The sequence below is a fragment of the Artemia sp. Qi Xiang Cuo genome, chromosome 13 (genome assembly GCF_049724085.1).
Source record: "Artemia sp. Qi Xiang Cuo chromosome 13, ASM4972408v1, whole genome shotgun sequence".
In the NCBI taxonomy this organism is placed as follows: domain Eukaryota; kingdom Metazoa; phylum Arthropoda; class Branchiopoda; order Anostraca; family Artemiidae; genus Artemia; species Artemia sp. Qi Xiang Cuo.
This window is the reverse complement of record NC_142806.1, coordinates 48,765,003-49,053,360: the sequence shown is the minus strand read 5'-3', so window position 1 is coordinate 49,053,360 and position 288,358 is coordinate 48,765,003. Positions and strand designations below refer to the sequence as shown.

General features: G+C 36.2%; 4 protein-coding genes across 8 annotated transcripts in view; 3 read left to right on the top strand and 1 right to left on the bottom strand.

Annotated features, from left to right (window-relative positions):
* LOC148945365 (uncharacterized) overlaps positions 1 to 11,153 on the top strand; it is a 130,753-nt gene extending 119,600 nt beyond the window's left edge. The window contains exons 5-6 of the mRNA XM_089099022.1: positions 9,091 to 9,260; positions 10,274 to 11,153. Coding sequence (XP_088955148.1) covers positions 9,091 to 9,260; positions 10,274 to 10,663 — 560 coding nt within the window. The 3' untranslated portion in view covers positions 10,664 to 11,153. The remainder of the gene's footprint in view (positions 1 to 9,090; positions 9,261 to 10,273) is intronic.
* A 53,736-nt stretch (positions 11,154 to 64,889) lies between these two features.
* On the top strand, positions 64,890 to 139,804 carry Tfb1 (transcription factor B1). Of its 4 annotated transcripts, none has more exons than XM_089098623.1 (11): positions 64,890 to 64,908; positions 73,060 to 73,214; positions 83,206 to 83,407; positions 91,836 to 91,995; positions 105,684 to 105,918; positions 111,896 to 112,028; positions 122,649 to 122,781; positions 128,210 to 128,361; positions 128,719 to 128,891; positions 131,653 to 131,828; positions 139,614 to 139,804. In XM_089098623.1, the coding sequence occupies exons 2-11, from the start codon at positions 73,067 to 73,069 to the stop codon at positions 139,725 to 139,727; spliced, it is 1,626 nt and encodes a 541-aa protein (XP_088954749.1). In that variant the 5' UTR covers positions 64,890 to 64,908; positions 73,060 to 73,066; the 3' UTR covers positions 139,728 to 139,804. The 4 variants fall into 4 exon arrangements, with proteins under 4 accessions (XP_088954749.1, XP_088954751.1, XP_088954748.1 ...); XM_089098625.1 differs by lacking the exon at positions 64,890 to 64,908 and adding an exon at positions 64,922 to 64,969 and having other exon boundaries at positions 139,617 to 139,804; XM_089098622.1 differs by lacking the exon at positions 64,890 to 64,908 and adding an exon at positions 64,922 to 64,969.
* A 6,229-nt stretch (positions 139,805 to 146,033) lies between these two features.
* On the top strand, positions 146,034 to 200,037 carry LOC148945363 (putative protein phosphatase 2C T23F11.1). Of its 2 annotated transcripts, none has more exons than XM_089099563.1 (7): positions 146,034 to 146,187; positions 157,473 to 157,678; positions 166,665 to 166,762; positions 182,765 to 182,872; positions 186,559 to 186,784; positions 195,628 to 195,719; positions 198,160 to 200,037. In XM_089099563.1, the coding sequence occupies exons 2-7, from the start codon at positions 157,492 to 157,494 to the stop codon at positions 198,406 to 198,408; spliced, it is 960 nt and encodes a 319-aa protein (XP_088955689.1). In that variant the 5' UTR covers positions 146,034 to 146,187; positions 157,473 to 157,491; the 3' UTR covers positions 198,409 to 200,037. The 2 variants fall into 2 exon arrangements, with proteins under 2 accessions (XP_088955689.1, XP_088955690.1); XM_089099564.1 differs by having other exon boundaries at positions 146,172 to 146,264.
* Positions 200,038 to 228,561: 28,524 nt separating this feature from the next.
* The window catches only part of bma (SCY1-like protein bma), a 431,463-nt gene continuing 371,666 nt past the window's right edge, over positions 228,562 to 288,358 (bottom strand). Inside the window, exons 11-16 of the mRNA XM_089099020.1 lie at positions 284,034 to 284,214; positions 281,703 to 281,871; positions 273,693 to 273,880; positions 262,699 to 262,943; positions 251,214 to 251,345; positions 228,562 to 228,852 (exon numbers count right to left, since the gene is read on the bottom strand). Of these exons, the coding sequence (XP_088955146.1) occupies positions 228,829 to 228,852; positions 251,214 to 251,345; positions 262,699 to 262,943; positions 273,693 to 273,880; positions 281,703 to 281,871; positions 284,034 to 284,214 (939 nt within the window). The 3' untranslated portion in view covers positions 228,562 to 228,828. The remainder of the gene's footprint in view (positions 228,853 to 251,213; positions 251,346 to 262,698; positions 262,944 to 273,692; positions 273,881 to 281,702; positions 281,872 to 284,033; positions 284,215 to 288,358) is intronic.

Sequence of the window (288,358 nt, the reverse complement as noted above, 5' to 3'; positions counted from 1 at the left end):
CAGATCTGTCTCGAAGAGATGAAAAATTTAAAATACTGTTCCAAATTTTTCACAGAAGATAAAAAAGTTCAAATGCGTCTTCGGAATTTTACCAAAGAGCACAATTCCAAAATTCTAATTTCTCCAGAGAAAACAAAAATCTTCCACTTCAGCTCTTTATTTCACAGCGACATAAAGAAATTTAGAGTTCAATTCTAAATCGCTCGTCGGAAGATAGAAAAAAGTAATACCATACTTGTGAATACTTTCACGGAAGATAAAAAGTTCTAGTTCAATTTTAAATTTTCTCAACGAAGTGAAGAAAAGTTCAAGTTCTCTACCGAATTTTTCCAAAGAACACGAATTCAATTCTAATTTATCCAGAAAAATTTCTAAGTGAACTAGAACTTTTTATCTTCCGGGAAAATATTCACAAGTATAGTATTACTTTTTCTATCTTCCACCGAAAAATTTAGAATTGAACTCTAAATTTCTTTATGTCTTTGTAAAATAAAGAACTTAAGTCGAAGATTTTGGTTTTCTCTGGAGAACTTAGAATTGAATTGTGTTCTTTGGTAAAATTTAGTAGAGAACTTGAACTTTTCTTCACTTCGTTGAGAAAATTGTAAATTGAACTAGAACTTTTTATTTTCCGTGAAAGTATTCACACGTATGGTATTACTTTTTCTATCTTCCACCGAAAAATTTAGAATTGAACTTTAAATTTCTTTATGTCTTTGTGAAATAAAGAACTTAAGTGGAAGATTTTTATTATCTCTAGATAAATTAGAATTGAATTGTGTTCTTTGGAAAAATTCAGTAGAGAACTTGAACTTTTCTTCACTTCGTTGAGAAAATTTAAAATTGAACTAGAACTTTTTATCTTCCGTGAAAGTATTCACAATTATGGTATTACTTTTTCTATCTTCCACCGAAAAATTTAGAATTGAACTCTAAATTTCTTTATGTCTTTGTGAAATAAAGAACTGAAGTGGAAGATTTTTGTTTTCTCTGGAGAAATTAGAATTGAATTGTGCTCTTTGCTAAAATTCCGAAGAGAACTTGAACTTTTTTATCTTCTGTGAAAAATTTGGAACAGTATTTTAAATTTTTCATCTCTTCGAGACAGATCTGAACTAAAGTGGAAAATTTTTATATTATTTGGAAAAATTTAAATGATCAATTACTAATTTCTTTTTCATTGAGAAAATTCAGAAGAGAACTTGAAATTTTCTTGACTTCATTGAGAAAATTTTAAATTGAACTAGAACTTTTTATCTTCAGTGAAAATATTCACAAGTATGATATTACTTTTTCAATCTTCCACGGAAAAATTTAGAATTGAACCTTAAATTTCTTTATGTCTTTGTGAGATAATGAACTTAAGTGGAAAATTTTTATTTTCTCTGGAGAAATTTGAATTGAATGTGTTCTTTGGTAAAATTCAGTAGAGAACTTGAACTTTTCTTCACTTCGTTGAGAAAATTTTAAATTGAACTAGAACTTTTTATCTTCCGTGAAAATATTCACAAGTATCTTCCGTGAAAATATTCACAAGTATGGTATTACTTTTTCTATCTTCCACCGAAAAATTAGAATTGAACTTTAAATTTCTTTATGTCTTTGTGAAATAAAGAACTTAGGTGGAAGAATTTTATTTTCTCTGGAGAAATTAGAATTGAATTGTGTTCTTTTTTAAAATTCAGTAGAGAACTTGAAATTTTCTTCACTTCGTTGAGAAAATTTTAAATTGAACTAGAACTTTTTATCTTCCGGGAAAATATTCACAAGTATGATATTACTTTTTCTATCTTCCACCGAAAAATTTAGAATTGAACTTTAAATTTTTTATGTCTTGGTGAACTTAAAACTGACGTGGAAGCTTCACCTACGAAATACTAAGAAACCTTAGCTCAGAAAAGCCTGAAATAGCCAACTACTCATCCCAAACTAGAAGTTTCAGACAACAAACACCTATGAGGGACTAAGAATCCTAGCTCTGAAAAGTCCAAAAAGCAAACTACACCTCCCGAATCATAATTAACAGAAAGCACACACCTATGAAATGCTAAGAAATCTAGCTCATAAAAGTCAAAAATAGCACACCACTCATTCCCAAATCATACGTTTCAGTCAACACACACCTAAGAAAGGCCAAGAAATTCAGCTCAAAAACGTCAAAAAATAGCAACCCACACATCCCAAATCATAGGTTTCAGACAACACACACCAACGAAAGACTAAGAAATCTGGTTATGAAAAGTCGGAAATAGCAAATTGCATACCTCAAATCATAAGTTTCTGACAACACACACCTATGAAATACTAAGAAACCCTAGCTCAGAAAAGCCTGAAATAGCAAACTATTCATCCCAAACTATAGGTTTCAGCCAGCAAACACCTATGAGGGACTAAGAATCCTAGCTCTGAAAGGTCTAAAAAGCAAACTACAAATCTCAAATCATAATTTTCTGACAGCACACACCTATGAAAGGCTAAGAAACCTAGCTCAGAAAAGTCAAAAATAGCAAATTAACCACCCCAAATCATAGGTTTCAGACAACACATACCTAGGAAAGGCTAAGAAATCCAGCTCAGAAAAGTAAAAAACAGCAACCCACCCATCCCAAATCATTAGATTCAGACAACACACACCAACGAAAGACTAAGAACCTTATATCCCAAATCATAGGTTTCAGTCAACACACCCCAACGAAAGAATAAGAAATCTAACTTAGAACAGCCCGAAATAGTAATTTACATATCCCAAATCATAAGTTTCAGACAACATTCACCTACGAAATACTATGAAACCTTAGCTCAGGAAGGCCTGAAATAGCAAATAAGACACCTCAAGTCATAGGTTTCAGACAACACACACCTACGAAATACTAAGAAACCTTAGCTCAGAAAAGCCTAAAATAGCAAACTACTCATCCCAAACTATAGGTGTCAGACAACAAACACCTATGAGGGACTAAGAATCCTAGCCCTGAAAAGTCCAAAAAGCAAAACTACAAATCCCAAATCATAGGTTTCAGACAACACACACCAACGAAAGACTAAGAAATCTAGCTTATAAAAGCCCGAAATAGTAATTTACATATCCCAAATCATAAGTTTCAGTCAACACACACCTACGAAAGGCTAAGAAATCAAGCTCTGAAAAGTCCAAAAGCAAACTACTCATCCCAAACTATAGGTTTCAGACAACAAACACCTATGAATGGCTAAGAAATCTAGCTCAGAAAAGTCAAAAATAGTAATTTATATATCCCAAGTAATAAGTTTCTGACAACACACACCTATGACAGGCTAAGAAACCTAGCTCAGAAAAGTCAAAAATAGCAAACTACTCATCCCAAACTATAGGTTTCAGACAAAAAACACCTATGAGGGACTAAGATATCTAGCTCAGAAAAGCCCGAAATAGTAATTTACATATCCCAAATCATAATTTTCTAACAACATTCACCTAAGATATACTAGGAAAGCCTAGCTCATAAAAGTCTTAAATAGCAAACTACTCTTCCCAAACTAGAAGTTTCAGACAACAAACACCTATGAGAGACTAAGAATCCTAGCTCTGAAAAGTCCAAATAGCAAACTACACATCCCAAATCATAATTTTTTGACAACACAAACCTATGAAAGGCTAAGAAATCCAGCTCAGAAAAGTCAAAAATAGCAAACCACCCATCCCAAATCATAGGTTTCAGACAACACATACCTATTAAAGACTAAGAAATCCAACTCAGAATAGTCAAAAATAGCAACCCATACACCCCAAATCATAGGTTTCAGACAACATACATCAACGAAAGACGGGGCCCGGGGAGGGCCTTTGAGGGTTTGGGGGGGCCTTGAGGGCCGGATGGTCCTTTGGGAGCTTGGGGGACCTTTGAGGACCAGGGGCTTCCTTCGGGGTTGGGGTAGGGTGATCGGAACCCTTTGGGGTTGGGGATAGAGGACCTCACGACACTGTTCAAATGGAACTTGTGTATTATGACGACCACAGAGTTTCACCCTCAAATCCTCTTCTAAAATCTCTCCAAAAATCATCTTTTAAAATGTCTCGAACTGTTTCACCGAAATAATTCCCTAAAATAATAATTTGTTCTGAAAAGATATAACAAAGCCTTTAAAAAGTATTAAAATGGGGGCTCAGGAGCCTTTGGGGGCGCCGGGGGCCCTTTAGGGGGGGGGGTCGGGGGAGGGGGTCCTTCTGTGTCTCAACGCACAAAAAAATATTAAAAAATGGGGGAGGGAGGGGGAGGAGGGGAGGGGGAGGAGGGGAGGGGAGGGGGAGAGGGGAGGGGGAGGGGAAGATGAGGAGGGGGAGGTTAGGTAAGGGAGAGGGAGGGGGGCCCTTTGGGGGCCAAGGGGGGCCTTTGGGGCCTGTGGGGGTCCTTTGGGGGTCTGGGGGACCCTTGAGGGCCGGGTGGCCCTTTGGGAGCCCGGTGGACCTTTGAGGACCGGGGGCTTCCTTCGGGGTTGGGGTGGGGTATGAGGACCCTTCGGGGTTGGGGTGGGGTATAAGGACTCTTTGGGGTTTTGGCAAGGGACCTCACAACACTGTGCAAATGGAACTTGTGTATTATGACGACCACAGAGTTTCACCATCAAATCCTGTTCTAAAATCATCTTTTAAATCATCTTTTAAAATTTCTCTAACTGTTTCGCCAAAATAATTCCCTAAAACGGTTTCGCCCAAATAATCCCTAATCGTAACTTCAGCGTATTCCTTTTGTTTTTGGCATCTCTGTGCTTTCACATTTCAAATTTCTAGTAAACCCTTTCCTACGTTAATCTCTTTATCTCATAAATGTTCCTAGCTACACTATTTAGGTTTCGTTAGAATATCAATTTATCTCTCCGACTTAAAGCTCAGTGAAGCCGTATTTAAAAATAGAATTTCTATCTCTTTAGACTCCCGCATAATTCCAATATAACAAGTGATGTCATTTCTAATTCCTGACACTAAAGATCAATGAAGCCCTATTTAAAAATAGAATATTAATTTTTCTCTCTGACCTAAAGAACGTTTATCCCTCAGACCTAAGATTAAAGAAGCCATGTTTGTTTCTTAATTTCCCCTTCGTGAATCAATACATTCCCCTAGCGATTATGTAAATCAATTTCTCAGGTTAGGTTAGCCAAACAATCTCATAACATTCGCGTCGAGCATGTACATTCTCACTGACAAAAACCATAAAACAGACATAAATTGCTGTTGACATCCATAAATGTGAGAAAGTTCCTGTTTTTTTATTCTCACTGACAAAAACCATAAAACAGACATAAATTGCTGTTGACATCCATAAATGTGAGAAAGTTCCTGTTTTTTCATTCTCACTGACAAAAACCATAAAACAGACATAAATTGCTGTTGACATCCATAAATGTGAGAAAGTTTCTGTTTTTTCATTCTCACTGACAAAAACCATTAAACAGACATGAATTACTGTTGACATCCATGAAAAACATCAAATAAATTGACCAACACCCATAACCATCCAAGAAAACAACCATAAAAGTGAGAAAATTCTTGTTTTTTCAAGTGAGAAATTTCCTGTTTTTTCACTCTCACTGAGAAAGCCATAAACCACGTGGTGGGCGTGGGATCAATTGAGGCCTTTCTACTTATGTAATCTAACACTAAGTAAAATATACAGTTCATCAAGAGTGCTGTATATGATATCGCCACTTGCACTATAACTGCACATGTTATGCGCCAATCTTTTAAACAAGCTAGTATAACTTGTCAGAAATGTATATTAAACCAGAGCCTACTTATTGGCTCTGGTGCTCAGAAGAAATTCTATGTCATTAGCCATTTTTGTTTGGCCACATACAGTAAATAAAGCTTCCTTTTCATTTCAGTCTTGGAGTGAAGAATAAATTAGTCTCTCTCAGAGGCCACTCAACCAGTACTATGAGAAATAACCTTCTCATTCACCCCATGATCTTCATTTTTTCTTTTCTCTTTTCTTTTTACTTTTTTTATCAGGAAGACTCTCAGGTTACACACCAGGATTAACGCTTATGTTTATTAATTAATGTTAATACTGTTCGAACAACAGAAACTAATATATTTTATGTTCAAAGTGCATATGTTACTTTCATAATCTTGCTTCAATGTTTTCTCTTAGATCTATAGCGGAAAAACAGAGTACGCTATTAATTTTGCTTTCCCTTTTAGCGTTTTTTTTTACGTGTTTTATATTTCTGTAAATACTTTTACAGAATACTTTTGTTCGTAAATATTTTCTTGACATCATTTATTTTCCTCGAAAACACCATTTATAGTTCTAGACGCTCAGTGAAGAATTGACACTTATTCATTCCCAATTTAACGTTATTTTGCAAAAGCCTTTCAAACACTTTTTCAAGGTCTGCCCAATGTTCGTTATCATCACCCCTACTCGGAGCACACATATCGATATATATAAAGTCACAATATTTTCGAAAGTTTCGTTATCAAATAGATGCTAGCCCACTGATGAAGAGCTTGAGGGGAGATATTTGATCCTTGTGGATACTTCTTAAAATTGTACATTTTTCCATCCGGTGAGTTAATGCAAAATATTTTTGAGAATATTCATCTTTTCGACCACAGTAGACAGAATATACCAGTAACCTTATCGCAGATCATTTCTGGTCTTCGTGAACGAAAAGCTCCTCCCACTTATTTCTGCCTTATTTCTGCATTAGCTTGTTTCTGCATTAGCTTTATTTCCGTTTGTTTAAATGCACTTTGATGGAAACAGTCGGAAACAGACTAACCTGCAATCCCGCTAATCTGACTTCGCCTATGTTTATATCTGCCAAAACGGAAATAAAGCTAATGCAGAAACAAGCTAACCCGGTCCGGGTTTTTATAATGGGTGAGATAGAGAATGATCATACTGCTAATTATATAAACTGTGTTTTCGACATTCTAATACGCATGCTTCATGTCCAAAATGGAGTATTTATTTTTAGAGCTTGATTTCGGAAGAATATTTTTGATAAGAGGCATAGGCCACGGCAAATCTTTGATTATTTTATGAATACCTCTCATTTCCCAAATTACTCTCAAGTTATTCAAATTTTATTTCTGTTTTTCTTAGCAATCCTACCATTTTTCGCCTTTCCAATTAGGAAAACGGCTACAAAATTTACTTCGTCCAGGTCTGATGACACCAGCCTTCAAAAGCGCAGAGATATGCTTTTGTAGGACATATTGCATGACAAGTGGTAAATTGAATGGTTCTTGTTGTGGAGCTGGAACATTTGTATCAATCACAATTTTGTATTTAAACAAGTCATTCTTTCCTATATCATAACTATAGCGCGAAAAAAAATAGTTTATATTTAACTAGAAGGCTGCACAATTTAGCTTTCAATAAAGGCTTACCAGTGAGATGATCTAGCTGAAAACCCTTAGTAAAATTATCGTCACCCCATTCCTGACTTTATGAAAAGCTACTGTCGGTCTTTATTTTTATATCTGCCACAGCAGCCTCAATTAATTCGTTTCCTCAAACTCTCCCAAAATCGTGAGGCGAGACAGTTTCAGCATTACGCGTGATCACATGTACTGAGTATTTTAAAGTATCTACTAAATCATCTGAAGGGTAGAATAAAACTGTAGAACCATCTGCGCCGCCATTACCATCTCTGGATCTAAAGCTCAGTTGAATAATTTTCATAGTTCCGGGACCGATCGACACGGCTTTTGGCAATACAACACTACCTGTACAAAACGACTGAAAATTGCAAGGGTTGTTCTGACTAGCTGATAACCCAAACGTAATGGTATTCTTATGGAGTCAATTGTGGAATTCAGAGCATGTAAAATGTCCCATCCGAAAATTACCTCATAATCCATATTTGGAAAAATAGAGAACTCCCTTCCTAAACGCTTCTGTCAGTCTTGTCCGAAACGTGAAAGCAGCAGCATGACTTTACCGGTAACTGACAGTAACTTAGACCCTAGTGGCTTAATAAAGAGCTAACGCTGGTATACAATTCTGTCGAAATTTAGGACAGATTCGGTTAAACAGTATTTCACTAATTATTGACCTATGACAACCAAAATCTAAAAATGCCTAACACTCTATGTCACCAAGCTTGATCTTATGGAGCATTGAGAACTGGATGTTATTATTTAACTTGGCAGATAACCCGAGGTAGCATAAGACTTCTTCTTGGCGTCTCTCCAGACTGTGATTCGACTGTTTACTATTGCTAGTTAAGATATCACTGCAATCTAACATTATTTGCTCTATTGGTTTCAATTTGAACATTTAACTTAGGGGTTAATAGCTTTTGGGGTATTATTTTACTACCAACCATTTCCCTCAGTTTTGGTCGGTCTACTCGTTTCCCGGAGTAGAACTTTTACGAGCATTTGCTCTTTCGCATTGGGCTCGAACATGTCCATATTTTTTAGAAAAATAGCATTGCACATTTTCATAGCGCGTATTTCTTTTTCCATGATGCCTACCCTTGCTGAAACAATTAAACGCTGGGTGACCTGGTTTCCCACATGATACGCATTTTTGATAGCGTTCGATAGCACTGTGTCTCCCCTCACAATTAAGAAACTCTTTTCTTCTGTCATCAGAATATCTATCGCTACTAGGCCTACTATCGTAACTTACCCGACCACGAATAGTTCCACGACCACGACCTTGAAAACCTTCATCATTGAGTCCAAATTTCTCCCTCGTCAGAGCAGAAATATATTCGTTGAAAGAAGAAGACGTCTCTCCTTCCCCTATTGTCTGTTCAATTGGTTCATATTGTTTTGCAACCCTATATGCATCATCTAAACAAGAAATTTCTGCACTGTGCTCTAACAAACACCGTTTATGGGACGGCCTGATTCCTTCCTTGAATGCACTAGGAGCAAGTCTTCCAAGGACTAAACCGTCATCACTGGCTTCTAAGGACGCCCTACCTTTCTAATGTTTATATTCTTCTACAGAACAAATAAACCGTTTCATCCTTAAATTGAACCGCGCTTACAAACTCTGCAACAATTTTCTCTACTGTTTTGCTTGGGGCATATGCTACAAGCAATCCATGTTTTAAACTTGATAAATTTGTTATTGATGGATCCAGATCCTCAAAAAAGGCAAAAAACATTGGCCAAAAGTGACGCTGTCTGTGAAGCTCTTGAATCAGACAGATTAACAACAACTGAAATTGTTGCGCTTGCGAAACAAACTCAATTATTTTTCCACTTTCTGGCTATGTATATGCCTTTCATATTGGCTGATGTAACGGTTTACGTAAGTTTTCATAGATAGTCAATAGTTTTAACGTCGGTATATGGTCTTTATTAAATAATATAAGAGTACACATACAGTGAAGAGAAGGTAGCAGAAAAAATCACAACTGAGACGAAGGTGAGAGATGGACTGACTTTATAAGTATCCACAGGGCCCCAAACTCACTGGAACGGAAGTTCTAGCTATTGGCTGTTCACTGGTCTGGGAATAAAACATTTACACGATAATCTGTGGTCCTGCCGCAAGACCCCTTAGAGAAGCTATCGTTGACATATGCATGGCCAAATCTGTTAGAAATGAGACACTAGAAAAAGGCTTCTCCAATTTATATTCCCAATACTTTACACTAATTTCGAATACTTGAAAGTAAATTACTTTGGAAATGAAAAGAATTACTTATATTTGCTCACTTCAAACAAAAATAGTCAACCGTTTTGAGACACAGTAAGTAAATAAAACCCTTGAAGTTGACAAATAGCTTTATTTTATGCACTCTAAAATGCGTTCAGGAAACTACTACTACAAACATTAACTCACGGCAGTAGCAAACTGCGTGAGGCCAGTACAGATTCGCACACTACTACTCCTTCATCCCAATCTATTCAAAGCTTCCCTCTTTTCCCTCTCCCAAAAAACTTTAATTTCCTTTGAATTTTTCCTTACGATCTCGTGCCACCCCATTCGAGGACGACCTGCTTTTCGTTCGGCCCTAAATGGATGGCAGAAAAGGACGTTCTTCAGCAATCTGTCACCCTTCATCCTAAAAAATTATCCTACCAAACTCAACCTTATATCTGAACTCAACCTAAATAGCATCATTTCAATTCACCGTTGCTTTTGAAGCCGTAGTTCACTTTCATTTGCATTCTTTTTCTTTTTTATTTATATATATACGGAGTGTCTCCTTACCACTAAAAATTCTGTAGAAAAGAAAGGAACTCTTTTTTCCCTTGTTTTATATTGAAACTATTTATGCTTGGTCGTAACAGTTTTAAAATACAACTTTCTTTCAGGGAATGACATCCATCGCATATCGAATGGGCTGTAGGAAGTGCTTTCCAGTTGCAGAATCCTTTGATGGCATGGATGCTGAAATGTTGCAGCGTGGAAACACGTTCTCTTCTTACATAAGTCGGAATTCTAGTCTTCGATTTCAACGCGGGTCCACACTCCGGCCACTGCTTTCGTCCCAGCCCTCTCGAGGAAGCACCTACAATCGTAACAGCTTGCCAGCATTTAGAACATCACCTCGATTTTCTGAAAGTAGTGACATTGTTTCAGCGACAACCGAAACAGAAAAAGAGAGTAATGGAGTTTGCAAAATCGTATTTAGAAATCTGTCTCCAAGGAGAAGTGAAGGAAAAGTTGAGCTCCGAGTCTTCTGTGAAAAAGAAGCTGTTTGAGTTCTTTCCTCTCTGCAATCTGAGTGGTTAAATACTTTTGTCATTGAAAAATACATGAAAGTCGTAGCGTCTTTTTCTTCAGATCTTTTACTGAAAGATGTTGCAATAATATTCAGTATTAAGACCTAAAAAGCGCCCAAAAATCAGTGCTTTATACAGGCATTACGACACATTTAATGATTTTCAATTACGATTGACTAGAAATAAACTAGGACACTGCTACATAATTAAAAGTAATGTTAACGATTGTGAAGAACTTTTGTCTTCTATAAAATATTTACCTCATAAGAAGTAAATACGGAAGAGTTTTTTTTTATTCTTCGTCTTCGTTAAGGATTAACCATTTCCGTTTGTGTTGCAAGAAAAGACAACGAATCGACAAATTTATTTTGTTGTATTTAATTTTCATTTTTTACTTTTTTATTGGCTTTGTTCTATTCCTCTCGAGAATTTTGTTGCTAATTACCAAATTTATCTTTTGTTTATGCAAATAAATAAACTTATTTATTTTCAGGATGTTTCCTTTTCGCCTTTTTTCTATGGGTTTTTCTCTAAGTATTAAGATTCAAGGTTGAAAAAGGAGCTACCTGTGAGAACAGCTGCGGTCTTTTTTTTCTTTTTTTTTGTCCAACTATTAGGGTGTACAGGTACTGTAGCATTCCTGAAGCACTTTTTACGGCTAGCCCAACCTCTGTTTGATGGTTAAAGCTTCATGGTGTCAAGCCTCAAATAGACCTGAACTTTACAACCATATCTGTCTGCTTGTCAATGAAGAGGAAACTATAATACAGCTACGAAGACAGGAAAAGGCTGAGTTCAAAGTCATTTTGGATATTTACCAGGCTATCTCCCGCTCTAGAATATTTTCTGAGAATGCCATTGATAACTGAGTGTCATTGATGGTTCCAGCCTCTCTTACACTCAGGACAAAATCTTGATTAGTTCCTTCCCTGTCTCCCATAAATTTTCACTCCAAACTTTGACAAATTTGTCATTTATTAAGGAAATTATTTTCAGTTTATTAATTCGTCAATCACTTTAATTCTTTTATTTATTATTTAAACTAATTAAGTATCATTAATTATTTTAATCTAATTATTTAACTATTTCTTTGTTTATTTTTTATCGGTTAATTAATAATTTATAAACCATTTTCATTTATCAACTACGCCCACTGCTTTATTTTAATAAAAAGAAATTTCACAAATTGCAAAACGATTATAATCGCTATATTATTATTGGAAATGTTGCGTATTGTTATTGGATGTGTTCCCTTTTTGGCCCCCCTCCCTAAAACCGACTCTGCTGAGTATACAGGTGACATAAAGATAATGTTCTTTCGAATATTACTTCAGTATATACATCAGATGGAAGAAATGAGAACATAGTGGAAGATAGAAGCTTGTTTTCAGTTTCACTCTCTATTTGATAATTTTTTTAAAGGAAAATGAAAAGAGGAGTGTCCACAAAAAGCAAATTGAGACTATGAATATAAATACAAAGTCTGGTTGGTATTTTAATATTCAGAGAGTGTCTTAACTTGAGCTTGACAGAATCGTCGCCGAATCTGTTAGCAGTAGATTTTTCAGTACCTTAAGCTTTTAAAGTTAGTCGGCTGAGGCCAAGAGAAGACTTTTAAAGCTAAAGAAATTATCTCATTATAAAAAAAAATAATTTATACATATAGCTTTATGTAATACAATTTGTCTTAGATATAAATTTTTTTTTTGACAAGGCAATTCCTCCATTTGTAGTGGGTTTTGTTTTGTTACCAATGATAATTAGTTCCTCTAAAGAGAAAGTAGGTTAAGGTCTTTATTTAACCACGATAACTTTTAGTTATGGCCTTTCCTCTGGGAAAAAAACAAAAATAGAAATGCTGTCTGTAATTTTGACCGCAACAACAGCAACCCAAGACAATTTTGGAACATTAATTTATTTAAAAAAAAAAGAAGAATAATTGTAGCTACAGTAGCTTCTGTTACCCTTCACTATTACGTTTACACTCGAGTTGTTTGCAGTAGCCTACAGAGAAATGCAAAGAATTCACAATGTAAACCATACTAACGTAAACAGTCAAAGGTAAACAAGAGGGACTGCCAAGGATATATTCCAAAAGCAAAGCAAATATGCCAGAGGCAAAAAGACTTGAATATGACAGCGATCGCTTACTTTATTCTGTTAAAGTTAAGAACTGAATCTTACATCACAGCCTGAGTAGCGCCAAATCCCTGTTTTATGACTTGAGGAAATTGTAGTTTAAATGTTGGATCTAGGAAAATTTTACTGGAATATATATATATATATATATATATATATATATATATATATATATATATATATATATATATATATATATATATATATATATATATATATATATATATATATATATATATATATATATATATATATATATATATATATATATATATATATATATATCAAGGGAAGGGACCTATCATATGTACCATGAAGTCTGGATATCATCTGGACATGAAGAGAATTTCCATGCCCAGACAACGGGAGGTGTTGCAGCAGCCTTTGGTCAGTTTTACTAACAAAAAATCATTAAACACTCCGGTCGTCATCTAAAATCTTTCAAATATATTGGGTGTACTGAGAAATTTTGAGGTAGCCAGTTTGCTCAAAATCGTTGAAACGTTCAATAAATATGCCTATTGGGATAGTATGACCCCCACTGTCCTTGGGACAAGGGCCATAAATAATACATATTATCAAATAATACAAGGGGTTCTACAGTGGTAAAAAGGACGACTTTTTTTGTTTTCAGAATGCAATTGGTTCAAAATCTTCTTTGATTGATCTCTGGGGCAATAACACAAACCCTTTGTTGCGGAAAGGGGCTTGTGGTCCCAGAAACGGACCCACGAGCTTTGTTCCAGATCAGGTTAAAAATGCGGTCTTAAGTCCTTCGGCTATTAGGAACCTAGTATACCAAAAATTATTCCGGGATATCCCCCCCCCCTAAGAAAATGGGTCCCAAAAACGAGTCTAAAATTTTTACCAACCGGTTCGTAATTTATATTCTCCAGGCCTTAAGCTAAAGGGACCCCAAAGGGGAAGGAGAATTAGAAGAAAATTTTCCCTCTCCCGAAACGTCCCTACAGACGGCCAAAAACTTTTGCCCCCTGGCCACCTCGTACGGAGGGATCGATTTAAGATGCTTAGGAAGAGGCTCATCCAGTTGAAGACTGAGGATTCTAAGGTCCTTTTCAGAACCAATGATGGCGAAAGAACAACCAGCCTCCTTCCCGTACCCTTTGTGCCACCCACTCTATATCTCCCATTAAAATGGATAAAATTTTAGGTCATCATGTGTTCATAAACGTCAAAAGATCTGATAGGTATGCATCGGAGTCGACATCAGCTCCCACATCCCAAGGAACAATGGCTCTTAATTATAGAATTCTTAACAGATAGATTTTAGTAAAATAGCGGCTATGTTTGGGGTTGGTTGTCCGATCAGCAAGGAGCTCTTCGCTAGACCAAGATTCCAGAGTTCCCCGTGGTTCTGCTCTAAAAACATCGCACGTTATTCAGCTAATTAAAAATACTATGCGCACCTGAATTTTCAGATTGTCTGCAATATATCAGAAACAACTTAGGGATAAAGTTCAAACTTTCATGATGGGTTGAAGGAAGGTCAACGTGATCTGATGTTTTGACTTAGGAGAGGAATGCGGTACATAAAAAAGGTTTGTTTATCATGGCCATCAGAATGGCATATCCGCAATATCTTTGGAATTGATGTAGGAACTTTCAGGTGCTGCTGGGGAAAGAATAAGGTAAAGGGATGTCAAATTTTGTGCTAGGAGACATTCTTTCACTCTCATGTATTCATTAAAAATACAGTTATAGTAAAACATAACGTAAAAAGATCCTTTTAAAAATGGTATATTGAGACGGGTATATAGAGGTTGAATTGAGCCTTGTACAAGGCGAAAAACTGTGTAGATTTTCAACTCATATGAAAATAATATGAATAATAATCCCACTCCCCATCAACAAAAAATTATGTATTAACTATTAATAAAAATTAAACACAAAGAAAACTGCTGCTGATCGAATATTTTCGCTGAATATTCAAACTTCGGCAACCATTTGAATTATAATCCAATCTTTCAACGCTTAAGCAGATAAACTGAAAAACAAACCTTAAAAGCAATACTAACGTTAACAAACAGCAAAACCAAGTGAATTTAAAAAAAAATAATAATACGTGCCACAAAAGAATTTCTTAAAAGAAAAGCAAAGAACCCTATTTAGCCGAATACAAGCAAAAATGAAATCACATAATTATTCATACTTAAACGAACATAAATTACTACCAATGAATAAATGAAACCCAAAACAAACAGAAGTCCTTAAGAAATCCTAACCCAACCCTACAGCTTAGATAAATTGAAAATAGTAATCAAATCAGCAATATTGATCATTATGGAGATGCTTTTGATATCAATACCACATTGGTAAAAACACATATCTTTACTTACCTTACTTATACTTTCTGTGGGACCAGACGTGAACGCCTCAACCAGCATTTAGAAAACTCTGCATGGTTGACTCCCATTTTTTGCGGTCTTGTGCCAGCTCTTCAGCAGCCCCGAGCCAGAAGCACTTTCTACCAAACTTCCAAAATCCACCAGTAGTATCAAGGTTTTTTGACAGTTGCCCACCAATTTTTCGATTAACCGCCTGGAATCCTGCACCGATCTGACAGAGGAGCATCCAGAAATACTTACTTGATGATACTGGGTCTTCTCAGGACATTACCAAGCCAACACAGTTTTCTCTGTTTGACAATCGTGGCTGTAGGCTGGATGTTACAACAGCAGTGACGCACATAAACATTTGGGATTCTTTCGGGAGATTGAATCCTCAGGATTTTTTTGTAAACAGACGCATATTTTTGTCTTTAAACTGATCTCCCGTAGGTTCCACAAATGGCGGCGAGGTTGATAGAATATGTCTTGGGCCTTGTTGATTCTGTTCTGTTCGTCAAGGTCACAGCCTCCACGAGAATTTCTTGACGAGCCAAGATAAGTGAAGCTACCAACATTTTCCAGTTCCAAGTCATAAGGCACGAGCTGATAATCCTACTGCATATTTAGATCCATGATTTTAGTTTTGACCGTATTGATCTTCATACCCAGGAGCTGAGAAAAATATACTATTTCATTCAACATTTCTTCGGCAGTTGCTGAATCAACAGCCAGAGCAACAATGTCATTCATGAAGTCCATGTCAGACAAGTTAATTGCCAGTCCCATAATGACACAATTAAACTCGAGAGTGTTCTTTCTAGAACCCAATCTATACAGACTAGTTAGACTAGTTAAACGAAACGGGGGACAATATGCATCCTTGTTTTACACCGCTATCCACATTGAAGGGCTCAGTATCATCACCCAGCACTCTTACATTCTCTTTACAATGCTCATTGTTGGGCTTATGAGCTCTATAAATTCAACCGGCATACGATAGAAACCCATATCATTTTAATAGAACACACATAATACACGTGTCGTTAGTAGTTGAGAGCGACTCTTAAAAAGGCACTAGAGCTTCCGATTCCAAATCAAATCAGCCCCCTTCAGAAATTTAAACAAACACTCCTTCCATAATTAGTGCCCATGGAAAAAAAATACAATAAATCTATGATGAAACATTGAAGCCTTATGGCCTTTACAATAGTTGACGTTATTGATTTTAGCTCTTTTTATTCAAACTAATAGTTGTCTGTGCTCCAGAGATCCTAAATCATGTATACGTTCTTATTTCACTCTTTAATCATCAATTTTGATTTTTCTTTTTTTATAATCAAAACGACTTCTGAATAGCCCGAATAGCGATATTCGATAGCCCGAATAGCGATATTCAAAATGACTTCCGAATAGCGATAGAACGACTTCCGAATAGCCCCAACAGAGACGCACAAGCTCCATCATATACACCGTAGAATTCCTCAAATTTGTGAAACTTGCATCAACTCCAACACTCTCGAGATATAAAACTTCAAGAAGATCAAATTTAAGTTCAGTTTGAAATTCGCCTGTGAACATTTAACCCATGTATTTTTACAAATGGCTAAAATCGCTGGAAAGTTCAACAAAGTTTTTAGCACGGATAATTAAGATGCTCTTATTAGAAACTTTCAAAAAGAGCGCCCTGACAAATTTTCAGTCGAATGGATTTAGAAGAAATTAATACACCACATAAAGGTAAATTAGAAAAATCAAAGACATATTAGGAAGAGCCTTTACCTCACAAAATTAGAATCGAAGAGCCTCAGTATAAAGAGAAAGATTGAAGTGTTATAGCCAGTGCCATCAATCAAATTTGGCAAGGACAAACACATCCCAGTCCAAGCACTAGCGGCATATACGGACACGATTCAGTTCCAGTGCATGAAGAATATTTTGAATCATCACTTAATCAATGAAACCCTATTCAAATGATATGAAAAAAAAAAGAGGACTTTGCGAGGAAAATAAATTGATAAGGTCTAAACCATATGAATGCACTCTGTGCCAAGGCATTTTCCCATGCTTCCAAATTATCCCCACACATGAGACTACATACTGAAGATGGCCATATAAATGCAAAATACGAGGAATATATACATGTTAAGAATTGGATTCTTATGCTGATTTTAAATAAATAAGTTTCATTATTACTTTTCTTTAAAACTTATCTTTCCCATTAGCAAATACTATCTGCAAGTAATTAAATTAAAAAACAAATTTTTCAACTGAAAGTAAGGAGCAACATCAAACCTTAAAACGAACTAAAATTATTACATTCATGAAGGAGGTAACCTCCTCCTCAAGAACTCGGTCTTTACGTTAAAGTTTTTTAAACAAATTTTTTAAAAACAAGTTTAAAACATGTTGCTCTTTACTTTCAGTTGAAAAAATTGCTTTCTTAAATATATTTTCTGAGTGTTTTTAAATAATACCGGGAAATTCAGCTCTCTCTCCATGAAAAATTCCGGCATTTGTGTGTTATACGGCACTTGCTCAAGTTTACGATGTGTAAAACTCGATAACAAACCGCTTTCCTTGTTACTTTAGAAAAAACTATCTGGGCTATATATTTGCACATTAGGAGGCAAGGTGTAAATTATAGTGGGTCTGTATGCATAATGCGTAAAGTAGAATTATTTTGCATATTATGAAACAGAAATTGCTATTAGTAGTAATGCCATAATGATTTTCACAACAGCCCTTCCCGGATTAATACGACAGCCCTGTTACGTCACAACAGCCCTGTTACGTCACAACAGCCCTGTGACATCACAACATCCCTGGTAAGATTTCTGAAACATGCCCTGTGACATCACGATATGCCTGGGCAAGATTTTTACCCTGACAAGATTTCCAGGTGTTTCTGTATGATTAATTAGAATATGGTTGGGATAATAGACACGTAGCAATAATAGGGAAATTAGCATAAGGTTTCTGGAACATGCATAGCGAAATTAACTTGTTATTTTAAACCGACCCATATGAAAATTGAAATGTGATTTTAAACCCAGCCCTGTTTCCAGATGGCAGACCTCCCACTCCTGACAATATTGCCAGAATTACATTAATTTTTATACGATTAATCGGAGTTTGGTTGTATAATAAAACTAATAACAATAGCAAGTTAATATATGATTTTAAAGGGTCAGATAATTGGATCTACCAGCCCTTCAAGCCGTTGCACCGGTGCAATGCAGTCACCGGTCCTACTAAAGGAAACATAATTGACAAGACTCATACGATACACCCCTCTGGACTCCAATGATATCACATGACTTACCCCCTCTTAAACGGTCAGGTGTAATATGCCTGAAATAACTTTATGTAGCCTTGCGACAGGACATATGGGAAATTTCCGCTTTTAACTCATCGATAACACAAACCTTATGTGATGTCACGTAATGATTGCACAACCATCAATTTCACATAATACTTTTTGACATTTTATTTGTTTTTCGCGTAAAACGTTCAAAGCATTTTTGTCTTCCTTTTAACTTAATGACAGCGCACATTTAAGGTTAGCACACTTTTATATAATGACGACGCGCATCACTGTCGCCTTATACCTTTTTTGCCATTATTTTCGCTCAAAACGTTTCTTTTTTTTGCTCTTTAGTTCTTTGTTTTCGGTAGGACTCAAAACGTCAATTCCCTTCCAATAGAATAGCATTCCAAGCAAGGGGACTAACCATTCCCGATATTCTTTAGCCATTCCCGATATTCTTTCCTACTCAATACTTTCGAAAAATAACATATTCCCGTGATGTTGCAAGACACAACTCTGTCAATTCAATGACCCACCTGGCAGGATTTTGAACGTGATCCTTGTTTTTCTGTGCACCTGCGACAATTGGGACGAAGATGGAGAATATTTATTTTCAGAGATGATTGCAATAAATTTATTTCTAACAATGAAGACGGAAGAGATGCTTAAATTATTTAAACTCCTTCATTGTGGTAAACAATAAATCTTAAAAACACAGACTTTGTAAATAAAATTTTTACTATTTCAAACAAATTTAATAATAATATTAAAAACACAGAAAGAAACAGTTAAAAACACGACAAACAAAAAATAAAACGTGAAAAAAGGCTTACCGTAATATATGCAAAAAGAAACGTGTATTATAGAAAGGTTGTGGGGCTCTAACACGCAATACCAGGGGATATGGCTGATATTAGATACAAATTTAAGCTCTATTGGGAACTTTTTAATGAAAATGTATCGTTTTTTTAGTGGGATTTTAGATTTCATACCATCGTGACAATACATCCCACCCTCCCCCTAGCAATCATTTTCAGAGGGAAAGGTTGATATTAGATGCAAATTTAAGCCCTATTAAGAAATTTTAACGATAATACCCCGTTTTCTTTGAGCTAAACTTATGAATATTTAACAAATCATGACAATATGCCCCACCCTTTTCTCTAGCAACCATTTCCAGAGGCTGCGTTGATATTAGAGGTAAATTTATGCTATATTAAAAGCTTGTTAACGAAACTAAATCGTTTCTTTGGCTGGGATGATAGATTTCAGTCCCCCCTCCTGAAAAAAATTCTTTTAATACCTCCAACCTTATATTTCAGCTCTAGAGTGTGTTAGTCCAAGGCAATGCATGCCACCTTGGCAAACTATGGACGGCTTTTAGTACCCTCTGGCACCCTAATTATTCCAAAGGCATTTACAGAAATTTGCATAATAAAAACATGCCTTTAAATCCATTGGTTTATGTTTTAGCAATCCACCCTCAACATTATGCCCCCGTGGCAATTCACGCCACACTATCAAGCAACTACTGCTCTCCGGCACCCTCTTACACCCCCTTCATCATTCCTACTGCATTTTTCAGACATTTCCTGCTTACAATTATGCTTCAGCCCAAATGAGTGAAGTTTTTTTTATTGCAGACCAAGCCATTCATGATAATCCACAAAACACTCCACACCATTACAGCTTTACATGCCTGCCCCCTCCAGCATCCACGTTGAATCACCCACTCACCCACACCCCTCTAGAACATTTTCAACTTTTCTGACCGAAAATAAGCTCATGAATCTAAATTAAACAATGTTTTTTTTTATTTTTGATAAGCGGGAACTTGACATTTTAATGCTAGAACGTGTTACTCCAAGCAACTTACGCCAGAGTTGTACTCTATTACCTCTCTGTGGCACCCTCTGACATCCCATTCATCATTCCTAAGACATTTGTAAGACATTTCTGGTTAGAAATTATGCCTCAAATCGGTGATTCAAGTTTTCCCAACCCATCCCCACGTGATACACCATTACAATTCAAACCACCATGGCATTACACACCTCCCCATCCGGCATCCCAATCCCGCCGTAGAAAATTTTAACTTTTCCCAGCGAAAATAAACCCATCAATCTAGATTAAACAGTACATTTTTAACAGCGGGAACTCGACATTTCATTGCTAGAACGTGTTACTCCAAGCAATTCATGCCACAGTGTCAAACTATTACTGCTCTTTGATACCCTCCGACACCCCATTCGTCATTCCTAGGACATTTTTAAGACTTTTGTTCTTAAAATTCATACTTCAACCCATTGATTCTTGTTTTTCACAAGCAAGCCCTTTCATGATGCTCCACAAAACACATCAAACCATCATGGCATTACAAGCCCTTGCAATTCACCCCACAGTACCATTATTTGACAGCAACCAAACTCCCCTAACAATCATTCCTAAGACATTTTTCAGACATTTCTTGTTAAATATTATTCCCCAGTTCGGTGATTAAAGTTTTCCCAACCCATCTCTGTGTGATAAATCCTGTCAATTCACACCACCGTTGCATTACACACCTCCCCGTCCTTCATCCACGTGAACCCACCCCTCATCACCCCCCTAGGATATTTTCAACCGTTTTACTCAGAAAATAAACTAGTGAATCTAAATTAAATAATATATTTTTGAACAGAGGGAACTCGTCATTTCTTTGCTAGAGCATGATACTCAAGCCAATTTGCGCCACACTACCCCATTACTATTGCTCTGTGACATCCTCTCACATCACTTTATCATTCCTAAGACATTTCTCAGACATTTCTTGTTAAAAATTATTCTTCAACCCGTTGATTCTTGTTTTTTGGAAGCTTTGCCATTCATGATGCTCAATAAAACACATTACACCACCATGGCATTATGTGTCCGACCCACTGCGGGGAAATTTTGACTATGGATATACAAGCATTTAAGGATTTCAGCAATTACCTTCAATATTTTAACATTAATTCGTATTTTAATATTTTGTAGGGCTTATGGCCCGAGGTTTGACAATTTAAAGGTATTATTTACCATATTTTATCATTTTTATATATGAAAATATAAAAATACATATATTTACATTTTTATGTAAAAATATGTATTTTTAGAAGTATGAACATTAGAGGTATGAACATTCGTATTATTTTTACAGGGCATGAAACAACTCAGTCTCGAGGGAGGCGCATGACTTAGGTTCTTTTATAGTGTTGTGCTGATTCATGGTTTGGCGTATCACTCTTACCTCCGTTGATGCTTCAAAGTGCATTTGGAAGCGTTCTCGTATGAATTGTATGACTTTGAATGTATTTAAAGTGCTGTGTCTTGCTTTATATAATCATCTTACCTCTCTTGATCTTTCAAAGTGCTTATATTTTCATAGAAAACGTATGAATCAAGATATTTTTATAATTTTTTGTCATAGTTTATCATGTCAGTGCTACCTCTGTTGATGTTTCAATTTGTATTTTGGAAGTTTTTCTCATTTGAAATATATGATTCAATATATTTTTATATTTTTGTGTCGTGCTTTACCTTGACTGTGTTACATCTGTGATGTTTCAAAGTTCATATTGGAAGTTTCTCGTTTGATACGTATAACTCAAGATGTTTTTGTAGTGTAGTGCAAGGGTTTGTCTTAAAACTGTTACCTCAGTTGACATTTCAAAGTTCGTTTTGGAGTTTTTTAGTTTGAAACGTATCACTTAAGAGATTTTTCTAGTTTCGTGTCGGCGTTTGACTTGTCAGTGTTAACTCAGCTGATGTTTCAAAATTCATCTTAGAATTTTGTTTTTCATTTGAAACTTATGACTCAGAATGTTTTTTATACTGTATTGTCGTGCTTTATCTTGTCAGTGTTACTTCTATTGATGGTTAAAAGTGTATTTTGTAGGTTTTACGTATTAAACATTCGACTCGAGATATATTTATAGTGTCGTAGCTTATCTTGCCTGTTTCAGCTCAATTCATGTCTTCAAAGTGCCATTTGGAAGTATTTTTCCCTTTTAAACATCTGACTTGGCTCATTTTTGCACTGTTATGTCTTGGTTTATGTTCTCAGTGTCTACTCTGTTAAGGTTTGAAACAAGAATAGCAGCAATTTTTCCGTCAAAGATAACAAATTTCTCTTATAAATAACAATTCTCTGTTGATGCTACCCAGTTTTATGGTAGAAGTAGCAAGTTTTTCTTAACACTAACATATTTTTTCCGAAGTACCAACTTTTTCTTTAATACTAACTAACATTTACTTAATGCTATCAAATTTCTCATGGAGGTAACAGATTTTTTCTTAATAGTAAGAAATTTTTTCTAATAGCAGCATTTTTTAGGTCAAAGATAACAATTTTTTCTTAGAAGTAACAATTTTCTGACTATGCTAACAAGTTTTCTGTCAGAAGAAGTGATTCCTAGCACTAAAAAAATTTTTTTTCGAAGTAACAACTATTTCTTTAATACTAACAAACCCGTACTTAATATTATCAAAATTCTCATGGAGGTAATATGTTTTTTCTTAATAGCAACAAATTTTTTCTAACAGAAGTAAATTTTCCATCAAAGATAACAAATTTCTCTTAGGAATAACAATTTTCTGACTAGGACAACAAGATTTCTGTTAGAAGAAGTAAGTTTTTCTTAATACTAAAAAAATTTTTCTTCGAAGTAACAACTTTTTTTCTTAATAGTAACAAAGTCTTTCTAATATCAACAAGTTTTCTGTAAAAAAAAAATGTCTCTTAGAAGTAACGATTTTCTGCTAATACTACCAAGTTTTCTTTTGGAACTAGCAAATTTTTCTTAACACAATGATAAGTTTGATTGTGTTAAGTAAAACTTTGCTAGTAATAAGGAAAAACGTTGTCACTTCAAAGAAATAATTTGTTAGTGTTAAGAAAAAGTTACTAGTTCTAACAGAAAACTTGGTAGAATTAACAGAAAATTTTTACTTCAAGAAAAATGTGTCTTCTTTAACGGAAAACTTGTTGCTATATACTTGTTACTTGAAAAACTTTGTTACTATTAAGGAAAAAATGTTGATACTTCGAAGAGAACATTTGTTAGTGTTAAAAAAAAAATTTCTTCCTCTAAGAGAAAACTTGTTAGCGTAGAAAGAAAATTATTATTTCTAAGAGAAATTTGTTTATGAAAATACATTAAAGAAAATTTACTTCGAAGAGAAAACTTGTTAGTGTTAACAGAAATCTTGTTTATTGTTTATTGCTATTAAGAAAAAATCTGTTAAATCCATGAGAAATTTGATAATACCAAGGAAAAGTTTGTTAGTATTAAAGAAGAAGTTGTTACATCGAATAGAAAATATGTTAGTGTTAACAAAAATCTTGTCAAAAAAGTCAAAAAACTGTTACTTTTAAGAAATTTTTTTATCTTTGACGGAAAACTTGCTGCGATTTGAAAAAAATGCTACTTTTAAGAAACAACCTGTAATATCACTGATTGCGATTACAGAATTATGTCTAAAGTATTAGCAAACCGTCTAAAAAGGAGCTACCATCCATACTAAGTGTACACCAAAGAGGAGGATTAGAAAACCGTAAAACAGCAGATGTATTGTCTAATATAAAAGACGTAATAATCCGAGCAGGAACTCAAAAGAAAAAAAGTAAAGTACAGGCTAAATAGTTATGATATTAAAAAGGTCTTCGATAAAATAAGAAAAAATTCTAGTATGGATCGATAATTAATACGTTTTCCACGAGACATTCATACAATGGATAAGTAGGATAATTGAAAAATAGTGCAGGTAATTTGTGTTATTAGCGATATTACGGGAGATTTGAAGCAGAAACTGGAGTTTGCCAAGGATGCCCACTGGATTTTCTATTGTTTGAAATATAATTTGACCCGTCACTTAAATATCTAGAAAAGGAAATAAATGATCTTATGATAGAAAATTTGGCAATAAAGTTGAACAGTTTTGTAGATGATCTGACGACGTACACAGAAACTGAAGATTATTTCAAAGCGGCCGTTCAGCTTTTAGATGAATTTGTGACATTTTCAAGCTGCAGCTCAATAGAAATAAGTGTGAAATGCTATCATTGGGAGACAAAGTAGAAGAGGTGTGTGTGGAGATCCCGAGAAAGGGGAAAAAATATTTAGTATATTTTTTCTAAGAAGTTGGAGCCGAAAAGAAAGTGAAAATCGGACAAAAACAATATTGAAATTCAAAAATGCCCTTAGAAAAGTATCTGGAAGAGATCTGACTGTTCACCAGAAGGCCCCGTATGTGAATACATATGCTTGCCCAATTTAATGATATCTGTGCCTTGTTTCATGACCCAAAAAGACACATCTAAAGCAGATTGTGAGTGCAAAAATTAGGAATATCCCTTGAGATAAGTGAGAGAATTGACAAAGAAAAACTTAAGGAATATTATGAAAAAAGAAACAACTTCCTCTGCTAAAAATAATTGAAAAATTGTTAGCTATAGTGCAGAAGAGGTGGAAAAAAGTTTCACACTTCTAGAAAGCTACCTGTTGCCACCAAAAGTTAAAGAACTCATGTTTTTTTGCATAATTTGTTACCCACAGAAGAGCAAAATGTAAAGAGGAATGTGAGTGGTAGTAATGGACTTTGTAAGCTATGCGAGAAAAACCTAGAAACGCAATGTCACGTAATGTTAAAATGTGGAAAACAAGAAACAAATGTAGCATGACTGAGGAATTTATTGGCAAGTGATACAGGTAAAAAAAGATGTAGCTAATTTAGAGAAAGCTGTATACCTAAGAGTAGATGATGAGGCCTATATAAAGACAATAGTGCACAGCGAATCACTTTTTTGTTATTACAAATGGAAGCGAAAAAAAAGCAGAAGGAAGATTTTGATATGATAAATCGTGTGGATACAGAGTGTAAAAGGATAAGGATTATGAAGTGTAAGAAAATTGAAATGACAAGACACTATAAATACATCCTGTCATACGATTCAAACGAGAAAGCTTCCAAATGCACGTTGAAGCGTCAACGGAGGTAACATTGATACGACACAAAATAATAAAAATGACCAAGTCATACGTCTCAATCAATGCTGAATTTTTAATGTCCTGGATTTATTAAACCCCTTGTGAACAATATGTAAAAATAATAAAAAATTGAAAATATATTCTTAAAATTCTCAAACTTTGGGCCATAAGTCTTAGAATATATTAAAAATATGAAGTAAATTTTAAAATATTGAAGATAATTGGTTAAATGCTTAAATGCTTGTATATCCATAGTCAAAATTTTGACTGTGGATGTACAAGCATTTGAGGATTTAAGCAATTATCTTCAATATTTTGACATTTACTTCATATATTTTATACGTTCGCAATTTATTTTTGATACAATACGTTTACACTAGTGTTAAATATATGTGCCTTGTTTCATGACCCAAAAAGACGCATCTAAAGCAGATTGTGAGTGCAAAAATTAGGAATATCCCTTAAGATAAGTGAGAGAATTGACAAAGAAAAACTTAAGGAATATTATGAAAAAAGAAACAACTTCCTCTACTAAAAATAATTGAAAAATTGTTAGCTATAGTGCAGAAGAGGTGGACAAAAGTTTCACACTTCTAGAAAGCTACCTGTTGCAACCAAAAGTTAAAGAACTCATGTTTTTTTTGCACAATTTGTTACCCACAGAAGAGCGAAATGTAAAGAGGAATGTGAGTGGTAGTAATAGACTTTGTAAGCTATGCGAGAAAAACCTAGAAACGCAATGTCACGTAATGTTAGAATGTGGAAAACAAGAAACAAATGTAGCATGACCGAGGAATTTATTGGCAAGTGATACAGGTAAAAAAAGATGTAGTTAATTTAGAGAAAGCTGTATACCTAAGAGTAGATGATGAAGCCTATATAAGGACAATAGTGCACAGCGAATCACTTTTTGTTATTACAAATGGAAGCGAAAAAAAAGCAGAAGGAAGATTTTGATATGATAAATCGTGTAGATACAGAGTGTAAAAGGATAAGGATTATGAAGTGTAAGAAAATTGAAACGACAAAACACTATAAATACATCCTGTCATACGATTCAAACGAGAAAGCTTCAAAATGCAGTTAGAAGCGTCAACGGAGGTAAGAGTGATACGAAAAACCACGACACAAAATTATAAAAATGACCAAGTCATACGTCTCAATCAATGCTGAATTTTTAATGTCCTGGATTTATTAAACCCCTTGTGAACAATATGTAAAAATAATAAAAAATTGAAAATATATTCTTAAAATTCTCAAACTTTGGACCATAAGTCCTAGAAAATATTAAATACATGAAGTAAATTTCAAAATATTGAAGATGATTGCTTAAATACCTAAATGCTTGTATATCCATAGTCAAAATTTTGACTGTGGATGTACAAGCATTTGAGGATTTAAGCAATTATCTTCAATATTTTGACATTTACTTCATATATTTGATACGTTCTAGGGCTTATGGCCCGAAGTTTGAGAATTTTAAGATTTTATTTTCCATTTTTATTATTTTAGTAGCAAGTTTTCTATCAAAGGTAACACATTTCTCTTAGAAGTATTAATTTTCTGACTATGCTGACAAGATTTCTGTTAGAATTAGAAATAAGTTTTTCTTAACACTAACAAATTTTCACTTCGAAGTAACAATTTTTTTCTTTAATAGTAAAAAAAAATTTCTAATAGCAACTAGTTTTCTGTCAAAGATAACAAATTTCTTTTAGAAAAAACAATTTTATGTTATTCCTACCAAGTTTTATGTTAGAAGTAGTATCTTTTTCTTAGCATTGACGAATTTTCTCTTCGAAGTAACATTTTTTTCCTTAATACTAATACATTTGTGACAATTTTTTTCTAATAGCAGCAAGTTCTCCTCCAAAAATAACAAATTTTTCTTAGAAATAACGATTTTCGGACTATGTTATCAAGTTTTCTGTTAGAAGAAGTAAGATTTTCTTTAGACTAAGAATTTTTTGCTTGGAAGTCACAATATTTTTTTCTTAATAATACCAAATTTTTTCTAATAGCAACAAGTTTTCCGTCAAATATAACAAATTTCTCTTAGAAGAAACACTTTTCTGTTAATGCTACCAATTTTTCTGTTGGAAGTAGCAACTTTTTCTTAACTCTAACAAATTATCTCTTCGAGATAAAAATGTCTTTCCTTAATACTAAAAAATTTTTACTTTATAAAATCAAATTTCTCATGGAAGTAACAGATTTTTCTTAATAGTAATAATTTTTTTCTAATAGCAGTAATTTTTCCGTCAAAGATAACAAATTTTTCTTAGAAGTAATAATTTTCTGTTAATGCTACCAAGTTTTCTGTTAGAAGTAGCAAGTTTCTCTTAAGACTAACAATTTTTTTCTTCGAACTTACGAATTTTTCTTTAATACTAAGACTTTTACTTAATATTATCAAATTTCTCATGGAGTTAACAAGGTTTTTTCCTTTTTTATTCAAAAATAGACTTTAATACTAAAAATACACAAAAATCCTTTCTAATGCATATTTAAATTCTTCTTCTTATCTTTCTCTTATCCAGTGGTATTTGGTCCTCCTTACCTCGTTTCCTCTTCTTTTTCGTATTCTTAATGATGGGTTTCTGATACTTCATCTAATGGAAAGAATCAAACTGGTTATTGTTTCCTTTTCTTGCTCCTGAAAAAAATCAATCCTGATTCTTTCTTCTCTTTTTTGATCTAAAACTTCCTGCTTATTTGTAATCTAATTCATCACTTTTCTCTATTATTTCTTCACTTTACTACCTATCTATTTTATCTCTTACTCGACATTCCATAGCTTTCCATTTTCATAGTACCTCACAAACATAATTTCTTCTCTCCTAGTACATTTTATCTACCTTTATCCTAAAACTTTTTTTGCGTCCCAACGATTCTCCATCCATTTATTTACCATCCAACAATATCAAAATTCTCATTCTAGCTACCCACGCCGGCAAGGGGCTTCTCCTTTTCATTAGGCCTATAGCATATAACAGTAAATGCAAATGTACAATGCATATAAGTTTTTGTACTTTAAAATACATTCACTTTTCTTTGGACACTTTACAACACTTCTCACTATATTTACATACATAATGTTTTTTTTTAAACATGACTAGATTTTGTTGATAAATCCAATTTCAACACAATCTACTCTTGCTGGGCCTTGCGCTATTTGGTAGCTAAAGCAATCCTAAAAAAATCCCAAAAATGAAATATTTCACAATTCAGGCGAATCGTACCCCCCTCAATATATACAGGAAATTCCATTAATTTAAAATAACTTCCAATCAATCATTAAAAAAATTACATCAAAAATAAAATCTATAATCCAAAAATTCATAAAAATCCTACTCTATTTCTACATTCCCTAAAAATCTATTTAATCTTTTGTTTTTTTTTTCAATTTGTTGAGTTTAAGTGCTCTTTCTGTGATTTCATCATTCTATAGCAATTTTTTATCAATAAATTTATATTTACAAAATCCTTCTTTTACAACACATCCTTACCCACCCATACAAAAAATATTCCCTTCTACGTCATACCAAACATTTTTCATAATCCTTTCTTACACTTTATAATATTGAAAGTTTCTCGTTTGATACGTATGACTCAAGATGTTTTTGTAGTTTAGTGTTAGGGTTTGTCTTGCCACTGTTACCTTAGTTGACATTTCAAAGTTCATTTTGGAATTTTTAGTTAGAAACGCATCACTCAGGAGGATTTTCTAGTGTCGTGTCGGGAATTGACTTGTCAGTGGTACCTCAGTTGATGTTTCAAAATTCATCTTGGAATTTTTTCAATTGTAACGTATGACTCAGGATGTTTTTTACTGTTTTGTTGAGCTTTATCTTGTCAGTATTACCTCTATTGATGTTTCAAAGTGTATTTTTCACTTTGTGATGTTTCAAAGTGTAATAACACATTTCTCTTAGAAGTAACAATTTTCTGTTAATACTACCAAATTTTCTGTTTGAATGCAAGACAGTGATGCATGATGGAAGACAAGCTTCGTCAGCAGCCACATCTGCCAAGGCTCACTAAATTTTCAGTAGAGAGTATTTAGTTCCAAGAAAAACTGAGCCACTCAAGTCATGGAAATCTTTTAAAATGGGTCTCAAAAATACCTATACAGAGCTGTCATAAAATTATTGTTCATGCCCACCATCAATATCCCTTCTGAGAGTGGATTACAAGCCTGATTAGCTAATCAAATAGATCGAGGTAGCATACTGTAAGTAAGTAGTGACTCGGCCAAATAGCAACCGAAACTTTAAAACACGGAATTTTTATAAAAATAGATGCGTCAATTCGATTTTTATGCTGAATCCAGATATATAAAATTCATTAAGTCTTATGTACCCTTCAAAAGCTACGAGCCTGAGAAAATTTTTCTGATTTTTTAAAAAGTGTGGGAACGCCCTTGATAAAGTCAATTCATCTTAATAACAATCGTAGATTTGGCATATCAGAGAACCATACTGTAAGGGTTTCTAGCTTCCATCTGAAAATGTGTGAAATTTTGTAAGTTTTGCTAGAAGAAAGATCACAGATGCCTGTTTATTTCTTCTGTTTTATTAATTTTTCTGTAAAGATGATCGGATTTAACTATTAGTCTTATAAAATCAGGAGAGGATTCACTTGAACGGAAATTAGGGTTCTATCTCCCCATTTTGTAACCTAACCGATTGGACGGCAACTTGATTCACCCCCCCCCCTCTATGCTTCGTTTCTACCAAAGTCATCCGATCACAATTTTGAGGTAGCCATTTTGATCAGCATAGTTGAAAGGTCAAGCATCATTTTTCTGGAGATGACATGACCCTTCAAGTCCGTGGGTAAAAGGGCTGTAAGTTACGAAATTTGTCTAGTTTTAACATATATTTTTTGTTTATTGGGAAGAAAACAGGCATTATTAGGGGAGAGTGAATTTTATGAGGGGGATTTCCTCAGGGAGATTTTCCAAGGTAGAATTTTCCACGGGGCAAGATGTTTCCGATTAAGAACTTTCAAAGGGAAAATATACAAGGGGGAATTGACCAGAATTATTACACAAAATTCTTTTTGCTTGATTTACTTTCTCTTTAAAATTTAATTTTAGATTCCCCATGAGGGAATTTCACGGGGACAAGCTTTCTGTAGAGACACTGGGAGGGGAGAATTTTAAAACTAATGTAGGCTAAAAATAATTATCCTGGCGGAATTCTCCGCAAGAAGTTTTTTGGCTGAGTTTTCAGTAGGGGCGGAATTGTCGGGGGGATGTGGGATCATACGAGAGAAGAACTTTCCAAGAAGGAATTTTCTTGAGGGGGAGGGGGGTATTTCCATGGACAGAGAAGGCAAATTTTCCGGAGTTATTTGAAAAACGATCAGAAATTAAAGTTTTCAACGAAATTTAAGGAGCAGTATCATAACTTAAAAATAAAAAATTATACCCTATATCAGGGAAAATCCTCCTCTTTGATTCCTCGCTCTTAACGCTATTATTTATTCTTTGTCCTAATTATTTAAAAAGAACACATGAAAAACAAGAGCCGTCTAACTAGAGTAAGGGGATTGTTAAAATGCAAAAAGAAACTTTAGCGTGAAGAGCAAGGTGTTGAGGAGGGGTTATACCCCTCATATAAGCGATTTTTAATTTATATAATCACTGAAAGGCTGAACCAATTCTCAGTGGAAAATTTTGACATGTTGCTGATTTAAATAGCCAAAAATAGCCAGTGGCTTATTTTTCATCATCCTGAGCCTGAGGAACTCCAAATGTAATATTCATTCATTTAATAGAATGATTTCGGTATTTTTTTCAAAATTTTGAAAAAAATTGTATAAAATGTTTTTTGTTATTGAATTGCTATGTTATTGAATTTTACCAAACCCTAAAGTTAATCTGAACAAAAAAAGGATGATAAGAAATATCAAAATCGATATATCGATTATCCAATATCGAAAGTAAAAATATCAATATATCGATATATTGTTTAATCAAATTATCGCCCAACACCAGTCAGCATAAATATGCATGCGGTTTAATAATTATTTCCATCGCAAAGGCCTTTTTGTTCTGAACTTTTAATTTGGCATCATTTGAAAAAGGGTCTCTTTGGTAATTTATGATACAAAATCTTATTTTTGAGCTGGAATTTAATTTTGTCCAAAGATGCTGCTAGTGCTGGGTATGGGATGTGTTTATCCTACTCAAAGTCGATTAATAGCACCAGGTATAACACCCACATGTTACTCCTTATCTTTTGGCTCCTTGATTTTTATTTTTGTGGCTAGAGGTCCTTCTAAATATATCTTTGGTTCTTTTAATTTACAAGAATGAACTTCTAATTCCTTCTAGATCAGTTTGACTTAAAATTTTGTCATATGACTCATTTAGAAAGTCTCTAAAGAGAGTTTTTGTATTCCGCAAAAAAAACTACCAGCTTTGTCTGATGTTTAAAAAAATTTATCCATTTGTAAAATTATATGGGTTGAATGCTGACTGGTAAAATCGAAAATTGGATTTAATTTAAGTTTTTTTTTTTTTAGCTATATATGTCGTGAATTTGTGTTGAAGCCATTTTTAAGAATTTTCGAAATTCTAAGGGGATCATTGTTGAGAATGCGCGTCTCTGCAATGCGAAGAATCAAAATTTATACTTAAAGAATGAAAGTGGTGCATATACGAGATCTAGGGTCTTGGAAGCGAAACTATTATCAATTTAAAAGATAGAGTAAAAAGAAAGAAATATGAGTTTAGTTGAACAAATCTGAAAATTAGCAGTCTCAGAAGTGAAATTTGAAAGATAAAATAGGCTCGAAAAAAAGGTAAAATATATAAGCAGTGATAAGATTGTAGATCTATAATGCGGTTTGCTACTTTTAGCTTTCATTACCATTGTATAAAATCAAACTTCAAAAAAAGATAGAATTAGACTATATATAAAATATTCAATACATCAAGGTGATATAATAGGCAGCGCGCTAGCGCTGCCTAAGTAAAGAACGATATGGGCACAATGTGTGTTTTTGTTTTTTTTTTGCTCTCCATACCCGGGGACTTCGTATCGAAGGAGTTGTCGTAGAAACTTCGAAAAGGGCTCATTCGATTGAAAATTGGAGTGGCTAGTGCCTTTTTTAATAGTCGAAAGTGATTGGAGGGCAACTAGCCACCCCGAGGCCCATCATTCACCCAAACACATCCAATAAAAATTTTGAGATAGCAATTTTGTTCAGCGTAGTTGATTTCCAGATAGAAAATACGTTTTTGAGGAGGACACTCCCCCAATACCCTCAGGGCAAGGGTGTTAAGTTATGCCCCGGGACCCTATAAGGTTTTTTATAGAAGACGTTGTCGTAGAAACTTCAAAACAGGCTCATGCGATTAGAAATTCAAAAGTCTAGTATCCTTTTTAATAGCTGAAAGTGATTGGAGGGCAACTAGCCTCCCCCCACGCCCATCATTCCCCCAAATACATCCAATCAAAATTTTGAGATAGCCATTTTGTTCAGCGTAGTTGATTCCTAGATAGAAAATGGGTTTTTGAGGAGGACACTTCCCCAACACCCTCAGGGCAAGGGTTTTAAGTTATGCTCTGGGGACATATAAGGTTTTGATAGAAGGCGTTGTCGTAAAAACTTCAAAACAGGCTCATTTGATTGGAAATTCAAAGGGTTAGTACCCTTTTTAATAATCGAAAGTTATTGGATTGCAACTAGCCCCCACCCCCCCCACGCCAATCATTCCCCCAAATAGTGAAAGTGGTGCATATACGAGATCTAGAGTCTTGGAAGCAAAAATATTATCAATTTAAAAGATAGAGTAAAAAGAAAGAAATATGAGTTTAGTTGAACAAATCTGAAAATTAGCAGTCTCAGAAGTGAAATTTGAAAGATAAAAATAGGCTCGAAAAAAAAGGTAAAATAAATAAGCAGTGATAAGATTGTAGATCTATAATGCGGTTTGCTACTTTTAGCTTTTTATAAAATCAAATTTCAAAAAAACATAGAATTAGACTACATATAAAATATTCAATACATCAAAGTGATATAATAAGCAGCGCGCTAGTGCTTTCTAAGTAAAGAACGATGTGGGCACAATGTGTTTTTTTTTTTGTTCACCATACCCAGGCACTTCGTATCGAAGGAATTGTCGTAGAAACTTCGAAAAAGGCTCATTCGATTGGAAATTGGAGTGGCTAGTACCCTTTTTAATAGTCGAAAGTGATTGGAGGGCAACTAGCCCCCCCCCCCCCGCACGCCCATCATTCCCCCAAATACATCCAATCAAAATTTTGAGATAGCCATTTTGTTCAGCGTAGTTGATTTCAAGTTAGAAAATGTATTTTTGAGGAGGACACTCCTTCAAAACCCTCAGGGTAAGGGTTTTAAGTTATGCCCTGGGAGCATATAAGTTTTTTATAGAAGGCGTTGTCGTAGAAACTTCAAAACAGGCTCTTTCAATTGGAAATTCAAAGGGCTAGTACCCTTTTCAATAGTCGAAAGTTATTGGAGTGGTACTAGCCCCCCCCCGCCCCTCATTCCCCCAAATACATCCAATCAAAATTTTAAGATAGCCGTTTTGTGCCGCTTAGTTGATTTCCAGATAGAAAATTTGTTTTCGAGGAGGAGACTGCCCTACAACCCTCAGGGCAAGGGTTTTAAGTTGTGCCCTGGGGGGATATAAGGTTTTTATAGAGGGTAAAAACTTCAAAACAGACTCATTCGATTTGAAATTCAAAGGGCAAGTACCCTTTTTAATATTCGAAAGTGATTGAAGGGCGACTAGATCCCCCACGCCCATCATTCCCCCAAACACATTCAATCAAAATTTTGAGATAGCCATTTTGTTCAGCGAAGTTGATTTACAAATAGAAATTATGTTTTTGAGGAGGGCGCTCCCCCACAGCCTTCAAGGCAAGGGTTTTAAGTTATGCCCTGGGGCATATAGGGTTTTTAAAGAAGGTGTTGTCGTAGAAACTTAAAAAAATGCCCATTCGATTGGAAATTCAAAGGGCTAGTGCCCTTTTTAATAGTCAAAAGTGATTGAAAGGCAACTAGCCCCCATGCCCATCATTCCCCAAAACACATCCAATCAAAATTTTGAGATAGCAATTTTGTTCAGCGTAGTTGATATCCAAATAGAAAATATGTTTTTGAGGAGGAAATTCCCCCAGAACCCTCAGGGCAAGAGTTTTAAGTTATGCACTGGGGGCATATAAGGTTTTTCAAGAAGGCGTTGTCGTAGAAACTTCAAAAAGAGCTCATTTGATTGTAAATTCAAAGGGCTAGTGTTCTTTTTAATAGTCGAAAGTGATTGGAGGGCAACAAGCCCCCCCCCCCAAACTCATTATTCTCCCAAACACATCCAATAAAAATTTTGAGATAGCAATTTTGTTCAGCGTAGTTGATTTCGAGATAGAAAACATATTTTTGAGGAGGACACTCCCCCACAACCCTCAGGGTAAGGATTATAAGTTATGCCATTAGGGCATATAAGGTTTTTATTGAAATCTTTGTCGTAGAAACTTGAAAAAGGGCTCATTCGGTTTGAAATTCAAAGGGCTATTACCCTTTTTAATAGTCGAAAGTTATTTGAGGACAACTAACCCCCCTCTCACGCCTACCTTTTTCCCAAACACATCCAATCAAAATTTTTAGATAGCAATTTTATTCAACGTAGTTTAAAGTTTTGGAAATTAGATCTTTAAGGATGACAACGACTCCCCCGACAGCCCTCAGGGCAAGGGTTGTAAGTTAAGCCCTGGGGGCATATAAATTTTTTATTGAAAGTTTTGTCGTTGAAACTTCAGAAGGGCTCATTCAATGGGAAATTGAAAGGGCTAGTGGCTTTTTAAATAGTTGAAAGTGATTGGACAGCGGCTAACGCCCCTCTCACGCCCACCATTTTCCCAAACACATCGAATTAAAATTTCGAGATGTCCATTTTATTCAACGTAGTTGAACGTTGTGGAAATTAGGTCTTTTAGGATGATAACCCTCTCAGAGCCCTCGGTGCAAGGGTCGTAAGTTATGCCCTGGGGGCATATAAGGTTTATATAAAAAGTTGTTGCATAAATCATTGGCAGCGCGATCGCGCTGCCTAAGTAAAGAACAGGGACGCTCGAGAACGAGACAAGAAACAAAGACTAAGTAAAGAGGAGGACACTCCCCCACAGTCCTCAAGGCAAGGGTTTTAAGTTATACCCTTGGGGCATATAAGAACGATGTTGGCACAATGTATTATTTATTAATTTTTTCCTTTAGAGCAGGGCACTTCGTATCGAAGAAGTTGTCAATGAAACTTCAAAAAGGGCTCATTCAATTGGAAATTGGAGTGGCTTGTGCCCTTTTTAATAGTCGAAAGTGATTGGAAGTTGACTAATACCCCTTCCACACCCACCATTTTCCAAAACACATCTAATCAAAATTTTGAGATAGCCATTTTGTTCAGCGTAGTGGATTTCCAGATAGAAATTATTTTTTTGAGGACAGTCACCCTTAGGGGAAGGGTTGTAAGCATGCCCTGGGGGCATATAAGGTTTCTTATAAAAGGCTTTGTCGCAGAAACTTTAAAAAAGGCTCATTCGATTGGAAATTCAAAGGGCTAGTGCCCTTTTAAATAGTCAAAAGTGATTAGAGGCCAACTAACTCGCCTCTCACGCCCACCTTTTCCCCAAACACATCCAATCAAAATTTTTAGATAGCCATTTTATTCAACGTAGTTTTAAGTTCTTGAAATTAGTTCTTTGAGGATGACAATCCCCCACAGCCCTCAGGGCAAGGGTTGTAAGTTATGCCCAGGGGGCACAAAAGTATTTTATATAACGCGTTGACGTAGAAACTTCAAAAAGGGCTCATTTGGTTGGAAATTGAAATGGCTAGTGCCCTTTTTAATAGTCAAAAGTGATTGGAAAGCAACTAACATCCCTTCCAAGCCCAATATTTCCCTAAACACCATCCAATAAAGATTTTGAGATTGCCATTTTGTTCCACGCAGTTCAAAAGTTCAGGAAATTATACCTTTGAGCTGGACACTCCCCAAACAGTCTTCAAAGCAAGGGTTATAAGTTATACCCTGGGGTTAAATCAGGCTTTTGTTGGAATCTCTGTCGTAAAAACTTGAAAAAGGGGTCATTCGATTGGAAATTCAAAGGTCTAGCGCCCTTTTTAATAGTCGAAAGTGAATTGAAGGCAACTATCCCCCCTCTCACGCCCACCTTTTTTCCAAACACATCCAATCAATATTTTAGATAGCCATTTTGTTCAGTGTAGTTGATTTCCAGATAGAAAATATGTTTTTGAGGAGGAAACTCCCGCACTACCCTCAGGGCAAGGTTTTTAAGTTATGCCCTGGGGCATATAAGGTTTTATAGAAGACGTTGTCGTAGAAACTTCAAAAAAGGATCATTCGATTGGAAATTCAAAAGGCCAGTGCCCTTTTTAATTGTCAAAAATTATTAGAGAGCAACTAGCCCCCCCCCCCATCGCCCATCATTTCCCCAAACACATCCAATCAAAATTTTGAGATAGCCATTTTGATCAGCGGAGTTGATTTCCAGATAGAAAATATTTTTTTGAGGAGGACACGCCCCCAGAGCCCTCAGGACAAGGGTTTTAAGTTATGCCCTGGGGGCATATAAGGTTTTTAAAGAAGGCGTTGTCATAGAAACTACTAAAATAGCTCATTCGATTGGAAATTCAAAGGGATAGTGCCCCTTGTCGTGGTCAAAAGTGATTGGAGGGCAACTAGCCCCCCCACATCCATCATTCCCCCAAACACATCCAATCAAAATTTTTAGATAGCCATTTTGTTCAGCGTTGTTGATTTCAAGATAGAAAATATATTTTTGAAGAGGACACTCTCCCACAACCGTCAGGGCAAGCATTATAAGTTATGCCCAGGAGGTATATAAGGTCTTTATTGAAATCTTTGTCTTAGAAACTTGAAAAAGGGCTCGTTCGATATGAAATGCAAAGGAGTAGTACCCTTTTTAATAGTCGAAAGGGATTTGAGGGCAACTAACCCCCCTCTCACGCCCATCTTTTTCCCAAACACATCCAATCCAAATTTTTAGATAGCCATTTTATTCAACGTAGTTGAAAGTATTGCAAATTAGGTCTTTAAGGACGACAACCCCTCCCACACAGCTCTCAGGGCAGGGGTTGTAAGCTATGCCCTAGGTCATATAAAGTTTTCATTGAAAGTGTTGTCGTAGAAACTTCAAAAGGGCTCATTCAATTGGAAATTGAAAGGGCTAGTGCCTTTTTTAATAGTTGAAAGTGATTGGAATGCGACTAACGCTCCTTTCACACCCACCATTTTCCAAAAAACATCCAACCAAAATTTTGCAGGCCAAACTATAAAGTCTCAAAAAAAGAAAAGATTTAAAGTATTATTTGTTTTTCACTGAAAAGACTATATCAATATAAAACGAACAGAAATTAATTTTAAAAACTTTTTCCACAAAATAAGTTTTTGAAACAAAAGTAAAGAACTCCATTAAACAAAAATTTAGCAAAAATAAAATCATATAATCTACCAAGCGTGGAACTACCACAAATCAGCATCGATAAATAAATGAAACCCAAATCGAACAGAAATAACAATAATTAACCGATTCAAACTCAAAACGAGCAGAAATTAACATGAGTAGTAGTGATAGTGTATAAGGTTTCAGGACAGATCATATAAAGGTGAGCAATCCCTCCGTATTATGGAGCTATAAAGTGATCAAACACGTTATATTTGGAACTAGGGACGAGATTGTGTAATGCAATCAGACTGGTTTAGACGATATATGCTTTAGCAAGTTCTTTCATCCATCACCATAACAAATTTTTTTCCTGGTTCAATATTCAAAATTAAAGCCCCTTATATTACATGTTCAAGTATGGTCTCATTCTAGAAATACTGGTTTACAGCTGGAGGGCTTATATTCGTGTTTTTCCTGCAATAAATATAGAACAAATTGCTCTTTCTGTATCAGTTGATTAATATAACTTGTATTAAGCCTATTAAAATTAAATTTATTCGTTTTTCTAATGAAGAACAGCAAAAGAATCATGATGGTAAGTAAATATATATTATTTTTGAATTATCATAAAACATCTTCCTTTTTTTCCTATAGATATCAGGCAATATGTCTTTCGGATTTGGTATGATTTGGTGATTATAATTAGCATTTAACGATATTTAAATCTGACTTTTACTTTAAGCAGTGAGCAAAGGTTTTTCTTTATAGCTGCCTTTGAATTACCTATAATAGTTTTCAAATTGACAGGGGATCTCATATTTTTCGCTAGTTTCATAGCAGATGTTCGGATATAAAGACATCTGGCTAAAATAGCGTTAGCAACTTCATATTTCTATTTTAACTGAACAGATAGCATTCATATTCTGTGTCTTACATAATTGAAAAACATCTGTAATTGTCATCTTTCGAGATTGGGTACTGTGGAATTGAAGGGGTATCGCCAAATGGAGGGTTCTGGCATTTTCGTTGCTAATGATTTATCCACGACGGCTTAGATTTGTATGAAAAAGAGTCTGGTTATAGCCAATATAATACTGGGAGGTGTAATTAAGTATTGAGTGGATGAAAAATTGTACTTATTTAGTCCCCGGTAAACATGTGACTAGACTTGAAATGCTTCATGAAAAATAGGTTATTGCTTCTTACTGAACTAGTGGTGCCTCCACGACAGATATTTTTTATTTTATTTTATTGCTACTAGCCAAACTTCGCGTTATATGTGCTACAGCAACTAGTGAAAATCTATCGGGCTTTATTTCTATTTAATTATTTTCAGTTTAAATAAGATTATAAAAATGTTGAGATATATAATTGATTAAGCTCTATCTGGCTGCTTTATATTGATTGAGGGATGGGCAAGTATTTAGCTAATAGAATATTGGAAGGGAAATCAAGTATTGAGGGAAATGAAAAATGGTACTTATTTAGTAGCCGGTAAACAGGTGACTTGAAATGCTTCATGAAAAATAGGTTATTGCTTCTTACTGAACTAGTGGTGCCTCCTAAACAGATATTTTTTATTTTATTTTATTGCTATTAGCCAAACGTTGCGTTGTGTGTTCTATATCAACAATTGAATATTTATCGGGGCTTTTTTTCTGTTTAATTATTTTCAGTGTAATTAATAACATAAAAATGGTGAAATATAGAATTGATCAAGCTCTATTAGGCTGCTTTTTATGGGTGAGGGGTGAGGGCAAGTATTTAGCCAATATAATGTGAGGAGGGAAATTAAGTTTTTTAGGGAGATGAAAAAATGGTACTTATTTAGTACCCGGTAAACATGTGACTAGACTTGAAAGGCTTCATGAAAAATAGGTTATTGCTTCTTACTGAACTAATGGTGCCTCCTCGACAGATATTTTTTATTGTATTTTATTACTATTAGCCAAGCCATAGCAACTATTGAATATTTATCGGGGCTTTTTATCTGTTCAATTATTTTCAGTGTAATTAATAACATAAAAATGGTGAAATATAGAATTGATCATGCTCTATTTGGCTGCTTTTTATGGGTGAGGGGTGAGGGCAAGTATTTAGCCAATATAATTTGAGGAGGGAAATTACGTTTTGAGGGAGATGAAAAAATGGTACTTATTTAGTACCCGGTAAACATGTGACTGAACTTGAAATGCTTCCTGAAAAAAAGGTTATTGCTTCTTACAGTACTAATGTTGTCTCCTCAACAGATATTCTTTTTTATTTTACTTTATTGCTTTTACCCCAAACATCGCGTTGTGTGTGCTATACCAACTAATAAATATTTATCGGAGTTGTTTTCTGTTCAATTATTTGCAGTGTAATTAATAACATAAAAATGGCAAAATATAGAATTGATTAAGCTCTATTTTTCTGCTTTATATGGGTGAGGGGTGAGGGTAAGTATTTAGTCAATATAATGTGAGGAGGGAAATTCAGTTTTGAGGGGGTAAAAAACAGTACTTATTTAGTAGCTGGTAAACATTTGACTAGACTTGAAATGCTTCCGGTGAAATAGGTTATTGCTTCTTACTGTGCTAATGGTAGCTCCTTGACAGATATTTTTCATTTTACTTTATTGCTATTACCCCAAACATCGCGTTATGTGTCCCAGCAACTAGTGAATATTTATCGGGATTTTTTTCTATTCAATTATTTTCAGTGTAATTAATAACATAAAAATGGCGAAATATAGAATTGATTAAACTCTATTTGGCTGCTTTATATGGGTGAGGGGTGAGGGCAAGTATTTAGTCAATATAATACGGGGAGGGGAATTAAGTTTTGATGGGGGGGGGGTGAAAAATGGTACTTATTTAGTAGCTGGTAAACTTGTGACTAGATTTGAAATGCTTCACGTGAAATATGTTATTGCTTCTTACTGAGCTAATGGTAGCTTCTTGACAGATATTTTTTTTTATTTTACTTTATTGTTATTACCCCAAACGTCGCGTTGTGTATGCTATACCAACTAGTAAATATTTATCGGGCTTTTTTTTCTGTTCAATTATTTTCAGTGTAATTAATAACATAAAAATGGTGAAATATAGAATTGATTAAGCTCTTTTTGACTGCTTTATATGGGCGAGCGGTGAGGGCAAGTATTTATTCAATATAATGTGAGGAGGGAAATTAAGTTCTGAGGGGGGTGAAAAACTGACATAGTCTTGTAACTCTATAAAATAATGGATATTTCACATGAAAAATAGATCCTTTTTTCTATAGATTAATGAATTAGCACCACCATCACCATCAAGTCATGAAGCATCTATGTTTAGTGGACCTGAACCAATTATTACACCATCAGTGGAGTTTAGGAATGAGGATACTCTAGTTGTTGATAATATGGAGTGGCATAGGGGTTTTCAAATGATTGTTTTGGGGACATGGCCAGCCTATATGATCTAACTTGTGACATGGACATGGTGGAGGACCTGGAATGGACAGATAGATTTATTATAGAGCATTTAGGTGATGGTAGTAGTACTAGTGCATCTAAACCGGATTCTCATAAAGAAATTTCGTCACAAGACAATACAGGCTGGCTTGATCAGCTATCCCCAAAAACCTTGGAAGACATATTGAGTGACCTGGGCGATTTCTCACCACGTCCAACCAATGCAATTGAACAGACTGGGAATGGTGCTATTGACGATTCTATGCCACCCCCACCATTCTGGTTAATGATATTAGTAGTAGTAATGATAAAATATCCCCACTTCCAGATTTTTATCTTTCCAACTCTGCCTTGCACCATACAAAAGTCTACAGCGCCTAATTCGGTGACCCCTTTAACTCTTTGGTGTTAGGGGATATATTAACACATCCCCTAGACATTACCCATTTATATGTAAACAAGATTCGAGCCCTTCTTGAACAACAGATGGGGGTGTGGTGGGTGGTGGTAAGTTTAAAAGCATCAATAGCACTAAAAATATTTTTTTAATGAAAATACGACCGAGCCGTATTCGAAATATTAGCACACAGAGATGTTGGCAATTCGCCCGCATTTATCAAATTATGAGGAGGTTTTTTTTAGATTGGGTTAGTAGCATTCAAACTAAACTGGAAAATTAAAAAGAGGGGGGTAACGGCTTAGTGGTTTTATTTATTGAGTGTTTAAAGTTTAATATTTGTTAGATTTAAAAAGGACTTTATTTTAAGAGGTGGTGGGGAGGGGCCGGGTTCTATAGGTTTAAAATATCATTCTGATTTAGAGGGTTGTAAGGGGATACAACGAATCTGTTTTGATGCGAGGCTAAAGTGTTTCAAGTATGTATTTTTGATTGCCACATATAGACCCCAGCGTGAAAATGCGTCTAAGAAAAAGTTAGACAAATTAGCAGTTAATGGGATGGAGGGCTCAAAGATTCCAATAGTAGATTTTAATTGTTTAAATGATCAATTTCCCGTGACATTAAAAGGAATAGATGTTTTTGAGTGGGCTAATGAACATTTAAAGATTGGTGTCATGGTGTTGAAAAATGAAACAGAATTTTAGGAGGGTCAGCGTTCCGATAAGAAGGGTGTATTATTTCTAATGAAAGCTATATCAATTGAATCAGTGGAGCATTGGGTGTGGCTTCTATGCAAACCACCCACAGAGCCTGATTCAATTGGACATTTTAATCCAATTACAGATTGGACATGTCTCTCAAGATTTTGCTCTGATTTAAAGTTAAAGCATCACATGAAACACTGTAAACGTCAAGGATACCAGATTGTGGAAACAGTTAGCGGAGATAGAGCGATCTTACGTTTTAAGAATTTCCAGAACCCGCTCCTACAGAGCAATAAGATCGCTTTAGACTGCGAAGCGAAACTCACAGACGTGTACGATTCGTCAAATTCAAATCGTGTTAAAATACATGAAGCCATAGGGGTCTCTTACGCTCATGTGCAACGAGATTCCAATAATACCATACAAGTGCTGGATGTAGTTGAGTCACTAGGCGGGGAAGAATGTATGCACTCTGCATTGGTCAGGCTTACTAAAACAGCGAACAGTGCAATTTCCCGCCTTCGTTACACAAACTATCCTTTGCTTCTATCACCAGATGACATATTGGCCATTAAAAATCGTAAAATATGTTGGGTTTGCAAGGGAGAATTTGATGATGGTGTTGGGAATGGGGGGAGGAAGAAAGTGATCGACCATGCTTATTTGTGGCAGGAAATAACATCTGGAGGGAGTAACTTTAGGTTGGGGTTGCACTTCAGTCGTGCAATTTGAACGCTAGACAGCAATATTTCGTACCGGTTTTTATACACAATTCCAATTACGACTTAAAGTTTGTTTTACCGGTTTTGGCCCGCATTGCCAAGGGTGGGGTTGTAGATAACGCTTAGATAGATGGTTGTTTTTAATATAATATCGTACCCAAATCATTGGAGAAGCTACTACTGATAGAATTAATGTGGTAAACAGTTGACAAGGGTAACACGTGCCTGAATAAAATCCGTTTTTTAGACTCTTTCAGCTTCTGCCCCAAATCCTTAAGTCAATTGATTCAGGTAGAGAAAAGCGACAATTTTGATAGCCTCCCCCTCCTTAAACAGCGCTTTCCCGATGATGAAATGTATTATTTATTAACGTGTAATGGCATATATGCATATTATTATTACAGCTCTGCCTCAAGGCTAGATGAGGTGTTATTAACACCCTTTTTACAATTCTCTCGCTGAAAGTGAGTGCACCACTAGCAACTCTGAATTTGCTAAGAGGGTTTGGGCAAAGGGCAAGTGTGAAAATGGGTGGGATTATTGTAAAATATACTTGTCCAGTGACGTACTCACTCTTCTGGACATTGTGCGCAAGAATACAGATAAAATCTATGGGGAATTTGGGTAGGATTTAGGTTATTATTTTTCCACTCCTCATCTGGTGATGGACTTGATACTTAAAACCAGCAAAGAAGAAATAGGTCTGATCGCCGATGTGGATCAGAATCTCTTTGTAGAGAGATCAATGAGGGGTGTGTATGTTTTCCACGGGGACCGTATCTTGAAAACTGATCCGACCGGACAGCACACCGATGAAAAGTCATGCGCATATTTTTGGATATGATGAATAAGGAAGCTGCTAAGTCTTGTTTAGTCTGGGTAGGTATTAATAACAGAATAATAATTGCTCATTTTATGACTAAAAAGTTCAGGGTATCAGTTATAGTAGTAAACGCCCCTGTAGAACCGATTGACGGAAATAGTAGTGACTCACATGAATTTTACTTACAGTTACAGGAGCAAATAGACAGGGTCCCAGGTAGAAATATGATGTTACTACTGGGAAGTTTTAGCACCCAGGTTGGTAGAAATACGGATAGATGGTATTCCAACCTTGGTAAATTTGGTGTAGGAAAAGAAAACAGTAATTGATACAGACTTTTGCAATTTTGTAGGTATAACAATCTAGTTATAATCACTACGGTGTTTGGTCATAAGATGGCTCTTAAGTTAACATGGTATTCACGTGATGGTAAGACAGCAAACCTTATTGATTATGTCATAGTAAACCGATGATTGGCAGGATCAAAACAAGATACTAGGGCATATAGGAGTGCTGTTATTCATGTTAAAAGTAAAGATCACCATCTAGTAGTGTCGAGGGTTAATTTAAAGCTGAAATATCGGAAGGGTAACTACCTCCCGGGAAGTTATGATGTTGGTAGACTCCAGGATGAGAATTTGAGAGATACTTTCAAGGAACAGTTGAATACTAAACTTGAGAGTTTAAAATTTGATAATGTAGAAGATGGTTGTAATAATTTTAGAAAAATGATTTGTGAAGTCGCTGAAGGTGTCTTAGGGAAGAAAGCTAGAACTGCAGCTAAGAGTATTAGTGAAAAAGCTTTATGTTTAATAGAAAGGACAAAGGACTTGTACAAGAACTGTCTGACTGGTAGATCGTATGAAAACAAAAGAAATGTAAAGAAAGTGGAGAAATCATTAACATAGAAACTTAGGAGGTTTGAAGCGGAGGCCACGGATAAAATTGCCGAGTATCTGGAAGCTGCAGCTAGACGGCATAACAGTAAAATAGTGTACTGGCACGTTAACAAATTGAGAGGGAGTAGTTAATCCGGACTTGGCCAAGTTAAAGATAGGAACGGGGCCGCAATTAGCGATAAGAAAAAAACTAAAGAGAGATGGGCCGAACATTTTGAGGATTTGCTTAACCGAGATATAGTTGCAGGGAAATATATAGAGGAAAGAGAAAAAGTTTGTGATACCTTGGATGTGAAGGAAGATTTGTTTTGTGAGGAGGAATTTGCAACAGTACTAAAAGGATTAGAGAATAATAAGGCTCTAGGTACTGATAGGGTGGTAAACGAGTCTCTTAAATATGGTGGCTCTGGGGTTAGACTTATAAGTTACTGAAGACTATGAATATGATTTTTGAAAAAGGGGAAGTGCCTAACGATTTTAGGAAAACCTTAATTAAGCTACTTTATAAGAAAGGTGATAAAAGTGAGTGTGGGAATTATCGAGGCATTAGTCTAGTCTCTGTAGGTAGCAAATTACTTAGTAATATGATACTTTTTAGACAGAGAGATGCAGTAGACAAAGTTTTGAGAGAAGAGCAGTGCGGTTTTTGAAATAGTAGAGGATGTGTCGACCAAATTTTCACTCTTAGGCTAATAGTTGAGAAGTGCCTGAGTTTTCAAACACCTTTGGTCCTCAGCCTTATAGATTATGAGCAAGAGTTTGATTCTTGTGATAGAAGAGCTTTAGTAAAGGTTTTATCCTTGTATGGTATACCAGACAAATACATTAAAGTTATTAGTGCTATGTACGAGAATAACACTGTTGCGGTTAAGGTAGGAAATGAGGTTAGCAGCTGGTTTTGTATTGATGTTCAATGATGTTCAATGAGTTTATTAACAGATGAAAATAATAAATCACACATAATCAAAATACTCAGTCCATTCCTGGACGCCGAGAAACAAAATCATTACAATTTAACATAATACGCAGAATGGTCACCGCTCCTAATCTCAGACACAACCATACCCCTCATTTACCGAATAACTAAAACTATTACCTTCCCGTTCCTTACCCTCAGGGGAAACCACCCCGTCATATTTAAAAATTATACATTTGTAATTTAAATTTACTACTTACATTTAATTCTATTTTTTTTTTTTTACTATTCATTTGTAATGCTATTAAATAATTTTTTACACTTTTTTTAAATGATGCAAGCGAGCTCCTACATCTCAGCTCTTCTGGGATCAGGTTCCATATCTTTGCACAAGCTACGTTAAGAGCGAAATCTGATCGCACGGTCAGGGTGAGGGGTATTTGCAGGTGTGTGATGATGATCGGGTATGCAAATTATACTGGTCTGAAATAGGTCGAAATAATCTTTTAAACGCAGATGGCAGCTCTCCAGCTAAAAACTTGAACACAAAGGTCAAGCATGATAATTGATGCAGGGACTCTAATGACAAGTACTCTTCATTTTTCCAATTAATATCAGGCATCGTTGATGAATCGAATTCAGTTTTTGCAGGTGGGATTTAAAAGTTGATTGCCAGATCATTGCACAATACTGTAAATGGGGTTTTATAAGAGCGTTTTACAGGAGGACCTGCGTTTTCTGCGGCAAAGCGCTTTTCAGTTTTTTTATTATTCCAAAATTCCGGGATAGCTTCAACTCTACTGCTTGAATATGATGCACGAATAATAGGTTCTCATCAAGGAGGATTCCCAAGTATTTTGCAAAATTCTTTTCTGGCCGACTAATCACACCTCTGGATGTCCGGATACCACATATCTCCGGATAGGCACTTCCAACCCGGGAAAAAAATAGAACGCAAGATTTCTCAACATTAATAACAAGTCGGTTAGCATCCATCCAGAGATGCGTCCCCTCCAGAACCTCCCTCAGTTTAGACAAGAGCGTTGTATTATCCGTTTCACAGCAACCAAGCGTGGTGTCATCGGCAAAGGCCACGAGCTCATCATCTTCACCTTCGGACCGGAGGGAGTTTTCATTCTGGCACAAGTTACAGCAGCGTAGATTTGTTCGTGCCGGGTTTAGTAATCGACTCAGATCGTTGACATGAATCAGGAAAATTAATCGTCCTAATATTGAGCCCTGGGGGACACCACAGTTAACGAGTACATCGTTTCCAGGATCTTCTCCCAAATAAGTGCTGCAGTCCCTCAGATATGATCTGAGCCAATCCAGAGCTGCACCTCTTATTCCTATATGTTCCAGTTTCCTGAGGAGAATTGAATGGTACATGCTATCAAATGCTTTCCTGATATCAAGCAGAACCACTGCAGGTAGTAGACCAGAATCCAAAGCTTTGTTTATCCATAAACTTAACGCCGTTAGTGCATCCTTTGTGGAGTGCCCTGGTCTGAACCCAAACTGGCGATTATTAAGAAACCCTTTCTTCTCCAGAAACTGGAGTAGCTGCTGTTGCATAGGTTTTTCAAAAACTTTTGAAAAAGCTGAGAGAATATAAATAGGTCTGTAATTAGCCGGGTCAACTCGAAAACCCCCTTTGTGCAGTGGAATTATTCTAGCTTTCTTTAGCAGTTCTGGGAAAGTGCCCTTGTGCAGAGACAAATTTCTGAGGTAAGTAAGGGGCTCTATGATTGAAGGGACAACTGCTTTTAACACTTTGGTATGTACTCGGTCGAACCCAGAAGCCGAATTGCCTCTTAGACTTAGTACAATTGGCAGAATTTCATATGGAGAGACAAGTGATGTTGCCATTGACATAGTGCATGCCTGACCAAGGTAATCTTTAAAACTCTTCGCGGAATTCCCAACAGAATCTGCTGTTTTTCTGCCCACCTCTGCAAAAAATGTTCCCAATGCATTTGCAACGTTATCTGGTCCTGTTACTGTCTCCCAAAAGACAGATCATTTAGATGGAAGCTCAGGTGGGGGGCTGCAGGGACGTAGTATAGAGTTAAAAACCCTCCATATTATCCGAGAATTTTTGCCACTTTCAGCTATTTTCCCACTAAAATAATCTCGTTTAGCTTTACGTAAAACAGATCGAAGACATTTTTTATATTTTTCATATTTCTCCAGCGTTGCAATGCATGGGTCACTTGTGTAATCCATCCACAGTTTATTTTTCCTGTTAATACACTGGAGCAGTCCATGACTAATCCAAGGGCTTATGGGTTGATTTTTCCGTCCCGTCTTCCTTGAATGCTTTTCAGATAAGTAATCTGTATATATTCTCATGAAAATGTTATGAAATTCCTCAAACCCTGAATTAACATCATCTGTATTCATAACACTTTCCCAGCATGTGCTCTCCAGACTTTGATTAAGAGTTTTCAAGTTCTCGTCATTCAGTTTCCAGGTAGTGAACCCCTACTTAATCGAAGCATTAGGCTTTGGATATTTATGCTGTATGTTGAGATTTGTAAGCAGAGGGAAGTCATCTGAAGTGTCGGATAGCAGAACTGAGGCTGATGTTGGAGGCAGAGTCGAAAAAATGTTGTCAATCAGTAAGTGGGAAGTGGCAGTTACTCGGGTTGGAATCGTCGTCGAGGGGTACATATTCGAAGCAGAGATTATACTAAGCAGATCTGTCGCACCGGAAGATAGAGGAATAGTAAGATTGATGTTGAAGTCCCCCATTAAGATAGCTTCATTCCCTTGTTTCTCTAGATGATCCGATATTTGGCTTAAGTTTTCCAAGAATGAAGAAACATATCCTGCCGGTGGGCAGTATTCTTCTCCAACTGTTAATTTTTTCTGTGAAGGTAAACATATTTCCAGGAAAATTGATTCATAAGTTCGTTCTATCTTCCGGGCTAAATCTTTTTAACGCATAACAAATACTCTTGCCGTGTGTAAATAGCTAAACCTCATCTCTTCAATGCTGTTCTGTGCAATAAACGGTAAGTATATCCATGTATTTCCAGAAGGGTATCTGTTTGTCTTGTTAAAAAGGTTTCACAAAGTCCGACAACATCTGGCTGCAACTGTTGACAAAGACTCGTTAGATCCGCGAACGATGAGCATAACCCTTGACAGTTCAGTTGAAGAACAGTGAGCTGAGAGTCAGATCGTCCCGTACTGAAATTACACACTTCTTCATAACGGCTTCTAGGAAATTTACTTTTATCAAATAAAAGGGCATCTAATTCATTATTAATTTCTAAATCAAAAATATTCTCTAAATCCAAAAAATTTTCTTCCAGCTCTACTAATCTAGCATTACTTTGGCTTGTTGACGAGGAGGCACCCCCGGGAGGATTAGAACAGGAATTCATTACTTGCCAACATACTGAAGAGAGACAATGGCTGTACCTTTAAGAAGAACAGTAGACCACTCTGAAGTTTGTAAACCCGAACTTTTCTTGTAACTCTGGAAAAGAAAAACAAAGCAAGAACACACGAAGAGGAAAAACATCTCATTGTATAAACAGAAATCAAGAATATGCAAGCGGCAAATTACACATAAACACTCTCTCATGGCGCAGTTATAATACTTTTTAAATTTAAATTATTCATCAATTTTACTACTTTAATTTTACCAATATCCAATATTCACTCCTAATTACTTCAGTATTATAGCTGCCCCACAAACCTCAAAAAATATTAACCAAAAATAGAAAAATTCTAAGCGTCCTAATTAGAATCATTCGCACCGTCTGAGCCAGCGCAGGAGAGCTTGAGCGGATCGTAGCATTCGTTTGGAAACTTCATCCTCTGAGCCGTTTTTGATATTTTGGTTTCTAACCAAAGTTTGATCCCTTTTTAGATCAAACGCGTTTCCGCTATTTTCTCACTCGCTACTTTTGAATTTCGTAGTTTATAAGCAAGTGATAAAAGTTCTTTGCGTCGTTTCCCGAGATCAGCTGGCAAGTCAACAGATACGCTAAAACCGTTTTTTTTTCAGTTTACCACACTCTTTCATTATTTCTGACCGATCAAAATTTTCAAGGCTAGCGAAAATCGGATCAGCGGAATTTTTTCGTTGCGTGGACCGCCAGAGCCAGACGACTCGGCATTTGACGGTTTCTTCGAAATTCTGTATACTACATTCATCCGTATCTCATTCGCGGTAGCTATTCCGAGTTTTGATTCGAAGAAACCAACTACTTTCTGACGGAGATCTTCGCCATCTGAAGATTCTAGACCGTGGATAACAAGATTGTTTCTTCTCGAGTATAGTTCTGACCGAAGAGCGGTCGATTTAACTCTTAAAAGCTCGGATCTGAGCGACCTGTTTTCCGACCGTAGAAGTTTATTTTCCTGCTGGAGCTTTGCGATTTTCTGAAGGACTTTTTCCATTCGGTCATCAAAATATTGTTTCGTGAGTGCCATAATTCTCGACTATAATGCCACTATGCCTTCAAAAATTTTCAAAAAAACATGGAGTGATACTTACTCGCAAGGGCCCCTGTAAGGTAATAGAACCAACTATCACTCGGGGCCCGCTTTCAGAAAATGCAGTGTTTGAGAAATCCAAATTTGACGTTTCTCCGACTAGCGTTAGTGAACTATCCAATCAGTAATTATCCAATCTCAAGTTCCACTTCTCGCCAAAAGCCTATCACCAACGAATTAATTGATACACATAGGACAGGATTATACGTCACTATAATCGAAAGCCAATTGTTGTTACGAAATTCACTGATTTAATAAAGTTCATAAGTTATCCGCTTTAGATTTTAGATGTGTTTGCTCTGAACTCTGAAATAAGACTGTTAAATCAGGAGTTAAGCAGGGTTGTGTTCTATCCCCCTTTGTATGGATTATTTTGATGGTCTTTGTTTTAAGGAGCACAGGAAAGGCAATGGGAGAACACAGAATCAAATGGTGAAGGAAAACTCTCCTGTACTTAGATTATACTGATGATTTAAGCATCTTAGATGAAATTGTAAGCAAAATAAATGAAGTTTTGGTGGTTTTGCGAGTTCAGGGTGCTAGAATAGGTTTCAAAATTAATGTTAGGAAGACTAAGTCACTAAGGCTGGGAATAAGTGAAGATCAAAAGGTGACGTTGGGTAATGAAAAGATTGATCAGGTGGGCAGCTTCACTTACCTTAGTAGTATTTTTAGTAAAGATGGTGGGAGTAGTGAAGATATTAAATATAGAATAGCCAAGGCTCAGGGTGTTTTTTCACAGTTAAAAAAAGTCTGGAAGAATAGGAAGAAAAGTCTGCAAACCAAGATTAGAATATTAAAAGCTACAGTGATGACAGTGGTCAAATATGGCTCTGAAGCATGGATGCTCCAAAAAGCGTATGAAGATTTGCTAGATGTTTTGCAGATAAATTGCTTAAGGATTGTGCTGGGTACCCGGCTGACTGACCGTATTTCAAACAATAGGCCATAAGAAAAATGTGGTTCAATGCCGCTCTCTAGGGCTATAATGAAAGAAAGGTTGATGTGGCTAGGGCACGTTGTGCGGATGAAGGATGACAGATTGCCGACGATTGTTCTTTTCGGCCAACCATCTAGGGCTAAACGGAAAACAGGTCGTCCCCGTCTGGGGTGGGAGGACGTCATAAAGAAAGATTTAAAGGAAATGAGAAGTTCGTGGGCGGGTGTAAAAAGGGAGGTTTTGAATAGATTGGGGTGGAGGAGGAGCGTGCGTAGATGTGTTGGCCTTAGGCAGCTTGGTGCTGTGGTGAGTTGTTATTAGTAGTAGTAGTATTAGTTTACCCATCGGCAATGTGTCACAACTGTTTTCCGTTTGGCAGGTATAAATGGCTTAACAATCCATGTGCTTTGAATTTCCCCGACATTACTAGCGTTGAGAAGAATGGGGCACAGGGACGGTTTTTTTAAATTGACGGTGAAATACCCATGGAAATCCATGACTCGGTAAAAGAGTTTGTTTTTCAGTGCATAAATAGACCGGTGGGTAGGGACTCTCTGAGCATCTACAATTTATCTTTAGTAGAGGATGGGAGTAAGCACTTGGTACCTTCAAAACAAAAACTAATTGCCGACCTCAACCCGAAACAGAATATCTTTTTTCATCACGTGCTAGTGAAATGGATCGTGTCCAATGGTTTTAAAGTCACAAAGATTCATAGAGCCCTCCATTTTGATCAAAAGCCTTACATGTAAACGTTTATTGACACCTTTGTTAGTAAGCGTTCACAAGCGAAAACGAAAGTTGAGAAGAAAATCTATAAACTCATTTTGAACTCAGCCTTCGGTAAAATTTGCGAAAGCGTACAAAAAAGAAGTCGATGTGACATTGTAACCAATCCCAAAGATTGTGCTCGAATCACTATGGATCCAAACTTCAAATCATTCACAATCATAGACTCTAATAGGGTGCTCCTACATCTTAAGAAAAGAATCCTTGTTTTAAATAAAATATTGCAGGTGGGAGTGCAATAACGGAAATATCTAAAAACCTCATGTTGTCATTTTATTATAATGTATGCAAGGTGCAATGGCCGATTGAGGGACAAGTTAAAGTGTACTACGTGGACACTGATTCACTCCTGTTAAAAGTTAAAACTGAAAATCAAAATGGCCAATACACTATCTCACGAATAGACTACACCAACTGGAATGAATCCCTCTACCCAGAGCTAGTGAAACACCACGCTCAAATCAATAGTTAATGCTAAAATCTGAAACGGGTAGCGATCTGATATCCAGTGGTGTGTTTCCTGGTCCGAAGGTATACTGTGTGGAAACGCACAACAAGGATATCAAACAAGTGTGCAAGGGGGTACCTACACACTTTGTAAAAAATAATTTCCACATGAGTGTCTATAGAAACTGTGTGGAACGTAGTTTAGTCCCAAGAGCGAAAGTCATGGCTATTTGCTCTTTACAATTTATAAACTACACAGTTAGAGTTGAGAAAAACGCCATGTCAGCCATATCGGACAAAGTCTATGTACTTGAGGATGGTGTGAAGGTACTACCACACGGTCACTATCTAATCTCAGACCGAATTGAATGTGTAGAGTACAGAAAACAGCTCGGTCAGAAAAAGTTAACTTAAATGCTTTAATAGTACAAGGTGGGTTTTTGGGTGGTTGGGGATGGGTGTTTTAAATTCTTTTTTTATTTTGATCAAACAGTATGTGTGCAACGCAAGGCAATTTTTTCTTCATAAATTCCACTATTTAAAATGATTTAATGCCCCCCCGGCCCACCGCAGCGGGCCCCGCGGCACTTCCCGGCCCCCACGAGGCACTTCCTAGCCACCACAGCGGCCACACCCGGGGGGACCACATTTCAAATAAAAATGTATTATTATTTCAAGTGTGTGTATATTTCAATAAATGCTTTATCTTTATAAATAAATAAAAAAAAGTGTATTTATTAAAGTGTTGTTTCTAGTGCATATGTAAAATAAATGTTGTATTTTTATTATAAATAAATTAAAAAAAATGTATTTTTCTTGTTTAATGTGCTTGTTTTCTTGTTCAATGCATTATTTATAAAGTGCTATTACTTTTATATATGATAATAAAAGAAAATATGATTCTTTATTGATTTTATTCTTCTCATTATTCTTGAACGGACTAGTACTAATAGGGAAATTATTTAGTCATTAGACATCTATAGTCTACAGTTAGTTGTAGGTGAACTGTTGAAGGGAACATGTATCAATTTAAAACAATATTCAGATCGTTTCTGTGTGGGTCATCAATGTCAGGCAAAACGACATCTTAACTAAAATAATTAAAAACTGCGATAAAATTTTTGTGGAAAAGCCGAAAAAAATCTAGTATTGTTACAGTATTTGGCAGGAGTCATGCGATAAAATAAAAGCAATTGCCATATCGGGGTTGGTGCAGATACAATTCATACAGGGACTTGATGTTTTCAACATTATTGAACCAAACTCTTGGCTGATTATTGACGATTTAGCTGAATCTATTGAACAATGGTCGCAGGAAATGCTACAACTATTCACTGTTCACTCTCATCATGAACAGATTTCCATTCCTCTGGTTCTATACAACCTCTTTCATCATAGCAAATGTATGCAAACACTTGTATTGAACTGCACCTACTTTATCATCTACAGGATTGTTCGTGATTCTAGCTCGCTAATGACTCTCAATAAACAAATATACCCCGGTGCCCCCAAATTTCTGTTCTCAGCATACAATCAGGCAACTAATAAACCCTACGGCTATATCCTATTGGTTCTTAATCAAAATACACCCGAGGATCTGCGTGTAGTCACATATATTTTTGACAATGAAATTGCAGTATATCTCTCCGTGAACAGTAAAAAAGGCTAGTAGTTGCCATCATGACACTGAAGAAACTACATGAAAACAGACATTTATTTTCCGTTCTAAGCACTTCAAAACCCCCACTTAGGAAAGCTATACTCAAACACGGTATTGACAATGATTTCATTAATCTAATATGATAACTTTGTTTAAATTTAACCGAGGGAAATGTTTAACTGCCAGAAGTAGTTAAGCAACAGGCAAAGCAACATTGTTCCATTGTACGTACATTGGCCTGTAAAAAGAAAGAAAAGAATTTTAAAAGGAAACGTCGTGGCTAAACCCTATAAATTGACTCCAATAGAACTCGCTCTCTCACCCCTGGAACACTTTGAGAACAATCTGAGTAAATTCATTGACAACGAGAATATTGAGGATGATAAAAAACTGCTTTTACTTCAAGATACACTTCACCGAGTGGACAAACATAAGCCCTATCGTGCGAAGGCTAGTGGTATTGATCACAAAAAAAACCGTCTCCACAGGATTCTTCTTCTGCTATCACTGGTGGAATACATTTAAAGAAGGAGGAGGAATTGGATTCGATAGTGTCGAGCATTGGAAATCTAATGCCGCACTCATATCGTGAACAAAGTAAACGACTCATAACATATCTCATGGAAAGTGGTTGAGATCATATTCAAGTTAATAGCAATGGGAAAGGGATTATAATTCAGGGCAAGAGCTATAATCTACTGGATTTAATATACGATATGGTTACAAATCGTAAAGAACTATAATCATTTGACGCTCATCTATACAACTTTCTAAATGCATTAAACTTCCCCAAAAGTCTTATTAGCAATAGGCAAATTCTAAAAAAAATTAAATGAACATGCACTCTCGTCGTCAACATCATCAAAATATGAACACGAAGAAGAAGAAGATTTTAAATCAATCTTGGAAAACACTTGCATACCTAGTGGGAACATGGATTTGACAATGAGGAGGAGGATGAGCACACCTCTGAAGCGAAGATGCATCAGGTCAACGTGATCACCACCAACACCAACCACTAGTTTACAAAAGGGTAGCGGACGTTACACTGCATGTTTACGTTAAAAATGATTGAAGTTATGAAATGTGTTTATGAAAATATTAGTGAAGTGGTAAGTATAAATTCCCCCACCCCTCTTTCCAAAGTCACTGGTGTTCACACTAAAAATTTACAAGACTATCTACAAAATGAAACAAGTTACACTCTGCATAGAAACCATAGACTTCGTGCTAATCATTTTCAAAAAACTAAAGCCTTTTTTCCCTGCATATAATGCAAACAGATCTCTTAACTGTAGATGAGATTCAAAGACGTCCTAATACACCATACAAGTACATTCTACTTGCAATCAGTGTTTATAGCCGTTATGTATATGCAATTCCATTGCGGTCAAAGAGAGGTGTTGAAGTTGCCCAGGCTATTGAAAGTATTCTCGAACAGGATTCATATAAAAAAAATCAAACGGATCGCGTTAGTGAATTTGTTAATCTCCATGTTGAAAAAGTACTAATGAAATATAATACAATGCTCTATCATATTCATAGTCCTATAAAGGCTGCATTGGCCGAACGATTGATAAGAACTGTTCGACTTTTAATTTCAAGATATTGTACAATGAAAAAAACATCTGCTTTTATTCATGATTTAGATCTCATCGATCATTGTCAACTCAACCCCAACGGAAGCTCATCATTCCGATCATGATACAATTGATACTTTTCTTAAACAATATTGCAATGAAACGATTATCAAGAAGAAGGAAAATGCAATGTTCGTGATACTGTTTGAATTAATAGAACAACTAATATTTTTAAAAAAGGTAATTACTTTTGGTCCACTGAACTTTTTAAAGTGGCAAAATCCCAGACACTAAACCCATAACTTATCGTTTGCGAGATACCAAAGATGAAGAGATTCTCGGCGGCTTTTCTGACTATCAAATACAAAAAGTTAAAAATGATGATGAAATCTACCAAATTGAAAAGATATTAAAGACTCGTACTCTCAGGGGTAAGAAACAGTTACTTGTTTGGTGGCTAGGATACAACTCTGATTTTGATTCTTCGATCAGTGTTGAAGATATTGACAATGCCCAATGACTTCTATGTAACATTTATGTCCAACGTTTCCGATCCTCTCTACAATGACTTGAATAAAACAAGTGATTTTTGGATGAAACTCTCCCCCAACGTTAAATTCGATGACGGAAAGTATGAAGTGACTCTTGTCAGCCGTATTCACGAAAATGCCTATGATTTACAGAGAAAGGATCCTTTGTGTGATATATAAGTTATACCACTCGACTCGTCACTCTTTTTCGAGTATGAATGGGTTGAAGCCTTTAAATCTAGCTAATGTCCACATGTCAAATTGAATTATATAGAATATGATAGTATGACAGATTTGTGTCGTACAATCAATAGAAAAATTTCATATCGTAGGAATGTTACATTCCATTTTAATTATTCAATGGAACACGATAGGATTTACATTACCTCACCAATTGATACTGAAATAATTCATCTCAATGATAATCTGAGAGACGTTCTTGGCTTTAAACAGAATATGATCAATGGGAAAAACGCAGGCACTGTTAACAGGATGGACCAAGTTATTTTTGCTGATTATCCACCTGGTTTCAGCTCGGACTCTTGCATATTTCTGTATGTATCCTTTGTGCAAACATCAAGAGTTGGAAATTCAAATGTCCCCCTCCTACGTGTTCTTGAACGGAAAACATCTCATGAACTTGTTCATCACTATAATATAAAGCATGTTCAGTATGTTCCTGTAAACACTTTATATTTGGAACTCTGTCAGTTAACACTAAGAAGTGAATTGGGTGATCCTCTAGCAATAACAAAATGTTTAGCAGTGATTAAATCTCATTTTGGACCCATCGTCGGCGACACCACCACCACCTAAAATGAACAATAAAAGAATTCTATTTGTCTGTCCTGATATCAATTGCTATGTTGGTGCTCTGAGTCCACGTCAAATAGGTCATGGATTGGACTATTACAAGGGCCTACTACAATGTCTGGTTATGGTCTTGGTAGCTGGTTTGCTAGACTATTTCGTTCTGCAATACCCCTTGCTAGAAACTATCTTGTACCTGCTGCATCAAATTTTGCTGCTTCAAAACTACAGGACTGGGAGTCGGGTAAAAATTTCAAGGAGAGTGTTAAGGAAAATATTAGATCTTCAGCAAGAGCCGTTGGTGAGCAATTAAAATCTCAGCAAAATGGGGAGGGGTTGAAAAGGATGCGTGCGCCTCATTCACTCATCAGTCTCTACCCAGGCGGGAAGCGAAGGACATCAACAAGGACTTTGAGGAATAAAACGAAGAAGACCAAGAAAAAGAAAAAGAAAAATATTATTACATCAAAGAAGGATTTCTTCTCTTAAGATTACTTATCTCCCCCACAAGGAATCACATCCATCAATCAGTTTCTCGTTGAATCTGTTCAATCCTGAAAATGTTGATGTCAGTGTGAAGTATGGCTACTATGAACAATTTCATCCCCAGCAACCCCTCTCAGAAAATATACACTTTCAGATATTTTCCAGTGAAGACTATTTCATTAATTTGTCTTCAAAATTTATTGATTTAAATGCTGCGGTGAAGAAAAGGTCATATAATACAACTCCAACTGCTGCCGATGGTCTTTCCTATGAAAACTGTATTCTACACAACCTGTTCAAACAAATTAATGTATTTATTGATGGAATATTGGTGAGGACTAGAAATAATTTATCCAACTATGCAAGCTACATACAATTTATGATGATGACACCAAAAGCATATAAGGAGTTGAGAGGACAGTCATTGGGCTATGAATAGCGATCAGGTATTGATACTGACGGTGAGTTGAATTAAATAAAAAAAAAGCCTAAAATAAATAAAATAAAAATAATTTCACATTAATTGAAAAAAAATTAAAGGAAGAGTAGTTTTAAGGAGGAAATATAGCATATATATTTCTGCAATTGTTATTCTGCAGTTTATATCATCCTAAATACTTTTTTTTATAGTATAACTTAATCATAATGCTTTGAGTGGAATTCTTTGAACCACCATGCACTAAGATCTATTGACACCCTTCTTCCTAAATAAATCAACTAATTACAAGATACAAATTGGACTTCAATAAAGAATAATTTTTTTGCGATCTCAGTTAATAGATTTTTTCTGTCCTTCTCAGCACGATGTTGTTTATCCTTTGATCCCAACAGAGATGAGAGTTTCCAGTATCGGTTATCGTCCCTGGATTGGGTGGGAAGAAATGTTAAAGAAATAGTTTAAGGAAACCGAAGCTTAGTGTGATGGGGTAACCAGTGAAGCTTTGAATTGACTAAGCTAGAGGCTTGTGTATATATTTGTATGCTTGGATGTGTTAGAAAAAAAAACTCTAGCATCTATTGCTCCACTTGTCCAACATGTTGCGTTTTTTGTGTGACTTTCTTTGAAGCTTTTTTTTATAACAAAAAGTAAACAGTTAAAATAAACACAATAAATTCATCTGTTTAGCAAATCAATTGGTACTGACTAACCTTCTGGCAACAGAAGGTCCAAGATTATCTTCAGATATAGCTAATTTTCAAAATATTTTTGATTTCATTGAGGTCTACTTGGCTCTGCCAAAATGTTCAGTAAGTTTCGAATCTATCAGAGACGAGAAAAAATGGGAAAATTTTCGTGCATCGCAAACGGATATAGCCAAAATTAGTTTCAGATGTTTTTTTTTTTACAAATGTCATTTTGAAGCTTATTTGAGATACGAAACTTAGGACCCAGATTTTTTCCGTCCCAAATCTTTTTGCCTTTTGGTCTGGAATGATAAAACATTCAAAATCAAGTAACTGGGTTGGAAAAGTATTAAGTATCCCAACAAATAGAAATGGATAAGTTTTACACCCATTTTTGGGCATAGCAAATGTATCTCAAGGTTTTTTTATAAGCACTAGGGCTCCCTTAGGTCAACAGCTTATGGATATAAGTTTCAGCCTTTCAAGAAACTTCTTTCGGTCCTTTTTCAGACGAACGAATATTAAGAGACAGAAGTGTATTGTCACTTTTATCTCTTTCCCTAAACGCAACATTTCGATTGCCTTTATTCTCATAAAACACCCTATAAAAGTTGCAAATCAAACTCTCCAGTTGCTCCTTTCTGTTTTGTATTTAGTGCCTACCTTTTTGCCGTGCTTCCTTACCAGGGTGGTAAAACCTATGAAGTGGGGGCTTAGGGTGGTTTTACCTCTAGGCATAGTCTTTGCCCAGTTATACCTAAGTACGTCCGATTTTACTCTAACCCCACTACCCAGCCTTCTGCTGAGAGGTAGTTTTCTAAGTTATAAAAAAGCTTGTTACTAACTACTGGAAGTAATCTCTAATTGAAGATTTCCGGATAGTTTTGGGATGCAGGTGCTAGCTCATAATTATAGCCTGCAGATATTCTCATTTACATATTAGTGCATCCATTATCATAGGAACAGTTGGGAGGATCGAGTCGAAATTTTGGAGCTGTATGAATTTTTCGGAGTCTGTGGGGGAGGGGGAGGGATTCAAGAGAATCTCACGTACTGTGTTCTGAGGGAAGAGATATGGGGGCAAAAATGTGTGTCCCAGATCGTCCTAAAAGCTTTGACACTCTTAGCCCCAAGTGACACTTTGAATCCGTTTACACTAAGGAAGTGACGTAAATCGAAATACAGTATATTAACCTATGCTACAAAAGTAGCGTATCTTTAATATAGAAGAATGTCATCTTCAATTTGACTCGATGATCTATCATAGCCTTTTGCCATGTTCGTTAGGGCAAATACCATCAAAATATTTCATATAAACTGGAAAAGAAAACCACCGAGCTAAACTTTGAGTCTATACCAAACCAAAAACTAACTCCCCTTTCAAACTTAAACGCAGCGATATCATTGTTATGCACAGCCCTAATAATTTTAACGGACTTAACTGACGTATCCCTTTCTTCTCCGAAAACTGCACTGTTTATCTCTTAAACTTCATCTACGGCATCATTTACTCTAATAAAGTATCATCATGGTAAACAGCATACCTCCTGCAGAAATTAAGCTAATGTATCTGTAATTACCACTTGTATTCTTATTATCTGCCCTAGAAAGGGCTCCTAAAATCACTATGAGCTTGCCATTTTTTTAAATCAAATTCATATTCCTTAGTAATTTCTAACTAATTTCAGGACCACCATATTTCAAAGGTTCAGATACTACGCTATTAGTTCCTAAAGCTTTATTATTTTTTAATCCTTTTTGAACCATCTCATTTCCTACTCATAGAAGTTTCCTTTCCTTCTTAACTGTCTTCAATGTTTTCAAAATAAAATCTCAAAATGTTCTACCCATCTCTCTTCAATACTTTTCTTGTCAGTGATTTAAACCCCGTTCCTATCTTTAACTGGGTGAAGTTCAGACTGAGGGCATGTTTCTTCAGTGCGTAGGGAATTAATTGTCCTGGAAAGAAGCTAGAAAAGGGAAATGATAGTTGCATTTGACTATGGCAAATGCAGTCTCCTCTATGTTTCTGTCGCCAGTCACTGAAGACGAACTGCTGAAGATTGTTCAAGCCATGAAAAACGGTCACTCCGAAGGTCCAGATGGGTCGTCAAACTACCTCATAAAGAAGACCATCGATTGCTATGTTGGCGTTATCGCACACATCGTCAATTCTTCATTTAAAGATGGCATATTTCCTACTGTCTTCAAGTCGGCGAAGGTTATACCCCTCCACAAAGGTAGCGACCCCAAGCTGCCTTCAAACTACTACCCTATCTCTATTCCCTCTGCTTTTTCGAAGATTATGGAGCGTTGCATCTACAACAGACTGATGAATTATCTCACTATGTCTAACTTCTTCAACAAGTATCACTTTGGATTTAGGCCTGGGCACTCAACCGAACATTCTATATTGGTTTTGCTACAGTTTTTGAATGATGCGATGGACCGTGATGTGATACCAGCTACAATATTTTTGAATGTAAAAAAAGCGACACGATTTGTCATCTGATTCTTCTGGATAAGCTTGACAACTGCGGAATAGGAGGTAATGCTGTCTTACTCATTCAGTCTTACCTCAGTGGTCAGAATCAATTTGTGGATGGAGGGGCAGTAAGATCGGTAAAAACACCATGTTCTGAAAAGGTAGGAATACCAAAAGGTTCAATTCTTCGACCACTACCATTTTAATATATGCCAATGACCTTCTGAACACTATCACCGATGATGGACTTGCTTTACTATTCGCAGACGACACGGCTAATTCTGTCACAGGTTCAGATGAATCATCCGTCAGAGAAAACCTCTGTTTTGGTCTAAAGAAGCTATTGCAAAGGTTTTCTGACAACCTCATGGTGTTAAACTCTTCGAAGACCCATTTTATCATCTTCTTTCGAATTTCACTTGCCTTACCGTCGATTTCTCAAATATCTGTCCGTTTTAACGGAGAACTAGTTACCATTGCCAGAAAGGAGTCTTGTAAGTATCTAGGGCTAAAAGTTGATGAAAATTTATCTTGGAAACTTCATCTTGATAGGCTAAGGATACAGCTAGAAAGGAATGTGGGGTTACTGCGGTATCTAAAATTTCATCTCCCTTTCCCGGCTCTTAAGTCAGTTTATTCTTCTCTAATCCATTCTTATTTTAATTATTGTCCAATTACTTATTTAAATACTTTCAAATCTCTAATTAAGCCCCTTCAACGTCTTCAAAATAATTCCCTTCGTACATTAAAAGAACTCCTTCCTTCCCCATCTTCCCTCCCCAATAAATCCCCTACTAAGAGCCTTTATACATTTTTAAGAATATTGCCAGTTGATCTAGTCCTTCCTGTACATTGTGTCCTTTTCAGACTAAAACAAATAAAAGAATTATTACCATTGGCTTTAGATTCTAGTAACTTCCCTTTACTTTCTTTTGTCCAGAATAATTATTGTTTAAGAAGAAGTTTAGCCAAATTACCTTGCCCTAGAATCCAAACTGAAAGATCCAGATTTTCTCTTAAAAATGCAATAATAAAGTTCTGGAATATTTATGAAAGTAATATAGATTCACGTTTTTCTATTCCAGTTTCTAAAGCTAAATTCAAACTATATCTAATAAGTAATTATAGATAGGCTAACTATTTATTTATTTGAAGTCATGTTGGCTGGTGCTATTGTTGATAAATATTTAATTAGGTGGTAATATATTGATTTGAGGTGTGGGTTGTGGTCTCAGTGTGGTGTCTCATTTTCTTCCGAGTATATCTAGTGTATTATTATTTTTTTCCTCATTTGTTATTATTATTATTATTTCTTTAATAATTTTTTTTTAGGGTACCTGTTTTTGAGTATAACTCACAGTGTAGGCACCCTCTGTAAATATTTTCTTTTCCATTGATTCATATTGTAAAAGTTTTATTTTGTCTTGTAGTGATTTAATTAGAAATTAAATGAACTTGAACTTGAGAGATAACAGAAGTGTATAACATTTTATTTTTAATAATATGTTACTCATCCGAAAGTAATTTTCGGGGTTCTATAGAGCAAATGCACATGTAGAGGCTTTTGACCCACTCCCCCTAAATAACATTTAAAATTCCCCCTTCTTTTTAATTTTGTGCAAACTATATGTCATTTGCAATAATTGGCGCGCTGTTTCTGCGACGTGATCTTCCACATGTCTTTTTGAAAGCTTTCCACGCCTGGCGGAATAAATAATGCTTCAAAATGTTCAATGGCTTGTGAAAAATATATGACCCCTTGGTTTCCATACAATAAGAATATCTCCATAACGAGTGTTATTTTTTACTGATGCTCCCCTCCCCCCCCCCCCAAAAAAAAACCAACTTGGAAGCACCAAAAGTAAATTTCTGTAAATGGCATGCTTTGGGCTTTTTGACAAATATGCTACATTAGAGTATTTTTACATTTCAAATTTGTTTTATAACTAAGTATTTTTCAATTAAATTTTATTATATATTTATAATAATAAAAAAATATATCGTTTGCTCGCATTGAAAACGCCGTATATTAATCAACCGACGAATTAATGGTGGCCATATGGTGCAAAGATTAAAAATTAAAATGTAAGACAGAATTTAAAGCGGAGCCGACCATTGTTGATTTTTTTGGGGTATTACAGAGTTTTATTTTTTTTTTTTAATTAAATACGCCTATATTGATTTTTCCTTGTAAATTATGCTTTCTTGTTTTATGTACTTGGCATGGTCAATCGCAAATACAGAAAACCTGTTTTGCTGATGAAACAAGATATAATTTTCAAGCTATTCCTGCAAAAAGTTTTTATTCGAGTATACAAATTAAAATGATTTTCAGAAATAAAATTTTTAGCTCATTAGTGGACTTTATTACAGATTGTGACATTCAAGATATGCTTTAGAATTTTTTAGCTATACCTACTATGTTCATCAGTTTTCTTTACGTTCTACGGTAGAACATTTAAACTATTATATCTGCTTGGTTTGATTTCAAATTTATTTTGCAGTAAATTTTTCCACTGTAATTAATAAAGTATTATAATGTTTCCGAAATTTTATTAGAAGTGTTTCGAATTGTTAAGTATGATCAAAGTTGAATATCCTCTTAACGTTTTATTATCATAAACAATTCTTGTTAATATGAAACAAGACTAACTATGTATTCAAAAGGACAATAAGAAAAAGAATGGTTTAGAACAATTACATGTACATGGCATAATACTGAAAAATAATAATTTTGGCAAAAGGCATATAGTTGGTGTATATAGGTGCGGTCACATGTTCTTTTTGAATGACAATGAGACAATTGATTGCTGTAAGTAGCTTTAGTTAGTAGGGCAAATATATGTTGATTAGATTCGATATTTCATAAGTGTGTTTTTTTGAACTCTTGAAAAAGGGAGCATTTGAAAACTTAGACAAATTTTTCCATAGAAAAGATAAAATGTCAAAACTGACATATTTCGAAATCTAAAATGACACATTTGGAACCAGATCGCTCGAAAATCTCCTTATACAATGATGAATAAAAGTCATAGGAAAAAATATGGTATTACAGATAGTTGGGAAATGTGGAACACCAAGATTTCGACTCTTTTTGGGACTGACATCACGTGGTAGTATGACGAAGTACTCGAGAAAGCCTTCCCACAAAAGGTTGCCCCACTGGCTTAATTTGCTATATGACAAAGGGAAAACTGCCCCCTCAAGACCCAATTTTGCCGACACCCCCCCCCCCATCCCTAGCCCTCAGTTTGACCCCCAGCTTAAATTTAGTTTCTGCAAAAACTCAGTCTGGAAAAATCCTGCATAATTCATTCCCAATAAATAGAGTAGTTTTCTTTAGTATACCTTTGTTTTTTGGTAATATATGGCTCATTTTTCAGTTTTCACTGTGATCTTCAGTTGATTTGAGAAAATTGGCTCCAACTTTGCTCCTCCCCCCCCCCCTCCCCCGATATTTTAAAAAATTACACCCCTGTTGTCCCTACCTAAGGTTATTTTGTAGGCCTTAACATGGATTTCCCTCAATTAAATGGATTGTATCTAACCCTATTAAACGTTGAGGACATCAGCGATAAACTTTCTACCATAGTCTTTAGACGGTACCAAATTCTCGTTATACTGTTCTTGCTGAACAACTGGCACATTTATCTGAAACTGTTGGCAACTGTGCTCAGGTCAGAATATCACCTCAACAAGTAAACTTTTGAAATTCTTAGTAGCCCTCTTTTATTAGGCTTAAAGAGGGTTTGAAAAGTAGTATGTACTATCTGGGCCTTATTTTTTCACAAAAAGAGCTTTTTCGGACAGAACTTCTTTAAGGTTTACGCTTAACTTCCACTTTAGGTGCTTCTAATTTTTGGAAGCTTGTTTGTCTAAGCCTAGGTAATACAACACCCCAAACCAGGCTAGGGGCAAAGCAGAGGAAAATAGGTAGGCTACTCATTTTATTAATGGTCTGCTTCATCCCTTCTCCTCAAACAAATGCTAGCCTAGAAAATAGCCTTATAAGAAAATTCTAACTTAAATAGCCTAGGCTAATAGCCTAGCCTACAGTTTGAATATTTTCAAACCTATTATCCTAGGCCTATAAAATTTTCAGACCTGCTTCCAGGATAAACCATAAGAGTTAAAGGAGCATTAATGCACAACTAGGGCTTGTAAGAAGGAGATATGCTGAAAAATTGGATTTAACACATTCAAAGCCACTTCCTATAGGGTAAAAGACCAGTATCCAATATATCAAAATTATGTAAAACTCAAGACCTCATATCTTGTTATCAAATTAGAGAAGAAAAGGTTTTTATAATCCAATGACTAGTTAAAATTCAAAGCTATACAACAACATGGTTATTATTGAAATTATTTAAGATCATTCACTGAAAATGATTAGTTTATTGACTTAACAAGAAAGACCTCTTTTAGGAAATACCAATTATCCTATTTTGATGTAAATATCTTTTTAGTGTTTCAGTATTATGCACATAGGCTATTAATAGAAAGCTGATTAACTTCTGATTCTAAAAATATAACTTTTATTTCTTGATTTTTGTTCTGTAAATCACAAATATTAAATATATATTTATATCATTTCACTTGCTTGTCAAAAAAGAGACCACACATTGGATTTATGATGACAAATTACTCCCACTGGGCTGGCTTTAGTGAAAGATGATTGGGTCTTCACTTGCATAGTGTCATAGGCTACTGTAGTAAAAAAGGGGCAGTCCAAAAACCCATTGCTATTTTTCCAAAATGCCAAAGAAAAGTGGTCTTTCCCAAAAAGAGGTCTTTTACCCTAGGCTATAATTCACCCTCAATCCCCCCACCTAACATGCAAATATACAGCCAAAATTATATATTTCCAATGCATTTTATTATGTGTCCCTCTTGTTTCAACTTGTTAGCCTACCCATAAATTATAGCCTATGTATTCTCTCACCAAATCAAGAAATAGAAAAACACATGGGAAATATATGGTCTGGGGTATATATTTGCACATTCAAAGGGGAGAGGGGTAAGGTAAAGTTGAAGCAACTCCAAAATGTGCTACATAGGCCTATAATTTTTCTGCATACTAGAAAGCAGTGGCACCATTTCAGAAAACCTTGAGGGGGACAAAGATCAATTTTGGGCCCTGTACAGACTCAAAATGTAATTACTCTGTTTGGTAGACTACTTTTCAAATTAGTCTTTGGATACACATTAAAGCAACATAATTTATTTAGATTTTGTCTTTTGCAACCTGGTTAGGGACCAAAAAGTTGTTACAGGATGGAATATTTATGAAATAAATTAAAAACTGAAAGTAATGTGCAGTTACTTAAGCAATAGATATCTCCTTGGCTGGTCAATATCTACAAAATCATATTATTGAGTTATGACAAAAGTGAATACACCATTCAATGCCTTTTTTTATGCTGATTACGAATATAGGCTAATAAGCATTTCTATTGGAAATGAATTTCACCCCCCCCTATATCGGCCAATTCCGGGTTAGGTTAGGTATAGCCTATATAGGGGGGGGGCTGAAATTCATTTCCGATAGAAATGCTTATTATATTAATAATAAGCATAAAAAAGGGCATCAAATTGTGTATTCACTTTAGTCCTAACTCAATAATATGATTTGGTAGATATTGACCCCTTGGCTTCATTTTTGCAAAGTTATCCACAACCTTTTCAAAGTCAAGCTCTTTTGCTGCAGCCTTTTCAGAGAAAATAAGGAGCAAATGTGAAAGTTGCTTGTTGTCCATTGTTGTTTGAAGATAATCCTTCACAAAGGACAACACAGAGAAAAATCATTCATTTGAGAATGTTGTAAGGAGGAGTGTGAGGACTACCCTTGTGACCTCAAGAACCTCAGAATAAGCTTCTTTCAATCCTCTTAGGCTTTTGAAAAAGTCTAAAGCATTTTCTGGTTTCTGTGGAAGCTATGACACATATGCAGGAGCTACCAAAGCTTGACTCTTCAGCTCTATAACATTGATGCCAGCCGTATTGAAGTATGTTGCAGTCTTGAGAAGTAAATATGTGTTCAAAAAGTCTCTTCAAATGAAAAGCACTCTTCAAACTCATTTACCACTCTGTCCAGAACCTTGTAGAGCTCTTTTCACATTTTCTCTTCTGTTCTTATGCCCTCAGATTCAGTACTGTGCTTCCCAAGTGCTGATGTTGTCAAATAGTCCCTGAGTCTTCTGGATATCTTCTGAACTTGTTTTGATTTTTCTGGTATGGTTGAAGCAGAGTGCTTGTTTCCAACAGACCAGCTCCAACATTAATAGCCATCTCCTTAGACTTGCCATATATGACTTGAAAATACTCAATATCATTCATTGTCTTCAGTTGGTTTTTTGTTGTGGTGATTAAAGTGCAGGAGTCTGAAATGATCAGATCTGGGGCCTGCAGCTGTTCAGATAAAGGGTTGATCACTGCAAGAAATTTGTGAATGACATGCACCCTGAAAATGAAGGGAAACAATTCTAGTTGATTCTTAAGACCTTTAGCTTCTGCTGCTTCCTCCCTGTCAGAAGATTCTTGAGCAACTAACAGAACTGCAAATATGCAGTCATCTTACCAGAATTTTAGCCACTGATCTGTACCAGTAAGACCAAAGTCACAACTGTCCTTTCAGGCATTAGCATGGACACATTGGGAGTTTTCTGGGCCTCAACATACAAGTGCTATCAAGTGTTGCTGTTAGAAACAAAACCATAAACTGTTTGCAAAACTAAAAATACTGACACAATTCTTTGTGTTTTCTGCATACAATCACCAATAACAAGGTTAAGTCTATGGCAATGACAGTAAGTGTACACTGCTTGCAGTGTTTTTTCCTGGAGTTAGGCTTGTACTCCTGAAAAATGTCCACTTATTACACTTGCCCTGTCATAACAGTGTCCAATAGACTTGACCAGTCAATGCTGATACCCTTTATTTTGTAGTAAATAAAGCTGCCAAAATCCTGTGGTAGCAACCTATGCTGCATGTGGTAGCAACCTATGGCTCTTTTTTTTATTTTCATATCATGAACATAGCACACTAAGATTGTAAGTTGTTCCATTTTTGAGAGGTCTTTTGTATTGTCAGCAAGAACAGCAAAATATTTTGCTTCTCTGACTTCTTTTGTGATAGAACTTTCAATTTTATTTCCTATGATGTCAATGTATTTGTTTTGATACTCATGTGAGAAGTAATGGTCATAGGCCTTTCAAGACTTATCCATCAGGTCTGTGTTGACCTCTGTTAAGACCTACTGTCTCAACAAATTTCCCTTGATTGGCATTGGACTTCTTCTTCATGGCCACAAAATGCAAGAGCTTGCTGTCCAAGTAAGGCTGTAGTTTTTGGCAGAGTCTTAACATACTTTCTGTTCTCTAATATTTCATTTTCACATTCTTTGGAGAGGCATGAAGCAACAGATTCAGCTGTCTCCATCTGAATAGGTTTAAATTTGGTCCAGGAAATGGTGCATGCTTTATGCTGGTCACTGCTTTTGTGCTGCCTTACCAGCTCTGAAATGTCTTTGTGACATGACTGTTTCACAATCTTTACTAGCAACAAGATTCAGGGTGTGGCTCACACAATACAAATGAGAGAATAAGTAGTATTGACTTCCAGATTCTTCTGTTTTATCCCATTTTTCTTTCTACAAGTCAAGCAAATTTTCCCACTGAAGTGATTGCAAAGGTGTCATTTTTGCTTTCAGAATCTCCATTATCATCATTTTTGTCAAGCATAGTGTCATTAGGAATACTGGGATATGCAAATTCCCTGAAAGCTTTCATGAAATTACTTCCATTATCTATCACAGTTTTCTAATGTTTGTGTACAGGAGACCACAAGTTTTGTAAATCTTATTAACATGATTGGTACAAGAAGAATAATCATGTGCTCCTTTGAATATTTGACAAGTGTTTGCAGCTGACCCTCGGCTAAGGTTCTTGTTTCAGCAGTATGCAGTAGTGCCAATGTAGCTCTTATGATTGGTAATTCATAAATCTGTTGTAATGCAAACACAATCCAAGTTAGCAAATTTTCTCTTCATATTTGTTGACATTTCTAGGAGCCACTGGTCTATATGAGTTGACATGGTGCCTTGAAACATAATTCTTGTATAAGGAATCAAGCCTTGTACAAGGTTTTTGAAAGCTTTTTTCTCCACAGTCACAAGAAGCTGCATTTCATCAATTACGTTTTCCACTATTTGATCATCAATTTGCCTCTGAGAAAAATTACTTGGCTTTTTCTTAAAGAAATCTTTGCTTGGAGTACTTTTTCTTGGAGGCTGTTCTGTCATACCATCAGAATCCAAATTGCTGAAATCCTCAGGTTGTCTTATAGGTTTGACACCCTCTCATCTTTGACTCATTACCATCAAGGTTGTCTTTGAAAACATGCTGTTTCCTCTGTTTGTTTTTTTTTTTCAATCATGTTGTACTTAAAAAAAACATAGGTCAGCTATGGATGAACATGGTGGAAAATGAAACATTTTCAGAAACCTGCACCTATCTGACAAAGCAATAAACTGTTCACAAACATTTTCTTTAAACACGGTCCTTAGCAAAATGTGTTCTTTTGTGGGATACAAATCTTTGTTTCATCACTGACCAGCTAAGGAAATAAGTAAACAAAGATAAATAAAAAGAAGCAACCTCAACAAAGCAAGATACAAGTGGGACAAAGTTTAGCAACAATTTCTTTTATTTTGTTCAAGACATATAGATAGAAGTAAAGCACATGTGAACAGTTGTACTTTTTTTCACTCACCATTTGTCAAATATTTTACTATTCCTGTTACAAAACAAGGCAAAGTAGCCTAACAGCAGGACCACACACAGCTTCCTGGTGGTAAACATTGGTTTTATGATCCCTAGGGCTTGGTTTGCTTTAGTAAGTTTAGCTTGTGTGGCTATGGAATTTGTGTTTGTCATTGACAATAACCCCCAGGTCCTTCTCCTCATTTACAGCTTCAAGTAGGTCATCTCGAAAATGGTAAGGTTGTCCAGGATGCAGGACTTTGCATTTTGACACGTTGCACTGCAAACCCCACTCAGATGACCATCTAGATAGTTCATTTAAATTTTCTTTGATTGTTGAGTGATTGGGGCTAATTTGGGCCTGTCCTAAGAACTGACAACTGTCAGCATACAGTGTCAGTGAATTTTTCAGGTTAGTTGTACAGTCGTTAATATATATATGCTGAACGACGTGGGCTTACGATTTTGCCCTGTGGAACTCCATTAATGACAGAAATGTCATCAGAATAAACAGTTTTACTGGTGACATCATAAAATAATACCCTCTGAGTTCTTCCATTAAGAAAGGCTTCAATCCAGGCAACTATATCCTCATGCACCATGGTTCCAGTTTCAGGAGAAGATGTTGATGTTGTACTTTATCAAAGGCTTTTACTTGGTCAAGCAATATGACATCCACTGGAAAGCCTTTGTCAAAGAGTCTGGTCACAAAGTCATATGATTCAATGAGGTTTATGTTGATTGAGTGACCTTTACAGAAACCATGCTGACTTTTTGAAAGTGACTGATTTCTTTCAAGGCAAGGGACCAGTGCATCATTTATGATGCTCTCAAGGATCTTACATACAACAGAAGCAAGATTTATAGGGTGATAATTACTGGCTTGGTCCTTTCTTCCTTTCTTGAAGGCTTGGTCCTTTCTTTTCTTATGCATTTAATTTGCAAAGAAACACAAAAATTGGAGGCACAGTTCAAAAAGAATCACAACCAGATCTACCCTTACCTTACAGAAGATGAGTTTCAGTTTGATAATTACTGGCTTGGTCCTTTCTCTCTTTCTTATGCATTTAATTTTTAAAGAAACACAAAAATTGTAGGTACAATGCAAAAAAAAATCACAACCAGATCTACCCTTACCTTATCTTACAGAAGATGAGTTTCAATTTGCGTGTTGCTCTCAAACCTCTGGCTAGGCTTGTACTAGTCAACAGGATAATAAGAAAAAAAAACCATAAATTGCTGTATAATGTACCCATATAAATAAGAATATATAAAAATATAAAGAACTGTCAGAAAAAAAACTAAGAAAAACAGAACTGCCATTTTTAGGAACTGGATGCATAATTTCAAATTGGAACCACATTTAGAGAGAGAGAGAGAAATTTTAATTAAAGACAAATAATCAAAAACAGCCAACAAAACTGATGTGTTTTGAAACTAAAAGTTTGATAGCTGTGCAAGCCTTATCATTCTGAGTCAAAGCACTAGCGCTGACTTAGTTAAGGGTCATGTACCTCCAATGTATTAGGCCCTATGCATGATTTTCTTTCCACAATTTTGCATTAAATGCGTTGTTTTAGAAACTTGGGATGAGGTTCATTATACATTTCTATTCATTTAGTTTAAAGAACCCTGATTTGTACCTCTTTTAATATATATTTAATAGGTTTGGCATGTGTAATTATTATTCATGGAAGCTTATACCCCAGGATAGGCTTAGTTGTAGGTATATATTTTGTGGGAGAGGCATCAAAAAAATTTGGCAATTTTGTGAAACAATACAGAAACAACATAAAATCATAAAAAATTATGACATTTTGAGAGTCTTGGTCCTGAAATCTCCATTCCTCTTGCGTAAGCGCCTGTTTACCGAACTTTAGTTGTGTATTCATTTGATTTCTTTGGGAGAAGTGAAGCTCCACCAGAACAGGGTACCAAAGAACATGCACTTGCACTGAGCAGGCTTGGTCAACGTCCCAAGGTGCATGAGGCTTTCAGTGATATTAAAATCTATAAAATTAAAATGTAAATGAGGTAATTCAAAGGCATGGAAGTATTGGTCAATGCTTAGTGCACCAGAAACTAGTGTCTCTACCCTGCAATTTCTCTGCTACACAACACTTGCCTTAGGTTGAATATATCCAATAATGAGTTCGTCTATCTATGATTTAGATCTTTTCTTCTAACTTTAAAACCAGTGTCCAAGGTGGGACTGCATTTTCCAAGAATTTGCTCAAGCTTTAAATTTGTGTCCTAGATTAGGCTCCACAGTGCATTTAAAATATTCAACATTGTTCATAAATAAAATATTCAGGCTAATCAAATTCTCATTAAGAGAGGTTAGACAAATTCAATGGTGAAATAATTCAATTTTTAGGTGGCACAATAGCAATTTTACAGTTGTATAACTTTTGAAGTGGTGCTTAGCTGTTTTAGCACTATGAAATTTCGAAAACTACTTTAAAGCATTCAAAAATGCTTACTTGTATCAAATCTGAATGCGGTCAAACTTTGGCATTAAGAGCAGAAGACTAAAATGGGAGGATCAGCACTGAATAATTTCTATTCATTTTCCATTAAATTTTTAATATTGCTTTGTATACTAACAAATATATATTTTTTAATATATACATGTCTAAGGCATATAATTCCTTGAAATTGTTGTCAGGTGGCATATTTTTGAAAAAAAAATATTTTCATGAAAGTTGCATCCAAGCAAAAGGAAGACATGTTTCTAAAACCGACCTTCTGCTGTTGGCAACGTTCAGCCCAGTAGAAAGAATATACAGTATCGACAAATGTTATACCCTCTGTTAAAATAAAGTTGAAACACATTTAAAACCACACTAGATTCATACACTGCCTTTGCGCATGTGCAATTCTGATGTACACATCATAGTATGCCTATGAAAAAACCTGTTTTTGGTGTCTTGAATTCACGACTCTTCAATTCACAAATAGCAACTGAACTAAGGTTGTGACGTATTTGCTCAGTCATTATACGCGTGGTATGAAATGTGTATCATGTTTGGAAAAAGAAGACGCTACAGTATACAGTGACGCTCAGTAGCTATTTTTTTCCTTTTTTAGTTAAAATATGGCATCTGAAGATATTCTACTTATGGTACCCTTTGTGCGGCACAAAAAAATTGATGGATCCCTTTATGTTATGGAGACTCGTATTGGATGGATACCAGAAGGAAAAGAAACATTTGCTATAAGCCATAATTATACTGATATTAATAGTAAGTATGAAATTCTTTGATGCTATTACAGTGGTATTATGCTGTTGGGCTTTTTTGTGCTCCATCTACAATTCTGCTTTCTCAAAAGGTTGATAAATATGTATGTGGTTTTGTAGGTTTACCTAATATGCACCTGTAAATTTGGGATATGGGAGGAATCACCTCAAGATTTGTAAAATGAACTCCTCCTGAAAAATTGATTGAAGATATGGCCTCATTAAATTTGTCTGTACATGTGCTGTGTTAGATATTGTTTAGAGTCGGAAGGGGATGCTCAACTTGATTTGGGTAAGAACTATGTACTCATTCTTGACTAAAAATTTGGGTTGAAATGATATCCAAAAAATGATAGCCAAAGGGACCTAGAATGGTTTCCAAAGGGATATGATGATATCCCTTATTCCAAAGGGATAATGATATCCAAAGGGACTGTGTGTTTTTATGCGTTTTTATCCCTCTCATTCTCTGTGCCTCTGTGTCTGAGTGGGTGTTTGCTTGTCCCAGTGTCTGTCTTCGTTTGTTTGTATGTCTTAATCTGTGTGTTTGTATGTGTTTTTTGTTCTCTCTCTGTCTGTGCCTGTGTGTCTGGGTGTAATGAACCTAACTTAAATGAAGTTATTTTGAAAAAAAGTATGGATTTTAGGTTGGCTGCGGGTACCCGGGTGTAGGTAGAAAGTGGCTGGCTGGTCTTTTTCGGTTTGTATGTCTTAATATGTGTGTTTTTATGTGTTTCTGTCTCTCTCACTCTGTGTCTGAGCGGGTGTTTGTTTGTCCCTGTGTCTGTATTTGTCTGTTTGTATGTATGAATCTGTGTGTTTGTGTATTTTTTTTGTCTCTCACTCTCTGTGCCTGTGTGTCTGGGCGGATGTTTGCTTGTCCCAGTGTTTGTCTTTGTTTGTTTGTATGTCTGAATCTGTGTGTTTGTATTTTTCTCTCTCTCTCTCACTCTCTGTGCCTGTGTGTCTGGGTGGGAATTTGCTTGTCTTAATGTCTGTCTATGTCTATTTGTTTTTTATGTCTTTTTTGTCTTTCTCACTCTCTGTGCCTGTGAGTCTGGGTGGGTGTATGCATGTCCCAGTGTCTGTCTTTGTCTGTTTGCATGTCTGAATCTGTGTGCTTGTTTATGTTTTTGTCTCTCTCACTATCTGTGCTTGTGTGTCTAGGTGGGTGAATGTGTGTCCCAGTGTCAGTCTTTGTCTGTTTTTATGTCTGAATCCATGTGTTTGTATGTGTTTTTCTCACTCTCTGTGCCTGTATGTCTGGGCGGGTGATTGCTTGTCAGAGTGTCTGTCTCTTTCTGTTTGTATGTCTGAATTTGTGTGTTTCTATATATATTTTTTTCTCTCTCTCTTTGTACCTGTGTGTTTCGGTGGTTGTATGCTTGTCCTGTTGCCTATCTCTGTCTGTTTGTATGTCTGAATCTGTGTGTTTGAACCGTCTATTGTCTTTATCATTCTTTGTACCTGTGTGTCTGGGCGGTTGCATGCTTGTCTGAGTGTTTGTCTTTGTATGTCTGCATGTCTGAATCTATGTGATTGCATGTGTTTTTGTCTCTCTCACTCTTTGTACCTGTGTGTCTGGGTGGGTGTTTGCTTGTCCTGATTTGTGTCTGTCTGTTTGTATGTTTGAGTCTATGTGTGTGTATGTGTTTTTGTCTCTCTCAGTCTCTGTGCCAGTGGGTCTGGATGGATGTTTGCTTGTCCCAGTTTCTGTCTTTATCTATTTGTATGTCTGAATCTGTGGCAGGTATGTGTTTTTGTCTCTTACTCTCTATCCTGATGATTACCACTTATGCCAGAGTGGCTAGGAATGTACTGAAAATAAGTTTTTATGCCACTTGAAGCAAGATTATCAATAATACTGAGACAATGATAAGTGTCAATGTCCAACTTATGTTGAGGAGCTGAGGCCAGCAACTCAAGGTTTGATAGAGAGTCGGAATATATGATGATATTATTTGAATTTGCAATCAAAGGTTGGTTTTCCTTAAGGTGTTCTAATGCCATGATTATGGCATTTAACTCAGCAGACATTATAGATAAATTATTATATAATCTCTCACCCATTGCAATTTTCAGGTGAGGAAGGAAAACACCACTTGCTACCTTCTCATTCATGCTTGTTTCGCATACTTGTAATGACAGAACTGACGGTAATACCAAACCATGTAAAATATATGATCAGGGGAATTAACCACTACTGTCAAAACAGTTGTAATTGGACAACACACGAGTTATAACATAGATACTTACACTTTTCAGTGTTCAAAGTTAAACACATTTCAGAAATTGAATCATGTACAGTCCAAGGCCGTATCCAGGGGAAGGGTTAGGAGTTTTGAACCCTTCCCTCCTGAAATGTATGTCCGGCTCGTAAAAATGTAACAAAGATGCAAATAAAAACTTTTCACGTGTTGATTAGATTTTTTGTCCCCCCCCCCCCCAAAAAAAAATACTGGATACGACCGTGGTGCAGTCACAACCATTTTAAATAAAAAACAGACTTTTAATGGCTAAATAACATAATATCGTCAGCATAAGCCAACTAAGACATTTGACAAACCAAAAAGGTAGGCCTATGTCTATGACCGAATCAGTTCTTGAGTAGAAGCAATATACATCTTTAAAATATAAGGGGAGGATGCTCCGTCTTGGTGTACAAAGCAACAAACAGGGGTACATTCTTTGATGTAAACTTTCAGACGCAAACATGCATGTATATACCAATATTTAAAGCAAAATAACTGAAGGATAACGCTTGTGATAGGTCAAAAAGCAAAGATGAACCTTATTTTTAACTGAACCGGAATTCTTAACATTTTAACCATAGGTCGGTGAGTATACGCACAACTGATCCCCCTGTGGAAACTTAGTTGGTTCTCCTCATTTTTAGCAAGGCTAGTCAGTGATGGTAAAATAATATGTTCAGAAGCTTTACTGAAAGAATAAAGTATGGCAATAGGTGGGAATTGTATTCTTTCGGGCCCTTTCAGCGTTTCAAAGGTAAAGTAACTGATCCACCAAGAAAGCTATCTAGGATAATAGACGAAGTAACACAAGTTTGAATAAGAAGCTCCAGATGATACGAAAACGCCCTTTTTTACCAAATGCATCCGATAAAAGTTTGAGATAGCCATTTTGTTAAAAAATAGTCCAAAGATCATATAACAAAAACTCCAGCGTGAAAACAATCCCTCAGGGCTCGGGGGCAGGCGTTCTAAGTTATACCCTGGGGGTATATATGGATCTTATGGAAGGAATACTCGTATAAACTTCAGAGAGGGTAATTTGATAGGGAATTGAAAGTTCTAGTTCACTTTTTAAGAGTCAAAAGAGATCGGAGGTCTCTTTTTGTGTGGGCAAGAGAAGCTAGAAAAAAATCATAGATTTTGGATAATTAACACTGGCTCCCAGGGAAAAGACGGCATGAATACAAGATTTCTTTGAGATGGGAAATTTAAAATATCAATGAGGATATTGATACTGCTTTGGCCCTCCAAATTGTCGAAAAGCCAGATCATGTAGTTCTTATTGATGAGAAAACTGTAATATATGAAGCAAATGGTTTCCCACATTATTTTAGGAAGGCAATTGAAATTAAAAAAAATCCATAAATAGAGATACTGGAGATATTCCTATAAACCCAATTTACAGTAGCTTAAAATTAAAGGATTGAGATAACATTTTTCTTCAGTTTGAATTAAGATCACCTGACCAAACTTTTAATGAGAATTAGGTCAGTAGACAATCTAAGTCAATCCCTAAGCAGATGATTCTTACCCAATCTAATTGATGAATAGTCTTTCATTTATTCCGGCTTGGTTTTTTGGTTTGTTTAATTCAGTCTTTCTTCGGCTCGGTTAGAGTTAATTCAAAAGACTAGTTATCCTTCTTTTTCCTTTAATACTGTAAGACAGCTGGGTGGAAGTCCCTGACGATATATCTGCCTCTATTATGTTTGATTCTTGTTTAGCCGCTGGCCGGCATGTGGCTGTGGTTCGCTCCTTACTAGGTTGCAGCTACCGCTGCAACCATGATAAAGGCGTAATAAAAGATATCTATGTACGGCGAAAATAATTTACTGGACATAGTAAGTTTTAAAGAAGTTTAAGGAGTTTAAGGGAAAGCTTGGCATATTTTGCGCTTTGATTGACACGCTCGCCGAGAAAATGGTTGTAAAACTGTACTGTCTTTTCAGTCAAATTTCATTCTACACTCTAATTATAGATTTTTAGTTGAGTAGTATTTGAGGGACCTTCTATAATTCTTAGTATAGGTATTTCTCTCTGGGTATTCTCACCAGCACCATCTTCTTTTTTCATATAGACGGGCACGCCATCTATTGTGCTATTCTCAATATAGCACCATCTTTCTTGCCACCTGTGTGTCTGTTTATTCTGAATAAGTGAAGTCACATAGTTGCCAAATACAGCATAGCTGCCAAATTTAGACAGTATATTTTGGTATTTTCGGCGATATAATTCGGGCTACATTTTTCGGAGATAGCCTGTGCAGAAGTGAGCAACAACGAACATTCAAAAGGCCGTACAGTACTAGCGGGGTTTTTTATCCTTAAACCGCTGGGATAAGGTGATTCGTGTGTTGTACTTCCCACGAGTCTTATCTACCGCTAAATCTTTAAAGCTTGTAATGCCAGTGTTGCCAAATTGAACTGAAGGTTTGCTGACAAAATCTTTGCCAAAATAAATAACATAAATATGGTAGAACTCTGCCCACGTTGCAAGAAAAATGTAAGAAGAGCTCAAGGAGGAATTCAGTGCCGAGACGGCTTAAAATGGCTCCACTTTGGTTGCGCAGGTCTTGCGTATAATAAGGAAGCTGCTGACAAACTCCGAGGACAATGGCAATGCTATAGTTGCAAATCTTCTAGCAATGACCAACATAAAGCAACTCCTCCACCAAAAGCACAAAATACTAGAGGGACTCGGAGAGAAGAATCCACCAAAAGCCAAGGTCCCTCGGTAAGCCAGTCTACGAAGCCCAAAGAGATTCCTTTGAACACTAGTTTCCCAGATAACAACACAGAATGCAGCTACTGTCACAAAGATGTCGACATTGCCACCTCTTTCCTCTGCTTTTCCTGCAACAAGTTTGAGCACTAGTTTCCCAGATAACAACACAGAATGCAGCTACTGTCACAAAGATGTCGACATTCCCACCTCTTTCCTCTGCTTTTTCTGCAACAAGTGGGAACATGCCTCTTGCCGAGGTATAAATGCAGATCTCGTGCTGGTCATGAAGAGAGAAGACAGCGAGTGTCTCCTGTTTAAATACGAATGCACCTCCTGCTCCAAGCGAAAAGTAGCACTTCTACAGCTTCAAGTGCAACAGCTAACAGAAGCTCAACCTCACAGACCTCATGAGGCAACACCTTCGAATCATAGTGAAAAACCCTCATCTCACGACATCCAGCCGACGATAAATGCAATTATTCAGGTAGAAGTAGAAAAGGAATTAAGAGAACAGAAAAAGATGAATTTTGTAGTCATGGGGTACCTGAATCTACTGCTGTCAATGACTTTACACTTTTGAGTCAAATTGACTCAAGAAAACGAGCTCGGGGCAAATATCACTGAAGGGGAGATACTAGAAACTGCCCGGATTGGAAGACCAAAAGAAGATGGTAGTCCACGCACTTTGTTAGTTAAGCTAAAAAAATCACAAGAGCTTGAGATGAAAAGGCAAACAATCCTGAGGACAGCTCCAAATCTAAGAAAATCATCAAATGAAGAAACTCGTACCAAAGTATATATAAACCCAGATCTCACGCCCATGCAGGGACAAATACTCGCCGTAAAGAGACAACAGAAGAGAAATGCCCGCACCCAGTGCGATCGTCAAATGGAGATGCAGAGCCATTGTAGGCGAGGTGAAGACTCCAACGAAGAGCAACGGCAAATATGAAGTAGAATAACCAAAGCCAAACAAATGCCACCATCCTTCAAGCCTAACAAAAAAGCTACTAAAGTAAAAACACTAAAGATATTATATTTAAATGCTGATTCACTACCAAACAAATTATCAGAATTAAAAGTAGAAATTGCAGCAAAGAACCCAGACATAGCAGCAGTGGTCTAAGCTAAGCCTAAACACTGTCGATATCTCCCAACTTTACCAGAGTTGGCCATCAACGGCTACAAAAACCACACCTTGAACACAGATCAAGAAGAAGGTCGGGGAATTATTTGCTACGTCATAGACAATTTATCAGTCCAGAAAGTATCATCAACAACAAATGGACAGGAAATTTTCTGGCTTCAGATATCAAACACAAACCAAGCAACTCTAAATTTGGCTGTAGTATACAGAAGTCCAAATAGCAGAGCCGGGAATGACCAAGTACTCTTTAAAGATATTCACGCCATATGTCAAAGATTAACAGAACCAACTCTCATCATTGGAGATTTCAATTACCCTAACATAGATTGGGACCTTTCACACCTCCTAGAGCATAGCGGGTCACCCTCACAGAGAGAATTTCTGAAGATAGTGAACGATAATTACCTAGAACAGCTTATTAAAAAACCAACAAGAATCCGAGGAAGCGACAAACCAACACTACTGGACCTAGTCCTATGCAGTAATACGGAACTAATAAAAGAACTTACTGTAGGTCCTCCTGTTGGAAAATCGGACCAGGCTACAATTTACTTAGAGGTGATTATAAGTTGCGAAACTATGAGAAAAAAAGAGAGGTGGATGTATTCAAAAGGTGATTACAATACCATGCGAACGGAGCTAGAAGTTTTCTATCGGACTGATATACTAAATAACACAGATCTAGTAGATAACTTGTACAGAAATTTTGCATCCGTAATAACTAACCACACAAATGATTTTTTACAAATTTTCAAATTTTTTAAACGACCGCCTCTAAAACGAGAGATCCTTGACCTAATAAAAACCAAGCGGCAAGCCTGGTAGACGCTCAAGCAGACCGATACCGAAAGTAATCATAGAAATTATCGCAGAATCGCCAACAAAGTCGGGAAAGCCACTAGACAAGAAGCAGGCGAAAAGGAGAGGAAAGTAGCCGAAAACTCAAAGATCAACCCCAAGGCGTTTTGGAACTTCGTGAACTCAAAAAGAAAAGAACCGCTGGTTATTCCCGATCTTAGAAACTCAGCAACAAATTTAACAATCAGAGACCCAATAGCTAAAGCCAACCTGCTAAATCAGCAGTTTTCCACAGTTTTCACAACAGAGAGGGACAAAGATGAAAGTCAAGAGGAATGTCAGCCACTAGACGCAGGCAAATTTGAAGAAATAGAACTGACAATACAAATGGTCTACAAAAAATTAAAAAATTTAAACCCTTACAAATCAGAAGGTCCTGATGACCTACATCCTAGAGTACCATGCTCAAAGAGCTGACACAAGAAATTGCAGCGCCATTGCACTACTTTTTTGTCAAGTAGCTACAAACAGGGACCCTGCCTGATGAATGGAAGCAAGCAACAGTGATTACCCTCTTCAAAAAAGAAGCAAATCAGATCCAAGTAATTACAGACCTATCAGTTTAACCTGTATCACATGCAAAATGCTAGAATCTTTACTCCACTATAATATATTACAGTACCTACTCGAAAGAAGCCTCATTTCACCCGCACAGTTTGGATTTCTCGAGAAAAGATCAGCAGAAAGCCAGCTACTTGTTGCTACAAACGCCTGGAGAAAATATAATATCTTAGCAGCAATGAGACAAAAGTCACAAGTGGAGTGGTTCAAGGTAGTGTTCTGGGGCCTTTACTATTAAATATTTACATAAATGATCTCCCAAATAACATAGATTCAGAGATACTGCTTTATGCAGATGACACGAAAATCTTTCGCACAATAACAAGCCTTGAAGATACAGAAATACTACAGCAAGCCTTAAACAAAATAGCAGAATGGATGAAAAAATGGAGCATGGAAGTGAATACAGAAAAAAGTTGTCACATTCGGCTAGGCCCAAAACACATTTCTCGGCACTACTGCTTTGAAGGACAACAAATACCTATACAAGAAGAAGCGCGAGACTTGGGAATAACAATAGACAGTGACCTGACTTTCACCAAGCCCTACGAGTCAATCATCTCTAAGTCACCACAAGTCTTGGGAATTATTCGAAGAAATTTCTCTCTTACTGACTCAACACTGTTTTCTATACTCTTCAAGTGGTTAGTAAGACCAATGATCGAATACGGTCATACAAAAACCAGACCATTTTTTCAAAAAAACAGCAAAGCAATAGAAAAAATCCAAAGGAGGGCTACTAAATTTGTTCCATCACTTAGAGACTTATCATACCAAGACCGTTTGAAAAAAATGTCGCTCCCAAGCCTCTCATACCGATTTTTGAAAGGAGATCTTATTGAAGTATACAAAATATGCAACAGATACTACGACAACATCCCTCCAGAAGAGATAATAACATTAAAGAGTAATAACCTGAGAGGTCACGAGTTTAAGCTAACTGAAGAACGTTTCAGAAGAGATGTTGGTAGATGGGCATTCAGCAACCGCATTGTCTCCGAGCGGAACGCACTACCATCAGACACTGTTAACTCAGATTCAGTCAATGCATTTAAGAACAAGATTGGCAATCATTGTAGTGATAAAGCATTTGATTATTTTAGTTTTTGTAGATAGAGGCGCAAGCCTGTTTTCGCAATATATTATTATTATTAATTTTAAACAGCTTATTCTTGGCAGCTCTCGTAGACAGCTAGTCCCCTGGGGAAGTTCGCCGAAAGACCTTAAAAGTGAAAACCAAGGACTGTTTCATATTAACTTCCATGTTGGTAGAATAAACTTCAAAATATAAGACATGAACAATCTCAAATACGTAGCTTTTTAAATTTTATTACAGACTTAATTAATATTATTAATTATAACAGGAATAATAAAGGGTCATGTAAGGGTTTTTGATGCAAGCCAAATTAATTAAAATTTAGAGATTTTTTTCGTATCTGACAAATAGTAATCGGTTTGACAGAAAGACTGGCCTATTAATTCTTATAAAAAAACATATCAACGTGAAATTCATTTAAAAGTTTATCAATATTCAAGATGTACGAATATTTTTTTTTTTTTTTTTTTTTTGCAAGTAATTATTGTTTTGTCATGGAAATCAACAGATTGTTTATAAGTTCGGTGCTACGGGTATAATGTGTCCTATAAAAACTCAGAATCAGTGGTAGAAGAAGGGGATTATTTATAGTTAAGTCTCTTTATCCGGTTATTCGATTATTTTGATGCATTTGCTTTTGTAGTTTTGTCATTGGGAGTGTTTAGGCTAATTTTTTATGTTTTTCTTTTCTTTTTTTTTTGTGTGTGCGTTAATCAACTTCTGCGTTTTATGGTGGCTAATCCGTAAATTATTATTGTTATTACTATATTTAGAAAAAAAATAAGTAATAGGTTATTTTTTGTTGACGTTGCTGTGAAATCATATGAAAAAGTCCATTTTGATCTTTTCCTTTTTGTACTTGCGTGTACATGCATTTTTCGCCTCACCAAGCATCTGAAATTCAGATGTTTCGTTAGAATTTGTTAAGTCGTAAGTTCCCCAGATTCGTGTCTTTTCCTCTTTGGCTCGAAACTCGTTCCTTTAGGTTATCCCTAGGGACCAAGGCCGTATCCAGGGGGGCTACCGGGTTTGATCCCCCTCCCACCGAAATTTTGTTTGATTTGTGAAAAAGTAACACAAATGCATATAAATGAATTTTTGATGCGTTTTGTAAAGTTTTTTTCGTAAACTCCTTCCTCCTCTGAACAGACCTCTTGGATACGCCCTTGCTAGCAACATTGTATTAACTTTATATTAGTGTTCTAAGGTCATCAACAATTCCAGAATCCGACAACTTTTCCTGAATCATCATGCATTGTCTGATACTAAATTGACTCAAAGGGATCAATTGTCGATTGCTTTATTTAACTTCAGAAAATTCCGTTGCTGTGTGAAAAAAAAAACTTTCTGTTTTTAGTGCAGAAAGTTTCTCCAGCGGATAAGCCTCGAATTCAGCTTCAAGTTGTTCTTAATGATGACAATTCCACAACTTTCCTCTTCAGCAATCCCGAAGGTAAGGAGTCCCAAATGAAAGACAGAGAAAAAGTCAAAGAATGGTTGATACAACTTCTGCCCAAGTTCAAAATACAGATATCAAAAGAATTAGAGGAGAAGAATAGGTAAGCTATTGCACTAATGTAACTATACTTAGGGGGGGCTGGTGAATTACTCGGCTGCACTTAAAGCGGGGGGGGGGTGTCCTTTTGGGAAAAATGTAAATGGAATTAATAATATTTCAATATCTTACAAACAACAAAAAGTAAAAAAAAACGAGGAATTAAACTAAGACAATGGAAACTTTGTTATCCTGAAATAAGTTCTATATCAGTGATTCCCAAACTTATTTGACCTACCGTCCCTTTTCCAGAAAAAAATATTACCCAGCGCCCTTTGGAATTTTTTATTTTAATAACAATTAATAAGAAATATAAATATTATTGTGTCTGTGAGAAGAGGAATTAACAAGTAAAATACTAATTTTGATAACGATCATTATTTTACTAAATAAATCATCAAACGTTTCGGGAAAAAATCTTTCTATTATCAGCGGTGTGCTAATTTTCTGGGGCCGCAAGTCAGTATATTGAATTTTACAGACATACTGTATTTGTAATAAAATATAATATGTCTGTAAAATTCGATATGCTGACTTGCGGTCGCCGCAATTAGTATATCACTGATCATGGGAAGGCTTTTTCCCGAAACTTTTGATGATTTATTTATTAAAATAATGATCCTTATCAAAATTACTCCTACTCGGTAATTCCTCTTCAGTCTTCACATTCTATGCACGACTGTTAAATTATTTTATATCATTATTGTATGTTTTTTCGTAAAATATAGTAAAAAAAATTTGCAAATTAAGAACATCGAAGTTTGAAATGGTGAAACTATTTATTAAATTCAGAATAAAGATGATACAAAAATGTATCTTAATTTTAATGTGAAGGATAAACCTGGTGTGCTGGTACGAATTTAGCAATTTTCGGTTCTATCTTCGTCAGCAGTAATCTTAAATCACCACGACCAACTATTTGCAATCGGTTTCTCTTTTTTGTTAATCAATTAAAAACACTTTTTCCACAATCTAAGTTTTTCAAAGAAAAGTAAAGAACTCCATTAAACAAAAAATGAGCAAAAATAAAATCAAATAATCTACCAAGCGTGAAACTACCACAAATCAGCATCGATAAATAAAAGAAACCCAAAACGAAAAGAAATTACAATAAATAACCGAGTCAAACTCAAAACGAGAAGAAACTAACATAAGTTGGGCTCGAAACCCCTATGCCTTCCCAAGGCCAGAACAAAATTTGCACTTTACTGAAAAATATAAATGTTTTTACTTTTATAACTTTAATAAATCAAATAATATTAACATTTTTATAACTAAATATCATTATATGTATATTAAACTGACAATGCACATCCATTTGTATTTTACTTACAACCCTTGCCCTGAGTGCTGTGGGGGGGGGTTGTAATCCTCAAAAACCTAATTAATAGAAACTAAAACTACGTTAAATAAAATGGCTATGTCGAAATTTTGATTGGATGTCTTTGGGAGAAAGGTGAGCGTGAGAGGGGGGTTAGTTGCCCTCCAATCACTTTTTACTATCAAAACGGGCACTAGCCCTTTGAAATTTACATCGAATGAGCCTTTTTTGAAGTTTCTACGACAACACCTTCTATAAAAACCTTATATGCCCCCGCGGGGCATAACTTACAACCCTTGCCCTGAGGGCTGTGGGGGAGTGTCCTCCTCAAAAACATAATTTTTATCTGGAAATCAACTACGCTGAACAAAATGGCTATCTCAAAATTTTGATTAGATGTGTTTCGGGAAATGGTGGGCGTGGAAGGGGTGTTAGTCGCCTTCCAATCCATTTCGACTATTAAAAAGGGCACAAGCCACTCCAATATCGAATTGAATGAGCCCTTTTCGAAGTTTCTACGATAGCTTCTTCGATACGAAGTGCCCTGCTCTAAAGGAAAAAAGTAATAAATAATACTTTTTGCCAACATCGCTCTTAAATGCCCCCAGGGCATAACTTAAAACCCTTGCCCTGGGGGTTTTGGGAGAATGTCCTCCTCAAAAACATATTCTCTATCTAGAAATCAACTATGCTGAACAAAATGGCTATCTCAAAATTTTGATTGGATTTGTTTGGGGGAATGATTGGCGTGGAGAGCCTAGTTGCCCTCCAATCACTTTCGACTATTAAAAAGGGCACTAGCCACTCCAATTTCCAATCGAATGAGACCTTTTTGAAGTTTCTACGACAACTCATTCGATACGAAGTGCCCTGGTATGAAAAAAAAATAAATAATACATTGTGCCAACATCGTTCTTTACTTCGGAAGCGCGATTGCGCTGCCTATGATAAATTGGTTACCGCCCTGAATCCATGTTCCATTAAGTATGACGACGGAAATGCAATCAAATTTTTTTTGAATGACAGCCTAAATTTGTGGATAAGCCGTAGGGATCTCCTTTTGCAGCCAGAATTGTTGGTAGCCACTTCTGAATTTAAATTTATCATTTGTAGTAACTTCCATCAATTCTTCTTGTAACTGTAGAATCTTCTGTATTTGCACTTGAAAAAGGATCTAAAATCCAATCAGGTATATTCACTTTTAATATATCATTACATCGTTTATTAAAATTTAAATGGGCTGCATCCACGTACTCACAATAAGAAAGTATGTCGCCATCTTTTTTTCTGTTCCTGATAAATTTGAAATCTGGCTGAATCCCCTCGTCCGAAATTTCGCTTGTACACAAGAATTTTTCATCACTTGAATTTTCCTTCACCAAGAATTCATCACCTTGAAGTTGAAGATCGCTTTCATTAAATTTTTGAAACAAATCGGTCAAGTAAGCGATGTCATTTTTGGATTGAATTAGTTTGGATCGCAAATCCTCATTTTTATCTTTCATGAACTCTAGCACCGAGTTAATAGCTTGAAAAACCTATCCTAGCAGGCACCCTTTGACAACCATCGAATTTCTGTATGAAGCAACAAACAACTAAATTCTTCACCATTTTTAATACAAAGCTGCTTAAATAATCTATCATTCAATGATCTGCGTCAGATTGTGTTGATAGCTTTAATTACATACAGTAATAAATTATATAGGCGTACACTTAAATTTTGGGCAACAAGATGTTGGCGATGAATGACACAGTGTACTGTGAATGCATTCGGCATCTCCTTTTTCAAATATGCAAGAAAACCCCTGTAGCGCACTACCATCGCTGGAGCACCATCCGTGGCTATTGATAAGACATTATCGTTTTTCTTTAAAGAACTCAACTAGTATAAGAAATATCGATTCTCCATTCGTGTCAGTTTGCAAATATTTAGCAAATAATAATTCTTGGTAAACCGCACATATGCTAAAAGCAAAGCTTCGTTTTCTGGCAAAATTGATTCGTCCGAAGTGTTTTTAAATAGCCATACAATGAATCTTCAACATCTTGTGACATTTCATCAATTCTTCTTTGCACTCTATTGTAGCTCAAAGAAATTTTCTTGATAATACCAAATGCTGGCTTGTGTAACAAAGTACGTATTACTTCACTTATAGCCAGTATTATTAGTTCTTCACCAATACTACGAGGTTTTCCCAATTTGGCAATCATTAGTGGAATATTATAAGAAGCAAGCAAGCCATCGCCCTCTTGTGAGACTGCGGTTGAAAAGAGTATTGCCTCTGTCAAAGTTTTTCACTAAATTTTTCGGCTTGCTATCTTACTATGGTCGCCTTGCTTTCAGCTAAATTTTCGGTTGGCTATCATTTAGTGTACGAAAATAACTTAAATCCTTATTTTTTTTTATCACCATGAACTTTAGTAGAATGTTCTTGTAGTCTAGAAGGCTTCATAGATTTGATAATGTTTTCAGGCAAATCCGACATATTGGCAGTTTAATATTTACAAGCGACTCAATAAAGCCACATTTCAAATATTTGATATTATATTGTCTACATTTAGTCTTTGGTTCAGCCATTATTATCTGTAGAAAAAATAAAACTTTTATGGTGTTGTTTAATGAAATGTAAATAAACATGATATCATTAATTGTGAAGGATATATAATTACAACAAAATAACAACAATACTCACCAGTTCTAGTCGCTCTATTTATTACTTATCTTTAACAAATATCAATCATACTTACGCATGTTATGATGTTATGTTGCATTCTTCTTCTCCTTTCAATATATTGGAATTTGGGAGGTAACCTTATCCTGCAAGTTGATATATTTGAAACTATTTCTTCATCTTGTTTCCAAGTTGTGATATCTTCTTTCATATATAAATTTATGAAAATAATATTTATTTTACAATTTATAATTTAGTCATCTAGTCTTCAAATGCAACAGGTATTTTTACGTATTAAATTTTTCTGTTTTGTTTTGCATTATTATTGCTACGAGTATCATACTCGTATCATATATATAGTTTGGTTTATAAATTCGTTAAAGTTAGAATTAGTTAAAATAAATGAAGTGAAGAAAAAATAACACCAAAATTATGTTAACAAATGAACACATTTATAAATCTTAACTTACATTATTTTATTTATAAATTTGTTGTAAGTTTTACCATTTTTATAACTATTTTCTTTTTTCTTTTATGCCTTCACTGCTCCCTACAGCTAATCATCATCCCCCCTTCCAAATGCACCTATGCCCATCATCTCCCCCTGGTTTCCTGCAACGCCCACAGGGGACGGTTTCGCTCACTTTGGCAATCACTGCTCCATGGTCCGTCCTCAGCAAAGCACATGTAATGAGCATATAAAATGTAATGAGCATGTAAAGCACATGAGCATGTAAAGCACATATAAAATGAGCAAAGCACAATAATATACCAGATGATTAAAATTGAAAAATTAACACGGTCCAAGAATAGCATTAAAATATGTTCTTGATTTGTTTTTTTGACTTAATGAATTGATAAGTATGTATATATGTATGTATTGATATGATATGCATGTATGTATATATATATATATATATATATATATATATATATATATACATATATATACATATATATATATATATATATATATATATATATATATATATATATATATATATATATATATTACACTTGATTTGTCACAATATATTTTGCTTAAACAAGCTTGCTTTTTTTTTCTTTTTTTTTTAATAAGCAGTCTAAACACACAGCTGAAGTGACTTGCAATGAGCAAGTAAGTTATTACAGTAGTTTAGCTAGAGTTAGAGGGTTGATGAAGTAACCGAGCGTGCTTAGAGGGGCGAGGGCCATTCAGGAAAATTAAACAGTGTATATGGAATTGATAATTGTTCAATGTCTGGTAATAAATAGAACGTGTCGGGGTATGTTTAGAGGTTTAACTTATAATTTACGCGAAAAAAAAAATTGTAAATGTCCAGTTTTTTTACTATTTCTTTTGTCAAAAATCAAAAAGCTTATTAAAATTACGATGATAATAAATTTTTCTGTAGTATCTAGCACCTTTGGTAATATCAGAGTTTCGTGTGGACAGGAACAAACGCGCCCTTAGGCTCCGATGTTGTGCTCCTGATTACTATCACCAACAAAAAAGGTCGTGCTAATTTTTCTTGCGTCTTGAAAAAGTTGAAATTTGCTCAGATTGCTGGACTGAGCTGAGGCAATGAATAGATACTATTTGGAAAGTAATTTGAGACCGTGGGCATCCGCGAACAAATGCTAAATTGAGAGAGGAATTTGGGATAATATTTGGGGGCGCCCAACCGCCCAGAGTCTCTGGCAAGTGACCTAAAAATTTGAAAAATTTGATTTTTTGATAGGTCGAAAATTTCAAAGATACGAGTGCACGTGACGATAGCAACATTTTTTTTCCTTTTTGTCCTCCGTAAGGAAATTCTTTGAATGAGTAGTCTTTTAATTTTTAATTTGGAAAGAAACAGAATAGCTTAGGTACGTATTTAAATTGCCCATCTAACTGATGAATCAGACATTGAATTGCAAAAACTATCGGTCGCTAAACCTGACGATAAAGAAGCGGACGTTCAGTTTAAAGATTGTGTGCCGAATAAGATTTCGCCTGGTTGACTAATTCTAATAAATTTTGGAACTATGTTCCCGATTAAACATTGTTTGAACCCGTGAAAGCTTTTTTTTGTTTGGATTTCCCTTTTCGAGGAATTTCCAAATGTTTTCTTATTCCAAATATATAACTTTTATTTTAGGCAGAGCTGCAAATAAGACAATAACCTGCTGAAGAAAATCTTTGTCAAAACACAATGTTTCAAGAACACAAATTCCGGCATGCATTAAAATAAAAGTTCAAAATAGGGATAAAATCCTTTTTAATAGACCGTGTATAGAAATTCACAAAAATACCAGATATTTCGGTCACTGTATATGGGACCGAAATATCCGGTACTTTTGTGAATTTCTATACTCTATCTATTAAAAAGGATTTTATCCCTATTTTGAACTTCACTAAAATTCAATTTACATTTGGGCACTTTCAAGGAAGAAAAGTTTGAACGAAGCTTAGATTTCAAGACTGTGAATCACATTATTAAGGATAAAAGTCGAAAAATAGCTTTAATAGTGAGAGATAAACTTTCCCTGGAAAATCTTATATAAAAAAAGGTTAGTGCAAGTTTATTCAACAAACAGGAAAAAATCACTTCAATCATGACTTTCGCCTCTCCAGAGAAAGATTGTTAAAAAGGCTTTCGAAAATATCAACAAATAATACGGTAATACCTTAGTCAATTCTTGGACCAGATGTGGTTATTTTTTAGAGTTTTACTACTGATGACGGTCACTGTATATGTGACCGAAATATCTGATATTTTTGTGAATTTCTATACACCGTCTATTAAAAAGGATTTTATCCATGTTTTGAACTTTTATTTTATCGTCATGGAAAGGCAGTAGGGTCACCGAAATTATCTCCGGCATGCACTGTTTTTGAAACAAAACTCTTTTTAAAAAAAGACACTTTATAAATGGCAATATAAGGTAAAAATTATTTTATTTGGCTTATGAAAATAATAAATTGTTATGTGAACTTTTACAAAAAAGTTTATAAGAAATGAATTGAAAAGATTGTTTTGTTTTTCTGTTGTTTTTCTTCGTTTGCCATCACTTTTGCAACTTCATCGGCTGGTCGTGTCAAGACCCCAGTCGTTTTCTAGCTTAAATAAGAATATTTCCTGCCAAAAAAAGAATTTTCTACAGAGGTATGTCTATAGTATTTGTAATGAAAAAAATTCTATAATGTCCACACTTAAACTACCATATCTAAGGATTGTCAGGAAGGAAAGAATCTCTTCTTTATCTCAAATAGCGTTCTGTTATGACCTGTAAGGGCATAGAAGCATACATTCATTTGTATAAATCGATAACAACTTTACATTCCCCTCCCCCCTTCTCCCTTTGATAATGCATGTTCTAGATGGAAACTAGTCCAAGCAAGAACTTCCAAGCTTGGTTTAATAAATGACATATTTTGAAGAAGTTAATCACAAGCAAATGTGTTTTTTTTTTTACATCCGATGCTTGTGGTTACTACTACTACCACTACTAACAACTCACCGCAGCACCAAGCCGTCTGAGGCCAACACAACTGCGCACACTTCTCTTCCATCCTAATCTATTTAAACTCTCCCTATTTAAACACTCCAAGAAAGTTCCTATTTCCTTTGAATCTTTCTCTGACATCCTCCCACCCCAACCGTGGACAACCTTTCCATTTAACCCTAGACGGTTGGCCGAAAAGGAAAATCTTCGGCAATATATCATCCTTCATCCGCAGAATGTGCCCTAACCATCTCAACCTGTCTCTCATTACAGCCCTAAAAGTGTGGTATTGAACCACACTTTTCGTAGAGCCTAGTGTTTTAAATATGGTGAGTCAGTCGGGAATATACATCAGGGCTTGTGATTAAATATAGAAAAGAAAAGTATGGGAAGGAGGGAGGGTATAATATGATCAGCATTACTACGGTGAATCCGGTGTTTCTCAACCAACAAAAGTTTATTTCCTTTTGTGTCCAAAACCATCCAGGCTTAGCAAAAAAAAAAGAAAAAGAAAATTTGAAACTTATTTTTAAGAAATAATCATTATAAGAAGAGGGGGATGATAAATAGAAATAATGGCTGGATTTATAGAATCGATAGAAATTACATGAAAAAAACAGGTCTGGTTTTAAAAAATTCTGAGACATACTTCTGTACCTCTGAAGCCGATTTTGGCCCTACAGTTAGGAATAAAAAAAAAAAATGAATAAAGCCCCGTTCTTTTCTCATATTTTCATATTCTATTTCAATTCTGTACTATAAGTAAAAGAAAAAGCTCAGTGTCTGCAATATAAAAATTTCTTTATTTTGGACCTTATCTAAGCTTAGTATCCACAGTTTGGTAGTGCCTCTTCGAAATCAATTGAATTCACGGAGGTTCTCGAACTGGTCTCTGGAATCAGGACTCTCTTTGCTTATAGTTATTCGTATGACGAACAATGTATTTTTTGGGATCCTAATTTCAGGATTTGTAAGGAAAATCCTCTGGTGCTGCAATTGTATAAAGAGCTGGTTAGTTCCAAACTCGTCTCCTCTGAGGTGTTTTGGACAGAATTTGCCCCTCCTCTGATCAAAGTTTCTGAACCAGAAGAAAAGCAAGTTGTCGGCGTCTCCAGTGGATTTTTGGTTAGTATGATTTTTAAGCCTTTCCCAACCAATTTGATAAGGGAACTCAAGTTTGAGGGTACTCAAGTATGTATCTAAGACAAAAGCAACCAATGCCATCTACCGCTATCCAGTAAAATCATTGTCGGTACTAAAGTATTAACTAAAATTTTAGTTAATCTAGTTTTTTTTTTTTTTTTTTTTTTTTTTTTTTTTTTTTTTTTTTAGTTCTACTGTCTAACGCTACGCTATCAGCGGGGCTAGTAGTTTTAATTCCTTTTACACCCTTCTTAAAGTTCCGGATTTCCCTCTCCTATTAGCTTCCCAAGCTCTGTGGTCATAACGGAAATACATGCTCTAATGCATCCATAGCTAGCAAAAGTTGGTTTCTTGGGCTTTTTGTTGCCTCCCTCCGCTCGCTTCGCTTGTTACGGCTTGGAGCCTAAAATTACCGTTCTCACAAACTGACTTGGGCAGTAGACCCTTATAATAGCACTCACTTTTCGTTACCTCCTTCTACTCGCTGCGATCGGTAGCTCGTGCCTTCAGGTCGCTATGACATCATTCCAAGTCAAGTTTTTATTTGTAAATAGCCTATTCTTTTTTAAGTGCTCGAAGATGGTCCTGGTTTCCAGCTTGATTAGTTTAGCTCGGTTTTCACTTTACATACCCATAATCACATTCACGTTTGACTTTATACGCATGTCTATGTATGTTAATTATGAGCGTGTGACTCATGCCCAAACTAATGAACTAATCATTGTGAATTTTGGAATATATATTTTAGAGAAACAGTAAGGTAAATTTTACTGAATTTCTGGATGGAATTCAAGTACATATAAATTTTTGCTAAGGATTACGTCTACACATGTGAGGAAAGCCCGAGAAAAGTGATGAAGGTCCGAGACCCCAATCGTAGCAAGGTTAGCGAGCGGGGGGGATGAATAAATCCTATGGGGTCTTGTTCACGAAGAACTAAAGGCCAGAATACTGACAAATCGAAGTTAGGGCTATTTATGGAGGCTAAAGGTGCAAACCTTAATTAAGCGATTTGAGGGCCTATTTGCCAGGAAGGAAGGCCCGAGCCCCGGCCAGAAGAAGGGACAAGAGACTCGTGAAGTAGACACTTTATATTTTTTTGTGTTTCAGTCATCCTTGAATTGTTGGTGTCATTTCTTCGTTGGAACATGTCTATAAATATATGCAATCTTACAGAATTGATCTGGCCCGCTTTTATACAGAACTCTCCATTTAAAACTTGTTACTGATTTCTAAAACTTCTTCTAATTTGTCGTCTCTTCCTGAACATGCTTGAAGTAAAATTCATTTGTGCTGATAAGTTGAAAGGAAACGTCTCTCGGTTTCTATCGACTCTTTTGACTACTTATAAAGAACATTGAAGTTTCGCTTCAAAATAATGTTACAATGATAATTACTTTAAAAATGGATTCATAATAATTTAGGTTTCGTTTCAATCTATCTCTCTACACCCTCGTCTATTCTATTTAAAAACAAAGGAAAGTAACTTTCCTTTGTTTTCTTTCCTTTTTTTTTTCTTTACTTTCCTTTTTTTCAAAGGAAAGTAATCTATAGCACAAGAAGCTTACCTACCATGCCTGTACATTTTTTCTTGATATGAAAGGATTTTAAAGGGTTCTTTTATATTGACATTGATTCCAGATCAATATCAATTTCCTACTCCTTGGGTATATACACTTTTCCTTGATTTTACCTTAACTTAATTAATCTATCAGAAAAGGCTATTAGTTCCAGAGAATAATAATCCGTAGAGCCGCAAGACCTTAAAATTATCTGAGGATATTTACCTTAGCCTAAGTGAAACACTTTATTCCTCTCATTATTTATGCATAATGTCTTTGTGTTATCCTAAAAGTAAGATGAGGAAATCCAGTTGTAAAGTTTCCAAAAAAAAACTTTTATTCTTTTAAGGAAATATTCATTAACTCTTGTCACTCTTCTCTATCAAAGGGACAAGAAAGCACATAAAAATTACATTGTAGTATTTGATAAATACTCAATTATATCAAGGCCGTATCCAGGAGGGGGGGGGGTTGGACCCTCCTCCGAAATGTTTGTTCGACTCGTAAAAAACGTAACCAAAAAATAATTATAAACAAATTTTTATCCGTTTTTGAATTTTTTTACCCCCCCCCCCCGAAAAAATAATCCTAGATACGGCCCTGAATTCTATGCATCTTTACTGGAATAAAACTGGACTTTTGTATGAGAAAGGATTTTGTTGGGGGCGGGGAGGGGGTCCTAACTAAGCCAAAGGCTTTTTGTAGTCGCTATTGAATCAGAGATGGTATTCAAAACAAGACAACGTTAACTTTGGGTTGGGGGTGTCAAATTTGGTGCATTTATACATCTTCATATAATTGAAGAAAGTGAATACATCACTTGATGCCCTTTTTATGCTCTTTCTAAACTCAATAATCGCTTTTGGGTCAAATTCCATTTTCAGTCCTTAAGATACCCCACAAGGTACCTTATTTTTGTCACCGCAAAAAAAAGTGATTACCGCTAGAATTGGGTTCAAAAGTGGTTAAAAATATACTATTCGTTTATGCATCAATTATTCAAAAGTAACATAATCCAAAGGCACTGATTTGTAACAATCTCTTTTCACAAAAATTTAATAAATAGATATTGTTCTTAAATGTCAAATATTTTCCTTGCGTTTGTAGAAAAGCTTGCGTTTTCTCTCCCAGGACGAAAAAAGTAAGCGTTTGTAGAAAAATGACGGTTCATTACGCAGAAAACTCGCCCTTAAATACAAACGTCAGGAAAACGTTTCTAAGGTCTCAAAATGAAATGGACCCAATAAGCAAATATTGAATTTTGAAAGACCATAAAAATGAATCGAGTGATGTATTCATTTTCTTTCTAGCTACAGTATATGAAAATGTATAAATTTAACTTAAATTCCTCTCTCTGGTATTGGGCAGTATCACAACATTTAACATATTGCATAGCAAGGTAAAAAAGCAAAAAAATTGACTAGGGACAAATTATTAAAGGAATGCTTTCGTCACTATCCTGACCAGACAAAATTACTTAGCAGTACATCCTAAATTAGTACACATAGCTCAGTAGGAAGTATTTTTTTGATTTTTTTTAAGTTAAAAAAATTGTAAAAATGAGAAATTTTGCTTAATAAGAATTTATTAAGTCTTCTTATAGTCTTGACCAGTGGAGACATTTTTGACGGTCATTTCGTTGTTTAATGAGACGAAACAAAAACAAACTATTTTGAACTTCTTATTAATTGGAAAAAGTTAGGCCACATGTTATATTATTTTGCAGCGAAATATCAATGTTCTTAACAATTAATCAAAAGACTCGATAGAAACAGAAAAGCGTTTCCTTTCAACTTATTATCACTAATAAATTTTATTTCAAGTATGAAGAGACGACAATTTAAGAACGTTGGTGTTTTAGAAGATTCAGTAAAAAGCTTTAAATGGAGAGTTCAATATAAATACAAAAGTGGGCCAGATCTTTTCTGTTAGATCATCTAACAGAAAACAAAATTGAGCTTTTGCTGAATTATATATATATATATATATATATATATATATATATATATATATATATATATATATATATATATATATATATATATATATATATATATATATATATATATATATATATATATATTTATAGACATGTTCCAAAGAAGAAGTGTCGTCCATAATTTATAGAGAAGACTGAAACACACACACACAAAAAAAACGAAATTATCTTCCCTATATAAACGTGACACACAGCTTCGAAACGTCGCTAATGGCATAACTTCTTCCTTGGATGTGACTGGAGACGAAACTGTGGCAGCTGGAAAGGCGATTCTGGACAAGATGATGGAGAAAACCTTGAAGGAGCAAGCTTTCAATAAAAAAGAACAAGCAACCCTAATGAATGCCAAGGAAGTCCCCTGTGGTTGCATGTTCTCTGACCAAGGGTAAAGCATAACATATATCAAATACGTAATCTAACCTAACCTTGGTACCTTTTTTGCCCCTTCAACCCCAAAAACTTACTTAGCTTACTTAGGTCTTCCCACGCCGGCTAGCGTATAAGGTGACAACGGTGCCTCCCCATGACGACCTTTCTTGTAAACACCAAAAAACCAAAGCTAAATATTTTTCAGGGAGTGAGCAATACCTCACGAGGCAGCAAAAATCTGTTTTTCATTAGGATATTTGAGGTTCTAGATGCGGCTCTTTTCGCGTGTTTACCGGCTACCAAATAAGTAACAAAAATAATCCCCGTTGAAAATTCTACCAGCAGAAAATTCGCTTTTCTGGGCATGCTTTTTCAGGAATATTGTAATCATAATCAAGCGATGTAACCATCGAGAAGACTGCCTCAAGTTCGAACTTTGTACTATTCCATCTTCTCGTTTCGTAAGTGAAAAGCTCATGGTGAAAGTAAGCAAAACAGAACTTGAAAACTCAATTTTTAAGCTTGAGGGATAATAATCTGTCACCTTCAAGACCTTTGGGTGTGTCTGGTTTCTGGTGCTCTTTTATATCCAGTTCAGTGGAAGGCAGAATCAATTTTTAAGGCAATCTTTGCTTTATTCGTTCATTACATATTATCAAGATATCTTGATGCTACCATCGCGTTTGACGACTATGAGTTTGGTCCATTATTAAAGGATGCTACTTGTTGGGGTTCCACCCCTGTTTCTTTTCCTTTCAGATAAATGACCTATTTTTGTTTCTTTAATTACATTTGCTTATAGTATAATTTCAAAAGACAGGTTAAATTCCCGTTACTAAGCGATAGTGGTTTTGCAATAGGTAAGCTGTGAAGCAAGTTTATTTTTACTTCCTGGTTGGAGAGTCATTGAAAAATAAATATAAGAGGTAAAATTGGGTTTGAATGAGGAGGTAGCTGATTGGCTGGGCCAAGTGACGGTCCACCCATACAAACAGTGCTGTACAAATTATTATTATGTTTTAGTCTGCGTTCTGACCCCAGTCGGGGATATATATATTTTTGTGGTATTTGTGACCCTTTTGGAAGAATACAAGTAAGGTATTTTCTACAAACTGTGTACTATTTTCCGTAACCCAGGCAGGGTAGGAATAGAGCTACAAGGTACCGTCATTATTATATTGAAAGGGAGGGTTGTTACCTCCAAGGAGAGAGTAGAGATTTTCTAGCCGTAACCCAAGGCGGGTACATCTGGCTTTAGAAAGTGGCCATTTGACCACTCGATCGTGTTATCACACCCTAGGACAGGGTATACTGTAAATAGGGTAGTACCAAACTCGATATTTGCAGAACCGTTGGGGTAAGAGCGGGAATATCACTAACATTTGGGCCGACAAGGGGTTCTCCCCTTGGAATAAGTGGCATAGCAACCTTTTTTGCGCCATTTTTGCCTTTAAAAGTGGTGACCCCTTACATTCACCCCAATAAGTGGTGCCAGCGGTAGCTAGCACTACGAACATTGGTGGCTGCAAAAACAGACATTATTAACAATGTTGATATTTAAGGAATTATACGGTTTGGAAGAGACAAGTAGATTAACCCACAGAAGTAGCCTATTGTGGTTACAAAGGATATAAATAAAAAATCGCAAAGAAAAATTTTTATCTGAGTTGTGCCTTGATAGATAATAATAAGTTTTAAAATTTAATAATCCATAAATCACGCAAATAATTAACTTGTGAGACAAAGGAGGCTGGACTCCCCACGTAGGACCAAAAAAGAATCAACAAATTAAAAGGAAATAATTTTTCACAAAAGAATAAAAAGAAACATTGATAAAAGGATTTTCATTTGAACGAAAGACGTTAAATAAACCTTAAAATAATGGCGGACAAACGAAGAATTCAGACAAGATCTACTGTGGTAAAACAAAAATCAGATTCAGACACACAATTATATGCGACTCCCGCTGGAAATACCCTAAGAAAAACACCATCAGATAGAACCATATATCATTCATCAGGTGAAATGGACATTTCCAGGAAATGTGAAGAGGATATCTTCAAACCAAAATCAGTAATAGAGCAGTCCCCGGTACGAACTAGAAAAAAAAAGGTATACGGCAACTTCAGATAGAAGGATACCCAGATAAAAAAAACCAGACAAAAGAAACAGTGGCAATAATACATGAAGAAAACTCACTATATAAAAGGACGAATAAAACAAAACCAACTCACCCTTCAGGTGAAGTACAAAATGCAGGGGAGTTGAGAGTAAAAGAAAATATAGTCATAGAAGGAATAGAATCAGAAAACAAATTAAGAGGATATAAAAACAGAGAGAATCATAGTAGGCCAAGTATTACCAGTAGTAGAAGTTCAATTTCCAGCAGGGGCTCGCGAAGGAGTACTCAAATAGATACAACACAACAAATATTAAATTTCATGCAGAAAGAAAGATAGACAAGAAAGAAAACGAACGGAAGAGGCTGATAGGATAGCCAGAGAACAGTAAGAGGAGAGATATAGAAAAGAGAGAAAGATATAAGGAGAGACAGAGATGAGAAATAGAGAACAGAAAGAAGATTCTGATAGGAGAGCCAGAAGACGAGAAGAAAAGACTGATAGAATAGCTAGAGAAAAAAGGAGGAGGCAGACAGAGAGGATAGGAAATACATAATGGAAATGATGGCAGGGAGAAATTTTCAAACGTATAAGAGAACCGCATGGGTTAGAAACCCGGAAAAATATAATACTCCGTTAACTACGGTGGGAGGTGGACCGGCCCATAAAACAAATGGGGTAGCTGTGCCACCCTGTCGGAAAAATGAAATACTTGATACGCGTGTTCAAAATATTGATAATCCACAAAAATGGGATGCGGAAGTAAAAAGACCACAAAATATTGAAAATAAGACGCGCGAGAATGATTTTTCGGGAAAATTTCCAGAAAATGGAAAACTTGAGAACACTTTTAATGAATATGAGACACTAACGAGTACAAGCCAAAATGAAACGCTGATTGAACCAGAGAAAAAGGATACGAAATTTATTGTACGCGCTTTTCCTTGGAAAGTTCGAGAAATTTTAGTAGAATATGAAAAACCAAATGTCGGAGTTCAATTCCCATTTGATAACGAACTATTTGTTTCGACAGTAAGAATAAAGAAGACTAACAGAAAGACAAGAAATATTAAACGAAGCTACAATGAAGTTATGCGGTCAAAAATGGTGGACACTGGAGTCCAAATCAGATTTAACGATGATTTAGTATTTTGCAAGAATGACAAAATTGAGAAATGTAGAGATGAAAAGAGGAGTGTAAAAAAGAGAGATTTGGAGATTCAGCCTGCAGTGGCGAAAAATAAAAATTATCTGGGCTGTGCCTAGCTAAAATAAATAATAGGGAGAAAAATAAAATGTTGGAGGGGCTGTGCCTTGAAAACATGGATAATAAGGGGGAAAAAGAGGTCAAAGACCCATGGGGAATAAAAGAGGAGGGTTCCAAAATAGAGATGGATGACCTACAACGGGTTGGGGGAAAGTTGGGGGATATGGAATTCCGAGTCGGATTGGAAAGATTTGGGAAGGAATTTGATATTGGTCTGATCAACTCAAAAGAGGGTTTGTTCCTTTATGAAGGGGAAGAATCCCTTGGGGAAGGTCCCCTGCGGGGAGTCGCAAAAGATAGCCCTTTTCCTCAATGCGCAACTGGTCGACAAGTTGTGATCCCTTTACCGAGATTTTGCCTTTCTGATCTGGAGTCCTTGGGGGATACCATCTCCCAGTCACTTCATACTTAACCCAAACCTTTGTCCAGTAACCCTAATCATAGTTGTTATTCTTCGTGGGAACCGACAATTATTTCCGGCAAATTGTATTCAGCGGAAGATGTATCTAAGTTTCATCTTCAATTAGCATCAACGTATATTCTTCAGTTAATTATCCCAGGGGAGGGAACCCAGAAAAAAGGCGATTCATGGTTCGCGAAAAATTTTACTTCATTTCCAGTACCCTTATCGTTTTCACAGGCCTGTGTATTTTCAGCCTTGGATTATTTGAAATTATGCCAAGGGGCAATGTACTTTTTGATTGAGATGTGGGGTTGTTTCCACAGATGGAAATTAAGAGGCTAGTGCAGCCAATTTTTCACGATGGCTGGCATCATCACATGCGCCAGAAACTGATTCTCTGCTCCTCTCAAATGTAAATTCGTGAGAGCGAGAAAATTTTTTTGTCTTTATTGTGCTACGCACAATCACTATCTATGAATCTTGAAGACTTCAACTTGCAATATTTAAGGCGGATACTATACGATGTAGACCATGGTGGTCCTACAGTAGGGACGTGTCGAGGACAACCGATCCAGATTCCAGAGCCAAGCGGTGGAAGAGAGAAGGCAAATGGATTTTGTAAAGTTGAAGTTAAGTGTTTATGTTTGTAAGGGTGGACCACGGTAGCTCGTGGGCGGTCATACATCTCATGGGGGGAGGTGTTAGGGTTCCACCCCTCCTTCTTTTCCTTTCAGATAAATGACCTATTTTCGTTTCTTTAATTACATTTGCTTATAGTATAATTTCAAAAGACAGGTTAAATTCCCGTTACTAAGCGATAGTGGTTTTGCAATAGGTAAGCTGTGAAGCAAGTTTATTTTTACTTCCTGGTTGGAGAGTCATTGAAAAATAAATCTAAGAGGTAAAATTGGGTTTGAATGAGGAGGTAGCTGATTGGCTGGGCCAAGTGACGGTCCACCCATACAAACAGTGCTGTACAAATTATTATTATGTTTTAGTCTACGTTCTGACCCCAGTCGGGGATATATATATTTTTGTGGTATTTGTGCCCCTTTTGGAAGAATACAAGTAAGGTATTTTCTACAAACTGTGTACTATTTTCCGTAACCCAGGCAGGGCAGGAATAGAGCTACAAGGTACCGTCATTATTATATTGACAGGGAGGGTTGTTACCTCCCAGGAGAGAGTAGAGATTTTCTAGCCGTAACCCAAGGCGGGTACATCTGGCTTTAGAAAGTGGCCATTTGACCACTCGATCGCGTTATCATACCCTGGGACGGGGTATACTGTAAATAGGGTAGTACCAAACCCGATATTTGCAGAACCGTTGGGGTAAGAGCGGGAATCTCACTAACATTTGGGCCGAGAAGGGGTTCTCCCCTTCGAGTAAGTGGCTTAGCAACCTTTTTTGCGCCATTTTTGCCTTTAAAAGTGGTGACCCCGCACATACACCCCAATAAGTGGTGCCAGCGGTAGCTAGCACGACGAACACTACTCATTACAATGAGCCCATTTCAATGCAGCGCGTCAATATAATGCGCATTAATATATTAGGTAATACACCGTTCCAGGTTCGCAGTTAATTCACAATAAATGTGAAGTAAATACGAATTAAATTTCAATTTCCACCTGGAACACACTCCAAGTTGCTTGGACTAGGAATAAATGACGGTGAAGAAGTGACGAGAATATTGATCAAGTGGATGGCTTCACTTACCTGAGTTGTATTATTTGTAAAGATGGTGTATCCAATTTAGATTTAAAAAGTCGAATAGCCAAGGCCTATGGTGTTTTTTTTCACAGTTGAAAAAAAGTTTGGAAGGATAGGAAGATAAATCTGCGAACAAAGGTTAGATTATTGGAAGCTCAAGTGATGACAGAAGTCAAGTATGGTTCTGAAACGTGTGTGCTACGGAAGACGGAGAATGTTTTCAAGAGGATTTCTCTGCGGATTTTTTGGACACCCGTTTGACTGACTTTATTTAAAAACAGTTTTCTCGACTAAAAATTTGGTTCGATCCCGCTTTCTTGGGCTATAATGAGAGAAAGATTGAGATGGCTGGGACAAGTTTGGTAGATGCAGGCTAAAACATTGCCAAAGATCTTCCTTTTCAGCTTTCCATCTAGGGCCAAACGAAAAGCAGGTCATCCCTGAAATGAGTGAGAAAAGGTCATGAGGTCGTTTTGAAAGGATTTAAACGAAATTGGAACTTCTTGGGAGGGTGTAAAGAGGGAAGTTATGAATAGATTGGGATGGAGGAAGAGTGTGCGCAGCTGTGTTGGCATCAGGCGGCTTAGTGCTGCAGTGAGTTCTTACAGTTTAGGGCCTGGCGCTGAAATGTCTCTCTAAATGGTGTTTGATCAGGTTTATTTTTAAGAATCCTTTTAATTCGAAATCCAGTCTGCACGAAGTCAGCCTGGGTTAGATCGGGAAAATTGACTTTAAGCCAGAAAACCAATTGGAGATTTTTTTTTTTTTTTTTTTTTTTTTTTTTTTTATCCTTTCCATTTTTTGGTAAGTTAAAAGACACAATTTAACAGTTTAAGGTTGGCTTGGAAAAACGAGGAAAACTGCCAAACACTATATGGTGCTGGGAATTTTGGATATTTTTTTCTTACACTGGCGCCAATCTGAACTCCTTTCCCACACTCTCAATTTCGCCTCAATCATAGCCAGTCTTATGAAACAAATATGTCATCCTTGATATGGCGAATGGATAAAGATCCACTTCAAGAATCTTTTTCCCTTTCCAAATCATTTAGAAAAAGGTGTGGGCCCTTTCATTCTAGGCACGACGGTATTAAGTTTACTTAAGATTAGCTTTCTGTACAGAAGATAAAGTGCATAAAAGATAAAGAAAAAAATCAAGATGGAGTTGAAGGTGACTGTCAAGCTTTTCATTTCATGTTCCTGTCATTCGTTAAGTCTGTTCATTCCTCCTTTTTGTGTGTGTCTGACAACACAGTTTTTACTTTTTTTTTTCCTTCCGTCAACGATTGAATTAGAGTCCTACAGTGTAAACACCAACAGGGGTTTCTAAAATTCCATGCTAAGTAAAAAATTCTACTATAGAATGCCCTTATATTTATACTTGAAAATAGGATTGCGTTAGAACTGCAATATTGACGCCTGGTTAGATTTAGTTTTTGCGTTGTCAAGGTGTTATTAAGAAATCTCGGAGATTAGCCCCTTTATTAATAAGTACAGGTTGTTTAGAGTGCGAGCTTGCCCACCTTTGCGGTTTTGGACTGGGACTTCCGTATGCCCCCTCTACCCTCTTCGAGCAATATAGCTGACCATATTTGCATAAAAAAAAACAAAAAAAAAATTGGGGAAGAAGGGTTTAAATTACAGCCCGATATCAGTAATTGGACGTTGGGTGAGGCTTTTCCCGGCCAAATCCACTAAAATAAACTTTGAGCCTCTTTTAAGTCAAAAGAAAAATGAGTGGAGTTCGTTTGGTTAGGCCTACACTAGGTGTGTGATGACCAAGCTCGAATTCAAATGCATACAGAATTTCTAAAAGGCATGTCAAATAACAATGTATTTTCATTCATGTGTAATGCATGCCATTTTTGTAGCTTTGAACTGGAGTTTTATTTGAAGTTAAATATTTTTGTCTTTAATCCAGATTTATTAAAGAAGACACTTACAGTGATTTCCTTGAATTCGCTAGTTTATAGAGCGTAAAGTCGATAGCACAAACAAGTAGTTTATAATTTTAGTGTCCTCAAGTCATCCACTAATATCTTTCAGTCATCCGCTAAGAATATTCTATTTCAACCGTCATCCTCCTCAATTATGCCCATGTTTTAATGCTATCTTTACAAATAGGAAGATAACCTTTAACCGAGACTGTCTTTTCCTGATAAACTCTGACATAAAAAAACTATCTTGTGGAATCTACCAATAAAAAACAGTTATTAGCTATTTTAATTTGATTGCTATTTATATTAGTAATGTCATTCTTTAGATGGGAGTCGTTTCAAATGTTTTTTTTATAAGTAATTTTGTAGAAAATTCCTCTTCTGGCCTTGTAAAGGAATTCCAACAGCCCTTAAATTCGTTTTAAATACCAAAGGATGAAACTTGAGAATAAACATTCACTCAAATATAGAGAATGGAATTCATCCAAGGCACAAGTTCTTCCTGACTACCTATTATCTTTAGAAATTTAAGTTCTGAGAACTTCTCTTGACGTTTACTGTTTTTCTAAAACTCTCTAGGTTGGTAAACTGTGTTTCATTCCTAGTTAATATTATATAGGTATCCACAGTTGCAAAAAAGCTGCAGTTTTCGTAGAAGATAGAAGAATGTTCAACAGATATAATAATTTTTCCGAATCTATATTTAGGGACCAGACACACGTAGCCTTTTCGGTACCGATTTCAGCAGCTCATTGTGCAAACGATAGCGGTACAAAAACAATGCCCTTTGCGCCAGAATTTCAGAACTAAATATCATGGACACCAATATTCTACTGTAGTTTGTCATTAGTTACACGAATGATATCAACTTATTATCTAGTTCTTTTATCATTATTATTAAGTTATTTTATTATTAATTTTTATACTTTAGTTTTAGTTTTGATTTTTTTCTCATTTGATTTCCCCGCTGAAGTGAAGGTCGTTTCGATGGAGGATTCCTTTTCTTCTTTTTATTGATGATCACGATGAAATTCGGTGCCATTTTTGTAAATCAGCACCAAAAACTAGAAAATTTTTCAGCCTCAAATCGCTGCTAGTTTCTGCGCAAGTTGGTGTCGATTTGGTAAATCGCTGCCGTAAAAAGCTACGTGTCTCCGGCCGTTTAGGTTAACTGGAAACTGTCTTCTCACTTTGGTACTTTTATTAGTTTTATTACAGGCTTGTTTCCTCCATCTCAATAGGTACGAAGAAACGTTCCTAATAGTTGTTTTATCTTTGTTAGATCGCAGAGATATAGCTTTTATGAAGAGAAATTTATTACTAATATTGACGCAAACATATTATTTGGCAGAAAATTTGCACATTGAGTTGCCTTCCGTGTGGATGACATCCCTGTCCCTGTAAAAGTTGAGCGGTCATTTCTGTGGTTATAAAATGGATTAATCTTTGCCTGGAGATGTATGGCCCAAGATTTGATCCGAGTTACCGTTGTTTCGACGTAAGGACCTTTGTAGTGGAGATAGATGTGTTATGAAAAAGTATGCTCACAAAAGCTTCGAATCATAGTTAAGCATAGAATCCGAGTTGCCGTTGTCTCGACGTAGGGACCTTTGTAGTGGAGATAGATGTGTTATGAAAAAGTATGCTCACAAAAGCTTCGAATCATAGCTAAGTGTGGAATCCAAGTAGCCGTTGTCTCGACGTAAGGACCTTTGTAGTGGAGATAGATGTGTTATGAAAAAGTATGCTCACAAAAGCTTCGAATCATTGCTAAGTATGGAATCCGAGTAGCCGTTGTCTCGACGTAAGGCCCTTTGTAGTAGAGACAGATGTGTTATGAAAAAGTATGCTCACAAAGGCTTCGAATCATAGCTAAGTATACAATCCGAGTTGCCGTTGTCTCGACGTAAGGACCTTTGTAGTGGAGATAGATGTGTTATGAAAAAGTATGCTCACAAAAGTTTCGAGTCATAAGCTAAGTATGGAATTCGACTCGGAAAGGTCAGCTCTGAGATTCATCAAATCCTGGTAACTGTTCTAAATACGCCATATATGAGGCATATCTTAGTTCAGAACAATTATTAAGATTTAACTTTTAATAGGCCATAGAACTTGTCTTTCGAAATTGAACTTTGCATTTAATTCATACTTTTTTCATTTTTAAGTAAGCGCGGTTTTTCAAGCTAGACTAGGATACGATTCGCCCTTCAAAAAATAAATAAAATAAACCACATATATGAGATTTGAGCCATAAACAAGTTTCTGGAGTAAAAACTCAAAGTATTTAAGCTGATTATTTTAGGCAGAAATAAAGCCTCAAGCAGATGGTGTCAATGATCTCCGAGTTAACTTAACCAAGAATATGATTGATTCAATATTTAGAACTTATCCAGCAGTACAAAAAAAGTACGAAGCATTAGTTCCTAGAAAAATGACTGCCACTTCATTCTGGGAGAAATTCATTCATTCCTATTATTTTCGAAGAGAGCGAGAAAAGGATGATATATTTAATGAATGTGCCAAAACTGATGATATGGGTAAGTTGCTATGTCTTTTTTATTGCTATTGTTGTTTCATTCCTTTTTATGCATAACAGGCAGGTCTATTACTGAGAATTTGATTATATCTTAATGTCTTGTAAAAAATTCAAAGGCTCTAAAAATTTAGGAATTTTATCATAAAGCTTTTAATTTAATTAACTAATGATTTTTTTTACTTAGATTTAAGAAATTGAATAATATCCTAAGATTCGCTTGTGAACAAACCTAATGTTTAAAGGTCTTGATATATAAATAATATTAGATTAAAAATTACTATTATTAAGAAATATTATTATAGATTATAATATTATTAAAGATTAAAATTAAGATAAATATTAGATTAATACTAGATTATAAAGATTAAATATTAATAATATCTTTTACTTTATGTACCTTTTTAGGTTTATGTTTAAGATGCATATTCTTTTCTAGATCTCAAACTCAGTCCTGAAATCTTGATGTCTTGTGAGAAATATAAAGAGTGTTAGCCCTGATTAAAACACAGTTTAGCCGTTTGTTTCAAATGTTGAATCTGACCCAGGTCATTTCTATTGAATTGTTTTCAGGCACTGAGTCTGAAGCGTGTTTTGAGCGGGTTCGACAAAAATCGTTTTCAGGTTTTCCGTGTTCAACCGAACGAAACTTGAAAGCGTTTTCATCTTATGGGTTCCAAGCGTATTGGACAGGGGTTTCTCAAAATTGTAACACGCCAGAATAGCACAGTTGAACACGGGTTCTGAGAAGATATTCACCGTTGTTAAACACGATACTCAAAACGATAATCTGCACAACCCGTGTTGAACTCCGTGTTGGGTGTGGGTGGTCAGAAAAAAAGGCTTTGATTGCGTTTCTTCTTTCCTCAACTTTTGTGGCAGCCTTTCCAAAACCAGAACTGTTAAAATTTTTAAAATTGGCCTTCTCTAAATTCTTCAAATTTTTTTTTCAAGATTCTTGTTTTGTCTTTTTATTTAGGCAGAAGCCAAATATCTTATTCATTTACTGTTCTTTCAGACACTGCTCTAAAGAACAAAACTCAAAGCACTGATACTTTCAAACACCATTGTTACAAACTGTCCCCAAGACCAACAAATACTCTCTAAAATGGACGCTGGTGCGAGGGAGGGGTTCGGATTCTCACCCTAAGCAATCCTTCATATTTTTACCTATCCTTTTTTTTATGATTCCTTCTGCTTCCATATAGTTTGGCTTTTTTTTTTTTTTTTTTATCTGTGCCCTCTACCATGAAAAAGATTCATGTGGAACTTTAGCCTACAAAATTAATTTATTTTGTAATTACTGTTTGGAATCAATCACTAGGTTATGTGAAAAATTATGGTAAATATTGTCTATTGTATTAGGATTAAAAGGAAGGCTGATAACCATGCGTAGTAAATACACATTTGAAAACTTTGTATGTTTTCTTTTTTTTTGGGACGTGCTTAAATTTCAGATGACCGAGTTGTAGATAACTAAACTATGCTTAATTTTGTTTCGCGAGGGAGGGACGCTGGTGCGAGGGAGGGGTTCGGATTCTCACCCTAAGCAATCCTTCATATTTTTACCTATCCTTTTTTTATGATTCCTTCTGCTTCCATATAGTTTGGCTTTTTTTCTTTTTTTTTATCTGTGCCCTATACCATGAAAAAGATTAATTTGGACCTTTAGCCTACAAAAATAATGTATTTTGTAATTACTGTTTGGAATCAATAACTAGGTTATGTGAAAAATTATGGTAAATATTGTCTATTGTATTAGGATTAAAAGGAAGGCTGATAACCATGCGTAGTAAATACACATTTGAAAACTTTGTATGTTTTCTTTTTTTTTGGGACGTGCTTAAATTTCAGATGACCGAGTTGTAGATAACTAAAGTATGCTTAATTTTGTTTCCTTTTTTTTCAAAAAAATATTAGCACTTAAGAATAAGAAGCCATTAAAATACCTTCTTATTTTAACGTGGATTAATATGAAAATAAAAACATTCCCTTCAGTAGTAGGTAACTTATTTAGCTTGATATGCTTGCTGCTAAAACTGGCTTCTGAATAATGTAATTTTTTGTCAAATGGCCCATGTTTATGAACGGTAAGTAGTAATGAGCAGCCCCTATTCATATACTCTATTCAACCTCATTCATAGTAACCAATTTAATAAGGAAAAGCCACGTTGTATTTTAAATTAAACTAAAGAGGACATTAAAAAGGTGAACACACAACTCGACCACCAAACTCCTCAACCACCCTCAGCTCAACTACCTTTAATTCAACCACCGAACAACTTAACCACCATCAACCCGACTACCAAACAACTCAACCACTGCATAGCTCAACCACTACATAATTCAGATCTTTTTCAATTCAGATCTGTTGATTAATCACCAAAGCCTGGTGAGCATTCACACCCTGGTGATCTGATCAGTGTGAAGACTTCTCAAATAAATTCCAACATTAAACAAGCAGCAGCCACTTCCTCTTTGTCAACTAGAAACATTTTAGGGAAACAGCTTAAAATTGAAAATGAAGACGTACTTGTTAGAATGCTTGTAAAGAGTACCTTAGAAGAGGCCATTCGTCAAGAAAGATGAAAAAACGATTGTAGTCTTCGAGAACCCCAGTCGATGGCTTTTGAAGTCTCAGATTTGTATCAAGATCTTGTCCTTAAGGATTTCGGACCAAAAATCCCTAAAAGAATTTTGGCTTTGGGCCATAGAGATATGTTGCAGTATCTTGAGAGATCAGAACTATTTTTAGGTGATGGAACATTCGACGTTTTGTCCCGACTTTTTTCCAGCTATATTCAATATATGCAAAGATTAGTGATAAATATTCATGCATTTATTTTCTTTTGCCTGATAAGCAAGAAGTACATATCGCGGCAAGCTACAAGCACTTGGAGACTTGCTGCCAAGAGCCAGTCCCTCTAGGATTCTGACGGGATTTTGAAAATGCTGCTATAAATGCTTTTCGAGTTGGGTTTCCAAATTCTATGTTGTCGGGATGTTTCTTTCACAGTCTATCATTTTAACACTATCATAAGAAAAGCTCAATCGCTGGACATCAAGCAAGAGTTTAAAAATGACCCCAATTTTAGTGTCCTCGTCAAAAGTATCTCAGTCTTAGCTGTTGTTCCATTGCAAGATATTGAAAGAGTGTTTGATGAACTCAGGCCATTTCCCCCAAGGTGATAATTACGATTATCTCTAGAACGACTTCAATGATACCTACGTAAGTGGCATACAATTGCCAAACCGGGTGGGTTGTATTGTCATGATTTTTACCAGTCTTTTGGAACCCACACTGCAAGTGCATCGACTTGCGTGGCTAAAACTACGAATACCACGGAAGGTTTCCACAATGCTCTTCATGATATGTTCATGTACACTCATCCAAGTCTTTGGAAGATCTTTGATGGACTAGAGCGTGACCTTGCTGTCCAATGTTTTGTGGCATCAGGGGCTGCTGCCACATCAGGGGCATCAGGGGCTGCTCAACAACAGGGTCAGCGATTCTTAAAATATAAAATAATTGCTCAACGACTTTCAAGACACGTTCAAACATACCCTCAGGAAGAAAAAAAAATGAGATACCTGAATGCAATTGCACATATGGAAGGGTAAAAAGATGCTCTGAATATAAAAATACCTACAAAGACGGGTTTTTCCATTAACTGTTTGCAGATTTCTCCCCCCACCCCCCCCCCCCCGCCCTTCCACCAAAAAATATTGTTGACTTTAAGAATATATCACCCTAATCACCATGTCTAAGCTGTTTATTTCAGCTAAGCTGTAATCCCCTCTTTACCTGCAAGCTTAGCCGAAATATAATCCACCGAATCAACGGGGATAAGGATTTAAAATCCTCCCCTTTCCCCTATATTTGTTATGAAAAACATGAAAATTTTCTTTTTCCAAAATCTATTTAAATCTTCGTATGCTAATAAATTCTTGATGGGCAGCTTAAACCTTAATGAAAGTTACATCTTTGAAAACATGAAAAGCAGTTTTTTTACGTATATTGTTTTAAAATTCCTATTGTTAGAGTTTATGGTATTTATCTGCACGAGTTGCTCTCTAATCACAGGTTGTTAGTGCGAACAGTTTGCAACTCTAAAATAAAAGCTCCAAAATTATATGTAAACATCAAAAGAATCTACTTCTTATGCTGATTCCGACCACTTAAAACTAATTAATTTTGAAGTTAATTTTCAAATGTAAAGGGTACAAGAAAATCTTATAATGTGGGGAAAGGGAAGAAAACGCCCCCTAAACAGGTTGTGATCTTCGTGCTGTCGCATCCTTTTTAGGGGGTGCTATCTTTAAGCACCTTCAAATTTCTCTCGTTTGTAACCCCTTGAAGTGAGATTTTGGTTATTTGTTTAAAAAAAAAAGGAAAAGAGTACAGAATTCGGTGATTATCTTCATGGAGATTGTTAAAGACGCTTTTTTTCTTCTTTTTTTTCAGGGGTGATCGTATCGAACAGGTGATTTTAGGAAATCGGGAGAAGTCTCAATTTAAACCGATTTTTATTTCTCATTTGCCATTTTTAAGCAACGAAAAAGGCTGCATCGCAACAATATAATTGTTTAGGCCACTTTGACAGAAAAATCAAAATTTAGCCAAAAAGGCATCGCGTGAAAATTGTGAGATAGTAAACAATTTAAGCTATTGAAAAGTTGTGTGCATAGTTTTCTTTTGTTGTTGTCTACTATTTTGCTGCCAAGCAGTGGCATATTTCGTCCTTCACATATCAGACAGTTCACAATAAATGTATGTTTTTATAGGCGATCGACTACAGGCTGTTACTAAGTTACAGATCGCAGACCACAAAAAAAGTAGGGTCACTTCAAAAAAAAAAAAATAATAATAAAACTCAAAAAAAGGACAATCTTATCTTAAAGATCTTGAAAGATATTTAAAGATAAAACAAAATCTTAAAGATCAAAGTTGTGAGAGAACCGTATTAATCCTTACACTCAACAGAAACTACCCCTAATTTGAGAGATGCTGTCCCCTCCTGCTCTATACGCTAAGGTTTGGCTTTGTATTTACTTGAAATTAAGAGAGAAAAGCGGGTTCAATTTAAAAAAAACAACAGCAAAATATTAAATGATAAAAATCCGAATATTCCGGCTCCTTGTCTGGGAACCTTTTTCAACGTATAAAAAAAAAATTTAATTAATAAAAAAATTTTTTTGAAAATAAAACCATCTAAAAAAAACGACAACTAAGCACATGGTACAGAAAAAAAACAAATAAAAAAAAAACATATATAGACAACTCACATTATAAACAACTATATTTATTTAGATTAAACCCGTTTTTCTGTCTTAATTTTTTTGTAAATGGAAAAGCAGTGTAGTCTAAGAAATTATTTGTCTTTTTTAGAATTAATAAACTCATTAGTAACAACTAGCTACTTAAACCTTACTAGGGAAAACTTGGTTGCCTGTATTTGGAGTAATAAATCAAGTTTTGAACTGCTAATACTTTCAGTAGGTTAATTTCCATTCGAGATGTAGTTTAATTTGAATGCAGTACATAAATCAAAACGTTTAAAATTTTCAATGAACTGACTTTTTGTTGTCGCACTTAAATAGATTTTTTTTTTTAACTTCTCGTTAAACTCAGTAATAAAGTATGTGTGTTAGAGGGGGGGGGGGGGGCTGGAGTAGTCGCACTTGCCTTTTATTTTGAGTTTTATGTTAATTTCCATTTTTAATGTCGCTGAGAAAACTTTTTTTTATGTAGTCTATTCAGAGACTACTCGAAATTCATTGTTAATATATAGTATCTTTTTATTCTTTTTATTTGACTTGTGATGATCTCAGTTTTGCCAAGATCAACATCCTTACTATATATTTAGTACCGTAGCTTATAAAGAACTGGACCTGAAAATGACAGCTTTAAGTGAGTAAAGCTGAATCGCTTTGAAATTACTAATGACAAAATTTGAACGACTAAACACTTTGTTTTTTAGATTTCGTACGCGATGCAAGGTCTGGTGTTAAAGATCCTTTGTCAGACTTAACGCGTTTAGTTGAAACAGAATTCGCAACAGATAATGAGAGTACAGAATCACAGCCTTCACTTTTCCAACCTTTACTCAGAAGGTAAGATATTTCTTAAGAAGGGTAAGGGATATATGTTGTTTAGGGCATGTACCACTTTTCAACTGCCTCTGGCGCTGGACATAGCTCATGTCTTTAACCGCCAGAGCCTTTCCATCCCTCGAACCTTTTTTTTAGAGAGAGGGGGCCAGGTTTTTTAGCGCTGTGGGATAAAGAACAATGCAACTGTCTGTGTCGTGGGCTTTTTTTTTCAAAGTACCAAGGACATCAAAATTAGAAGTGTTTGCCCCCCTGGACTCCTCTTAGGTATAGTCATACCTCAAAACCGCAATTTTCTAAGGGTTTTCTTTTGGTTGTTTAGAATTTACGAAATATTTAGGGTAGTACGATGTTTTCGTCAGTGTTGCAATGTTGAAGCATAAAAATAAGCTTAGCTAATTAGCTAAATTTGACAGTGCTTTTTGTTTGTAGAAAGTCAAACTTTAACAGTCTCTTGGTTCCTAAATAAAACTACACCTTCAATGGAAAGTGACACCCTCTTTACCTGCTGCTGATTCTTTGCTGATTTTCGTCCATGTTTCTTTTCTTTTCTTTTTTTTGTGCCCGGGACTACCAAAAACTGCATATGGGGATCATTTTTATCAAAGTGTAATTCTGATCTTTTTTTTAATTTAAGATATATGTTGTTACTTAAGTTTTGACTTCTCCAATTCAAACAGTCAGGTCTAATTTTCACTGCTCTTGGTATTCTAACAACTTTTCTACTTGACAGAGACACGTTACTATTAACAGAACAGCTGAAATGTTGCTCCAGTTGCAGGGGCGGATCTAGAGCAAAATCTTGGTGGAGGCCCAATGTGAAAAAGGCACCAATGAGCAATTTTTTTTTGGGGGGGGGGTGACAAAGGTGCCAATAATTGACTAAATTGACAAATTTATTCTAAAAAAGAGTAAAAACAAGAAATAAAAAACAAAGAATGAGGGTACCAGAAAAATCTTGTAGGTCCAGTCCCCCCCCCCGGCTCCCCAGGATCCGCCACTGTCCCGTTGTACTATACATTGCTTCTCTGAAACTTGGTAATACCGATTTCTATGGTAACAGAAGAATTTTGAAAACGGTAATGTTTAAAAGACAAGATTATGGACTGTTGACTCATGTGTTTCATATATTCATGTAGAGAAATATTTTGGTAAGATACGACTTTTTTTTTACCAGGAAAGAATATGTCCATTCAAGTCTCTCTTTTAGACCAGGTGTAGGCTAAATGAAATAACGTTTTGAAGGAAAAGAGATACATTAAAGAGACACAAGTTATGCCACTTCGTGCTAGCAAAGAAAACTTGAACGTAGCGATCGTACATTGGGTTCAAGGACGAAAAAATGCTTGTTTTGCAGTATTCTCTTTTAATTATGAATAGTAGGTCTAAAAATACAGATCTGTTTTTGTACTTGCGTCAATATATTTCAAAGAAGACGATTCATATCTAATTCGAAATAAAATATGCAGACTTGCTGAAAGAAATCTGAGCAGATTCAATTAAAATAAGAAGCAATTAATTCAGTAGCTCTGATCAGCTCACAGAGTGAAGCAAAGGAAAAGGGCTGAATAGTTTCGATTGATTAGCCCCGACTGCTGGAATAGAAGAAGAAGCAGATATTTTTCTGACTCCCAAGATGAAATTTGGGTTTGCCTTCAGCTTTACTCCTCAAAGCAATATTGAAGGGTCGTTTAGGTTGCACAAGTCAGAATGGCTTGGCAAAATGTATGTGTGAAGTCCATTAACTAACTTTTAGCAAATTATCTTGTATAAGAAGTTCCAAATGTCAACCGCAAGATCAACGCTTAAGAAATGCTAATTTAGCCTCCTTATTAATTTTTTTTTTTTTTTTTTTTTTTTATATATATCAAACTTACATTTAGACCAGAATAATGACTTTTTAATTCTGGGTTTTATTATGATGATTATGTTTTATCACAATCAAAAGGAAAGTTTTATCTTTGGATTTTTTTTTTTTATTAGGAGGGCTCAGTATTAATGTGGATCAATTTCAGAATTTTTTTTTCCTGGGTCCGTGTAGATAATTAAATTTGAATTGCTTAATTTCGGTCAGGAATATCTATGACAAGTAAATAAATCATAGTCAAAGTACTACCATTGGATTAGTAATGAGAAAAAGCTTTTATGCTTTGTACATGTTCCAAATAGTATAAACGTTCTTTAATTACAAATTTACACAAAAGGGCTATTAAAACAAAACCTGCATAATTTCAGATAAAAAAAGGAGGATAGCCGATTTTTAATTTAAAATAAAATAAAGGCGAATCAAATTCATTATGTCTGAGAACTTTATAGTACAGGTTTTAAATCCATGTATGTAAATTAAGTTTTTTTTTTCAATAAGTATTGTCAGTGTTTTTTTTTTGTGTTTTTTTTTTGTCCTAAGGGTAGCATCGTGTAAAAACAGCATTAGAAGTGTTTGAATACCCGAAAGTTTCCAGGTACGACTGCGAAAATGTTCTCAGAATTTTGATTTCATGTGTTTGGGGAAATGGTGGGCGTATGAGGGGGCTAGTTGCCATCCAATCACTTTTGACTATTAATGGGCGTTTTTCGAAGTTTTCGCGACAACAAATGGCCATCTCAAAATTTTCTATTAGGTGCATTTCAGGAAAATACGAGGTGTATGGAGGAAGGGTATCCACCCTCCGATTACTCTGAATCTTAAAAAGGACACTAGAACTTCTTATTACCAATTCGAAGAGCCCCCTCCGAAGTTTATACGATCACCCTTACTACATAAACCTTATATGCCCACAGGGCATAACTTATAAACATTGCCCTGAGGTCTCAGGAGGGTTGGGGTGTCATCCTCAAAGACATAATTTTCGGACCTTTCAACTACGTTGAACAAAATGGCTAACTAAAAATTTTGATTGGAAGAGTTTGGCGAAATGGTGAGCATGGGAGGGGTTTTAGTTGCCCTCCAATCATTTTTGACTATTAAAAAGGGCACTCGCCCTTTCAATTTTCAATCGCATTGGCCCTTTTTGAAGTTTCTTTGACAACTCCTTCGATACGAAGTGTCCTGGTCCAAAACAGAAAAAAAAAGCGATATATAATACATTGTACGATACATTGTAAATAAAGCAACAAAGCATTAGCTTGGATGGACGGGGCAGTTCTAAAAGTAACAATATTGATTGAATCAAAGACAGCGCAATAGCGCTACCTAAATAATATACGATGTTGGTACATTTTTTTTTTTTTTTTTTTTTTTTTTTTTTTTTTTTTTTTTTTTTTGGTTGGTTGGTTGGTTGGTTGGTTGGATTTAGACCAAGGCACTTCGTATAGAGGGAATTGTCATAGAAACTTCAAAAAGGGCTCATTCGATTTGAAATTAGAATGGCTAGTGCCCTTTTTAATTGTCGAAAGTGATTGGAGGGCAACTAACACCCCTTCCACGCCCACCATTTCACCACACATCCAATCAAAATTTGAGATAGCCATTTTGTTCATCTTAGTTAAAAGATCTAGAAATTATGTCTTTGGGGAGGACACTCCCCCACAGACCTCAGGGCAAGGGTTGTAATTTATGCCCTGGGGGCATATAAGGTTTTTATTGGAAGCGTTGTCGTAGCAACTTCAAAAAGGGCTCGTTCAATTGGAAATTCAAAGGGCTACTGCCCTTTTTAATAGTTGAAAGTGATTGGAGGGCAATTAAACCCCCTCTCACGCACAACATTTCCTAAAACACATCCAATCAAAATTTTGAGATAGTCATTTTGTTCAACGTAGTTGAAAGTTCTGGAAATTAGGTCATTAAAGATGACAGCCCTCAGGGCGAGGGTTGTAAGTTCTGCACTGGGGCCATATAAGGTCTTTATAGAAAGTGTTGTCGTAAAAACTTCAAAAAGGGCTCATTCAATTGGAAATTGAAATGGCTAGTGCCCTTTTTAATAGTTGACAGTGATTGGAGGGCAACTAACCCCCTCTCATGCCCACCATTTCCCCAAACACATCCAATCAAAATTTTGAGATAGTCATTTTTTCCAACGTAGTTGAGAGACAAGGAAATTAGGTCTTTAAGGATGACTACCCCCCCCCCCCCCACAACCATCGGGGAAAGGATTGTTAGTGTTACTATGAACACTGGAGACTAAGTAAAAATGGAAAGAAATGAGATCAAAGTTGCCCAGGCAACCTGAAGTGTTGCACCAGTTTTGGTCGGTTGCATCAACAAAAGTATTGTGGGAGTAGCACTTTAGTTTATACGCTGTCATTACTTAAAATCAACTATTTCTTCTATTTCTTGAGAAAATAGTCTAAATATCATATAACAAGGCTTTTGGGGTTGAAACAAACCCCAGAGATTATGGACAAGGGTTGTAAGTTATGCCCAGGGGGTCTTTAAGGTTTTTTATGGAAGGGATGGTTGTTTAACTTTAGAAGAGGTTTAGTCTTTCTCCCTGAAAAAGACTATGTCAATATAAAACGAACAGAAATTAATTAAAAAAACTTTTTCCACAAAATAAGTTTTCCAAAAAATTTAAGAACTCCATTAAACCAAAAATGAACAAAAATAGAATCAATTGATCTACCAAGCATACAACTACCACAAATCAGTACATAAATGAAACCCAAAATGAACAGAAATTAAAATAGATAACAGAGTCAAACTCAAAAACGAGCAGAAATTAATATGAGTAGGGTTCAAAACCCCATGCTTTCTAAAAGCCAGAATATAATTTGTACTTTACTTAAAAAAATTCTTGTAAATGTTTTTACTTTTATAATTTTATGAAATCAAAAATTAATTAAGATTTTAAGGAATAAATATGAGCATATTTATATTAAACTGACAGTGCATATTTTTTTCAGTAAATTCGTTTGAGTTTTTTTCAGTGAAGTATAAATCATATTCTTGCTTTTAGAAAGATGGGGTTTAGAACTCTACTCGTATTAATTTCTGCTCGTTTTGAGTTTGACACTGTTATTTATTTTAATTTCTATTGTTTTTGGGTTTCATTTATGTATTGATTTGTGGTATTTGTATGCTTGGTAGGTTGTTTGATTCTATTTTTGTTCATTTCTGGTTTAATGGAGTTCTTTACTTTTGTTTTGAAAAACTTATTTTGTGGAAAAAGTTTTTTTAATTAATTTCTGTTCCTTTTATATTGACATAGTCTTTTTCAGGGAGAAAGACTAAACCTCTTCTAAAGTTAAACAACCATCCCTTCCATAAAAACCTTAACTACCCCCTGGGCATAACTTACAACCCTTGTCCATAATCTCTGGGGTTTGTTTCAACCCCAAAAGCCTTGTTATATGATATTTAGACTATTTTCTCAAGAAATTGAAGAAATGGTTGATTTTTAAGTAATGACAGCATATTTTGTGATCGTTCATTAATATTGAAGAACAAATTCTTCTTGGGACATAATATTTTAAAAGTTTCGAATGTTAACAACTACACAGTTGAAAAAAAACGTAATAAAGAGACTAAACTAGAGTGCTACTCCCACAATACTTTAGTTGATGCAACCGACCAAAAACTGGTGCAACACTTCAGGTTGCTTGGGCAACTTTGATATCATTTCTTTCAATTTTTACTTAGTCTCTAGTGTTCATAGTAATTTATGTTCGTTTTAAATTGTGTATATTATATAAGATAATTTAGCTTGGCTATAGATTTGAGTAGGCTTTTTTTTTCAATTTAAAAAGAGTATGAGACCAATTTTCAGTGACAAGTATAGCCACTTTTCTGTAGAATGTGAAAAGAATAAACTATTAATACCAAATTAATGAACAGAGGTGTGGCATCTGGTGTACCCAAGGCTTTGACCAGAAAAGGAGTCATGGGTATGGCCCTTCCCACTCTAAAGAGAGGACACTTGGAAGCAAGCATCTTGACCTTTTAGCTTATGTTTATACATCTTCTGCATCCTTAAATTTATGTAAATATAGTATACTTTAACATAATTTTAAACTGGTTGGGGAAGGTGTCCTAAAGCAAACCATCGTTTATATGAGTATTCTATTCTTCTTCTTTGTTTTCAACGTTCTGTCTTTTTGAAGTATACCTACAAAAAAGCGAGCTAGACGATCTTCTGTAACATTTAGAAAGAAATACTAAAGTAACCATTGCATAGTTGCCAGTTATCATTTAGCATTTGACCTATGAACATCTATTGATATTTAAGCCGGATTCAATTTGGAATAAATTACAATGGATTGCAGTGACTGTCAGTTTCGCAACAAGTGAAATAATAAATTGATATTTACGGACTATTTTACCATTGGATATATTTACTCACTCATGTAAGGTCCTCTATTATTTTACTATCTTTTTGATTTGATAATCTGATTGTAATTCAATTTTGCTAATAAGGAGCAGAAGAGGGGAGTTTCATGCCGCAAGGGCCGTTGTACCTGCCGGGAGTGTTACTCCCTTAAACTGCGGGGATCTGGTAGCAAGAAACTACGCTTCCTTCGCTTATTGGTATCTGGCTCTTATTGGTATCTGGTTCTTATGATATGTACAATGAATAATGAACAATGGACTTGTTTTTTCGCGGGTTTAAATTTTTTGCAATTTAACCGTGATAATAGAGTGAATAAAAACGAAATTCTGAAGTTTGGAAAGGAGTTTTTTCTGGACTTGCCGAGTGTAATCGAAGATAAAAAAAAAAAAAAAACTCCTCTACGATGCGGCCGTACCTGGGACTGAGCTTCCAAGAAGACAGGGGCCGAAGGCTTTGGAAAGCCATCTGAAGGATATGTTAAGCATATTCGTGAAATTTGACGATGAAGACATAGACCTACCGATGTTTGTAATTCGTTCTCCAAATGATGTACCTATCATCCCTGCTTTGGTTTATTCGAGTTTGAACGCAATATTGAATAGAATGGAACACTTCATAAAGATTGTTTCAAGTAAGTTCGATTCGTATGATAATCACTTTCCACCACTGCCTGCCCGTGCGACGCCGTCAACTGACTCTCTCACCGCAGTTGTTGTCTCTAAAGTGCAACAAACACTTAATCATCCAATAAAACACAGAGAAGTGCTCGATAAAGTAAGCTGTCATGACGCAGTTACCAAGCTGAGTTTACGTGGTGACAAATGGGTAGTTAATTTTGAAAAATCTGCTGCTGAAGAATTCAAATACTCAATTTCAGTGTTTTTAGCAGAATCTCCATCCAAGGTGATCACTAAGCGGTTTTACGGCATAGTCAGAGGACTTAGACCTCATTGAAGGACTTAGACCTCTCATTCTTTCAAGGATATCCAGGTGTGGTGGAAGCTATGCGGCTTGGTGACACTGGTACTGTTAAGCTTGAGTTTTTTGACTCCATGTCAAAAGCCAAGGCTATTAAAAATGGTGTTAAACTTGGATTTGATACTTATCTGTGAAAGAATATCTGTCGGCACCTCGGTGCTGTCTCAAATGCCGTTTGCCAGACCATAGAGTAGCTGATTGCACAAGTTTGGTTGCGAAGTGTGCACACTGTGCGGGCCCTCATATTTCCACCAAGGATTCTCCCTGCCAGCTTGATGCAAGCTGTGCTAATTTTGGGGAAAATCATGCCTCCTTTAGTCTTGGATGCAAAGTGATGAGAGATATCATTGAAGAAATGATTGTGCCTGTTTCGATTGTTTCGCTTAATATAAATGGTACTCGTTTAAAGGAGCATATGATTGATGAATTGTGTGAACATTTTGACATAGTATGCCTTCAAGAACACCTCCTGACTTCTACTAGTATTAACCTGTTAAAAAAAAGTCGTAATCATTCTGGTTTCACAACTAATGCTGAGGTCGCTTTTGGTAGACCTTCTTGAGGCCTCGCGTGCATTGTTAATAATAACCTGAGTTTGCTCTCTCCAGTGTGTTTTCACAGTGATAAATTCATCCTTGCGGTCGGTTTGGTAATACTGTGCTGATAAATGTGTATCTCCCGTGTAACAAAAAAACTATGTCCGCTTTAAACGCGTATATGAAAGCCTCGGCAAATCTTAAGGCTATTCTTGCGTCTGTTGTATCGACTGGTTATGATTTCATAGTGGCTGGTGACTTCAACACAGATATTACAAATCAGTCAGTCCGATCCGATTTAGTCCTTGATGTTTTTTCTGCTTAAAAAATAGTCGAGAAAAGTGTTGATTATTCATATATTCTCCAATCTGGGAGTTTGTCCAATATTGACCATGTAGTTTCCTCGCAAAATATTAATGTATCGACTGTTCTTGTTCATGAAGACGATCGTGATATTGACCACCTCCCGATTTCGTTCTCTGCTTCACTGGTTGCTTTCCGTTCTTCTAGACCATTTGCACAAAGTTCTAAGTGGTTTTACAGGAATAACTGGAGTAGAGCTAATTTTGCATTTTATATTACTACGTTGTCCGCGTTATTGGGTTCTATAAAAGTTCCTTACCATTTGCTTCAAGTTACTGACCGTTTTCCAAATGATAAGCAGTCTCTAAATGATTATTATGATAAAAATAATTTGGTGCTTAAAACAAGCAGAGGTGACTGCTGTTCCTCTAGAAAAGATTAAAGTTAAAACTGGAAAACCAGAATGGGTTTTGGACCCAGAATTAAAAGTTGTAAAGAATAAAGCTAAGTTTTGGCTACGAATATGGGTGTCTTGCGGTCGGCTAAATCGAGGAGTTGTCTTCGATCTGAAGCAAAGTACCAAGCGTGCTCATAAAAAACGTTTACGGCAGTCAAGGGTATCTGGTTTTGATTTTCCCGCGTCGAGAAAGGAGTGGTCTCATGTTCTGAATTCGGATAAGCTTAGTAGTGAGTTTTCTGAAAGTTCTATAGCAGTTCATACTTGGTTGTTGTATTATAATGATGTTTTCGGCAAGGTGAACCAGGAAATTCAAAAGCTTTTTAGTATCCTTCTTGAGTCGTGTTTGCCTAATCGTATTTCTCAGTGTAATGTATTACCAGTTTATAATGTTGATATTGGTCAAGCTATTAAGAACATTCAATCTAGCTCTGTTGACGAATACAGAATTTCTTCTTGTCATCTAAAAGTAGTTTGCCCAACTTTGATAGATCACCTTCATCTACTGTTTCAGATGTGTTTATCTACTTCTATGGTTCCCGACAGTTTCCTCTGTAGTACAGTCTTAGCAAAATTTTTGAATATATTTTTCTCCCTTTCATTTCAGAAAGTGTTAATTTTGGTGAAAACCAATTTGGCTTTCAAAAAAGGCTGGGATGTCAGCACGCCTATCGTGTTCTAGCTTCCCTCCTGTTGCAATCTCTTAATGATAAATCTCCTCTTCATATCTCTGATCTTGATCTTTCGAAAGCCTTCCATAGTATATTCCACGCAAATGCAGTTTATTCACTTTTTTCCAATAATATTAACCTTTTTATTGTTGTTTTGTTACGGTACAATTTGGCTTTCAAATAAAGCTGGGATGTCAGCACGCCTATCGTGTTCTAGCTTCCCTCCTGTTGCAATCTGTTAATAATAAATCTCCTCTTCATATCTCTACTCTTGATCTTTCGAAAGCTTTCGATAGTATAGTCCACTCACATGCAGTCTATTCCCTTTTTTCCAACAATAACAACCTTTCTATTGTTGTTTTGCTACGGTATTGGTATTTTAATTCTTATGTTCATGTAAAATTCAATGGAATAGTTTATGACTACAATGTGCCTCTTCAGCGTGGGGTACGTCAAGGTGGTGTGCTTTCTTCAGCTATTTTCAAGTTATCTACTGCTCCTATTCATTCATATCTCACTTCGACATTCATTTCTGATGGAATTGATGTCTCGTATCTTGCTTATGCGGACGATGTTCTCCTTGTTAGTCGTTTTAGGGCTGGGCTCTTACATTCTGTCAGCTGGATCTCAGACAAGTTCAGACGGATTGGGCTTATGTTGAACGTTGCTAAGTGCGAATGCACTTCATTTAATTCGAGTGCGAGTCTCCCTCTTAACTGTGGTTCTTTCTCTATTCCCTGTGTCTCTTCTTTTCGGTGGCTTGGTCTTCACATTACTAATAATCTCAAAACACTTCGGGCTCTGACAGTTTCTAATGCAAAAAAAAATTCAGATAGGATATTCAAAAATTGTTGCAAATAGAGGGATGTACAATAGAAAAGCACTTGGGAAATTATATTCTTCATTTTGCGATCATTCTATTCTTTTTTTATCTGGTTTTCTTCCAATTCTGAAGCCTAAAGATCTGAAATCTATCCGGACTTGTTATTTTTAAATTTTCTCTGTACCTTTTGTGCCTCCCTCCGTGGTTCCGGAATATCGCGATTCGGCCTCCCTGATTTACGGGAAAAATTGACTGTGCTTGCGGGAAACCTGTCGTTATCTGCAGGTCTTACTGCGCACCATAATTTATGTCGTTTTATGTAAATAAAACGTTTGCTTGAGTTTGCTTCTTTTCTTTTTTTTTCTTCTTTTCTTCTTTTTTTCTTTTTTTCTTTTTTTTTTTGTTCTTGATGTACTCCGCTTCTTTTTTATAGTGGGTAATAAGTAAATTATTATTATTATTTATAGTTTATCTTATATTTAATTACATTATATTATCTTATATTTATTATAATATAATAAATTATATTATCTTATATTATAACCATTGCATAGTTTATCTTACTCTTTACGGCCACTGTATTTTTCAGATTTACGCAGCATTCGGTGAATGTTCTCAGGACAACTAGTCATACAAAGGAGGCAACTGTTGTTGAAAACGGAGGAGCAAGTACTATTAATGGTCAACCTGGCCCTAAAATAGATGTGGTACCTTCAAAAAAGGTTAGTCCTTGATTAATACTAGTCAAACGGCCTTGATTGAGTTCAGAGCCTAATTTAACTGTGCTCCATCCCCCCTCTCCCTTGTTTCCGTATCCTACCGCTTCACTAGACATTTTTCCGTGCTAGCTATTTGTTTTGTACTCCCGCGAACAATACCTATATTACTGTTTAGAAAGGAACATCATGGGTATCCGTTGATTCGTTTATTATTTACTTAAATGCGTCTGCTGATGGCATCATTAGGGTCTATAATACCGTATCTTCTAGTGCCCCAAGAATGTTCAGTTATTTCGAAAGCTGATTCTGGCGCTTGACATCAGAGTCAACATCACAGTGCTGCCTAGTTTTGCATTATAATCCCTTATGGGACCTGTAATCCATTTACATCCAAGTAGCGATGTAAGTCAGATACTATATGTTGCCAGGTGATCAAAATGGCGTATTTGTACTATCCTGAGAATAACTTCGGGAATTGAGTTGAAACTTTCAGGGAGTGCTGGTGGGGAGGGACCTGAGGGGAACCGTCTAAAGGTTTTGGCTTCCAATCTGTTTAAAGTTTTTAGCCCAATGAGTCCCTATTGGAATAGTTTGTATCCGAGTGAAGTAGTGATTTAGACAAATGAAATCATATGTATCCAGGTTATCAAAATAGCGCAACTGCATTTTTCTCAGGAACACCTTGGGGACCAAGTTAAAACTTCCAGGGGGTGTTGGGGGTTAAGTAGACCTTGAATTTTGACTTGGGGGAGGCGCAGAGGTAAACCGAAACAAACCATGCACCTAGGTTTTCAAAATAATATATATGCAAAATCTTTGGGATGACTTGTCAGGATCGATCTGAAACTTCAAGTGTAGGGGGGGGGGGGGGTAAGAGGACTTAAAATTTTTTGCTTAGAGCGATGTGGTACCAACAAATTTGGGTCTCCGTTCCGCTTAAAAATGTTGATGCTATTAGCCCTAGTGGAACCTCACAGTATGAATACTGAGGTAAAATTAAAGACGGTATACTCACCAAGACAATCAAAACAGCGTCTGTGTAATATCTCAGGAACATATGGGGGATCAAGTTAAAACTTTAAGGTTGGGTTTGGGGAGGTAAGGGAAATTAAAATATTTAGTTGAAGGAAAGGGATAAGAGTTCAAAACAGTTTTATATCCTGTTGATTCGCCCGAAAAATGGCCGACCATTTTCCTTAAAACTTGAAATATTGATCCGTAAGCAATTGGGTCAAGAGAACCCTTATACATAAAACAAAATTTTATGGTTTTTTTTTTTTACCCAAAAATAGAGTCAAAGCCATTTTTCCTGTTCATCTAAAATCCATAATAGCTTTGCTCAGCTTTACTTGACTTTGAATGTTTTATTTATTCTAAGCCAAAAGAATAAAAGGTTCGTGGAGCACAAAATTGGTGTAATCAAATTGTATCTCTCTAATCGGCTACAAATACCTGGAACGGGATTACAAATTTTTTTCTCAGTTTGGCTTAGACTTACAGGACTTACAGACAGAGACAAAGGGGCCTCAATGAAGACAAGAGCTATGGGAAAAAATTATATTCATTCCCCCCCCCCCCAAAAAAAAAAAATCTCTGATCAGTTAGCAACTTACCATGGGTGTATACTGAACCAAAACTCCCTCTCTCGATCGCTTGAAATTCAATAGTAAAACTGTTGTTATATGAAGCTAAGAGAGGAAAAGAAATAATAAATGAAAAATAAAATAAAAAAGGGGTGAGAATTTGTAACTGTTGTTAAAAATTTATTGCACTAAACTTAAACTCCTGTTGGTCGAAAATTTTGACTGAATATCCAAGTGTTGCGAAAAATTTTAATTACAATCCAACATTCAAATTTTTAAACAGAAAAACTGAAAAAATTTAACTAATGAATATTCCGTATATTCATCAACAATAAGATATAAAATGTAGCCCTTCGGAGATAGGTTGGATCTTGTGGCAGGTCCTATTCCTGGCTAAGGTGGCGAGTGTGGGCCATGTGGCTGGGCACAAGCGTTCTGCCCACGTCTCTATCTTCCAACAGGGATGTCCCTAAGTGCACCTTAAAGGGATGGAAGGGTGAACTTCCCCGCGCCTACCTCCAGTTCAAAAGATGTTAATGCACTAGGGTGACCGAAGGCCTGGGGAACCATCAGTTAACCAAATTCCCACGAAACATAATGAAAAAGCTGGACCAAAAGACATTAAACCATGCTACGGCGTTCCCGGTAGGCGACGCGCCAAGGAAACCGGCGACCTTGGTAAAAATTTCAGCACGCTGGTCTTGCGTCAGTGAAATTGCTCAAAGAAAGCCTGAAGATAGCGACTTGGAACGTGTGTTCCGTGAAGTGTGACTTAACGCAGGCTCTCACCGCTGCAGAATTTCATCGTTATAGCTTGGAGGTCTTATGTCTAACAGAAACGAGGATTAATAACCAGAGCAAAAAGATCATTCACGACCCGACCACTAGCAATAACTGTTATTTCTACAACTCTGTATCCAGTGGTGGATCCGGTCTTCATGCGGTAAGATTACTCATACATGAAAAGACTGAGTCAGCTTTGCTCGAATGGGAGCCGATATCAAACCGCATTGCGCGGATCAGGATGCTTGGGCATCCCTTCAACATACCAATCATAGTTGCTTACGCACCTGTTCGTGACTCACCTGACCTGCAGAAAGATATTTTTGACGACCAGCTCCAAAATACAATTGATAGATGCCCAAAACGAGATCAGCTGCTGCTTGGAGGAGACTTTAACGCCAGGATTAGCCCCCGACTGGACCCTTCCGAACATACTACTATTAGACCGCACGGACGTGGCGCTCGATGTCCTAATGGCACGCGGCTGCTACAGCTCCTAATGCATAATAACCTATCCATCATGAACACCTTCAGCCAGCACAAGAATGTCCACACTTTTACATTGAAATCCAGAGACGGTCATGTCTTTGCTCAGATCGATTACGTATTGATCTGCCAGAGATGGAGATTATCGGTAGTCAACTGTCAAGTGTTCAGGAGCCGACTGCGGGTCCAAGAAGGGCTTGTACCATTTTCTTCTTGCTGCTACAAAGCCAGACTGCCCCTATGACACGGAGAAACACGAATTCGAAAAGTCAGGGCTAGGTTTGACATGGAGTTGCAGAACTGTTTTTTAGCCCTGGAACAAACACAACAAGAAAATGTGAGTCCTGAAGAAGAAGTAAAAGAGAGGAAATGGTCGAAGATCAAACATATTACGCAAGATGTCACTGCTCAAGTCCTTGGAAAGAGAAAAAAAAGGCACTAAAAAGTGGTGTAACTCCGAAACACTCACTGTCCTGCATGAGAAGAAAAACACATCGAACAAGACGGTATTCAGAGAGATCTGGAAGAAAGCTCATAAGCTGGCAAGGAGACATGAAAATGTTTACTGGTCAAAGCTGGCACAGACCTAGAAGAGGCTGCGACTAGAAATGAGACCTGTAAACAATGTAGGATCCTCAGAGGGTTGAACTTAAAAAAGAAAAGGATTATCACCACTGAAAATGTGAGAAGTTCAAGTGGGAGTATCATCACAGGGTGACTAGAAAGAATGAACCCATGGAAAGAACATTTCAAGGATCTGTCAAATAGAAGAGGCCAGGCTACACCACAAATTCCTCCGTCCACTCCAGCCAAAACAGGTAACCAGCAGCTCCACCACTCGTGGAGCAGCATTCTTGCGAAACATCTCCACCTTCGATGGAAGAAGTCAGGAACTCCGTGAAGTCTTTAAAAAAATATGAAGCTCCGGGTGAGGAGTTTCTACCGGCAGAATTATACAAAGCAAGTTCGGCGCTCGTTGAAGCCCTAACGAACCCACTTAATAAAGTCCGGGACGCTGAATAGGTTCCCCAGGGCTGGTGTAACGCAACTATAATTCCTATATTCAAGAAATGAGATGAAGAAGACTGTAAAAATTTCCAGAGAGTCTCACTAATAGACATAGATGGGAATATTTTTTGCAATAATGTTAGTGAACCGCTTTAGAACAGAGCGAGAGCAACGGACAAGGAAGAACAAGGCAGGTTTCCGCCTTGGAATGGGTTGTGTAGGCCGTATATTTACCCTGCGACTTCTTCTTCACCAAGAAAAAGACCTGGCCCCTCACGGCGGAGGAAGAGTGGCAGCTTGACACGTATGACCGAAAATGTCTACGGGCCATTAGCAACATACGGCTGTTGCAAAGAATCAGCTATGAAAGTATGCGGACAAAAGCCTGATGTTTCCACCGTGGACACGAAAAGACGTCGCAAGTGGCCAGGTCACGTAATGAGGCGCCCAGAAGAGACCCTGACACGTCAGGTACTACTAGCAGCCATCGCTTCCTCGTGGAAGAAAAAAACAGGTGGTCAGATGAAATCTTAGCATAATGTCGTCAGAAAGGATGTTGAACCGCTCGGGGGATTCCGAAACCCTCTTAGGGCAATTGGTCACAAGTGGGACAAGGCATGGCTGGAGTTTATTCGACCACTCACAAGAGACAAAACCCGGCGGAAGCATTTTAAGTTCCAAAATATAGATTTTGCTAAGAAAAGTTAAGAGCCATGTTAGAACATAAGACAAGCAGAAACAACATCATATAATGATTCGCACTTAAACGAACAGAAATTCCGATAAATGAATAAATGAAACCGAAAATGAACTAAAATTGACATGAACATCAAACATAAACATTATAATACTGGTATAGACAAATGAATGAATCTTAAAACGAACATAATCTAAAATGTAAGATAAACAGGAGTAGGGCCACCGCCCCTCAAACTTCCTAATGCTCAAAACAGTTTTTTGGCGCTTAACTGAAAACGTGACATTTAAAAATATTCTCTTTTATAATTATAACTGCGAAATTCAAAACTTGCCGAGGCTTCCAGGAATGAACATTGTTGTATACTCGTATTAAACAATCAGTCTACTGTAATTATTCTTTCCAATAATCATGATTATAATGATGATTTTTTTTCGTTTTTATCCATGTTTTCAAAATAGAAACCACATTGTTCAAAATACATACCTTATCATATAAAACGCAGATGACACCTTGTAGCCTTGAAATATTATTTTTGTATTGTGAATAACGATTTGAATTGTAGCCTTATTTGTAGCATTGGGATACTTTTTTTGTGTGTCGGTATTGATTCCGTGTGGAATAAAAAAGATACTGCTCCTAATACAAATCGATTTCAGTAAATTTTTCTGCTGTTTTAGCACTTATTTGACTCTGAACAAAGCACCCAACACTAATAATTGTTGGAGTGAGAAGGAAATAACTATGGTCTTCAGATATAATTTGGTTGTAGTTTGGCTTGTTATTAGTATATTTTTCAATGTGTGCCAGTTAATATTCCCTTTACATGTAAGCAAAAATTCACAAATATATACTTGTTTATTCAAAATTTCAGGCTCGATTGCACGAAGCAATAGAAATTGATGATTTAGAGGGTGGTCCCGTTCCTGAAGAGGCACTTATTGCGAAATCAAAGCTTAAAATCGATCGTGTAGATCGATACCTCAACGGTCCCACTGTTTCTTCTGACACCGACAAGAAAATCGAGTAAGTATTGTCTTTGTGATGATATTAGCAAAAGCTTGTGCGTTTGACAAGATTTAAACTGACTTTCAAGTTATAGGTAATTAAAATACCGATGAAAGGAATATTTCTTTGTTCGAACGAAATGTCGCTGCGAATAGTTTCGAAAAAAAAACTTGTTTATATGAACAAATGCAAGTTTGTTGGTGTGAATTTTAGTCAGAACAGTAGTCTGGATCTTTGTAACTATTCTTATCAGTTGCTAATTCTTGTATATTTGCATGTGGGCTGTTGGCAATTTTGCATAATCTGCTTATCTTCATTGTCTGTTTTTTTTTTCTTGCTTATACTTGTTTTTGTTTATCTATGTCTTATTTTCAGCAACCCCCTTGAAGCTTTGAACTTCCTTGAGCAAAGTCTTCTTAGCTGGTGTATGGGAGACAGTGGTAGTAGAGGAGCAGTTCCGGTCACGTCAACCGCTTCGACAATGGCACTTCGGGAATTATCTATTGGAGGGAAGCTTATGAGTTATTCTGCCTTAGATAATATTGCAGGTAAATCCCTCCCGTTCATATCTCTCTTTCTCTCTTTCTCTCTCTCTCTCTCTCTCTCTCTCTCTCTCTCTCTCTCTCTCACTAACTCTCACTCTCTCTCTATCTCTCTCTCTCACTATCTCTCTCTCTCTCTCTCTCTCTCTCTCTCTCTCTCTCTCTCTCTCTCTCTCTCTCTCTCTCTCTCTCTCTCTCTCTCTCTCTCTCTCTCTCTCTCTCTCTCTCTCTCTCTCTCTCTCTCTCTCTCTCTCTCTCTCTCTCTCTCTCTCTCTCTCTCTCTCTCTCTCTCTCTCTCTCTCTCTCTCTCTCTCTCTCTCTCTCTCTCTCTCTCTCTCTCTCTCTCTCTCTCTCTCTCTCTCTCTCTCTCTCTCTCTCTCTCTCTCTCTCTCTCTCTCTCTCTCTCTCTCTCTCTCTCTCTCTCTCTCTCTCTCTCTCTCTCTCTCTCTCTCTCTCTCTCTCTCTCTCTCTCTCTCTCTCTCTCTCTCTCTCTCTCTCTCTCTCTCTCTCTCTCTCCCTCCCTCTCTCCCTCTCTTTTTCTCTCTTTCTCTCTCTTTATTTATCTATCTATCTCTCTCTCTCTCTCCCCCTCCCTCTCTCTCTGTTGTTTCTCTCTCTCTCCCTCCCCCTCTCTCTCCCTCCCTCCCTCTCTTTCTCTCTCTATCTATCTATCTCCCTCTATCTCTCTCTCTCTCTCCCTCTCTCTCTCTCTCTCTCTCTCTCTCTCTCTCTCTCTCTCTCTCTCTCTCTCTCTCTCTCTCTCTCTCTCTCCCTCCCTCCCTCTCTCTTTCTCTCTCTCTCTTTCTCTCTCTCTTTATCTATGCATCTCTCTCTCCCCCTCCCTCTCTCTCTCTGTTGTTTCTCCCTCCCTCCCTCTCTTTCTCTCTCTCTCTTTATCTATCTATCTATCTCCCTCTCTATATCTCTCTATCTATATCTATCTCTCTCTCTCTCTCTGTCTCTCTCTCTCTCTTTGTCTCTCTCTCTCTCTCTCTCTCTCTCTCTCTCTCACTCTCTCTCTGTCTATCTCTTTCTCTCTCTCTCTCTCTCTCTCTCTCTTTCTCTCTCTCTCTCTCACTCTCTTTCTATCTCTTTACTCTCTCTTTCTCTCTCTCTTTCTCTATCTCTTTCTATCTCTTTCTCTCTCTCTCTCTCTCTCTCTCTCTCTCTCTCTCTCTCTCTCTCTCTCTCTCTCTCTTACACACTTAACTCTTAACATTTTTTGTTTACATTATCATCTTTTATTTTTGTTTCCTGCCATAAACATGGTGCATTGCGTCAGGGAATAGTTAATGCAGAACTTGACTTTTTATCGCCATATTCCTTTTTTAAATATATTTGTGTGGCCCTTACTCTTTAGTATATAATTAAATAATTAGTAAGAAAATACATCGAGATAGTTCCCTCTCTCTCTCTTTATCTCTCTATCTCGCTCTCTCTCTCGCTCCCTCTCGCGCTCTCTCTCTCTCTCTCTCGCTCTCTCTCTCTATCTCTCTCTCTCTCTCTCTCTATCTCTCTCTCTCTCTCTCTCTCTCTCTCTCTCTCTCTCTCTCTCTCTCTCTCTCTCTCTCTCTCTCTCTCTCTCTCTCTCTCTCTCTCTCTCTCTCTCTCTCTCTCTCTCTCTCTCTCTCTCTCTCTCTCTCTCTCTCTCTCTCTCTCTCTCTCTCTCTCTCTCTCTCTCTCTCTCTCTCTCTCTCTCTCTCTCTCTCTCTCTCTCTCTCTCTCTCTCTCTCTCTCTCTCTCTCTCTCTCTCTCTCTCTCTCTCTCTCTCTCTCTCTCTCTCTCTCTCTCTCTCTCTCTCTCTCTCTCTCTCTCTCTCTCTCTCTCTCTCTCTCTCTCTCTCTCTCTCTCTCTCTCTCTCTCTCTCTCTCTCTCTCTCTCTCTCTCTCTCTCTGAGATTAAAAGGTTGAGATTAAAGGTCTCTCTCTCTCTCTGAGATTGAAGGTTGATTAATGGCTTGAAACAATACAATCTCACATTTTGAGGGATTCATAAACTTTTTACCAAAAACTTAATAAGCCCTAACTAATTAAGCTCAACTGAATTTTCATTTGAATTTTCCTAATCCAACTGGGTATTGACAATAGCGCAATTAATTTTAACTTAAAATTACATTGAATTTTTCCAGAATATTTAAATATTAGTAAATTGAATTTATTTAAATATAGATTGTAATTGATTTTTCTAGTTCAAAGGATAAAGTTCAATGTCTATGGCGTGATTAAACTAACTTAACTCTTTGTTGAATATTCCTCCAAGACTCTTAAATAAACCGTTAAAAAGTCAAAATTAACTTTAAGTAACTTTCCATGGAATATTTTTGTGTTCCATGAGATAACATTATACTTCAAGTGAAGTTTATTTCAATATCCTATTCCACAAAATTCTGTTTTATCAAGAATTTGGCCAATAAAGTTGGAACGCAAAATCAAACCTCTTTGTAGAGGTTGCGTTAATAGTCACCGTCAATTTTGATTCCAAATTGAAATTGCGGAAAGATTTATTTCTTCAAATTTTTTGCAAAATCACCAAAGATCTGATTCTCTTCAATTTTGTATTTCTTTAAATATAGCCTAAATCACAGTTGAACTGCTAAAGTAATGTATTGTATTGAAAAGAACTTGTCGAAACACAGGGTCATGCACTTGGTTTTTCTTTTAAAATGGATTTAATGAATTTTGATTTGGCATTTAGCATTAAAACTTTTGCAAAAATTGATCCATATTCTTGCCAAATAATATATTCTTATGTGTGTTTTTTTCTGTAGCAAATATAAGTGAAGAAATCCAAAACGAGTTAAGAGAACTATACGGAGCAGTATGTGAGCTCCTTCGTCATTTTTGGTCCGCACTCACCACTCAGCAACCTGGTGGAGATAAAAAAATACTTATTATTTACGAGTCATTAATTAATTTTCAACAGAAGAAGCTGATACCTTTTGAGGTAAGATGAGATTTCTTTAAGTAAATTTGCCCACTTTCATGATGCTGTTCGGCTGAGCCAGCAGCCCATGAGAAATTGCCTACGGATTATTTTGGGTACCCGGCTGCATGACCGTATTTCAAACAGTAGGCTCTACGAAAAGTGTGGCTCAATCCCGCTTTCTAGGGTTATAACGAGAGAAAGGTTGAGATGGCTAGGGCACGTTCTGCGGATGAAGGCTGACAGATTGCGGAAGATAGTCCTCTTCGGCCAACCATCTAGGGTTAAACGGAAAGCAGGTCGTCTGCGGTTGGGGTGGAAGGTTATCTTACAGAAAGATTTGAGGGAAATTGGAACTTGTGTTAGCCTCAGGCGGCGTGGTGCTGCTGTGAGTTTTAGTAGTAGTAGTAGTACTATAGGATGTCTACATCAAAAGGAAATTTTTGTATCTGGATCAAGGACTGCCACCAAGGCAGAATCCAGGAGGGGGTTAGGAGGCTTAAAAAATCCCCCACACACACGAAATGTTTACCCGACTCGTTAAAACGTAACAAAAACGCATATAAACAAATTTTAGATGCGTTTTTAAGTTTTTTATGTATCTCCCCCCCCCCCCCCGAACGAAAATCCTGGATACGGCCCTGGTTGACAGTCAAATTCTCATAGATCAAATGAATGTATCTTCTTCTATTCTTCTCAAACTTAACGATCTTTTCACCTTTTCAAAGTCAAGTCAAGATCATTGGTTTATTTCGATTTTGAAAAGATAGAAAAAAACGCGAATTAAAGACAGTAACTCCACTTGCCTTAAGTGTGTCTCTGATGGAAGAGTAGCTGTATATTGTATAATAGTAGTTTTTTTGTAAGTATTTCAACCTTCTTGATGTTTTGTACTTTCAGTATCACTTCTCGCAGTCTTTCCATCATAATTTGTCAATTTTGTGTTATTGTAAAGGCATTGAAGTTATAGCTTATGTAAAACAAAAGTGTTGACTCTGATTCTTTTTAAATATGTCTTGTCGACTCGCATTCTGACTCTCCCCCCCCCACCCCTTTGAGAACACGCCCCTCCGTGACAAACCATCTCCTTCTATGTTGATAGTCCTTGTATGACGATTACAAAAGTTAGCTAATTATCCATTCAAATGTTAGATGATAATGTGGTTTTCTCTTGTCAAAAGGTATCTATAGTCGCTAATTCTTTTTGTCCGAATCGTCCGTTGATTGAAGGAAATGGCTGAATTAAAGCAGGCCACCTAATCCATTTTATAAACAGTTAAGCGTTTAAAATAATTTTTAGCCAAACCTGTAGATTGTGATTTGTTTTATTTGTAGTGAAGTGCGAACTGTAGAGATACTGTTAGTTTTTCTACCACTCATTTCTGTTCATTACGACAGAAATTAGTTAGGAGGGTCTCAATGTGCTATAAAAAAAATTTTCATGTACTTGTTTTTTTCATATTGATTGTGAGATGGCTATTTCTGTATATTAGTATTTATTCAGTGTGACAAAAGCGGTAATATAGGATTTTTAAAAAGTGGAAATGAAAAAGAAATGCTTGTCTAGGTTTTTACTGAAGGAGAAAAGTTAAAGATGATTTCTTTGAAGCTTTTAGTTTCTAATCAGTCCATTGCTACCTGCTATCATTGCTACCTGCGGATCAGACAGTTGGTGGTAACGAACTGAAAGTAAGGAGTAAGTCGGCTCAATAGTAACCAAATCTCCGAATCAATAGAAACCGCCTGAGATTATTGTTGAAAGGCTATCGCTATACAATTTTTTTTTCATGTACTTGTTTTTTCATATTGATTGTGAGATGGCTATTTCTGTATATTAGTATTTATTCAGTGTGACAAAAGCGGTAATTTAGGATTTTAAAAGTACAAATGAAAAAATAAGTGCTTGTCTTAAGTTTTTACTTAAGGAGAAAAGTTTAGGATAATTTCTTTGAAGCTTTTAGTTTCTAATCAGTCCATTATTATTGCTACCTGTGGATCAAACAGTTGGTGGTAACGAACTGTAAGTAAGGAGCGACTCGGCTCAATAGTAACCGAATCTCTAAAAAACAGAATATAAATTGTTTTCTGTTTAATGTTACACATCAAAAGTTAAGAGCGTGAGAAAATAAGCCGGATTTTCGGAAAAGAGGGAAAATATTCCCAAAAAGTCAAGCGATCTTAATGAAAATCCATCTGATTTAGCTTTTCTTCTTCCCCAGGGGTGTACAAATAGCCCTAGAAGAACGGGAGAGGGCTCATTTGAATAGAAATTAAAAGTTCTAGGGCTCTAAAGGCAACGCTCGTCCCTCAAAAGAGAGGGGAGAGTCATCCCCACCTCACCAGCCATAAATGGCAATTGGCCTAAGAACCGGTACCAGCTAGAGAACTCTTTTCCCTCAACTTGGATTGTCCTTCAAGGGACCCTTTTCTTGTACAATTATCGGCGCTTCTCATGTCCAGAAAAGTTACCCCCCCCCCTCTCTGGTAAGGTTTTGTTAGTCATTACTGGCTTGAATCCTCTGACCTTGGCTGAATATTCCAAAAAATATCCTGCCTCATGGTCAGATGCCGGGCAAAATGGCCGCTGGCTGGACGGTGACTGAAAATAGTATTAGTAGGCCCTAATTTGTACCTATTGTTCTCAGGGGCACAACGAGAAGATTTTCACTACTATCCCAATCAGCCCGTTGTGAATATTTTAAATTAGAAAACAAATGAGCTTTGAAACTCTCTAATTAAGATATTTCTACACAGCTGTCCGTGTTTTTCCTTACTTGAGACGTTTAAATTTTTTATGCAAACTGCCCTTGCGTCCAACTGTGATACCTATGCATTAGCACCAATTTTTCGAAAGTCTTATAATTTTGTTAATTTTGTTGAGTGTAACCTCAGTGTAAAAAGCCCCTGATAGGAGGTAGAATTGAAAGGTAATAGAATATAGCTTACATATTCTATAAGGACTGTTTGAGAAACAGCCTTCATTTGGCAAAAACTAAAGAATAAAAAATGTGAAATATTCATTTTAAAACTTGGGGTTTTCATCTTCAATCAAAGTGTTTTTTAATTTTTATGGTTTTACACCATTAGAAAGCTGTCTTGTAGGGTTTTGGTGTTTTTTTCATTGATGATAGCAAGTTTTCTTGTGCTTTACGAGATAAAAAAAAGACGGATAGCCAAATCCAGGTCACGTGGTGATAAAAAAAAATCACTGGTTTGGCACTTCTTTCCTTATCGTGGATATAAGTGCTGCCATCTTTAGATATTGGACCTCCTTGTCCTTGAAACACATACGCTTAGGAGACCACTGTGTATTTAAAAAAAATGCGTTGTTACCTTACCGACAGGACAGTTAAATGCACCATGGTAAAGCAACATGGAGGCAATTTACCGTTAGCTCCACAGCTATTTCAGACACAAACGACAAAACAAAACGAAAGAAAGATAGGGGGCTGATTAGTCTAAGGTAGTGGAACAAAAAAAATATAAAAAAAAAACTTTCGAGCATTTCGATCGGCTTCTCAACAATTGTCATCAGCGGATATAATAATTTGCATCAACATCCCTTTTTTTGCTTATTCTGCTCCCAAAGAAATTAATCTCGTTTTAGCTTTCGTATATAATGTTTTTGGCCGTAGAACCCGTTTCTTCGTTTGCAGGATAGAAAGGCAGGGTGGTCTTCATAGTTGTCCAAATCAAGTACCAGGGGATTGAGCTTAGCCTGGTGAAAAGAAAGGCGGTTTTTTAATCTCTATCGCAAAACAACTTAAATTTCATTGTATTTTTAGTCGCTGCAAAATTAAAACCATTATAAACATAAAATCGTGAAGAAAGGAAGAAAACGAAGATAATTAACAGCCAGTGAAAAAATTGAAACATTATGCAAATATTTTAGTCAAGACCTCCGCTTGACCGTCCTCAGTGCCGAATAAACTGATAAAATATAAAAACCAAACCTTAAAATAAAAACAAAAAACTAAAACCGTCCGGTGAGTTACCCTTTCACCGTTACTAGGAAAGGGTCGTCCAATTTTAGTTTGGTGTTTTTATTTTAAGGTTTGGTTTTTATATTTTTATCAGTTTTATTCTGCACTGAGGACGGTCAAGCGGAGGTCTTGACCGAAATATTTGCATAATTTTTCACTGGCTGTTAATTGTCCTCGTTTTCTTCCTTTCTTCGCGATTTTTGGTTTATCATGATTAGCCAGTGTGGTCTCAGAAATTATTTAAAACCATTATAGCGACTCGTCTCAATAAAAACGGAATTTTAATATCAATAGAAAAATCAAAAGAATCGGCTTTTTGTGCTGATTTTAAATATTTAAGTTTCATCAAGTTTAGTCTTACTCATCAAAAGTTACGAGCCTGGGAAAATTTGCCCTATTTTCGAAAAAAGAACAAAATACCCCCTAAAAGTCATATAATCTTAATGACAATAACACCATCAGTTTCAGCGTATCAGCGAACCTTACTGTAGAGGTTTCATGCTCCCATCTCAAAAATGTGGAATTTGGTATTTCTTGCCAGAAGAAAGTTCACGGATGCGTGTTTCTTTGTTTTTTGTTTTTTGTTTTCCCCAGGGGTGATCGTAACGATCCAGTGGTCCTAGAATGTCGTGAGTGGGCTCATTCAAACTGAAATTTAAAGCTCTAGTGCCTTTTTTAATAAAACAAAACAGAAAAATTTAAAAAAGATTTTACAAAAAGCTGCATTTTTGATGTCTTTTCATACTGCAGTCTTTTCAAAGATATTTGATTTTTGAAACAATCAAAATGTTCGTGGTAACGAGCTGTATAATAAGAGCGACTCGTCTCAATAGTAACAGAAACTATAAAAACGGAATCTTGATACCAATAGATACATCAAAAGAATCGGATTGTTATGCTGATTTCCTTTAAAATGAGCCAATGAACAACTCTCTACGATGTTCCAGTGCCAAGCTATCTGTGGAACAAAAAAAAAGATGCCGCTTAGGCAGGTTGCTGTTGTGGCTGCCGCTTTTTTTATTTTCAAGCCAAAATATATCCCTTGTTGTTCAAGCCAAGGGACAGAAAGTTTCCTATATAGCGGTTTCAGACAAGGCGGTTGTAATGGTTAGTTTTTGTTTCGTTCTGACTCTATTTTTAGGAGTTATGGGTTATTATGTTCTTAACATTGGACGTGATTGTCTCTTACTAGGTTGCTAGCTACCGCTGCATCTCGGAAACCTGAAATAATCAGGCAGCTAACTAAGTTCAATGTATGCAATGGTTTGTTCTTCTAATGCTCGTCTTTTAACATAACCAATAATTAAAGTTATAAAATGAACCATATCATCTGTTTAAATAGAAAATAAAAATTTATAGTAAAGAATGAACCCTAGTCCATAGTAACTGAAATTTTAAAATAAGTATGATTGCAGTTACCGCTACAAGATGCTTCTGATGCATATTCAAGCCAAGGGACAGAAAGTTTCTTATATAGGGGTTTCGTACAAGGTTTTTTCTAATGGTATACTTTTTGTTTTGATCCGACTCTTTTTGGGAGTTATGGATTTTTATATTTCCTAACATTGGACGTGATCGTCTCTTACTAGGTTTCTAGCTACCGCAGCAAACCGGATTACAAACAGGAAAAAGCCTATGGCTTTTTCTTAATTGGAATAATAAGAGACGACCTGGCTACAACCTACGATTATGACATAATCAATTTTTAGCAAGAGCAAACTGTTCGTGGTAATCAAACAGTTCGTGGCAATGAACTGTATAGTAAGAGTGACTCGTCTCAATAGTCACCGAAACTCTAAAAAACGGAATTTTAATATCAATAGATACATCACAAGAATCGGATTTGTATTCTGATTTTACATATTTAAGTTAAGTGTTTATTTAAGTTAAATATTCAATCCAAGTGTTTTTTATGGTTTTACACGACTAGAAATCTGTCTTTGTATAGTTTTTGCGTTTTTTTCATTGACGGTAGCAAGTTCTTGTGCTTTACGAGATGAAAAAAAAAGACGGATAGCCAAATCCAGGTCAGGTGGTGATAAAAAAATATCGCTGATTCGGCGCTTCTTTTCTTCATTTTTCTATGGCTGCCCACTTCTTTCCTTATCGTGGATATAAGTGCTGCCATCTTTAGACATTGGACCTCTTTGTCCTAGAAACGCAACGCCTTGACTACCAATATTTTCTCTGTGAATCGAACCAATGGTATGGTGAACAATTCCTATCGGAGATTATATGCACAAAATCTCGTAAGGCTACGCACTTCACATTAAGTGAGAGTTTTCGCATAACACGAATTTAGGAGACTACCGTGTATTAAAATAAAATGCGTTGTCACCTTACCGACAGGACAGTTAAATGCACCATGGTAAAGGAACATCGAGGCCATTTACCGTTAGTTCCATAGCTATTTCACACATAAATGAAAAAACAAAACGAAAGAAAGGAAAGGGGTTGATTAGTCTAAGGTAGTGGAACAGAAAAAGTAAAAATAAACTTTTGAGCATTTCGATCGGCCTCTCAACAATTGTCATCAGCGGATATAATAATTTGCATCAACATCCTTTTTTATGCTTATTCTGCTCCCAAAAAAATTAACCTCGTTTTAGCTTTTGTATAGAATGTTTTTGTCTGTAGAACCTGTTTCTTCCTTTGCAGGATAGAAAGGCAATGTGATCTTCCTAATTGTTCAAATCAAGTACCGCAAAACAACTTATATTTCATTATATTTTATTCGCTGCAAAATTAAAATCATTATGTTATTGGATGTCTGGGTATTTTAACGTCATTCGTATGAAAAATATTTTTTCAAAATTAATTTTCTCTAAAAAACGAATTTGCCCAAGTCAGAATTTGCACTTGTCAGATCGTTTTTTCACACCTGATAACGAACAATTATCTTATTGCAAACAGTCTTATTAAACAAATAATTATCATTGAGTGAAGCTTGATCCCCTATCATACAAACTATTATTGTAGTTTTTCTGCTATAATTCATAGCATTTAATACGAAGCAACTAAGAATCCGAGACTCACTTCATAGCTATCAAACGGGAATTTCTTTCTCTAAAACTGAAATTAATAGCCTATTTGATTAATCATTTACCAATTCACTTAATTAATGATCCAGAGTTAAATTCTTACATTAGTAGAATGCACACTGCTAAAATTAACAAATATGCTAAATTATGCAGTACTATGCATCATGGCACCAACTGATTCGTGAACAAACAAAATGAGTTTTGAAACTTCTCCTACTTATGTTCAGGGAGTTCAACCTCCAGGGATCTCTAATTTCAGTCAGAAGACGATTTATGAAAAATATTAAGGGGGCTGGGAGGGGGAAACGAAATCTACCAAAGTCTTTAGATCTCTAGATCGTTATTTCACACCGGAAAATGGTAGTATAGCAGTTTTCAGAAACCAAATATAGTGCTGTTTTCGATAAAAAAAAATTTACAGATAAATAAACGTGTACAGTAATTGCTTACTTAACAATATAATATGCACAATAGTGAGATTTTGAGTTTTGCAGAGGTTCTATTTCTTCACTAAAAAGGACTTTTCGTATTTTAATGCTTCAATCACTTGTATGTTTTTTGGCCTCTTGTGGGATTTTTGTTATAAACAGAAATTTATTAACTCATTAGCAACAAAGCTGTAGACTAAATGAATTCATGTCCAGCCGGAAAGTTTCCTTGGTATTGAGTCTGGATTCAGCTATTCAAGTGTCTCCGATATAGGTTTAATTCCTTATTAATTTGATTATTTGAATTAATTTGTATCTATAAAATATTAATTTATTGTTTTCCTCTTATTTTAGCAGAAAACTCAACGAGAAATCGCCGATGCAGCAAATATTACTCGTCATCTACAATGTCTCTTGCATATAGCAAACAGGAAATATAAGCGATGGCAGGAAACGCGTCAAAAATAGGACTTAACTGTTTTAGGCCAAATTGAGTTTTTCCATTGTGATATTTATATATTTCCAATAAAAGTGACAAAATTCGTTTGAAATTCAAAGTAGCTTCCAAGTTGTGTTGCAAAGAAGGGCTTTAACCAATTGAAAAGTTCTTGACCTTTTTCCTGGTTTGTTTCGTAACACTGGACAAACAGACTGGTTTGTTTCGTAACAACCAGAGAAAAGCTATCAGAGTCAGCGCTCTAGTATTGGCTGTAGTAAAGAGCAGTGGTCTCTTTTTTTACTTTTTTTGCTGAACCACTTCATACAGAATTGGTGGCCTTAGAAGCTTTAGAGGGGCTCATACGATTGGAAATTGAAAGTTCTAATGCCCTTTTAAGAGTCAAAAATGATTGAAGACCAACCAGCCCCCCCCCCCTCTTGTGCTCTTTTTTGCTGATCCCCTCCCCCTCCCCCACGGAACCTCCAAAGATGTCTGATCAAAATTTTAAGATAGCCATTTTGTTAAAAATGGTCAAAAGGTCCAATAATTGTGCCTCCAGGGCATATTGGACAGGATTGTGTTTTTTCGGATCGGCTCAAAACTTATGTAATTAAATCCTTAAACGAATGGTACCTCAACGCAGAAGGAAAAATCGAAAAGAGAATATAGGTCCCCCAAAAACAGGTCTAACGAAGACAAAAAGATTTTCTCGGGTACATCTCATTGAATGGTGGTCATAGAATCTTGGAAGGGGGCTCACTTAAGATAGCCATTTTTCAAAATAGTGAAAAGGTCCAATAAACATGCCACCTGGGATGGCATGACTCCCACAGCCCCTGGGAAAAGGGCCATAAATAATACAAATTATCAATTGTTTTATAACGGAAAAGGGGGATTTGTTTGATATTGGGTGTATGATTGGCTCTTATCCGGGTTTCAGCGGTAGCTAGCAACCTAGTAAGAGACGATCACGTCCAATGTTAAGAAATATAAATACCTATAGCCCCTAAAAAAGGAGTCAGAACAAAACAAAAAGTACACCATTAGAACCGCCTTGTCCGAAACCCCTATATAAGGAAACTTACGGTCCCTTGGCTTGAACATCTAATAAGGATAGATCCCAAGTAAAAGGATCAAACATTTTTTATGTGGTAAGGGATAGAAGCCCCTGAAATAGGCCAAAAGACTGGATGTCCCTGATTGGTTTGAAATTTACAGCCATCAGCCTATGGGCCAAGAGGAACTTATTTTAAAAAACATATCGATATATTGTCCCCCCAAATTTTGTATTCCCTCTTGCCCAAATACGAAAAGGGGCACGATTTTTTTTTTTTTGTTTTTTTAGATTGGCTCGAAACTTAAATATTTAGGTCCCTCGGCTAAGGGTACCCCAGTGCAGAAGGAAAAATCCAAAGTAAACTAGTTTTTCATAAAATGGGCCCAACGAAGGGCCAAAAAATGTTCCTTTGCCATTTCGTATCGAAGGGGTTTTCGTAAAAGCTTGGGACAGGGATCATTTGAATTGACATTGAAAGTTCTAGTGCCCTATTTAAGGTCTAAGAAGGATTTGAGGGAAACCAGCATCCCTCCCGCAGACTTTTCTGCTATTCATCCTCTTCCCCCCACCGTAACCCGTCTGATAATAGATCAAAATTTTATATAGTTTAGTTGTTTTTTTTGTTCCAAAACTTCAAAAGATATCGACATCACCCCCAAAGCCCAGAGCATTGGCATTAAATTGCTTAGATTACCCATTGCTCACAGATAGTTATGGCAGAAAAGGTGGTCTTGGTTTTTTATCGGCTGCGAGCTCTTACGGGTTGTTTGCTAGACTAAGAAGCCCAGGGTTTTCCAAGCGTATATTCTGGAAATAGCACGCGTATCCGAGTACATCAAAAGACAGTATGTACACCAGATTTTTCAAATAGTCTGCAGTACCTCGGAAATGGCTTTTGGGGTCAATTTAAACTTCCAGGGAGTCTTAGGGATGGGGATAAGAGGACATCACATTTTGACTGAGGGGAAAAGGCAAAGGTAAATCAAAAGACACTGTGTTTTCCGAGACCATAGAATTGGTATATCTGCAAAATTTTGAAAACGGCTTTGGAATTGAAGTTAAAACTTAAAGGTTGTGGAAAGGATCGGGCAAGGGGACTTCCATTTTTGCGTTTGAGAGAGGAGAAGATAGTAAACAATTTCTTATTGATTCACCAAAACATTTTTCTACTTTAAGCTTCTATATGAGTTATAATCTCTATTGTATGGAAAAAAAGATACATTATTTCATGCACCCCTCCAATTGGTGTTCATACACACAAGAATTATAAAAATATACAGCATGAGTTATCTTTCTACTCAAAAATTGTCCCTATAAGAACTGTTTGAAGTCAAATTAACCTGCGAACGAATTGTGTTTTTTGCGGTGTCTTAATTGACATCAAGTTGTACTATTTCCACTTTAAAAATGTGTCAAAGTTAAAAGGCGGTAAAATTTTTGTTCAGAAGATTAACGGGAAATTTACAGGAGATGGGATGTGGATTTTGAGTATTTTTTACTAGGGACTCTTAGGAACTTTAGAACTTTCTGTTTGTTTCAGAAAGTAATAAAAACAGAGAAAGATCACATTTTACTCTGTTCTCTTTCGTTGTTTGTCAAATTATGTTTGTATGTCTTTAGTACAGGGAAAATCATCAGAATAGGACAGCAGAACAGATTGAAATCAAATTTTATCCGTTATTTTAGACAAAATATGGAACAAGAAGAAGCCTGGAAAATGCTAAATACGCAAAAATTTGTCAACGCATATCTAGCTCTTAGGGCGAAGAGGATCACAGGGTTAAAACACACCCAAAAAGGACATGTTAGTTTTTGTGTTTTCTAGAAGGATTTTTCTCCTAATTATCATATGTGGGGGGGGGGGTCAATTTAACCGACCGGTCAGTAAAAAATGTTAAATCCACAGAAGGGCAGAGTAGCATGATTTATCTTGAGAGAAAAGTACTGGCATGACATCCGCCGAAATATCAATCTCTATGAAAAGGTTCTGGAATGATCTGCTTCTAATAGCATAATAGAAAATTGATTTCCTTAAAAGCAAAAAAAAAAAAAAAAACACGATCATTTATGGTAACGTATGATCGTTTTAATTTTGGCTTCATTGTTGAGATTTTTTGTTATTTTCCGATTTAAATTAAGAGCGAGTGTTGGTTTGACTGTATCAATCATTTGATGAAATGTGTTGAGGATTGTTTGTGCTTTAGCATGCATATTGTGCTTAATGTAGTTTGGTATGGTTTGGTATGGAGTTGGCACTCAATATCTAAGATTGTGTGGATGTGTGTGTGTGTGTTGCGCGTTTGCTTTTGCGTGTTTGTGTGCGTTTGCGTCATACTCAAAGACCTAATTTCCAGAACTTTCAGCTAAATTGAACAAAATAGATATCTCAAAATTTTTGATTGGATGTGTTTGGGAAATGGTATGACCCAAGGGCATAACTTACAGACCTTGCCCTGAGGGCTGTGGGGGGGGTGTCACCCTTAAATACCTAAATTTCCAAATCTTTCAACTACGTTGAACAAAATGGCTATTTAAAAGTTTTGAGTGTATGTGTTTGGGGACAAAGTGAACCTAAGAGGGGGGTTAGTTGCCCTCAAATCACTTTCGACTATTAAAAAGGGCAGTAGCCTTTTGAATTTCCAATCGAATGAGCCCTTTTTGAAGCTTCTACGACAAAGCATTTTGTAAAACCTTATATGCCCCCAGGGCATAACTTGCAACCCTTGCCCTGAGGGCTTTGGGGAGAGTGTCCTCCTCAAAAATATAATTTCTATCTGGAAATCAACTACATTGAACGAAATGGCCCTCTTAAAATTTTCATTGGATGTGTTTGGGGAAATGGTGGGCGTGGAAGGGGTGTTAGTTGCCTTCCAATTACTTTTGACTATTAAATGCGGCACTAGCCATTCCAATTTTCCAATCGAATAAGTTCTTTTCGAAGTTTCTACAACAACGCCTTCGCTACGAAGTGTCCTGGCCTAAGGAAAAAATAAATAAATAATACATTGTGCCAACATCGTTCTTTACTTAGGCGGCGCAATTGCGCTGCCTAGAAAAACAATTAAGTCTGTCATCGTTAATGCCGTCAATGTGTCACCTTGTAAATATTTAAACAAGGACATCAAAATGAAAATAATTTTGCCTCTTAGACCCTATTTAGGTCCATTTATACCTTAAAACGACGATTGTCTATTGTTTTTCTTTTGATTGTTTCAAATCTATGAAGTTTTTAGGGAAGTATCGGATTTTCGTCATTGTGGCCTCATATAAGCAGTGACTATTAAAAGGATTTTATCTCTATTTGAACTTTTATTTATCGTCATGGAAAGGCAGTCTGGTCTCCGAAATTATCTACGGAGAAGTTTTGGGAAGCACCAGATTTTCGTCATTGTGTGCTCATTGAACGATGAAAATGAATAAACAAAAGGGAAAGTACCGGGAAGCGTGGGAAGAGTTTTGGAACTTTTTCTATGAAATACAGAAAAAAAGGTATTTAAAAAAGGTAATACAACAAAAAGTATTTTTCAATGAAAATGCCAAGAATGCCCCCCCCCCTCCTAGTACCACTGCATAAACCTGAAGGCTTGAAAACTTCCAATTAAACTTATCAAAGAATTATGACCCTTACAGGGGTTTCTAGGGAAACAATTCAGTGTGTCAGCAGATGTCATTAACAGCATCTAACGTGTTGTCTTGTAATTATTTAACGAAGGACATCAAAATGAAAACTTTTCGTTCTTAGACGCATCTTAAGTCCATTCCTATCTGAAAACGGCAATTCTCTAATATTTTTCTTTTGGTTGTTTCAGAGTTATACTACGAATATAAATTTCTGTGTTTTTTAAACCATGAATATAAGTTTTTGTGTTTGTTCCACTATTGAATGTAAGACTAGCGAAGACACCTTTCGTATCTTAAGAGAAAGAGTGGCCTCTCTCTCAACATAAAGTTAAGTTTTTGTTATTTGAGTGCAAAAAGTAAAAATTTTTTCTAAATAATTTGCAATTACTGATGATGGTGAAAAAATAGAAGGATTTACATAAACTAATCCACAAAAGGTGCTGATCTCGTCTAGTGCCATTTACTATTCTAAAAATTGGTGAATATAATTCTAGAAGGCTATAATGCTTTTTAGTTTGAATCTAAATCGAGAGAAAAATGTGCACGTCTTCAAATCTGCAGAGATATATTGAGAAAATCTGCTTCTTCTTGTCTTGTTTATTTAGACACTAATTCAGGAAGAGCATTATTAAAAGTAAACTGTCCTTTTATTGTCGAATAGAATCTGAGGCTTAAAGAAAAGAAAAAAAAGTCGTCGATTTCGCTTGTTTACTTAAAATATCAACAGCATAGCGCAGAGTCTTAAAAAACTTCTACATTACATCGCTGATTGCACAAAAACTCATGATGTCATCTCAAAAAACGAAGACCCCGACAAACTTCCTTATCCCTTCAAATGTATTTCATTGAGGTTGAAAATAATCTAAATCTGGGGAAATTGTTTTTAATGCAGTAAGAAAAAAGGAGCTTCTTATTCCTATATCGTAAATTATACACCTTCATCTCATCTTTAAAAATAAAGGCATCAAGACAGTTGATGAAGTCTGTCTCACAGGAATCAATTTCTCAGCACATCTTTGTTGGACCACCCAGTTCGATCACAACCGGTTGATTTCTGGGAGTAATTTTTGCTTCAACTATCTTCTACATCTAGTTCATTCATCTCTCTATGTAAGTCTTGCTACTGAATATTGCAAATATATTCTGAAACCCTTGAAAGTTTCTTCACAGACGCTCCAGACGATTCAAAGTGAAATGGCTGGCTGTAGCACCTTCAGTGACAAGCTGTTTTTTTAATAGCAAAGTTTAATGCAGGGTTAAGGCCAGTGTTCTACATTTTATAAGTAAATTAAATCACCTCTATCTGGGAATCTTTTCCGCAACGTACTAAGGCTTGAAAAGGCAAAATACAAATGGCCAATATGCTAACTGATTAAAGCTAAAATTGTTTTCATGTAACAAAATTGGAACAAGACTTAAAAGAAAGAAGATGATATTTTGTTTCAAGTACTGTGGGATGGGGAAATTTCAACAGGAGAAATTAAAAATATCTCTTAAATGTGCAGAGCACCTCATGTTCATAGGGTCTTCATAATTTGTAATTTCGCTCATATGTACAAGTATATTAACGAGCCAAATTCGCTATATCAGAGCGCGAAAACTGATCTACTTTTTTTGCCTTAGGCATATTGCATAGTATTTTGTGATTATTAATTTAGCAGCTGATTAAGGAAATTTCTGCAAGTGAAAATAATCAGTGTTGAAGTATATTTAGGACATGGTTACAACTATATCAACTTGTCTCTACTGTTGTAGCCAATATTTATGTATATGAAATTATCGAATAATGGGCACAGAAAAATGATGATTTAGTGGGTTGATTTTAATTCTTGAACGTTTTTTAATAACCTTATTTGTTTTCTGGCTGAAGTTAGCTTATTTCTTCTAAGTAGGTATTCTCATGCATTTCTCTGCTATGTATCTAGAGGAAAGTATTAAGCTCTAGCATAGTCTAGAAGCTAGGCTAAGTGTTACCTTGTCTTAGAAACTAGTGTAGGCTTAGCACTGTTTTGATTAGGCTATTTCGAACTATATACAGTACTGTAATGAAAATTTAGGCAAATCAAATGGCTGGGAATGGGGTAAAGTTCTATGAAATCATATTAGGCTATTGAGTCACGACTAAAGTGAACACACCATTGGATACCTTTTTTATGCTGATTTACTAATCTAATAAGCATTTCTATCGGAAATGAATTTCAGCCCCCCCCCCTATATATGCCAATTCAGGGTTAGGTTAGGTATAGCCTATATCCTATAGGGGGGGAGGGGGCTGAAATTCATTTCTGATAGAAATGATTATTATATTTTTAATCAGCATAAAAAAGGCATCGAATGATGTATTCACTTTATTCCTAACTCAATAATATGATTTTGTAGAACTTTACTGGGAATGGATCTACAGCCAAACAAGGACTAGCCTAGATCTGGGGAAAGGGGCTCCCTGAAAAGGGCTCAAGTCCTTGTTCCTTAGCACAACTTGAAACATACACCACTTAAATTTATGGTCAAGGAAATTTTCAAAATAATAAAAAAGTGAAAAGCAATAGGCCTAGGCTATTAGGCTAGTTCACCTGAAAATACAGCTCTGAAAAGGACTAGACCCAAGTGGGATACCACCAGATGGCTAATTTGACAGTGTATATATATACAAAATCTTTGAATTAGCCAACCAACCAACCAGTATTTTAAGCCTAGGAGTCCAGCTGGACATAAGGAAACATTAAGAAAACAATTCTTACTCCATAGGCCAATATGCAGAATAATCCTAGCTAACACATTTTGCAGGGGGAGAGCCTTTATCTTCACTTCTTTCCTTATTTTCCAGTTTTTCTAAGAAATTCATGAATTTCTTAGAACCTATATATTCACCAAATATATACCCCCCCCCACCCCCCCAATGTGCAAATATATACCTAGAATTACATCCTCAATGTATATATAACATCCATTTGCATCACAAATGAACTTTACTCTCATATTAGCCATGTGGTGGATGTCCAACCCAAGTAGGTTAATGTTTTTCCTCAACAGCTTGAATCTTAAAACCATAAGGCTCTGGCCAAGTAGACCCTAGTGTTCACAAAAGCTTTAGTTTGCAAGCACTGCCCATTTTAAATTGCAGCCAAAATAAAAGACCTAATTTTTTGAATTGGTTTGAAACTTTCAGTAGTCATTGCTGTGGTTAAAAGGAAAACATATTTTTATTTGGAGGGGAAGTAGTGTGTTCAAAGGGTAAGTATGCTATGGTTCATTACATCTAAAGAAAGAATGCTAATAAAATAGAAGTTGTAGCCTAACATCAAATTCTTTATTGTATTCTCTTTCCCAGTATTTTGACAATCACTTTTCTGACAGTACACCCCTCCCCCTCCTGACAGAGTGGTTTTCATTGGTCAATAATGCAGCAAACCCATTTTAACAAAGAAGACATGATGTATCATGGGATGATCTACAACAAAGAAATATATTATTTTGTACTAGGCTATATGTGGGACCATTGGCAGGGGGTGAGGGTAGGTTGTATTGTCAGAAAGTTGTATTATGATTTTTGGAAAGAGCATAAAATAAGGAATATAATAATGCTAATTTTCTTTTGGTAGCATTTTTCCTTTAGATATGGTCAAGCACAGCAAATTTACTATTAAGGGGCATAGAAATAGGCTAAACACCTTGTTTTTATTGATCAGTCTGAGAACAGGTCTCTAGGCTAAGTGGAATCTTATATAAAACAATGTTAGTTTGAGAGCAAAATCCCCCTAAAAGGGCCAAAAAAATTTTCTAAGAAATTCATGAATTTTGCATGTAAGTAATTTGGATGTACTAACAATTCAAAACTGAACTTATACCTCACTCCCAATTCTAAGCCTTACATGCAAAAAAGCCATGCAAGTAAGCATTTGAGACATAATTTTAATCTAGGTAAGCAAACATAGATTATAAAGATAATAATTTTAAGCTGATTTTGGGCAGTATTGTCTTGTGATGCCCAAAAATCCACCTTATTTTCCTTTAATCTCTGGTAAGCTCAAAACTTACATGACATATAGAAAGGGCTGGGTATACTTTAATGAAGACAAAACAGGTTGAAGTTAAGTTGTATTGATACATGACTTCTGGATTGGACCAATTTTGTTCCTCTGATTGGCTTAAACTTGCAGGGTATTTAAACAGGTACAAGAAGACCTTGACAAACACAAAACTATTGAAAACAATTTGCTGGATTGTATTTGTGATGCCCCAAAAGACTCAAATTTATTTTATATCTGATTGGCTTATATCTTACTGGGCAGCATCAACTTAAGAGAATAACATAATATATATATATATATATATATATATATATATATATATATATATATATATATATATATATATATATATATATATATATATATATATTTATAAATAAACAAAAACAAGCTGTACTGATTATTGATATTCCTGAAAAGGCCAATTTCTATTTTCTGTGACCAAGATAAACTTTCAGGGTAAGTAGACTAGACCAATGCAACCTTAATTTGGACATCAAATTCTGGGGAAAAAAATTGGTTGTTTTAATTCTTGATATGAAAGATCCCATTTTCTTTTTCCTAACCTGCTTAAAAATTTCAAGACATTTAGACAGGGCCAAGGGAACCCCCATTTACAGAAAAAATTAAGGAAACAATCCTGGTTGTATTGATTTCTGTTGTCTAATTTTTCGTTTTGGTTACAAGACAACAAAATAGAACTTCTTTTGTCAGTGATGTTGGCATGTATTTGTTTAAACAAACAAGCTGTTGCAAAAAAATTGAATAAGAAAGACTTTTAAGAAAATAATTGATTAATATATATCTGTATTTTTCTACAGTTTCCTTTTGCACCAGCTTTGTAGCTGCCAGCTCTATTTCAAACATTTCAACCTGAAAAACTGTAGCAAATTCTCCAGGATGATAGCTGATTATCTCCTTGTCAAAATCAGGAGTGCTTTGGTCTAGTCTAGTACTAGTCTAGTACTAGTATACTAGTCTAGTACCTAGTTTTCTATAAAGTTTTCAATACAACAGACTGTAATTTTACTTTGAAGCAGCTCCATCTGCGGTTAGTTTAATTCCTATCCTTAATGACATTATGGAAACTACCTTTCAGGTTTTAGTGAATAGATAATATTATCCAAAGATGTCCTTTTGTGCCAACTGTCTAGGGCTAAACAGATAGCAGGATGTCTGCAAGTGGGGTGGAAGAATGCCATAAAGAAACATTTAAGGGAAATGGGAACATCCCGGGAGGGTGTAAAGAGGGAGGCTTTGAATAGATTAAGATGGAGGAGTGTGCGTAGCTGTGTTGGCCTCGGGTGGCTTGGTGCTGTGCTAAATTGTTAGTAGTAGTAGTATCCTTGGGCATCTGGAGTTCCTTGCACTTAAAGCATCAATAAATTGTAGGTGTTGACACAGCTTCTGTTTTTCCTATTTTGCATCTGCTATCTTTGGGCCAGTGTATTTGCTGTCTTTGCTTCTGCATCAGAAAATTTTAAATGGGTTGAAATCCCTGGATGAGCTTGATTCCATGTTGTGCTGATGTTATCATTAGGCATGCAAACCTTAGTATCCTGATTGTGGTTCATACTGTGAATCAAGTCAGCCTAAACCACTACTGCATATGACAGCATCAGTCTTACAAATCTAACCAAAACTAACAACATGTGTGTGTGGACAGGGGATACCTGCCCTCTGATCACTTTGACTCTTAAAAAGAGCACTAGAACATCTAATTACCAATCCAATGAACCCCCTCTGAAGTTTATATGATCATGCTTTCTATAAAAACCATATATGTCCCTAGGGCATAACTTACAATCCTTGCCCTGAGGGCTCAGGGATTTGTTATCCTCAAAGACATAATTTCTAGATCTTTCAAATACGCTGAACAAAATGGCTATCTCAAAATTTTGATTGGAAGTGTTTAGGGAAATGATGGATGTGGGGGGGGGGTGCTTTTGCCCTCTAATCACTTTTGACTAATAAAAAAGGCACTATTCCTCTCAATTTTTAATTGAATCAGCCCTTTTTGAAGCTTCTATGAAAAAACTTACTGTAAGAACCTTATATGCCCCAAGGGCATAACTGAGGACCCTTTTCCTGAGAGCTATGGAGGGGGGAGGGTTATCATCCTCAAAGACATAATTTACAGACCTTTCAACTATGTTGTACAAAATGGTTATATCAAAATGTTTGAGGAAATGATGGGTGTGGGGTGGAATTCTCCATCTGAGTAATTTCAACTATTGAAAAGGGCAATAGCCCTCTCAATTTCCAATTGAAATAGACCGTTTTGAAGTTTTTACGACAACGCTTCCTACAAAAGCCTTATATGCCACGTGGGCGTAAGCTACAAACTTAGCCCTGACGGTTGTGGGGGGGGGGGTTGTCATACTGAAAGACATAATTTTAAAGCCCTTCAACTACGTTCAACAAAATGGCTATATCAAAATTTTGACCGGAAGTGTTTGGGGAAATAATGGGATGTGGGGGGGGGGGCATTTGCCCTCCAATTGCTTTTGACAAAATTTTAATTGCATGTTTTTGGGGAAATTATGGGCATGAGAGGGGGGTTCATTGCCTTCTAATCACTTTCGAATATTAAAAAGGGCACTAGTCCTTTCAATTTACAATTGAATGAGTCCTTTTTGAAGTTTCTACAACAACACTCTATAAAAAAAACCTTATATGCCCCCAGGGCATAACTTACAACCCCTGCCCTTGGGTTTGTGGGGGGTTGTCATCCCCAAGGACCTAATTTTATAAACTTGAAAATACATTGAGCAAAATATCTATCTCAAAATTTTGATTGGATGTGTTTGGGAAAATGTTGGACATGAGAGGGGGGTTAGTTACCCTCCAAGCGATTTTAACTATTAAAAAGGGAACTAGCACTTTCAATTTCCAATAAAATGAGCCCATCCTCAAAGACATAATATCCAGAACTTTCAACTATGTTGAAAAAAATGGCTATCTTCAAATTTTGATTGGAAATGGTGTTTGAGGAAATGGTGGGTATAAGACAGGTTTTATTGCCCTCCAATCACTTTCTACTATTAAAAAGGGCACTAGCCTTTTCAATCTAATCGAATGAGCCTTTTTTGAAGTTACTACAACAACTCTTTCTATAAAAACATTATATGCCCCAAGGGCATAACTTACAATCCTTACCCTGAGGGGTGTTGGGGGTTTATCATCCTCAAAGACCTAATTTCCAGAACTTTCAACTACATTGAACAAAATTGCTATCTCAAGATTTTGATTGGATGTGTTTGGGGAGACGGTGGGCGTGAGAGGGGGATTAGTTGCCCTTCAATTACTTTTGACTTAAAAAGGGCACTAGCCCTTTCGATTTCCAATCAAATCCCTTTTTGAAGTTTCTACAACAATGCTTTCTATAAAAACTTCATATGCCCCCAAGGTATAACTTACAACCCTTGCCCCGAGGGCTCTGAGGGGGTTATCATCCTCAAAGACCTAATTTCCAGAACTTAAAACTACATTGATAAAAATGGCTATCGCAAAGTACAGATTGGATGTGTTTGGGAAAATGGTGGGCATCTGAAGGGGGTTAGTTTCCCTCCAATCACTTTCAACTATAAAAGTGCACTAGCCCTTTCAATTTCCAATTGTCTGAGCCCTTTTTTAAGTTTCTATGACAACGCTTTCTGTAAAAACCTTATATGCCCCAAGAACATAACTTACAACCCTTGCCCTGAGAGCTGTGGGGGGGGGGGGGTTCATCCTCAATAACATAATTTCCGGACCTTTCAACTACGTTGAACAAAATGGCAATCCCAAAATTTTGATTGGATGTGATTGGGGGAATGGTGGGCGTGAGAGGGCAGTTAGTTGCCCTCCAATCACTTTCAACTATTAAAAAGGGCACTAGCCCTTTGAATTTCCAATCGGATGAGCCACTTTTGAAGTTTCTACAGCACTGATCTGTCTCCCTTTTTTTCTGTTTTTTTTTTCTCCATGCCTAGCGGGTCACCAGAACATCATAGAGAAATGCTTAGTAACTCATTCAAAAGCTATTTCTTATATCTACGTGCTGTTTACAAACTCTGCCATCTGAAAGCGCCATATGCCACTAAGAGGGCACTTTATGCCATTTCTCAAGTGGTGGCACTAGTGGGCTACCATAACATCGTAGATATATTTTTTATAGCTCAGATAAAAGACATTGCTCATATCTACATTGCTTTTATAGACCTAAATTCCACCATATAAAATTTCCAGATGGCACTAAAAACGGCACTTTGTATCATGTCACAAGTAGAAAAGCCGAGGCTATTGGGCTAGCTGAACTAATAAGAGTTATGATTAATGGCTTATTTCAAAGCTATTGCTAATGTCAACGTGCTTTTTTTTTTTTTTTTTTCAGAGTCTAACAGTAGTAATTGCGATATAGCACTGAAAACAACACTTTTGGTGCCACTTCATAAGTGGAAAAGCTCCGAAGTACAAAACAGGTACTATTGTAATAGTTATGTTCCAGAACCTTTAACTGGAGGTTTACAAGAACCCTTCCCGTACCCTCCCCTTCCAGACCCCTTGGTAAGCTTCAAAAATCATCTGTTCACCAGAAAGCTGCTGAAACATTAGCAGTCAACCAAACCATCATAAATAAATATTCAATGGCTCAATTATATGCTAGTGCTTATATTTACCAGCTTTTTACAAATTCTACCATCTATTAGATTTCACAGATTTCAATATGAACTAGTTTCCCGGAGAACTCGCAATGAACTCCTTGTCATAGTTAAAGCATTAGCTACAACCTAGTAAAGAGCGAACCACAGTCCATAGTGATTATAAGCTAAAAAACATTAAAATAGTCTTTTTTTCTTCTTTTTTTCCAGGCATAACAGGATACTAGAACACTACAGAGAGATGTTTAAGAGCTCATTCAAAAGCTATTTCTCATATGTACGTGGTTTATATAAACTCCACGATCCGCAAGTGGCATATGGCACAAAAAAGGGCACTTTATGCCATTTCTCAAGGGGTGGAGCTAGCGGGCAACCAGAACATCGTAGATAGATTTTTGACGGCTCATATACAAAATATTGCTCATATTTATGTTCTTCCTATAAATTCCGCCATTTGCAAGTTTCAAATGGTATTAAAAACGGCACTTTTTGTGCCATGTCAGAAGTGGAAAAGCTGGGGCTAGTGGCTACCAGAACTTCTTAGAGTGATGTTTAGTGGCTCATTTGAAAACGTTTGCTCATATCTACGGGCTTTTATCAATTCTATAATTCATAAGTTAGATATAGCACTGAAAACAACATTTTTGGTGCCACTTCTTAAGTGGAAAATCTTGAAAGTATAAAACGGTATGTTTGTAATAATTATGATCCAAAACCCTTAACTCGAGGTGCAAGAACGCCTCCCGCAGGTTCCTCCTCCAGGCCCCCTTAATAAGCTACGCAATTAGTCCTAAAAACACCAATATATTAAATTATATTATTAGAGGCGTGGTTCTCTTAGTATAGCGCTGGACTTCAAATTCGATTATGATGCGTTTGATTCCTTCTTGGATTTTTTTTTTCAAATCATGGTTTGTCCCTTCTTATCATTACTTTTTATATAATCCACTATTTTTGCAAATGTGATGCACTCATTTTCCCAAGCATATCCCGGGAAGACTCATTTGAGAGCTATTACTCATATTTACGTGATTTTTATCAATTTTACCATCTATAGGTGCCATATAGCAATAAGAACTGCACTTTTGGTGCAACATCTTAAGTGGAAGAGTTTGGAAGCATAAGACAGTACCATTGCAACTATTATGGTCCAAAGCCCTTAACTGGAGGTTTATAAGAACCTTTCACATATACTCCCCCTTCCAAACCCCCTGTGTACGTTTCATAAATCTTCTACTCATCTTAAAAGTAAAAGATTATTGCGAAAACAAATTAACTAAAATTAAAAATCTACCGAAAATTAAGCTTGAATGATCAACATTTTTGAATTAAACCTTCAAACTTCACTCTGCGATGAAGCCTGTGTGCTAGTTCTAATGACGGTAATTTAGGAGGAGGGACGTCATTGCCTCCTTATTTTTTGCCCCTGCCTAGGTTTTGAAAAACACCTTTTTTTGGTTATTTCATTGAAAAAGGCACTTTTTTCATTTGAAAAAAATGGGTGGAAAAACAGAAAGTGCACTTTATGGGAATCTGCTATCAAGTCAAATTTATAAAAGTGACTAGGCATAAATATAAGCTTCTAAATGCGCCTTTAAACAGCTTCATAAGTTTTCAAGTGAAACTAGGGAATGACATTAAAACTTAAAACGAACAGAAATTATTCCGTATAAATAAAAAAGATCATGGCAGGGTTGTTTTTACATTAAATTTGAATAAAAAACGAGCAAAGATTAATCTAAAAAATAGTTTTTCCAAGGGAATCAAGGAGTAACATTGAAACATGAAACAAACAAAAGTATTGTTTTGTAATCATGCTAATATATATCAGTAAAATTATTAAAAACAAAAACCAAATGAATTATGTTTTCCTATGCTTCAAGGATTTTCGAGATCCAGTACGTCATTGGAAAGACGCAATAATATAGGAGTTTTGGTATAGTAAAAACAAACCAATTAAGGACACTTTTTACAGAATAAAACTATTATCAATCCCCTTTAGGATCAATCCCTTTTAAGATAAACAACAATTCATTTTGTGATTGTTGCTTCGTTTTTTTTTGTCGTTTAATTTGGTATAACTTCTGCACGGTTGCTCATTTCAATGCCTATCGGTCCTTTTGGTTTTAAAAAGGATGTGTTATCATTAATTTGTATGCACGTACGAAGTAAATCGATCTTGCTATCATTAGGATTAAGACTACATACTATTTTTTGAATTGGTGTCACATCTTAAAATTCACTGTTATTTAGATAAAAATAACTATATTTTCAGAGTTCATATTATGTCTTATTCGATCTTCATTTAAAGTAATACAAAAGCATATTTCTTACATTTGAAGATTGTTTATTAATAACGATTGATATTATAGCTTATTGAATATTATTCAAAAATGCTACCTGATAAATCAATCCAAAAATCTGTATGCTGTTCAATTACTTTGCGGTTATTAAAAAAATATTTAATTCTACGCTTATGTTTTTAAGATAATTTTAATTGTACATGGAAAGATACTGATGTCGCATCTAGTGTAAGACTATGAAAAGCTTTATAGATTAGTTTGTTGTTGTCAGGCTTCTCTCTTTTCACTCCTAAATCAATAATGCAGTTTTTAATACTTTATTTTTGTGTTTTCAGTAAAGCGGTGTTTTTCTGTAATCCTTAAAGCATAGGGAAGCATATTTTTTGGTTTATTTGTACTAGTTGGAGTGATATATATATTAGACAAACTATGAAGTAATAACTTTTGTCCGTTTTAAGTTTCAACTTCGCTCTTTACTTCCCTTGGAAAAACTTTGTTTTTTTTTAGATTAATCAATTAATTAGACGATCATGTGATTGTGGTATTCTCGCCTTGTTATTTCAAATTTCTCAAGTCGGAGAAAAAAGACTGTGGAAGTTTAAAATTGCAAACGAACAAAGGTTGGCCCCTACCTATCTTTTAATTAAAAACGTGTTATAAAACACGTTTATTTTAACTAAAAGCGTGTAATAAAAACATATTTTTCTTTTGACCTGGAAACAGACCATTAAAGCTGTCTCGGTCACTTTAGTCCATGATGCAATCAGTGTGCTTAATATAGAAGACGCTTAGTCATGATCTCCTCTGAGATTACGATAACACTGCAACTTGTTATTTTACCTAATTCTGAATGTTAGCTGTTGTAATACAGATTTAGTTTTAGTATTGTACGATTATTGCCTAAATATATCAAGGGGGAGTTATGGGACGCAAGAGCCAGGATAATCTTGTGTGGAAGGGAACAAACTGCAGAAAAAAAAACGTCGTGAATAAGAGAGAGCACACCGGCCGAAAAACCTCTTTTGTACAGCATTTCGAAGAAAATTTTCAGTTTATTGACAGATTTCAAAAAAAGGAAAAAAATAGAGCGAGGCCACGCTCACGCTTATATATATACTCATCACGGTAATTTTAAGCTTCAAATGGATATCTTAATGAGTTGAAGTGATTACTGAACAAATTTTATTCAGTAAAACCTTACAAAAAGAAAAGTAGCTTTGAAACAATGTAAAGAAATTACAGTTAAAATGATGATGTAAGTTTAATATTTGCACATAAAAAAAAGTATACAGGAGGACATGTCTAGTGGCACAATCAATTCCGAATCGACTAGTCGCTTCTTGTTATATCATAAGTTGCTCTCAATTCACTTGCTAACCCTCCTCCCCCCTCAACATGCCCTGGAAGTCTCTACTTAATGCTCCCAGGTGATCTTTCCTCCATTCCTTTTGACAACCCTCTTTCCTAAAAAAACAAACCCTGCACAACTTACAGCCCTTGACCCAGGGGTCGTAGAGGTCATGTCCTCTTGAGAGGCGTTATTTGACCTTAGCCCATTTTGAACAATATGACTATCTCAAGATTTTTATCAGATGTATTTGAGGCAAAGCGATGGCACGGGAGGGGGCTTATTGCCCTCCAATAACTTTTGAATCCTAGTCATGGCCATAAAACTCCGGATGGGGTTATTGGATTGGATGACCATAACCAGAGTTTTTTATATATATATATATATATATATATATATATATATATATATATATATATATATATATATATATATATATATATATATATATATATATATATATATATAAATTTCCTTTGGTCTAGACAACACTAGAGTGGTGTCTCTAATCATTGCACAGTTTTCGAGTTGCTAACATTGACAAAATAGGGCTCCCATTGAAGAGTTCGAGTATCTCCTCTAGTTAATCTACTCACAGGGGGAGGGGGAGATTTCTTCTGTCTGTTTGAGCCTCATCCCCTCAAATAGAGGATTTTTCTAACTCATCTCCCCCCCCCCCACTCCCCCAAACAACCAGGATGTATGTATCTCTATTTATAATTGTTTAGGGAAGACAATGCAAGTACTAATGAAACAAAATATCTCTTTTAGGCAAATTCTGTATTACAAAATGGGTCAAATACTTTCGGAGCCAGTAACTTTAAAGGAAACTTCAGCTTGTCAATCAGCACAATTAAAAGTTGGTATTAGTTCCATGCAAGGATGGAGGAATACAATGGAAGATGCTCACACTCATCTAGTTTCTCTTCCCGATGACGAATCAGCTGCTTTCTTTGGTGTATACGACGGACACGGGGGTAAATTTAGATTTTTAAATATGTTTTTATTTTGTGCATAGAGTGTCCTATTCAAATGTCTTAAGTTTCTACTCACCCCCTTTTGACTCACAAAGTACCTAGAATAAATTCGTTTGCTGTGAGAACATACGTATCGGTATAGATATTTCTGTGATCACTTGAAGGCGGAAATGGGGGGGGGGGTATCAATACAATCTCCGATTACTGGTAAAGGCATGCGCCATATCAAGAACTCTTGACGTGCTTGAAGCCGCTAAATATTTCATAAATGAAGAAAAAAAATCTAGGGATGGAAGGGGAATCCCAAAATATATTTTTTTTAATATTTTTTTTTCTCAAAATCTGATATTTATGGTACTGTATTTGCCTTCAGTTTTGAGGGGAGAAATTCTACTTCTCTATTTTTTTTCTCACAAAATGATTTAATTGATCTCGCTTACTTTGAAAACCATGCTAGTGGTGGATGACAGTTTCTAAGACATTGCTATGAAGCATTCTAGGGCATATAGTGGGTAAATCTTCATCAGGTTCTACGAAGTTCTTGCTTAATTTCTTGCCTTTCAACCATTTTATGTTATACTACTGAGATATTTATAAAGATGTTTACTAACTGTGAGATCTCAGGGTCCTGAATCGTTCAGAAGCATTGTCTGAGTGATGTTCTAGCCTTACTGTTAGCGGGAAAGGTCATTTGGAAAATGAAGTTGAGCTAGGAATTCTTCATTCCTGAGCTGCCTGTAGCGGAGGACTGCCTAATAAATAGGCAAGCAAAAACAGCTGACTCAGTATGCTTTAAATATGCTCTAAATGAGAATGGTAGCATCAGAATTTGTATTTGATTCGCATAGGAGCGCTCTTTTCCAAAAAGATTGTGCTACTGTCAACTTGGGTGTCATTGTTTTCTAGATTTATCCATGTCTATTACGAAATCTCCACAGGGGTCTCTAAAAATAGTTTTATTTGTCAGTTCTCTAGATTTACTCATCCTATCACAGGACGGGGAAATATAAAAGAAAAAAGGAATAATAGCGACAAGACTAAGACTGTAATCGGATAGGCTTAATCAAAAGGCGGCATCTGGCTGGAATGAATTTTACAAAGGGTGAAATAAGTTATCAAACAGTTCGTGGTAACGAACCGTAAGTAAGGAGCGACCCGGCTCAATGGTAACCGAAACTAGAAAACGGAATTTTAATACCAATAGATACATCAAAAGAATCAAATTTTAATGCTGATTTCAAATATATAAGTTTCATCAAGATTAGTTCTACCTAACAAAAGTTACGCGCCTGAGAAAATTTTGCTGATTTTCGAAAAAAAGGGGAAAGACCCCCTAAAACTTATAGCACCTTAATGAAAATCACACCATCATATTCAGCGTATCAGAGAACCCTACTACAGAGGTTTCAAGCTCCTGTCTACAAAAATGTGGAATTTTGCATTTTTTGCCAGAAGAAAGATCACGGATGCGTGTTTATTTGTTTTTTTCCCCTTGGGTGATCGTATCGCCCCAGGGGCTCTAGAATATCGCGGGAGGGCTCATTCAAACGGAAATTAAAAGTTCTAGTGCCCTTTTTAAGTGACCAAAAAATGGAGGGCAACTAGCTCCCTCCCACTCTCATTTTTTTCCAAAAGTCACCCGATCAAAATTTTGAGATAGCCATTTTGTTCAGCATGGTCGAAAATATGATAACTATGTCGTTTAGGATGAATTAATCCCCCGAAGTCCCCGGGGGGAGGGCTGGAAGTTATGAACTTTACCCATTGTTTACATTTAGTATTTGTTATTGGGAAGTATACAGCCGTTTTCAAGGGGGATTTTTCTGGTAGTGGGGGGGAGTGGGTCGGGGGCTATGTGGGAGGATTGTTCCACGAAGGAAGTTTTCAGGGGGAAGGGACAGTTCTATGAAGGGGGCTCTGGATTTTCAAGCATTATTTAAAAAAAGATCAGAAAATTATATATATAAAAAAACAAGTTTTTTTTACTGAAAGTTAGGAGCAACATCAAAACTTAAAACGACAGAAAACATTACGTATATGATTGGGTTCACCCCCTTGTCAATACCTCGCTCTTTAAGCCAAAGATAATTTAGTACTTTCATAAGAGCTATTTATTCTAATTAACGGAATTTATGATTAAGGGGTCATTTTTAAATAATTGGAACAAAATTCGAACGTTATCTTAGAGCGCAAGGTAGTGACTAGGGGGTGAACCCTCTAATATATGTATTAAAAATGTATGAATATAGAAGTTTGTTATGTAAGTTAATTCGTAAGTTACGTATTCTTGTTACTAATAAAAACGTTCGTAAATAAAATTAAACATGTTTTGAGAAAGCCATTTAACCAAATAAAAGTAAAATTAATATTAAAATTTTGTTTCAATTATTCATGTACGGTGAGCCAAAATCAAAACCTGCATTAATTCAAAAACGTTCAAAAATTAAATAAAAAGAACAAGTTTTTTTTTTACTGAAAGTAAGGAACGACGTTGAAACTTAAAACGAACAGAAATTGTTCCGTTCATGAAAGGGACTGTCCCCTCCACAACGCCTCGCTCTTTACGCTATAGTTTGACTCTCTCACAACTCTATTTTTTGTTAAACAATAAAAATCATTAGCGTAAAGAGCGAGGCGTTGAGGAGGGGACAGCCCCTTTCATGCACGGAATAATTTCTGTTCGTTTTAAGTTTTAACATCGTTCCTTACTTTCAGTTAAAAAAACTTTTTTTTTTTTTTTTAATCCAATACAAAAACGAATGTTCAAAAATTTGGCACAGACCTCGCCTTTCCAATAAAGATATTTTCAATCTGTTTGGTTGAGAATCAGTGGGCCGGCAGCTTTTCCAGAACACCCCCCTCCAGCCAGACTTCTATTGGTAACGTTTCATCAGAAAGGTAGGTATTTTCCACTTTGAACCAGTCTTTGAACGATTTCTAGTCTCTATGATTAGAGAACTAATGTGGCTCCTTAGCCACTCCAGCACCATCAGCAATCCTCCTGAACCCTTAAATTTAGAAGGTTTTTTTCCCAAGTGAATCTTAGCCGTTTTGATTCTTCTGTCACTTCCCTGGCAGAAAGCAGCAGGAATTATCGATTTCAGGCTCGCGCCTCGGCAAAAACTTGTCGCGCGGTAGTCTGTGTTTATCTTTGTTACTAAAATAATTTCTTAAACCACATTGGCTTGACGTAACAAATAAATAAAAACAAGCAAAAATGTAGGCCAAATGAAAATACTGACAAAACACAACAAAGTGAGTATTTCGAGGGGGGGGGCAAACGCCTCTCTTCTTCAGCGCGAAACGAAAAAATATATTCAATGAGAGTGCCGAAGAAAAAACGGTTTTTTCTTCGGCACTGTCATTGAATATATTTTTGAATATGTCATTGAACCTTACTCTTTACGCCTAAGTTTGATTGTTTGTCCCAATTTTTATCGAATATCTCCTAAAACTAAAAAGCGGTTTAATTAGAATAGGAAGCTTTTTTAAAATTGCCAAGAACTTTTGCGCGAAGAGCAAGATATTGAGGAGGGGATAACTCCTTCGTATATGAAATAATCTCTTTTCATCTTGATTTTTAATATTGTTCGTTACTTTCACTTGAAAAATAACTTGTTTTTTTTGTTAAACGTATACAGATCCGTTCACTTTTTTTCTATGATAGAAAGCTAATGCATAAAACTAAAAGATATGGGGATCTTTTTTGGTAAAGGCTAGAAAGTAGACAACAGGTCTTTACCCTACCCTATCAAGTGTTAAAAGATACTTTTTGTTAGTTTAACTTTCAGAAGATCGGGATAATCGTCCAAACAATCCTAAAATTCCCAATAACTGTTGTCAAATATGAGCACCCCTTTCCCCCGGATCTTGTAAAAATCCCTGGATACTTGAGAAGTTTTTTTAGCTTATTCTGGGCCAATTCAAGCTGCTGGTTTTGCTGCATCCACAAGTCTTTACTTGCATCTTTTCTTGTGCTTTCTCTTCCATGTAAATTCTTTTGCTATCCTCTTTAGCAAAATTTATATCCCTTCAATCGTCCATGGTTTACAATAACAGGCTATTTATTCCAAAGCTATTTTGAAGGAGTATTTTTCAAGCTTTACAAAAAAGAATTGTAATTTAAACCTTGGGAACTGGCTCAGCGTCCAGCCAGCAGTGTGACAAAGACTAGTACATCTGTTATGTGTTTGTCTTCAGAAGTGGTTCCCAACCAATTTTGGGCCATGCCTACCTAGGCGTTTCTCAAAATATTGATGTCCCATCGTGGTATTTAAATTTTGTTATTCAAAATTTTACGTCTATTCACCCGAAGGAAGCTTAAAAGTCCATTAACTTGGTATCTTTTTTTTCTTTTTTTTTGTTGGGGGGGGGGGTTGTCTTCTATGCATATTTTATACTAATGAGAAATATTGTTCAAACAAAAACCTTTTATACAATGTATGGCGTGATTGCAATGCTATCATGTATCGTTCTTGCTCTTTTAATGCATATGAATGTGGCGTCATACATATGCAAGATGTTTCAAACAGTTCGTGGTAACCACTGTATATATAATTAGGCAGTAAGTTTACCGCCGATGATTTCTGGCTCTTCATTCTCGGTGCGAACAAAAAACTCCTCCCACTTATTCATGCTTTAGCGGGTTAGTGTGTATGCGTCAATCAATGAGAAATCGTTCGAAATTGTATTGTTCGTAATTGCGAAAGCAGAAAAAAACTTAGTGAGCCGGCCAAGTGGTTTGCAACTGTCCCATCTCACAGGTAAGACTTAATTTATATACAAATTATGACTTAATCTATTATTTATATACCGTGGACTTAACTGATTGGCCTATATATATACATATTTATTATATATATATATATATATATATATATATATATATATATATATATATATATATATAAATATATATATATATATATATATATATATATATATATATATACATATATATATATATATATATATATATATATATATATATATATATATATATATATATATATATATATATATATATATATATATATATATATATATATATATATATATATATATATATATATATATATATCGGTTTTTATAATGGGTGAGATAGGGAAAGATCATACTGCTAATTATATATACAGTAGTGGTAACGAACTGTAAGTAAGGAGCGACCCGGCTCAATGGTAACCGAAACTCTAGAAAACGTATTTTGATACCAATAGATACATCATAAGAATCAGATTTTAATACCGATTTCATATATAAGTTTCATCAAGTTTAGTCCTACCCATCAAAAGTTACGCGCCTGAAAAAATTTGGCTGATTTTCGAAAAAAGGGGGAATTACCCACTAAAAGCTATAGAACCTTAATGAAAATCACACCATCATATTCAGCATATCAGAAAATCCCACTGTAGAGGTTTCAAGCTCCTATCTACAAAAATGTGGAATTTTGCATTTTTTGCCAGAAGAAAGATCACGGATGCGTGTTTATTTTTTTTTCCCCAGGGGTGATCGTATCGACCCAGTGGTCCTAGAATATCGCGGGAGGGCTCGTTGGAATCGAAATTAAAAGTTCTAGTGCCCTTTTTAAGTGACCAAAAAAATGGAGGGCAACTAGACCCCCTCCCACGCTCCTTTTTCCCAAAGTCACCCGACCAAAATGTTGAGACAGCCATTTTGTTCAGCATGTTCGAAAATATTATAAGTATGTCTTTTAGGATGACTTAATCCCTCGAAGTTCCCTGGGGGGAGGGCTTAAAGTTATGAACTTTACCCAATGTTAACATATAGTATTGGTTATTGGGAAGTATACAGACGCTTTCAGGGGGGACTTTCTGGTAGTGGGGGGAGGGGTCGGGGGCTATTTGGAAGAATCTACACGAAGGAAGTTTTCATGGAGGAAGCGACATTGCTATGAAGGGGACGCCGGATTTCCCAGCATTATTTAAAAAAAGATCAAAAATTAAATAAATAAAAAAAGTTTTTCAACTGCAACAGCAGCAACATCAAAACTTAAAACGAACAGAAAATATTACATATATGATTGGGTTCACCCCCTAGTCCATACCTCGCTCTTTAAGCCAAAGATTTTTTAGTACTTTCATAAGAGCTATTTATTTTAATTCACAGCCTTTGTGATTAAGCGGTCCTTTTTAAAGAATTGGAACAAAATTCGAACTTTAGCTTAAAGAGCAAGGTATTGACTAAGGGCGAACCCTCTAATATACGTATTAAAAATATATGAATATAGAAGTTCGTTACGTAAGTTAATTCGTAAGTTACGTATATTTATTACTAATAAAAACGTTCGTAAATATAATAAAACAAATTTCGAGAAAGCCATTTAACCAAATAAAAGTAAATTAATATGCAAATTTTGTTTTAATTATTCATGTACGGTGAGCCAAGATCAAAACCTGCATTAATTCAAAAACGCTCAAAAATTAACAAAAATATTACTTGGACTACCTGTCTTGGCTGGTCTCTTTCTACAATTAAATAAAGGAACGACGTTAAAACTTAAAACGAACAGAAATTATTCCGTATATTCAAGGGGCTGTCCCCTCCTCAACGCCTCGCTCTTTACGCTAAAGTTTGACTCTCACAACTCTATTTTTTTAAACAATAAAAAACTTTAGCGTAAAGAGCGAGGCGTTAAAGGAGGGGACAACCCCTTTCATATACGGAATAATTTCTGTTCGTTTTAAGTTTTAACGTCGTTCCTTACTTTCAGTTAAAAAAAACTTGTTTTTTATTTAATTTCTTTCAGAATCAAGGCTCTAAAGTATAGTCAGCCGAAGGGTGAACGCCCTGCGGGACCTGTGTCCCGTTTTGGGAATTATGGGTTTACAGGGAAGCGTTTTCAAGGACCCAAATGACTTTTATTTCCTTCTTTCTCAAATGTTAATACTTCACAAATAAGTAAAACGTTTGTTTGAATGCCTCTGTTTTTCGCTTTTTTACAGCTGTTTTTTTTTTTTTGGAAAATAAACAGAAACGGAGCAATTCGTTGTGTCACCGCTGTTTTCTTTTAGTTTCTGCTTTCCAATCAACTGAACAGAAACATACTATCTTTTTTTACCCTGATGTTTTAGTCTGTTTCAGTTTTTCTTAAAAAGAGAATCAGTGCCGAATGCTTAATTCATCATCTGTTGACTGTTTTACTCCTTATATTTATGTAAATATTTAGAAGGCGAACGTCATTCTCTCCTATAGAGAAGGTAATCAGATTACGCATAGGAAAAATAGGTTCCAACTTTATAATTTTGTTTAATATGCAAACGTCCATGAAATTAGTTGTTATTTTCAGTGACAGTATTCGATTTGTGTGTCTTGCTTGTGAGGTAAGAATGGATTGTGTTCTAACCGAGCAGTGCAGTGTGAATATTGACCAAATTTTGTTTATAAAGCACAAAATGATTTTGCTTGAAGAAGGAGAAGAAACTCACTTCTATAAATACAGAGACGGTTATGTTCCCTGTAAAACACGTGATTTTGCGACAAACCCACTGCTGTAACTTGCAACAGAAGAACAAGATGCTTATATAATGCGATTCATCAGTCTCGGATCTATCTATTCATCGAGCCAGAATTATGATCTTACTTAGACCTTAATTCGAGAAAGATATAAACTTGGTTAGAAAATTGAAATTTCATCCTTTTTTCAACGACTTTCAACTAATATTCAACGTACAATGCATAAAATAATATCAAAAAAGTAATTTGGTAGATAGATTGAATTGCAATTCAGCTATAGAATGATTGCAAAATTGTCGTTTGACATAAAAATTTAAACCGGAGGACAGCAGGAAAATTTCATATTAAAAACTTGCACAGAGAACATGCAATTTTACTAGTACCGAGGCTGAGCTAGCACGTACTTTTGCAATGTTTTGAGCCCAAACCGAGTCACAATAAAGACCTCACTAGCACTCGGAATTAGTTTCACCAAAACTATTTTAATTGGTTAGAACCTGGGTAAGGCTGGCCATTTATAAAATTCTGATCGGCTAGCATCTTTGTTATTTGCTTCGTTGGCTGGTTCCAATATTTAAAGAAACACCTCGAGCATTAGGTTATATAGGACGTTGAATCAAGCGATGAATATAGGACGTTGAATCTTGATATTAATCGTATTCGGAACCGGCCTTTATCCTACAAAATGAGAGCGTGAATTGTGGTTATAAAGTGTTCAAAGATGCGTTTTTAGTTTAACTTAGAGATATAACCGTCGTTTAGTTTAACGTGATAACCGTCCAAGCAGTGCTAAAAGTTCACAAAATTGTTTTCAAATATGGGCCCTCCCCCGCCTCTTGTAAAATCTCCAGATCCTTTAGAAATTTTTGAGTCAGTGCACCTTTTTGGTCTGTATGGCAGCAGAATATCAAATGGATCTGTTGGGGAAATGAGCCAATTTAAGTAATTTTTAATGCCTTGACTGATTTAAAATGCCTCCAAAAAGCCAATTCGGTTTACAGGATGGGTCTACATATATTTTCAAAATAAAATGCTTTTCTGGGCATAAAAGGAATATATCTGTTAAGGTACTGGTGCGTTATACCTAACACGGCGCTATAAACTGTCCAAGGAATGCAGACATGGAGACGCGTAAAACGGGTATTTGCTTTCTAAATTGATCGCAAAGCGTGGTTTCTCATTGAATTTATAATATTTAAGCTATTTTGTTTTGCGGTGTAGGGAGGGGGGAGGTACCTAGGTCAGTTTACATTTTAAATATAAGGAATACTTTACCCCCCACCCCCTAATGTGCAAATATATTGCCAAAATTTGTTTACAAACTATTTCATATTTATCTATTTCATTTTATTTCATTAGCATTAATCATATTTCACTTCTTTTTTGTGTACCATATAATGCACCTGTACCTCTTTTAATGTTAGGATGTGGCCGAATAGTTTGGACGTCCATTTTTTTGTGGACCAAAGATTACATATTTTGTTGATTTTTTATATTTTACTGCCATTTTTAGGTTCTAAATTTGCTGAATATGCATCTACTCACTTGCACAAGATATTGGTGAACTTAGAAGAGTACAAATCCGGCAACTATGAAGCTGCTTTAAAAAAGGTATTTAAATTTTTCTTTTCCTATTTTTTGGAAATTTTTCTTGCATAAGAAAAACAGGATTAATACGTAAAAACAAGTGAAGCTTTAAATTAAATTTCAATAATCGTTTTGCGTATCGCCTTGCTCGAAGTGAAACAGATATTTGCATGTTTTCATGATCTTAAAGGTGAGGTTAAATACTGTAAAAAAAAAAAAAAAAAAAAAAAAAAAAAAAAAAAATACAACTTGTAACTGAATAATACGACTTATTTGTGGTATATAGCACTTAATGCTACTAGGTAGCATTTGAGGTTGAAGTTCTGAATTTTTTTTTGTCCCAGTAATGACCGGTATTTACAGTGTCTTTGCGACGGAGATAAGCAATTTTTAAATGCGATCGGTAGATAATCATAGAACAATAAAATTGATAAAGGAAAAAAGGACCAAAATAAAAATAAGTATCAGTCTTGTCTCCCCCTAGCAAAACAGAAAACCCAAAATTCAGTTTGATGTTTTGATGGGAAAGAAGATTTTCATTTTTAAATCTTACCCCCTCGTACCCCCCCCCCCTAAAAATGCCAGATTTTGGCGTGTAACACAGATACTGTTGTGGTACAGAGTATGCACGACTATGTTAGTTAGTACTTGAGCTGGAGGTACAGATGACCGAGAATCAAGCCAATTGAAAAACAATTGGCTGGGCCGAGGCCAGTTTTCCCAGCTTCCAGTTTAGCTTGCCAATCATGGTCTCAGCAAATTAAGCTCATCTCCGTAAATTTCGAATTTTATCCATATTTATTCACTAGGAAGGAGTAGATAAAAAGAGCTTGGTACATAGAAAGAATGCCTTTCAAAGAAATAGAATATTTTCTTTGAATTTTATTTCTTGTCTTGACTATATTTAATGTATTTCTCCACAAAAAAAAAAAAAAAAAAAAATGTTAACTAAGTTGGACTTACTTCATTAAATTAAAATTTTGTAGTCAGAAAAAAGTTAGCAACAAAATCGTATGGGTTGAGACAATAAATTTCACATAAATAAAATTCTTCCTTATTTTTTATCATTTATTATATATTATTTTTATTTTTTATTATTTTATTATTCCCTTGAATTTTGTCTTGATTCTTTTTGAAAATCGCATGTTTAAGGTAAATCACCTTTTTTTTCAGTTGATGAACACTCACTAGAGATTTTTTATCACTTTCGAAATTATTGGAAACCCATTTTGTTTTGTATAGCCTACCTTTTATTTGCACTAAAGCCCTTATTATGGTTTTCTGGTTTGGCGTTAAAAAAGAAAACTAGAAGATAAACATTTTATTGCTATGATAAGATTAGTTAAAACGGATTTCCCAGGGAGGTACGCGTAAATTGGCCTAAAATTTCATAGCCAGTAAAAAAAGGTAGAAATAGAATTGCGGTAAATTTCAAAGCATGTTAAAACATAAGTGATCAAAAGAAGATACAATAAAATCAATCTTTCTAACTTTATCAAATAAACATAATTTAACAGCTGTAAACCATTTAACTGTTGAACAAGAGTGACCCCGGATACAGGAGACACCGACACCTTAAGTAACCAAAAAATATAAAAATACATAAAAGAAAAGAAATGATTAAATATGAGTAAAATAAGAAAATAGAAGAGAAATGGAGTATCTTTTTTTGGCAGTCGTGGCTCCAGAGCGCCCCTAAAATAAAACAAAAAAGTATCTTTTTCAAGTCCAAGTATCTTCTTTTGCATCACATTTCTGAACTGTGAACATGAGAGACCTAAGGGACAGAATTTGAAGGATTAAAATGCAGAACAAGGTGAGCAAAAAACAAACAAACTTGCTGTATCATTCTGTAATCATCTAGGACAAGTTTTAAATAGGTTTTTCGGCTATTGGAGTAGATGTCGTCTATTGTTTAAAGTTTAAGTACAATAGTTGTAACACTGTGTCTGGTATTGTAACTGTTGTGTAATTTGATGGCTGTGTAATGGCTCCAGAGCGCCCCTAAAATAAAACAAAAAAAGTATCTTTTTTTCAAGTCCAAGTATCTTCTTTTGCATCACAGGTTTTTCGGCTATTGGAGTAGATTTGGGCTATTGCTTAAAGTTTAAGTACAATAGTTGTAACACTGTGTCTGGTATTGTAATTGTTGTGTAATTTGTATGTGGTGAAAGAGGGTGTTTACAGCTGGCTTCACAACTTAAGATTCTGGCCTAAAAGACAGGGTCTTGCAGTACTAAAAGGCATGGTCGAGTAGTGATGGATAATTTTGAAGTTTTCCTGGTTTGGCTGGTATTGTCAAAACTTTAGTTGTGTTATTTGGACGTTTGTGTATTATTTTCAATTAAAAGTATTATAGCTATTTATTGAAAGCTTAGAGCAATAATCAGAGGCAACGCTGTAGCGTTGCCTATAGTAAAGGCCATACGGCTCCAATGTTTTATTATTATTATTTTTTTTTTTCAAGAAGCACTTCATATGCAAGGGGTCGTCGTCGAAACTTCTAAGGGAGCTCATTCGATTGGAAATCAAGAGTTCTAGTGCCATTTTCAATAGTCGAAAGTGATTGGAGGGCAACTAGCCCCCCCACGCCCATCCTTCCCCCAAACACAGCCAATCAAAATCTTGAGATAGCCATTTTGTTAAGCGTAGTTGATTTGCAGATAGAAAATATATTTTTGAGGTGGATACTCCCCCACAACCCTCAGGGCAAGGGTTTTAAGTTATGCCCTGGGGGCATATAAGGTTTTTATAGAAGGTGATGTCGTAGAAACTTCAAAACAGGCTCAATCAATTGGAAATTAAAGGGCTAGTTCACTTTTTAATAGTCGAAAATAATTGGAGTGTAACTAGCCCCCCTCCCCCCCTCATGCCCATCATTTCCCCAAACACACCCAATAAAAATTTTCAGATAGCTATTTTGTTCAGCATAGTTGATTTCCAGATAGAAAATATATTGTTGAGGAGGACACTCCCCCACAACCCTCAGGGCAAGGGTTTTAAGTTATGCCCTGGGGGCATATAAGGTTTTTTATAGAAGGCGTTGTCGTAGAAACTTCAAAACAGGCTCATTCGATTGGAAATTAAAGGGCTAGTGCTCTTTTTAATAGTCGAAAATGATTGGAGGGCCACTAGCCCTCCTCCCCCCCCCCACGCCCATCATTACCCCAAACACATCCCATCAAAATTTTCAGACAGCCATTTTGTTCAGCGTAGTTGATTTCCAGATAGAAAATATATTTTTGAGGAGGATACTCCCCCACAACCCTCAGGGCACGGGTTTTAAGTTATGCCCGGGGGGCATATATAGGTTTTTTATAGAAGCCGTTGTCGTAGAAACTTCAAAACAGGCTCCTTCGATTGGAAATTAAAGAGCTAGTGCCCTTTTTAATAGTCGAAAGTGATTGGAGTATAACTAGCCCCCCCCCCCCCACACCCATCATTTCCCCAAACACATCCAATCAAAATTTTCAGATAACCATTTTGTTCAGCGTAGTTGATTTCCAAATAGTAAATATATTTTTGAGGAGGATACTCCCCCACAACCCTCAGGGCAAGGGTTTTAAGTTATGCCCTGGGGTCATAAAAGGTTTTCATAGAAGGAGTTGTCATAGAAACTTCAAAACAGGCTCATTCCATTGGAAATTAAAGGGCTAGTGCCCTTTTTAATAGTCGAAAATGATTGGAGGGCAACTAGCCCCCCCCCCCGCACGCCCATCATTCCCCCAAACACATCCAGTCAAAATCTTCAGATAGCCATTTTGTTCAGTGTAGTTGATTTCCAGATAGAAAATATGTTTTCGAGGAGGACAATCCCCCACACACCTCAGGGCAAGGGTTTTAAGTTATGCCCTGGTGGCATATAAGGTTTTTATAGAAGGCGTTGTCGTAGAAACTTCAAAACAGGCTCATTCGATTGGAAAAAAGGGCTACTGCCCTTTTTAATAGTCGAAAGTGATTGGAGTGCAACTAGCCCCCCCCCCCCACGCCCATCATTTCCCCAAACACATCCAATCAAAATTTTGAGATAGCCATTTTGTTCATCGTAGTTGATTTCCTGATAGAAAATATGTTTTTGAGGAGGACACTCCCCCAGAACCTTCAGGGCAAGGGTTTTAAGATAAGGTTTTTATAGAAGGTGTTATCGTAGAAACTTCAAAAAAGGCTCATTCGATTGGAAATTGAAAGTAATAGTACCTTTTTTAATATTCAACAGGGACTGGAGGGCCAATGAGGGCCACCCCCCACGCCCATTAGTCCCCCAAGACATCCAATCAAAATTTTGAGATACCCATTTTGTTCAGCGTAGTTGATTTTCAGAGATAAAACCTATCTTTGAGGAAGACAATCCCCCACAACCCTCAGGGCAAGGGTTTTAATTTATGCCCTGGGGGCATATACAGTTTTTATAGAAGGCGTTGTCATAGAAACTTCAAAAAGGTTCATTCGATTGGAAATTCAAAGGGATAGTGCCCTTTTTAATAGTCAAAAGTGATTAAAGTGCAAATGGGAGGATAGGTCTGTCAAACCCCGTAATATCCTCGCATTTGCAGCGCAAATGGCCCGATAGCTCTATATACTGCTTGTGAATGGTTATCTCTTGTGTAAAGTTATTTTAGTTTTTTAGATTAATTTTCTTATGTTACTTTTAGACAATAGAAAACTAAAGGTCATAAGGGCAATAAGGTTTTGATGTTTTATTGTTTTTTAGTTTTGCACTAAGATTAATGAAAACAGGGCCACCAACGGGAAGGTTGTGCACAGCCAGCCCCGTCCGCCCACCATTTAGGATGGATTAAACCCGACCCCCTAATATCCTCCCATTTATAGCGCAAATGTGAGGACAGCCTTATATAGTGCTTGTTAATTATTATCTCTTTTGTAAAGTTATTTTAGTTTTCTTAATTAATTTTTTTTCTGTTACTAAGTTTTACACAATAGAAAACAAAAGGTCAAAAAGACCATAAGGCTTTAATGTTTTATTGGGTCTTTTTCTAAAAACTCCTGATTTTGTTGTGTACCCGATGCAACGATTATATAATTCTTTCTAGATACTAAAAGATTTTTTTCTGTTTGTAGATTTTGCCTCCATATAAAAGGATTTCCTTATTGCCATAAAGGCAATAAGGTTTCGATGTTGAATTGTTTTTAGTTTTGCAATAAGATCAGTAAAAACAGGGTCACCAACTGGAAGGTTTTGCACAGCCAAAACTATTTGGCCTTCTTCTAAGAACTCCTCATTTCAAAAAACATCCTCCCATTTATAGCGCAAATGTGAGGACAGCCTTATATAGTGCTTGTTAATTATTATCTCTTTTGTAAAGTTATTTTAGTTTTTTTAATTAATATTTTTTTCTGTTTCTAAGTTTTAGACGATAGAAAACAAAAGGTCAAAAAGACCATAAGGCTTTAATGTTTTATTGGATCTTTTTCTAAAAACTCCTCATTTTGTTTTGTACAGCCAGACCTGACCACCCACCCCTTAGCATTAAACCCTACGCCCTGATTTCCTTTCATTTCCAGTGCAGATGGGAGGATAGGTCTGTCCAACCCCATATTATCCTCGCATTTTCAGCGCAAATGGCAGGATATCTCTATGTACTGCTTGTGAATGGTTATCTCTTGTGTAAAGTTATTTTAGTTTTTTAGATTAATTTTCTTATGTTACTAAGTTTTAGACAATAAAAAACTAAAGGTCATAAGGGCAATAAGGTTTTGATGTTTTATTGTTTTTTAGTTGTGCACTAAGATTAGTGAAAACAGGGCCACCAACGAGAATTTTGTGTACAGCCAGCCCCGTCCGCCCACCCCTTAGCATTAAATCCGACCCCCTCCTCCCATTTGCAGCGTAAATCGGAGGATAGGTTTATGTACTGCAACGATTATATAATTCTTTATAGATACTTAAATAATTTTTTTCTGTTTTTAGATTTTGCTTCCATATAAAAGGATTTCCTCACTGCCATAAAGGCAATAAGGTTTCGATGTTTTATTGTTTTTTTAGTTGTGCAATAAGATAAGTGAAAACAGGACCACCAGGTAGAAGGCTTTGCACAGCCAGTCCCGACCGCCCACCCCTTAGCATTAAACCCGCCCCCTCCTCCCATTTGTTGCGCAAATGGGAGGATAGCTCTACATAATGCTTGTTAATGGTTACCTCTCTTATAAAGCTATTTTAGTTTTTTTTTAAATTAATGTTTTCTGTTACTAAGTCTTAGACAATAGAAAACCAAAGGTCATAAAAACCATAAGACTTTAATGTTTTATTGGGTCTTTTTCTAAAAACTCCTCATTTTGTTGTGCACAGCCAGCCCCGCCCGTCCACCCCTTAGCATTAAACCTGACCCCCTATTATCCTCCCATTTGCAGCGCAAATAGGAGGATAGGTTTATATACTGCAATGATTACATAATTCTTTCTAGATACTAAAAGAATTTTTTCTGTTTGTAGATTTTGCCTCCATATAAAAGGAGATCGAAGGGCAAAAAATCCCCCACACGCCCTTTTTCCCCACCCCCTCCTTTGAACTAATTCTGTTTATACCTGAAGGTCAGATGAGAGTTAAAATGTTTTAGTTTTAATACACACCTATTAGGCATCTGCTCTCCTCCCTAACAAGGAAATAAACAGAGAGTGTAAGGCAGTGGCGGATCCAGGGGAGGGGACACTCCCCCACAACCCTGAAGGCAAGGGTTTTAATATAAGGTTTTTATAGAAGGCGGTGTCGTAGAAACTTCAAAAGGGCTCATTTGATTGGAAATTCAAAGGGCCAGTGCCCTTTTTAATAGTCGAAAGTGACTTGAGGGCAACTCTCACGACTACCTTTTCCCCAAACATATTCAATCAAAATTTTGGGACAGCCATTTTATTAAACGTAGTTTTAAGTTCTGGAAATTAGGTCTTTAATGATGACAACTCCCCCACAGCCCTCAGGGCAAGGCTTGTAATTTAAGGATTCTCCGAATCCTTCCCATTATTTCTTATGGAAGGGATGCTCGTATAAACTTTAGAGAGGGCTCATTTGACTCAAAATTGAAAGTTCTTGTTCACTTTTTAAGATTCAAAAGAGATTGGAGGGCAACTAGCCCCCCCCCCTCCTCCAAGCAATAAATGCATCATATAAAAATTTTGAGATAAACATTTTGTTAAAATAGTTCAAAGGTCTGATAACAAAAAACTCTGGGGTCGACACAGACCATCAGAGCCCAGGGGGAGGCGTTGTAAGGTATGCCCTGGGGCCTAACTTATTAAGGGGGATTTATAACTTATGGAAAGGGGTTTTGTTTGGGAAGAACTCATAGGAAATCCATTATAATTATCCAATTATAAGGTTAAAATACATACTCTGTGATAGATGCAAAATTGCTTTGGCACACAAATTCCTATTAAGGTCAATTCCAAACAGTCGTGATGCCTTTGTGTTAGCAAGTGAAATTGTCTAAACCCCCTTATTGGAGCTATTTTTTCAATCCATTCATTATTGTCAATAGCTGTCCACAAGTTATGCAAGCTGTCTATTGTTCATATATAAGGTTTTTATCAAAGAGGTAATCGTATAGACTTGGAAAAAAGCCTCATTCGATTTAAATTGAAAGTTCTAGATCTGTTTTTTAAAGTCAAGAATAATCGGGCTGTAATTACCCCCCCCCTCCCCATGCCTTAAAAACTGGAACATTATTGCTATCAAAAATGAAAAAAATTAATTTAAAAAAAGCTTTCTGAAAAATGGGTTTTTCACATAAAACTAAGGGCAATTTTAAAATTAAGCTCAGGAGATAAAACTACCTGTTGAAATTAAAACTTAAAACGACCAGAAATTACTATTAAAGGATAGATGAACCCCGAAATGAACAGAAATTAAATAGACAATCATAGAAAAAAACATACAACAAGTAATAATATAAATGAATAAATAGATCTTAAAGCGAGTAATGCTTAAATTGAATATGAAAATCAAGCTTAAAACGAAAACAAATATTTTGCTATTAAAGTATAAATGAAACTTAAAACGAAGAGAAATTAAATAAACAATCAATGCGAACAAACATACAATAGATATTAATGTAAATGAATAAATAAATCTTAAAACGAGTGAAACTTAAATTGAATATGCAAATCAAGTTTGAATCGAATAAAAATAACTACAAACAAGAGTTTGGTTATCGCTTTACTGCAGAAGCCTAAACCTACTGCGTCATTGGCGCTTTACTGAAAACGAATTATATTACAAATGTTTTCTTTTGTACTTATTATTGGAGATAAATATTAACATTTCAGTAAAATTTTGAACTGATGAGCTTTCAGCAATTAATATCATTATGCATCAAATATTCAGTTTAATATATTAGTTCTTTTCAAGATTGGTCAAGACAAATATAGTTTCACTACAAACAAAATTTGGATACTGCCCCTTTCTTTAACTGTAAAAACCTAAAGCCTTCTGCGTCATTGGTGCTTCACTGAAAACGAATTACTCGTATATTACAAATTTATTATTTTCCAGTTCTTACAGCATTGAAAATGAAAATTACAGTGAAAAAAAAACCTTGGAACTGATGGATCTTTCAACAATTAATATCATTATATATCTAATATTCAATTTGATTTAGTTTATACTTTCCAAGACTGTTCAAGACTCATATAGTTTTGCCATTTTTTTTTTTTTTAACTCTGCCATTTTTTTTACTAATCGTGTTAGTTTGTTATGAAAACATTCTATGGCTTGTAGGCATTTCTATTTGAGCAAAAAGCGGTACCTTAAACTTTGCGGAAGATGCATTTTATTGCATTAAACACCAAAATATAATAAAATGTCAAGTTTCAGAGTGTTCCACCACTCGCGAGCAAGTGCCATTGGTATTTTTGAATCCGCATGGTCAATTTAGGGGGTGGAGGGTAGGCTAATTCTCATAGCAGCCCCATTCCGTCGTGGTATGATTCACATTTTCAACACCTGACGTCCGGACTATCATATAATCTACCAAGCATACAACTACCCAAAATCAGTATCAATAAATAAATGAAACCCAAAACGAACAAAAATTAAAATAAATTTTAGAGTCAAACTCAAAACGAGCATAAATTAATATGAGTATGGTTCAAAACCCCTATGCTTTCTAAAAGACAGAATATAATTTGTACTTTACTGAAAAAAAAATTCAAATGAGTTTGCTGAAAAAAAATGTGCATTGTCAATTTAATATAAATATGCCGATATTTATTCCCTAAAATCTTAATTAATTTTTGATTTCTTAAAGTTACAAAAGTGAAAATATTTCAAAGGATTGTTTTCAGTAAAGCGCCAATGACGCAGTAGGTTTTAGGCTTCTGCAGTGAGGCGATACCCAAACTCATGTTTGTAGTTATTTTTATTCGATTCAAACTTGATTTACATATTCAATTAAAGTTTCACTCGTTTTAAGATTTATTTATTCATTTACATTAATATATATTGTATGTTTGTTCGCATTGATTGTTCATTTAATTTGTGTTCGTTTTAAGTTTCATTTATACTTTAATAGCAAAATATTCGTTTTCGTTTTAAGCTTGATTTTCATATTCAATCTAAGCATTACTCGCTTTAAGATCTGTTTATTCATTTATATTATTACTTATTGTATGTTTTTTGCTATGATTGCTTATTTAATTTCTTTTCGTTTTGGGTTTGATTTACCCTTTAATAGTAATTTCTGGTTGTTCTAAATTTTAATTATAAAAGTTATTTGTATCTCTTGAGGTTTAGTATAAAATTACCTTTACTTTTCTTTGAAAAACTTATTTTTTGGAAAGTTTTTTTTAATTAATACCTAGAAAATGTCAAGCAAATTTGGTTCAATGTTGCCGTGTAAGGAAAACAAAAATTGAGAGCAGATCAGTAACTGAGAAAATATATAAGCTAGGGTATTAATTAGACGTTAGTGCGCGAACACATGAACAATTTTGGGTTTCAGCTATATTGAGGTATCGGCCACGATTTTAGACAGAGTACATGTGCCCCTGGGTTTGACTTTTGGAGACCCCCTTCCGATAGTTCTTAATGGCAGCTAGCAAATTTTAATCTTTCTGAGATTCGAAAATTATTTTTCCATGCCAAATAAATCTTGAAAAATAAACCATATAATAATAAACCACGTGAAAAAATAAAATCAAAATAATGCTAAGTTTGATAGAAGTAACCTTTTGTGTATTTAATCATAGGCAGCGCAATCGCGCTGCCTAAGTAAAGAACTATGTTGGCACAATGTATTATTATTATTATTTTTTTTTCCATACCAGGGCACTTCGTATCGAAGGAGTTGTCGTAGAAACTTCGAGAGGGGCTCATTAACATGGATATTTGAACGGCCTATGCCCATTTTAATAGTCGAAAGTGATTGGAAGGCAACTAATACCCCTTTCACGCCCATTATTTCCCCAGACACATCCAATCAAAATTTTGAGATAGCCATTTTGTTAAGCGTAGTTGATTTCCAGATATAAATTATGTTTTTGAGGAGGACACTCTCCCACAACCTTCAGGGAAAGGGTTTTAAGTTATGCCCTGGGGGAATATGAGAACGGTGTTGGCACAATGTGCTATTTTTTTCCTTTAGGCCAGGGCACTTTGTATCGAAGAAGTTATCGTAGAAACTTCGAAAAGGGCTCACTCGATTGGAAATTGGAGCGGCTTGTACCCTTTTTAATAGTCGAAAGTGATCGGAAGGCTACTAACACCCCTTCCACGCCCACCATTTCCCGAAATATATCCAATCAAAATTTTGAGATAGCCATTTTGTTCAGCGTAGTTGATTTCCAGATAGAAATTATGTTTTTGAGGAGGACACTCCCTCAATGCACCTCAGGGCAAGGATTGTAAGTTATGCCCTGGGGGCGTATAAGGTTTTTATAGAAAGTGTTATCGTAGAAACTTCAAAAAACGCTACATAAAAATTCAATTCTTTTGATGTATCTGTTGGTATCAAAATTCCGTTTTTTAGAGTTTCGGTTACTATTGAGCCGGGTCGCTCCTCACTTACAGTTCGTTACCACGAACTGTTTGAAAATTCACATTGGTTAGAATAAGGACCTGAAAGGTTGGTTAAAATAATGGTTTCCTAGATGCTAGTTGGTATAATAGTCCAGTAAATCTACGAAACTCTGGGAAAAAATTGCAATATAAAAGATTTTTACACCATCTTGTAGAGAAAAAAATTCTGTTCAACATATCAAAAGTCCCCAAAAATCCCCTTGGCGGAACAGGGTTAAAAATAGGGGGAAAATTGGAAAAATTCAGGGTCAGATTTATTGTGCACTCGAATTTAACGTCTGCTCTTTTTCTGCACGGAGAACTCGAAAAAAGAAAGTTATGTTGTTTTATCACTGGACTTGTTCAATTCCGCCGTTTAGTGGGGGAGGGGGAAAACAGTATCCTTGAGATTTGTGCGGTACGGCTGGTCAAAATGTTGCCCCCAAAGTTTTTTGACTGGATGATTTAAAAAAACTTGCCATTAGATTCGTATCTTACTTTTCTGCAGTGTTTTCACCGTAGGGAAGACAATGCATCGGGCCTTCGGAGTACGTGGGCAGATTTACTTCGACTATATAATAGAAACATAAGATAAAACTAAATGTAAAAAAATGAAACAAATCGGGTAACTGCGGTAATCAAAGCAAAAGATAAATACGGTTATGATTGAACTAAAAAGGATAAGATCAAGGATTTGTGTTAAACATCGTCTTCTTCATCGATATCAACAAAAACATCTCTATTGGAACATGCAATCCCTTGGCAGTCTTTGCAAGCAAGTGTGCAAGGCAACCCATTTTATTAGCAACTACAGCGTGAGCTGTCACAGTTTGAACGCGTGCAGCTGCAATGAATCACATTTAACAGGTGAGGCGGAGTAGGTCCGACGTCTGTCATGATCGGAATGAGGCGTCCGTCACGTAAGCGCCAACCTCAGTCTTTCGGGTCGAGTTCTGACGCAGTATTACGCCATTCTATTACCTGAAAGAAGACTAAGAATGAAATTTCACAGCCGATGGAGTTGGTGGAAGTCTTTCTGGGTTCACAAAAGTTCAAGTCTTTGAGCTGTTCAGTTTTTTAAGAAAAACCCTGTATCTAGCTTTGCTGAGGCCCTCTGCTTTCTTAGCCTTGTAGAAACAAAGCAAAATATTTTCACCGACTTGCTGGACTTCTTCCTTCTTAGAGCGCGGATTAAGGAATACTTCACAGTTATTCCTAAATTATTCATAGCTTTTCAGGAATAGCAGGATAGCCTGCTTTCCTATCCCAAACATACGGGACGTCGTGTCGCAACCAAAAAAAGCGTGGTCAACAAGAATAGAGTGACAAACCTGTTCCAGCGATCTTTTGATAAAGTTGATGTGTCAGTATTTAGTTGACAGCGCTCTGGACTTGGTACTGAAGTAGAAATCCCTAGCTTCCGGAGGCAGGTGATAAAGGAGAAGGATCAATAAATCAGTGTCGTTTCCGACTACTACAGTTACCCTTTCCTTGGCCGCATTAACACCTGTTAATACAATCAGAACGTCCGCATCTCTGCATGAAGGAAAGCGAGGCCGGCTTGGACAAGCATCTTACCAATAGCTCGAATAATGTTCTGCGTATTGTTGGGATTCCGCAAGGAGTTCCCCTTCTTCCTTTGCAGCTTCATACTCGGTGTGAAATCGACACTGGAAATCTTTCGTTCGTCTAACCTAGGTGACATCTTTGGTAGACGGACCTGAAGTGTAACCATCAAAGACGACAGAAGCATTTGAACACTTCTGAGTTACGAATGAAGCGTAACTGTTGCAAATCTGTTCGAAAGTGTTTCCTATTTTCCCGGCTCTTTTGATAGGACGTTCACAGGTTCTGCCTTTGCTAATTTCCAAATAGCTTTCGCTAGCTCCGCTTTATTTGGCTGTCACGGCAGGCTTGGCGATTCGGAAAGGGCAGTAGGATAGCTGGAGAGTTTCTTCCATATCCCCTCCGGCTGTATTTGCCCCTGCTGCAAGACGTAGGAACAGAAGACTTGTGTCAATTTGTATATCTTCACCGTCAGCTTCGGAAATGTTGCCTTGATAGGCCATCGTAATCACTTTGCTTTTCCGCTTGAAGATGTAGTGATCGGCATCGGCGTCGTTCACTGACTTCAGAAATTGTTTTTCTATCGCCTTTGCTGCATCCGCGTTGAAATCCCTAGCTGATGTCATATCATTCGATATATTGCGCAATTGAGTGCAGTTGTCGTACGGACAGGACTGCGCAAAAAAGCTACTAAATCCTTTAGGTCCTTTCTATCTCTTTCTTACCGAGCTGGTCTTGTTGGTCAGATGACACGTACTCAACGCCGGTGAGTGACTGCATAAGCTTATTAATTTCAGCTCGCACTGGCATTGACATTATCCAGATCAACCTTTGCGTCTCACTCATTCCATTTTCTCTCGTGAGCCCCATGCTTGTTTTCAGTGACCTCATCAGTACTTGCTCAATTATTAAGTTGGGAGAGATTTTTTTTTCCCAGTCCAAAATCTATCGCTTCTTCGAATGACAAACATCCCATCCTCGACGTCTTTATACAGCTTCTGGTTACTTTCTTTCAGCTCTGCCACTTGCTTTAGAAATATTCTCACCGATTTCGTGTACAGGTCGTAGCCTGCAGCTGCAAAGTGAGTGTCTCAGAGAGTGCTTGAAGATACTGCACCCAGTTTCCGGTCTGTTCTGCCTTAATGGCCTTCTTCAGCACGCTGAACATTTCTTAATACTGAAGCCATATTTTTGCAGTCCTGTTGTTCTGCAGCGTGTCTTGAAACTCCGTCATTCGCGTTTGGAACCGACGCTCTACGTCTGCGTTGGATGCGTCTTCAAGAATTACTTCCCCATTCAGTAGAGCTATACATATTGCCGAAGCTTCTGCAAAGTCTTGATGACTCGCATGTATGTCATCTGTGCAGTCGAAACCATACAATTTACAAATGAGAGTGATCTGCAATGCTGAATCTATAAGCTCGTGCAATCTCATGGCTCTTGAAACAGCCTTACCGCTACGCATATGCTTAATGATGTTACCGGCATATAAGCATTCGAGCTCCTCTTTTATTCGTTTTTCCGTCATCAAGTGCCCGATTGCTCCAAGAAAGCTCATACGGCAACGGAGACCACCGATCATTGGAACTGCTGCCTTGAGATGACTATGAGCAGGCTCAGCATTAATGATGTTCACCGCTTTCATGTACAAAGGCTGGTTGAAAGTAAAAACTGTTACCGTTACATGTTGACGTGCGTTATTAGAGACAAAACGTAAGGCTGTGTATGCACAAGAAAAGTATGAAGGGTTACACTTGATATGAGATAGAAAAACACTCAACGATGTGTCTGTGTGTGACCCAAGGTTAATTTCTTGGGTAAATACATTCTATCTGGCCTGTTTTGTGTCTTGTATTAAGCTTGCGAGCTTTACTAGGTCAATTCTATCGATCTTGTCGTCGAAGGTGATGGTCGGGATGGGTTTGTACACAAGACTGTTCTCCTGTTGGCTTCTGTTGTAGAAGAAGAAAGGCACTTGTCCAACTTGCTGAAGTACTTCAAGGTTTACAACGGCTCGTGAGATTATGATTTGAAATTTGGGTAGCCTTGGTGTTGTAGCAGCTAGCATGCCCATCCCATGGAAAGTACATTTTCCGTCGATAGTGTAAATTTTGTGGTCGACATTGTCACCAATGAACTGGATGAAAGTTTCAGAAGTCATCCCTGGAAATTCTGTACCATGAGTTACTGCGGCAGAACGCTTGAATCGAAGCACTTCAGAGTAAGAAGAGAAAAACTTAGCCTATTCAGCTGTTCGATGAAAAAACGTGAACCAGATTGCTGGTGTAGCTTGACTCCAAGGTATACTTGCAAAGGAGCAAGCAAAGATTGGGGACAGGCAAGCCTGCATTATTGCTTGACCGATTGAACCTACCAATAGGTAGTGAATCTCCAGCAAAGAGGAAAAGAGAAGCACCAGGGAATAGAATATTAAACTTTCGCCAAAACGTTGTCAAAGGATTTTAAAACCGAGTTGATAGACTTTTGTATCATCTCCAAATTCTATAGAGCCGTCTGACTATCTTTTCCCTTTAGAGGATATCTTGATTTCCCCTCTTTTTCCCTAGTAACTGGAAAACGGGGGGAAAGGCTAATGATAGAGCAATCAAAGTAATGTATCCATTCTTCTCGCACTGAGAAACCCCCGAAAACAAGTCTTGCAGACTGCTGTATAGGATTTTTACTTACCCCCTCTTTTCCTCCTGTAAGTGGGAAAACGGGGGAACGACTAATTACACAGCAGTAAAAAAACGCATATACGATCTTTTTGGACCCAAGGGCATAAGGAATGCCATTCTCAGCATCAAAAACTACCGGTCGTAGATTTTCGAGTTTTCCCCTGGATTTTCCCCTTTCCTCCCGTTTTTACCCTATTCCGCCAAAGAGATTTTTGGGGACTTTTGGTATGTTGCACATAATTTTTTTCTCTACAAAATGGTGTAAAAATCATTTATATTGCAATTTTGTCCCAGATGGTCGATTTTTTCCGTAGATTTACTGGACTATAAAGAGTAACTAGGGCTAGAGGGGCACTGCCAACCGAACGATGGCTCAAAATTCAACTTCTTCTTTAGCTTTTATGCATTCTAATGCTAATCCACTTATATTAATGAAGACAGAAAAAGGGGCAAAAAGTGTCATTGAATATTTTATTCCCGACTGTTATAAAATTTAAGTCACTATTAAGTATATAGAATGAAGACGCCTAATCCCCCTCCCTACCTCCAAGAGCTATGGCTCTTGGGTAGTGGAACCTGCTCCCCTCCCTTTTAGTGGTCCTGGTATTGGTAGTTGAAAATGGCCTGAAAGGGGTCCACTTTCGTATCTATCTTTGGACACATTTCTTCATTTTTGGGCCCATTTTTTGCAATTTTGTGTTTACAGAACACTATCCTTTTCTCACTGAGCCATTCAGTTTATTTGTGCTATCAATTAATTGTGGATTTTTTTTTTAGTCATTTCTGGAGTGTGACAATGACATGAGAGCTGTTTTTGAACCAACCTTTGAATCTGGAGGAACCACTGCTGTCACTGTCTTGATTAAGGACAATAAATTATATTGTGTGAGTAATTTAATATTTATTTCCTATCAACCCTCTGATTTCTTTGGTTCCCTCTTCCCCCCTTCACAATACGGGTCCCCCCTGTCGTTCGTACACTAAAAAAAAGTAAAATTGACATATAAAATTCTAAAAATTTTTTTTTCAAAGTTAGTACTAATTTAATGCTTTACTAATACCATGTGATTTTTAGAGAAACTTGCGAACGTTTTTCACTTGCTAAAACTTGAAACTTCGATTGAAATCTGGTTCGTGTTACCGAAAATCACTCAGGCAATTATAAATGTAAATTAACTTATTGCTTGTTTAAGATACGTCACATAGAATATGTGCGCTTTTTTCATGGTTTCAAATAGTTTTAGAATTCTTGGATTAGGTCTAAAGCCAGTCTTGGTGCCGGTAGATTAACTTTTAAATAATTATTTTCCAAGACAGAAATACTAAATTAGTACGTGGGCAAACTAGGTATAATAAATTGGCAAATTATTTGGCAAAATCTTTGCCAATTAGAAATTAGTTTTTTGCAAACATTCTCATTAAAGTTTTGCAGTGAAGCACGTGTTTGATGTGCTTGTTGCGAAACATTAAACACAAAAATGGGTCCCAATTTTGAGTATGCTCAAACACAAAATAAAAACAATTTTAGGTGAAAAAAATCAGTTTGATTGTCCATCTTCTGATTATAGCCATTATAACAATAGTGATACTTTAATTGATAACTTTCTTATTGTAATCAGCAAAATATCTTTATATGTGAACACGGACAAAATAGTTCTTAAATTTTCAATAGGATCGCTTGTGCCTTTTCATTTTATTTATTTATTTTCTTTTATTAAGACATATGCAATTAGACATCTTTTTAAGGGATGTAAAATTGAGTGTCTGTCTGTGCACCGGAAAAAAAAAAAAACAGCTAAACAATTCTTGGTAAATTTGAGTACAATATAAAAACGACGACACCTTCTTAATGCCCTATAAAACCAAAAACACTTAGACCGATGAAAGAAAAGAAAACGAAGGCACATTTTAATTTTTGTCCGACAACACAAAAAAACGTTAATGCTTTTCCAATGAAAAAAAAAAGAAAAAAAAAGTATACTTCGTCTGTTAGGAAGGAAAGCCCCCCCCCCCCCCCGAGATTAACTTGAAGGGAGGCCAATTGACTATATTAGTCTCTAGTACGTCATGTAGCAATATTAATTTCCAACATTTAATTATTTGTCTATCGATTTGAAAAAGGTTTGAATTTTCGTACGGCGTACTATTTTTAAATTATGATTTTTTCTAATATGTCCCGTATAATGTGCAATAAGTTTGTATGTACCAATGTTCTTATTGTATGTACCAATGTTTTTCGAATTTGGTTTCGGAAAAGTCTGTTTTTAAAGTACGTCGTATGGTACAACGCGGATCTAAAGTTCGCAATTTACCAAATGGGACAAAAATTTCTGTTGAAAATGAAAGTATTTGGATGTAATGTTGCACATTCCTTTGAACTTATTTTCTTCTATGGGAGGTTTTATTTTGATATTGACATTTAAATTGGCATATTGATATTTAAATGGTGTTGTTTTCTGCTTTGTGACCATATTTAGCTACATGGTTGTTTTGACCACAACGACCCTGATTCACAGTCCTTGATTTAAAAACAAACTGATTGACCTTGTCTCATTTTAATTTGTTAAGCAACTTTTAAAATGAAAAGCCGATTTAACAATGGCTTTTCAAAAGCATGGCTCGTGATGCTTTTGATTTATCAAAGTCATGGCACCGAGTTTAAATAAATACAGCGTGTACGGCTGATTTGATGTATAGAGGAAATCTAGGTGGAAGCAAAGGATCAGCAGGACGTGGAATAGGATGAAGAGAGCTTGTTTTGCAAAATATATAGAAAGCAGGAACTTCATGGAGGGAGTGAAGAGTGAATTTCTAAACAGATATGGGCGGAGGAGGAGCGTGCGCGGTTGTTTGGCCTCAACCATTATTTTTTGTGTAACTTTTCGTCAGTAATAGCAGTAGATTTTTAGATTAGATTACATTTATTTATTACAAAAACGACCTAGTTAAAAATGATCCATAGGTAACCGCCCGTGGGAAGACATAAATGCACTGGCACTGGGTGGTTACCACAAACTAATTCAACATACTTAAAAAATAACTTTTAAATTTCTAAGTAAATTTTAATTTCATTGTCACACATGCTGATGAACATTCACAAAAACACAGAAGAAAAAAAAGAGAAGATATTAACAAAAGAAAATAAATAATAACATAAATCTTCAATCTCTGAATCCCGGTTCCTCACCCCCCTAACAAAAATTCTTTACTTTCTTTTTAAACAAATGCTGGTGTTCAGCCGCCTTAACACTATCTGGGAGGGAATTCCATACCCCCTAGCCCAGATGTTTCATTTGAAATCCAGTATGACTTCCACTCCTATACTCTGTTACCAGATTATTCGCATTACTTGTATAATAATCATGCAAATCACTATTTTGTTGAAAAAAAAAAAAAAAATCTAAAAACACCAATGGGCACACTTCATGAAAACACTGGTAAGTAAAAACCGTAGCCTGTTAGTAACTTGCCCCCATACATCACCTTTAATTTCATAAAACATGCTACTTTATTGTCAGTTTGTTTAACTTACCCCCCCCCTATCAAACAAACTGCCTTATTTTGTAATACCTGTACACGCCTAAAATTACCAAAAAAAATTGCTAGCCCATATAGTGGCTAATAATCACATGATACAGAAGCAATATCACCCGACCCGGTACGAAGTGCTTCAATCGACGTATAATTACAAGGCCTCTTGCAACTTTTGATGCCACAAGATCCCTGTGACGTTTCCAAGACATATTGCAGTCTAGGTAAAAACCTAGATACCTCATTCCTTTAACCTGTTCTAGAGAATTACCAGAAAATAATATTCGCCCACCGAGATCAATGGGCTTACCAATTCGACTAAAAACCATAAAATTTGTCTTTTTTTTACATTAACCGCCAACATACTTAAAGACGTAAACACACTTAAATAATTTAGTACCATATTTACATTATTAATTAACTCGTCCACAAGAAACCCCACGAAAAGAAATAGCAGTGTCATCTGCGAACGAAGTAAGACACGAATCACGAAGGTAAAATCTCATAGTATCTACATAAACCAAATATAAAAGCGAACCCAGCAAAGAACCCTGTGGAACGCCACAATTCACAAGATATGGACTAGAGGTTACACTATCAATTACAACCTTTATTGACCTCCCCTTTAAAAAGAATCAAACCAATTCAAACAAGCCCTTTTAACCCTTAAAAGCTTTAATCTATTTAGTAAAATACTAAAATCAACCGTATCAAATGCCTTTTTAAAATCTATAAAAACAGTGAGAGGTATTTTTCCACTGTCAAGGAACTGATATTAGTATGGTGGATTCCCCTAATGATACACAAGAATTTTGCTTGACAATATTAGCCTACTTGATGTAAGGAACGGCCAATAATCATCCTATTATCCTTAGAGAATGTTAATTTAATCCTTGAAAAGACGTGAAGCTTGTACTTTGCTGCACCTACCAAGCTTAATGTCTGCATGGTAGAGATGCCAAGCTCTTCTCTAGCGGACCGAACCAATACCGAAATGTTCTATTTTGGCTCAATTTGTGGCTAATTTATTCTGTTTTTAGGGCAATGCTGGTGACTCACGTGCAGTAGCTAGTGTGAATGGTAAAGCCCTTCCATTATCAGAAGATCACAAGCCTTACATAGATCGGGAAAGACGACGTATTGAAAACGCAGGAGGCTGGGTAGATTTTGACAGAGTTAATGGAAATCTGGCTCTTTCCAGAGCTCTGGGGGATTTTTCTATGAAGGCCAAAAAGGATCTACCACCACAAGAACAGATAGTAACAGGTATCGTGTACATCTCTCTTATTTTCTTGCTATAGATATAAAATATTCTGGAATAAGAAGTCTATACAGTACTTTGTAAGTTCTTTTCTCTTGGGCTTATCATAGGAACAAGTTTATTGTAGTCTATAGGGTCTCGTTGGAAAGTAATTTCAGTTCCACTTCCCATTTTAGGTCAACCAGTAGACCGTAGTCTTGAGACTACTTTTCGTGTGCTAGTATCCGTCCCCTCTCATAATGTCATGTGTTTGTCTCTCGTATGATGATGTGTTTTTCATTTCCAACAAACTTAAACCTTTTTTTGGCTTACCAATTTTTCAGGGACTTCGAGTTTTTATATCTTTTCTTTTTTTTGTTGCAAGTTTACAAATGATGGGAATGTTTGGAGTGGGCTATGTTTGTCTTTTACCCTCATCGAATTTATAAGGTTTTATTGTCACCCAGCTTTAAAAAAAAAAGCGAAACAAAAACAAGAATCCTTATGAATGAATGAACGAATATATTGACTCAGTAAAGTATGTCACAATAGCAACATGATAATACACCCCAGATTAGAGCAGATCCCGTATATCAAACTATTTTTTACCCCTTGCCCTAGGATATCCCTTAACAAAAGAGATTTTTTAAGTTGAAAAAAAATTCTGATTGTGATTTATTTTTCTAATGGGGTAGCTTTCTCATCTTCAATACTGTTTTGTCTTTGTATTGTCAAGTATGATCTTTTTCACTTTACAGAAAATGCTGGCTGATGTAATAGTCTGCTTAGACACGATATTCATCTGCTTTGTCATCCTAGAAACACTACAGAAGTTTTCAAAATAAAGTTTGATCTTATTTTTCCGATCAAAAAAAAAACTTAACTTAATCTTAGGTGAAGATTCTGATGAAAATTGAGATAAAATATCTCTTTGAAATTTATCAAATTTTATTATGATACCAAGTTTTCGGTTCGGTATCTTTGCCGTTTTTATTTTATTATTATCATTATCATTTTTTTTGAATGTAGTTTTCTTGACCTAGAAGGTTTTCTTTTGCATTTTTCTTCTTAGAATTCTTTCAGTGACTGTTTTATTTAATTTTTAGACAGTTCTATGAATCTGATTTTTAAGTACGCTATTTTAAAAGAGTATCTACTACAAGAAGTTCTATGCTAACAGTAAGCCGTTATTCCTCAAGCTTAGAAAAATATAATTTATTGTAGTATTATAGTGTATCCCAAGCTCGCTTTATCCTTTTGAACTCTTTTCATAACTTGTAGCCTTTACGGCCTCGATTATGGCCCCACATGGCTCTGAATATGGCCCGGTAGTATATTTGGAACTAACAGGGAAAATGAATTTGACACTGTTTTTAAATAGTATTTCGATTACGTTTGAATAGGTTTTCTATGTTTTTTTTTTTAAGGTAAGAACCAAGAATTTTCTTTTCTTGGAAATTTTCTGTATCTTTGCGCAATATCTTCTTAATAGTTTTCAGTCGAACAGTTCGTGGGAACGTAACTGTAAGTAAAGAGCAAGTCGGCTAATAATGTCTGAAAAACTAAAAAATGATATAGGCAGTTCATCTAAAATTATCAAAAGCCATATATTCTTCTTCCCAGTTTCTGAAGCCATAACGCCACGCGGTGGCTTATATGTTCTTAAGGATACACGAAGTCCATATAAAATAGCGTTTGATGACTCGTAGACAACCATTTTCAAGCTGCCTATAACTGAGTTTATTAATTTGAGGCTTCATAAAATTATGTAAAGTGCTGCTGAATTGCATATCAGCTATTGGGCAAGAATCTCTGTGGATGTTTCTCTGATTGGGAGGGGTTTGTGCTGCCAGAGTCCTCAAAAAATGCTTTTTTAGGCACTAATATTCTGATTTTCAGCGTGCTTTCAGATAAATATAGGGGAGATGGGGATGGTTGGAAGAATATCTTCCTTTGCTTCATTCTTTTTGCAGGCTATGCCTAAGCCTACAATATGGGTGCTGGGGAGTGACAGTTCCCCTCTTAATGCAGAACTGTTATAAGATTAACATAAAAGGTTGCGTTCATATGCTTATTTACACACAGGGGGCCGGGGGGGGGAGCATCCCCTTTAAACATAATTTTTAAGAAGAACTTACTTTGAAGATCGTAAAAATGATAGCCCAATTTTTTTTTTGGATATCTCAAATATTTAATTCGCTTCTAATATATTTGATATTTCTGTTTTGAATTTCTCCTCTAATTTCCCTTTACGATTAGAATGATTTTTGAGCTAAGCCTGTTATACGGGTGCTATGGGGTGACAGCTTACATTTTACTGTGGAACTATTCTAAGTGTTGCAACAGAATGGTTATATTTATTTTCTTATCTGTAAATAAGGGCAGGGGTATAGGATATTTTCTAAAAACAATCCCTTGAAAATTGTGAAAGCTATGACCCTAAGATCCTTTTTGATATTTCAGCCCTCCTCCCCTCTCCGAGAAATATTTTAAGGGGTGCACTTTTTCAGGGATAATAACTATTCAGCAGTAATCGAACTATTATTACATGAGTATTAAACTTTAATTAAAAAAAAGGGGTCTAAGGTGGGGAGTCACAGCTTTTCTTGAATTAAGGAGATCCCTCAATCAAATAGTACATAGAAATAAACTGCAACTAAACAGCGATTATTGTCAATAGAAACCAAAACTTCAAGAAAAAAGTTCCAACTACAATGTTTTTGCGTCCACAGAAACTACTATTTATGCTGACCCTGAATGCACAAAATTCTTTAATTGTAAATTTACTCACCAAAAGCTATTAGCATGTGAATTATAGTTTTATTTGCAAATCTATAATCCCTTATAATGTATAATTGTAGAATAAGAGATTAGATAAAAATGGATGGGATGTTGATGAAAATGGAGCAATGAAATTGAGCATGTATGAGCACTAAAGCAATAGTGTATTACAGCTAATTACTTGGTCAAAACAAAAAAAAATATCCTAATTTAGTAACTGAGATAAATGAGCACTTGAACAAGGTTACTCACCTTACTCATCCATCCAATCACCTAGGACAAAACAGTAAATCCATACAAATAGTCCAAAAATCATGTCTAAAATAGAGCAAGTTTAACATTAATAAGTGTAAATCATTGTCCCAAAACCAAGACAAAGCAATGTGAGATGAGCCTAAAAAATATTATTTTTTTCCAGAAAAAGAGAGCCACGTATGCGTTTCGGGCACATCTTTGGTATTTTGTCCCGCAAGACAGTAAAATTAGCGGAAACAGTGCCGAAATACTATCTATAAAAATCGAGAAATTTTGATAATGGTATTCATCTGGCCTCCCAGTCGAAGAGGTCATACTGGCGTAGTATACCTCTCTTCCTTAAACATGCTGTTAGTTCATGAAATATGTACTGTTATTATATACCGTTTATCCGATAAAACTGGTGTGCAGAAGCTAGTTGGATGGAGGACGGCGGTATCTTTTATGAGGAGGAGGCACCTCAGGCCTCAAAAGTGTTTCTAAGCCCACATTCTTGAACTTTTCGCATGGCACATGCTTTAGATGAATCAGATGAAAATTCACATTAATATAGATGTAACCTGTAACCTCCTTCATCTCGAAAAATATTTGTTGGAATCAAACATGTTTTCAGTAAAGCACTAGTAAAACTTCAGCGTTAAGAAAGGGGAGGGTTGTATACTGCCTCATATTTCGGATAACTCCTTTTCGTTTTAAGTTTTAATGTCGCCGTTTATTTTCATTTGAGATAGAAACTTTTGATTTAATACTATCAAAGATCCACCATCCTTTTAATGAAGGATTATTTTCTCATTTTATACTCGAATGAATTTTTTTTTAGGAATAATATATGTAATTAAATGGACCAATATCCCTCCTGGAATTTTATATATATAAAAAAAAATCCAATATTTGAAAGTTTGTAATTCAAAACAAGAACTATCACAGGTTTTTTGGTTGATTTACCCCCATATGACAAAATATATTATGGCCGGAAGATTTTCCCTCTTAAATTTACTAAATTTGAAGATAGGTGAGTCAGTAGATTAGAGCCCAATAACCTCTGATAATGGTCTTTACAGTTCCAACGATGATGAATTCAGTTCTATTCTGATGAAAATGGTAATGATTTTGATCGTATCAAATACGTTGTTAAAAATATCCCCTCATAAGCTTTTAATCTATTAATTTTCTTCAACTAATCGTTTCCCCCCCTCCGAACTATGGCAATTGTTTATTGATTGCTTCTTATTTAAATTATTGCCGAAGGATTTATGTAAATAGTTTTGGTCACACATTAAACCTCAAATATATAAAAGGCAAGTCTGAAACAGAACATAAATTTAATAAACCCAAATCAAAATTAAGATTTGGATGGCGTTTTCGAACTAAAAATCCGGATGTTAAGTTTTCTGAATGAGTGTCTCGAGCAGTGGCGGATCTAGGGGAGAGGCGAGGGGGGCACGTGCCCCCCCTAACGTAGTCTAAAGTAGTCTAGTTTACTTAATTAACCGAAGCTTGCGTTAATTAAACTTGCTCATAACTCAAGTTTATCGGATCAACTTATTTTGCGCCCCCCCCCCCAAAAAAAAATATTCCTGGTTCCGCCTCTGGTCTCGATCCAAGCTGATTTTCCAACCTTGAAACGCCCAAATTGGCATTTACGGACTCGTCTTGTTAATTTGGAAAGAAATAGATCTTTTATTAGTCATCAGCTGACTCTTTTTGATGGGCCTTTTCTTGCTCAACAACACAGTTCATATATTATCCAGTATGATCATTCTCTATCTCACCCATTATAAAAACCCGGACCGGGGTGCGAGTGCTCCGGAGAACGTTTTGGCAGATATAAACATGTTAGACATGCTAGACAGGTTAGTCTGTTTCTGACTGTTTCCATCAAAGTGCATTGAAACAAACGGAAATAAAGCTAATGCAGAAACAAGCTAGACAAGCGAGACAAGCTAAGGCAGAAATAAGTGGGAGGAGCTTTTTGTTCACGAAGACCAGAAATGATCTGCGATAAGCTTTCTGGTATATTCTGTCTACTGTGCTCAACAAATTTGTAGGCTAGATTTTTTCCTCTTGGTTTTTGTAGCAAGGGATTGTAGGGGCAGATCTATAGCAAAATCTTGGGGGAGGTTCAATATGACATGGGCACCAATGATCGAAATCTGGGGGGGGGGGGGGCAATTTGAAATAGGCCATTCAAATAGTTACCATGTTCCTTGTTATTTATGCTATTTTCTTCGTTCATACCCCCCCCCCTTGTGTTTTATTAACCAATTTAAATAATTTATAAATTCTGCTAGTTTTAACTATTTTTTTTTGACAAATAATTATTTCCTCTTGGTAGGATCCCATAAATGTAATTAAAACCATAGGTTTCTGCACATAACTAGAAATTGCACTAAACCCAGGGGGAAGTCTCTGCCCTGCCCCTCCCAAATAAATCTTTCACTGAGCAGAGCCGTTTTGCATTCTGCTGCCAAAAGAAAGTATCATCCTAGAAAAGAATATATAGCTTGAAAGAAAAAAAATAAATTTTGTTTTGCTTTTGTTTATTGTCTTGAATCTAATTTTTGGAAATCTTTGTTTTATCTGTGGGCTGAAAATGCTGGGTTGCCTATATCAGCATCTGTAAATCTCTCAATAAGGAACAACTTTCAGTTGATCCCAGGTTTTGGAATCGATTGACGTAAATTCTCTTTTTCCTAGAAGTTCATTATTTGGCATCTACATACTAAAAATTAAGAATTAAATTAATAATTGAAAATTAAGAAAACAACTTTTTTAATAACATTTCTATGCAACAATAAAAAATTTCCCATTATTCCTTATGGATGTCTTAGGTTTAAAATTTGTGCATCTCTTTATTTTGCAGTGGAATTTCCCCGGAAGTCAAATAAAGTTGAATCATAAATTAACCTTTGCATTTGCTCGGAAAAGCCAAAATATAATGGAAATATTTTTTTCTTGGATAAATGAATTATCCTTTTTCTACTCAGCACTTATTGCTAACGTCTGTATTTCAAATGCAGGTCTTGTGAAGGTTTCTTCTTTTTGCTTTTTCCCATTGTGTTTTCTACAGTCGTGGAAACTTATTTCTTCATGGCAATGTTCGTTATGAACAAATATGAGGTAAAACAAGTGACTTAGCTGTTGCAAGCCATCCAGTTTTTCTTTCTTAATAACGACAATTTCTTTTTTAGAAATCTTTTTACCGAACAATATAGAGTCGAGTCTAGCTTGAACAAGGCTTTAAAATGAGAAAGGTAATGAAACTACAATGCAAATAGAAACCTAACAGTACAAGTTTCTGTGCGTAATTTTTTTTAATGAAAAACAAAATAATAAAAAAAAACGACAAAGAATAAGCTGCATTTTAATTAAAAGAAAAACAGCAGAAAGATAAAAAATGCATCTAAACAAACAAATGTCTATCGTTAAATGTACTGAAAGCAGGATGAAATGCTCCTCTGGTAAAAAAAAAAAGAAAAAAATCGTATCATCGTGAATTATGTATAGTTTATTCGTCAGTTATGATCGACACTTTATTCTTTATATTAACACTGTCCAACTTTGCAAAGTAAACGGATTGTCTTCTATCATGAGTGTATCTGAATGAACTGACTTGAATAGTTGGAAGTGCCAAGCAACAGGACCAAAGGCTCTTTTTGGCGAAAAAGCTGCACAGTGTGAATTGACGGTATCAAATATAGAACAATGAGCACTATCTTCCATTTCTCTGTATTTCTCTTTGTTTTGAAATGCTCATCTAGGTTCAAGTGCTCCTAAAGTATAAATTACTCCAAGTGCTCCTCTAGGATAAAGTACAAACTGGAGAATATCAACCGACAGTCATCCAGTTAGGGACAACAAACAAATTATCTTCTGTTTTTGTGTATTTTTCTTTGTCTTGCAATGCTCCTCTCGGATGAAATGCTCCTCAACGTAAAAAACTGCACAATACCTATCGAAATTGTCTAATTTGGTACAGTAAATGATTTATCTTTTGTTTCTGTGTATTGCTCTTAGTTTTGAAACGCTCCTTTAGGATGAATTGCTTCTCAGAGTCAAGTGCTCCTCTCGGATGAAATACTCCTCAACGTAAAAAAAAACTGTACAATACCAATCGAAATGATCTAATTTGGTACAATAAATGATCTGCTTTTGTTTCTGTATATCGCTCTTAGTTTTGAAACGCTCCTCTAGGATGAATTGCTTCTCAGAGTCAAGTGCTCCTCTCGGATTAAATACTCCTCAACGTAAAAAAAAACTGTACAATACCAATCGAAATGATCTAATTTGGTACAATAAATGATCTGCTTTTGTTTCTGTGTATTGCTCTTAGTTTTGAAACGCTCCTTTAGGATGAATTGCTTCTCAGAGTCAAGTGCTCCTCTCGGATGAAATACTCCTCAACGTAAAAAAAAACTGTACAATACCAATCGAAATGATCTAATTTGGTACAATAAATGATCTGCTTTTGTTTCTGTATATCGCTCTTAGTTTTGAAACGCTCCTCTAGGATGAATTGCTTCTCAGAGTCAAGTGCTCCTCTCGGATTAAATACTCCTCAACGTAAAAAAAACTGCACAGTACCAATCGAAATTATCTAATTTGGTACAATAAATGATTTGTCTTTTGTTTCTGTGTATTGCTCTTAGTTTTGAAACACTCCTCTAGGAAGAATTGCTTCTCAGAGTCAAGTGCTCCTCTTGGATGGAAAATACTCCTCAACGTTAAAAAACAAACTGCACAATACCAATTGAAATTATCTAATTTGGTACAATAAATGATTTTTCTTTTGTTTCTGTGTATTGCTCTTAGTTTTGAAATGCTCATCTAGGATGAATGGCTTCTCAGAGTCAAGTGCTCCTCTCGGATGAAATACTCCTCAACGTAAAAAAAACTGCACAATACCAATCGAAATTATCTAATTTGGTACAATAAATGATTTGTCTTTTGTTTCTGTGTATTGCTCTTAGTTTAGAAACACTACTCTAGGAAGAATTGCTTCTCAGAAAAAGTGCTCCTCTTGGATGAAAATACTCCTCAACGTTAAAAAACAAACTGCACAATACCAATCGAAATGATCTAATTTGGTACAATAAATGATCTGCTTTTGTTTCTGTGTGTCGCTCTTAGTTTTGAAACGCTCCTCTAGGATGAATTGCTTCTCAGAGTCAAGTGCTCCTCTCGGATGAAATGCTCCTCAACGTAAAAAACTGCACAGTACCAATCGAAATTATTTAATTTGGTACAATAAATGATTTGTCTTTTGTTTCTGTGTATTGCTCTTAGTTTTGAAACACTCCTCTAGGAAGAACTGCTTCTCAGAGTCAAGTGCTCCTCTTGGATTAAAATGCTCCTCAACGTTAAAAAACAAACTGCAAAATACCAATTGAAATTATCCAATTTGGTACAATAAATGATTTGTCTTTTGTTTCTGTGTATTGCTCTTAGTTTTGAAACGCTCATCTAGGATGAATTGCTTCTCAGAGTCAAGTGCTCCTTTCGGATGAAATACTCCTCAACGTAAAAAAAAACTGCACAATACCAATCGAAATTATCTAATTTGGTACAATAAATTATTTGTCTTTTGTTTCTGTTTATTGCTCTTAATTTTGAAACGCTCCTCTAGGATGAATTGCTTCTCAGAGTCAAGTGCTCCTCTTGGATGAAATGCTCCTCTAGATTAAAACTAAAACCGCAGAATTTCAATTGACAGAGTATTCCGCTCGGTACAATGCACGAATTGTCTTCTGTTTCTATATATTACTTTTGCTTTGAAATTCGGTACAATAGACGATTTGTCATCTCTTATTATGTATTTCTCTTTGTTTTTAAGGTGATCCTGACGTGACCATTCATGAAAAGACAGAGGACTGGGAATTTGTTATACTTGCCTGTGATGGCATTTGGGATGTAGTCAGTAGTCAGGTATGAAATATTATTGTATAAGTAATTGAATGGAGGGGTATAGGTAGAAACAATTTTGCAAGAAATAGAATGTTTAGTTTTTATATTGGTTTATAAAACAGATGGGAAGAATCTTCAATAAATATTAAATTTGTATTTTGTAATAATGGCCTGGAGTGCAGAAGAACCGTCAATTAAGCTATCTTTTCAGTTCTCCTATTTCCATATGTGAGATTAGGCTGTATGGAAACGTTAAAATGGTCGTATTGTTCTAACACGGGCGTATTCTATGCTAGCTTTCACACTAATATTTCTTTCTATGTTATTGAGTGTTTTTAAGGTTGTCTTTTAAGTTTGAGACGTTTCCTCACTATGTTGGATGTATTTTCAGTATATGATATTTATTATTACTTCCTAGTTCACTTAATATTACTTTATGGTTTAGCCCAGCAAATAGTTTTTTTTTCTTCATGTTTTTGTGTTTTAGAAATTTAAAGTAATTTTCCAAGAATACGTCACCTTTTCTGTGAAAGGGCCATCTTATCATTGGCGCGTGAAGGCTCTTTAAACGCTGGAATAAAACGCTACGTCCGTCTATTTCCTCAAAAATCCACGGGCGTATAAATCCTGTCAATGTTGTACAGGATTTAGAGTTTGGTAGGTTAATGATATTAGGTAAAAATCGTTAGTTAAAGTGCAAAACATTAAAAAGCCTTTAATAGATGTAAAAAGAGTAACTACTTATTTGCGAAAAATATAATATATACTTTTTTCTGAGCTATCATTTCCTATACTTTTGATATTTTGTTAGGGCATAAATACTTCAAGGGCGTTTCGATTGGCCAAAGCTACATTCTTGGTTCTTTTCTCTTTTCTTGTTCCTTCTTTCACCTATTCTATAATCCTGAATTGAGGATTAGTTCTGTCCCAGAAGCGACAGCTCTGATTTTATGGCAGGCTAAGAATTTTTTGCTTTCCATAGTCAAGGATTGTAATGATGGGGACTTTTGTAGTTTTCATATTATATCAATATACTATATATATTATAACAATATATCAATATACTCTTTTAGTCTTGGTCTTAGTAGTTTTTTATTTGATATTCTTTTAGTTTGACATTTGCCACCAAAATTTATTTTGTTTGTTCCCTGCATTGGTTTGACCGTAAAAAAAAAAAAAAAACTCCCCACAAGAATTTTAATATTGAGAATAATTATTCTAATCTATAGTTTAATTCAATCCAATACAAATCTAAATACAAGGAAAGTTATTTTGAAATGTGTATTTTGTTCTTGAATATGAATGAAAGACATCTATATGTACTCTCGTAAAATATTTAAGGTTGGGGATTTCGCTTTTAAAAATTTAGTTTCGCTTTTCAAAATAAAAACTTTTTTTTCCATCTTAGGTTTATTCATGCCTGATAACTATTTTTCTTACGATCTCTCTTTTAGTTGTTTCAGAATTATGATAATTACGAAATTTTTGACATTTTGTGCAAAGTTTCACCATTGTTGCCACACTGAACCTTGGGAAAATAAGCGCAAACTAGTTCGGTAAATTTGAATATACTTTTCGCTTGTAAAAATTTAAACATAGACTGTCTTTTTGTTCCCAGGGTTAAACACATGGTATTTGAAACCAGTTTACTACCCCAAGGTTCGTGCTTCTTTCTACAAGTGCTATTAGGCTATGAAACAAAAAATTGCATCGTCTCTCAAATTTTCATCTTGGTGTCTGGAGTGAAAAATCGAATTTAATATTCGTTCTTTACATAGTAAAGATTAAGTGATAAAAATGATGTTTTCGGAATCAGAAGAAACTAAGGACCTGAATTAAGTTAAAACTCAAAGGGATAAATATAACAAAATACTATAATTGGTCTTTCTAAAAATATGTTCTTGTAGGTAAATCAATAAACTGTGAAGTGTTCTATCTAGAATAATTTTAACAATAACAATATTAATACATAGCTTATATTTTTAACTATTCAATGACATCTAGGTTTCTTTTCAATTCCTATTTCATAACAAGATGTTAAGGTTATATTCTTACATGATTTTCCTCATTGAATCACTGTCCACTACTGTCCACTAATGACAGTGTTTGTCTTTTACCACAACATTCAGGAATTTTACAGTATCATGAGCTCCATGGTGATATGTTTTTTTGTTCATGTTCTGCTGATTTTTCACACACGTTCCTCATTTTCAAACTTGGCACTCGCTAAGCATTAAAATAACATAACTGCATATGAATGTCTTTTTCATTAAATATTGAGTTAGTGTTTTCCTAATTTTTGAAGATGTATATAAATGTCTAAATTTCTACTTTAACAATTTAAAGAATCGGATTTCCTTTTACTGTTCTGGGTACTTTAAATCTATATACTCAATAGTGAGGCGCTTCTGATTAGCAAACTACTCGCCGAAGTGGTATCTAATTCACTTTTTGTCTCTAGGAAGCCGTAGATTTCGTCCGAAATCATTTATCCAGCGGAACCCAGGAGCCAGAAGAAATTTGTGAGGCGTTGATGGATCATTGTTTAGCCCCTGATAGTCAGCTTGGTGGAATTGGTTATGATAACATGAGCGTTATAATTGTGTGTTTTTTACCCCCTGCTGATACGGTGGAGGCTTCCTACAAATTGCTTGTGGAAAAATGCGGTAAAGCCAAGTCAGGTGATGAGGAAGATGAAAGTGCGGAGTGACAAAAGGACCTCAAACTTTAAATATTGTTTTATTACCTCGGAACAGGAAATAATGGTGTGTACTGCGCCTAACCGTTTGACCTTTTTGTTTTTACTATGTTTTATTTTTTTGTCTGCATTGAGATCTCGGGTAATTTCTAAATAAGCAGGTTAGTGTGTCAATTTAGTGCTCATAAAACTAATTTTATACTCACACTTCGTATCAGTGAAGGTTCGACTCGTCAAAGAACGGTGGTTAAAAAGCCTACTAAATATAAGGATTAATGACAAAATATGCCCCACAAGAGTTTGTTGATATTTGACTTATAATGATTGATAATTTGGATTTTTAAAATCTAATTTGACAAATCATGTACTTATACAAGGGGGCTGGACACCCCTTCCGTGCAAGGAATTTCATAATCTGTATCATAAATTTTAACTTTCTTTTATTTTGTTCTAAATAGGGAGATTAACAGGTATATTTAGTGCTTATAAAACGGATTTTTCTTTTTACTCAAAAAGGAGGGTTTAGAAAATGGAATGGATATTTTAATTTAATTTATTTTGCAAATATTTTGCAAATTTATTTTGATTTGGTTTGTTTTGTCCCTTCTCGTTTTTAATAAATAAACGAAGCTGTGCAAAAAGTTTTCAACAAATTTTCAAAAAATTACTCTTAAATTCTTAAGTTCATCCGTTTAAATTTGGATAGCTCAAACCAATTCAACATTCAAAGACCACCAGCGTCGAATCTCCAGCATTCTTATTGGGGGGGGGGAGGGGGCAAGAAGGGTCCATATCCAGATAGTCAAGGGGCATGGGATATATAAGTTTTTTTTTCCGCATTATTGGCTCCCTTGCCCCCTCAAACGAAGCCCCTGAAGACCACTACAAACAATTCATCGCAGTACAAAGCCACCTGATCCCGCCAAAACTCCAATTTTCTTCCCCCCTTCTATTTGAAGTTTCATGTATTGCTCATGAGAATGAAACTCCCACTTCCTCTAAACCTGTTTCTATGTTTGTCTATCTGGTTTGAGGACGTCCTCTTTCGTTTTGTTTCAGTTGGATTGATAATTTTATGGTAGGCTGATCATCCTTCATTCATAAAATGTGTATGAACCACCTTTGCCTTTCTTTTATGATAGATCTAGACACTGCAGTCGAACCATAGTTCCCACTGACTTTAGAGCTTCTGTTGCCATTATTGACCTTTTACGAAAAAATATATTCAAATCACCATTTCAGATTCCGGAAGGTAACCTTTCCACCTCCAAATGTGCTCCGATTTAAAATTGTTCCTTCTCCACACGGACTATCTCTAATCGGAACTATCCCACGTCCAAAACTGCTGATTTATACTGAAACTTTTTGAAGTTTTCAAATAGCCATTGTGCAAAATAATAAGAGAATAACAAAAGCGATATTTGGGAAATATGTCATCGAAGTCCCTTTAAAATCGGTTTCAGCATAAAATTTCGTGCTCCTTAGACTCCAAATCCATTTTTGATCATAGATTCGCTTTAGTTGTAGCCCATCTGGAGGTAAGATTACTTTAATTGGAGTGTATTTGAGACAGGATAGTTTCATTCTAGTGTCGTGAAATGTGCAAATTCAGATTTCCATATTAAATATTTTAAAAATTTATTTCTAGCAGTAATATTTTTTATTCCTAGATGGCCTCTCCGTAACTCAATGTTTCAAGCCTAAAGCGCTCTATTTGAAATTATTATATTCTCTGCGTTATATACAAAAGCTCTGAAGATATGAAAAGATCTTTTGCTGTCTGTTTTCTTCTCATTGATTTGCTCATAAAAAACTCAATCAACTTAATAACATGGGCGATACTAATAGCGTCAAAGACTTCTTCGATTCTTTGTCTATTTATTTTATCTATCTGTTTATTTATCCTGGAAAAAAAAAATTGTTAGAACAAACCGTAGCGATAATTTAGCTTTTAAAAAATTGATAACTTTTTAGGCGGTGAAAATAAGATTTTACGAAAGTCTTGAATTCACGTAAACTCAAAGTCTATTTCTTTTTAATCTTGTTTGAAGGTTTGGAGAATATAATGCCTAATCTATATGTAATTTTATTTGGTTTCAAACCGTTACATTTTCTACCTTTTCAAATGTGATACAAGCGTAACAGAATCAAACATTTATTTCTGAGTCATACAATGGTCCATTGAGAGTCATACAAAGAGTCTTTTTCTTCTTCTTCTTGTTTGATTGTTTAGAAACAATAGTGCATGATTTCCTTTTAATTTCTTTTTTTTTCAAACCGTTACATTTTATGCCTTTTTCAAAAATAACACAAGCGAAACAGAATCACACATGTTTTTCTGAGTCATACAATGCAAGATAATTACGGGAAGATATAAAACTGAATTGTCATAAAAATGACGTAATTCAGTAAAATTTTTTAGCTGGCCTATAGTGATTTTATATTGGGAAACACCTTTTGAACCCAAATTTGATCCAAATCTGTAAGGTGATCCCGAAACTTTGCATTAATTAGCTATTTACAAATTGTTCGAAGATTGTTTTTTTTTTCTATTTGAAATTGCTGCTGTATTTTTGAATAAAAAGAAATGTGACTGCATGAATGAATCCACTGGATAATCTGAAATTGTCAAGAACTCAATTTTGCCATAACAATAAGTGATTTAACTGGTCTTGCCTAGTGCTTCTGAATTTTAATCTCATTAGGTGATTCACCGGGGCTACCCTCTGCCAAAACCTAGTATCCAAACAACAGTTTGATTTCTGGTTAGGGATGGACGTCGCCTAATCTTGACAGGGCTAGTCCAAAGGCGAAGTACGAATTTTTTTTTATCTGTTACAAATTTCGAGACACAAATACAACCCAGTAGCAGCAAAGGTAAAAAAAACAAACAAAAAAACAAATCAGATTTCACCAGTTCTCCGTAGCCAAAACGTAGTACAGACATGTTGGAATTACAAAACCTGTTATCCACGTACAGCTGGAGCCGTATTGACAAAGATGGGAAAAACAGGGTCATTCAAAACGTAGTGAGGAAATTTCGTGTCTTCATCTATTTCTTCCATCCAAAATGATAAAAATCACTGTTTTGCGATCTTTTCGGAAGCTCGAAAAATGCAGATGCTAAGGTTTTGGCGAGGTAAATCCGATTTTAGTCAGTCAAGTTTTGTAGAATAGCTTCAATTTATAAGTTTCAGTGAGGGAGAACAATTTTAAAGCAAATAAACCGAGTTTTGAAGCTGATGATAAAATCCAACGAGGTACGACATATGGGAGGGGCTTTTGGCCCGTGAATTAAATGAAATATAATGTTACATAAGAAAAGTGTTTATTTTACGATAACCGAAATCATTGTTGATAAGTGTGATTCAAGAAGTATCTCATCAATAATTTCTTTGAGAAGAAATAATCATAAAATTGTTTAGATTTTTCTTTTCATAAACGACGGAAATCTTTAGCGAAAGAAAAAACTTCCATTCATTAGAAATTCAAGAAAAAGCTTAACATTGAAAAAAACCTAGTTGCTTATTTTTGGTGTTTTAAGGATCTGCTTAAGCTGGTGCAAAGCCTTATTGCCTTCTTCACTAAAACATCGGCAAAACTAAAAAAATTGTGGTATTGGCCATTCAATTTACCAAAAAAAACATGTGGTTATTATAAAACATTTGAAAAAAACCTGCTGCCATTATGGAACCTCTCAAAAACCTTGTGTGATATTTCTGCTGTTAAAGACTATCTTTATGATTCGTAGTAAACCTTTCTAACAAATTTGAAGAATCTACTTGGCTATTAGTTTATAATTTATTCATTTTAAAGATTTTTTTATTCCCGTCACAAAATCTGTTCTCTGTTTATTGCTATAAAACAGGCGCCGAGGCCTTTCTAATTTTTCAGTCACTTTTTTATTTACTAGAAGCCACTGGATTCAAAATCGTAGAATCTTTTTTTTTTACTGCTAGTAAATTGTAGTGTAAGATTGTGACAATTGGGTATCGACAGATCTATATTGAAGTCAACTGTCTGCTGAAAATTTTACGTCAATTATACGCGGCTTTTTGCTGCTTTATATAGGGAGTACTAGCTGTCAATTTAATTGTTCTTATCCGGCTTTCACGTGTTTACCTTTCTATTGAAATACTGGAATAAACTAGCTAATTTAATATTCATTTATCAACGTTTTTAAGGTCTAGTTCTAAATATCAAAGATGCAGCTTACCCCAGGATGAAATCTGCACAGATGCAAGCCTGAAAGGGGAAGAGGGAGGACAAATCCATAACGCCAAATTATTATCTCTTCACCCCTCCCTCTTTCCCTAAATTAATCTAAAGAACCTGCCTGACTTTCTGGAAATTCAGACCCTAAACTTGCTTCTTAGGCATCAGAACCCTCAGAGGGATTAAAAAAAAACAGGCCTGATATTTAATTTTCATATACCACCCACCACCCCACAAGGGGTGTATATACGTTGTCATATACCCATCCCCACCCTTGTCCTAATCGATAAAGATTGGACCTATGGGCTAATTTAGGGTTGCAGCCTGTGTTGCCAGTTATGTCGCATTTTGCGGCATTACGCAGCGATTCTGAGAGAAATTCTTCATAAAATTTTGATCATGCCGCACGCAGCGACTTTGCCGCGAAATGGCTTTTTATGACACATTTGTTCACGTATGTGAAATTTGTCCAACTTTAAGTTTCTTATCTATGCAAATGATTTTGTTGCATAAATTGGGAATTTCAAAGATGCGTCCGACTCGTTTCGCGGAACTCAACTACGGACTTTAATTAATTACCCGTCGGCGGTCGGAAGCTTGATCCCTGGGAGGCCAGTGTGTTCGACGGGGGTTGAGTTATTATTGCGGGTTTGACGAAAATTTGGCGTTTGAGTTTCTCAGTTCATCTCATGACTTCATGACCTCTGTCAGCTCAGCCCAAGTGTTTTCAAGTTAGCAATAAGGACAAACAGACTTGTCTTATTTCACAGGATTGTCTGATGGTATTGATGGTAAGTAGTAACTATATTTAAGTAGCCTAGGTGTCGTAAGATCCGTTGTTAGCTAAAATGTGGGGGGGGGGGGGTATTTATAGACTGCCTGGTCATTTTTAACGACTGTTTTATGCAGACAAAAATTAATATTGTTTACAAAACACGACGGTGTTGACAAAAATTCGGCTGATTTTAAGAAAAATATACTGTTTCCAAGTAAACAATTAACTGTTTTCACGAAAAATAGAGCTGCTACGCGTTGAATTGGCTAATTTTTAAAGACGGGCCGACCATATTTGGGGGGGGGGCGCCTCCCACCTAGTCGTGATGGCCCAGAATTGAATCAGGGCAGAAAGAGTTTATTGAGCCAAAAAGTACTGGCCTATCCTCGGGGGTGGTCGGGTTCTATGATCTGTTTTCTGTTTACCAAAATGCGTATTTTAACTAGTTGCCAGTTCGTTACTTTATCATTTCAAAATTAGAATTCATCATATGGCATCAACGAGAGATGTAGTTCTTACCGAAAGTTTTGAAAACCCATTTCTCACTAGAAGACATCATCAAAATTACGATGATGAGACAGCTAAGAAATATTATTTTTTTCAAAACTAAAAATTTCCTTGTTAGCACTTGTCGACTGCGTCCAGCCTTTCTACTCTCCGACATGGCTGGCTGGACGCATTATATATGATGACGGAATGTGCCTCTGTGAAAGTGAAAAACAAGACCAAAGGTTCTATGGGATCCCCAAGATTCAATATTTAATCCAGACATTAGGTTTTGTCTTTGCTAGATCCAGTCTTCGCCAGACTCCTTTAAAATTTTTACTCTTAAATATATAGAAACAGATTAAGGCCGAATGGATAATCCTCTGAGAAAACCATGTTCAGATTTGGATTCAGCATGTGTGTTTACCTTTATAAGTCATGTATATTTTGACGATGCCGATCGAAACGATCGTGCCTTCTGCCAATTTTCCGGTTTCGCCGAAATTCCGGAGCTACTTGTCTGGCGAAAAATTGAAGCTCAGAAACGAATTGAGCGTATCTCCCTACCCCTATTTCTAGCATCTACTCAACTTCAAATAAAAAATATACGTATAACAAATTATCAGGTTTCAGCCGGATTCCGGATTCCGGATATATTTCGTCCGGCTAAAAAACGATTGTCATATACGGTTTCAGCATGCTCTCTTACCCCGAAATTGGACATCTTATCAACTTCAAATAAAACATTTACTTTTAACAAACTTTCCGGTTTGACCGGATTCCGGGCGAACAACTTGTCCGGCAAGAAGATGGTTTGCATTGCCATGTTCAGCATGTTTTCTTACCCCATGCTCGACTCTCTCAGTAGCTATTTAAAAATATTTTGTCCGTCCCTTAATTTAAATCCCCACCCCTAAATGTAGGGCTACAGAGTCCATCTACGAACTCGACCTTTCCCTTGACCCAAAGGATCCTCCCACCGAGTTTCATCAAAATATCTCATTCCCTTCAACAGCTATCGTGCTTAAGCTACAGACGGCCAGACGGACAACTTTTGCAGTGTCATAGGTATCCCTCCACTTACGTTTTGGGATCCCGACAAGCAAAACAAAAGAAGTCCAAAACGGATGATAGTTGAACAGGCATCCAAAATGAACAAGACCAAAGGTTTCTATGGAATCCCAAAATTTAATCTGTGATCCAAACAATTGTTTCTTGTAGGTATCTGTTCTTCACCGGACTCCTTAAAGTTGAACTGAAAAGCAAATTTTTGTATGGGTATTTTAAGTGAATACAATGCAATATTGGATTGTGTTAAGAGGAGTTTTTGGCATTTTTACTGTTTTCTCTAGCATGATGTTCAGAATATTTAAGGCCATGCTCACAGCGCTGTTCTACTATGACGCGGAAACTTTGAACCTCAATACAAACTCGGCTTTTCAGTGGCCCAATCAAATGAGCTTGGTTAACACTGCTCAGTACGTGAACGCCTATTTGTCGTAAATCGTTTTCGGCAAGCATGCAACAGCTAATAGCTGTAGAGGTACCCCAAATCTGACAGGGAATATCACTGTATGGAATTTTATTAATCGCGAATATATTCAAGTAATGCATACAACGGATATTTCGGCCCTTCTTGGCAAGGGTCCTCGTCAGGCTGTCAAACTTCATGATCAACCTTAGGGAAGGATACTTTCTCTGAATAGGATCGTAATTGACGTATCCGTTTAATTCGTTGCTTGAATATTTGTGTCCAAGTAAGCATGGGCCCAAGTTCTAGCAACGAAGTAACGTATTTTCATTTGGTCTTTCAGCCCTTTTCGGTAAACAAATTTTACTATCCAGATTTAGAAACAGAATTTATCATTGAGTGGTTTTTGTTGTTGTGTGTGTTATTTTGTACTCTCTCTATTTCTTTCCTTTGATTTCTCCACTATCTTAAACCTATAGAGTGGGTCATAAATATTATTATTATACGACAATAGTTGGGGTTTTGCAGATACCATGGTATTCGATATACGGTCTAAAGTCGTTTCTGCAGCTACCGTAGTATCCGATACCACGGTCAAAAGGCGTTTTTGTAGTTGTCGTGGTATCTGGCCTGCTACCGCGGTAACTGATATTCAGATATCGCGGTCCGACCGTGGTATCTGCTCGTGGTATCTGAAAAGTCATCTCATTTTCATCAAATTTTGTCAAATGGGCGAAAAACAAGTCCAGCACTTAGGTATGTAATGGGTTATCAGTTTTTCTTTTGGAAGGACTTTTGAAAAGTGAAATTTCAGAAATATAATAGTCTTTTTTGCAGTGAACCGTATATCAGATATCACGGTAACTGCAAAACGACTAACTGCAGATCCGCAGTTTCCGTGGTAACAGGGGTATCAGCAAAAACGCAACATATGTGTGTTTACGTCATATCTACTGTGATTTGACGTCATATCTGCTTTGACGAAACTGATCAAAACTTCCTGCCTTACTTCTGCCAAATTTCTGACTTCAGCCGGATTCCCGGCGAAGGATTTATCCGGAAAGAACAAAGGGTTCTCAGCAGGCTGGTGCTGGAAGAACTTAAATTGATTCAGGTTCGTTTCTTTCACCAGCAAGTAAATCCATGAAAGAAAGGACATAATAGCTAATTATTTCTCTTGTTTATAGACCCAACGTCTTACAACATATTGGCAAAAGTGATAGATATTGAACAGGAATATGAGGACGGTGATAAAGACTCGGACGATAGTGAACCCTCCAACAAAAACCGGGGATCACAAAGAAAAGGGCAGACCAAAGATACAAGACTGAGTGGGAAAGAGAATCTGGCTTTAATGAATGGTTACAAAAAGGAAAGGTGCAGACCGGTCAAAACAGTGGATATTTACCTCACTGTATTTACTGCAAAAAAGGATTTCGTTTTTAAAAAAGGGAAACACGACACAAAAAGGCAAAAACAGACCAAAGCTCACGAAGAAAATAAAAAAGCGTTGATAACTTCGTCTTTTAAGACCATGGCATTGAGTCTTCATTTTTCTCGTGATTCAAAAATCGAAAGAGTAGCCACTTTTGAAGCGAAGCTAGTGACATTTCTCGTTGAGCACGATCTACACTATTCGCTTTCGGAAACTTGTGAAAAGTATGCCAGTCCCAGATCTTCTAAGCCAGGCCACTCTTGGTGGAAATAAAGCAGCTAATATTTGTTGACAAGCGTTGGACCCTCATTTTCATTAAAGGCTTCTTGAAAACCTGAAAACGAATCTTTTCTCCGTAGTAATTGACGAGACCACATATTCCTCTGTAGCCAAACAACTTGCTGTTTGTGTCAGCTTTTGTGACGAAGCAATGAATTTGCAGGTAGATTTGCTCGCTCTTGTCGAATGCAGCGACGGATCAGCATCTGGTCTATTCAACCAGCTAGTGAAGGTGATGGATGATGTCAATAAGGTGGGTGTTCCTTTATAAAACTGGGTCGCATTTTCCTCTGACACAACGAATGCTATGATGGGGATAAATCACTCAGTCAAAACACTTGTTGAAGGGAAATGTCCCTGGATTACAGATGTGAAATGCAGCTGCCATCTTTATGCCCTAGTTGCAAGTGTTGCTTACAAAAAAAACTGTCCAAGAGCCTCGAAGATCTATGTCGGACTGTGTGTAATCACTTCAGGCATAGTGCAAAACGCCAAGATGCATATAGGAAGGAATTTCAAGTCTTTACTCAAGCGGAACAGCAGAGATTCCTTGCTTTGGCTCCAACACGCTGGTTGTCGTTTCAAAACTGTGCACGTCGTATTCTCGAACAGTGGGATACTCTTACGTTGTACTGGGACTCGTTGGTACTTGATGATCCCTCGCATGCTAATGATCATGTAAGAATGACACTAAACAACCCATACTCGAGGGTTATGATGTTTTTTGTCGAGTACCTGCTAGGAGAGCTGAATGAGTTCAACACCATCTTCCAGTCTGAAAAACCCCTATTCACCTTATGAAAACCCAGGTGGAAAAACTTCTTCGGACATTAGCCATGAACTTTATGAAGCCTTCAAATATTAGAACAGTCAACCCTTTTGACATAAATCCGTATGACGAAGTGAACTATCGTCCCGACGAAAATGTCTATATTGGCTACAAAGAATACGATTTCCTTGTGGGGCTCGAAACGAGGGTAGTTACCAAGACGTTTTGTAGCAGAAAGTCACCGAATTTGTCGCTCCGCGAGGGATTTCTTTGTCGAAGCTGTTCGACAAATTCTTGACCATTTTCCATTCTCTGAAAATATCTACGAGCTGGTACACTTGTTTACCCCAAGCTCTAGTTATGAACTGAAAATTCCCAGTCTTCGTCAGTTCTTTGACTACTACGATTCTGTGCTTTAGAATAAAGCAAAGCTAGAGCAGGAATGTCGGTCTATACCAAGTGTAGCTCTACTTAGTACTGTCGATCTGCCTGACGTAGATGACATGGACATTGTCGTTTACTGGCACCACATCTTGCAAACGAAGTCACCAAATGGTAGTCGGATGTTCCCAAATGTCGGGAAAATGGTTCAGTACTTTTTCTCACTCCCTTTCTCAAACTTTATTGCCGAGCTCAAGTTTGCTCAAGGAAGTGAATACTGATAACCGAAACCAACTGAGTGCAGTGATTCTTTCGGCAACACTGAAAACCAAGTGTGGCCTTAAGCACAATTCTAAAGGAGGGCTAGACTTGGGCAAGTCAGTGCTAGAGCTAGAACCCGGACTAGTCAAGCGTGTACTCAAAGTGAAGGATAGTGCCTCTTCTCGTGACTGTAACGTTTTGAACCAAAGCATTGTGTATGGTCTGGCCAAAGATATTGTTTGTGACACACGTGAACAGTCCGATTCCGATTAATCTTGTCTGTTTGTCTTGTATTATTTATCTGAATGTTCCTTCTTAAAGCTTTTGATATTGATTTTCATTAAACATTAATCGAAAAAGGTTAAGATACGAGAATCTAGTTACCCATCAATTATTCTATTGGATAGGCTTGAAGGCCCAAAAGAAAATCACTTTTAATTTCTTCACTATTAACTTTACATTTATACGGTTTTCTCACCATGGACTTTCCCCGATGTGGTCCTCTGCTCTTTTGCCTCTTTTGCATGCTTGACAACGACGATGACCGACAAATGTTTGTTCGCGGACTGAGCTGACCATCCTTACCTTTGACCGCTGAAAAGAGGGATAGACTGCACGTGTTTTCTCAAATTTATGACAGATCTTCACCACACTTCACTTGACACTGAATCAACATTCATATTAAAGCGATATTTTTCACCCATTCTCTCTCAAAAATACAAAACACAGCTTTTCCGAGAATTTCGGGCATGCCGCGGTTTTTACCGCATTTTGGTTCAAGGATGCCGCGGAAATGCCGCTTTTTGACGAGGCCGGCGCCGCGGAGCGGTGCCGGTCGAGTGGCAACACTGGTTGCAGCATTTTTAATATTAGTATGGCATTTTGGAATATAGAATTCTAAAATTTTACCAGTTTTCAAGTTATATTTTAATTGGATTATATCTTGGCTATGTATTTAGATTTTTATGAAGCCTTTTTTAGTTGTTTCTTTTCTGATGATTTAAAAGCAAAGAAAAAAATAAATCATTGTCGCTTTTACGAGCATTAATTAAAAAAACTTTCCACAAAATAAGTTTTTCAAAGAAAAGTAAAGAACTCCATTAAACAAAAAATGAGAAAAATAAAATCAAATAATCTACCAAGCGTGAAACTACCACAAATCAGCATCGATAAATAAATGAAAGCCAAAACGAACAGAAATTACAATAAATTATCGAGTCAAACTCAAAAAGAGCAGAAATTAACATGAGTTGTGCTCAAAACCCCTACACGTTCCTAAGGCCAAAAAATAATTTTCACCTTACTCAAAAAAATGTTAGGGTTTTTACTTGTGTAGCTTAAATCCGTCAAATATTATTAAGATTTTAATTAATATATGTGAGCTTATGTATTTTAAACTGATAATACACATTCATTTGTATTTTTTCGTTAAAGTGCAAATTACATTCTAGTTTCGGGAAAGAAAAAAAGTTTTGAGCCTGAATTATGTTAGTTTGTGCTCGGTTTGAGTTTGACTCAGTTTTTTATTGTAATTTCTGTTCGTTTTGGGTTTCATTTATTTATCGATGCCGATTTGTGGTAGTTTCATACTTGGTAGATTATTTGTTTTGATTTTTGCTCATTTTTGATTTAATGGAGTTCTTTACTTTTCTTTGAAAAACTTATTTTGTGGAAAAAGTTTTTTTTATTAATTTCTGTTCGTTTTGTATTGACATAGTCTTTTCAGAGAAAAAGAAAATAATACTTTAAATCTTTTGTTTTTTTAAGAATTTATAGTTTGGTCTGCTATTTGTATGCTGGAGAAAATTTTTCAGCAATTTTTAATAGCATACACCCTTTTAAAAATCTGGACACAAATAGTAGTGTTTAATTTAGTTTCACACCTCCTCTAGTTGACCTGAAATGGAAAACTTGATACCATTCGCAAAAAAATCTGCTTACTTTCTTTGATACCTTGGATACACTTACGCTCTTTTGATTTGGTTAAATTTTAAGAGCAGAAGCAGCCCTGAAAGTTTGAATATAATACCCTCAGTCGCTCTTGGGATACTGCTGAGATGCATTATTGGTAATTAGCATTAACACATTGAATTTTGTTTTATTTTTTTGGCAACATTTTTTTTTTAAACATAAAGTCAAATAGGAGGGGGGGCGTGGTAGGGGGATTAGTTGCCCTCCAATCACTTTCGACTATTAAAAAGGGCATCGGCCCTTTTTATTTTCAATCGAGTGAGCCTTTTTCGAAGTTTCTACGACAACACCTTCGATACAAAATGCCCTGGTCTAAACAACAACAACAACAAAAAAATATTACATTATACCCACATCCATCTTCACTATAAAAACATCAAGCCTTCTAAAAAGGGCACTAGGCCTTTTGATTTCCAATTGAATGAGCCCTTTTGGAGTTTCTACGACAACACTTCCTATAAACACCTTATATGCCCCCAGGGCATAAATTACAACCCTTGCCGTAAGGGCTGTGAGTGTGGATGTCATCCTCTAAGACCTAATTTCCAGAACTTTCAACTACGTTAAACAAAATTGCTATCTCAAAATTTTGATTGGATGTGTCTGGGAAAATGGTTGGCGTGAGTCTTTCTCCAATCACTTTCAACTATTAAAAAAGGCACTAGCCCTTTCAATTTCCCATCAAATGAGCCCTTTTTAAATTTCTACGAAAAAGGTTTGAAAAAAAACCTATATGCCCCCAGGGGATAAATTACAACCCTCGCCCTGAGGGCTGGGGGGGGGAGGGGGGATTGTCGTCCTCAAAGACCTAATTTCCAGAAATTTCTGCTATGTTGAAAAAAATGGCTATCTGAAAATATTGATTGGATGTGTTTGGGGGAATGGTGGGCGTGAGAGGGGAGTTAGTTACCCTCCAATCACCTTCAACTATTAAAAGGGCACTAGCCCTCTCAATTTCCAATTGAATGAGCCCCTTTTGAAGTTTTTACGACAACTTTATCATTAAAAACCTTAAATGCCCCCAGGGCATAACTTACAACCTGTGCCCTGGGGACTCCAGGGGGTTTTTCATCCTTAAATACATAATCTCCAGAACTTTCAACTATCTCTAAACTTTGATTGACTGTATTTAGGGAAATGGTGGGCATGAAAGGGGGGTTAATTACTCTCCACTCAATTTCGACTATTAAAAAGGGCAATTTCAATTTCCAATCAAATGAGCCCCTTTTGAAATTTCTACAACAACTTTCTATATAAACCTTATATGCCCCCAGGGCATAATTTAAAACCCTTGCACTGAGGGCTCTGATGGGGTTATCATCCTAAAAGACCTAATTTCTAGAACTTTCGACTAAGTTGAACAAAATGGATATCTCAAAATTTTGATCCTATGTGTTTGGGGAAATGGTGGGCATGAGAGGGGGGTTAGTTGCCCTTAAATCACTTTCGACTATTAAAAGGTCACTAGCCCTTTCAATTTTCAATTGAATGAGCCATTTTTGATGTTTTTACAACATCGCTTTCTATAAAAACCTTATATGCCCCCAGGGCCTAACTTAAAACCCTTGCCCTGAAGGCTGTGGGGGAGTGTCTTCCTCAAAAACATAATTTCTTTAAGGGTTGTCATCCTTAAAGACCTGATTCCCAAAACTTTCAATTGCGTTGAATAAAATGGTTATCTAAAATTTTTGATTGGATGTGTTTGGTGAAAAGGTGGGCGTGAGAGGGCGGTTAGTTGCCCTCAAATCACTTTCGACTATTAAAAAGGGCACTAGAACTTTGAATTTCCAATCGAATGAGCCATTTTTCAAGTTTCTATGACAAAGATTTCAATAAAAACCTTATATGCCCCCAGGGCATAACTTATAACCATTGCCCTGAAGACTGTGGGGGGAGTGTTCTGCTCAAATGTACAATTTCATTAACTTTAAATTGCGTTGAAAAAAAGGGTTTTCTCAAAATTTTGATCTGATATGGTTGGTGAAACTGAGGCCTTGGAAAGTAGAGATGGGGTTCTACAGACGTCTTCTACGAATAAAAATGTCACAAGCCCCCCCATTTTACCGTTAATTGATCCCCTCTTGAAATTGCTACGACAAAGAATTAACTAAAAACCTTAAAGACCCCCAGGATATACCTCATTACCCTTATCTTGCGGACGGTGGGGGAGTTTCCTCCTCAAAAACGTTATATATATCTAGAAATCAACAACACTGAACAAAATGGCTATCTAAAAATTTGGATTGGATGTGTTTGGGGAAAAGGTGGGCGAGAGAGGGGGGTTAGTTGCCATCAATTCACCTTTGACAATTAAAAAGAGCACTATACCTTCGAAATTTAACTAGAATGAGCGGGTTTTCGAGTTTCTACGACACAGATTACAATAAAAACGTCTAAGCCCCTAGGGCATAAATTATAACCCTTGCCCTGAAGACAGTGGGGGGAGTGGCCTGCTCAAAGATATAATTTCCTGAACTTTAACTGCGTGGAACAAAATGGCTATCTCAAAATTTTGATTGGATGTGTCTGGGGGAAATGGTGGGCGTGGAAGGGGTGTTAGTTGCCTTCCAATTATTCTCGACTATTAAAAAGGCCACTAGCCATTTCAATGTCTAAGCGAATGAGACCTTTTTGTAGTTTCTGTGACAACGCGTTCTATAAAAAGTTTATATGCCCCCAGGGTATAACTTACAACCCTTGTCCTGAGGGCTGTGAGGGGGTTATCATCCTCAAAGACCTATTTTGCAGAACTTAAAACTACGTTGAACAAAATGGCTATCTCAAAATATTGATTGGATGTGTTTGGGGGAATGTTGGGCGTGGGGGGGGGGTGGTGGTGGCGAGGTGCCCTCCAATCACTTTCGACTATTAAAAAGGGAAGGGGTGTTAGTTGCCTTCCAATTACTTTCGACTATTAAAAAGGGCACTAGCCCTTTGATTTTCCAATTGAATGAGCCTTTTTTGAAGTTTCTACGACAACGCCTTCTATAAAAACCTTATATGCCCCCAGGGCATAACTTACAACCCTTGCCCTGAGGGCTTTGGGGGAATGTCCTCCTCAAAAACAAAATTTCTGTCTGTATATCCATTCCGCTTAACAAAATGGTTATCTCAAAACTTTGATTGGATGTGTTTCGGGAAATGGTAGTCGTGGAAGGTTTGTTAGTCGTGTTCAAATAACTTTCGAATATTGAAAATGGTACAAGCCACACCAATTTTGAATTGAATAAGCCCCTTTCGACGTTTCCACGACAACGCCTTTGATAAGAAGTGCCCTGGTCTAAAGGAAAAAAAATAATAAATGATACATTGTGCCAACATCGTTCTTATATGCCCTCAGGGCATAACTTAAAACCCTCGCCCCGAGGGTTTTGGCGGAGTGTCCTCCTCAAAAACATTTTCTATCTGGAAATCAACTACGCTGAACAAAATGGCTATCTCAAAATTTTGATTGAATGTGTTTGGAGGCATGATGGGCGTGAGGGGGGGGGGGTTTAGTTGCCCTCCAATCACTTTCGACTATTAAAAAGGGCACTAGCCCTTTGAATTTCCAATCGAATGAGCCTTCTTTGAAGTTTCTACGACGATGCCTTCTATAAGAACCTTATCTGCCCCATGGCATAACTTAAAACCCTTGCCCCGAGTGTTGTGGGGGAGTGTCCTCCTCAAAAACATATTTTCTATCTGGAAATCAACTACGCTGAACAAAATGGCTATCTCAATATTTTGATTGGATGTGTTTGGGGGAATGATGGGCTTGGGGGGGGGGGGGGGCTAGTTGCCCTCCAATCACTTTCGATTATTAAAAAGGGCACTAGCCACTCCAATTTCCAATCGAATGATCCCTTTTCGAAGTTTTTACGACAACTCCTTCGATACGAAGTGCCCGGGTATGGAGAAAAAAAAAAAACACATATTGTGCCCACAAAAAAAATTTGTTCCGTTTCTTTGTTCTATAAAAATTGTCGTATAAACCGATAATTTTAGCTTCAAATCCATGTATTAAGCTCCGAGCTCCTTTTGTTAAAAAAAAAAAAACAATCCAACTAAATTTAGTTTTTAATTGCTTTTTGCTTTTAAATTATTATTTTTTTTTATTTTTTAGTTATTTTTTATTGATATGTTTTTCTTGGTTTCTTCAAAAAAAAAAATTTTTTTTCTAGTTTCTGAATGTCGAATCAAAGGGATACTTGACCCAAAATAAAGATTTGCAATTAATTTGTAATAAAATTTAGCTGACCGAATCTTTGAAAAAAAAGATTATAATAATGTCAACAATCATTCATGTACCTTTGGGATGTACTGCAAGGGGGAGCTCAGATTACTTTGAATGTCAGAGGACCTGTTTCTTACAAGAATTTGACTAAGTGTGATACTAGATGTTTTAGCATCCAGATATAAAATTTTTGCCAAAAAAAATCTTCATATATCTAAAAAGGGTGTGTATTCTTCTTGAACTGCCTTAATTTTTTATATTTCAATGCTTGCACTGAAAAGATTAGAGACTTCTTTGGCTAATATATCGCCCAGAAAGAATTCATAGGCAGATGTACAACCCATTGAACTTTGGCTCCCTAAGGCTGTTGGTCCCAATTTTGTCCCTAATGCTATATTGGGTCCCTAAGGCTATATTGGGGCCCCTGATCCTGTATTCTTGGGTTTCATCGACATAGGAGATTTAAAATTCTTCTTTAAATTTCCGAGGTCTGTTTTTTTTTTTTTTCAAAAACTTGACAAATTTTGGTAAAATACAGAAAATCCCGGTTGTTTTGTCTTGCAAATGTGTCATTTTTGCAAAAACTGTCCGTTATTTGTACCTGAATTTAGCAAGTTTTACTGTTTGAAACCTCTGTGGGTAATATATCGCCCGGATGTAATTCGTAGGTGGATATCCAATTCATGTAACGTTGGGTCCCTCAAGGTTTTTGGCTTATTAATTCTTCACAATGAACTACAGTTTATTAATAGGTGCAAAACTAAAACAATATATATTACGGTACGTTAAATACGCTGTTGTGCTAGAGAAACGCGCTCTGCGTTATATCTTCTGCTTAATTTAAAGAAATTAGCTTTAAACCAGCCTGTAGCTTTCAAGTGAAAAGGAACACAACTTCCACGTGATGGGAGCTAATTATTACAACTAAGAATTACTACAGCTTAACACCAGCTTGCAGGGTAATTTATAGTAATTCCTCTAATTATTCTAATATAAATTTAGTGCTGCTTTATTGATAATGCAGTGAATTTCATATTTCGATGCTGAAACTCGGGTATTTAATTTTGTTTTAAAATTGTATTATTGGTTATATGGACTTACATTTCTGCATAAAAGTTATATAGCGTTGTTTTAAAAATCCATAGAGTCAAAAATGCTAATAAGAAAATGGCGGACTAATCAAAGATTTAGTGTATGACGGTGTCGAGCGTGGATTACAGCCCCTGTGGTATAACAAAAGTATTTTACTAGAACCCTTTATGCATAAAAATAACGCACTACGGAGCAGTACGAGAAAGAGAAAAAGAGAGATTGACAAGGAAGGATGCTGGCAAAAAAACAAACACAAAACATAAAGACCCACAAATCTGATTCTTCCTTGTTCTAGTGGCTTAGTTCTTTTCCTTTTTAGTTTTTGGCTTGGAACCACTAGAGCTAGTAACCTTAGGGTACTAATATACGGAACAATTATTTATTATAAACAAAATTACCTAAAAAAATAACGTTTTTCTGGTCGAGAAAGTTACAGCCTATTTAGGCTATCTACAGAAGCTTATAACAGACCAACGCTTCTGAGAATTTCCTAAGAGGGAAATTCCGTTGTTTCGTTATGAACAAATTCGTTGTTTCCGCAGACCAATTCTGAATTATGAACTCTCGACAAGATCTAATATTCTTTTTATGATTTAGTAATTCTATAAAATCTATAAAAAGGCATCTATTAAGTTAGAGACTGTGAATCAGAAGCAAGAATTCCTCATAGGAAGAAACAGTGCCTTTTAAAGCTTTTTATCTTATGAATGCCTGTTTTAAAGACGGTATGAAATAAGGAAATATCTTCCAAAATGACTTCAATTCTTTCAATTTAAAGTTCAGTTTTACCCATCTTGCCAAAAGAGGAGACGGAGGTTTTTGCCCCCAAATAGACTAACTTCTGTGCGAAACAAAACCTGATCGAACATCACTTAGTTTACATTCATTTCTATTCTTTCAACTATGTATTCAAATTTTGGCTAATTGATAAGGCAACTGTGTGAACTAGATAATAAATAAAAAAAAATGTACCAAAATGAAAATGTAGCCTCTGGTAAATTAGTCAGAAATATAATGCAATAAGTTCGTTCATTCTACTTCTAAAGATTTTAAAGAATATATATTGTGTTTTTTCGAAGTGTATGAAAAAAACTTCAAATTAATTTCTAAAAAAAACTACTTTAGCTGCAACTTCATTAGGAAAACGCCTAAATGTATTCCTAAGCTGCCGTTTACATGCGACTATTTTTTCATTTATTTGATTGATAACAGTTAAAATAGTAAAAAAAAAATTGTTGCATCAATATAATACTTAAAAGTTTCGTTTCATATTTTACAGATTTTTAAGATCTGGAACAAATTACATATTTTTCCCAAGAGCCCAGCCAATTTTTTTCTGCTAGTATTTTGTTCCTTCTCGAACTTATTTACCTTGTTTTGCCTCTTGAAGGACAAATTATCATAAAATATTTCTTGCTGAAAGGACACAGCGTCTAGCCCCCCTGGAATTCTATCAATTCAATTTCTTGTTGCATTATAAAATATGTAGGGAATAAATTTATTTAATAAAAGAGTCAATTTATAGTGAGAACAAAGACAGCTCAAGAGTATAGCACACAGGTAGAGAGGATTTTTTTTTTTTTTTTTTTTTGTAGGGGGCAAATTCCTTAAAACTGAAGAACAAATCACAAAAAAAGTTATGACTCTGGAAAGTAAAAACTCCGCGATTTAAAGGGAATGTACCCTAGGGATGTGACGTGAACAGCTTCAAAAAAGATAGAATATATGCATGTCAGTGTGAATCTCCCACCATAAGACTGCATGTTTAAAACATCATCTAAATATTTTGTGACTACTCTCAAATAAATAGGACATAGACGGAAATGTATTTTCTACTTGATCTTAAAATACCATCCACATTCGATCCACCACAGAAACTTTTGACAGAACGTACCAGAGTAAATAAACGAACTGTTTGAACAACATTTTAAACCTATTATTTTAATTCACGTCTATTCTCTGCAAGCCTGGAATACAAACTGAAGAGCTACTTCATGTTTTTTTAAAGCCCTGAAGCTGATCTATACACTGAATATGAATAAATAACCCATTCCTTAAACTAGTCATATAAAAGAAAAGGCTTTCAATAGTGAATATTTGGAGATGGAGATATTTGGAGATGAAAAAGGAGCCTCAAGCTCAAGATGTCACCATACTAGCTATGGTAACTCAAAAAGCGTGACTTGACTTTTTTAGTCAATTACGTTTTTTTTTTTCATCTGAACAAATACTTGGAATTGAGGAATCTGCTGTATCTTAAAAGCCCAATCCAGACCTCCTTTTTCACAAAAAAAAGCAGGTCAATTTCATAAAGCAATAATACTCGGATGCCGTTCACCTCAATGTCCAATTATGTTTTTAACTTGACACCATTTGATTCGTCACGACCGATGCGGTTTCATGGCTTCATAATCATATTGTTCGACAATAAAATCTACAGAATAAAAAAAAAATCATTTTAAACAGCTATAAATAGCCCAGTTCCCATTAAACATATCAGTGAAAACTCATGTTCCCAGGACTATTCAAGCCCAGACCTAGTCTTCCATTAGTTACTGCATATCTTTGCAAACGTTATAGACATCTTTGTTAATTTAGGATTGCCAAGTCCAGGACTTTAGCCATGTTTGTATACAGGAAGTCAAGGCTAAGACTGATCCACTTCAATGTGACCTGAAGAACACCCATGAACAATTTACAAAATTGCTGGAAAACACACAAGCCCTACTTAGTATATACATCAAACAGTTCGTGGTAACGAACTGTAAGTAAGGAGCGACCCGGCTCAATGGTAACCGAAACTCTAGAAAACGGTATTTTGATACAAATAGATAAATCAAAAGAATAAGATTTTAATACTGATTTCAAATATATAAGTTTCATCAAGTTTAGTCCTACCCATCAAAGGTTAAGCGCCTGAGAAAATTTGGCTGATTTTCGAAAAAAGGAGGAAAGACCCCCTAAAAATTATACAACCTAAATAAAAATCATACCATCAGATTCAGCGTATGAGATAACTCTACTGTAGTGGTTTCAAGCTTCTATCTACAAAAACGTGCAATTTTGTATTTTTTGCCAGAAGAATGATCACGGGTGCGTGTCTATTTGTTTTTTTTTTGTTTTTTTTCCCCAGGGGTGATCGTATTGATTTAGTTGTCCTAGAATATCGGGGGAGGGCTCATTGGAACGGGAATTGATAATTCTAGTGCCCTTTTTAGGTGACCCAAAAAAATGGAGGGTAACTAGGCCCCCTCCCACTCTATTGTTTTCCCAAAGTTACATGATCAAAATTTTGAGATACCCATTTTGTTTAGCATGGTCGAAAATATAATAAGTATGTCTTTTAGGATGACTTAATCCCCCGAAATTCCCGGGGGAGGGCTGAAAGTTATGAACTTTACCCAATGTTAACATATAGTATTGGTTATTTGGAAGTATACATACGTTTTCAGAGGAGATTTTTCGTGGTAGTGGGGGGGTGGGTGGGTCGGGGGTTATGTGGGAGGATCCTTCCATGAAGGAAGTTTTCATGGGGGAAGGGACTTTGCTATGAAGGGGACGCCGGACTTCCCAGCATTATTTAAAAAAAGATCAGAAATTTAATATAAAAAAAACAAGTATTTCAACTGCAACATCGAAACTTCATACGAACAGAAAATATTACATATATGATTGGGTTCAAACCGTAGTCAATACCTCGCTCTTTAAGCCAAAGATTTTTTAGTACTTTCATAAGAGCTATTTATTCTAATTAACGGCCTTTGTGATTAAGGGGTCATTTTTAAAGAATTGGAACAAAATTTGAACTTTCGCTTAAAGAGCAAGGTATTGACTAGGGGGCGAACCCCCTAATAAACAAATTAAAAATATATGAATATAAAAGTTCGTTACGTAAGTTAATTTGTAAGTTACGTAGATTTATTACTAATAAAAACGTTCGTAAATATAATTAAAAAAGTTTCGAGAAAGCCATTTAACTAAATAAAAGTAAATTAATATGAAAATTTTGTTTTAATCATTAATGTACGGTGAACCAATATCAAAACCTGCATTAATTAAAAAACTTACAAAAATTTAATAAAAAAAAAAACAAGTTTTTTTTACTGAAAGTAAGGAGTGAGGTTAAATCTTAAAACAAACAGAGATTATTCTGTATATGAAAGGGGCTGTCCCCTCCTCAACGCCTCGCTCTTTACGCTAAAGTTTGACTCTGTCTCACAACTTTATTTTTTAAAACAATAAAAAACTTTAGCGTAAAGAGCGAGGCGTTGAGGAGGGGACAGTCCCTTTCATATACGGAATAATTTCTGTTCGTTTTAAGTTTTAATGTCGCTCCTTACTTTCAGTTTAAAAAACTTTTTTTTTATTTAATTCACGGTAAAAAACAGTATCTTAAATACATTGCTCGTTATGGCGCCCAAAATATCGTAAAAACACTTGCTTATAATTTGTTTCTTCAACTCCGAAATTTTAAAGTATTCTCAGACACTTATGGAAAACTCACTTTTACCCTACTATTTCAAAGGTGATGTAAACAATATTCATGCGAAGGTTGGTCTGTTATAAGCTTCTGTAGATAGCCTAAATAGGCTGTAACTTTCTCGACCAGAAAAACGTTAGTTTCTTAGGTAATTTTGTTTATAATAAATAATTGTTCCGTATATTAGTACCTTAAGTTTACTAGCTCTAGTGGTTCCAAGCCAAAACTAAAAAAGAAAAGAACTAAGCCAATAGAGCAGGGAAGAATCAGATTTGTGGGTCTTTATGTTTTTTTTGTTTTTTGTTTTTTTTTGCCAGCATCCTTCCATGTCAATCTCTCTTTTTCTCTTTCTCATACTGCTCCGTAGTGCGTTATTGTTATGCATAAAGGGTTCTAGTAAAATACTTTTGTTATACCACAGGGGCTGTAATCCACGCTCGATACCGTCATACACTAAATCTTTGATTAGTCCGCCATTTTCTTATTAGTATTTTTGACTATATGAATTTTTAAAACAACGCTATATAACTTTTATGCAGAAATGTAAGTCCATATAACCAATGATACAATTTTAAAGCAAAATTAAATACCCGAGTTTCAGCATCGAAATATGAAATTCACTGCATTATCAATAAAGCAGCACTAAATTTATATTACAATAACTAGAGGAATTACTATAAATTACCTTGCAAGCTGGTGCTAAGCTGTAGTAATTCTTAGTTGTAATAATTAGCTCCCATCACGTGGAAGTTGTGTTCCTTTTCACTTCGAAGCTAAAGGTTGGTTTAAAGCTAATTTCTTTAAATTAAGCAGAAGATATAACGCAGAACGCGTTTCTCTAGCACAACAGCGTATTTAACGTACCGTAATATATATTGTTTTAGTTTTGCACCTATTAATAAACTGTAGTTCATTGTTAAGAATTAATAAGCCGAAAACCTTGAGTGACCCAACGTTACATGAATTGGACATCCACCTACGAATTACACCCGGGCGATATATTACCCAAAAAGATTTCAAACAGTAAAACTTGCTAAATTCAGGTACAAATAATGGACAGTTTTTGAAAAATGACACATTTGAAAGACAAAACATCCGGAATTTTCTATATTCTACCAAAATTTGTCAAGTTTTTGATAAAAAAAAAACAAAAAAGCGAACAGACCTCGGAAATTTAAAGAAGATTTTTAAATCTCCTATGTCGATGAAACCTAAGAATACAGGATCAGGGGCCCCAATGTAGCCTTAGGGACCCAAAGTTCAATGGGTTGTACATCTGCCTATCAATTCTTTCTGGACGATATATTAGCCAAAGAAGTTTCTAATTTTTTCGGTGCAAGCATTGAAATATAAAAAATTAAGGCAGTTCAAGAAGAAAACACACCCTTTTTAGATATATCAAGATTTTTTGGGCAAAAATTTTATATCTGGATGCCAAAACATCTAGTATCACACTTAGTCAAATTCTTGCAAGAAACAGGTCCTCTGACATTCAAAGCAATCTGAGGTCCCCCTTGCAGTACATCCCAAGGGTAAATGAATGATTGTTGACATTATTATGCTCTTTTTTTTTTTTACGAAAATTCAGCCAGCTAAATTTTATTACAAATTAATTGCAAATCTTTATTTTGGGTGAAGTATCCCTTTGATTCGACATTCAGAAACAAGAATTTTTTTTTTTTTTTTTGAAGAAACCAAGAAAAACATCAAGAAAAAATAATTCAAAAAGAAAAAAAATAATAATTTAAAAGCAAAAAGAAATTAAAAACTAAATTTAGTTAGATTTTTTTTTTAACAAAAGGAGCTCGGAGCTTAATACATGGATTTGAAGCTAAAATTATCGGTTTATACGACAATTTTTATAGAACAAAGAAACGGAACAAAAATATTTTTAATCAAATCATAGGCAGTGCGCTAGCGCTGCCTTAGTAAAGAACGATGTGGGCACGATGTGTTTTTTTTTTCTCTCCATACCTGGGAACTTCGTATCGAAGGAGTTGTCGTAGAAACTTCGAAAAGGCTCATTCGATTGGAAATTGGAGTGGATAGTGCCCTTTTTAATAGTCGAAAGTGATTGGAGGGCAACTAGCCACCCCCCCCCCCCCCCCACGCACATCATTCCCCCAAACACATCCAATCAAAATTTTGAGATAGCCATTTTGTTCAGCGTAGTTCATTTCCAGATGGGAAATATGTTTTGAGGAGGAAACTCCCCCATAATCGTCAGGGCAAGGGTCTTAAGTTACGCCCTGGGGGCATAAAAAAACGATGTTGGCTCAATGTATTATTTATTATTTTTTTTCTTTAGACCAGGCCATTTTATGCTAAAGAAGTCATAATGAAAACGTAAGGAAGTGCTCATCCTATTGGAAATTGGGGTGTCTCGTGGTTTTTTCAGCAGACAGAAGTAATTGGAATGCGTCTAACACCCCTTCCTAGCCCACCATTTCCCAAAACACATCTAATCAAAATTTTGAGATGGCCATTTTGTTCAGCGTAGTTGATTTCCAAATAGAAATTATGTTTTTGAGGAAGACACTCCCCAACAGCCTTCAGGGCAAAGGTTGTAAGTTATATCCTGGGGGCATATAAGGTTTTTATAGAAGGCGTTGTCGTAGAAACTTCAAAAAAGGCTCATTCGATTGGAAATTCAAAGGGTTAGTGCCCTTTTTAATAGTCGAAAGTAATTGGAGGGCAACTAACCCCCCCCCTCACGCCCACCTTTTCCCCAAATACATCCAATCAAAATTTTGAGATAGCCATTTTATTCAACGTAGTTTTAAGTTCTGTAAATTAGGTCTTTGAGGATGAAGACCTTCCCAAAACTCTGAGGACAAGGGTTGTAAATTAAGGCCTGGGGGGATATATGTTTTTTATAGAAAGCGTTGTCGTAGAAACTTCAAAAATGGATCATTCGTCTAGAAATGGAAATGGCTTGTGCTCTTTGTAACAGTCGAAAGTAATTGGATGCCAACTAACACCCCTTCCACGCCCACCATCTTCCCGAACACCTCCAATCAAAATTTTGAGATAGCCATTTTGTTCCACGCAGTTAAAGTTCAGGAAATTATACATTTGAGCATGACACTCCCCCCACAGTCTTCAGGGCAAGGGTTATAAGTTATGGCCTTGGGGCATATAAGGTTTTTATTTGAAATCTTTGTCGTGGAAAGTTGAAAAAGGGCTCATTCGATTTGAAATTCAAAGGGCTAGTGCCCTTTTTAATGGTCGAAAGTGATTTAAGGGCAACTAACCACCCTCTCACGCCCCTCAACTTTTCCCCAAACAAATCCAATCAAAATTTTTAGATAGCCATTTTATTCAACGTAGTTGAAAGTTTTGGAAATTTGGTCTTTAAGGATGACAACCCTTCCGCCCAACAACCCTCAGGGCAAGGATTGTAAGTTGTGCCCTGAGAGCATGTAAGGTTTTTATATAAAGCGATGTTGTAAAAACATCAAAAAGGGCTCATTCAATTGAAAATTGAAAGGGCTAGTGCCCTTTTAATAGTCGAAAGTGATTGAAGGGCAACTAACCCCCCTCTCACGCCCACTATTTCTCCAACCACATCTAATCAAAATTTTGAAGTATATGTTTAGTTCAACTTACTCGAAAATTCTGGGAATTACGTTTTATAGGATCATAGCCCCCTCAGAACTTTCAGTGCAAGGGTTGTAAATTATGACATGAGGGCATATAAGGTTTTTGTTGAAAGCGTTGTCGTAGAAACTTCAAAAGGGTTTCATTTGATTGGAAATTGAATTTGCCCTTTGAATTTGCCCTTTGATTGTAAATTGAATTTGCCATTGAATGGAAATTGAAATTGCCCTTTTTAATAGTCGAAAGTGAGTGGAGAGTAATTAACTCCCCTTTCGTGCCCACCATTTCCCCAATTACATTCAATCAAAGTTTAGAGATAGCCATTTTGTTCAATGTAGTTGAAAGTTCTGGAAATTATGTATTTAAGGATGACAAACCCCCCAGAGCCCCCAGGGCAAAGGTTGTAAGTTATGCCTAGGGGGCATATAAGGTTCTTAATGATAGAGTTGTCGTAAAAACTTCAAAAGGGGCTCATTCAATTGGAAATTGAGAGGGCTAGTGCCCTTTTTAATTGTTGTAAGTGATTGGAGGGTAACTATCCCCCCTTTCACGCCCACCATTCCCCCAGACACATCCAATCAAAATTTTCAGATAGCAATTTTTTTTTCAACGTAGTAGAAAGTTCTGGAAATTAGGTCTTTGAGGATGACATCCCCCCAGCCCTCAGGGCGAGGGTTGTAAGTTATTCCCTGGGGGCATATAAGGTTTTTACTGAAAGCGTTGTCGTAGAAACTTCAAAAGGGCTCATTTGATTGGAAATTGAAAGGGCTAGTGCCTTTTTTAATAGTTGAAAGTGATTGGAGATAGACTAACGCCCCTCTCACGCCCACCATTTTCCCAGACACATCCAATCAAAATGTTGAGGTAGCCATTTTGTTTAACGTAGTTGAAAGTTCTGGAAATAAGGTTTTAGAGGATGACAACCACCCTCACAGCCTTTAGGGTAAGGGTTGTAATTTATGCCCTGGGGGCATATAAGGTGTTTATAGGAAGTGCTGTCGTAGAAACTCAAAAAGGGCTCATTCGATTTGAAATCAAAAGGCCTAGTGCCCTTTTTAATAGTCGAAAGTGATTGGAAGGCTTGACATTTTTATAGTAAAGATCGATGTGGGTATAATGTATTATTTTTTTGTTCTTGTTGTTGTTTATACCAGGGCACTTTGTATCGAAGGTGTTGTCGTAGGAACTTCGAAATGGGCTCATTCGATTGAAAATAGAAAGGGCTGATGCCCTTAATAGTCGAAAGTGATTGGAAGGAAACTAATCCCCCTCACACGCCCACCCTCCTATTTGACTTTATGTTTAAAAATTAAATTTTGCCATAAAATTAAATCAAAATGCACTGTGTTAATACTAATTACCAATAAGGCATCTCAGCAGTATCCCAAGAACGACTGTGGATATTATATTCAAACTTTCGGGGCTGCTTCTGCTCTTAAAATTTAACCAAATCGGAATAGCGTAAGTGTATCCAAGGTATCAAAGAAAGTAAACAGATTTTTTTGAGAATGGTATCAAGTTTTCCATTTCAGGTCAACTAGAGGAGTTATGAAACTAAGTTAAACAATAGTATTTGTGTCGAGATTTTTAAAAATCTGTATGTTGTTAAAAATTGTTGAAATTTTTTCTCCACCATACAAATAGCAGGCCAAACTATAAATTCTTAAAAAAACGAAAAAATTTAAAGTATTATTTTCTTTTTCCCTGAAAAGACTATGTGAATATAAAACGAACAGAAATTAATTTAAAAAACTTTTTCCACAAAATAAGTTTTTCAAAGAAAAGTAAAGAACTACATTAAACAAAAAATAAACCAAAATAAAATTAAATAATCTACCAACCGTGAAACTACCACAAATCAGCATCGATAAATCAATGAAACCCAAAACGAACAGAAATTACAATAAATAACCGAGTCAAACTCAAAACAAGCAGAAATTAAGCAGAAACCCCTATGCCTTCCCATGGCCAGAACATAATTTGCACTTTACTGGAAAAAATACAAATGAATATGCATTGTCAGTTTAGAAACCAAGATTTTCTGAATAATACTTTCATGATTTGTGCCATTATTGTGTTGCCATTTATTTATATCCTTCCTTTGTTTATGTGATGGCTTTTCGCTGTCAAAAGCTGCTAATAGAGTAGCTTTATGAACCTTCACTAACCTGAGATAACAGTGTTACTGTTTGTTTTAAGATGATAATGAAGAAGAATTATACAGATTAAAATTTTCTTTTGGAGCCCTCTTTTTGTGTATTTGAAAGGTCAAAACTTTTTTCTTTTTTGATGCTGAGTGTGTTATGACTAAAGGTCTAGAAATTTCATTAATTTCTCCATTGAATGAACATTAATTAAATTAATTGACCGCATTTAAGCTAAGTCATTATTATAGTCAGCATTAACTTTTATCTTAATTTGTGCAACCAAATATGAGTCTTACTTAAAAAAATATACTTTTTCTCCGGCTTGTTAGTGGGAAATTAATTTTCTAATGAGAATGATGATGTGAAAATTGAGGAATAATTTGTAAGTGGCGTAATTCTTGTCTATGTTCAATTTACTCAGTAAATGACAGGCATGATGTATACCTTTAAATATAACATCATAAGACTGAGTATTTTAGCCGTTTCTAAGTTGTTTAAAAAGGGTGTAAATTCATTTGGGCGAACTTGTTTATGTTAAAATAAAGAAGTGTTGAGGCTCCTTGATCAAACAGTAGACATATAACCTCCCCTTTCGGCTTCCTTCCTAAATATTTACAGAAATACTTTCTAATGAAGAAAGCGATACCCATCTTTTTGCTTGCCTTCTAGCTTGAATTGCAGTTTTTTTTTCCATGTACTGCCAAGGCAGGCTTCGGTCAGCTATGCGTTGATTGACTGCCTGCAGAATTTGAGCGTGTTTGGTGCTGCTACTAAAAACAATTCCATTTGACTAGTTCTCTTGAACTTAGTTTAGTGTTTTTCTTGGCAGAAATGTAGAAAATTTTCAATTTCTAAGCTATTGCTTGAGTGCGTTTTTAGCAATAAATAGTATATTGTAATCGTCATATCGGAAACTTGTGCGACAGTTGTGAGGCACACCCGCCTAATTAATTTTCTCAGGACTTTCCCATTATATGGACACCTACAAGGAAACCAGTCATGAAAAACCCGTTTTTGACGGGTTAATTCAAAAGACGGCTTCAGAGTAATCCAATCCATTGCGTGGTTTCCATTGCGTATAAGATATTTATACTGTTGTTTTTGGGGGTTTAGGGGGAGAAAAGGTACCTAGGTTAGGTTACGTTACGTATTTAATATATGCAATGCTTTACCCCCACCCTCCCTAATGTGCAAATATATAGCCTAAATTTGTTTATAAACTATTATATATTTATCCTATTTTATTTCATTAGTATTAACCCAAATTGACTTTAGAAGTGCCCATATAATGGGAAAGTACCATTTTTTCTTTATTTCGGGGAGAAGAGTTTTTGGGGGGGGGGGGGGGGGTGAGGACAATCGATTCCTTTTTGGAACTGTGTTTCTCTTTGGTCAAATTTTATTTTTTGTTTTTGAGGCAAATTATGGAACGAATCAATGAGATTTTGTAAATATCTCAGTTAGATAGCCCCTTGTGTTGGAAACATACCCGTTATATGTGAACGGAGAGTAAGGAAAATCCGGACTAAGGAAACCGGGTAACTAAATACGAGGCTTATGTATTTTCGAATGTCAATTGGTTTCAAAGCTTCAAGTAATTTGCGATTCATATAACAGTTGTTTTTCTGTCCTGTTAGATAGAGAATTGTCTGCCATCCGGAGATGCTTTTCCGTATATTTGTCGCAGTTAAATAGCTAAATCACTCACTTAGTCAAATACCTATATTTATGGCTGTAATCTGGTAGATGACAAAATTAATAAACGTGATAATTAAACGTAAACGTAAGTTTTGATAATTGCCAAATTTAGGATTCATGAATTTTTCAGGTTGGAAATCTGTACAACAATCATATTCTTTTGACGTGGGTTAGAGGGCAGTTTTCGCGACTTGGAAAGTAGATCTAGAATCACTTTCCATGTGTTTCCGTGGATGAAGACGGACAGAAATAACTTTGAATTCGGGTTTCTGCGACTTGGAAACGCTTTTCGCTTTTTTGGAGGCTTCTCCATCAGTCATGACTCTTATTGCTTTAATTACTTACATCCATGTTAAAATCTTTCAAATCTTACGCCATAGCTTTTTCCACTAGTTTTCGTGCTCCAAGCGTCATCTTGGCTTTCCAATTTCCCATTTTCGCTTTCCAGCGGTTTTCGAGACGTGTGACTGAGCAGGAAAACTTTCTGAGAATTTCGCGATAATCGTCCTTAGGTTACATTAGACCTGATTTGGGCTGTACATCCTTCATTCACCTAGCGTAACAACCCTCCAAGATTTTGCCATCTATCTGATCTTGTCAAAAACCTAAGTATTAGATCAATGACTGGATTTTGTCATCTTACTGGAACACACTATTAGATATGGCTAAAAAGCGAGACAGTCTTTTCGCTTCCTTAGACTATTTTGTGACACTGAGATACAAAGATAGGTGGCGAAAGTGCACACATTAATTCTTATTTGGAAATAGTGTTTAAACCCAGAAAAAAATGGTACCTTATTTTTTTGTCAGTATCACCATCAATAATGTCAGAGAAATGAGGTACAGAAACCTTTCTAATAGCCTATATAACAAATGCCAAAAGTACACGAAAGACAAATGTGTGCAGTGTTTCAAAGGGAAACTAATAAAACGGCGGTATTAATTACTGGATGTTAAAATTCACTCTTGATTTATAAGGAATATTTGCGTTTACTTGCAGAAATGGTGAACAAGATAGAAAAATAGATTAGAGAATAAAAAGTGAAAGAAAATGGATAGATTCCAACCGCTGGACGAAGAGAAAATTTTCCACTTTTGGCTTCCTTCAAAATTGAATATGCATCCAGATAATGAATCCAATCTTTGATTGCATAGCTTATTTTCCAGCAAAAAGTTGGCTCTGAAAAAAAAAGAAGGGTTAGAATGGTCTTAGCAACATGTGGGGATTAGTCCTAGAAGAGATCAGCATTACTAGAAGGACTGGTTTGTATTAGTCCACATTTCCTCATCATCATCATTGACTGCAAAAAAAACAGAGGATTTCGTGGTACTTATCTGTTATAGCGACCCCACTCAAGAAGTGATTTTAGGTTAATCCTAATGAAATATACCAAAACATAATGAGAGTATAATAATTTAGAAACAAATTTGGGCTATATTTTTGCACATTAGGAGGCATGGGGGGCGTCACGCTGTTAAAATACTTTACCCCCACCCCCGTAAAGTGCAAATATATTGCCCAAATTATATAAGTCCAATTTGTTCTGTCACCCGCCACTTGTTTTCCACTGAGCGCAAGCTAATTGTCCCAAGACAGATGAAACCGGTTTGTTCTCGAGTTTAACAGAGCGTAATTCTTGAGTAGGATCACTATAACAGATAAGTACCGATTTCGTTTCAATCCGATGCCATTTTAAGGGGTTTCAGGCTATTTTTCGAAATTCCTGTAAATGAATGGTAAATGGCAAATGATTACATAACATTCATTTTTCCCTATTGAAACATTACTTTTTAAAGTTATACATACAAAGTTTTTCTATGTGAAATAATTACAAACCCAGTGATGACAGTGAAAAAATGATTTGAATCGATAGTTATGGTGCCACTCAGTTGTTGATATACGGTAGAAGTTGATAGGTACCCCGAAAATATAAAAAATAAAATAAAAAAAGTAATAATTCAGCAGAAACTACGTAGGGCTCGTAATTGGTAAATGATTGGTAAAAGTTCGTAAGTTGAATGCATATGCGGGAGTGTGAAACCTACTGATAAAATGGTAATATTTGTTGTATGTTCCCATCTTGTCAGAACGGCTATCCTAGGCAGCGCAATCGCGCTGCCTAAGTAAAGAACGATGTTGGCACAATGTATTATTTATTTATTTTTTGTTTTTTTCCCATACCAGGGCACTTCGTATCGAAGGAGCTATCGTAGAAGCTTCGAAAAGGATTCATTCGATTGGAAATTGGAGTGGCTAGTGCCCTTTTTAATAGTCGAAAGTGATTGGAGGGCAACTAGCCCCCCCCCCACGCCCATCATTCCCAAAAACACATCCAATAAAAATTTTGAGATAGCCATTTTGTTCAGCGTTGTTGATTTCCGGATAGAAAATATATTTTTGAGGAGGAAACTCCCCCATACCCCTCAGGGCAAGGGTTTTAAGTTACGCCCTGGGGGCATATAAGAACGATGTTGGCACAATGTATTATTTATTATATTTTTCCTTTAGACCAGGGCACTTCGTATCGAAGAAGCTGGCGTAGAAACTTCGAAAATGACTCATTCAATTGGAAATTGGAGTGGCTTGTGCCCTTTTTAATAGTCGAAAGTGATTGGAAGGCGACTAACAGCCCTTCCACACCCACCATTTCCCGAAACACATCTAATTAAAATGTTGATAATTGATAGCCATTTTGTTCAGCGTAGCTGATCTCTAGTTAGAAATTATATGTTTTGAGGAAGACCCTCCCTCAGAGCCCTCAGGACAAGGGTTGTAAGTTCTGCTTTGGGGGCATATAAAGTTTTTATAGACCGCATGGTCGTAGGCTCATTCGATTGGAAACTCAAATGGCTTATGCCCTTTTTAATTGTCGAAAGTGATTGAAGGGCAACTAGCCCCCCTCTCACGCCCACCTTTTCCCCAAACACATCTAATCAAAATTTTAAGATAGCCATTTTCTTCAACATAGTTTTAAGTTCTGGAAATTAGGTTTTTGAGGATGACAACCTCCCCACAGCCCTCAGGGCAAGGGTTGTAAGTTATGCCCTGGAGGCATATAGGTTTTTTTTCATAGAACGCGTTGTCGTAGAAACTTCAATAAGGGCTCATTCGATTGGAAATTGAAATGGCTAGTGCCCTTTTAATTAGTCGAAAGTGATTGGACGGCAACTAACACCCCTTCCACGCCCACCATTTCCCCAAACACATCCAATAAAAATTTTGAGATAGCCATTTTGTTTCACATAGTTCAAAGTTCAGGAAATTATACCTTTGAGCAGGACACTCCCCCTAGAGTCTTCAGGGTAAGGGTTATAAGTTATGCCCTGGGCGCACATAAGGTTTTATTGAAATCTTTGTCGTAGAAACTAGACCAGGGCACTTTGTATCGAAGGAGTTGTCGTAGAAACTTCGAAAAGGGCTCATTCAATTGGAAATTGAAGTGGCTAGTGCCCTTTTCAATAGTCGAAAGAGATTGGAGGGCAACTAGCCCCCCCCACACCTATCATTCCCCCAAACACATTCCAATCGAATGAGCGATTCAAGAAATTCAGTTCAAGAAATTATACCTTTGAGCAGGACACTCCCCCCAGAGTCTTTAGGGCAAGGCCTATAAGTTATGCCCTGGGGGCATATAAGGTTTTTATTGAAATCCTTGTCGTAGAAACTTCAAAAAGGGCTCATTCGATTGGAAATCAAACGGCTAGTGCCCTTTTTAATAGTCGAAAGTGATTTGAGGGCAACTAACCCCCCTCTCACGCCCAGCTTTCCTCAAACAAATCCAATCAAAATTTTTAGAAACCATTTTATTCAACGTAGTTGAATGTTTTAGAATATTGGTCTTTAAGGATGACAACAGCCCCCCCACCACAGCCCTCTGGGCAAGGACTGTAAGTTATACCCTGGGGGCATGTAAGGTTTTTATTGAAAGTGTTGTCATTGAAACTTCAAAAGGGCTCATTCAATTGGAAATTGAAAGGGCTAGTGCCTTTTTTGATAGTTGAAAGTGATTGGATAGCGACCAACACCCCTCTCACGCCCACCATTTTCCCAAACACATCCAATCAAAATTTTGAGCTATGTATTTTGTTCAACGTAGTAGAAAGTTCTGGAAATTAGGTCTTTTAGGATGATAACCCCCTCTGAACCCTCAGTACAAGGGTTGTAAGTTATGCCCTGGGGGCTTATAAGGTTTATATAATGACAGTTGTTTTAGAAATTTCAAAAAGGGCTCATTTGATTGGAAATTGAAATTGCCCTTTTTAATAGTCGAAAGTGAGTGGAGAGTAATTAACTCCCCTCTCACACCCATCATTTGCCCGAAAACATTCAATCAAAGTTTAGAGACAGAAGTGATTGGAGGGTAACTAACCCCCCCTCCCTCTAATGCCCACCATTCCTCCAAACACATCCAATCAAAATTTTCAGATAGCCATTTTGTTCAAAGTTGTAGAAAGTTCTGGAAGTTAGATCTTTGAGAATGACACCCCCAGTACTCATGGCAAAGGTTGTAAGTTATATCCTGGGGGCATATATGGTTTTTATAGAAGGCGTTGTCGTAGAAACTTCAAAAAAGGCTCATTTGATTGGAAATTCAAAGGGCTAGTGCCATTTTTAACTGTCGAAAGTGAATGGATGGCAACTAGCCCCCCTCTCATGTCAACCTTTCCCCTAAACATCTCTAATCAAAATTTTCAGATAGCCATTGATTTCAACGTAGTTTTAAGTTCTGTAAATTAGGTATTGGAGGATGACAACCCCCCACAACCATCAAGACTAGGGTTGCAAGTTATGCCCTGGGGGCACATAAGGCTTTTATAGAACGTGTTGTCGTAGAAACTTCAAAAAGGGCTCATTCGATTGGAAATTGAAATGGCTAGTGCCCTTTTAAATAGTCGAAAGTGATTGGACGGCAACTAACACCCCTTCCACGCCCACCATTTCCCCAAACACATCCAATAAAAATTTTGAGAAAGCCATTTTGTTCCACATTGTTCAAAGTTCAGGAAATTATACCTTTGAGCAGGACACTCTCCCCAGAGTCTTCAGGGTAAGGGTTATAAGTTATGCCCTGGGCGCACATAAAGTTTATTGAAATCTTTGTCGTAGAAACTTGACCAGGGCACTTCGTATCGAAGGAGTTGTCGTAGAAACTTCGAAAAGGGCTCATTCGATTGGAAATTGAAGTGGCTAGTGCCCTTTTCAATAGTCGAAAGGGATTGGAGGGTAACTAGCCCCCCCCCCACACACCTATCATTCCCCCAAACACATTCAATCAAAGTTTTGAGATAGCCATCTTGTTCAGCGTAAATGATTTCCAGATAGAAAATATATTTTTGAGGAGGACACTCCCCCACAACCCTCAGGTAAAGGGTTTTCAGTTATGCCCATGGGGCATATAAGAATGATGTTGGCACAATGTATTATTTATTATTTTTTTTTCTTTAGAGCAGGGCACTTCGTATCGAAGAAGTTGTAGTAGAAACTTCGAAAAGGGCTCATTCAATTGAAAATTGGAGTGGCTTGTGCCCTTTTTAATAGTCGAAAGTGATTGGAAGGCGACTTCCACGCCCACCATTTCCCGAAACATATAAATTTTGAGATAGCCATTTTGTTCAGCGTAGTTGATTTCCAGATAGAAATTATGTTTTTGAGAAAGACACTCCCCCATAGCCCTCAGGGCAAGGGTTTTAAGCTCTGCCCTGGGGGTATATAAGGTTTTTATAGAAGGCGTTGTCGTAGAAACTTCAAAAAAGGCTCATTCGATTGGAAATTCAAAGGGCTAGTGCTCTTTTTGATAGTCTAAAGTGACTGGAGGCAACTAACCCCCCTCTCATGCCCGCCTTTTCCCCAAACACATCCAATCAAAATTTTTAGATAGCCATTTTATTCAACGTAGTTTTAAGTTCTGGAAATGAGGTCTTTGTGGATGACAACCCCCCCCCTCCCCCTACAGCCCTCAGGGCAAGGGTTGTAAGTTAGGCCCTGGGGCATCTAAGGTTTTTATAGAACGTGTTGTCGTAGAAACTTCAAAAAGGGCTCATTTGATTGGAAATTGAAATGGGTAGTGCCCTTTTTAATAGTCAAAAGTGATTGGAAAGCAACTAACACCCCTTCCACGCCCACTATTTCCGAAAACGCATCCAATGAAAATTTTGAGATAGCCATTTTGTTCCACGCAGTTCAAAGTTCAAGAAATTATACCTTTGAGCAGGACACTCCCCCCAGAGTCTTTAGGGCAAGGCCTATAAGTTATGCCCTGGGGGCATATAAGGTTTTTATTGAGAGCTTTGTCGTAGAAACTTGAAAAAGGGCTCATTCAATTGGAAATTCAAAGGGCTAGTGCCCTTTTTAATAGTTAAAAGTGATTTGAGGGCAACTAACCCCCATCTCACGCCCAGCTTTCCTCAAACAAATCCAATCAAAATTTTTAGAAACCATTTTATTCAACGTAGTTGAAAGTTATGGAATATAGGTCTTTAAAGATGACAGCCCCTCCCCACCACAGCCCTCTGGGCAAGGGTTGTAAGTTATACCCTGGGGGCATGTAAGGTTTTTATTGAAAGTGTTGTCATTGAAACTTCAAAAGGGCTCATTCAATTGGAAATTGAAAGGGCTAGTGCCTTTTTTGATAGTTGAAAGTGATTGGATAGCGACCAACACCCCTCTCACGCCCACCATTTTCCCAAACACATTCAATCAAAATTTTGAGCTATGCATTTTGTTCAACGTAGTAGAAAGTTCTGGAAATTAGGTTTTTTAGGATGATAACCCCCTCTGAACCCTCAGTACAAGGGTTGGAAGTTATGCCCTGGGGGCTTATAAGGTTTATATAATGACAGTTGTTTTAGAAATTTCAAAAAGGGCTCATTTGATTGGAAATTGAAATTGCCCTTTTTAATAGTCGAAAGTGAGTGGAGAGTAATTAACTCCCCTCTCACACCCATCATTTGCCCGAAAACATTCAATTAAAGTTTAGAGACAAAGTTATTGGAGGGTAACTACCCCCCCTCCCTCTAATGCCCACCATTCCTCCAAACACATCCAATCAAAATTTTCAGATAGCCATTTTGTTCAAAGTAGTAGAAAGTTCTGGAAGTTAGATCTTTGAGGATGACACCCCTCAGCACTCAGGGCAAGGGTTGTAAGTTATGCCCTGGGGGCATATAAGGTTTTTATTGAAAATGTTGTCGTAGAAACTTCAAAAGGGCTCATTCGATTGCAAATTGAAAGGGCTAGTGCCATTTTTAATAGTTGAAAGTGATTGGAGAGTGACTAACGCTCCTGTCACGCCCACCAGTTCCCCAAATACATCCAATCAAAATTTTGAGATAGCCATTTTGTTTAACGTAGTTGATAGTTTTGGAAAGTAGGTCTTAGAGGATGACAACCACCCTAACAGCCCTTAGGGTAAGGGTTGTAATTTATTCCCTGGGGGCATATAAGGTGTTTATAGAAAGCGTTGTCGTTTCCAAAAGGGCTCAGTCGATTGGAAATCAAAAGGCCTAGTGCCCTTTTTAGTCGAAAGTGATTGGAAGGCATGACATTTCATAAGCAGCGCGCTAGCGCTGCCTAAGTAAAGAATGATGTGGGCACAATGTTTTTTCTCCATACCCGGGGACTTCGTATCGAAGGAGTTGTCATAGAAACTTCGAAAAGGGCTCATTTGATTGCAAATTGGAGTGGCTAGCTCCCTTTTTAATAGTCAAAAGTGATTGGAGGGTAACTAGCCCCCGCCACGCCCATCATTCACCCAAACACACCCTGTCAAAATTTTGAGATAGCCATTTTGTTCAGCGTAGTTGATTTCCAGATGGAAAATATATTTTTGAGGAGGACACTCCCCCACAACCCTTAGGGTAATGGATTCATACTATACCCTGGGGGCATATAAGGTTTTTATAGAAGGCATTGCCGTAGAAACTTCAAAAAAGGCTCATTCGATAGGAAATTCAGAGGGCTAGAACCCTTTTTAATAGTCGAAAGTGATTGGAGGACAACTAACTCCCCCCCACCCATCATTTCCCCAAACACATCCAATCAAAATTTTTAGATAGCCATTTTATTGAGCGTAGTTGATTTCCAGATAGAAAATATGTTTTTCAGGGGGAAAATCCCCCCAAACCCTCAGGGCAAGGGTTTTAAGTTATGCACTGGGGGCATATAAGGTTTTTATAGAAGGCGTTCTCGTAGAAACTTCAAAAAATGCTCATTCGACTGGAAATTCAAAGAGCTAGTGCCCTTTTCAATAGTCGAAAGTGATTGGAGGACAACTAACCCCCCTCCCCACACCCATCATTCCCCCAAACACATCCAATATAAATTTTGAGATAGCCATTTTGTTCAACGTAGTTTTAAGTTCTGCAAATTAAGTCTTTGAGGATGACAACCCCCTCACAGCCCTCAGGACAAGGGCTGTAAGTTATGCCCTGGGGGCATATAAAGTTTTTATATAACGCGTTGTCGTAGAAACTATAAAAAGGGCTCATTCGATTAAAAATTGATATGGCTAGTGTCCTTTTTAATAGTCGAAAGTGATTGGAAAGCAACTAGCACCCCCTCCACGCCCACCATTTCCCGAAACATATCCAATCAAAATTTGGAGATAGCCATTTTGTTACACGCAGTTTAAAGTTCAGGAAATTATACCTTTGAGCAGGACACTTCCCCCACAGTCTTCTGGGCAAGGGTTATAAGTTATGCCCTAGGGGCATATAAGTTTTTATTGAAATCTTTGTCGTAGAAACTTGAAAAAGGGCTCCTTCTATTGGAAATTCAAAGGTCTAGTGCCCTTTTTAATAGTTAAAAGTGATTTGAGGGCAACTAGCCCCCCTCTCTCGCCCACCTTTTCCCTAAACACATCCAATCAAAATTTTTAGATAGCCATTTTGTTCAGTGTTGTGGATTTTTAGATATAAATAATGTTTTTGAGGAGGACACTCCCCCACAGCCCTCAGGGCAAGGGTTGTAAGTTATGCCCTGGGGGCATATAAGGTTCTTATAGAATGCGTCGTAGAACCTTCAAAAATGGCTCATTCGATTGGAAATTAAAATGACTAGTGCCCTTTTTAATAGTAGAAAGTGATTGGAAGGCAACTAACACGCCTTCCACGCCCACCATTTCCCTAAACATATCCAATCAAAAGTTTTAGATAGCCATTTTGTTCTACGCAGTTTCAAGTAAAGGAAATTATACCTTTGAGCAGGACTCTCCCCCCACAGTCTTCAGGGCAAGGGTTATAAGTTATGACGTGGGGGAATATAAGGTTTTTATTGAAATCTTTGTCGTAGAAACTTGAAAAAGGGCTAATTCGATTTGAAATTCCAAGGGCTAGTACCCTTTTTAATAGTCGAAAGTGATTTGAGGACAACTAACCCCCCTCTCACGCACTCCTTTTCCCCAAATACATCCAATCAAAATTTTTAGATAGCCATTTTATTCAACGTAGTTGAAAGTTTCAGAAATTAGGTCTTTAAGGATGACAACCCTCCCCCCACAGCCCTCAGGGCAAGGGTTGTAAGTAATGCCCTGGGGGCATATAAAGTTTTATTGAAAGCGTTGTCGTAGAAACTTCAAAAGGGCTCATTCAATTGGAAATTGAAAGGGCTAGTGCCTTTTTTAATAGTTGAAAGTGATTGGATAGCGAGTAACGCCCCTCTCACGCCCGCTATTTTCCAAAACGCATCCAATCAAAATTTCGAGATATCCATTTTGTTCAACGCAGTTGAACGCTCCGGAAATTACGTGTTGTAGGATGATAGCCCCCTCAGAGTCCTCAGTGCAAAGGTTGTAAGTTATGCTCTGGGGGCATATAAGGTTTATATAGAAAGTTGTTTTATAAATCATAGGCAGCGCGATCGCGCTGCCTAAGTAAAGAACGAGGACACTCGAGAACGAGACAAGCAATGGGACTAAGTAAAGAGGAGGACAGGACACTCCCCCACAGTCCTCAGGGCAAGGGATTTAAGTTATGCCCTAGGGGCATATAAGAACGATGTTGGCACAATGTATTATTTATTAATTTTAACCTTTAAAGCAGGGCACCTCGGATCGAAGAAGTTGTCGTAGAAACTTTGAAAAGGGCTCATTCAATTGGAAATTGGAGTGGCCTGTGTCCTTTTTAATATTCAAAAGTGATTGGAAGTTGACTAACATCCCTTCCACGCCCACCGTTTCCCAAAACACATCCGATCAAAATTTTGAGATAGCCATTTTGTTCAGCGTAGTTGATTTCCAGATAGAAATTATGTTTTTGAGGACAGTCCCCCCCATTCCTTAGGACAAGGGTTGCAAGTTATGCCCTGACGGCATATAAGGTTTTTTATAGAAGATGTTGTCGTAGAAACTTTAAAAAAGGCTTATTCGATTGGAAATTCAAAGGGCTAGTTCCCTTTTTAATAGTCAAAAGTGATTTGAGGGGAACTAACCCGCCTGTCACGCCCACCTTTTCCCCAAACACATCTAATCAAAACTTTGAGATAGCCATTTTATTCAACATAGTTTTAAGTTCTAGAAATTAGGTCTTTGAGGATGACAACCCCCCCCCCACAGCCCTCAGGGCACGGGTTGTAAATTATGCCCAGGGGGCATATAAGGGTTTTCAATAACGCGTTGTCGTAGAAACTTCAAAAAGGGTTCATTCGATTGGAAATTGAAATGGCTAGTGCACTTTTTAATAGTTGAAAGTGATTGGAAAGCAACTAACACCCCTTCCACGCCCACCATTTCCCCAAACATATCCAATAAAGATTTTGAAATAGCCATTTTATTCCATGCAGTTCTAAGTTCAGGAAATTATACCTTTGAGTAGGACACTTCCCCCACAGTCTTCAGGGCAAGAGTTATAAGTTATGCCCTGGGGGCATATAAGGTTTTTATTGAAATTTTTGTCATAAAAACTTGAAAAAGGGTTCGTTCAATTGTAAATTCAAAGGGCTAGTGCCCTTTTTAATAGCTGAAAGTGATTTGAAGGCAACTAACCCCCCTCTCACGCCCATCTTTTCTCCAAACAAATCCAATCAATATTTTAGACGTAGCTATTTTATTCAACGTAGTTGAAAGTTTTGGAAATTAGTTCCTTAAAGATGACAACCCCTTCCCCCCCCACAACCCTCAGGGCAAGGGTTGTAAGTTATGTCCTGGGGGCATATAAGGTTTTTATTGAAAGCGTAGAAACTTCAAAAGGGCTCATTCAATTGGAAATTGAAAGGGTTAGTGCCTTTTTTAATAGTTGAAAGTGATTGGAGAGCGACTAAAGCATCTCTCACGCCCACCATTTTCCCAAACACATCCAATCAAAATTTTGAGATATCCATTTTGTTCAACGTAGTTGAAAGTTTTTAAAATTAGGTCTTTTGGGATGATAGCCCCCTCAGAGCCCTCAGTGCAAGGGTTGTAAGTTATGCCCTGGGGGCAAATAAAGTTTATATAGAAAGTTGTTATAGAAATTTCAAAAAGGGCTAAATTGATTGAAAATTGAAATTGCCCTTTTTAATAGTCGAAAGTGAGTGGCGAGTAATTAACCCCTCTCTTACGGCCACCATTACCCCAAAAACATTTAATCAAAGTATAGAGATAGCCATTTTGTTCAACGTAGTTGAAACTCCTGGAAATTATGTATGTAAGGATGAAAAACCCCACTAGAACCCCAAGGGCAAAGGTTGTAAGTTCTGCCTTGGGGGCATGTAAGGCTTTTGTAGATAGAGTTGTCGTAACACTTCCAAAGGGGCTCATTCAATTCCAAGTTGAGAGGGCTATTACCCTTCGAAATAGTCAAAAGTGATTGGAGAGTAACTAACCCCCCTCTCACGTCCACCATTCCTCCAAACACATCAAATAAAAATTTTCAGATAGCCATTTTGTTCAACGTAGTAGAAAGTTCTGGAAATTAGGTATTTGATAATGACACCCCCCCCCCCCAGTACTCAGGGCAAGGGTTGTAAGTTATACCCTGGGGGCATATAAGATTTTTATTGAAAGTTTTGTCGTTATAACTTCAAAAGGGCTCATTTGATTTGAAATTGAAAGGACCAGGGCCATTTTTAATAGTTGAAAGTGATTGGAGAGCAACTACCACCCCCCTCACGCCCACCATTTCCCCAAACATATCCAATCAAAATTTTGAGATAGCCATTTTGTTTAACGCAGTTGAAAGTTCTGGAAATTTGGTCTTAGAGGATGACACCCTAACAGACCTTAGGGTAAGGGTTGTGATTTATGCCCTGGGGACATATAAGGTACTTATAGAAAGTGTTGTCGTTTCCAAAAGGGTTCATTCGATTGGAAATCGAAAGGCCTAGTGCCCTTTTTAATAGTCGAAAGTGATTGGAAGGCATGACATTTTTATAGTAAAGATCGATGTGGGTATAATGTATTATTTGTTGTTGTTGTTGTTGTTTAGACCAGGGCACCTCGTATCAAAGGAGTTGTCGTGGGATTTTTGAAAAGGGCTTATTCAATTGAAAATAGAAAGGGCTGATGCCCTTTTTAATAGTCGAAAGTGATTGGAGGGCAACTAATCCCCCTTTCACTTCCACCCTCCCATGCCCAACCTCCCATTTGCCCATTATGTTTAAAAACTAAATGTTGCCTTAAGATTAAATCAAAATGCACTGTGATATTGCTAATTCCCAAGGCATCTCAGAAGTATCCCAAGAACGACTGAGGGTATTATGTTCAAACTTTCGGGGCTACTTTTGCTCTTAAAATTTAACCAAATCAAAATAGCGTAAGTGTATCCAAACTATCAAAGAAAAAAACAGATTTTTTTGCAAATGGCATCAAGTAGTAGGGAGCTATCGAGAGTTCGGTACAGTATATAATTTATTCAAGGATTATTGATCGAGTCTAATGGGGTCAATGCCCCCTTTTTCAAGGTCGATTTATTTGTTGTTTCTAGGTGTAATGACTCCGGGGCTAAGTTTTCACATGCGCATTGACGATACAATGTATTGATCGACTCGAGGGAAACTGGATTTATGAAAATTTGATTACATAATCTGACGGTGAATTATTGATCCACGAAACGGGAGCAGGATCACGTGTATCTTTCTAAGTCAATCAGGGAAGTTATGTAAGGTTTCCCATTACATCACAATTTGCCCTTGAGATTTTGTATATAACGGACATGCGTTGTGGTTAAACTATCATAAAGTTTTAAGACACAATGGAACAAGCATCTGATATTATCGATTTGGAAACTCTGGCTGTATCGATCTATAAAGTGAGTTCAGTTTAGTAAATTTTCTTAGTTTATTTCAAAATAAAATCATTGTACGTAGACCCACTCCATTAGATTCCAATTCAGGGTATACCCCCTCCCCCCACAATCCAAACTTCACTCTATAATGTTGATAATCAATAGAAAGCGTAAAATACACTTTTTTTACCATGTAAACCCCATCCTCCCTTCTCCCCCTGTTTACGACTTTAATTCTTTCATTAGAAATTTATTCTTATCTAAAGGTGATAGTCAACTTTCTGTCAACCCTTATCTATTAAGCCACTATGGCTTGACTTACAGATTTCCCGCAAAGATTTAAACAAGTGTAATTATTAAACCCTTTAAACTACATCCGGCTTTGCTAAATATACAAGAATTTGGATAGCGAAAGCTTCCGCTGAAAAGGATAGTTTTTCTAGTCAAATTAAAAACTGTTTCACGCGGAAAGAGATTGCTGTTGATTAAGCTTGCGAAATTCTATGTTCTATGTAAGAGGGAAACGATTCATTTCCAAAATTAAGGTCTAGCAAATATTTTTAGGACATTATGCAAAAAAAGGGGGGGGGGAAAGGGTGCTAACAACCCTTTAGAGTGCATATTTTTTTAGATGCATCTTGAAATGTCTCGCAGGAAAACGAGAGCCATTATTCCTTTTTTTCTAGCTTTCTTTCGACAAAGTTTCTTTTATATTCACAGGAGGGGGGGGGGGGGCGTGAAAACTATGTTTTTTTTAAACTTTGATACACAAGGCTAGAAATACAAGTCTTTAGGAGTTGCATGAAGACTATATTAAGTGTAAATTGAATAGCATTTTTAACCTATGATCACAAATTTTAGACCTATAAGCTATGTGTTAACGAGATTTAAAGCCTATAGACTGGAACTGTATTAACAAGTTTATATATAAATACCCCCTGTTTCTTGAGCTTATAACACATTGAAAATTATGCTATGGGTTTGTAGCCTACGGAACTATCTAAATTATTCGTTTTCCATTTTGAGTACTCAATGTTTATATTGGGGGGGGGGGGGGTTTAAGAAAAAGATACATAGCTACAATGAGAAGATTTACTGAAGCACAGGCTCTTTTAAATTATATAAACCCTTGACCATAGAGGAATAATGTGTAAATATATGCGTTGCGTCTCTAGGCATATTTTTAATTTTTTCTAGCTTTCTTTCGATAAAGTTTCTTTATATTTCCAGGAGGGGGTGTCAAAACTATGGTGTTTTAATTTTGATACACAAGGCTAGAAAGAAAAGTCTTTAGGAGTTGCATGAAGACTATATTATGCGTAAATTGAACAGCATTTTTACCTATGATCGCAAATTTTAGGCCTATAAGCTATGTGTTAATGATCTTTTTTCTAATTTAAAGCCTATAGACTGGAACATTTAAATTTTTTTCTAAATGGTAAAAATAGAAACATTGATTTCTATCCTAAGGCTACAGACTACTGTTTGTCAAGGTTTTTATTTTTCACAAGTTGTGTAGTAAAAACTTTGATTACTAAGCCTACCATATTTCTCGCAAATTTTTACTTTTTGCTTTATTGAAAAGGTGGAGGGGCTTCTTTGTGATTAATGCTTTCTAGACAAAATTATGGTTAGGTGTGGGGGATACTAATTTTTCTTCTGCAAAAAAAGGGAAACATTTTTCCATACTGAATTTTTTCTTCTTTTTAAGGACAACTTTGAAGAATGCCCCCCTCCATCAAAGAGAGCGAGAGAGGGTGAGGCAACCCCTGTGAAACCATCAATTATTAAGTATGCTGGCCCTTCCACGACCCCAAAACAAAGCAGGAGGGATACAGGTCCATCTGCACTCCATGAGCAAGCCGAGAATGTGACTCTCCCCGCCCTACACGGACAAGATGCTGCCCCCTCAAACCCCAGTTATGCTGCGGGGCCTTCTGTGGTCCTATTACAATCCAAAAATGCGCACCCATCAAGCCCGAGTCTAGCTACGGGGCCTTCCATGCAAGCTGCAATGCCTGGGTCTTTAAGACCAACGCTGACTATATAAGCCCCATCCGTGCCATCCCCTATGCAGCCAGGTAAAAAACTGAAAAGAGAATGGGCAGCTTCTCATAATATGGTGAACCCCGCTGTACAAGCCAGATTCATCGCCGGCGCCACTACATCTATACGAGAAACGGACGTCGACGTCCCATATATCCCCCATCATGCTTTACCAGGTCCATCTGCACTCCATGTGCAAGGCGAGACTGTGACTATCCCCGCCCTACACGGAAAAGATGCTGCCCCTTCGAACCCCAGTTATGCTGCGGGGCCTTTTGTGGTCCTATTACAAGCCGAAAATGCGCACCCTTCAAGCCCCAGTCTAGCTACGGGACCTTCCGTGCAAGCTGCAATGCCTGGGCTTTCTGTTCTATCCGGGCCGAAGGCCGGCCGTGGGCGGGACCCCCCACCCCCCAGGGCCGTGCGGAGGGCGGAACTGTATACAATGGTCGTCGTCACTGCTGCTGCTACAGGTTGGGTTAGGTTGGGTTAATTCATGGTGAGGTTTAGGTTTGGTTAGGTTAGGTCAATTTATCCAGACCAAGTTATTTGCGATAGTCTACACATTCAACCCGGTCTGAAATTTTATAGTGGCCATGGGGGAGTACATTTACACCTTTCTCGAGGACAAAGACTTTGTCGGATATACATGGCATTGCATTCTTTTCCACTCTAACAGTATAATTTTTATACTGTAGAAAGCGAATTGCAAGCACTTGTGCTCTCGGCACTAGGCTACTCTCTACACAGGTTCTATACACACTCATGTTGAAATTGTTCTTTACAAAATGTGTAGGCACCCCTTTACACGCCTGCCTTACATCCCTATTATGGGTTTCAACGCAATGTACTTTAGGACCCGTGAACACCCCATTGGATATCAAATCACTCCCCGTCTCTGATTTTAACATGAATAGTTGATTGGGGGCCTGACGTTTCACCAACTCGGGGTAGAGGGACGGATTCCAGTTAGTGAAATCCATCCGCGAACTGATGTGTTCCCGATTTTCCCCATATTATCCCCATAGTAAACTTGAACCTCAACCTCCCTTGGCCATTTTACCTTGCACACATTGTAAAAAAACGACAACATGAGCTTTTTGGAAATTTCAAGTACTGAACTACCTCCTTCTATATTCTTGTTCAGTACCACATTTCTCTTTTTCCTATTTAGAAGAACCATAATTGTCTCTTTGCTCGTGAACGATGTAAAATTGGGGTCTGCAATAATTCGTGCACAGTCTTGAGGGTCAGTCACGACGTCGCACCGATATCTGTTGCGTACGCTTTCACACATTTTTCCAAAGGCTGAATTTAGAATTAGCCTGTACATTTCCTTCTCTCCTTTACTGTTTGCCCGAGAGCGTTTATCGACAAAGGTGTCAATAAACGTCTTTAAGTAAGGTTTTTGATTGAATTGCAGGACCCTATGTATTTTGGTGATCTTGAAACCATTGTTCACCATCCAGTGCAAAAGCACATGGTGAACAACGATATTCTCTTTAGGGTGCGATTTGCGATTTGCAAATCGCAAATCATAATTTTCTGACAGCACACACCTATGAAAGGCCAAGAAACCGAGCTCAGAAAAGTGAAAAATATCAAATGAACCATCCCAAATCTTAGGTTTCAGACAACACATACCTATGAGAGGCTAAGAAATCAATCTCAGAAAAGTCAAAAATAGCACTCCGACCTTCCCACATCATTGGTTTCAGACAACACACACCAACGAAATACTAAGAAATCTAGCTTAGAAAAGCCCGAAATAGTAATTTACATATCCCGAATTATAAGTTTCAGAAAACATTCACCTACGAAATACTATGATACCTTAGCTCAGAGAAGCCTGAAATAGCAAATTACACACCTCAAATCATAAGTTTCAGACAACACACACCTACGAAATACTAAGAAACCTTAGCTCAGAAAAGCCTGAAATAGCAAACTACTTATCCCAAACTATAGGTTTCAGACAGCAAACACCTATGAGGGACTATGAATCCTAGCTAATAAAAGTCCAAAAGCAAACTACAAATCCCAAATCATAAGTTTCAGACAACACACACCTATGAACGGCTAAGAAATCTAGCTCAGAAAAGACAAAAATAGCAAACCACTCATCCCAAATCATAGGTTTCAGTCAACACACACCAACGAAAGACTAAGAAACCTAGCTTAGAAAAGCCCGAATTAGTAATTTACATATCCCAAATCATAAGTTTCAGTCAACACACACCAACGAAAGACTAAGAAATCTAGCTTAGAAAAGCCCGAAATATTAATTTACATATCCCAAATCATAAGTTTCAGCCAACAATCACCTACGAAATACTAAGAAACCTTAGCTCAGAAAGGACTGAAATAACCAATTACACACCTCAAATCATAAGTTTCAGACAACACACACCTACGAAATACTAAGAAAACTTAGCTCAGAAAAGCCTGAAATAGCAAACTATTCATCCCAAACTATAGGTTTCAGACAACAAACACCTATGAGGGACTAAGAATCCTAGCTCTGAAAAGTCCAAAAAGCAAACTACAAATCTCAAATCATAGGTTTCAGACAACACACACCAACGAAAGACTATGAAATCTAGCTTAGAAAAGCCCGAAATAGTAATTTACATATCCCAAATCATAAGTTTCAGTCAACACATACCTACGAAAGGCTAAGAAATCCAGCTCTGAAAAGTCCAAAAGCAAACTACTCATCCAAAACTATAGGTTTCAGACAACAAACACCTATGAAAGGCTAAGAAATCTAGCTCAGAAAAGTCAAAAATAGTAATTTACATATCCCAAATCATAAGTTTCTGACAACACACACCTATGAAAGGCTAAGAAACCTAGTTCAGAAGAGTCAAAAATAGCAAACTACTCATCCCAAACTATAGGTTCCAGACAACAAACACCTATGAGGGACTAAGAAATCTAGCTCAGAAAAGCCCGAAATAGTAATTTACATATCCCAAATCATAAGTTTCTGACAACATTCACCTATGAAATACTAGGAAACCCTAGCTCATAAAAGTCTGAAATATCAAACTACTCATCCCAAACTAGAAGTTTCAGACAACAAACACCTATGAGAGACTAAGAATCCTAGCTAATAAAAGTCCAAATAGCAATATACACATCCCACATCATAATTTTCTGACAACACACACCTATGAAAGGCTAAGAAATCCAGCTCAGAAAAGTCAAAAATAGCAAACCACCCATCCCAAATCATAGGTTTCAGACAACACATACCTATGAAAGACTAAGAAATCCAACTCAGAAAAGTCAAAAATATTAACCCATACACCCCAAATCATAGGTTTCAGACAACACACATCAACGAAAGACGGTGCCCGGGGAGGGCCTTTGAGGGTCTGGAGGGGACCCTTGAGGGCTGGGTGGTCCTTTGGGAGCTTGGGGGACCTTTGAGGACCAGGGGCTTCCTTTGGGGTTGGGGTTGGGGGATCTGAACCCTTTGGGGTTGGGGTAGAGGACCTCACGACACTGTTCAAATGGAACTTGTGTATTATGACGACCACAGAGTTTCACCCTCAAATCCTCTTCTAAAATCTCTTCAAAAATCATCTTTTAGAATGTCTCTAACTGTTTCGCCGAAATAATTCCCTAAAATATCTAAAACAGTTTCACTCAAATAATCCCTAAACGTAATCTCAGCGTGTTCCTTTTGTTTTTGGCATCCCTGCGCTGTCACATTTCAAATTTCTAGGAAACCCTTTCCTACGTTAATCTCTTCATCTCATAAATGTTCCTAGCTACACTATTAAGGTTTCGTTAGAATATCAATTTATCTCTCCGACTTAAAGCTCAGTGAAGCCGTATTTAAAAATAGAATTTCTATCTTTTTAGACTCCCGCATAATTCTAAGATAACAAGTGATGTCATTTCTAATTTCTGACACTAAAGATCAATGAAGCCCTATTTAAAAATAGAATATTAATTTTTCTCTCTGACCTAAAGAGCGTTTATCCCTCAGACCTAAGATTAAAGAAGCCATAATGTTTCTTAGTTTCCCTTTCGTGAATCAATAATTCCCCGCCGATTATGTAAATCAATTTCTCAGGTTAGGTTAGCCTAAAGATCAAAGAAACCATAATGTTTCTTAATTCCCCTTTCGTGAATCAATAATTCCCCCGCAGATTATGTAAATCAATTTCCCAGGTTAAGTTTTTCCATTCTCACTGACAAAAACCATAAAACAGACATAAATTGCTGTTGACATCCATTAAAGTGAGAAAGTTCCTGTTTTTCCATTCTCACTGACAAAAACCATAAAACAGACATAAATTGCTGTTAACATCCATAAATGTGAGAAAGTTCCTGTTTTTCAAATTCTCACTGACAAAAACCATAAAACAGACATAAATTGTTGTTGACATCCATGAAAAACATCAAATAAATTGACCAACACCCATAACCATCCAAGAAAACATCCATAAAAGTGAGAAAGTTCTGATTGGCTGAGAAGGAGGATGTATCCGACTCGCTGATTGGCTGAGAAGGATGCATGTACTTCCGGTTTCCTATTCCTGGACACCTTGACATTCATCCCTCGCATGCACTTGTCCAAAACAACAACAACAACGAATAAATCCCTCAGGCCGAAAGATCAAGGAAGCCATGTTTGTTTCTTAATTCCCCCTTCGTGAGTCAATAATTCCCCCGCCGATTATGTAAATCGAGTTCTCAGGTTAGGTTCGCCTAAAGATCAAAGAAGCCATGTTTGTTTCTTAATTCCCCTTCGTGAATCAATAATTTCCCCGCCGATTATGTAAATCAATTTCTCAGGTTAGGTTGGGCAAACAACAATGAAGCCATGTTTTTTGTTTAATTCCCCTTTCGTGAATCAACACATTCCCCTAGCCATTATGTAAATCAATTTCTCAGGTTAGGCTAGCCAAACAACAAAGAAGCCATGTTTGTTTCTTAATTTCCCCTTCGTGAATCAATACATTCCCCTAGCGATTATGTAAATCAATTTCTCAGGCTAGGTTAGCCAAACAACAAAGAAGCCATGTTTGTTTCTTAATTCCCCTTTCATGAATCAATAATTCCCCCGCCGATTATGTAAATCACCCTCATGTCATTACACGTGGCCAAACAACAACAGATCGATTGACCTTGACCCCCATTAGACTCGATCGATAATCCTTGAATAAATTATGTAAAAAAAGTTGTAGGTGGCAGCAGGGGTGGGTATCACGAGTCAATAAGGCCTTTCTACTATAGTATATTCAAATTTTGACCAAAATTAAAAAATTTCAATCCAATGTTTTAATTCTTAAGCAGAAATAATGAAAAAGTAGAGCGCTATTATCCAATTTACAATTCTTGATATATACATATTGGCAGCAATATACCAGGGGTGTAAGGGGCCGGTGCCCCATATTATATTATAGTTAGGCCAGGGCATGCTTTGGAAAACAATCAGAAATTGAATTAAAGAAAAAAAAAGTAAGTAGTGGCTTTGAAACCTAAAATTAACAGAAATTATCTTTTATATGACGGGGCAGTCTGTTCTTTAAGTCTTTGCTCTTTACTCTGAAGTTTGACTTTCAAAATCTTAATTCTTTGAGAAAATTAACTGCAACACAAGGGCCATTGAATCGGAAAAAGAAGGTTTTTCAAAGCACTAAAAAAAGTCTAGCCTATGAGAAAGGAATTGAGGAGAAGGCAGTTCCTATTATATACGAAATAATTTCCATTCGTTTTAATTTTTACAGTTGCTCCTTACTTTTAGTTAAACAATATTTTTTTTATCTGTGTAATTACATTTCATGAAACGGTATATTTTTATGAACAGGATACTTTTGTGAACGCAGAAAAAAATAGTCAATATTTCAATACTCTATATTTGGTTTTGATGGGTAGCAAAGCTTAGAGATAAACATTCACTGAAAGGTAATGAATTACTTTTAATATTCTTAAGTAAGGACCAATCTGAGAGGTTGAGGTAAAACGAAAATGAAGATACAGTCAGAATATTTGCGTCAGTCAAAATTACAACGAGTCAAAAAAAAAACTTAAAAAAACAAAGAAATATCCGTTTCAGAGATAATCAGCAGCAAGAATTCAAACAAGTCAAAACGAAACTGAAGATCAAAGAAATATGCGGTTACAATACATGCGAAGAAATATGTTGCTAAAAGATATGCCACAGCGAGAACAAAGAAATATGCGATTAGAAGATAGGTGGCAGCGACAATTACAAGCGACAACGAGAAAGCGAGCATGACTGGCCACAAAAACGATTTAAATAGGTTAGGACTTCAAGGAAGGGTTTTTATTTTTCCCAGGGTGGTTGTAATGAACCTGCGGTGACGTCATGAGATCAAGAAGAGGCTCACGTTTGTGGCTAGAAGACAAGTAACAATGAGAATTCATATATTGAAGCTTGCCGCGTGCTGAGTGCCGGGGCCCGGCTTCGCTACCGGGCCGGTATATATATATATATATATATATATATATATATATATATATATATATATATATATATATATATATATATTATATATATATATATATATATATATATATATATATATATATATATATATATATATATATATATATATATATATATATATATATATATATATATATATATATATATATATATATATATATATATATATATATTATATTTTATCTATATTACTATTTCACCGTGGATCGATTCTGGTTTTGCTGGGACTTTTAGTACCGAAAGTTTTAGACGGATTTGAGACAAAATATCTTTAGCCCTTTACTTCCTTCTCCCCCAAGTAAAAATTTGAGATCGCAATGTCCACCTCCCTGAAAAATTTGAGAGTTTCAACTTGCTCCAAGCGTCCCAAGATATTGTAGATACGCTAGTTTGATAACCTAGCAAAACATAGTGTTTTTTTTATTTAACTTGTTACTTAACCGTGAGTAAATTTTTGGGTAGGTTTAATTGAGTTAGGTTTAACTCTCATAGCAGCATACAGTACAAAACTTTTAGGTTTCGCGTATACAAAATATATTTGCCTCTCTTCTCAGAACAAAATGCGAAGTCCCACTGCCTTTCTCACTTTCCCTCTCCAACACCACCTGAAAGATTCAACTTCACTCCCGGGCCTGATATATTGCAGCTTGGATATTTTGATAAACTGAATTGTGTCTTTTTGACGCAATTAAGAATTGATAAATGCATTGTTTTTTGAATTAGTTCCTCTCTTTTCTCCAAATCGCAATTTAAAGTCCAATTGACCCCCCCCCCACCTTCTCAATACTCTTCTGATTTACCCCGCTACTTAACGGTGCATTGATTATAAGTTTATAGCGCAAAAACGTTTTAACTGTTCGGATACAAAGATTGTTCGGTCCCTTCCTCCTTCTCTAATTCAAGATTTCAAGTCCCTTGCCCCATCCCCCTCTTCCTTTTCCCATTAGTAACTGAAAGTTTTAACTCTATCTCCCTAGCTTTTCCTGAGATTTTGCAGACAGGCTATTTCGATGACCTGGATACACTAAAATGTCTTTCGATCTAAGTTTTTCCTCTTCCCCATGTCAGAATTCGGGTTTCATTTGTCCCCCCTAAAACGTCCTAAAGGTTTGAACTCATTTCCCCAAATTATTCCTGAGAAATTGCAGATAATTTGAAAGCTCTAGTGCACATAGCGTCTTTTGACGTGTACCATTTTTAGGGCATACCGTTGAGAAACTATATGAATCTTGACCTAGTGAACGATCCCTAAAAGTTACCAGTTGACCGAAAAACCAAGACAAAATGCATATTAAACCTTTCAACGTTCCTGAACAAAATAGCTATCTCTTAGGCTTGATACAATACCATTGAGGTAACGGAGAGAGGGTACCAGAAATGGGTGCTTGAGGAAGGCTGGTTGCCCTCCAATCACTTTTAGCTCTTTAAAGGGGCACTAGAATTCTCACTTTCAATCCAAATGAGCATCCAAGAGTTTCTGGACACTCAGGGGGGGTACAAATAACTTTAAAAACACATGAAAATTTGTTTATATCAATTCTGTAAATTCTTCAACATTGTCACTGTGTTAGCTTAATTGTTTTTTCTTCTAATTTTAAGTTTCCCTACTTTCGGTTTTACTGACAGGTGTTGCCTTTGTTTCAAAAAATACGTTTTGTCGAAGAAAGCTAATAGTTTAGTTAGATATGCCCTCTATTATTTGTCATCATAATATCGTGACTTTTTAGTCTTTTGAGTTTCCGCTAGTCCTCGTTCGTCGTTCAAGATACGTGCTCAAGTTATTAGTTCGTTTTAGATAAATGACTTACCATACCAGATCCTATTTGTTGCAAAAGACTAGAAGCGGAGCCAGACGTCGGAGGGCACATTGAAGGCCGGCGCGAACCAAGATTTAGCGCAGACCCAACACTTGAAGCAGGATTCGGTATGTTGTTACTCTGCTAAACGTAAGTGCTGTTTATTACAATGCAACTGGTTTAAATGATGGTAAAATACATAAAGTAAAAGTGCATAAATGATTGAGGGCAAAGTTTCAGCATAAAAACTATGAAGAAGTGGATGATTGTGAAGAAACGGAGTAACATTAAAACTATTTGAAAGTAATGACTACGTTTGGGGTGAATTTGGTAAGATATTAGGCGACAATAAAAAATAGTGTATTTAGAATTCTCTTATAGGTAAAAGAATAAGAAACGGTCGCATTGAAGCCATGATTAATGAATTACTATCTACGGTAAAGGTCTAGGGTAGCGGCTCTTTAGGAGGAGACAGGATAGAACAAAGAGAGAAACATTTTTAGATTGCTAATTTTATGTCTATTTTTTTTAGTTTTGTTCGTTTTGTTCGCATTTTAACTATTCATCCCCAGTCTCCCTCTAATGGGCTCATGTAGCCCTAGGCTATGCAAGAAACATAATAATTGATAGAAGCTCAATCAAAACAGATAAAAGTGAAAAACAAGGAAATATGATTAATTGATACTTGCTGCATTTTATAAAGTAAGAATTCCATCAGTTTTTTGATTAGTTTTTTTTTGTACTTGTGCATTATAACTAAACCAGCGCTATACACGAAAGAAGTCAAGTTTGGTTAATGCTAATGAAATAAAATAAAACAAGATGAAAATATAATAGTTTATAAACAAATTTGGGCTATATATTTGCAAATTAGGGGGGGGGGGGGGTAAAGCCTTGTATATATTAAATACGTAACCTAACCTAGCCTATGTACCTCCCCCCCTAAACCCCAAAAAACAACCGTTTAAATATTGTAAACTCAAAGAGAAACCACGCTTTGCAATCCATGTATCTTTTGCAAATAGCCTGCAGACGGGTTTCATGTCTGGTTTCCTTGTACAGTCTATAGCGCTGGTTTAGTTATGATGCACAAGTACTGTTTTTATATAGCTTATATAAGACCATTAGAGGGGGCTGGGGATGAATTGTCGAAACGCGTACAAAACCATACAAATGAACATAAGATTAACAATTGAAAATGTCTGTTTTCGTTTAAGTATGTCTTCTTCTAGAGAGCCGCTATTTGAGACCTTTAACCCTAATTTGACAACGACTGAAGACTGGCTAGAAATCAAAGAGGACTTACCAAGGAATAGCCTAAGAAATCTGACAAGTTTTATATGTGCTCCTCAAATTACTCCAGTTCATTAGGTGAAGAACCGGGCATATTGATTGGAACTCATATTACAAAAAAAAGTCTGGTCGTTACTTGCGATGTGAACAGAGGTGTGATGTTTTACAAATAAAACGCCAGTGCTGGAAGTTTGTTTAATATGTGAGTTTGTTTCTTATTTATTTATATATTTTTTTCTTTATCTTCTTCGTGTGTTTAGTTGTCTTATTTTTTACGTGTTATTTTTTTATATATTTTTTTTCCATTTTTTCGTGTTTTTTTTTCGTTGAGAAAGGCTCCCGGACGTGGGGCCGAAATATTCGGAATATTTTTTAGTTAAAACGTTTATTTGTTTTTATTTATTTTTGTTTCTCTGCTTTATTAAAATTAGGACCCGTTTTTTTTTTGCTAAATATTTCGTAAAAGGAAAAGCAGTGTGATTTAAGAAATTATTTGTAAAACCTTTGCAAATAAAGAGTAAAAAAAATTTAATCAATAAAAAAAACTCTAAAAAATGTTTTATAGCAATAAAAAGCAATAGAAAATAAGCTTGCTTCCTTGTAAGATTCCATTTTTTTTTTTTTTATATAATTTCGAGGAGTTGTAAAACCCATTTTTATCTCTGAGCCGCAACTGGAGATGAATCGGGCAATCACCCAAATAGGGATCTGTATTTTCGTTGGCGACAAAAAATCTCGCCTGTAACATCAGTGCTTCTACCAATCCTAAATCTTCTTGGGCTGCCCAGAATATTCGTGAAACAAAATTGGGTTCTCGAAAATCTCCCAAAAATTGGCGTAAACGAAAATGAACGATTTTTATTCCGTGTTAAAATTTGGGTTAATGGAAGCACCACGTAACGCGTGATTCCTATCAGAACTAACCTAAATCTGGTCTGATTGCTTCAATAAACTTTTTCTGTGTATTTTATTCGTAATTAATTTTGGGAAATAATCAGAATGTGTGTTGTAAATACATGTGATCGGAATAACTATGACTACAAATCCTAATATTATTCAATTTCTATTCTGTTCGTCTATAAGAGCAGAGCTTGATAAAATCTCACTGAAGTCATAATCCAATTATTGATACTTCTTTTTGTTTCTGTAGGTTGAAATAATGAGACCAAATCTTGACCTACACAAAGAGGGTAAAGTAAATTTGTCTTAATGTCTGAATTCCCCAAGCAAATATCAGGTCATTGCATTGTATAATGCCATTGTCCTTCCACATGAGTAGTAACCTATCTAGTACTTTCAAGCGTACATTCAAGCGTACATTCACGCCTACAAGAATATACAGTGTGGTTTCACGTGCAAATTGTAAAAAAGCTGGCAAACCTTTACCTATAAAGTGCCCAAGCATGTTTTGAAACAATAGTCAAGGTTGTATAAGACAATTATACTGTTTTTTTTTTCTATTGAAATGAACCATACATTCAAGCGTACATTCACGCCTACAAGAATATACAGTGTGGTTTCACGTGGACATTGCAAAAAGCGAACAATCCTTTACCTATAAAGTGGCCAAACACGTTTTGAAACTATAGTCAAGATTGTATAAGAAAACCAGACTGGGTTTTTGTTATTGATATCAACTGTACAAGAATATGCAGCGTAGCTTCACGTGCACATTTTAAAAGAGCTGGTAGACCTATAAAGTGGTCCAACATGATTTGAGAGTATAGTCAAGATTATGTAACTCAACCAGAGTGGTTTTTGAGGCAACATCCATTTTTTAGGGCCAATCAGAGACATCGGAGGTTGTTCAATATACGGTAACTTGATTGGTGATTTGTTACAAATAAAAAGGAGGGATTTACATTCGTCCTTGAGATTGTGTATAAAATGCTCATACTTTACGATTTAATTTTCATAATGATTTAGCATATCATAGATAATAAACTAAATATTATTGACGTTGAAGCTATGCCTACTTCGATTTACAATGTGAGTACAGTTTAGTAAATTTCTTAATTTATTTTCAAATAAAATAATTTTACCATCCCTCCAGTAAATTCAAATTTCAGGGGGGCATAGCCCTCCCCCCAACAATACAAACTGTACAATATGAAGATTATAGTCGCTAGAAAACGTAAAATACGCACTTTTTTCTATTATGTAAACCTAACCCTCCCCTCCTCTGTTTACGAGTTTAATTAATTAGAAATAGTTCTTTTCCTTCAAAAAGGTCAATTTTCCCATTCATTCTATTAAAATGCGCTTTCTTTATCTGCTTAGATAGAACCATCTGTGTTTATAATCCATGTTACAAAAAGGGTCAATTTTGGAGCCAGACTTCGCACGCTCGTGTTACCACATAGATTAATAACACATGTGTTTGTCTAATTCAAGACACTTTGAAAATAGAGATAAAGTTGTTATTAAAATCGTTAATTAAAAGAATAGTACACTAAACTTGGAATTTATATACAGCCAAATCGTATTCAAAATATTTTCTTGAGAAGAAATTTAAGTTTTGTTTAAAAAGGACATAGAGAGTTACAAACATCAGAATCAACTTTAGAGAATAATTTATATTATGGGGAGATGTTTTTGAAATCCCCTTCCACCCAAACTCAAAATTTTCCAACATTTTACTTTAGAAGCTTTTTTAAATATTTCTATAGCACTAATAGATAGAGCGCTACAAATATCAGAATCGACTTTAGAGGATAATTTATACTATGGGAAAATATTTTTGAAATCCCCCGTCCCCCCAAACTCAAAAATTTCCAAAATTTTAATTTACAACCTTTTTTTAAATATTTCTAAACTACTAATAGATAGAGCGTTACAAATATCAGAATCGACTTTAGTGGATAATTTATATTATGGGCAGATGTTTTTGAAATCCCCCTTCCCCCCAAACTCAAAATTTTCCAAAATTTTACTTTAGAATCTTATTTAAATATCTCTAAAGTGCTAATAGATATAGCGTTACAAATATCAGAATTGACTTTAGGGGGTAATTTATACTATGGGAAGATGCTTTTGAAACCACCCTTCCCCCCAAACTCAAAAATTTCAAAAATTCTACTTTAGAAGCTTTTTAAATATTTCTAAAGTGCTAATAGATATAGCGTTAAAAATATCAGAATCGACTTTAGGGGATAATTTATATTATGGGGAGATGTTTTTGAAACCCCCCTTCCCCCCAAACTCAAAATTTTTCAAAATTTTACTTTAGAACCTTTTTTAAATATTTCTAAAGCACTAATAGATATAGCGTTACAAATATCAGAATCAACTTTAGGAGGTTAATTTATATTATGGGAAGATGTTTTTGAAATCCCCCTTCCCCCCAAACCCAAAATTTTCCAAAATTTTACTTTAGAACCTTTTTTTAATATTTCTAAAGTGCTAATAGATATAGCGTTATAAATATCAGAATCGACCTTAGGGGATAATATATATTATGGGAAGATGTTTTTGAAATCCCCCTTCCCCCCAAACTCAAAATTTTACAAAATTTTACTTTAGAATCTTACTTTAGAACCTTTTTTAAATATTTCTAAAGTGCTAATAGATATATCGTTACATATAGCAGAATCGACTTTAGAGGATAATATATATTATGGGAAGATGTTTTTGAACTCCCCCTTCCCCCAAAACTAAAAATTTTCCAAAATTTTACTTTAGAACCTTTCTTAAATATTTCTAAAGTGCTAATAGATATAGTGTTACAAATATCAGAATCGACTTTAGCAGATAATTTATATTATGGGAAGATGTTTTTGAAACCCTCCTTCCCCCCAAACTAAAAAATTTCCAAAATTTTACTTTAGAACCTTTTTTAAATATTTTTAAAGTGCTATGTAATAGATATAGCGTTACAAATATCAGAATCGACTTTAGGGGATAATTTATATTATGGAAAGATGCTTTTGAAATCCCCCTTCCCCCCAAACTCAAAATTTTACAAAATTTTACTTTAACAACCTTTTTTAAATATTTCTAAAGTGCTAATAGATATAGCGTTACAAATATCAGAATCGACATTAGGGGATATTTTATATTATGGGAAGATGTTTTTGAAATCCCCCTTCCCCCCAAAATCAAAAATTTTCAAAATTTTTCTTTGGAACATTTTTTGAATAATTTTATAGTACTAATAGATAGATCGCTACAAATATCAGAATTAACTTTAGGAGGGTAATTTATATTATGGGACGATGTTTTTGAAACCCCCCTTCCCCCCAAACACAAATTTTAAAAAAATTTTACTTTAGAACATTTTATAAATAAATATAAAGTGCTATGTAATAGATATAGCGTTACAAATATCAGAATCGACTTTAGGGGATAATTTATATTATGGGAATATGTTTTTGAAATCACCCTTCCCCCCAAACTCAAAATTTTCCAAAATTTTAATTTAGAACCTTTTTTAAATATTTTTAAAGTGCTAATAGATATAGCGTTACAAATATCAGAATCGACTTTAGGGGATATTTTATATTATGGGAAGATGTTTTTGAAATCCCCCTTCCCCCCAAACTCAAAAATTTCCAAAATTTTACTTTAGAACATTTTTTAAATATTTATAAAGCACTAATAGATATAGCGTTACAAATTTCAGAATTGACTTAAGAAGGGTAATTTATATTATGGGAAGATGTTTTTGAAACCCCCCTTCCCCCAAACTCAAAATTTTCCAAAATTTTACTTTAGAACCTTTTTTAAATATTTCTAAAGTGCTAATAGATAGATCTTTAAAAATATCATAATTGACTTTAGGGGATAATGTATACTATGGGAATATTCTTTTTTAACCCCCCTGCCCCCCAAACTCAAAATTTTAAAAAATTCGACTTTAGAAGCTTTTTTAAATATTTCTAACCAGATAATATATAGAGTGCTACAAATATCAGAATCGACTTTAGGGGATAATTTATATTATGAGAAGATGTTTTAGAAATCCCCCCCCCCCCCCCCAAACTCAAAATTTTCCAAAATTTTAATTTATAACCTTTTTTAAATATTTCTAAAGTGCTAATAGATATAGCGTTACAAATATCAGAATCAACTTTAGGGGGGGGGGGTAATTTATATTTTGGGAAGATGTTTTTGAAATCCCCCTTCCCCCCAAACTCAAAATTTTCCAAAATTCTAATTTAGAAACTTTTTTTTAATATTTCTAAAGCACTAATAGATATAGCGTTACAAACATCAGAATCAACTTTAGAGGGTAATTTATCTATAAAAGAGGGGTCATTATTTCAATTTCAATTTTTCTTCTTTTTTTAAGGAGGAATCCTACAATTACTCCCCCCTGAAAAGAGAGCAAGATGTAACGATACCACATCGATGCAAGCTGCAAGGCCTTCCATCATCAGATATGGTGGTTCCATTACAAATGCTCTGGACCAGCCAATGACCACACAACTTTTAATGCCAGGAGCCTCTCACGCCAGTGTCAGCTCTGCGCAAACCTCTATGCAACCTGGCAGAAAATTCAAGAGGGAGTGGATGGCTTCTAATAATACATCAGCCCCGTCTACTCAAGATCGTGAGGTCACCCCCCTTCATGCTTTTCCAGGGGCTTGAGGCATACAAGTGCAGTCTGAATTTGGAAATGTAGGTATTTTAACTCTACCGTCTACCTGATTATAGAAATATCTACCTATTTCCTTCCAACTTTTTATTTTTTTTGTCTTTTCTTTTCGCCTTTTTGTTCAACACTCTAAGAGTGTATGTCAGAGATATTAAAATATTAATCCCTCGCCCCCAACCATTGTTTTAAATTTCTCTGCTCCCCTCAGATATAACTGAATATAATGTAATTTTTTTTTTATTGTTAAAGAAAGCACTCTTTTGCTTCTTTCTGAACTTTCTGGGGGAGGGGGTGGAGACATATATTTACTTAAATAATGCTAGGAGGGGGAAATTGAGTTTTGAGGATGGGGTGAAAAATGGTACTTATATAATATCCCGGTAAACATCTGACTAGAAATGCTTCAGGATAAATAGGGTATTGCGTCTTTCTGAAATTTCTGAGGAGGGGTGGAGGCAAGTATTTAGTTTAAATAATGCAAGGAGGAATTGAGTTTTGAGGGTGGAGTGAAAAATGAACATGTTTTTTTTTTAACTTTATAAAATAATGGTTATTTCACATAAAAAATAAATCCTTTTTTCTATAGATTAATGAAATAGCAACGCCATCTTCATTGGCTCATGAAAAATCAACATTTAGTGGACCTGAACCAATTCTATACACCACCAATGGAGTTTAGAGATGAACCTACGCTAGTTCTAGACAATTTGAAATGGCATAGGGGTTTTCTAAATGATTGTTTTGGGCACATGGCCAGCCTAGACGATTTAACTTGTGACATTGACATGGTGGAGGACCCGGAATGGACAGATAGATTTATGCAAGAGCATTTAGGCGATGTTAGTAGTACTAGTGCATCTGAACCGGGTCCTCATAAAGAAATTACGTCACAGGACAATACAGGCTGGCTTGATCAGCTATCCCCAAACACCCTGGAACAGGCTTAGAGGACTTCATGCCATCTCCATCCATTGCAATTGAAAAGACTGGGGGTGGTGCTATTGACAATTCTATGCCACCCCCCACCATTCCACTTAATGTTACATCTAGTAGTAGTAATAGTAGTAGTAGTAGTAGTAGTAATAACGATACAGCAACATCACAAGTACCCCCTCTGGAAGAGGGGGTACTTGTGATGTTTGGAAAATTTTGAGTTTGGGGGGAAGGGTGATTTCAAAAACATCTTCCCATAATATAAATTATCCTCTAAAGTCGATTCTGATATTTGTAACGCTATATCTATTAGCACTTTAGAAATATTTAAAAAAGGTTCTAAAGTAAAATTTTGGAAAATTTTGAGTTTGGGGGGAAGGGGATTTCAAAAACAACCCATAATATAAATTATCCCCTAAATTCGATTCTGATATTTGTAACGCTATATCTATTAGCACTTTAGAAATATTTAAAAAAGATTCTAAATTAAAATTTTGGAAGATTTTGAGTGTGGGGGGAAGGGGGATTTCAAAAACATCTTCCCATAATATAAATTATCCTCTAAAGTCGATTCTGATATTTGTAACGCTATATCTATTAGTGCTTTAGAAATATTTAAAAAAGGTTCTAAAGTAAAATGTTGGAAATTTTTGAGTTTGGGGGGAAGGGGGATTTCAAAAACATCTTCCCATAATATAAATTATCCTCTAAAGTCGATTCTGATGTTTGTAGCGCTCTATGTCCTTTTTAAACAAAACTTTAATCTCTTCCCAAGAAAATATTTTGAATACGATTTGGCTGTATATAAATTCTAAGTTTAGCGTACTATTCTTTTAATTAACGATTTTAATAACAATTTTATCTCTATTTTCAAAGTTTCTTGAATTAGACAAACACATGTGTTATTAATCTATGTGGTAACACGAGCGTGCGAAGTCTGGTTCCAAAACTGACCTTTTTTGTAACATGGATTATAAACACAGATGGTTCTATCTAAGCAGATAAAGAAAGCACATTTTAATAGAATGAATGGGGAAACTGACATTTTTGAAGGAAAAGAAGAATTTCTAATGAATTAAACTCGTAAACAGAGGAGGGGAGGGGAGGGTTAGGTTTACATAATAGAAAAAAGTGCGTATTTTACGTTTTCTAGCGACTATAATCTTCACATTGTAGAGTTTGTATTGTTGGGGGGATGGCTATGCCCCCTGAAATTTGAATTTACTGGAGGGATGGTAAAATTATTTTATTTGGGAATAAATTAAGAAATTTAGTAAACTGTACTCACATTATAAATCGAAGTAGGCATAACTTCAACGTCAATAATATTTAATTTATTATCCATGATATGCTAAATCATTATGAAAATTTAATCGTAAAGTATGAGCATTTCATAAGACAATCTCAAGGACGAATTTAAATCCCTCCTTTTTATTTGTAACCAATCACTAATCAACTTACCGTATATTGAACAACCTCCGCTGTCTCTGATTGGGCCTAAAAAATGGATGTTGCCTCAAAAACCACTCTGGTTGAGTTATATAATCTCGACTATACTCTCAAATCGTGTTGGACCTCTTTATAGGTTTGCCAACTCTTTTAAAATGTCCACGTGAAGCTACGCTGCATATTCTTGTACAGTTGATATCAATAACAAAAAGCCAGTCTGGTTGTCTTAAACAACCTTGACTATAGGTTCAAAACGTGTTTGACCACCTTATAGGTAAAGGATTGTTCGCTTTTTGCAATGTCCACGTGAAACCACACTGTATATTCTTGTAGGCGTGAATGTACGGTTCATTTCAATAGCAAAAAAAAAAACAGTATAATTGTCTTATACAACCTTGACTATTGTTTCAAAACATGCTTGGGCACTTTATAGGTAAAGGTTTGCCAGCTTTTTTGCAATTTGCACGTGAAACCACACTGTATATTCTTGTAGGCGTGAATGTATGCTTGAATGTACGCTTGAAAGTACTAGATAGGTTACTACTCACATGTACTGTATATAGCACCTTTTTGGAAATACCTGTCGTCCGCTCAGTGTGCAAAAGTAAGAGTTCTGTTTTTTTAATTTCGTGAAGTTCCTTCTGAGACTTCCACCGTGGACGAGTAACTCCTATATCATGCGTAATTATGGTGTATCCGATCCAACAGTCCGTGTTAACCGTGTCGCCGAGAATTTTTTGAAAAACGCTAAGGGAAGAGCAAACCCGTTGCTAGCCATCATGTGCAAGTAGTTTTACTAATGTAGATCAAATATATTTAGTGATGTTCCCTAGTGTGAATTTTCTTTTCTTTTTCCTTTGTTATGCTCAGTTTTAGTTCACTGTGAAATTTCTAGCAATAAATTTACTTACTTATTTACTTACTCATTAAAACGAAATATTATGCTAGAAATCTGTATGGTACGCATATGTCATAAGAGACAAATTTCAAGTCATCAAAAATGAAAAATAATTTACGATTTTCCCCCCCGACACATACAAGAGATTTTTTTGGGGTGGCAGCAAAAATAGTTGCGAGAAGTTTTTTGAAATTTTGAGGTCTTCGGGGAGGCGGATGCCTGACATACCCCGTCTTTGTGCGTGCCTAGGTGTGATCGAGCCCAAAATGAAAGGGTATATCTCTCAGTTTCCTAATTTAACTTGAGAGCAGAAATAAGGTTCTAACTTTTCTGAAAAATAGCATTTTTTTCGAGGATTTACATGAGAAAAATTTGTGAAAATTAGTATGCATAGCTGAATCATGCGGCTATTTAATACAGACTATAACCAACTCAGTACAACTAAATTCGATTCCTTAGTGTTCAGAGTGAATCTCTTTTGGATCAAAAGTCAGATTGGCAACTTGCTAACCTTTAATACCAAAAAATAAAGGTACCTAAAAATGGGGTGTTGGTTGCAAATTCGGGTGCCCAAGAAAATAAATAAAGTAAATTAGTTGGCATGATAATTTGTCCAGGTATAAAGGGTGCCAATGAGATCCTTACTCTCTAGAACCATTAGTTAAGAGAACAAAAGCCAATAGTGTATAGAAGAAAAAGAAGACGCAAATCTTACTTGACGTATTCCATCCATAACCTTCACGCCCCCCCTAAGAGCCAGAAATGTGAAGTCATAAGATTTAAATATATATTTTTGCTAGAAAGTAGCGATGGCTGCTGTGTATTATACATATACAGGAAAGTTCTATCATCTCATCTATTTTACTTATTGCTTACAAAGAATATGATATTGAACATGCTACCCGCTTGTGTCTTATAGTCTATGTTTCATAGACTAAGACTTAAGATTTGTGTCTATAACTTGCAATTACATAAGGTGGTCTCTAATATAGAAGTACTTAAACAGTTTTTAATTCCGATAGTGACTGATCACCCTAACTCCCTATCAAATAAATACGCTTCTACGAAAATACGACCACTGGAAAAAAAGGTCTGAAATATTATTTTTCATTTTGGGCACATTTTTTTTTTATTAATACCACATCTTACCATTTAGAATAGGCTCCAAGTTTTAGCAAGACATACCATCTTATATAAGTGCCACATTGTATAGAAATCCCTTCTGAATTCCCTCCCTCCCTTGGAAATGCTTTTTCAGATCCTCAAAAACACGTTTATCCCCAGTTCAGAGCTTCTGGCCCATAGTAACTAAATTGACCAAAACTTACAATAACTGGAATAGAAGAGAAAAGAGTAGATGTTGTTGATGGTCTTCTATCATTTCCAACGCTAGAGTGTCTTCTCTCTGGTAGTGCATTGATGCTCAGACAAGAAGAAGGGGAAAGGGTTGATGCGGAGATATTTGATCGGCCGTTTTTCTGCCCAGGGGTAAGAGAATTATCAGATAAGCGTCGCAAGGAAGAAGTAGTTGGCGGTGAAACTCGAAGCGAAGAGGAATCAGGAGAAGATGGCCCTAGAAAGATATTCAGTCTATAAATAAAGAAAAAGTAATCCGTCACACAACATAAATATTGTAAATTAAATCCCTGTGACAATACAACTAAGTCTTATTTTCGTGCTGCGTGAAAAAGAGAAAAAAAAGTGGTGACGCAGTTTTAGATCTTTAGCTAACAATAGCACTTTACATAGAAACATTAAGAATACTATGCAAACTACTAGTACTACTTTTGGCTATAAAGAGAGTAATTAAAGATTATACGTTTAAGATGAGCCGAACCCATTGTTGTAACCTGATTTGGGAGAATTATTGTCTCATGGATGACATTGTTTGCATTGATGGAATATTTATAGTTTGAACTTTGAAATGTTCCATAATAGTCAAGGATCAACGATAAAGAAAGATAGCTAGAAAATAGTTACCAGGCTTCAACGAGCCAAAGAAGATTTGAATATGGAATTTACGGGAGAAAAAAGTGCTAAAAGCGAATAACTGGAGGCGCATTCAAAATTCCTCGCTCCAGTGGTAAAAAGGGCGTATCTGCAGAAATAGAAAAAAAAACAAAGAAATATTTTTATTCTATTAGTATATTTTTATTCGGGGGAGCTTTTTTGAGCATTTTGTCTGATAGAATATTTCTCCATGAGTGCTAATTCAGATCAAATTCCACTAATGAGGGATTTCAAGAGTAATGGGGGAGTATTATCTCTCCACTCTACTTTTCATATTTACCTTACCTTAATTTGCACTTGCAAGTATTAAGAATTTACGAGTTCTTCAACTGATTGACATTAGCGGGAAAAATCTATACTCTGTGCAATACTAAGTATTTTTGCAAGTTATCTCTTCTCCCCCACCCCAACTTCCCCGATGTAACCCAGATCTTTCAACGCTCAGACACACTCTTTGCGCTACAATTATGCACCTAGCGAAAATTTTACGGGAGAGCTGCCAAGCAATGCGATATTATTGTACGAACGTCAATGTCATCACTTTGTTGATAATCAAAGATTATGTTATATTGATATTGATGTATATTTAATTAGCTTTAAAAAAAATTACATACAAAAATCAATATGATTCACCCAAAATCAAACGGTTGACGCGGGGATTTATTCAATGTGAAAAGGTGATTGGAGTAACATGTTCTAGTCTTTAAAAGTTGATGTGAAGGACTTAAAATAATTTTTTTTGGTGGTTGGGGTAAGTGAAATCAAACGTGTGGTCAATGAAATATGGGGGGTTTTAATTAAAAACTCTCAATAGGACCTAAAAATGTACCTCTAACGAGATTATGTGTAGTTTGAAGAGAAGGTAATACTCAAATGTACGCTTGGCAACGAGGGGTGAGTGGTCTTGTCTAAAAATGCTGTATTTTCGTTCAAAGCGCTCAGAAATACTTCAATAGGGGGCTAAAATATACCTCTAACAACAACCATCCTCCTCTGAAATTGTCTGCTAGGATCCTTATCTTTCTGTAATTCACGCTTATTTTTGTTCATATTTCATCCTTTTATAAGCCTTTTTCATGTTTTGTTTTTCGTTGGCCGTGTTTTAAGTACTTTTTCGGTGATTCCATAATTTTATAACGTCTTTATTAAAATTTTTTATATTTACAAACGTCTGTGTCTTTTTAGGTTTATTGATCTTAGACGAATCTTCAATACGTAATCGTTTACACAATATAAGTATGTTGTACCCCCTCTCGCCCTTATTACTAAATGACCAGGTGACAGCAAATTTCAAGTAATCGATCTACCCCCTCTGTGTGTCAGCTATTACAGCCGTAGGAAACACAAAATTGTCATTCTAGCATGCACGAAAAACATTACCTAGAATGTATTCCCCGAAATATAATATTAGAAATATATGGCTGTCCCTCTAGATTAGAGAATAGCTCTGTTGGATGGGGATGACCTTTCGAGTCCAAATGAGGACAATAATCATCAGAAAATAATGGACTTCGGAGAAAAATACATTGAAAGAAAAATTAAAATCTCAGAAGTTATTAAGTAACAACCAAAGTGCGTGTCCTCCTTAGTTAAAAGAAGGGGTCCCCCAACGAACTCTAAAGAGACAGGTCACGTTAGAATGCGTCATCCGTAAACATCCCCTATCACGTAAGAAGTAAAGAAAAAAATATCTTGAAACAAAAAAACGCCTTGAAATGTTTTGGAAATGCCTTGGGAAAAATGTCTTAATAATATCCCCCTGCTTCACGCTGTCAATAAGTAAGGTCCATGTGGCCGCCGTCACTACATAAAACTCACGTGTACGCTGCTATTACGTAACGCTCACGTGTGTGCTGTCATTAAGGTATTCCCGAGAAATCCACGTACGATAATATTATACTCAACTCCAATTACGTAGGTTAAAATTCTCTATGATATAACAACTGTTGAATCATGCAAGACTTTCAACCCCAATTATGTAGCAGCCAATGTAAACATTCCCTAACACCCACATCTCTTAGTTCCCCCCTACGAATTAACTAGCACCTGTTGAGTCACGCAAGACTCTCAACCCCAATTGCGTAGCAACCGAATGTAAACATTGACTTAAATAACACCATCACCTATATTTTCCCCCTGTGACCTAACTAGCATCTGTTGACCATTTAAAACAGAGCTGCGTTTAAAATCCAGGGGCGTGTCTTCTCAAATGTAAACGTTGACGTAACACCTGGTGACTATCTAAAATAGGGCTCCCATGGAATCCTGGTGGTGTGTCTTCCCAAAGGTAAACATTGACGTAACGCCTGGTAACTATTTAAAACAGGTCTCCCATGGAATCCTGGGGGTTTGTCTTCCCAAAGGTAAACGTTGACGTAACACACGGTGACTATTTAAAACAGGGGCCCATTTAAATTCCAGGGTCGTGTCTTCCCAAATGTAAACATTGGCGTAACAAGTACTGCTCGCTTGGAAACAGGGACTGCTTGTATTCCAGGGGTGTGTCTTCCGGGTGTCAGAGGAGTACAGGGGCGTGTCTTTCAGAAACCAGGGCCTCGTGGGAATCTGGGGTATGGGTCTCATGAAATAGATTGGGCCTACACTACTTAGAAGTAGTAATTAGAGTAGCAGCAGTAGTAAAAGTAGCAGTGGATGTAGTATCAGTATCAGCATGCACATACTGTCTTTTGGCCAATTGATTTCCCCTCAAGGCACTCCCAGAAAGTTCCAACTTGATACCCCATGCCATTCCTCAGAAATACCTTTTTAACAACCTGCATAAACATAGTGAGCTCTGATTTCGTTCAACTTTTACCTCAATATTCTTTTAAATACTCACCTTCATACCCTTAGCCTTAGTAGTACTAGTATCATATTAGTAGTAGTGATAGTAATAGTGTCATATTAGTAGTAATAACAATAGTAACAGTAACATTAGTAGCATTAGTAGTGTGGACATTGCCTTTTGGTCTGTTGAACATCCCTTTCATCATGCCCTGGAAAATCAGCTTGACACGGTAAGCCGTTTGTAAGCTATTATTCATACACCCTTTTGACAATCTGTACGCATATAGTATATTTTTACTTAGTTTAACTTTCCCCTCACCATTTCCCCAGGTTTCACCCCAATATCCTCAACCCTAGTAGTAGGCGCTACATTAGTACAATATACTACAATATCCACAACCTTAGCAGTAGTTGATGTAGCAGTGGTAGTAGCAGTAGTAGTAGCAGTAGGAGTAGTAGTAGTATTAGTAGTAGTAGTAGTAGCGTGCAAATATTGCCTTTTTCTTAAATTGACCATCCCCTCATCATTCCCTGAAAGTTCCAACTTCTTACACTTAGTTATTTCTTAGTTACGGCTTTTTTACAAACTGTATGACGCAATATGTTTTGATTTAGTTCAACACTCCCCTTAACATTCTCTTAAAGCTTCGTCTAAATGTCATTGCTCTTTTCGAAACACTAAAGGTCAAACATGGCCTTTTTCCCAATTACAAGGTTCAAGGTTTAATTTAATTTAAAATCTGTACAAAATAAACATAAATAGAGGGTAAACGCCGGAGTCACAGGGTCGAATGACAAAAACCCGATACATTAATCGGAATAAACCTGTTTGACAACAAAAAATAAATAAGAGTTATACCATGACTCACCAATAGAGGGCACCCACCCCACAAACTCACCGACACCGGGCAAAGATCCACCGAAAACACACCAATAAAAAAAAACAACGGGCGAGCAAGGGTAACCGATGACCGGCAGCTCACAGGGCAAAATACACAACAAAACAATATTATCAAATGTACCCAGTTTTTTAATATATTATTAATTCTTGAATTTATATATAAGGATAGAATGAAGTTACTTTTTTATATTTGGAAGAGATTTACTGCAATCAATAAATGGTAGATAAAGACACCGTGAACCCGTGATTGAAAATAATGGTGAGAACCGTGATCTCTCTGTGCTTAATTTTAGGTGCTGAATGTTCCATTTATTTCGGGTTTCATAAGCATGGGCATGTTGCACAGGGAAAAAATTATTCGAACGAAAGTACGGAGGTAGTTCCGACTGGTCATATTTTACCTTAAATAAAAAAGAATTAAGGGTGAATATCTGTGAAACAGGCAAAATATTAGTTAGAAGATAAAGAGTTTCAGTTTTACTCTTATTAGGATAAGAAGACGGTGACGGTAAATATTTCTGTAAAATTAGAAGAGCCCGGTTTTGAAGAATTTATATCGGTTTCACATGACATCTGAATGTTGCCAAATATATCAGAGGACAATACGTAAGATGGGAATGAACCAACGCAAAATAAATTAGACGTAGGATTTCATATGGAAAAAAAAATGCTGAAACCTTTGAACTATACCAACCCCTTCAGCAAGTTTAACCCGTAATCTATTACAATGTTCTTTATATGACGGATTTTCATCAATAATAGTACCCAGATATCGGAGCGAAGTTACCCTTTGAATTTGAATATTTGTAGCATGATCAATATTGTCGAAATTCCTTGTGCATTCTGCCCAATTCTACCATAAATGATAAATTTGGTTTTTGGTGCATTTAATGACAAACGATTAGATTTTAGCCATACAAGAAGTTGTGAAAATACGATTTGCAGCTTCTCTTTGAGATCCTCTTCCGACTGTCCAGTAAGTGATGATCCGGTATCATCAGCTAAAAGAACATTCAGACCATGGTTTTCTGTCACTGATGGAAGGTCTTTTATGTATATTATAAAAAGCAGGGGTCCCAGGATTGAACCTTGCGGGACACCCATATTTGACAACAGACATGGATCCGAAACTGTGTCGTTGATCATAGTCACTTGGGAGCGACCACTTAGGTAAGATTCGATAAAATCGTGCGCTGATCCTCGTATCGCACCATGGTTTAATTTGTACAACAATATTTCATGGCATAACGAATCGAATGCCTTCTCAAGGTCCAAAAATATACTCGCCGGGATCCATATTTTGTCCAGAAATTGGTGAATAAATTGTACCATAGTTAATATAGCATCCTGCGTACTATGCTCTTTTCTAAATCCATATTGTGTTTTTGAAAAATAATCTTTTCAACAAAGAAAATTATACATTCGATTATAAAAACGTCGCTCCATTAGTTTAGAAAAACCCGAAAGAATAGAAATGGGTCTATAATTTGAGCAATTAGTTCGGTTACCACTTTTATATAGCGGTAACACTTTCGCTTTTTTGAAAGAATCCGGAAAAGTTCCCGATGTAAATGACAGATTTATTAAATGACACATAACTTTATTAATACTAGGTAAAATGGCTTTAACAATATTGGTCGACGATTCATCAATCACCGGGGAATTTCCATTCTTTAAAAGCCTACCAACCCTAGCAAGCTCTTCCTCTATTACCGGAATTAAAAACATAGATTTTTCAGAAGGACTTCCTAGGTACGTACGATAATTACATTGCCCATGGGACATATTACGTTGGAGCTTATTAGCTACTGACTGCCCGATTGACACGAAATGAGAATTTATGTAATTTGCCATTTCTAGTTCCCTTTCAATTGTATTGCCATGGGCATCCCGTATGTTTGATGGTGAAGAAGACGTCCGCCATCGATTTAGACATGAGTTGATTAGTTCCCAAGTTTTCTTTGAGGACTTACTTACTTCATTAAAAGAATTGAAATAAAATTTCATTTTAGCATTACGTATTATTTTTGAAAGTAGGTTTTTATGATTTTTGAAGGTTATTCTATTTTCTTCACTTGGGAAAGATATTAAGGTTTTATAGAGATTGTTTTTATGTTGTATTGACGTCAAAAGGGCGGGCGATATCCATGGTTGGATGGGTTGATTATATTTCCGTTTTCTTTTTTTTCTCTGGGCACGACTCATCAAGTGCAGCATTAAATCCTTCTAAAAAATAATCCGTCGCAGAGTTTATTTCATCAGCATCAAATACAGGAGACCAATTAGTCAAATTCAGTTTATCCTTTAGACATACTAGATTTTTTTTTTATTAATAATCCGGGTTGCTGTTTCTGGTGATTTATTTTATGAATCTGGTATCTTCCATCAGAAATTAACAAAAAATGATCAGAGAAATCCGTCAGAACAACCTGTGAAGACGTGACTGGTGCTGTTAAAAATATGTTGTCAATGAGAGTTGCACTAGTCGATGCAACACGCGTTGGAATTGTACACGAAGGAATTAGGGAATTCGATGTAATTAATGTAATAAATTCTGTTGTATGGGTATTGTCTTTAAATTCCTGTAGGTTTATATTAAAATCCCCCATAACCACAACATCCTTATCGTCCAAAGATGCTAGTAAAGACTCCAGAGATTGCAAAAAAAGCGGTATTGGGGCCGACGGGGGCTTATACACAACACAAACTTGAATTTTTGTTGTCCCAAGCCGACATTCAGCAGCCAGTATTTCACACACTTTTTCGAAATTATATTTTTCCAGTTCTGGCAGTCGCTCAAACTGCGCTCCATCTTTCAAAAATAACCCAAGGCCACCTTATTCATGGACTAGTCGATTCTTATCAATGAATTTATATCCCGGGATTTTCACATTATAATTTGTTTCATCATTAACAAATGTTTCACAAATCCCCAAAAGGTCAATTTGATTTGCTGGCAATAAATTTGCTAGTTCTTCAATAGAACTCATGAGACCTTGTACATTCACAAACCCCATTTGCAATGAATTATCTTCAAGTCTGTTTATTTCATGAGGAGAAACGTACGATGACGGTCTTATTTTAGAAAAGTGTTATTTTCTCTTTGACCGAATACATGAAAAGTTTTAGAAAGTAAAGATAGGTTAAGGGGTTTTCCCTCCAAAGCCACCAGTCTATCGGTCCCCCCCCGCACCCGCAAACTTTAAAGTCAACTAAATAATATTTGAAAGATCCCACCCCGCGCCAGTAAGCCTGCGTGACAAGGAGCCCGTACCACTGCCCAGTCATAAAAACCTATTATGCTTATCATCCTTCGAGAAGACCTAAGTTGAGGAGGTATAAGTAGAACAGAAATAACTGGGGTAGAAATAATCAAAAGAAACTTGAACCGAGCTAGCCTAAATAACACATAAAAATAAAAAATCAACATTTCTCAAGCACAAAAACGAAACAATTATCAATCTAGAGCAGGATTGATCTAATATCTATACACTAGTCACCTTTAATATTTCTTATGCTTTTGCCCACTGCGATTCAGAATCGGATTTATACTCTAGCCAGAGTTTGGGCCCTTTTTGTTTCACTCGTGTGAGTTGTGCGGATCCATTCTCTCGCAGCTCCTTACCCTTAGACAGTAACTCGTTTCTAACAGAGTTTAATTTGGGCTGCAAGTCCGTGCAAATCCGGACCCCAGTTCCTTTCAGCTTCGATATCGAACTGAAGATTGATTGAATATCTTTTTCTGACGACACTGTAAAGAAAACTGGAGGGGCGATCGGCTTACGGCTAGAGACATTTGACTTCTGAGGCACCCGGTAGCACTGTGATATTTGGATTTTATCCGTGATTTCCATTTTTGATGTCAGTAACGTAGACATATTCGCGAGAACTGTCTGTTGGTTTTTCTCTTTCGGTAATCCGAAGATGATTAAGTTGAGTTTTCGGTCTTTTACTTCGATTTCCAGCAGTTTCGTTTCGGTTGTATCACACTTCGACTTTTGCTCCTCAAGCTGGCTTTCTAGACTAGCAGTCTTCGCGTCACAAGACTTCGATTCATTTTTCAAAGTCTGAACCTCATCCGAAATCGTATTATTTACAAATACTATATGTAAATAGTAGACAAAATGGAATAACTTACATCCCTTGCCCCAAGGGATCTGGGGGAGGGGGATTGACATCCGCATGTGTTTTTGGTAATCGATAGTCGCGGAAAGGAGGCTGGTTGCCCTCCCACTACTTTTGACTCTTAAGTCAAAATTAGCTCCTTCCGAAGTTTCTATGACAACTAACTCTATACGAAGTGCCTTTATGAAAAGAAAGAAAAAATAATAATACATTTGGCCCACATCTTTACTTAGGCATCGCTATTACGCTGCCTATGATACATTAACCTAATCTAACTCAAACATGGGCCGAAGCCTTTGGAATTAACGGTACAAGTGTTCCACTATTTGAACTTATATTCACTATTTTAAACTTAATTCTATAAATGAAAGAAAATAAATGACTTAAAATAAAATAAAAATCATATGTAGCAAGCACTTCAGCTACGGAAAGAGGTGTGAAGTGGAGGCTATGGATAAAATTGTCGAGTATCTGGAAGGTGCAGCTAGACGGTATGACAGTAAAATACTGTACTGTCATGTTAAAAAATTGAAAGGGAGTAGTCAATGCGGACTTGGCCCAGTTAAAGATAGGAATTGGGCCGCAATTAGCGATAAGGGAAAAACTAAAGAGAGATGGGCCGAACGTTTTGAGAATTTGCTTAACCGAGAGAGAGTTGCAGGAAAAGATATAGAGGAAAATGAAAAAGTTTTTGATATCTTGGATGGGAAGGAAAATTTGTTTTGTGAGGAGGAATTAGCGACAACACTAAAAGGATTAAAAATAATAAGGCTCCAGGTGCTGATTGGGTGGTAAATGAGTTTCTTAAATATGGTGGCTCTGAGGTTAGAAATAAGCTACTGAAGATTATGAACATGATTAATGACAAAGGGGAAGTACCTAGCGAATTTAGGAAAACCGTAAATAAACCACTTTATAAAAGAGGTGATAAGATTGAGTGTGGTAATTATCGAGGCATTAGTCTGGTCTCTGTAGGTAGAAAATTACTTAGTAATATGATACTTTTTAGACTGAGAGATGCTGTGGACAAAGTTATAAGAGAAGAACAGTGCGGTTTTAGAAAGGGTAGAGGATGTGTCGACCAAATTTTCACTCTTAGGCTAATAATTGAGAAGAGCCTGAGTTTCCAAACACCTTTGGTCCTCAGTTTTATAGATTATGAGCAAGCGTTCAATTCTGTTGATAGAAGGGCTTTAGTAAAGGTTTTATCCTTGTATGGTATACCAGACAAATACACTAAAGTGATTAGTGCTATGTACGAGAATAACACTGCTGCGGTTAAGGTAGGAAATGAGGTTAGCAGCTGGTTTTGTATTAAATCAGGAGTTAAGCAGGGTTGTGTTCTATCCTCCTGTATATGGATTATTTTGATGGACGTTGTCTTAAGGAGCACAGGAAATGCAATGGAAGACCACGGAATCAAATGGGGAGGAAAAAGTCTCCTGGACTTAGATTATGCCGATGATTTAAGCATCCTAGATGAAAGTGTGAGCAAAATGAATCAAGTTTTAGAGGTTTTGCGAGTACAGTGTGCTAGAATAGGTTTGAAAATTAATGTTAAGAAGACTAAGTCACTAAGGCTAGGAGTAAGTGAAGATGAAAAGGTGACGTTGGGTAATGAAAAGATTGATCAGGTGGGCAGCTTCACTTACCTTAGTAGTATTATTAGTAAAAATTGTGGACCAGTGGAGATTTTAAAAGTAGAATAGCCAAGGTTTAGGGTGTTTTTTCGCAGTTAAAAAAAAAGTTTCGAAGAACAAGAAGATAAGTCTACAAACCAAGATTAGAAAATGAGAAGCTATAGTGATGACAGTAGGCAGATATGGCTCTGCAGCGTGGGCGCTCCGAAAGGCAGATGAAGATTTGCTAGATGTTTTCCAGAGAAATTGCTTAAGGATTGTTCTGGGTACCCGGCTGACTGACCGTATGTCAAACAATAGGGTATACGAAAAATGTGGTTCAATACCACTCTCTAGGGCAATAATGAAAGAAAGGTTGAGGTGGCTAGGGCACGTTGTGCGGATGAAGGATGACAGATTGCTGAAGATTGTTCTTTTCGGCCAACCGTCTAGGGCTAAAAGAAAAGCAGGTCGTCCTCGTCTGGGGTGGGAGGACTTCATAAAGAAAGATTTAAAGGAAATGGGAACTTCGTGGATGGGTGTATAAAGGGAGGCTTTAAACAGATTGGGATGGAAGAGAAGCGTGCGTAGCTGTGTTGGCCTCAGGCGGCTTGGTGCTGCGATGAATTGTTAGTAGTAGTAATAGTAGTAATATGATGATAAAAACAGAGAAATTAAGAGTCAATGTTCTGCTTTTCATGCAACTCACGTAAAATTAGAGTTTCGTATATATTTCCCATTTAAGGACTTCTATCCTGATTTTAAGTTTAGTTTTCTAAATAACTGAAATTTCTGAACACATATATAACTTAGTAGAATATGTTGGAAGTAAACTGGCTTTTTGTGTAGCTCTACGGATAAATATGAAAAGAAACCATACCCGAGTAATTGTTTTGATTCCTTGCAAAGTTTTCTTCCGAGCACGTCTTTCGAGTGTCAATCATAACTGATGGAACGTTCATCACCGGTACTGTCATATTATCAGAGCTTAACTGGTGCTTCAAAGAACGGATTCTCTCAGGACTTGTTGACGAAAGGGCGTCTAACCGTAAGCGATTTCTTTGATGCCTAAAAAACAATAATGGAGAGTGCTATAAAATTTAATATAATCTTATGTTGTTTGTTCACTTCAAAATTGGTCCTTTATTTATCCTTTATTTATGAGGGGGAAGAAAGGTAAAACGAATTATTTGAGAAGTTGTCTTCTTAGAATTACAACTGTCAAAATATACTTTTGTTTTTTAAATATGAGTCTTTTAAAAGCAAATATAACCACACTTTTCGTACTACTTTTTGTCTTAACCTCAAAGCATTTGATTGAATCTTAATTCTATACATTAAAAAGAAGATTCTCTAACAAAAAAATAATATTAAAAAATATAAAAAAATTTCTTTGCTATCGAAGATAAAAAAAAAATCTTAGAGGCAAATTTGACAAAGTTAATGACGAAATGTACTTAGAGCATCCTCAATACAAAAGAACATACGCAAACACGCAGCATTTCTGTGTTTTTCCTACCAGAAAATTGAGGCATTAAAATCGAAATACGCAGGGGAACTTCTCTTTGAATTTTCTCCGCTGAATTTTTAATTTCCCTTATGATGGTTAACCACTGTCAAAATGAGGTAGAAAAAATTCACCTACTTGAATTTTTTCGTTTCATATTTTAATTATAATTTTACTTTTTTGCATATGTTGTTTTCACTCTTTCCCTTAATGTAAAGGAGGCAAAGTCAGTCTATTACAAATTGATAAGCTTGGAAAATCAGAGATGGGCTCTAATCCACACTTTACCCCTCCCTAAGACATGGGTTTTTGTACCCAATATAATTTGCAGTTTCGATTTTTTCACTGCCTTAATTACTCCAAAATGTCTCGATCTTTATGTTTTCCCCCAAAATTTAAGAAAGAAATTGCATGACGGTAGGTATACTCCTGCTTTTTACTGAATTAAATACAGTGGGACGGTTCCTAAAAGATTCTTCATAAGACCTGTTGTGAAATATAGGATATTCATTTAACATTAAGGCTCGGAAAAATCCCTCAGCATCGCTCTAAAGGATCCAGGATATAACTAATAAGGCCTTCAAAAGCCAACTGCTACCTTAAAATAAAATAGATTAAATATGTTCTCTATAACTGGATTCTAGAAATATATCCCTTCATGTGTATCTGAGGGGCTTCTATCCCTTTTGCGCTACTCTTCGAGGCCAAAAGGAAATGTTGGCCCATTGCTCGCTATACTTGCATGAAGGAGGACAGTAATTTGATCGGACATTGGAAGAACTGCTTGAAGAAGCTAACACAAACTTTCATCAGATGGTGAAACAATTCATATTTGCGAGGAATGGACAGACCCAATAAACTGAACAAATGACACTTAATTGCAGAAATCTGATCGGAATTGCTAAGCAAGACAATATACTTAAACAGCTACCTACTTTTGCCCATTGCATTGATCAAAGAAAATGCAGACAAAGGTCTTAGGCAAAGACTAGCTTTTCCTGGCAATCGGATGCAAAGTGGTGTGTTGTTATTCCAAGAAAGCCCCATTCTTCCCCAATACATATTCAGCACACAGTAACTGCCACTTAAACTTCAAACCCCCGCACTAGTATAGACTGTGACGTCTGGAAGATAACAGAAATGTTGAGTACCGAGCATGAATGTGTAGAAAACGTAGACAAAGATGTTCAGCAAAAACTAGCTTTTCCTGACAATCAGATGCATAGTGGAATGTAGTTATCCATAAAAAGCCCCATTCTTTCTCAATGCGTATTCAGCAAATGGTAACTGCCACTTGAACTTGAAATCCCGCACAAGCATAGACTGTGTCATCTGAAAAACAACAGAGATGATGAGCACCGAGCTTGAATGTCAATGTGTTATAACAGATACTAAATGAAAATATTCGATTCATCAAAAGGTCAGGGTGTCTTACCATATTTGTTCAAGAGGGATTGTTGTGCAGAGAACTTAAACATAAATATCCACCAATGGCCAACAGCAGTCATTTCAGTAAAAGCTTCCCTATTACTCCAACGACTCTGTACTGTAGCGTCAAGAGGTTGTTCAAATCTGTCTGATACGTTCAAGTATGACCTCGCAACATTCTCCCCTGAAATGTTTGACTTCAATAAAGACACGGACTCGCCAAATAGGGCCACATTTTTGGATCCACTATGGAAGCAGAAAATACATAATTAAAATGGAATGAAAATATTTAAAAGCGGGTAAAAATCTTAAGAAGATAGCAAACTTGAGAAAAACGAATTTTTTTTACCCAGATGAAATAAAAGTCTGACTGTTTTGTCCCCACATCTGGAAGGCCTTATCAACAGAAAAAAAGGAAAGAAATAAACAAAAACTATCTTAAAACAAATGAACACGTGCAAGAAAGATGAGAAAGAAAGCACATTATTACCAAATAAACAACTATCATTTTTTCACCGTTACCATTATTTTAAGCTAGTTTTTTTCTCTCCCTTTTTTTTCTGTTGAAATAGGCATCGGGATGTGAAGCCGAAATATTCAGTTTTTTATTGTTATTTTCAAAAAGTTTTTGTTTTTGGAAAGTTCACTGTCTTATTAAAAGTTTTATTCGTTTTACAATTTTTATTTCATTAAAAACTATAAATGAAAAGTTACTGTGGTAAAAAAAAATTATTAGAGCAGCAAAACCGAATGTTCAACCGATGACAAGGAAAACATGTTACTTTGTCGTCGATTGTGATTGGCTATTTTATGTGGTAGGATTTGGAAATTTATCCTGTTAGGGAGAAGTAAGTGCTAATTTGCAAAGGATTACTTTATTCATCCGAACGTCATTTTTGATGATCAAGGAAAGGGGATGACCATTAAAATCATATCCATCTGAAACCAACAAAAAAAGAACTTACTTACTTCCACTTGATTCAGGACTAGACGTTGACGCCTCACCCGGCATCACCCGGCATCCTCAGTGTCCGCATGGTTGACTCCCATTTGTCGCGATCTTGTACCGGCTCTTCAGAAAACCGGAGCCAGCAGCACTCCCAATTTCTGCGAAAATTTCGAAACCCACCAATGGTATCCAAGTTTTTTTTGACAGTTTATCAGCAATTCTTCAATTGACCGGTAGGACACCTGTGCCAATCTGGCAAAGGAGCAGCTGCTTGATGGTACGGTCACTGGGTCCTCTCAGGACATGGCCAAGTCAACATAGTCTGCTCTGTTTGACAATCGTGGCTGTGAGCTTGATCTTACAGCAGCGGTAGCGCACATCAACATTTGAGATTCTGTCATACCGAATGCTTAGGATATTTCGTAAACATCGGTGGTCAAAGACTTCCATACCATAGAGATGAAGCAGTTTCAGTGGTCAAGTCTCACCTGCATAGAAGAGAACAGATCTAACAACCCCTTTATAGACACAAATTTTTGTCTTCATACTGATATCATACTGATATTGACAGATCACAGCTTCCACAAGAGTATTTAGCGAGCCAAGATAAGTGAAGCTTTTGAATTTTTCCAATTCTTGTCCGTGGAGAACAAGCTGATAATCACACTGAATATAATCTATGACTTTAGTTTTGACCGTATTGATCTTCATACCAGTAACTGAGACAAATATGCTATTCCATGTAGAACTGTTTGGGCAGTTGCTGGATTAGCAGCAAGAGCGACGATGTCATCTGCGTAGTCCTGTTCAGGCACGTTAATGCCCAATTCTATAATGACACCATCAAAACTCGAGAGTCCCCTTCCTCTCAAAAAAAAAGAAAACCGTGCAAACTTCCCAGCAAACTTCTATCACAATGTTTGCTGGGAAGATGAAGACTTTTTCACGCCCTCAGAGAACAGATCGAATATAATTCTACAGACAGGTGGGAAACATGTAGAGTCAGGATGTCAAATACAAAAACCAAGGCTGATGCAAACGTTGTAATTGTAAAATCTTCACTTACTTCAACTGGGCAGAAAGAGAACTGTTTAAAGCAAAATGAAATTGAATCAGTCTTGGTCATACGATATGCAAAGCCTAAACAAAGGCCTATTTGTTTTCAGACTAGAGTTCCTTATGACTCTGCTAATATTTTGACATGTGCCACCTCATGACAAAGCCACCATCAGAGGTATCGTTTTAATTAAGTATCGTTTGTCTACGCCTTTTGCGGCTGTGACATCACTTCGCTTTTGCATGGTATTGGTGAAACTGCAGTACTGAACGTCACAGTGGATGTTGGGTTCGTTAAGCTAGTAAGACGTTTTATTGCTCTTTAATGAGCAGCGAAACTGATAATGGTGGGTGACATGGCTATTCTAAGCTTGTGGGGAACAAAATCTGACGAATACGTATCTGAACACCACTGCCGCTCGTTAATATCAAGAGTAGCTAGTTGAGCTAGCTTTATCCACCTTGAACAATTACAACCCACTCAGAAGTGGCGCTTACTGAGTTATTATTTTCATGTGATGACATGGCTGTAATCAGCTACGGTACTGTTCCAAACAACTGGCGATGGAGAATTTCATAAAATGATTGTGCACCCATTTAAACTGATGAAAGCACCTGCCCCTAAGAGGTCTTCTCAAACTAACTTCCAGTAGCTGCAAAGGTCACTGTAATGGTCTTTGATATGCTTGCAAAAAGATTGACCTTTTATATCGAATTGCTCCTACCCCATGCCAAGAGATAATATGCTTTAACATTTGTTTGGCCGTTGATGATGTCTTTGACCATGACCCACGTGAATAAGCCAAATTCCACGCTATGTTCAGTAGTCGAAAACAATATTATTATTAAACTGTTCATAATTATACTTACTGAAGTATTAATTGACTTTAGGTATCCAGAAATAGTGACTTTGTGTTAACCACAACACCCCCTCCCCCTGCTAAAAAGTAAGGGGTTGAAATAAGAGTGGAGGAGTCAAGGCTGACCGTTAATTTGCAGACATTTTTCCGTTAAGATTTGCAGTCTTTAACCCTGAAAAAAGATAAGACTTTCAGCACAAAACCATCGTTGTAAGTAAAACTGGTCCCTCTTTCCCCCTGAAGTCGAGTTGAGACTAATAGAGAAGCCCAATATTAGTTGATAATTGAGTTCATGAGCTTAAGACAGTAATGAAAGGCTGTTAAAACCAAAAGTGGGCCGCTTTAAAAAAGATGTTTTAACCCTCCCCCCTGTCTTACCTATTTTAATGAGAAAAGGGGCTCTAATTTGGGATTCATGAATCATATTTTCTTTTCCAACCTATCCAGGCTTGCGTTAACAGGACACGACCTTTAAATACAGAAAAATATTACAGAAGCTAAAACTCAAATTTTTTCGCTTTGCCCTCTCCTTTTCTCTGGGAAAAGGGATGGTTCTAGAAAGGCTTTTTCAAGCCATTATGACTTTGTCGTTAAGTCCACTTTCCTAAGCATTTTGGCGTCTTTGCTAAAATGTCAGGTATATCCGTACCCTGGATAATAAGCAAAGACTGACTCGTTAGTTGCCCCAAGAATCCTCACTACACATCCCATTGTATATTTTTTCCCTATAAATCTCTTCAAATCTCTATAAATTAGCTTTCCTAACTTGACTTTCAAGTCCGTATTGTTAAATCTTTTTGAAAGGGAAAGTAGTTCTCTAGAAACACGAAGGAAACACTTTAAAGTACAAGGGGAAGATATGTTTTATGCTTTGAAAATAGGGCCCCTTAATTAGTTTTAGAAGTCAAACTGCGATAAAGTGGAACTACATATTAAAGAGATGAATAATTATATTGGCTTTTCTCTTAGAGATGGTTCAAAAAGAGGGGAAAAGACAACGGAGCAGAAAAATACGGTTGTTTTAGACATAGGATTGGAAAGAGACCTTGCAAAATAATTCCTGCAACAAAACGGATCGCCAAAAGATGGCTATAGCAAATCTAACATCCTTCCCTGAGACTAAGCTGGATTAATGGATTTGAAACAAAAAGCACTTGTCACTGTATATTACTCTACTCGTATTTTCTTTCCCAGTAGACTATAATTAAAATCCCAACCGTTTAGCATAACCGCACCCAGGGCTGACTTTGGAATTAGCATAGATTGAACCTCCTTTTTCATTTATCCTTATTTGTAACACAGTATTTGCTATTACTTTCCGCTACAAGCTTCATACTTTAATTGTTAAAAATTTAAAGGGTAGATTCTTTGATTTTGGGTGGCCAAAAGATTTCTCAGACTTCACTAATCAATACAGTGGGGCTGATTGCAATATATAATGAGCCTTACTAAAAGGTTTGCAGAACATTTATGGTGTGTTTTGAATTTGTGTGTTTGAAGCACCTGTCGGAAAGTTGTGGTTTAATATTCTCTAGATTATTGAAACATTATCTGCTACGAACGGGTCCTTGCGATGCATTGCAAGGGAAATAGAGAAAATGTACTATCCTTCAGTTCAGTTGTACCCTTCTAGACTAGAGAAATAATATTTTCCACGAACAGGTCCTTGTGATGCATTGTAAGACGAAAAAAAAAAAAAATCTATCCTTCGGTTCAGTTCTATCCTTCTAGACTAGTGAAACATTATTTTCTACGAGCAGGACCTAGTGATGCGTTGCAAGCGAAAAAAAGAGGAAATGTGCTATCCTTCGGCTCAGTTCTATGCTTCTAGACTAGTGAAACATTATATTCTACGAGCAGGTCCTAATGATGCGTTTCAAGGGGAAAAAGAGGATATTTGCTATCCTTCCGTTCAGTTCTATCCTTCAGTTAGTCATGGAATAGAATGCTAAAAACGTGTTTTCATGTTTTCTTTATATTCTTTTCATAGCTTGAAAAATTGATTGTTAAGAAAAGGCGCATAATTTTTGCTTATTTAGCGAAAAAAGCTTGTTTCTCAGATATATTCTGTTAGTGTTGTTAATTAATTTTTTTATGAAACCCAAGGGAGACTGAAAGAGTAGGCTACAGTTCCCCAAGGCTGGAAAAACAGTCTGAGAAAGTAGAGATTTTCAATCCTCGGATAACCTATATTTCAAAACAGTATACGGTGTTTATGTAAAAAAAAAGTTCCTTGGAAACACCAGTAAGAATAAGAGATGTCATCTCAAGTCTATTTAGATTAGGATAGGAGCCAAGCGGTTCTTACGGGCAATACTGCTGAAAGGTCCCGTTTTGACGCATTTTAAGGATAGTTCCCCTTTTTGGTATATCTTAATAGAATCTTTAAACTAAAGGGGAAACATCATTTCCAACCTTCCCCCCACCATGTCATGTTCTTGTTCAGCACTATCTAGACTCTATAACGCGTTATCTGTTTACTTAGAGCGAGTCCATCCAAGCTAAAGTGGTTTCACACACGGTGACAGGCGCACACATTGACGGGATTTTCCTTTTATTTATCTTACATTAACATTTTGAAGGTTGGTATATCCTAGAAGTGATTATGCTAGATAGTAAAACTACTACTACTGACATCTCACTCAGCACCAAGCCAGCCGAGGCAAACACAACTACGTATGCTGCCGCTCCATCTCAATATATTCAAAGCCTCTATCTTTATACCCCTTCCAAGAAAATCCCAATTCCCCTAAATCCCTCCTTACGAATAGCAAAAGCTTTTACTTATGACTCTTGCCAATTAATCGGCAAATACTAACCTTTAGTAAAATATATCGGTAGAAATACAAAATAAGCAAAATTTAGGCGCATTTACTTATACATAGGATCTAAAAAGAGTCCCACCCTTAATCCACTTAGTCACTGAAAGTGGGTGATAGATATCGACAGAATGACTCGACTACGATTTTTCTACATTCCCCTATTCTGCATGACGAGATTTGAAAACACGTTGATGACATCTCGCTCTTTATTAATTCTACACTATTGCATAAACTATCATTCGTGCGGTAATTTTTAAACTTAACTTACCTATCAATTTGCTCCAACATTTCTCTTAGTACCTCCATTAGTGCTGTAAACTGTTCTAAGATTAAAGTAGGATTGACAACGTGCGGTAGCAAAGCGGGTAAAACTCTCGTCGCCATAACGTTAATACTCAATCCATATTTTTTATCAGACAGCATCCGTTTATATATACCTACAAGGCAAAATTGAAAGAATCAGGAGATTGTTTCTAACAGTTGGGTATCTAACTGATATTTCACGTCATTAGAATCCCCTCCGTAAGAAATAACCGTGAAGACGCATATACGACCGATTCCTCTATTTGACGTGATAGAGCACAAATTAAGGCAAATTTATGGAGTCTTCAGCATTTAAGTACTTGAACCCAGGAGAAGTATATTTTAAGATATAGGGTCCCGAAGTTAAGTGACTCGAACTGAATTCACTTCTTTTTGTTGTAAGTTTTATTAACATGAAAGTAAAAAGGAATGCGACAGCTTATGCTAAAATGCTTGGCCCCATAAGGCCAAAATCGTTGTTTTCTGGTGGCTTATAGTGTTTGAAATTATTTTTTTGCTCTAGCAACATCTTTTGAAAATGGCTTTAGGAGTTTTATTTTTCAGCTTGAATGGATCCTCTGTAATGTTTTACAACTGGCTGGATAATATCATGCCTGAAATGACAACAAAGGGAGACAAGGTGCTAAATACAAATTTTACGAAATTACTTTTGACATTTAGTTTAAAGTTTGAAGGAATTTTACATGCTCGGACGCAGCATAAAAAGCAGATTCTCTAGATGTTTTCATAATACTGGTATCATACTCCCAATTTTTAGAGTTTCGGTTACTACGGACAATGCGGGCTGTAAAAGTTGTAAACGTTGCGCAACCAATTTGGCATTACAAATAAGACAGTTTTCATTTAAAGACAGAGAGCGATGAAAAGAAGGGTAGCAATTTGGATAGTGTTTGCAGTTTCTATGAACGTAAATCATTATTTAGAGCCCTGGAGGAACTGCTGAAATACTTCGGCAAATGATAGTTTCAGCATAGTTTATCGGGGCATAGTTTACGACTGCAATGAAAGATACTGAGCAGCGTTAGCTATGGAAATAGGCTCTGAGACCACACTGGCCACATTTGACACACTACAAAACAATGAAGAACGAAGAGAAATAATTAAGAAATAAAAGTACCAACGAGGGTGGATTTCAGCTAGTGAACAAAAGTAAAAGACAATGCAGGTATTTTGGCAAAGACCTCCTCATTACAAGGAAAAACCTTTTGAAGCTTCCCAAACAGAAAGAACAAAACGATTGATTTGATAGTCGCTTTGCCCTTAAACCCTAAAATATGTACTTTTTATGTATGGCATACCTGACATACAGCTTTTTGTTGCCTCTCTCCACTCAGTTGTCGTAATAAAAAATGAGGCAAAAAGGGGTATATGCCATTTTGGCTGAAATTGAGTTATATATACAGCCTGGATAAACACAGTTTGAGGAATGAATTGGCTCGTTCCAGATATACAAAAGTGACATATGCTACTCAAGCTCTGCCGCTCGCATAATAGTCACCATTTGTGAATAGATGTCAAATGGCATTTTTTTTTTCTTGGGAAATTTTTCTTCTCAATTTTTTAACTTATGGTTATTCTAGGTTACAACTATCGCTGCAACCATGATATCTTGTGCACCTCTGAAACAAGGATTTTTGTTCCTTTTAAGTTTCGATTTTCACCGGGTACTTCCGCAGGAAAAACTTCTTTCAAAACATTAATCTTGAAAAGGGTGAAAAATTTACTGTAAAATATTATTCTAAACTTCTGAAAAAGTTTATGCAGGAATTCTCTTGGAGGCATGAAAACGAAGAAGAAAGTAATTCAATCAGAATAATGCACCAGTCCAAAAAAGTCCCCTGGCGAAGGGAAAATTAAAAGTTTTACACTATGGAGTGGTATATTATCCGACGGATTCCACGGATTTGGCTCCTTCAAACGTTCACCGCTTCCCGAAGCATAAAAGTGGGTACAATCCCTTTATATGGGCCTTTCTAAAAGATCAAGTTTGGTTAATGCTAATGAATTAAAATAAAATAGGATGACTATATAATAGTTTTGAAACAAATTTAGGCTTTATATTTGCACGTTAGGGGGTGGGGGGTGGGGCAAAGCATTGCATATATTAGATACGTAACCTAACCTAATCTAATCTAACCTAGATACCTTTTTCCCCATCTAAACTGCAAAAAAACACAGTTTAATATCGTATACGCAATTAAAACCATGCTAGACAAAGTATTTCTCTCAGCGGTGTCTTGAATCATCTTGTAAAAAAGGGTTTTTACGTGGTTACCGGTAACTATAGTTACGGTAACCGTAACGTTACGGTACCGGAACATGGTTACGGTAACCGGTAAACGATCGTGGTTGCATCCAAGTACTTTGAAAAAAAAAGTCTGTAAGAGCTCTATACAGATCCAATATGGGTACTGAAATAGCGCTGGGTAAAATGCATCTACGTTGACTGTGAATATCTTAAATAAACATATCTCTGTGAAAAATTCTCTCTTTGGCAGCATGCTCGTATATTCCGATAAGAAAGTACACTAAGAATTAGAAAGTAGTTCCCAGGAGTGTTGCCATCTTAATTGTTATCCCATGTCATTGGTCTTTCCTCCTCATGAAGAAGTAATTGCCAAAGGTTAGTACACAACTAATTAGGATATTTGATATGCTAGAGCATAAATAGTACTAATCTAAGGTAAATACTTAATTGACATAATGAAAATGCAAAAGAGACTGACGTGGAAGTAAGGTACTGGATAAATATTACTTTGTCTCAATATTCAGGGGGGTATTTGTGAAGGGTCTGTGAAGAAATTATAAAATTTAAAAAAGAATTGTTTAGGGATTTCTTATTTATGTAAGGGATAATGAAAAAGGAGGATTTTTGTGAAACTGTAAAGCTTGGGAATTCCTTAGACTTGGAATGAACCATTGAGCTTTTTTAGGTTAATGATAGATCGCATTTATCTGCTTGATCTTAAGCGCTGCCGATTGTCGGTTTCGTTTTTTGTTCTAAGTTATGGCCCTTGTCAGCTTTTCTGCATATAAGTTATTATTATTATTACTTTTATTGATTTTGTTAATATTATTACAAAATGCAGTACATTTAAAAGCTCCTCACTAAATTGAGAAGAGGTACGAGTGCTGTTCTTTAAGAGAAATAATAAAATGTTTGGGCAATTTCTGACTATAGTTGATTGTTGAATGTAATTATTATCAAGCTGGTAGCTCACGTCGCATCGTCTCAAAGATACTGTGGAGAAGGATCTTACATGCCACTCTTTAATCTTCTGGAGACGAAAACAGAAGGGGAGGGGGGGGAAGAGTTTGCAGTGGATGGTCGAGAAATAACAGGAAGTTTATTCCTTTTTGAATTTAGATATGCGGTTAATCAAGTTCTAAGATAATAAAAAGCGTGGTTTCAAACGAAAAGATCGATAAAGCCAATAGCTTCGCTTAACTGAGTAGTATTATTTGTAAAGATGGCGGATGCAGTGAAGATGTAAAAATTACTACAGCCAAGATTCAGGGTGTGGTTTTTGCAGTTTAAAAAATTTGGAAAAATAGAAGGAAAATGCTGCAAACCAAGATTGGAATACTGGAAGCTGCCGTAATGACGGTGGTCAAAAATGGTTGTGAAGCGTGGGCACTTCAGAAGACGGAGGAGGATTTGTTAGATGTTTTCCACAAACAGTGTCTGTGGATAGTTTTGGGGGTGCTAGACGTATTCCCTTCGGACAATTTCCTCAGGATTTTTTCCCTAAAAAAAATCATCCTCGTTTGGGGGGTTTTCTCTCCCCGGAAAACCCCCCATGCGGAAAATTCTCACGGAAAATTCCGCCTTAACAACCCCTCCCTGGAAAATTCTCATCGAATGTAAAATTGAAAGACCAAACCGAAAATAAGACAAATAAAAAGAATAAATGAAAGAGTATAATTACACATAAGTTATTATGAAGGAGGAGTTATGGGTCCTTGTCAAAATTGTCTAAATCTCCATGCTCCTTCTGATAGATATAGGAAGGGAAATAGGGAGGAAAGGATAAGAATTAATATTTCATCTCCCTTCATTAGTTTTAGTCTAAATAAGGATACTGCAGGGTTATAGCTCCCAACTTATTGCGTAACAATATTGTTTTCTGCGATTTTGAATGATAATATTTCTCTTTTCATATTTATTAATTAAAAAATACTTTTTCCACAAAATAAGTTTTTTCAAAGAAAAGTAAAGAACTCCATTAAACAAAAAATGAGCAAAAATAAAATCAAATAATCTACGAAGCGTGAAACTGCCGCAAATCAGCAATGAAAAATAAATGAAACCCAAAACGAACAGAAATTACAATAAATAACTGAGCAAAACTCAAAACGAGCAGAAATTAACATAAGTTGGGCTCAAAAACCCTATGCCTTCTCAAGTCCAGAACATAATTTGCACTTTACTGAAAAACGTATAAATGTTCTTACTTTTATAACTTTAATAAATCAAATAATATTAACATTTTGATTACTAAATATCAGTATATGTACATTAAACTGACAATGCACATTCATTTGTATTATTTTCAGTAAAGTGCAAATTATGTTCAGGCCTTGGGAAGGCATAGGGGTTTTAAGCCCAACTTATGTTAATTTCTGCTCGTTTCAAGTTTTACTCAGTTATTTATTGTAATTTCTGTTCGTTTTGGGTTTCATTTATTTATCATTGCTGATTTTCGGTAGTTTCATGCTTCGTAGATTATTTGATTTTATTTTTGCTCATTTTTTGTTTAATAGAGTTCTTTACTTTTCTTTGAAAAACTTATTTTGTGGAAAAGTTTTTTCATTAATTTGTGTTCGTTTTATATTGACATAGTCTTTTTCAGGGAAGAAGAAAATAATACTTTAAATCTTTTCGTTTTTTAAGACTTTATAGTTTGGTCTGCTATTTGTATGCTGGAGAAACATTTTCAGCAATTTTTAACAACATACACCCTTTTAAAAATCCGGACACAAATAGTAGTGTTTAATTTCGTTTCATACCTCCTCTAGTTGACCTGAGATGGAAAATTTTATACCATTCGCAAGAAAATCTGCTTAATTTCTTTGATAGGTTGGGTACACTTATCTTAAGGCAACAATTAGTTTTTAAAAATAAAGGAAAATGGGAGGGTGGGCATGGGAGGGGCATTAGTTGCCCTCCAATCACTTTTGATTATTAAAAAGGGCATCAGCCCTTTCTAGTTTCGATCAAATGATCCCTTTTCGAAGTTTCTAAGACAACGCTTTCAATAAAAACCTTGCCATCAGGGCATACCTTACACCCCTTGCCCTAAGGGCTGGGAGGGGGGGTTCATCCTCAAAGAACTAATTTCCAGACATTCTACTACATTGAACACAATGGATATCTGAAAATTTTCATTGGATGTGTTTAGGAGAAAGGTGTGCGTGAGAGGGTGGTTAGTTACCCTCTAATCACTTTCGACTATTAAAAAGGGCACTAGCCCTTCCAATTCCCAATTGAATGAGCCCCTTTTGAAGTTTTTACGACGACTCCAACTATAAAAACCTTATTTGCCCCTAGGGCATAACTTACAACCTTTGCCCTGGGGGCTCTGGGGGGTTTGTCATCCTCAAATACATAACTTCCAGAACTTTCAACTATGTTGAACAAAATGGATACCTCTAAACTTTGATTGAATGTGTTTGGGGAAATGGTGGGCGTGGGAGGGCGGTCAATTACTCTCCACTCACTTTCGACTATTAAAAAGGGGAATTTCAATTTCCAAACAAATGAGCCCTTTTGAAATTTCTACAACAAATTTTTATATAAACCTTATATGCCCCCAAGGCATAACTTACAACCCTTGCACCGAGGGCTCTGAGGGGGTTATCATCTTAAAAGACCTAATTTCCAGAACTTTCAACTATGTTGAACAAAATGGATATCTCAAAAATTTGATTGGATGTGTTTGGGAAAATGATGGGCGTGAGAGGGGGGTAGTTGCCCTTCAATTGCTTTCGACTATTAAAATGGCACTAGTCCCTTCAATTTCCAATTGAATGAGCCCTTTTTGATGTATTTACAACATCGTTTTCTATAAAAACCTTACATGCCCCCAGGGCATAACTTACAACCCTTGCCATGAGGGTTGTGGGGGGAAGGGTTGTTATCCTTAAAGACCTGATTTCAAAAACTTTCAACTATGTTGAATAAAATGGCTATCTAAAAATTTTGATTGGATGTGTTTGGGGAAAAGGTTGGCGTGAGAGGGGGGTTAGTTGCCCTCAAATCACTTTCGACTATTAAAAAGGACACTAGCCCTTTGAATTTCCAATCGAAAGATCTCTTTTTCAAGTTTCTACGACAAAGATTTCAATAAAACTTATATGCCTCCAGGGAATAACTTATAACCCTTGCCCTGAAGACTGTGGGGGGAGTTTTTTACTCAAAGATACAATTTCCGTAACTCTAAACTGCGTGAAACATAATGGCTATCTACAAATTTTGATTGGATTTGTTTTGGGGAGAGGTGGGCGTGAGAGGGGGCTTAGTTGCCCTCAAACCAACATTCGGCTATTAAAAAGGGGACTAGCCCTTTGAATTTCTAATCGAATGAGCCCTCTTTAAAG

Bases quoted from the DNA above. Each gene is read 5' to 3' on its own strand.
- LOC148945363 (XM_089099563.1), top strand. From the start codon at position 157,492: ATGGGTCAAATACTTTCGGAGCCAGTAACTTTAAAGGAAACTTCAGCT. The intron at 157,679-166,664 runs GTAAATTTAGAT...TGCCATTTTTAG, and splicing joins TGTATACGACGGACACGGGG to GTTCTAAATTTGCTGAATAT. The intron at 166,763-182,764 runs GTATTTAAATTT...TTTTTTTTTTAG, and splicing joins ATGAAGCTGCTTTAAAAAAG to TCATTTCTGGAGTGTGACAA.
- Tfb1 (XM_089098623.1), top strand. From the start codon at position 73,067: ATGGCATCTGAAGATATTCTACTTATGGTACCCTTTGTGCGGCACAAA. The intron at 83,408-91,835 runs GTAAGCTATTGC...TCCTAATTTCAG, and splicing joins GAATTAGAGGAGAAGAATAG to GATTTGTAAGGAAAATCCTC. The intron at 112,029-122,648 runs GTAAGATATTTC...TGTATTTTTCAG, and splicing joins TTCCAACCTTTACTCAGAAG to ATTTACGCAGCATTCGGTGA.